The sequence below is a fragment of the Syngnathus typhle genome, linkage group LG9 (genome assembly GCF_033458585.1).
Source record: "Syngnathus typhle isolate RoL2023-S1 ecotype Sweden linkage group LG9, RoL_Styp_1.0, whole genome shotgun sequence".
Lineage (NCBI taxonomy): Eukaryota > Metazoa > Chordata > Actinopteri > Syngnathiformes > Syngnathidae > Syngnathus > Syngnathus typhle.
The window spans coordinates 7,682,343-7,923,691 of record NC_083746.1 but is presented as its reverse complement, the minus strand read 5'-3'; the positions used below and the strand labels follow the sequence as shown (position 1 = coordinate 7,923,691).

General features: G+C 41.6%; 14 protein-coding genes, 3 long non-coding RNA genes and 1 other non-coding gene across 33 annotated transcripts in view; 10 read left to right on the top strand and 8 right to left on the bottom strand.

Moving 5' to 3' along the window:
- Window positions 1-8,240: 8,240 nt before the first annotated feature.
- LOC133159515 (partitioning defective 3 homolog B-like) lies at window positions 8,241-83,418 on the bottom strand. 4 transcript variants are annotated; one of them, XM_061286571.1, is made up of 29 exons: window positions 83,161-83,418; window positions 81,743-81,939; window positions 77,465-77,566; window positions 71,778-71,931; window positions 70,045-70,139; window positions 67,631-67,683; window positions 64,131-64,214; window positions 63,913-64,038; window positions 63,159-63,411; window positions 62,946-63,054; window positions 61,312-61,451; window positions 61,118-61,246; window positions 55,543-55,734; window positions 55,240-55,398; window positions 53,918-54,044; window positions 51,865-51,967; window positions 51,689-51,789; window positions 50,521-50,565; window positions 44,591-44,806; window positions 43,720-43,770; window positions 43,540-43,644; window positions 43,140-43,365; window positions 37,649-37,759; window positions 36,985-37,356; window positions 32,784-32,898; window positions 21,609-21,685; window positions 12,126-12,341; window positions 11,311-11,433; window positions 8,241-10,786 (listed from the first exon to the last, which is right to left on the bottom strand). In XM_061286571.1, the coding sequence occupies exons 2-29, from the start codon at window positions 81,857-81,859 to the stop codon at window positions 10,672-10,674; spliced, it is 3,816 nt and encodes a 1,271-aa protein (XP_061142555.1). In that variant the 5' UTR covers window positions 81,860-81,939; window positions 83,161-83,418; the 3' UTR covers window positions 8,241-10,671. The 4 variants fall into 4 exon arrangements, with proteins under 4 accessions (XP_061142555.1, XP_061142556.1, XP_061142557.1 ...); XM_061286572.1 differs by having other exon boundaries at window positions 43,732-43,770; XM_061286574.1 differs by lacking the exons at window positions 8,241-10,786; window positions 11,311-11,433 and adding an exon at window positions 11,738-11,963.
- Window positions 52,157-57,558, top strand: LOC133159526 (uncharacterized). Its single transcript, XR_009715704.1, has 2 exons — window positions 52,157-52,351; window positions 55,246-57,558. It is a non-coding gene; the product is annotated as an uncharacterized LOC133159526 (long non-coding RNA).
- Window positions 83,419-104,902: 21,484 nt separating the features above from the next.
- On the bottom strand, window positions 104,903-108,768 carry il7r (interleukin 7 receptor). The gene is made up of 8 exons (XM_061286586.1): window positions 108,044-108,768; window positions 107,724-107,847; window positions 107,424-107,578; window positions 106,950-107,101; window positions 106,728-106,884; window positions 106,548-106,653; window positions 106,408-106,480; window positions 104,903-106,344 (listed from the first exon to the last, which is right to left on the bottom strand). The coding sequence occupies exons 1-8, from the start codon at window positions 108,165-108,167 to the stop codon at window positions 105,991-105,993; spliced, it is 1,245 nt and encodes a 414-aa protein (XP_061142570.1). The 5' UTR covers window positions 108,168-108,768; the 3' UTR covers window positions 104,903-105,990.
- LOC133159525 (uncharacterized) lies at window positions 106,185-108,171 on the top strand. Its single transcript, XR_009715703.1, has 4 exons — window positions 106,185-106,327; window positions 106,560-106,788; window positions 106,891-107,568; window positions 108,048-108,171. It is a non-coding gene; the product is annotated as an uncharacterized LOC133159525 (long non-coding RNA).
- A 5,142-nt stretch (window positions 108,769-113,910) lies between the features above and the next one.
- On the bottom strand, window positions 113,911-124,012 carry ankzf1 (ankyrin repeat and zinc finger peptidyl tRNA hydrolase 1). Its single transcript, XM_061286582.1, has 17 exons — window positions 123,896-124,012; window positions 123,222-123,357; window positions 123,047-123,141; window positions 122,780-122,882; window positions 122,500-122,711; window positions 122,251-122,360; window positions 121,887-122,040; window positions 121,577-121,799; window positions 121,378-121,476; window positions 121,049-121,222; window positions 120,867-120,974; window positions 120,449-120,722; window positions 120,200-120,311; window positions 119,957-120,124; window positions 119,818-119,888; window positions 119,599-119,741; window positions 113,911-114,379 (listed from the first exon to the last, which is right to left on the bottom strand). Exons 1-16 carry the CDS (start codon window positions 123,896-123,898, stop codon window positions 119,615-119,617), a joined length of 2,169 nt encoding a protein of 722 aa, XP_061142566.1. The 5' UTR covers window positions 123,899-124,012; the 3' UTR covers window positions 113,911-114,379; window positions 119,599-119,614.
- Window positions 115,234-119,951, top strand: glb1l (galactosidase, beta 1-like). Of its 2 annotated transcripts, XM_061286585.1 has the most exons (17): window positions 115,234-115,308; window positions 115,395-115,476; window positions 115,638-115,807; window positions 115,889-116,039; window positions 116,274-116,334; window positions 116,819-116,913; window positions 116,995-117,175; window positions 117,253-117,311; window positions 117,386-117,507; window positions 117,648-117,688; window positions 117,770-117,888; window positions 117,983-118,057; window positions 118,370-118,456; window positions 118,530-118,643; window positions 118,726-118,857; window positions 119,048-119,266; window positions 119,334-119,951. In XM_061286585.1, exons 2-17 carry the CDS (start codon window positions 115,417-115,419, stop codon window positions 119,535-119,537), a joined length of 1,890 nt encoding a protein of 629 aa, XP_061142569.1. In that variant the 5' UTR covers window positions 115,234-115,308; window positions 115,395-115,416; the 3' UTR covers window positions 119,538-119,951. The 2 variants fall into 2 exon arrangements, with proteins under 2 accessions (XP_061142569.1, XP_061142568.1); XM_061286584.1 differs by having other exon boundaries at window positions 115,242-115,476.
- A 374-nt stretch (window positions 124,013-124,386) lies between the features above and the next one.
- trnak-uuu (transfer RNA lysine (anticodon UUU)) lies at window positions 124,387-124,459 on the top strand. Its single transcript has one exon. It is a non-coding gene; the product is annotated as a tRNA-Lys (tRNA).
- Window positions 124,460-124,494: 35 nt separating this feature from the next.
- On the bottom strand, window positions 124,495-128,112 carry ehhadh (enoyl-CoA, hydratase/3-hydroxyacyl CoA dehydrogenase). The gene is made up of 7 exons (XM_061286583.1): window positions 127,920-128,112; window positions 127,589-127,692; window positions 127,174-127,343; window positions 126,858-126,969; window positions 126,597-126,701; window positions 126,090-126,431; window positions 124,495-125,947 (listed from the first exon to the last, which is right to left on the bottom strand). Exons 1-7 carry the CDS (start codon window positions 127,991-127,993, stop codon window positions 124,713-124,715), a joined length of 2,142 nt encoding a protein of 713 aa, XP_061142567.1. The 5' UTR covers window positions 127,994-128,112; the 3' UTR covers window positions 124,495-124,712.
- Window positions 128,113-128,686: 574 nt separating this feature from the next.
- On the top strand, window positions 128,687-131,094 carry tmem41aa (transmembrane protein 41aa). Its single transcript, XM_061286652.1, has 5 exons — window positions 128,687-128,935; window positions 129,155-129,305; window positions 129,374-129,535; window positions 129,699-129,837; window positions 129,987-131,094. The coding sequence occupies exons 1-5, from the start codon at window positions 128,760-128,762 to the stop codon at window positions 130,208-130,210; spliced, it is 852 nt and encodes a 283-aa protein (XP_061142636.1). The 5' UTR covers window positions 128,687-128,759; the 3' UTR covers window positions 130,211-131,094.
- On the bottom strand, window positions 130,741-160,878 carry igf2bp2a (insulin-like growth factor 2 mRNA binding protein 2a). Of its 3 annotated transcripts, XM_061286649.1 has the most exons (16): window positions 160,451-160,878; window positions 159,516-159,576; window positions 142,607-142,655; window positions 142,179-142,230; window positions 141,883-141,946; window positions 141,474-141,767; window positions 141,270-141,404; window positions 140,787-140,909; window positions 139,843-139,978; window positions 138,695-138,832; window positions 137,962-138,030; window positions 136,542-136,658; window positions 136,385-136,459; window positions 136,089-136,220; window positions 135,877-135,990; window positions 130,741-135,709 (listed from the first exon to the last, which is right to left on the bottom strand). In XM_061286649.1, exons 1-16 carry the CDS (start codon window positions 160,623-160,625, stop codon window positions 135,611-135,613), a joined length of 1,833 nt encoding a protein of 610 aa, XP_061142633.1. In that variant the 5' UTR covers window positions 160,626-160,878; the 3' UTR covers window positions 130,741-135,610. The 3 variants fall into 3 exon arrangements, with proteins under 3 accessions (XP_061142633.1, XP_061142634.1, XP_061142635.1); XM_061286650.1 differs by lacking the exon at window positions 137,962-138,030; XM_061286651.1 differs by lacking the exons at window positions 159,516-159,576; window positions 160,451-160,878 and adding an exon at window positions 151,226-151,497.
- On the top strand, window positions 135,599-137,025 carry LOC133159564 (uncharacterized). The gene is made up of 4 exons (XR_009715706.1): window positions 135,599-135,734; window positions 136,004-136,244; window positions 136,324-136,634; window positions 136,729-137,025. It is a non-coding gene; the product is annotated as an uncharacterized LOC133159564 (long non-coding RNA).
- A 5,592-nt stretch (window positions 160,879-166,470) lies between the features above and the next one.
- zgc:162707 (UPF0524 protein C3orf70 homolog B) lies at window positions 166,471-175,875 on the top strand. The gene is made up of 2 exons (XM_061287288.1): window positions 166,471-167,087; window positions 173,615-175,875. The coding sequence occupies exons 1-2, from the start codon at window positions 166,904-166,906 to the stop codon at window positions 174,247-174,249; spliced, it is 819 nt and encodes a 272-aa protein (XP_061143272.1). The 5' UTR covers window positions 166,471-166,903; the 3' UTR covers window positions 174,250-175,875.
- A 23,040-nt stretch (window positions 175,876-198,915) lies between these two features.
- Window positions 198,916-204,190, top strand: nme9 (NME/NM23 family member 9). The gene is made up of 16 exons (XM_061286800.1): window positions 198,916-199,047; window positions 199,166-199,223; window positions 199,382-199,485; window positions 199,617-199,688; window positions 199,795-199,911; window positions 200,080-200,164; window positions 200,279-200,361; window positions 200,434-200,526; window positions 201,170-201,324; window positions 201,706-201,902; window positions 202,192-202,336; window positions 202,401-202,508; window positions 202,600-202,751; window positions 202,823-202,967; window positions 203,596-203,798; window positions 204,056-204,190. Exons 1-16 carry the CDS (start codon window positions 199,015-199,017, stop codon window positions 204,124-204,126), a joined length of 1,821 nt encoding a protein of 606 aa, XP_061142784.1. The 5' UTR covers window positions 198,916-199,014; the 3' UTR covers window positions 204,127-204,190.
- On the bottom strand, window positions 202,079-217,987 carry smarcal1 (SWI/SNF related, matrix associated, actin dependent regulator of chromatin, subfamily a-like 1). Of its 6 annotated transcripts, none has more exons than XM_061286794.1 (20): window positions 217,861-217,987; window positions 213,709-213,971; window positions 210,076-210,348; window positions 209,433-209,760; window positions 209,247-209,297; window positions 208,905-209,165; window positions 208,773-208,823; window positions 208,522-208,705; window positions 208,147-208,297; window positions 207,054-207,215; window positions 206,899-206,964; window positions 206,653-206,793; window positions 206,294-206,512; window positions 206,136-206,206; window positions 205,760-205,862; window positions 205,016-205,198; window positions 204,764-204,864; window positions 204,604-204,700; window positions 204,324-204,403; window positions 203,653-203,793 (listed from the first exon to the last, which is right to left on the bottom strand). In XM_061286794.1, the coding sequence occupies exons 3-19, from the start codon at window positions 210,298-210,300 to the stop codon at window positions 204,329-204,331; spliced, it is 2,469 nt and encodes an 822-aa protein (XP_061142778.1). In that variant the 5' UTR covers window positions 210,301-210,348; window positions 213,709-213,971; window positions 217,861-217,987; the 3' UTR covers window positions 203,653-203,793; window positions 204,324-204,328. The 6 variants fall into 6 exon arrangements, 5 of the variants coding, with proteins under 5 accessions (XP_061142778.1, XP_061142777.1, XP_061142776.1 ...); XM_061286793.1 differs by having other exon boundaries at window positions 217,818-217,954; XR_009715721.1 differs by lacking the exons at window positions 213,709-213,971; window positions 217,861-217,987 and adding an exon at window positions 202,079-202,715 and having other exon boundaries at window positions 203,420-203,793; window positions 210,076-210,601.
- marchf4b (membrane associated ring-CH-type finger 4b) lies at window positions 211,197-220,203 on the top strand. The gene is made up of 4 exons (XM_061286799.1): window positions 211,197-212,301; window positions 217,131-217,286; window positions 217,841-218,033; window positions 219,381-220,203. Exons 1-4 carry the CDS (start codon window positions 211,912-211,914, stop codon window positions 219,794-219,796), a joined length of 1,155 nt encoding a protein of 384 aa, XP_061142783.1. The 5' UTR covers window positions 211,197-211,911; the 3' UTR covers window positions 219,797-220,203.
- Window positions 220,204-224,534: 4,331 nt separating this feature from the next.
- On the top strand, window positions 224,535-232,262 carry LOC133159623 (collagen alpha-2(VI) chain-like). Of its 3 annotated transcripts, none has more exons than XM_061286790.1 (28): window positions 224,535-224,777; window positions 225,615-225,779; window positions 225,865-226,475; window positions 226,556-226,576; window positions 226,674-226,739; window positions 227,138-227,191; window positions 227,268-227,312; window positions 227,402-227,428; window positions 227,512-227,538; window positions 227,605-227,649; window positions 227,723-227,776; window positions 227,864-227,926; window positions 228,302-228,364; window positions 228,440-228,493; window positions 228,577-228,612; window positions 228,685-228,747; window positions 229,090-229,152; window positions 229,247-229,309; window positions 229,396-229,458; window positions 229,583-229,633; window positions 229,866-229,964; window positions 230,162-230,224; window positions 230,294-230,329; window positions 230,399-230,444; window positions 230,534-230,686; window positions 230,868-231,323; window positions 231,395-231,433; window positions 231,504-232,262. In XM_061286790.1, the coding sequence occupies exons 2-28, from the start codon at window positions 225,644-225,646 to the stop codon at window positions 232,097-232,099; spliced, it is 3,093 nt and encodes a 1,030-aa protein (XP_061142774.1). In that variant the 5' UTR covers window positions 224,535-224,777; window positions 225,615-225,643; the 3' UTR covers window positions 232,100-232,262. The 3 variants fall into 3 exon arrangements, with proteins under 3 accessions (XP_061142774.1, XP_061142773.1, XP_061142775.1); XM_061286789.1 differs by having other exon boundaries at window positions 224,536-224,777; window positions 225,615-225,788; XM_061286791.1 differs by lacking the exon at window positions 224,535-224,777 and having other exon boundaries at window positions 225,650-225,788; window positions 225,869-226,475.
- On the bottom strand, window positions 232,182-238,536 carry xrcc5 (X-ray repair complementing defective repair in Chinese hamster cells 5). The gene is made up of 21 exons (XM_061286798.1): window positions 238,455-238,536; window positions 238,108-238,221; window positions 237,528-237,711; window positions 237,394-237,442; window positions 237,169-237,291; window positions 236,464-236,646; window positions 235,926-236,040; window positions 235,534-235,672; window positions 235,187-235,299; window positions 235,040-235,102; window positions 234,826-234,963; window positions 234,659-234,746; window positions 234,397-234,527; window positions 234,056-234,252; window positions 233,712-233,814; window positions 233,557-233,626; window positions 233,217-233,326; window positions 233,007-233,103; window positions 232,806-232,873; window positions 232,659-232,733; window positions 232,182-232,481 (listed from the first exon to the last, which is right to left on the bottom strand). Exons 1-21 carry the CDS (start codon window positions 238,467-238,469, stop codon window positions 232,467-232,469), a joined length of 2,190 nt encoding a protein of 729 aa, XP_061142782.1. The 5' UTR covers window positions 238,470-238,536; the 3' UTR covers window positions 232,182-232,466.
- A 306-nt stretch (window positions 238,537-238,842) lies between these two features.
- tmem169b (transmembrane protein 169b) overlaps window positions 238,843-241,349 on the bottom strand; it is a 2,588-nt gene continuing 81 nt past the window's right edge. Inside the window, exons 1-3 of one of the 3 annotated variants that reach the window (XM_061286396.1) lie at window positions 241,273-241,349; window positions 240,427-240,773; window positions 238,843-240,350 (exon numbers count right to left, since the gene is read on the bottom strand). The exon at window positions 241,273-241,349 is cut by the window's right edge and continues 65 nt beyond it. In XM_061286396.1, coding sequence (XP_061142380.1) covers window positions 239,716-240,350; window positions 240,427-240,703 — 912 coding nt within the window. In that variant the 5' untranslated portion in view covers window positions 240,704-240,773; window positions 241,273-241,349 and the 3' untranslated portion in view covers window positions 238,843-239,715. The remainder of the gene's footprint in view (window positions 240,351-240,426; window positions 240,774-241,272) is intronic. The other 2 variants (XM_061286397.1, XM_061286398.1) reach the window with 2 other exon arrangements.

The following is a 241,349-nucleotide window of genomic DNA, read 5'->3' as shown; positions in this document are numbered from 1 at the left end:
AGGAAAGAGGAAATGGGAGGATTCCGAGTGTGACAGCAAAGGCGGCGTTTAAGCGAGTAAACGCTTGCGTTTGTGTGTGATCGCGGGCCGTATTTCCTCGCCGGTCTGTAAGGTTGCACGGGTCAGCGAGTCGGACAGTGTACAATGCGCGCAGACAATCCAGCATCTGCCCCCGCCCCCTCCCCGATCCTTGTCTGTTTCCACCGCTTGAAGTCGCAGACAGAGAAGGTTCACTGTCAGTGGTAGTAACTCAGAGTGACGAATGAATTTGGTGAAGGAAGTCAGGGAGGTGAATTGATGTGTTGTGCTGAGTCAGCAGCGATCTGTACAAGTTGTGATCACTGAATACAGACCAAATTCTGTTGATCTCAGCAAGTCAAGGACACTGAGCTGAATGAAACCGCTAAGAGGATTCGGAATCTGTCTCTTCTGAATCCATCCGACACTATCTCGGACTATTCACACACTAAAATGGTTGAAGTGGACTGTGATCCAGTGAACAATACATATAGTACACCAAAGTGAATTGTCAATAATAGCAAATTTGCTCCGTGGAAGATTATGTAATGAAGCTATTTAAATATAAAAATCCATCTACAGCAACTAAAATGAGATGTTCTTGGTGGGTGGTTCTTTCAAATCTTCTAACTTTTGCACTTTTGACTTGATATGCAAAGCGTGTGTAGGCGGGATCAAACTGATGCAAAGTGAGTCAGTCATTCACAGCCAATTGTTTTTTTTTTGGGAGTGCAAAGAATAAAGGTGATATAACAAATTTAAAGGTCATACAGAAATTGCTGTGAGGGGGGCTAAAGCCAAAACAACAAGAAAGATGGAGAGACAAGAATGAAACCCAACGTGAATAAATCAGCCTTTGAATTGGGTTTAAACGAAAGAAGCAAGCTGGGGACCAGTCAAAATAAACTGGACCCAAGTATTTATTTACACTTCGCATCTCTATGAAGTCAAATAGGCTACTTTAATGGCCTTGACATTTCAGCAGTATAATTAGCGACGGAAAAGCGTCCAGCAGGATGTGTGCTAACTGTAGGTGAGTGCACACACACGTGTGTGCGAGACGTCACGAAATGTCAGTTTGTGTCAAGAGCCGCGCACGAGACGCACGTTTGCTCACTTTCCTTTCGGTTTGTCATCCCGTCTGTCTCTAGGCTGAACTTTGTCAAAACACAACAATCTGGAAGCCTTCATCCAGCTTGTGAACGCAAATAGGCAGTCGGCCTACACAAGCGTGTGGGTATGACCGCGAGGCAGAGGAGGAGTGCGAGTGGACCAGATGAAGAGCGCAGGCAAATAAAAAAAAGCAGTTTGTGTGGCAGGAGTGGAAAGTGATTAGTGTGAAGGGCACAACAGAAGTCAGCATGTGTGTGGAATGCAGCCAGCCCCATTTGGAGCACAAGAAGGGAAACTCCCTCTGTGGTTACATCTTAAAAAAAATGACGTGTGAGAGTTCCTTGCGGTGTGTGGTTTCTAGTTGTGCTTTTTTTTTTTGTATTGGAGGATAGACGTGCATATTTTGCAAATGACGATGTCAAATATTTCCAAACACTTTTGGGGTACCCTTTTTGCAACTCAAGTTAATATCTACACAATGAATTGTTTTTTATTCCTCTGTTTTAAAATTAATTGTAAACAAAAATAAAACCTGAATGTCAAATGTCAGTCCCACTGGTATGAACATTCTCGAAAGACTAAATAGCAAAAGCTAGCGGGAATAATCACTAGTCTCATCCACTAGCCTTTGATTTTTGTACTTTAGGACCAGTTGAATCAATGAATGGAGATAACGGCCATTTTTGTGGTCACATGAAATTTGTGATCTGAACCCTTAGAAACGTCATTTTCAATTGGTAGGAGCCAAAATGGCCGCCCTCTGAGATGGATAAAAACTGGTACATTTTGCTTCTTAATTTGTACTCCACAAACAAAGTTTTAAGACAGAGGTAGACTTCATTAATCAGTGTATCTACCTGTTGCCATTCAACTAAACCATATCTTTTGGGTTCGGCTCAAATTTGGACCAATCGTCAGTACCAAAGTCTCTCACGGCTAAAGGATGAAACTCAATCCGCACCAGGTGAAAATCATTTCTCACGCTTTATGTTTTGATATGCGAGTTCTGTAAAAATGCACTCGCACTGTTTGTGTGTCTTAGTGGGGGCGAAATGTCTGCGTCAGGGTGTCTGGATAACAACTCAACTCTCGGGGGAGGTATACGTGTATACTGTACGTGTACGGGTCGGCTTTATGGCGCAATGCAGAGCAGATCTCCTGTTGAAAAGATCCATTAAATACACATCACTGCACGACCCCCCCCTTCCCCTGAAATGTGAGCGTGTATGAAAAATAAGCTCGTATAATTGGACACATGGAACAGCTTCTCTCATCCTTATAAAGGCATCCAACAGATGCAGAGGGGAGACATTATTGGATGTTCAAAACGAGTGAGAAGCTTCACTGATCTGTTCAGGGGAGGAGGGGCTCACCCTCAATTTGAAGTAAGATTAAAAAGTTACTGATCTGTTAAATGAAATCTATGGACAGGTAATAAAGTTTTATATTTCCCTATCTGGAAGAAAAGAGACAAAATGTTCTTTGCTACTATTATTTCCGAGGTGAAATTTAAATAAAACTTATCAGTGCCTCACTTCTATCGAGTCTTTACAAATCTCCTGTACTGCTCCAGCAGTTGAGATACAAAATAAGGGTGACAACTGGATGACATATGAAGGGAAAATACATTTCGGTATAACTCAAGCAAGCTTGTGTTAGCGTACCTGCCAGGCTTGTTTATGTCCTCACTCTCTCGCCGTTTCTGGATTATGTCTGACTTTGTGTGTGCGTGCATGTCTACACAGAGCACCCTTTCAGTGAAATAGTGACGGAATCCTCACTAAGCTTTCAATGAAAATGAAATTACACAGAGATTGTCACACTTTGATTGTTTCTATGACATTTCCAGTAGAAAGCCTTTCCAAACATTCATTACATCCTTGTTGACTATTAAGTAAAAGGATCTCGGTGTCGAAAGGAAATAATAGTGTTCGTGAAAAATCTAAGTCTGAAATAAAATGGATGGCGGATCTATTTTGGGGTTCTGTGATATTGGAGGTTATGATCCTGAGTGACGGAGTTAAGGCACATATGGAAAAAAAAGGATAAAGTTTGTGAGAAAAAGTGGCAGCCTACACAGAGGTCTTCTTCAAACGTGCTGTGGCTCATGCAACGAGACTTACTCAAAGTTTCTGCCTAAAATCCATGAGAAATCTTTTAATTCAAAAGCAAGCACACAGCGATTATGTCGACATGTCTGTCAACAAAATAATGACCTCGCTTCAAACTTACAATCTTCATGAGAATGCCTGGCTTGGAATTCGAGTGCAATCCGTTCACTAGTCAAATTTTGTTTCGTCTCCAACTGATGTCAACGATAAAGCTACAGGTGATATTTCAAATAAAAATCATGTGATTCTCAAATTGTGCTAACATATACTCAGTTGTATTTAACTTTTTAGTTCAATGGCTTAAAAGCACCAACACATGATCTCTTTATGACAATGAAATTGAAATGATTAAAAAGTATCTTGTACGTAAAATATTTTCACTTCATCAGAAGAAATAAAAGTGTGATTTGTGGTCAAGGGAATACCTGGAAGTGTGCTCTTTTCTGTATTCCTGAAATAATAAAGAGGCCGTACTTGCAGTCATGTTCTTCTTAATTGACATTTCCGCGTACTTCCCTGGCATGACAAGCATCACAATGATTGACAAAATGTGATTAAAAGCAGCAATCGCTTATATATAAAAGCCACATCTGTCTACCAGAGGACTAATGACGTTCATTAGGATTCACCTCATTTCAACCGGGACAATCTGTTAACTCTAGGAAACAGAGTCGGGCATCATTAGACGAGTAGATGAAATCAAAAGAAGTCCTACGGGCGACACGCATCGATTGGACGGAATGGACATGTTTTCGTTCAAAAATGATATGATGAAAATGTTACAACACTCTGTTGTTGGGAATTAAAAACTAAAAACGTCCTGCCCTTTAAAAAACAAGGCAGTCGCATGCATGTCTTGGAAGCAACCCAGTTGGCCGTGTCCAAAACAGCAGCTAATCCTCCTCCAGTCGTACTGGTTATCCTTTTAAACTGCTTTATCCTCATTTCATGCTTCCTTTCATCCCGCGCTCGCTCGTGTCTTGGACAGCAATCCGAGCGTGGGTCACATGGCCGCAAAACATGCAGGATGTAACTCAGACGACGGCCATATTTGAATTACGGATGCAACTTTTCTTGATCGACATTGGTGGAAATGCGGATGGATGGGTATTATAGAGAAATCTAGATGAAGGAATAAATAGCTTCGGAAAGAAAGAAAAATCAACAAATAGAGAGCAACAGGGGGGGACATGTGGTAGGTTCTGACCTGATAAACAGCCGCAGCTCTCAGCTCTGCCTGTCCTGCTCCATTCAAGCCTTCCAGGGGATCAAATGGATTTTCGCAAAGAATCACTCTCCCACTTCGCTTTGCCGTCTTGCCATGAGAAGATCAGCTTATGAATCGTGAATCAACAGTGGGCAGCGCGGAAGTGGCCATCTGGAGGTTTGGAGGGGCTGTCCTGAGGTCTAGCAAACTTCTTTGGGTTCACTTCATTTAACGGAACATTTGAAAATATATTTTGTTTTATCGTGAAATATTTTTGCCTATTTAAAAACACTCGAGACACCGATGCCAAAATACTTCCTGTCACCCTAACATTCCAAGATGATCCAAGGACACTGTATGAGAGCATTTCTTTTTTTTTTTTTAAACGAGCAAGATGCCGGATGGTCACAGCTGACCTGGCCTGTGTGTGCACGAGTGTGTGTGTGTGTGTGTGTGTGTGTGTGTCGGGCAGGAAAGGGGGAAGCAGCTGCCACTGGAGTTTAAACAAGTCGATACAGTGCACAGGGGCAAGAGGAAATGTGATTTTTACACACACTTATAGTACATGATGTACCGGGTGCTCTTAATACACTATCCATGACCTAGTCAGGATGTGCGGATTGGGTATGGCACACACACACATGCTCGCACACACACAAATACGTGAAAGCTTGGGAATTTCCTGCAATCAACACTTTGCTTTGCCAGTGATTTTTTTTTATCACTTCCTGTTCTGCCACAAAAAAGCATAAAGTCAAACATCCCATTAAGGCCAAAGTTAATTGAACACCTTTTTTACAGAAAACAAATGGGAGAAAACTAAACTGATCTTTTGGCATCTGGCTAAGTTTCCTGGCAGCTATCGTGTGCCTCCCACCAAAAGTGGAAAAGCGGCAGTAAAACAAGCCAAAATTCAGAATGTGGTTTTGGACCATTTCTCTTGTCTTTTGACAATTCTGCATTTCTTTGGCTTGTTGTCTGGGCAGAATTTGAAAACACCACCTCAACAAAAAGATGAGCCCAAATTATGGCCAATGAGGTCGGTTCCATTCCGAGACTGATGACTTTGAATGGGAAAGACTGAGTTCATCCTTTTCCACTGTTCATACAACACTAATGGAATATGACACCATTGCCAGGCACGGCAACAATTTGGGGAAAAAACATTCTTGCTAAGTAATTTTTCCCTCCGAGCCAGCCAAATCATGGCCCATGGTCCCACGAATTCCTCGACTTTGTTTCTGGTCTGTCACTTTTAAAAGGGAAACCATCTTCTTTTCGTTTTTTTTTAAGCCTGCAAATTACATTCCTGTACCAAAAACCTCCCTGGAAGTTGAAACCTTTCTCAAAGCACGCTCTTCATCGACGTGGCCTCCCAAGAGCCTCGCTTCACCTCCTCTTTCTGGAAAGAATTTCATTGTTGAACGCTTCTGCTCATCTGTCTTCTGGGTTTCATCATCAATCCAAAAGTCAAAATTGAAAAAGCAGAGGTTACTGTGTGAGTGGAACTCCCCCCAAACAGACCCCCTCCTGGGCAAGCAGCTGTTACGGGTTGATTGCTACTATACTACTACATCGCTGGACAACTTCCCTTCCATTGCTGTCACACTTGGCACAGTGCCTACTGAACTTTTCTCGGGACATCCAGTGTGACATCCAATTGACATCACTCATCTATTACTACTTTGTTTTTTCTTTAGACCCTTAATTCAGAAAATACGTTCTTTTAAAAATGCAAAAAGCCGGCTCACACGTTCACCAACCAACTTCATATCTGTGTTGGGAGTTTTGTTGCAGTTTGTAGTCAGCTGAATATTTTCTGGAAATGTCGTTGAGCAAGAGACTTGAGAGGAGAAACCGAGAGAATATGATAATAGAGAAGAATATCACCATTGTATCATCATTTGTATTATTTTCAATTGAAGCAGAAAGGACAGTGTAAGAAAATAAAAATGATCAAAAGGTTGAGCGTCTTAGGAGACAGTTTTGTGAATAATCAACAACTCAAGTGACTATCCAAATGGACCTAATGGCAAAACAGGTTTTCTTCATTACACAGTGATGTGTATTTTCCACATACAACTGAGTGCATGTTGACAGAACTCTTTTGGTAAAAATAAATAAATACCGTAATTTTCGGACTATAAGTCGCACCGGAGTATAAGTCGCACCAGCCATAAAATGCCCAAAAAAGTGAAAAAAAACCAACATATATATGTATATAAGTCGCTCCTGAGTATAAGTCGCCCCGCCCCCCCCAAACTATGAAAAAAAAACGCGACTTATAGTCCGAAAATTACGGTAAATAAATAAATGAACAAGCGCTGTCAATTTTGGAAGTCACAGTAATTGAAGATTTTTGAGGCTGGTCTGGCAGCCTTCAAGTACTGTGTTTACAATCACAACATTCAAAAAGGACAAAAGGCAGGTTGTCAAGCTAATAATAGCGACTTTAAGGGAAAACCCCGCCAAGTAGACTCATTCATACACTGGCAGACATGTATGAAGGGAAATACAAATTTCCCTGTCTACTAAGCTTATTAAATGAAATGAATATTTAAAGCATGCCAATCCTGTCCTGCCTTAGGATAGAGCAATTATATAGTAAGTCAGTCAGTGGCTATTTCATGCAGTGCGTCAGTAGTCCAATGATGTATTTTTCAGGCGTGGCGAGGCCGCATAGTCAGCATATCCAAGCAGTTATGGTCACTACAGATAATGTTCGCTCACTTCTACTCGCATTACATGACTATCATTAACTAAATGGTGTATTTTAATCAGGATTAATTGAAAGAAGCTCTTAATGAAGCACAAACTCATATAACAAGGTATTTCGGTATTACTAACTTTGATTAGTTTTATTCTGGTAGCCCCGTCATCAGTGGTGCAGCAATATTTCTCCCAAGAATATTTCCAAGGCAAATTGACAAGCTGTTAACTCGGAACATTGCACCCACGCTACCGCAGTGCGTCCCCGCAGGCCAGGTTGTAATGTAACGTTTCATTTGGCAGAATGTGTTTTAAAATTGAATATAAAGTAAGACACAAGGCCAAGGGCCATTGAGTTTTTCCACAAACTCACCCAGCTATGAACCAACAGTCAGAGAAATATCAGTCATCAACAAGCATCGTGCCAATGAAGCTGTCATTCCAGCCATAACTCGGCTCAGCTACAGAATTAACGTTTGACATGTTTAAAACACTGACACATTTAATTATTGTCTATTATAATCACTGTTGGAAGTCGCACACAATTTACAGCGAGGCAAGTTTAATGTCTTTTACTTTCTGTCCCCATTGGTCAAAAGGTGTGGGATGTGCTAATTAAGTCTTGACTGATAAAAAAAAATTCCCTTGGCCTCTGTGTCTCATTACGACTAACTTCACTGATTGCTGTCCAAGTCCTGCTCCTTTAGCGCCTGATAACGGGGGAAGCTGCAGCAAAATGCTTATTAAAACGAGGCACATAACCCAAGTAGGGCGGTGGCAGCCTTAAAAAAAAAAAAATTGAAAACTTTAAATTTTAGGTTGCAATCAAATCACCGGATCTCCTTTTTCTAATTGATAATTAGTTGCACGTTAATTTGGGGCCAACATCTATCGCTCTTCATAAAGAGCCACCTTATCAGCTGCTTAACAGACTAAAATTGGACTCACCTTGTAGAATATGCAACGCTGTAGGAAAATCTGTTCTCTCCTGACTCACACTTAATTAACCTTAACAGATGAGCAGAGCGGAGGTTGAAGTGGATAGAAAGACAACTTTATAAAAAGACATGACTGCCCTAACGTGTTGTTTAAATGTTTTTAATGCAAAACAAATGTTATATACATGGATATAAAATGTGCTTGGACAATTCAGACGATGACAATTATGATACTTGCATTCATCATTTTACAAATGATATACTTTATAAAAATGTTATTATTAAATTTGTTCCTTCATACACTGGTCTTGGTGAGCACCAGAAGTTTTTAAAATGGACTCCTGGTATGTACCTTCAGATTATAACTATTAAAAAAATAAGTACAGAGCATGCATACAGAATGTTAAACCATGCAAAAGTGCACACTTTTAACAAAAGGTCGGCTTGTTCACTCGTGTGAAACGTGCTTAAAACATTTCTGAAACAATATGAGACTTCATACTAACACAAACATTCATGAAATGTGTTAAAAAAATACAAATGACGCATTACATATAGTACAAGATGCGAACGAAAAGTTCCAGGACTGGTGTTACAAACAATTGAGTGAGCGCCTGTGGATATCGATGACTCGACTTTTGAGATACAAGCCATTGTTCTGACTGATTGCATTAACTTGCAAACAAATCTGAAGAGTAGTATCATACTCCGTACTGTCCCCGTGTGGCCAAGATGATGATACTAAAAACGAGCAGCACGATGTACATTGAAATGAAACGTGGCAAATTTGTTAGAGGCTGATATTAATTATTAAAAACAAACATAATTTGTGTGTCTTTTGGGGAGGCGGCTAGAACGAATTGATGGCATTTCCGTTCATTTCAAAGGGGAAAGATGATTTGACATACAGTATGAGTAGTATCTCAAGGCATCACTAACTTTTGTGACACCAGTCCTGGAAATTTTCTGACAGACTTGGTCGGTGACCATTTGGACTACATGCAGACTTGTAATGATAGTAAAGTGACTGCAAGTCACATTGGCATCTCAGTGAAGTGGAGATCCTCTTCTGTAATGCACTATCGGATCATTTTCTCTAACACTCGTACATTCACCACGCTCACAGTCATACCGCAATAGCTTTTTCAGTAATACCTGTCGAGAAGAGAACTATGATTAACCTTGGCACTAAAAATGTATTCCTCCCACTGCAGAGTTCCATTTCCATGTTTTATTCCAAAGTCTCACGCAAACCCTTCTGGGTACATCTTCTAGCCACATTCTTTCTCATCCTATGTATGTTTAGGCTGCTCGAACACAATTTCATTTTTTAGCCCTTTAATTTATTCGTACCCAAAATTGACAAGCGACATTGCTGCCGAAATGAAATGCTTCAGTGGAGTTTCATCAAAAACAATGTAGCTGATTTTGAAATGTTTTTTTCTTTGCACATGTATTACCCACGGACATTAATACTGATCATCTAGAAAAGATATTAACACAGGTTTGAACGCTTGGATCTGTGAAAAGATTTTTTTTTAGCAAGTGGTTAAATGGTGTGCCAACACTAAGTGGACACTCCAGCTCAGTTCCTGTGCGCACTTGAACACATCACCAGGCTAAAGAGGACGTGGACGTGGAAAAAGTTCCAGTTCCCTCCCGTCCCTGATTTTCTTTTTTTCTCTACTGTGTTGTTTAGGCACTACAATCACCACACTCGGGTAAATGCTTCTGAAAATCTCACTTTGGTTTGCGCGTTCATTACATTGGCCGAAGAAACGGCCACATTTATTTAATCTCACGTCATCGTATGCTTTGAACACAACAGTGGTTTTGGCCTGTTTGTAACAGTGGTACATCCTTATTTTGTCATTATTTTGTCTTCAAAAAGAAATATTGGCGCTCAATCAGTTTGTGTGTTACGCGTAACTTTAAGTGACTCAAGGTTTTCGTACATTCACAAGTACAAAAAAAACAACAATAAAAGATAAACTAAATTAAACTGAACTAATAATTATCGCATCTTCACATAAAACAAAGTGGTTAAAACTTTGATTCAAATGTAAAATGTCATGTCAGTGACATCCTTCGTAGTTGCGGAAAGTTTCAGACTTTGCATTGCGGGTAAATGTATTCATGCGCAAAACTACAGATGAGAATGTTGGTAAGTGTGCCACTATTTAGCCGGAAAGTAGACCCAATTAAATTCTGATCCTGATGTTGCATAAAAAAAACAAAACCAATGGTGGTCCAACCAGCAGACTGACTGATATTTCCCTCCTGTGAGAGCATACATGGTTGTATAGTGACAGTTGAGTTAGTGGATGCGGTTTGTTAAGGGAGGCAATTAACACGACTTCAAACAACGCGATATTGTGTTTTGTGGCTGACAATTAACCTCCTTTGTCTCGCTTGGCGGCGTGCTTCAAACAGGAGATTGCGTTTGATTGTGACAGAAATGTGAATTCCGCCACGATGGGCTTTGATTTCTGCTTCTCGTTGAAGCGCCCAATCCAGCATTGTATTAAAAGACTATTTGTATTTTCTGATTTTCCTCTGTGGAATTGAATCTAATCTAGACAGCTGCAGTCATGGCATTCTTTTGTCTCGGGTTAGTTTGGTGTTGATGTTGTTGTCGTCCACTTTCCCCAGTGTAGCCATACTCTTCTGGACTGGGATCCGCAAGGTGTCTGTAGAAAGAGTTTTGCCTTACGTAAGACTAGAAATGCTGAGATGAAATTCTGTGGCTTCATTGATGTGTTGGGGAGTAATATCATTTGCATAGAATTTACATAAATGTAACCCAAGGCAGTAGGGCTAAAAATCAGTAGTATTCAAAATACGAGGTACTTTAAATGAATAGAAGCGCTTATAGCTTCGCCGAAAATATGAATTTCTAAGTTGTGCTCGCATTGCGGTAATTTAATACAGCTCCAGTTCAACTAAGACAAAGAACAAAAAAAAAACTAAATGCTGCTACACTTGCACATTGGGAAATTATGGAGATGTCAGACAGACTGCCTGCCTGCCTGAACAAATTCAATCATTTGAAAACTGTACTATGCTCAGGCAAGATACACAACCCTGGCATTGAAGAGTGAATTTTAGAATTTCTTTCGAAATACATTATACCGGTTTGAAAATACACTGAAAACCATGTATCAAATGTTAGATTCATATCTTAAGGGCATGTTCAACCTCAATATGAACTTACCTGTAACCTCCTCCTGCAACAGTTCCACGGTTCATTGTGTCGTACCGCAGTCCCCGAAGCGGCGGGGTGGGCGATGGGGGCACATCCTGTCGCAAGGGTCCTCTCTGCTGGGAACTGAGGGCGCTAAACAAGCAGTGAACAAACGCTGTTAAGAGAAGGCCGTGGACGGCGCCAGTCGTAAACATATACAATTTGCATGTAAGAAGGTATGTCAGAAATGTTTCAGGACTGCTGTCACAAATGATATCTTTCAGCCATTCGTTTTTTCCTTTCCCGTAATCGTTCCGGACTACATATATGAGATCTCTCCAGTGAACTTTTTTCCGACATGCCATTCGTATCCTCTGTAACAGGTTGTCAAGCAATCATTAGAGTGACTGACGAGACCCGTGAGAGCAGACTTGGGTCGGGGGGAATCATCATCATCGGTGACGAGTCATGGATCTTCAGGTACGACTCAGGGAGCAAAAGTCAGAGCTTTCAGTGGAAGACTTCACCAAGGCCAGGAAAGCAGGCAAGACAGACAACTGTTGATGACATTCTTCCATGGTGAGGGGCATCGTTCACTGTGAGTTGTTGCCACAGGGCTACATGATCATCCGTCACGTCTTTCAAGAGATCCTTTGCTTCAACATGAAGACGGTCACGACATCCTGAACGTCCATTAAGAATAAAAGGCATATTAGAGAAGTCTGGGAAAGTTTGTAGTTTGAATGGAAAACATATCTTTTGTGACAGCAGTCCTGGAACTTTTCTGACACACCTCGTGTGAGTTAAGGAACATGAACTAAGACTAAACTGTTGCATTCAATTACCTTGGGTGGGGGTAAAAACCAGAGTCAACTCCCCGAGGGTCCCCCGACCGTGAGTAAGGCTGGCTTGGGGGGTAGTTGGAGAATGATGGAGGAGACTGCATGTTGGGGTTAGGGTAGGACGGGGCCTTGTGGTAACCTTGCGGAGCCTGGGGAACGCCCATGTAATGACCTGACCAAGGATGCGCGGTGTACTCAGCTGGATCCAATGGACCTCGTCTGGAAAAGGGAACGTGACAAATGAGCGATGAGGACAACACCAACTTATCATTTAAGACGTGGGTAAGTTCTTTTTTTGGGGAAACTATCTTGTTGCATTCCAACCCATGCAGGGTCAAATATCAAATTGGAATACTGCACGTGTTTTTGCTTATTAGATCATATCTCATTATGGGATGTTAAGAGGAGATGAACCTGGGCCTATTAATCGATATTGATGCCCAGAAGAAATCAAGGCCTCTGCGCAGACATGTCGACCATACTTTTGACAAGTTGCTTGGATGTTTCTTCAATAATTTATAGAATTTCCCAAAGAGACTCAATAATCCTAAAGCCCAAGTAGTTGTTTCAGTCTTATGAGGGGCCATACTGGTAATGGGGTGGAAATCCAGTTAGAATCTGTGGGGAATCAATTGTAAATCCAGTGGCAAGTTTGGAATTCTCCCCCCAGGAACCCAGTCAGGACTGCACAGCAGCTGGGGATTATGGGGTAATAATGAGAGTGGAAGCCATTACCGGCTGCTATTTACACACACATGCCCACATTCAAGCACATACACACAATGACTGCAGTATGAGACGTAAATAAAACAGCAGCGTTCATGCATATAAAGAAACCACTAATTGAACTTTGCAAGTTACATCCTCCAACCTAGAATAATCTGTGAACGCCGTGCGTGTGGGAAGTTAGACAGAATTACGAGATTTTTTACAATCTAGAAAGACAGTGCTTCATTCTTCATGAGTTTCGCACATCATTCGCCGCAAGAAAATTGAAGAGAAGCGTAGCAATGGGATAAGATAACATTTAGTCTAGCCAATTACTTATTCTCTGTATTAGACGGCGGTTTTTATGACTGGTGGCACAATTGTGCCTCTCACAGGTTAGCCTTTGTACTACAAATGTGAATTTTGAAACGTTTGGAAGAAATCTATTGTCATTTTAGCAAAGCGTACCAAAACTACCTATGAAGGTAGGGAAAACATTGGTTGAAAGGAAAATTGGTAAGATAGATCGCTAAGCCGTGGACTCAGACAGTGTTTTGCGGTAACGTGAGACTTTCTACTTTTCGGGGATTTCAGGTTTGCGATGGATTTGAGAGTAAACCCGGGAGTTGTTATATAACCTCACCACCCGTCCTTCTCTCACATTCACACACATACTTTCACTTAGTCTTATAAAAGTGCTATACGCAGCTGTTACCCCATGTAAACACGAGTGCTCCCACAAATGCACAAACATCAATCTTCCCAAACACACATATGTTTAAGAAAAGGAGACACAAAAGAAAATAGAAGGAGTTGATTAAAAAAACAACGGCAATAAAACAACGTTGCAAAATGAGTAAAGAGTAGGAGAAAGATGAGTCTGTAGGTTGGAGTGTAAGAAAAATGAGTGAGAATGAGCCAAAGAGTAAAACTACCCCCCCCCCCCCAAATGAAACAAAGCACACTTTTGCTGTTCTAATGTTATTTCTTGTAATAAATATGGCTCATGTGACATTTTGTCACAGCAGTTCACTTTCCTAATGCGGCACTCTAGTGTTTTAATCCCAGAGGCAGCACAGTCCAAATAACATGGCGATAAAAATCTACTTTCCGTTATCTACTGCTCATCACTGCTGCATTTAGTATAACATAAATCCCTTTACGGAGTGTTCTGTGATGGTAGTAGAGAAAAAGTATGCGCATAGAGAATGCAATTTAAAGTATAATTTAAAGTTTTTTTTTCTCCTGACGCACTGGGCAGGCAACATGGCGTGGAAGCGGCTTCCAGTATGATTGGCAGTTGCCTTTGTTGACTAAACTAAACCACGCTAAGCTGCCGTGTGAAAACCCTGGCCAGGTATGGAATTAGGAATCTTGGACCGTATGTGCCAGTTGTGACAAAACCTAATCTCTTCGAATGAAAAAACATTACAGGTGACACCTGAAGCAGCAGAGATAGGCAGAAGCCAAATAAGACATTAAGCTATTTTGCTACTTATGGCTAAGTGATTGCACACCGAATGTGTTTGTGTGACTGAGTGTCAGAGATGGTTTCTTGTTAGTTCAGCTGCCAGGGAGGTTTGGGTTGGTGCTTTGGTGCTGGAGGCCCTTAAACCTACCTTGATCCTTGACCCCGCCAAGTCATGCGATACTCCATTAGCTCCTAACTAACACTTATAAGGGTCAAAGGATATTATCAAAAAGGAATTAGGAACATTACCAATTGCAAAGAAATAAAGAACAAAATGTGAGCTAATGCTAACAAACATTTGGTTTAGGTGGGGTCACCGATTAATTTAATAAATTCCCATCTATTAAGATGGTGTTTCATTATTATATGCTGTTGGTATCCATACTGTAAATTTAATGTTTCTTCATTATGGCCAAAGCAACAGGTGATGCAAACCTCCCTATTGGAATAACTTTTGATTCATATTATTTACTTGACAATTTAATCTTCTCTTGGGAGATGCCCTGAACACCAATCCCAAAACTCACTGTAGCAATACTTGGAAAGTTTCCCCTCCAACTGCATTGAACAGGAAGACAGTCATTCTGGTGTCACAGGCCATTTTTAGAGAAATCCCGGACTCAAATTTAGCTGGCTTCTGGCAGGTGAAATTTCCCAAATGAGTCCCTAGAGGAAGTGGGTGTACCAGACAGATGGGCAATGTCAAATTGTTTATGTCTGTGTGTGTTTTTGCATTTATTTGTGGGCCTAGCGTGACACCAATTAGTTGATGCATGTAGTTTAAAAAAGAAAATCACTTCACTCCTTTCTGCGGGCCTCCTAGGTTCTTGGTGACTTGTAAAGCAATGGTATTTGTTGCCAAACATAAAATAATTTAGAAGGCAACAGAATTGGGGCTTATATGAACTTTAGTTATTCTTGACTTGCAAGAGCCACAAGTGTGCTATTGACGCTTAGGCCAATGCAAGGCCAATCTGAGTTGAGATTACAAAACAACAATGGATTTATCGACATATGGTCAAAGAGAAGGAATATGTAAATCGTGCCAGGCACATGAACTCCATGGAGTAGGTTAAACATGAGGGGAAACAAAAACCAGGAAATAAAAACATTTATATGGAACATTGTTTTCAACTCCAATGTGGAGCGGAAATACACAACCGGAAAATAAGATGAAAAAAAAACCACTGAAAATATTGAGCAAATGCAGCTGGGGGAAAGGATGAACAAAAGCAAAAAAAGAAAAAATCTCGGCCATATTGAAGGTCAACATGCTCAGACGGCCAATTGAAGTTTAAATGGAAAAAAAGAGAGAAAAAAACACTTGAAGGGCCTTCTACCTGTCTTTGTCAATAAAGGTCTTTCAAATATGATTAATTCACCAAGAAATAATGAATCACAAAGTGGCCTGTCCAGGAAACTAACATGATTACATTCTCCAGTGAATGGACGAGCGTGCACATAAACAGACACGCTGGTATCGGGTTCACTCGTGCGCGCGTGCGAGTGTCTGAGGTTGAACGCGAGGGGAAAACTGCAAAAAGAGTACAGTCCGCAGAGAATGAATACAAAATATATTCGATAAAGCAAAGAAAAAAAGAGAAGGACAGGGGACCAACCTATTATAGGAAAGAGCGAGAAAGCGGGAATGAGGACCTTCCAGATGGTAGGGGACCGTTGCCTCGGAAACACAGAAGAGGGCAGAACAATGGAGATTTGGAGTGCTGGTTCACAAAACATCATAATACAGCAATGCCAGTCGGAAACCGATTGGTGAAGCTATGACCTCCCCCCAAAAAATACGAAGGGTAACTAAGTCATTCAGATCAATTAAATGGACAGTTAAATAAGAATAACATTGCGAAATTACAGTCATCACATCTGGTTCTGTTACAGAGATTTGTATTTGAGCGACAGGAAGTCAGCATGTGGAGAGAAAAAAATGTCCTTAATTGCGCACATTATAAGGTTTCATTATTTGGAGAAAAAAGTCACAGCTGGAGCTAAACAAGTAGCCTCGAAACCAGTTATTTTCATGCGAATGTCATGCTCTGAATATTATGAAATGTCATACCCGTCATATATGTATATGGGGATGACAAAAGTACCATGACGACTTGCTTTCATAAATAAATTGTTTCAAGCCGTTTAGGGGTCACTCAACTAAAATAATAAACAAAATCTGGACAAGCGTGATGTGGCCTTTTTTCACTACAGGCAGTGCCACTCATTGAGATAATTGTCACAATTGGGCACTAAGACTCGTGTTAAATGGAAAATAAACTTATCAAATATTGTGTGTAACAGCCGTGAAATAATCATATGAGCTCCACTTGCTAAGTACTATCAATGTAGACCAGTCCAATGAGTTTAATCGAGTACATTTGGGCTTGAACGTATCATACCTAACCACTTAGTTTAGTTGGTGACTTCCTGAAACATCATGAGATCCATTACTTGTACCATGTTTAATGAAACTGCCTCAATTATTTCACATCTTGAGCCAATACAGTCTCCGCGACATGTAATGGTTTCAAGCTGGGATATTTCGCTCAGAGCGTGATGACTTGATAAAGATTGCTTGCGAAACTACAAAACCGCAAAATAGCGCTGCTACTAATTTGGTACATGTCCATGCAGAAGTTGAGCCCAACGAGGTGAGCTCCTTAGCTCATTGCCAGGCGAGACATTGACATATGCAAACAGAGAACAAAAGTGTTGACGTTAAGATTATTATTTCTGATTTAAACTGAAATGCCCAGTTTGAGCCAACCGAGCAAAAACACATATGAGGCATAAGATAGTGTCAAGGGAGGGTCCTTTTAGCATATCCTACATGGCTAACAAACAAAAAGGTCTCTTGATGAGTCCAGAGTCAGAACACACCAAAAAAAAATCAGTGGACAATGGGGTTGCTTATGTAGCGGTTGTAAAGTGGTCTGGGAAAATCTCAGGCCTGGTTGGAGGTCTTGTCAAGAGAGATTGAGAGAGGCAGCAAGAGTGAGGGACATTCCGTTTCCTTTCTCCGCTAAACAGAGACAAAGAATAGCCCCCTACTTTTTTTTTTATATCCAGAACTTGAAGAGCATGAGAAAGGATTGAAGAGAATGCGATTTTGCAATGGAAAAAAAGAGGCAAAAATAGAGGTAAATAATGGGAAGACACACCGAAGAGAAACAAGCGGGGGAAAGAGATGCACAAAACAGCATGCGCTTCTCATGAGTAACAATCAAATTATCATTCTAATGAGGAAATGACAGCCTTCCCGGAGACCTGAACGACATGTCTGACTGCTGAGTTAAATCCAATAAGAGTGATAACAAGGAAAAATGGGACAGGGTGTTTGGCTAATCTAATTGGGTCAAACCTGCATTTCAAACAACAGATTGCCATCAACCGGAGTTGTTGATAGCAATCGTAATCTAATAATAAAAAAGTTGCTGTGCTTTGAAAGTCATACACAACTCAAGGCAACACAAACAAAAATGACTAAATCAATCACTACAGTTATAAACGTTAAAACGTCATCATGGGCTTGCCTAGAATAAAAACTATTATATTATATCTCGAATTTCAAAGTCACTTTGTTTCCGTGTTCCGAAGCAATTGGCACATCAGAGGCACCGATGTTTGAGGCGAGGTTTAGAAACAATCCAAGTGGGACAGAAGTGCACATTCACAACCGTTGCAGCTTGCCCCATTGAGATGATTACATATGCGGCGACATCATGCAACGGTGATAGAGTTTTCACCACAAAGGGGCAGGAAGCTGGTCTGGAAGCTCGGTCATTTTGCATGGGGTGGCAAAGTTTTCATAAGAACTGCGCACAACCTTGAAATTTGAAAATATTATCAAAGCTAGCAAAGAAAAAGAAAAAAAACACCACACACAATGTAATACTTGTCTGAGCTAGCCCACCAATATTACGAAGCATTACAGTAGGGGAAACAAGGTTGCCATGGCAATGACCAAGATCTTGTTCACCTTAATATAAGCCAGCATAGGAGCGACATGACTTTAAAGCTCTAATTTTCAGGTAGACTCACCACATGTTGATTTCACTTTGATGGCTAAAAACTGGTTCTCAACAGGGGACTATTGTTCCAGTATAATGTAGCACTGTGAGATAAAAGTGGATACGTGTGAGAAACTGGTAGAAAAAACAGCTAGAAGGTGTGATGTGGAGGAGTGGAAATGGTGGAGTGGTAGTACTAAAAAAATGGCAGTGATAAGGACAACATTGGGATCTGTTTCCTCACTTCTCCTTTTGTATCTATTGAAACAGGCAGAGTCGGTATAATTTTGCTTTAAAAAAAATGTTTTTCTTTGTTTGATAGCTAACTTGAGCTAACTAACTAATTGTGAACACTTAAAACGGCTGTTTGCCCGAAAAATAATTTAATTTGTTAGACAAAACTGCACAGTGACTCTCCTCTAAATTATGGTGCTTAATGGACTAAAATGTAGACCGAATATATTTTCTCCTGTTGCTGTTTCTTCTCAATGGATCTGTCAACTCTCCCAGTCCATATTACAAATGGAAATGTCTCATTCACAGCCCACCACACTATCAGCACACGATACTAGCCGTGACTTCACATAACTTTGCGGAGTCGCTCCAAGCAAGGAAGAATTTATTATCATTACAAAGGCGCTAAATGGAGCACACTGAAAAAGTTCTTTGCTGGAAATTCTTTGCGCTCAAAATCTTTCCACCTTGGTGGAGGTCAACGTGCCACCAAGTGCCTTTCTAGTCGCTAAAGCACGAGAGTGAGACAGTGCCCTATACGTGTGAGCGTGTGCGTGTCCAATTTCTCGAGGCTTTTCAAAGCGACAGCTAGACCCCCTAACTATCATCACTGCTCTCGGCCCCATCTGCTAAAGTCATCACCAGCACAGACACACTGCCTCCCTCTCTTGCTCACCGCGCATGCACAGACATGCACAAACACACGCATGGAAGAGGTGTGAAAAAGCCATCTCTCAGCATTTTTAACTGAGATGGGAACCAGACCAAAATGTTTTTATACTCATTACTTCTTCCATGTCCTGTTTTCTTTTTCCTTTTATATTTTACTGATATCTTTTTCTGTTTTTAAACTCGAAATAAAATTGATCAATCAATCATGAATGGACTTTCTTTCTCCCATGCTTATAAGCAAACACCAAACTGGTATACACTACCTGATTTTAACAGAAAATAAGTACCTAAAGTTCCTGACAAAAAATATACTCAGATATCAAGTGTATTTTTTTGCATTACACGTAAATAATATGAAAGTTAATTTACTTCATAAAGTGAGTAGTTGGAGATTTGATTCTGCATTTATTTAATCTAATTATGTGTTTTTGTATTGACTTTAGATTACTGCTATAGTTAAAAATATGCATATTGGCTATTGCTCATGAGCAAAATTAGCTAGCACATTAACCAGCTCATGTTCTGCCTAAACAAGATCAAGAAAATTAAAAGAACAGTGACATTTTAATCCACTAGATTAATATAATTTAATTTAATCTAACTGTCTGAATGAGGAATTTTCTATGTCACTTGACACACTTCATCCTATGGGAAAGATCTTTCATAATGCAATTGCATGAAAACAATTCTTTTAAATACGCCAACTGGTGTGAATTAAGTGTTCAATTCTACCACGATGACATCGTAAAATTAAAAAAAGATTCAATGTTTAAAAATCACCTAAGAAGGCATGGCTACCTCATTTAATGTCTCAGTGAATTGAAGCTTTATTTAATATAAAATAACAATCAGCTTAGCTCAGACATTTTTAAGTAGCTGGCCCTACACTGGCTGTATTAACTCATCTAAGAATAGCAACGGTCCATACCGTACATGTGCCACGTAATATATTAGCAATAAAAATATTACATAAACAGAGCAGTACACCTCTATGTTCAACACTTAAGAATTTGTTCCGTAACTGCTTGCAGCTTGTCTTACTGCAGAGAAATGGAGTAAGGCGGGTGAGGGGGGCATGTGTCAAAGAGGTTATCTGCCTGGTTTCTTCATTGGCAGCAGTAAAAGTCAACACAAGTTAACAGAAGAAGTTAAGGGAAATGTATTGCAATAAAAGTATAAGCAGGAAATGTCATAGAGTAAATGTGAAAGTTTCCAGATATAAATAACACAGTAACAAAGTATTCTTACTCCATCATGTTACAAGACTTGACTTGTTGAGTCTTTGCAGGTATGAAAGTTGTAACCGCTATCCCGTTATACAGTTACGTTTATCTTTGGACAAGAGTAACAATTACACAAAATGTTTACTTGGCAGGCCTAGGGGGGGTAAAATGATGGGAGAGTGACATGACAAGGGCGAATTAATTCAGGGAACAAATGCAGAAACTAAAGGTAATGCACATGTTGAAAGTGAGGCTTTGAAGTAGCAAGAGACCTGCCTTGAAAATTGAGACTCAAGGAAGAATGACTGATGATGCACAGAGAATATAGAATGTCTACAACTGTGTTTCCCATTAGTAGGAACACGTGTAAACGGTGGAAAAGCAGCTGTGGGCCATCACTTGTACCCAACAAGTGTTAGACCAATCTTTCACTGCAACTTTGACCTTTAGACATTTCGCAAAACAACAAAATGGAAGCTACCACCCGACTGATGGGGACTTTTTCTAGGGTGCTGCTGACTCGGCAGAACACAATTACGATAAATCGGATGATTAATTTAATACACATAACGGACAGATGTCGAATACACGGCCAATGTCAGATCTGGCTCACCACATAATTTTCTGCTATTCATTTGTGAGGGCCTGACTTTCCAATTTCATCACACAGTGTTTGATGGGTTGAAGTCAGGCCTTCTTAGCCAACAATATCCATCTATGGCTACATATATTTGAATTTTTACACTGGGTCAAAGTCACGCTTGAACACAAAAAGCCCTTCCCAAACCATTGCCAAAAAGTGGAAAGCTTAACACAGTCCAAATTGTCTTGGCATGTATTAAAAGTTGGGGGTAGCCAAGGGTCTTGTTGAGCACATGATTAATTGAATAGAAAAGTCATGTGAAATGCCAAAAAAAACATAAGGGTAAACAACTACCCTAAACTAAGAACTAACGAACATTTAAGACAAAAAAAATATTGTAGCAAGACAAAGACTGCATTGATTGTGCATAGGGCAAATTGGGGGGAGAGACTGAGGAGTTAGATGGTACTTTTTTTCTTTAACCTTTTCCAACCTCTGAATGGGTGGAGAATACACTGGAGATGTGGGTATTTGGATGGAAAATAAAAAAACAAAAAGTAAAGAAAACAAGATGAGTACCTTGGTAGTGAGGCATACTGACGCTCCACCTCTTCATACTGTGGTGCAATTCGATGATCTTTCCCTCTGCCTGGGACCTGAAACGGACAAAGAAGTAAAACATTATTGTTCAATTTTTTAACATTAAAAAAAATCGCTTCTTTTTGGAGAACCCTGCTCTCTACGTCGTTTCCCTGCCTACCCTACTAACTTGCGGATTGTCTTTGGAATGGGCTTACAATGATTTGGTGACTCAGTATGTCTGATCCCGTTGTTTCCCGACTTTCACTCTTGCGTCTGTGGCTTTTTTCTGTTTAAATAAAAGTATTCCACAGTCTGATTGCCTCATGCTGCTCCTTGCATGCTCTTATCCTTCCTTCAGCAGTTCCACACTGACAGTCGTTCAACCCTTACCCCCCCTTCGAAAAAAATGTAAATTACTAACCTAAGTATTTAAATGGCAGAAAATGTGTGTCGAAGTGTGTAAATGACACTCATTAGTTTTTATATTTCAGTTTGTGAGTGTGACTGAGTGATAAGGATGTAATTTAGGATTGACAAAGGCTAGTTATTAGGGATTTAGAGTTTGAGCCTACCGAGAAGGTGGATAGGGTTTCCTTCCTCGATAGGGTTTACTTGTGAATGTTCCACTCTGGCTCACACATGGTTTTTAAGTCATGTTTATCTCCAACTAAACGGGGGGGAAAATGTATCCACAACGTATTCTGTTTTGCTCGCTCAATACTCGGAAGGTGTGTACGATTATCCCGGTCTATTCAGTTGGGATTTTGCAGTATTCCCGAAAGACTCCCAACTAAACCAAAGACATGACAGAATCGAAAAGGTACTCTCAGTAGAGATCATATGGAAAAGTGCAAATACAACTGCTTCTGACATACTCTCAGGTGTGAGATGTGACACATCACATAAGGTGGTTGGACCGCAATCTAACAATACCTCCCTCAAAAGTACATATTCTCCTTCCCGGTAGATCTCGTGCCACGCAAAACCAAAATGTGAGTGCGGCGCTTCTTTGAATAAAGAATAATATTAGCATCAAATCCCCAAAACAACAACAAAGGGATAGGTGAAGTGCTCACACGTGTCATAAGCGAGGAAGAAGACAAAGGGCTGACGGTTTGATAGAAAGCTAGTTTCCTTTCCCTTCGACTGGCGGTAATATTGTCAACATAAAAAGGTCTGAGCGTGAGATATCACACACATCCTCTCCGCTCTGTATTCAAGGAAACGATGCCAGGAGGGATATAAAGCACATTTGCGGGCCCCGCTTTCTTTTGAACACCTGTCTTTATAGCTCTAATATCTCAGGTAGACAGACGTGGGATATTAGCGGGGAACAGATATGTGGAGTGAATGAATGAAAGGGTATTAGTTGGAGAAGAAAGAAGAAAAGAGAGATTGCGTGAATGAGAAGTAAATGAGCCCGAGCGGTTGAAATACATCGAAGGGGTATAATGAAGCCACTGAGCGAGGAGGCGGTGGGAGGAAAGACATGAGAGCGGGATTATAAAAAGAAGGGAGAGAATTGGCTCAAGACAGCACGGCGAGGTGATGGGAACATTAACAATATGATTTAAACAAGATTGCTCAAGGGGCGAGAACACGGGAAAGGTTGGCTGATGACAACATTCGAGAAAAAAGGTGAGGCTGATGATTAAAGGGTGAGAATGATGAAGGCGCGGGATCGGGAGAGAAAAAGTGAAAACAACTTAGATGGCAAAAGAGAAAAGGTGTGGTCGAAAGGATAAAGTAGCTAATATGCTGCGTATCCCATAGAAACACTAACACCGGTTTCTCGGTGACATTACATTTGTATCAAACTGTTCATTGATTTTAGATTACAATAGAATCTGGATTTAACCAAGTCAGACTGGACTAGATAACTACTGCGGTGATTAACTTTGAATACGTCCGTGAATTTGTCTCAGTTTACTCCAAATGATTTAACATTGAGGTATTGCGTCTCATTCGTAAATAATGCCAGAGGCCAAACAGGAAGGCTTAAAATATTGGTCTGTAAAAGCAAGTAATTAAGAATACTGCTGAAAGTACTTCAATTGGGTTATATGCATTACCAAAAGCCGGAGGGATAACGGGAAAGTACTATTCTCAAGCGGGACATGGCTAAGCCTGAAAAGGAATCTCAAGGATTGAGGACTAAACATTCGTGTGGCTTTAAAGTCAGCCTATCATGAAAATAATGGCTTCTAAATTTGACGCAGCAAATTTGAATGATAACCCCAAAAAAACTAAATGAGGCTTCAAAATCATTAAAAAAAATCTTTCTCATGGTCCAAGACCTGCCAATTTTGTGTTCATGCTGAAAAACTAAAATCCTCTGCCTCTATAAAAATGTGAAACAAAACTATAACACGAGTGCCTGCAATCAACAGCAGGACGTGTATGTGTGTGGGGGGGATTTCTCCCATCGTCACATTCTTATGTGCTGCTTTACAGTCAAAGAGAAAAACTGTATGGGGGGGGGGGGGAGAAAAAAAGAAGCCCAGATGGTTGTTTAATGCCAAAGGAAAGGCAGAGTAAACAAGAACACACAGGCGCATGTAATGAACGTTCACGTGTGAGTTGATGAAGTAGGTAGCGAAGCAACAGATGTGGATTTTATAAGCTCATTAAATATTACCAACACTAACAAGGCCACCGAGGGAGTGTCACAGAGGCCCAACTCTACCTGGCATCTATCACGGTAGCCATGAATGCTATGGAAAAATATATTTTGGAAACTGCTTTTCAAATCACCGATATCAAACATCGGCTTATTTTTAGCCCCTGATATCGGCCACAAATTTCCCATACTGGTCAATCTCCACAGGTGTCCCAATACTTTTGTTCGCATGCAATTGTGTTCTTCGGCGCTCTTCCTTTTTGTCACAGATGACTGCAGCTGAAACGTAGCACGGGTAAGCTAAATGGTCCGGTGACATTTCACAGCAGAGTGAGCACGGAAGGAGTCATCAAGAAAGCGGCATTTCTTCTTCTTTCAACAGACTCTTCAAGATTGACATGGATGGAGCATCTCAATTAGAACACTTGTGGCCCTCTTCTCTCTCCCTCCAATCTTGCACTACTTAAGTGAAATACCGTGGTCCTGCGAGTGCTACAAAACAGCCATCCTCAACGCAGACGCTTAATTAGAATCTATATGTTCCTCATGTGCCCAATCATATACAGTGGTCCTCAGGCACAAATATACTCTTATCGCCCAATGTACAGCCTCGCTATTTATCCACATAGCGGCTGGCTAGCCTCCATTTTATTTGCGGCTCGTCTTCTGACTTTGAATCAGTCCCCCAGTGGGTAGTTTTGATTTTCCTTTGCAAGCAGCTCATGTGTCAACTATGGATGGACAAGAAACACCATAACGCAAACGATTGCCGATGACAGAGTGGACACATTGTGGGTTAATGTTAGCATTCAATGAGCGTGTGGTGGATCTTCAATCTTTTGAAGATTTAAAGGTATTTGATTTTTTTCCTTTTAGAATGGAAAGACTGTTGCCACATTGCTTGTAGCTTTGTGATCTAAAGTATCTGAGAGCACTCAAAAGAAGTGTTGGCCTGCGAGGTGTTTTTGTGTATGTTTGCACGGCAAAGTGAAGGCCGTGGGCTGTAGAGCGAAGTTTTGAAAGCAGAAGTCTCAGCACCTGGCAAAGTGATTGCTGAGTCACTGCTATTGATCAACAAGCCCATGAAATCTCGGCAGACATAGACCATTAAGGTCACTTTGCACTATTGGACTGTAAAATCTCACTTAGAGAGACAGCAGGGTGTGGCAGTCCAAATGGAAGGAGGATGGTGCACAAGAAAAAATCTGCATCTCAGACAAATGTAGCAGAGGTCGAGCGAAAAGATGAACATCTAATACGAGTGGAATTGTGTGATCTTTTTTTCGGAATCGTTAACAATGCACAGCAGGCACGTTCGCTCACAAATGTCTCCCGATGGAAATGTCAGCGACGCTCTCCAATAGATGGCCAGGAGTTAAGACTGGAGCGCACTTAAATGTCACAGCAGTTTAACTTGTGGTACAATTAAGACTACCGAAGGTCAATTCCTCTGAAAGCGTGCAGCCGGATGAATCTCCGGTGAATACAATTATTATTACTTGATGCAAAGTGTCTCACCGGTAACTCGTTATTAAGGAAATGCCAAAAGGCTGCAGTTAAAGTAAATCTTTTCATTCTAAATTAATTGTGGTGGTGGTAAGTTTAGAGGTAGAAAGGAGAATCGTGTCCATGTCCCAATATTTATGGACCTAAGTTATAAAAAGTCCCATTGTAGTAGTTTTGACCTGTTTTCTTGTCTTCACTCCCAAAAAAATAGGCATACTGATTCTGAGACAACAGCATTGAATTGAATTTGTGTTTTTGTTTTTTTTACTCTACTGTATAAAATAAAAATATTTCAGAAAAATTGGTTCAAGTAAAGAATGACAGAAAATGCGGAGAAGGCATGTGCAGTGGGGGAGAAAATAAATAGTCGTAAGAAGGAAGGTAAGGTGATAGCACGGGAGATAGGATTAGTCTCTGCTGCAAATCCTGTTGAAAAATGAACACAACACACCAGCGCTAACACACACACACACACAGATATGAACTGTATATCTCGATGCTAACACATAAGTTTAAGATTTTTTCCACATTCCCAACAGCTGAGCGTGTCCTTGAAAACGCAAGGTGGGTAGTGGATAAGCGGAGAAAGAGAAAGCGAGTCAGAGGTGATGCGGGAATATATGGCGCTACAGAGAGAAGGATCAGCGGAAAGGGGGGGGCGCTTAAAAGTGAAGAAAGATAATTTACTTTTCTCTAAGCTTCCTTGCTGCCACCCAGATAGTACATCCCAGTTACTCTACCACCCACTAAGCAATGGGCACCCCTGAATTTGTCTGTCCCTCTGTCTCACCCCAAACTCCCCCCACTTGAAAAAGTTCCCCTTTGAGGATTAGGGGGGGTACAAAGAGAGGTGAATTCCAAGCAAGACTGGGGGGAGCAGAAGTGGGAAGTGTGGGTGAGGTAGAAGTTTAAGGGCGGACAATTAAGAGATATAGGAATGACGGAAGGGAGGGCTGAGGCAGCAGAAATGGAAGCCTCAGGTTGAAAAGTACTGTCAGCACCGTTGCGTTTTTATTTGGGGGATTGTAGGAATCATTTTCGTTATCTCTTGGGCAGGAAGTATTATAGCATATATGAGAAGGTGCAACCACCACCTCTCACTTTCAAAGTAATTGACACAAAAGAATTCATGGCCATGGAGAGAGCCTGGATATAACACTGAACATTTTTTTTTCTGTTATGCATGCGGACAAGGGTAGCAGGTGTCGACTTTGACAGGAGAGATGGAGATATAATATGATGGAAGCAATACTCCCTCCTCTCTTACCTCTTCAGATGATTGACTACCGCCCGGTGGTGTCATGGTGTCCAATTCTGTTTCTCTCTGCCTTTTTTTTTTTTACACTACGTTTTCTTCATATTCCTGACCTATTGCGTCATATTGGTTTGTTTGGGGTGCTCTTGTTGACTTCAGTTGAGCTTCTACTGGACAAAAGGTTATATATTGGATATCTGGGGCAGGTCACTAATCAACCCGGAACAAAGTCAGTAAATATTCATGTGTGAGGTTCAACAACGATGCTATAAAAGATTTGAAAACAAAGCGAGCATTTATGCAAAGTTTGAACGGATCCATGAGTGCACATCAATGGACAAGAAGTGTGGAAAATGGGGGCAACATTTTCTTTTGTGCTCATTGACATGCCTTTTAAGAGGGCACAAGGTCAACTACAGGGAGCTTTTTGTTTGCTATGTGAAAGAAGTTCACAGCCGGACTCATCTGGATATCCAAGAACAAATGCCAGAAGGCCAAAAGAGGTGTTATTTATGGAATTAGTTAAACAGAGTGCAAAAAAAAAAAAAACTGAAACATTTGTTCTCACAATGGGTTATAGCTTTTTTTCTGAACAATTCTCAATTTGTCTGTGGACTGACTTGGCTGAAAGGTATGAGGAATTTCTATATATCATCCAGTCCAGGCTCCATGAAGAAGAACAGACAAAAAAAAGGAGTGTTGTGGGAATTGACCAGAAATGTAAGAGGAGAGCATGGTGGGGATTAGAAAGTCTCTGAAAGTCAGTCACTTAATTTCCTGGCTAACCTGGCTATGATTATCTCCAGAGTGGGAAAGGAGTGCTTGAAGTCTGGGACCAGACTAATCCATGGTGACCAACCTCCACCTCTCATTTCCTCTAGATTAACTCACTCTGCTACTTAATGAAATGGTAGAGGTAGAGCGATATTACACAGAGTGAGAAAGAAAAAAAAAAGTGAGAAGGAAAGATTGACCGTGGAGACTCAACACCACCAAAGAAAGAAAACAAAAACATTGCAAAAGTAGAACAGCAAACGGTCGATTGAGGACCTTCGCCAAGATGAGCATTTGAAACGTTCTAAATGGATCGGTGGTCTCGTGATTCTCAAGCTTCACCTTTATCCTGGATATGATGACAGTTCCTACTTAGCAGTTATAATGGTACGGTCACCACAAAACCAAATAATTAGGGACAATCGCTTCAGAGTTTTCACTATCCATTTTTGGCACACACGCCATGTGCCATGCATGGAATGAAGTGGTGGTGGGACGGGGAGGGGGGGGGGGGGGGTGGGGTCAGCTGGGAAAGCTCCAAGCACCATGCATAATAAGAATAAGTGGTATGGATAATGGCTCGCTGGATGGATGGTCCAACGTCAAGGCTCCACTATAGTTGAGAAAATGTGCCAATGTAAGGATTGCCAAGTCTTAAAGGAGATAGAAATCGAGGGAAAAGCCAAAACATAAAATACTTCTAGGCAGATCAAATTACAGATGCTTACACATGAAGTACTTCGACTTGGCCAAGATTATCTGTCACTGTTGTTGAGCAAAATATATCTAATGATGACACTGAATATCAAGACACAGTTCTGGATTACAATTGAACCTCTCCAAAAAGCTAGGGCCAAATGTTTGGCGGAAGTGCCAGCCTGACCAGTGTCATGCCACTTGACCAGTCTGTCGGCCAGTGCCCTGCTATGCCACCGGCTGGGCCCCAGCTGGCCAATTAGCTCCCCTCTTAGTGTGGAGCTCAGCCAATGAAAAACCCTGTGAGATTTCAGTTCGGCTGAACCCACAGATGGGCGGACGTGGAACACAAGTGAGGGAGAGGGGAAGGGGAGGGCTGGGCATGAGTGTGAAAGAGAAGGTGAGAGGGACTTGGCTTTAATTCTCGGTCGAGATTGTGACATCTTCGTTGAGTTCGCGGTGGGAAACAAATGTTCTCAATCAAAGTTGACATGAGACTCCTGATGTCTGGAATCAGGGATGAGTTTTCTCTGTCCAATATATTTATGATGACTTTCATGGAATATTTGCTTTAATAGTAGGAGATGGATTCATTATAGACTCGACTGAACAATCACAGCAAAATGTTTGGACGCTTTTTAATACACTCAAGGCAGCTGAATCAACAATCTACATATAAATGTATACATACATTAATATTTATAGGATACAACGCTTATATTTGAATATTTAAATGTGTCAAATGTGTATTTATTTTCATTTTACAGGGACTCAAACAATTTAAGTAGGACGAAGCTTATTTAATAATTTATTATTATGATTATTTTACAATTCTAGTATAATGATAGAACATTTCTTGCTATGTGCACCATATTTGATTCCTAATTATCAAAGACAGTAGACCACATTACAAATATTCCAATCCTAGAAAGAATGTTTCTTCAGTTTATTATGTCAAGAAATGATGAATCGCGTCTGCTGAATATGGGATCAAGGCCCGACAATCAGTCAAATAGTCATGGGTCACCCAACCGCAGAGCAGTTTTGACCCAAACTTTATAAAACCTAATTAGGGGGAGTCATACATGTTTAAAAGTGATAAATCATGACATGTTGACTCATTCTGCCCGCCTGGCAGACGTGCGTTTGTGTCTGCTGACATAGTTTTCAGCGTGCAGCGTAAAACCATTGCTTGTTCAAATATGTCGGCTGCATGTTTTCAAACTTTCACCCTGCTTTGTGAAGGCTCAGCAGTCAGACCAGCGAGGCACCAGGGCCAGACAGCGAGGTCGGAGTCATCCGCTAATCATATTAACATTCCTCTGTAATAACACAATCCAACTCCTCTTCTCAGATTGGCCCTCCAACTTGAACCCCTGACTTTCCACATGCTAACCATTTGGCTCTATAGATTTCTACCCAGATGATTTTCTCCAAATACATTTTTTTAAGGTGGTATCATAAAAAAACTCGGATGAAAATGTCATGACACTTGACATTATGCCAAACAGTTTTAGTTCAGTTTGAGACTGATTAACTTCATTAAAATAACCCTAATAGCTTAGTGGCTAAATAGCTAAATAACCAAGAACCAAGTTAAGCAGTTCCCACAAAACTCTGCATAGTGGTGGCTCAAGGAACAACCCCTTATAATTGAGTAAAACTGTGACTGATGTCAATAATGCAAAGCATTCCTGGGGTCAAGCCAAAGATTTTTAATTGATTTTGTGTCTGACCCATGGCCAGGTCATTCGGAACCTTTCAACCTCATAAGTGAAGCAGCTTGGAGTTAATTTGGTTGGATTGCTTTGGATTGTCATCTCGCTGAAGTGTGGCATTTGTAATCATCTTCACATTTCCATCTCATCTGCCAAAAATGACTGACTTTTGAAACTCTTCATTTGTTTCCCCTTAAAGCCTCAATAGCATCAGAAGAGTGCCGCAGTCCTGCGGTCGCCATCATTTCAAGACATTTGGTAGTTTTGGCATCTTTTGCTGACACGATGTTTCATGACATTACAAAAATGCAGTATTTTAAAAAAGGGATGTAAACTTTCATTAGCCAATTTAATTAACAGAGAAGGGTGATGTCGCATCGTATTAAAGCCAAACTTGAGCCTAGTTAAACTGCTTTTGCAGATGCCTATGCAATGAGCCACCTGTTTTGGCAACTCTAGCCCGTCGAGGGCAGATGTGTGCATTCAATAAGTCAGATTGATGTCATTCTTGCACATTTTTTTCTTCTTGGTTAATGCGTGTGGGTCTAAGGGGATTTCCATCAACCGGTCAATTTTGCAACTTCTACTGTTCTCCAGCCAAATTATATAGAAGCTGTAATTTGGCTTTGACTGATTTTTATTTTTTTATCCCCTTGTGGAAACCACTACTGCAGCTTCAATCGCACACACAGACACGCATTAACACTCTGTATTACGAGACAGTTGGTGTGAATGATTTAAGTGTTAATGGCTTTAGATATCCAACAATGAGTCATCCGCTAATTGCTTCAGTCAGTCATAACTTTGGAACCTTGCTGTAGATTACCTCATGACGCAGTTTGTGTGTGCGAGAGAGATGGCGCTCGGTCTACGGGGACGCATGAAGAAATGCACAGGGGTGGGGGGGGGGGAGGACACAGATGAACAATTAATGTCCAGACACAAGTGCATCTCTATTATTGACTAGGACAGGGGAAGGATATATATCTCAACGGTAGGCGTCGGCGTATGAGTGTCTATGTTAGTCCCACAGACATGTGAATGTGTCTGGGTCCGCTGGGTCGGCACTGATCCCATCTTGTCTGACTCGGGGATTATAACCTCATGACCTACAGCTAGGCTAATCTTAAATACACACACTGGTACACACACTTTTATGGAGAGCAGTAAGGGCTGGATCATAGTTTGGCGTAACTCTGTCAAACAATTAGGGAGGTAAGAAAGAAAAGCTAAAGTGGGGGAATAAGATATATTTCCGATGTGGAGTATTGGTTTGATCACTTTTCCTAATATGCATTTTCTCAATTTGTGAATCACACAGCAGTGAAGTGACGAGGGAGATACCGTTAAGAAAACTGAAACCTTGAACGGGAAGAGAAACAATCTAAGAAACGCAGACAGTCATTCCAAACGGAAATCCGTGACTGTCTACGATTCATACTAAGAATTCCATCTTAATAAACAGAATATAATACAAGGTCGTCTTATAATAGCACAAGGGTGACATTGTGCCATGTCCTAAAAGTTGGACAGATGGTAAGTCAATGAAAAAGCCAATTGTCATTGTTAATGATTGTCAGATGATTTGCTTTTTATAAGCGATAAAAAGTTCTTTTTTTGTATTTGGGGGAAAAAGTAGGAAAAGTTGTATGTTACAAAAAGCAATAGTCTAAAAGTAAGCTTGATTAGTTTCTTTCTCTCTAAAGGCCTCAACAGCAATCTAACAAAGATGATCAAACTAAATAAGGAAAAAAAAAAGGGAGACAAATTAGATCTGCCATTAGGCCTTGCAATGAATGGGTTATCTTAAAGGTGAAAATGAGACATTTTAATTGGTCTCCCTACCTGATTTATAAACAATAACAAGATTTTCTAATCTGGGGTCGAGCGTGGCTATTGATTCCAAGAGGAAGGAGGTCGCCCTCGCTGCAACCAAACTAAATTACTTTGAGAACTAAATTAAAGTAAGGCAGGCACAGCAGTGTGACCGCATTGTCACATGCGACATTTAAATGATCGTAAAATAAAACTCATCGTCTCATTGAGAAGTTTGAATCTACCGTTTTCCCCAAATGAAGTATGCATTTTTAACACGGCAAGTGGTTTTTCATCATTTTAGTCTCGAAAAGGGAGTCTAGTCTCTCTTTGATAATAGATAAATATGAGTTTTTGAAATGCAAGAGAGTGCAAATGAAATTAGAATGTAAACGAGCAAGCGATATGGTGAAATAACAATCCTATCCAAAGAAACTGTGAGTGTCCTTATGACAGAAGTATTTACATTTGCCAAGCAAAATAAGCCATTGCTAAATGACACCTGACAGCATTGTGGGAGGTGATTTCTCATTAGCACTTTGATAATGTACTGTTATTCCAGAGACTCGTTTGAGTCAAACACAGAGGTGGAACTGTGAAGATGCAACAGTGATCTTGTGATTGGAGCGGGAACAGCTGGATGACCAAGCTAGCAAAACCGGATCTGTGATGTTATTCCATGGCACGATCCTGTATAATCTGATTTATTTAGCCACAGATTTTGATTTTCGATAAAGGCTAACATGCAATGCTAATTTTTGTCGAAATAATAAAGAACTGGTGCCTACCCTGTCCATTTCATGGCCTAGACGTCGAGGGTCAAGTTCTTCATACGAGGGCACCATCCCTTCTCTCTTTGCCTGTTGGTATTCTTTTCTTAGCTGCTGGATTCGGTCCATATTGCTGCAAACACAAAGGAAACTCTTGTAAGAATAACAAGAACGAAATGTTATGGGGGGGGGGGGGGTCTAGGAGTGCAAGAGTAGTATGAATGCCGTTGAAGGTAAGGCGCAGAAACTTTCAAGGGTACGGCTGATGAACAGGAGTCAAAGCTCGGAAATGATATAAATCACGGATGGGTTACATCTGCAGTATAATCTTTGAAAAGTGTCATCAAGAACTATAAATATTTACAGGGTTGATGATAAATAAGAAGGCACCCTCTCATGATACATTTCAAAATCTTTTGAAGAGAGCGATAGTTTAGATCAATTGTAAATGATGAATATTGATGCACTGTATAATATTGGGTCAAGAGATCAGCTAAATCCCAAATCACTCGTGGATCTAAACACATCAGACATCATTATTTATTTAAAATCTAATGTCTGGTGGACCAAATAAAAAAAAATATAGAGTAGTACAAAAAAATATTATAATAACATTAATATTCTGAAAGATATCAGATGCTGCGCTAGTTTGGAAAATTGCGTATATTATGATACTAATTCGTGGTGGGTCTCCATCGGAAAAAAAAACAATCCTCGTGTATAAGGTATATACTGTTTTGGATGTCTTTCTTTTTTTGCCACACCAAGCAAGTCAATTTCTGAGAGAAGACACTTTACAAGAGGGAGTTGTAGTCTGTGTGCTGTCCCTGATGTCTAGTAGTAGAAGATCATTAAGCTCCGTGTCGTAAAAGGATGAACTAGACGACAACAACCAAGACCGATCAATGTGTTATCGCACTCTCGCTGTATCTGTGTCACTCAGCCGCTCTTTCATTCTGATTTCTGGTAGGTGGTGAACGCACACAATATATAAGGCAAAAAAAGAAAAGAAAGTAAATGAGTCCATCGGGTATCATCCATAATTTTTAGACAATCCATCTCTTCATTCCTTCCCACCCTTGTTAATCTTTTCATCTGCTTATCTCCATCGCCTCTGCCCCCGACTCCTTCTCATCTGCCTCCCTCATCTCGGCCTTCATCATTTTTGCCCGCCTAATCTCCCTATCTTGTGTTTTGCACTAATTAGCTGACATCTCCACTAATGAAGTTTGACAACAATAGATGACCAACGACAGCAGGTGGAAAGTCATGGAAGGAAAGGAAATGTGTGGAAGAGACAAAGACACTCCCAGACACCGTGATTGTGTTATGAGGTTGCGACTTGTACTCTCCCAGATTGTGCCGAGGATCACTTTGCTCTTCAGGTTAACAAGAAGCGACACGTGTTTTTAAAAATGCAGCTGAGAGGATATGACACCGCTCCTTTTCCAGCACGGCATAAGCACGGAGAGTAATTACGCTTCTGTCGACCGCCATGACATCAATCGGACTGGCTGTCGTAATGCTCCGCTCGGTGGTGGGAAAGGCCGACGTCCCGTTTTCATGGTGGGGGGGTGATTTCTTCAACAGATTGAAAATAATATGCCATAAAATTATGTTGACATGCAGGTGGTAGAGTGGCTGACATATTGTGTACTTTACCTTTTGACTCGGCAGAAGGCTAATTTGCTCAATACCAATATCAATGTTTGAATATGATTTTGCACCATTTGCACAGACGGAGATTCTTTTTTTAAGATCAAATCCAAATATATTAAAATGAATAAACATGAGACTACTTTGAAAATATATAAATGTCTTCCTTTGCATTTGCCCATGAGTGCATCTGTGCCTCTTTAAAACGAGCGACGTGTCCTTCTACAAGCCCAAGTACAATGTAAAACCCTACATTCAATTGCGGGTGGATGTCCTTTGCATGAAATGTATTTTTCATCGTGGACTACTTGTGCAAATAGGAGAGTGCATGCAACAGGGTGAAGAGAGACCCAGAAAGGCTTCATTGAAGGAAGGAGAGCAAGGGGGGAGGTAAGGATGGCAGCCGAGTGCCTCTTGAGAGCTTTCCTTATTAGCCGGGCTGAATCATTCACTTTGAGTCCAGGAAAACACACATGCCGGCCCGTTTTACAACCACTGCCCATCGCCCTCCCACCTCTTCTCATTCCTCGCTTTTATTCCTCTATACGTTTTTCGCACCCAGCATCTCAATTTAGTCCAACCCCTTCTTTTTTTCTCTACTTCCAAATGGCTCTTTGCAGTCTACTTTTCCCGTTTGGACCCCAAACACTTAATGACCCCAAAATCCCCAAATTGCTACTGTTGCTCCAAGATTTTTTTTTGATCTATTTCAAAATTCTAAACAGGCACCGCCCCTTCCATCTCTTCAAAATCTTTCTCACTCACTGTTCAATCTTTTCCGTCTTATTCTCTCATCCACTGTCGCTTTTTTGTGCTTTTAGAACTAAATCCCCCTTTTTCTCCAGCACTTCCTCCGGTTAATTTGTTCCTTGAGCGGAAAACACTCCATCTATCTCCTTCTTCTCCATCACTATTTTTTCTGTTTCACCCTCTCTCTATTTTCTTTTCTTTTAACTTCCCTTCTCTTTATTCCTAATCCTACTTGACCTTCCATTTGGCCTCCCTCTACTTTCAAGACACTTCAAATCCCTCTTCTTGCTCATACTCACCATGGTCCTTGAACCTCCTTACTGCTGACATTTTTCAATGAAAAAAGTATCTCGAGTTTCTCATGCATCTTAATATGCAATAAAGCCATCGAATCACAAGAAGTTATGATTATCAAAAGTTTCTCATTTCTAACTATTTTTCCTCAATTGGAAGCAAATCACATTATTGAATAGAATTTGTAGGAGCGTTTCCTTGACAATTCAGTTCCCTTTTTTTTTAACCTATATTACGACTCGTCCATTCAGTTTTGATTGGTTGAAACTAGCAGTGCAAATTATAAGACTAACAAAAGAGGGACCATTTTTATTCCAGGACAATTTTATCGACCTTGTCTTAAGTCAAAAAGTTTGTTATTAAAGTGCTGGCATTGAATGTTTATGTTAATGGGAAGTCCAGCTATAAGTTGGCAACTGACACGTCGCTATCTCTATACATGTTTTTTATTTCATGTTTTATTGTGCCTTATAGCCCTTGACAATAAAGATAGTTTTTATTTCATTTTTATCATGCCTCGTAGTTCTTGACAATAATTTGCTATTGATCCGTCTTGCTCACGCGCTATGATAACGCCGTCTCTCAAGATCACTCCGCTGCAGAGTGATTGCATTCTAATTGGTCAAGGGCCAGAGGTGGTTGTTGTTGTTATGGTAACCTGAGTGCACTTGGGATGCTTTGGTGGTGGTGGTGGTGGTGGTTAGGTGGAGGTGGGAGGGGCAGCCACTCAGACTGTAGGGAGCTCTAAACCAAGGCTTTGCAGTCACTTCAGAAAATTGACGCTGTCTGTCAGTTCCACCTGACCGTGTGTGTGAACAAGACAGAAATGTGTGTAATGGTTACAAAAAAAAAAAACCCTCAGCCTCCAATTTAAAGCGTTCTCTAAAGTAACATACTTTGCTTGTTGAATTCCCGTTGACATTCTAGCCGCCCGCTTGCTTCCATTTTACCTCCTGGAGTCTCAAATCAAGTGCAATTGCGGATGTTTATTTTTCTACAATATATTTGTAATTCCATGTTTACCAAATGAGTCTGCATTAAACTTTGTGGCCTTTGCAATATTAAATTCGGAGGCAGTTGGGAGCAAACAATACAACATATTACTGCGGGTAGTTTTCAATAACTGCTCTTGTTTGTTTTTTTTGTACAGAGAATCACAAAGACCTGAAATTTGAACAGGGGAGTGTCGACTTTTTATATCCACGATATTAGCAGAATCTACTGTTGCTAGCGAATCTTATTTGGAGTTTTTAGTACCCCCCCGCAAGGGCTGATAAGCAGGTGCCTGACTGGAGTACGCCGGTGTGGGATGACATTTCCGTGACTTGAAAAACGAGCCTTGTCATCATTCAAAGCAATTTCTATGCACAAAGAGAGAACGATATTGAGATGAGATTGTACATCCAGTGGCATTCCCATATCGCCGTCGTCTGGGACCAAACGCCATCCTTCAAGATGACAACGCTCACCCCCCACAGAGCGCCGTTCATCTGAGACTCGCAGTCGTTTGAGTCCTTACCTGTCATTGGAAGAAGATGCAAACACGGGAGTTGAGTTAGTCCCAGGTCCTTTAGGTTTGTTGACCTTTGCATAAAGCCTATCAAACGGGTCTTCGGGTATGGCTCCTGGGTCATAACTCTGATTGGCTTGACCAGAAACGGTTGATGGACCTTGGGGAGAAGGAGGAGGGGTCCTGATATGACCTTGTTGGACTGTATTCTGTGGAGAGGACTGAAACAGTGGCAGTGGCGGTGAAATCACAGCACGGTCCTTAAAGGATTGTATTCGGGCATAATTGGGATCGGTGTCATCATCCTCCACGTTTTCATATATGGATCTGCCACCTGCAACTTGTTGATCTTTGGAGTGGTGCTCATGTCCAGCCTCAATTCTGACAAAGGCAAAGAACAAATTTAGTTGAAACATTTGGACTATTGGGAACAGACGAGTATAAAGAGAAACTGAAGAAAACATAAGTACAAGAGTCCGTTAGCATGATTGAGAAAATATATTAAAAACAATGCTCATTTCTATTGGCCCAAGGCTCAGATGTGAATAGCATGAAACAGTAAAAAAACAAAAATCAATGCAAGATTAGTAATGGCTAATTACAGTGTTTACAACAAAAGCCTTTTTTTGGCATTCAAGAGAAAACAACAATGGGAAAAATAAATTATTCCAACCTCTCACGCTCATCTTTCATCCTTTCAAAGTCCAGGTCATTCAGAGTGTCTGTCTTCTGACGGTGCAAAGCAGCCTTGGCCTCTTTCTTGTCCTCTTTTTTCTTTCCAAATCTGAGCATTTCACAGAAATGGGAATAATAATAGGGGGGGGGGGGGGAAATAAACAGTGTATTACTAAGGGGATCTGGACTTAAAGTCATGTGACAGTTTCAATGTAAAAAATAAAAAAAGTTGTGAGTCAAGCATATCATCTGTACATTTTGCCGCATCCAAGTTTGATCAACTTAAAAAAAAAAAAAAATACAATCTTGGTTAAAAATCTTGAAAGGCACATGACACTAACAGAAATGGAGACAAAACAATATTGATTTTTTATTTACAATAATACTTAACTATATGTGCCTGTGGCTGTAAAGTAAAGCGTGGAGAGTCCCTGTCACCGAAATGCACGGACTATTGATCAGTGCCAAAATGGAACTCTAACCTTGTGCATTCCTACAGTGTGACTACAGTGACCTGCACGGTAGGCATTATCGTCACTAAGACTGGCGATTAAACAGAACAGCATCAGCAAAGACTGACTGGCAGCCAGTTGGATGGACGGCAAAAGCTCCTGCTCTGTCATTAGTGGGAACAGAAGGATGACTTGTGAATATTCATGACCTCGCACTACATTCTTTACCACCACTCATTTGCATGTGAGGATGATTTAATCACAATTATGTACACGTTATTAAGGCTGCCATCTGTGTAAGAGAAGGTTGCTTGAGAGCGGCAAAAGTCATTTTCTGGCTGTGACTTTGTTGTGACGAGAAGAAAAAAAAAAAAAAGCATTTGCTAGACTCATTTTAGTGGTTGAATTGTTCATAAGCAATAAAGTGCCGGTATGTGCATGTTTTCAATTTCGCATTGATAGAAGCACCAAACGCACTAGAAAGGATCAGTTCATCACTGTGTTCCATAACAGGTCCCTCCAAGGTGTTTCTATAATTGAACCGCATTATAGTATGTGAGAACTGTAATAATTCCAAATGTCTCGAGGAATTTACTGTATATGGCATCAGAGCGTATAGCCAGAAAGACCGCCCGTCCGTAATTTCGACGTTATTTTAAATTCACTTACATCGCCATAGGCGGGAACATTTTCTTAATTTACATGATCGTGCATTAGGGTAATATTTACGTCTGACGGTGCTGGGAATGCAGTAAAAACCCATTTATAAATCCCCCACAGTCTCTTGGAGCACAGATGGGGATTACCAACTAGTAAAACGGGGAATTTGCCAAACCTTGATAGATTTTTGTTGACCTAGCAGAAGCGGAATCTCAGCTTACTGAAGGCAAGAAACGTGAGCGCACAGTATTGAGAAACAGCATAAAATCCATTCCTAATCAGAAACAGGGTTGTAATCTTTGTAAACTGACACCGAGCAGTGGTAATGCTTCAATTTACATTACACTCTTAAACGAAGAACTTTATATACGCTATGTTTGCATCGTTCATGTTTTTGAGTTCTTAATAGCGAATGCGAGTAGAAAATTTGCACACATTTTGTCTCCCCCTCCCTCTGCCATCACAGCATGCCGACCCTTGAGGAAAACGCTGACTGACATTGTGCAACCGTGACAGACAAACAAACACACATGTGCACAATCGCACGCACATATACACACACACACTGATTGGCAGGCATGACACTAGTCAGTGACACGCCAATGACTTCCTGTCACATTGTTTGATTGGCAGCTAGGGTGTCTACCCACCCATTTTGAGTATGTTCTCTCTAATTAGAAAACAAAAGACAAGTCTGGTCAGAAGACAGACTAGTTTGTGCATAATAAATTAAGAGGCTTGCATGTTTTAGAAATGTAATCATGCTTGTGGGTATAAGGCAGTGGTCCCCAAACTACGGCCCGCGGGCCGTATACGGCCCCCCTCCGCATTAGACCCGGCCCCCTGAACAATACCAGAGACGGGAAAAAATGCTAAACAATACCAGAGACGGGAAAAAAAATGCTAAACAATACCAGAGACGAAGAAAAAAATGCTACTACAACCTCACTTTGCCCCTTGTGATTTAGGGCTATACAAATAAACTTGACACCGCGGAGCTTCTTATTTTTATTCGTGGAGTTACCGCAAACTTTGAGATGTGCGATGAGCTAGCATCCCTACAAAGCTTGAAAGGCACTACGACTGGGGAGGATATTTTCGACAAAGTATGTAAAACCATGCAACAGTTGGATCTGGACTGGGCAAAGGTTGCCAGCGTCATGACTGACGGGGCCTCAAGTATGGTGGGCGCGTCTCAGGGTTTAATAGGACGCATGAGCCGGGAGATGGAAGAATGGGGTCTCAAGCGAAGTTGAACTTTTACCTAGGATTGTGCACGGCACAGCATAACTTTCTTTCTGTTAAGAACCCACTGAGGGTCATTTGATTCTTTATCGAGTTCATAAATAGTGTTATTGGCCTATATATTTCCCGCGTTATTTTATTCTGTGAAGAACCCAGAGAGGGCTATTTGATCTCAGAAAGGGTTATTAATATTTGGATATGTGTGGTGCGCTGGAGTGTCAGCATGTTTTCTGGAAAACACTAAATGATTACATTTAGGGACACCTGTGATTGTCACACTTTCTCTGTTAGAAACTGACCCCGGCCCCCCATCAGAGAAGGGAAAAGTTACGCGGCCCTCATTGGAAAAAGTTTGGGGACCCCTGGTATAAGGTCTCTTTTAAGCCATGACAAACAAATGAATGTCCTTTTCTAGTCGAACCATGTCTTAACTCAGCAACAAAGATTCATAACTAGCCTTTCACTCATTTTGTATTAAGAAATAATTGAAATCAGTCAGGTTGGATTTGGATTTCGCTGTTTGCTCCCAATTAATCGAATGGAAGACTTCTTTTTTTCCTACGGTAAGTCTAACTTGCAAGAAAGTAAATGTGTAAACCCATACGATCACTGAGCCGCAATGTACGTCACGCTCTCCTCAATCCCACAATGGAGCATCCTGAATGGGTCCCACTGTTGAGCGAGGATAATAGCCTCACCGATGGAACATTTTATTTCTACCAGAGGTGTCACATTTGGACCAGCTGGCAAGAGAAGAGCGCGAGGAAGGAGCGAAAGAAGGAAGTGCACGGACAGCTGCGGAGCATTAGCGGGGTACGCGCACCGTATACGCACGCCGATGATTCACGACGACCGCCAGCCAACAGTGTGACGACCATCTGACTTGGTGACCAATCGCAAATGGAATATTCATGATCTTTGGTCGGCATCTTCTGGCAAATATATTTTTAGCATTTTAGGTTTGCGTGTCTCTTTTTGTGAAATATTGAACTCATAGACAATCTTGCATACACACACACACACACACACACACACACACACACACACACACACACACACACACACACACAAGTGACTGGCATATCTGATTGGCAGATGGCAGCAGTCTCATTGACAGAGCCAGCTGTCCACTTTCATTTTAATGAGGTAATATGAATTAAAATGGGATTGCATTAAAGGCTTTCTGTTGATGTGGGTTTTATTTTATCGACACTTTGCAAAGTTTGTCCAAAAAGGAAAAAACTCTGTATTTGGTTTTTTTTTTTTCTCAGATGGTGCACGGACAAATGAGAATGTAATTGCAGGTAAAAGCAAAAAGTGTGACCACGGAATACGATAAATATAATCACTGCAAAAACCAGAGCCATTAGGAATACGTCTGGCTACATGGCTACCTTTGGACCATTATGGTATACATTTATCCCAATGCGGCAAATCTCGGCCTAGATGGAACTTTGAGCAGGGCCAATTTGCCCTCTTAGTCTCTAATCATTACATGCAATCAAATGCAGATGGGGGAGCCGAGGCTTGAGGGAAAAGAAAGCCAGCAACGTTCTGAATGATACAACGATGATCTCGCTACCGCGGTGTACAGCAGGAGTAAAAAAAAAAATGGTCACAAGAAAAGATGAAAGTTGGTATTCAAATTAAAAAGTGGAATAACGGTCTGAAAATGCAAAATACCTGCGCGATATTTCAAGATGACATAATTACAGCAGATATTTCTAAGTGCCTTTCGTAACTTAGAAACATCGGCACCGTAAACAAAGAACCCTGTCTACATATAAATATGCTTAAATGGATGTATTGGGAACCAAGATTTAAAAGAAAACATAATGCAACTGTAGCAAAACAAAATAATTGGTAAAGTTTGGGCTTGTTATCCTTTAGATGCACCAACATTACTTTCAGGTTGTGTCACACAGCCAAACAGGCACAAAATCAGCAAATGAGCAGTTTCAAAGACAACTGCTACAGCTTATCATTGGCAGAAGAAAAAAAAAAAAAAAGAATTTCATTCATTATTGAGAAATGTACAAATCTGTCTTGTATCTTATATGAAGATGGAGCTGTGAGTCACTCCCTTAGGATGTACTGTATTTACATGAAATGGATAGAAAAAGTCTACACACCCCTGTTTCAAACGCCCTATTTTTGTCATAAAAATAAGACCGAGATAAATTATTTAAGATCTTTTTTCCACCATTAATGTAACCTACAAACTGTACAAGACCGCTTTGTAAGCAAAAGTGTTTTCGAGCTGTTTTTCTACAGATGTGTATCAGTGTAAAGGCCGTGTGGAATCTCAGTTCGATAACAATCATGCTAAAAAACAAAGATCTGCTATCAGCTTAGAATGAAAGCAGAAAGTCCACATTGTTCATCGAAACACTAAGTCCCTTCACACTCTGTATGTACCTACTGTACTCGCCCCTCTCACACTTTGAGTTGGAGTTAATCAGAGCAAATAGCTCCAACAGATCATTTTAAGCACCTCTTAAAAGAAATTGGGGCACGGCTCTTAGAGTGCTCTTTGTGTGCTACCGAACACGTGATAGCGCTTCACTGGGGGTGAGTGCTCGCTGCGTGGACGTGTGAATACGGGCGGATGGGGGTGATTACATACGCTGCTTGTTTATTCGCACTGACTGAAAAAGACATTATACATCCTGAATTCCATGTTGCCTTATCTGACTGACGCTGCCCTTGGTCGACATTGTACGAATCCAAAACGGCTTTTTCCAAGTGGTCGTTTTCGAAATCCGCATTCCAAAGGCGGTCTGGGAAATAAATTGCTCAGACTTGCTTGGATTGATTTAGAAAAATCAGCTCTTGTTGCTGTGACCGACCTTGATGTCGTTCAAGTGTTTTGTGGCCCCGACTAAATGACTTTAGAGACTCGTAGAAGGCAAAACAAAATGTCGATGGGGCTTTGTTAGAAGTAGAGCAAGTGGATTCATCTATTTACTGTGATACTGCTTGTTTGTGACTGACATTTGTTTTTACTCCGTCATAGCAGTGACAATCAGTTTCATTATGCTTCAGGTTGTTACTTTAAATCCACTGAGATATGTAAGAATATATCACTCTCACCTCATTGGCAAATAGGACAAAAAAAAAAGTTTGACTCACCTCAACAGGCCAAAGCCTATTTTCTTGGACTTCTTTTCAGTTTCCTCAGACTCCTCTGCTTTTTTCTTCTCTTTTTCTTTCCCTTTGCCTCTGTTCTTATCCTTCATCTTGGTTTTTACTTTCTTTTTCGTGTCCCCTTTTGTTTTCTCCTCCACTGGATCCCCTACGCCTTGGCGCGAAGAGCTACTCGCCGGCGTTTCCCGTCCTGAACTATGTTCTGATGCATCTAGAACAGAGGATAAGAAACACAATGAGAATTGGACGGCGTGGAAGAAAGCAACGCAACTCAAAGGCGCTGGTGATCTAATTTCAAATTGACTGCATTTAAACCTTCTTTCAAATCAATCCCAAACTATTGTGTCTGTTAAGGAATGCTTAAGTGGCAGTGCATGTGCCTCACAGTTCTTAGGGTTGGGGTCTGAGCTCCGGCTTTCCTGTGTGGCGTTTGCGTGTTCTTTCCGCGCTTGTGAGGGATTTCTCCGCGGACTCCCGCTTCCTTCAAATTCTGAAAACATGCATGTATAAAGGTCAATCGAAGATTGCCTAACGTCCACACGTGTGAATCTGAGTGTAAATGTACCCTGCCTCTCACCCAAAATCAGCTGGGAATACCTACTGCTCCCCCACGAACCTGATGAGGACAAATGAATGCATAAAGCTATAGGTTGAGTAAAACAATCTTCCTAAAAAAAAAAAAAATCCTGTTAATGCATTCCAGCATACTCCCGCATAATTGACAGCAAAAAAATAAAATAATTAGCATGCATGTCCAACCATCTGTCATGGCTACAGTATTTGCCATAGCTATGCAAACATTTTGACTTCATGGCGAGGGCACGCTCAAGGACTGTTCTCTGTCAATTAACAACGGGCTCCGAAAGTTTTGAACAATTAGAAGCATGATGACAGACACGGCCGGTGCGTGTGCGCGCTGTTGACGTGCCCTATTAGGCCCATCCTGTGTGTAGTGTCGTGATCTGAAACAGGCCATCTCATTACTCTGCTGGTGACTGATAAGAGTTTGCTGCTAATAACACGACTGGGAATTGAGCCACACCTCACAGTGAAACAAAGCGAGCAGATAGCGTTTACCCCCCTGAATAAATATTTAGAAGCTAAAGCCCGGCTAAATATTGAATCATGTACTGAAGGGCAATCTGCTGCATTGCTTCATACTGTTTGTGTTGACAGCAGTGTGGTAGTCTGGGATTCTTCCAAAATTCATGAAACATATCTTTTCGAAATCAATCCTGTTGGCAAAAATTAAAAAAAACAAATGATTGTTCATTGCTCTAGAATGTTGATTTAAAATTGCTTTGAGCCGTTTATATGGTTCCCACACCTCAGAACTGTGAGGGACACATGCTTATCACGAGAACGCTGTAAACCAAATGACAAGTCTTGTGAAGCGGTCAACAAGACAAATATTTGTGACTTGGAATGACACTCACCGTCATCGTCTTCCGGTGGCCCGTCGTAGGACTTATCGATAGCCGCCCTGAAGCTCTCGTTGCAACCTCTTCCTCGGGCCATATTTGGACGAGGGCGATGGAAAGGTAGGAGTTCATTCTTTCGGTTGACTTCGGACATAGCCGTCTGTAAACTCTCCAGCGAGCAGGATTTTTTTAAGCCGAGAGTCGGGCCGAGTCCTGCGGGGGTTTGCGGAGCTAAAAGGAAACAGTAGAACACAAAGGTGTGTGTTTGATTTGCTAAAATACATCATTATTAAAAATAGAAAAAAAATAGATGGAGAACAGAAGACGCTAACCGGGAGTCAAGAAGACTCTGGCACGCATGGCCTTTTGAGAGCAACTGTGCCATGAAACCAAAACTGTGATTGAGTTTACTGTGGCATTGTTGAGATGGTGATGGATGTGTTTGCTCGAGTCCAACGGGTTCGCTATCCATCATGACCGCATTGAGAGATATTACCAAGGGAGGAAGGGGAACCGCAGAAGGAATGATGAAACGCTACAGAACTGTAGTCGACTGCAAAGAAACGTAGCCAAAGAGATTGTAGGTGTAAGTTGGACCATCTGGAGAATGCAAAGGTGATGCCAAGCGTGTAACAGACTGGATTGCAAAGTTTTAACACGTTCATGTTCCCAAAAAACAGAACGACGAAAGAAAGAAAAATTGCATTTAATGCTGGGTGTTATTTTTTTTCCAGTGACCGGGCGGGAGTGTGAATATTCACCAAATAAAGAATTCCTTAATAAAATGGTTTATATTGTGATTTCTGGACAAAATGGAAGGGAGCAATAACATCAGGGAGGTAGAGCAGATTAAGTTTATTCTTGGGAACATGGTGATAGACAGCAAAAAGGGGAGGGGGGGGGGGTGAATGGAAAGTGGTGAGCTCGACTCGGCCTGTTGCCAGCTCCAAATACATTTGTACAGGTTAACATTACGCTCACACAAACACACAAGATGGCTGGAGATTGTCGATACGATGCCACTTTGATTCATGATGGCTAAACTCGAATCACTTAAGATAATGATTCCCTATACACATGACTGCTCCTGAGGTTTTTGTATGTGTGTATTTTCTTCTGAGATTAGAAGGCTGATGACGACGTGACTGCAGAATCAATTCTGGCCCACCCACTCGGGCGCAGACACACTCACACACACACACACATACACACAGAATGCATGCATGCATAATGTACATCGGCTGCTGGCAAGAGAGATGGACAGGGGCTGTGACTGGTGATGCTCCCATCCATAAACACACCACACATTATGTCCAGATGCCCATTATAATTATAATTTAACGCAGACAATGACCAGAAAATTAATCGGTAACAAAATACGACCATTTGCTGCTGCCTTGTCGAAAATACTCAATCAACGATTAACTTGTTGTTACTATATCATGACTTAACGACAATGTTATGAAGCAACGGTATTTTGCTGAACATAATCGCCGGACTGGAATTTCAGCTCAAATTTCTAAATGAAGTCTAGTTTGTGTCACGTTCTTATCAACAATTCTCGAGCTTTCAGTTGAAGATATCCTACACAAAAGCCCAAAGCGGTTTGTTATGTTGTCACTCAAACACACTTGCTCTCCAAACACAAAGTATTTGTTCCTAGCCGGATTTGTGTCATAAATGTAATTACTGCGGTCCAAATGTAAGATGATAGCATTAAGCCGCTTTTGGAGGGAGCGCGAGAAAGAAAGAAACAGTCAGAGAGAGAGAGAGAGAGATGACAGAACAAGTGATTAGTTGGAAAGGGTGAGAAAACGGTACTGGCAGAGGAACACAGACACTAAGACAAGAACAAAGAGCGAGAGGAATTTTAAGAGTAAAGAGGAGCATGACATCTTGAAAATAAAACACAATGAGATAGCTTGCCAAACTATCCCGAAGCTATTTTCTTGGCATCGAGGCAATAGGCTACTTCCAAAGTCAAAATTACGCTAAGGAGCAGCTCAACAATACAGAGCCAGCAGACCTGCCAACAATCCTCACTTGGAGAAAATCTAAATATGCCATAGAGTCTCTTAAAAAGAGATGTAGCTTGCTTCTAGACTTCTAAATCCACATTCAAATGCAAAATATACCTGGAACATGTTTTCCGGAGGTATCTAACAGTGAGCGAGTAAGAAATACAGTCGTGTCAACTTGCCACTTACCACTCGTCTGAGTAGGAGCTTTGGAACTTTAAACATACTCAACATATTTTGCTATTATTAGTTTTAAACCGGTCTCCACCCAACTGTTCCCTCTTCCTGTTCAGGCTGTTCCTGTATCGGTACAGCAGCAAAACAAACGAGTTGGGCCTGATTTGAAAGTCCTAACTGACAGTTGCGGCCACACCAAGGCGACCTGAGATGCAATGCAAGCTCCTTGAGACAAACGTCACATTGAACCATTTCAAAGAACCACTGAATCCCAAAACCCACGTTGGTTCTGATCCGGAGTTTACGGAGATAATCAAATTGACAATACTAAATGCAAGAGAACTTACCTAGCTAAGCTTGTACTTCTTTTAACTCCGGTCCGACTGTACCACTTAGTGATAAAACTTAAAAGTCATGGGCTCCTTTGAATCATCCATGCCTTAAGCGATAAAATATTATTAGAAGTGATATCAGGCTTGTTTAGATACTTATGATCCCTTTTATCAAGATGATCCTTGATCTGATAGCTCTAATTCCAAAACATGCATTATACATGACATCTTATCTCCTATAATTCACATCTTAAATCACAGCAAAAAATAAAAAGATTACAGTGCAATGAGCAGTTTGTTTCATTTGCCCTGGGTGAACAACTATTATTAGTCGCCGATGGCAAATCCTATTAAACACGGTTAAACGTATCCAAGAACCTCCTTAGGGTAAGTTAAGAAAAATATTCAAGAACATCCGTGTTGTGGCAAAAGTAGGGCTGAAATAGAGGATGATATTTCAATGATTGGCTGACCTCACTCCGTCCGAGAACCAAAGAAATGGAGAATCAAAAAATATATATACAGACGCAACACTTAGGGATGTTAAGGACTGCTGTCTTAAGTATACAAGCAATTCTCTTCCTTCGCCGACATAGCTGTTTATAAACCAAGTCATCTTCTGGCAAGTTCCTGACAAATGAGGACAGAAACAAATGGCCTCCCTCTCTTGTTGCCGTCCTCTTTCAAGCACCATGACATATACGATCCACCCGCATGTCATTGATAACCGAGTGGAAGCTGATAGAGACAAATGGGTTGGCCAGCAAAAAAAGGACAGTGCTGACCATCTACTGATTACTGCTCACTTTTATTGGCTTACTGGAGAAAACGGAGATGGGGGGTCAAGGAGCATTGGGTGTATATATAAAGCAGCAGCCAAGAAAGCTCTTGAACCCCGTGCGCCATATTGCTACGAGGGCGGAGCAAACGTTTACCGATGCAAACAGACAGTAGAAGAGACTGAGCTATTTGTACTGCGTGTCTAAGGACTGTTGAGAAGAGCTAATGTGCGGTGATATACACGTGTACACACCCACAGAGACTCTCTCTCACTCGCTCGCTCACTGACAAATCAATACATCAATCCATATAAGCCTAAGTAGGTGGCTTTGAGCTTGAATCCCAAGTAAAGTCAGCAACGACCAGCAAGACAAGGAAACAATGGACAAAAAGACAAATCTGTAAAAAAGGAGAAGAAGAAGAAGGCAACAGATAGCAATAAACAATCGCAGAGGCAGAAACGTCTCTGAAGACACTTCTTTTTTTTTTTTTGGCAGAGTCTTGGCAGTATGTGACTGTCATCAAAGTCAAAGTTGCACGAGGGAGAGATTCAGACAATGGTCTCCCTCAGCATCACGTACAAACACATTTTCAGGGAGCCGTTGTTCCTCCTAAGCCCCTCTGCCTGATTGTCAGCCTCTAAGCCGGAATGCTGTCGGCGAGAAAAAGACTGCGAGAGGGCAAGCGAGAGCACAAGAGTGAGGACATTAGCGGTGGATGGAGGAAGAAATAATTGGGGGAGAAGACGACATTAAACAGGAAAACCGAAAAGCTGACAAGTATTTTACTCCAAATAGAAATTCTCCAAAAAAGGTCATTAGAAAATGGATCGACTTGTACCGAGTGTTTTATTCTACCGTCTGGTAATACGTTCTGACACACATTTAAAATCTACTTTTGTGCATAAATGAATACATTTTTACACATATTCATGTGCTCATTACGCACACACGCAAAGCTGTGGGCTGTTTTTATTAACCGGGTAAAAGAAGAAACATAAGTAGAACCGCTTGCTTTTTTTTTTTTTTTTTTTTTGTCCGATCAGCAATATGCTTAGCAGACCGTTCCGTCCTATTTAAAGTGGCTACGGGAAAGAGACCAAGTGCAGTTGAAAAAGTTTTGCTCTAGAAAATATTAGTGCTGATTTTATGCTTTATCTCTCCGAAACGATTAGCGCAATCATTAGGATCATTGTAACGCAATAGCTCTCGTCGAGCGAGGGAATATGACGTGCATCAGTTGAGGCATTTCCCCGACCGTTGCCGTATTAAATTTCTATACTGTCTAATATTATGTGAGAGAGTTCACATGTAATATGAACTACCACTTATGTTACACCTTCATCTCTGAGTCTGCTTAATTACAATATAATGTGGAGTGGATTATGTGCCAATGTATGATGAAGAATTTCCATCATCATCAGGACGCCATATGGAAAGGATGATCATCAAATTTTGTGTTGCTTTTTGGGGTGTGGAGGTGGAAAATCGTGGCGGGAAGTTAAAGGAAAAAAAAACAGCATTCCCATAAATGACGGTTTCACGGCCGCTGATGTTTTTCCCAAGAGCTCACCCAATACTGCCCACTGTTTTATCAAATCTGTACTCCTCAAAAGTCCTGAAATGAGTTGGGACATAAATGCGACTGAACCGAGTTTGGTGTGGACAATAATTGCGATAATCTACTTATATATACTATACTGCATCCGGAACGCATTGTCCTTCCCAAACTCGAGCATATAAAATATGCATCAGGATGAAAGAAGCAGGTCCAAACCAATTCTGGGAAAGGGTTCGAAAAGAAACATGTTTTGCCCTCAATTATTCCAGCGGTTAGAAGTAATTTCTCTTTTATTAGCGTTTCATTTCTAGAAAGCACATGTTGCATTCTGGCCATGATTTTGCCGTAATGCACATTATGCCTGTGTGCTAGCTCCCATTTTTTAAATGGTTATGGACATTTTAAATGAAACGTAATGACAACTTAAAAGCTGAGAAAAAAATTTGAATGTGGAAAACGTTTAAAAGGTATTTTCCAGAAAAGCTGACGTACTTGAAGTCACAGTAAATGACTGACTTTGTAGTGAGATCAATTAAATTCCTTGTCTTCACTAGTAAACGCTGACTCACTATTTTATTTACAGTGATGCCTAATATGATATGGGAGTTGGGAGTTTTAAGATAAGAGCCATCTTTCGATTCTTTTGTTTTGACTTGTGAGCCAAAATTTGAGATATGAGCACTGTATGATGGCAGTGATGGGATTATACTGCCCCAGGGTGGCCCGGGTGTGCACGCCAGAAGCAGCGGCGCATGTCCATAGAGTTGAACCAAAAATGTCAAAAGGTTTCTTTTATACATTTCTTTATATTATATATTTTTATATAAAATTTCTTTATAATATTCACTTATTATTATTTTATCAACAATTATTCTTCTTAAAAATTGTTTTGAAGGCTGGAACAGATGAAAGGCATTTCCATTCAATTCAATGCAGAGACAATGATTTGAGAAAAGGATTGTTTTTAGTTTTCAAGTTTCAAGTTTGTGCCTGGAATCTGTTCACAGTGCAGGAAGGTCATTTAAACTATGAGCGGGAAAAAAATCATTTAGTCGTCATTTGGAGAAGGTTTCCTCACCTGCAGTGTTTTCAACCTGGGATCCTTCATGGCTCACATCTGTACCTGAAACAAACAAAAAATTATCAATAATCCTGAAACACATACAATCCACACCAACCCACATTTCACATTGGGCTCTACTTGATCTTCAAAATTTCCACTCATCATGACGAAATTTCCAAATGTGCCAAAGTCCCTCTTCTCAACCCCACCGCCAAACTTGTCATCGGGACCATCTGATCTTCATCCCGGAATGTTTAGTCAGCATCAGAGCTCGCAACCAAGTCATCTCATTCATCACTAGCACTCACTTTTCTCTTTGAACATATCAGTCGGGGCTTTCATCTCTAAGACGTCACTTCACTTTCGCCTCTTTCCATCATCCCCCTCGCTATTCAGTCATGTTGTTTCTTCACCACTCAAACTGAACCAGCTGTGTTGGCCTTTTTTTCCTCTGTTGGACACCACAGCTTTCATAATTGTCCCTAGTCAAGCTTTGGGTTACTTTTCCCCTATTTTAAAAAAGGCACTTTTGAGCTATTCTTTGCCCTCTGTGGTGAAGAAATGAAAAGGAAAAAAGAAAAGATGAAAAGCCAACACCAACCGGCGGGTAGCTCTCTGCCAAATACACACAAGACCACAAAAACCAAACAGTAAATGGCTGTGCGCTGCAAATATTTTCCTAATCAAAAGCAAGCGTAAAACGTAATTCTAGCACTGTGCATTGGTGAATACGTCTGACCACATCAGTTTGTGGCTAATTTTTACGACGGCTTCTGCAGCCCTAGACTTTTGGCAAGTCACCGTGCGTCTACTTTGGTTTCGCGCAGATAAAGTGTAAATATGCATACGGGTGCAGTTGAGATGTCTCATTTCATTTCCAAAGATTGCTTGAAGCTAATATAATGAGCTTATTATTTTCATTGAAATGCACTGAATGGTGGCATAGTTATATCCATGTCTGCAAAACACAAACGAATTTGCAGAGATATGAATTTTCATCCATGTTATGACGCAGTTGTGTGATGCATTTGCATTTCAGTTGTTTCATGCATTGTATGAATATATTAGAAATGGATCTAAACAGTTAAAAAAAAGTCGTATAATCGTATTAAATTGAAATTGCTAATTCAACCCCAGGAGTGACTGAAAATGCATGAAAAGTTAAATATAAAAAGATGCCCACCAGTGTGTGTCTGGTTTGGAGCGGTGCCCAAGTCAACGCTCTTGGAGGCCTTCACATGCTGGAACTGCTGCTGGGCGTCATACTGGGACGGAGACATTTTCCTGGTACCAGAATCACCAACATGTTCATTTAAACTCTTAGAATATTTTTTAAAACTACAAAATGTCTCAACTCACCTTTCGTGTAGGTAGGAGAACGGTTGAGCAGAGCTTCGTGCATCAGTACCATGTCTATTCTGATCTGCCTCGTCATCAATGTGAGAATAACTTGCATATGACCCTGAAAAATATACAGTGCTAATGTCCAGAGCCCTTTTTTTGTCCATACATTACATTGCAGACTAATTGGCTTATTGTATTGGCCGTAATTATAATAACACAATCACTTTTATTTTATTGCATGTTTTGAGTTGCGAGGGCTTACACAACCACAACAAACCTTTCATTAAATCTAAATCATACCAAAAGAATGTTTTTTTTGTCTGCACACAGGATCCCTGGAGAACCTCCTGAGTGAATTAGCAGTTCTTTGCTCAATTCTCAGCGAGGTTGTTTCTCTGAGATCCTAATTGTCCCAAATGTTCCTTTTAGAAATAACAAAGGCTCTCCTCTTTGGAACACGGAGTGCCATAGATTTACAACACGATGCTGGATTCTAGATAAGGTAAGCCATTTTAAACTAAAAAGTAAAAATGTTTCCATAAAGAATAATTACATGTATGCCAACGTTTGATAAAATACTTTCCATGTAACTTTGGCTGTCATGTTACAATGTAATATTTTTTTTGTTACTGCGCCTTTCAGATCTCCCATTAATCATCACATCTTCCACTCCATTTTCCATTTTTCCCCGTCAAAGTTAGTCGTTTCTCGTCACTGCCAGCACCTTAATCGGCTCCACTGTCAAAAACACATTCTTCTTTCACCTCGTGCGCACACACACAAATCTGTTCTCACTGCCTCCCACTCTTTGATGTGAAAAAGGCATTTTTTCTGTTAAAAGATAAATCATCCCGTAGCAGGAGCAGATGCCCATTTTTTTTTTTTTCTGTGCGTCCGACCTTCTGTATTTGGAACCTTCTCTCCTTTTCGCTTTCGTAGCTCCCGCGTCATTCACACGGTGACACTTAGCTCGAAATATACACACTTGAAAAATGTCCTCACTATTATGTACATGTGAATGACACTGTAGATGAGGTGAATTTGAAGAGCAAGGTCAGACATGTTTACCACATCCAGCGTAAACACACAAAACACACACAGATAACACAGTTTGATTCCGGCTAACAATCGGAGCACGAGCGTGCTTACTCGAACGCTCGCACATCTGCAAACTCCAGAGACACAGATTAAAAAAATAAATAAAAATAGCCTCGCACACAGTATGTTTGTGCAAACTCATGCGCGCTCATATACTAAACAGATTAGGTGAAGAAGGTCAACATTGCCTCAACTAAAACACAGGAGAAGCTTGACAAACACGAGAGGAAGGATAAACAGCAAGGTAAAAAGAGTGAGGGAGAAATAAAAAGGAAAAAGGGTGTCATCGTTAATTAAAATTGTCTAGTGGATGACAGTAGCTGTCCCAGTTGTTTTTAGTTCATGCGTAAAACATTAATTAGTTTGATTTTGATTATTAACTCAGTGCCTCTGTTTGACTGAAGTTATTGGAAAACGAAATGCCAGCTGTTTCAACAACACAAAATGATTTTCTCAAACTAAATAACTTTGCTCAGGCAGAACTTTTGCCTGAATTGCTCTACCTTAAAGGGCCAAAATCTAAAATTGAGTTGAGGAGAAATTTGTTGCGATCAAGTTTTTATTTAATTTAGAAATAAAAAGTCATTTAAGGTGTATCTGGTCTGATTACGCTATCATCAAAATGTAATTGAATATTTTGACCCTGACACAAGAAGTAATTTATGAGACAGCATATTTGAAGAAAAAGTACAAGGTGGTTGGAAAATGTTTTTTCTGTTATATCCATAAAAAGCCAATCAGGTTAATAAATCAACTTTGTAGCCATTTTAGCTAGCTTGACAAACAGCCCGCGTGTCACGCCAAAGCCATTAGAAGAATGGAAAAATCTATTGCATCCATAAAAGCCTCCTCTTGTCATTACTTCTTCTTTTCTTATTGAAATGTCGGCCATAAAGCAATGCTACAATAATTCAGAACGGTTTGAAAGGACTGGTAATTTGTTTTTTTAATTTACTGTACGATTACTCACCATCAGATGTGTGGAGTGCGCTGTTGACGTGATAGTTAATCGGGTAAACCGATCCTGTTTGATTCATCAATTGAGACGGGATCGGGGAGTTGTCAAGTGAGCGACTGGATGACAGACCATGTTGATCCTGAAAAATGACACATTCAGAATTGTGACCTCAACAACAATTTTACAGTCTATTGTTCATTATTCTGAGAAAAAAAAATATCAGAACGAGCCTGCGTAATAAAAGTTGGGAAAGTCATATCAATGACAGCTGTTATAACTGCACTTGCGTAGACAGTTCGGTCTCTTTAAGATACTGAGAAAAACAAATCAGGCATTTCAATGTTGTAATATATTTCTGTCTTTTTCATGAGAGTTCTTTGGGAATTAAATTAGCATATATTCATAGTTTGTCTGGTAAGCAGAAACGGTGTATTAATTAACATATATGCATATGCATGGGGTTTTCTGTCTCTCAAGAAAGACCTCAAACAAACTCCCAAAAATTTCTTTTCTTCCCTGAACACATCAATATTGTCTGGCAGCACGATGAATATTTTGCAAAAGAAAGCCACACGCTCTGCGACAAATCCATCGCACGAGTGGACACCGCTGTGTTCTTTCATATTTTAGTGGTTTATACGTTTTATTGTTTCGACAGGCGGATCGCCGCAGTTTCTTATCTACACTCACAAATCAGATCGGAACATTGTCATGCTAATGTCTTATAGCTTTTAGTACGCGCAGCCAATATTTCTTATAATATCTGTGACTAAAGGGCTGAGGAACGCTTATTTTCAACCAACAGTACAAACAGTGAAATGTCTGAAGCGGTGATTTTTTTTACTGAACATCCATGATCTGTACTTCCGCTCCACTACCAGCAGCCAATGCAAAATGAGAAAAAAAAAAAGCCATTTACATTCGAGTCAAGCTCAGTGTGGCACAAGGCCCTTGATAGATTCTACGGAGCGATGCAAAGTGGATCTGCTGAATAGCAGCCAGGATGAAAAGAACCTTTTTTACTGATAGAGAAAAGAGATACAGCTGAGAGATGAACACCAAGTCACAAAAGCGCAAGGACAAAACCGGTGCAAATGCTCTTTTGCAGTTAGCTGGTAAGAGCAGAAAAAAAGAGCGGGGAGACTTGTGTCAAGTATAAATGGAGCTAAAAGTGCTGAAAAGTCACTGTAGAAAGAGGCAAAGTCAATAGTCTGTGAAAAAGAAGTCTCCTTTATTCCACGGGGAGCCAAAGAAAGGCTACAGGAAACAGTCTTCTGGAAAAAAATATTAAAATTAAAGATTGCCAAAGTTGACTTGCATCTCTGTTTGTGTACCTTCAGTGCTCTCATCACCACAAGCTGAATGGTCCCTCTGACATTTCCCTCATGCGACATAGAGCGGCGAAGTGTCTCCATGGCCAGATGATTGGAGCGTCCGAGCAGAGATTCTCCGTTCACGGCGACCAGCTGATCATTGATGTGCAGACGTCCATCCTGTACCACAAACTCATGTTCAATCGATTGCCCTTCAAAAATGGGCCAAGTAGCACATTTTACCATGGGAAAATAAAGGTAATGCTGCTTTCATTTAGGGTCACTGGAAATTTGAGGGACCTTTTAGCACTGTAGGTCGCTCACCTTGTAAGCAGCTCCTCCATGTATGACAGATTTGATGAAAATTCCCAAGTCCTCTCCTGTCTCCCTTGATTTATTTCCTTTGAGGCTGATACCCAAACCTGCGGAGCCAGAGTCATTGAGGGGCACCTCGAACATGAGCTGCTCCTTTCCATTCTCCAAAATTAAGCCATGGTCGCGAGGCCCCTCATCTTTCTGAAGCAGAAGAGAAAACAAGGAATGGCGAATTGAATCGTTTTTCAATTTACCATTAAGATAACGAATAATGATTTAATTTGTAAAAGTCACCGCGCCCGAGGAAAAACAACCAATCGGGAACAGAAGGTGGAGAGTTATGAATGTAAAATGTAGTTTCAGTTGTTCCTTCTTATTTTTCTTTTTAACAAAAATATTTTTTTTCAATTTAAGTGATAAGTTATTTCCTTATGTTAGTGTGGGGTGTGGCTTTGATCGGGGACTGAGGATTTTAAGCCACGCAAACTTCCCCCTTAAACAAATGTGAACCTGTCACTTACAGGAAAAACATTTTCCTCCCGGTCGCCTGTTTGCTTTTCATCAACAAGGTTCCCCTAAAGCTACAACTGAGCGCGTATGCTAATCATTTTGTAAAGCCCGGCAAAGCAGAGCAGAACATTCATCATCAAAGCATTGTACAGTAAGCACATGTTCCCAAGCAACGGAACCATTCCCATTTGCAAGTCGCCTGCGGCTACAACCAGTACAGGGATAATCTGTCAGTCCTCTGCCTCAGGTGAACCCAGACATAATAGGCATCCATCATGATCCATGTAGCAATTGCAAATGGAATGCATGATGACAGCTAAAAGGTTCAACAAGATGCTAGATGGACCGGTTTCCAGGGCTACAAGGCTCACGGGTTGTACGCGGCCTTAGAAATAGAGCTGGGGCATGAGCATCTTCTATGAAGCAGCCGAGAATAAGACCAACAAATTTAACATGCTTCTTATCAGCAAAGTAGGAGCTCTCACTAAATAAAGAGACGAGAGCTTACTTCTACCACAACAGCATGCAGTTAACCGGGTATATTGTCACAGCTCAAATATGTGGCGCTATCAAGGCCTCAGAAAGTAGACAAAGTATTGTGCTGGTGCTCAAGAAAGTAGTATTTAATTTTCAGCAGGGCTGGTTTTCAGGCATTCAACAAACATGCCCAAAAAGATAACTCATAATTTTTATGCCTTATTTTATAAGCTGGCCGATATCTTTTAATCAATCAAATTTGGGAGGTTTGTCAGCACCTTTTTCTCTGTAGTGTGTCAAATTTACAAGACATTTCAGGTTGAATGAACTCTAATAAATTGTAATATTCCTTTTGTATGGATATACAGTGCAGGGATTACTAGAATGTTCCTTCCTGCACAGTGTCCTGATCAGACTGACAGTCAGTGTCTAGACAGGATAGGAGGCAACACAAGCCCAGACAGAAAAGATAAACACCAGGAAGAACTACTGACAGATAATGGAACATTTTTAGACCTCTCGAGCATTTCTGCTACTCCTACTACAGTATTTTATTCCCACATCCTTAATTACGATACAATCCCAATTCTTTATCATGTTGCAGAAATAACAAACAATTCTGGAAGAATGACCGATTTGGTTACGGAACTTAAACCAAAAGATCTCAGCAGCAGTTGAGACTTCCCATGGGCCGTGAGATGTTCATAGAATCTGACGAAAGTATTCAAATCATATCATATTGTTTATTGAGCTGATTAATTCCACCTTCTTGTTGAACAATGCATAAACTCCAGTGACTTCTCCAGTGGGTTTTAAGAGAAAAACAGACAGAGGCAAAACTACTAATCAGCGGGTTTGTGTGTGAAATTAATATAATAGATCATAACATTTTTATTGCATGATACAACTATTGCAATAAGTCCATATCGATATAATCCATGATGGTGTTATATACGGTATGTCTCATGGCAATTGTTCTTTAATCATGACTGTGTATGATGGCACAAATGGAAAACACAAATAAGAAAAAGTACTTTATGCCGATGCGATTTTCTGTGGGCTGTAATAGGTACTCTATCAAATGCATCTCATTATAGAAAAAGATGTTTGCAAATGAACCTCCCCATGCCGGTCGTTTAACATTTAAATGGTTTACCGTGATGACGGATCAACTGGATTATGTACCATTAACAGGTCTCTTGTCTATTGGTGTGCTTGTGATTTATTAAACTAAGCATGACCGACTCGCACGCACAAATCATTTAGATGAGGCAAAGGCGGAAATACGGAGAGAAAATGTGGAAAAAGACGGGTAGTACAAGAGGAAATTTGCATTTTATCGTTTATTTAGTTTAGTTTAGCCACAGCACTTTATGGCCACTGGTCTTATTGCATATCTTCTTGAGACATTATGAATCCTGGATGATAATAGTTGCTCTCACAATCAGTAACACTGTCTTTCAAGGCGTCGGGCTCATGACTTTGGTAAATAACTTTCCCATTTGTGCCTACTCAACTTAAAGCCCTCGCTGTCAAATCACTCATCGCACTTCTCCAACGATTACCTGAATGCCAAAGGGTAAAGGCTCCAACGAGAAGTTTAATGGTGGGAAGTCAAAAAGTTTTTCTGCCTTGAGGGGAAACCAGCAGATAGTCCAAGAAAGGAAGATGAAATAATTTATTATTTTAGTTGTCCTTTGAGATGCATCACGTTCTCATGTCTTCTTAGCTTTTCTTGTTCATGATTTTTGTGTGGAGCTCCATGTGTTAGTCCATGTGCTTCGTGTTAGCTGTACATGTTTTTAAATCTAATCCCCACCCACTGGAGCATTTGGATGGATGTTCAGATCTGCTCAGCACAAGAGCGCATCATCCCACTCAAGTCCGTGATAAGATGTCAGAAGAAGCTGCGCTGCTTCTCTTCAACTCGGACACCAAAGACAAAGACTTCAGAAGATTCGGGACAAAGTTGAATAAACTATCAACAGGGACATTTTCATTCCGGCACCAGCTCTATTTTCGCACGTGTTGCCACCTATTTCCTGTAGAAACAAGCGACAAAGAAGGGATACTATGTGGCAGAGACTCCCCACGCTTCGCTTTCTTACAAGCGTTAACTATTTTTGATATTTCACATGTATTATTATAAAACAGGATGCATATGTAATGTATATTTGGTATTGTTTTGGCTTGGCGCTTCATGCTTAGAATATCTTTTTATTTCTATTTAGTGGAAGCTAATGTGCATTTAATTCAAAATCTCTACAATGCCGTCTACAATCAATACGCTAATCGAAAAAGAAAACAGGTAAACATGAAAAAACAAAGAGAAGAGACATTCTTAGATGACCTCCCTTGAGAGGATGGCAAATCCTACAGAGACACAAAGCTGCCTTGGAGTCAGTGTGTTGGTGTGTACGTGTGCACGCCCAGGTCTCTGTGGGCATAACAGATGGGGAAATGTATAAGGACAGTGGCATGAGGTCACAACGGCGACATTACCAGTGAAAAGTGACACACAAACACGGTGTCCGGTATGAGAAAGCAGAATGGAGCTTCTCAATATTGTTTTAATACATAGAGGATATTCTTTAGGGTCCATCTGGTGTAATCAATATAGTTGGAGCTGATCACTCTTAGTGATTTTTTTTTTTCTCAAAGTTGGTAGCCATCTTGAATGGTGAATTCTTTTTTTATTTTTAATGTATTAATTGTAATGCAGAACCGGTAGCTAGGTATACAATGTGTGTGTTTCTACTGTACCTACTGTGCATTTTGTTCATTAACATGATTATATGCTTAGGTAGAGGTGACTTGGTGCCAGAGTGTGTTTTACTGTCGAACTATAATAATGTGTTTGTACTACACTGAGCACAGATGTTAACAAACAACACCAGATGGTGGTCTGAAGTGAAACATCGGCAGTGGGGGGTAGATCGACAAGATGGATCCATTATTTCATCTTGGTTCTTCTGGCTCAATATCCCATACACAACCAACCTGCCATGAAATAGCAATCCCGATTAACTCGTTCACTGCTGGATGTTTACAAAGCGGAGTTTCTCGTATTTTTTAGTCTCCCGCCGTTTTTGAGCACTTTAACAGATCTTTCTTTCAAAGCCCATATAACATTGTGTTATGTGATTATATGCAATGAATCTAGCAATCTTTTATCTGGGAAAAAAAAAGCACTGCTGTTTCTATCGCTTTTCGGTTTTTGGTGGAAAAGTAAAACTTTCTTTGTGTGTGTGTGTGAAAAAATCAGAACAGTGAATGTGATTCTAAATATATTTGAATTTGTGACAACTTAAACTTAAAAAAAAAAAAAGCAAGACTAATTTGGAGGCATATTTAATGCTATACAACTAAAGTTCTTTCCCTCATCATCAACGCAACAACAACTCTCAACTTTGAGAATGTGCCTCCAAACTTTAAACTAGAACATTGCTACAAAACATACAGACGTGGTCTATTTTTGTGTGCCGGTAGTCTCATTGCTTGGCCAGAGCCCCAACCAATCTAGTCAAGCATAATGGTTACATTCTCTATTCCTTGCCCTGTTTGTCTGCAGTATAGATTGTACACAGTCACTAAATAATCATGTCCAAATCACGCACACACACGCATTGCTACTTTATTGACATATTCAAGCTGAGCTAAGCTATTCTATGAGAAATTGCAGTTCAACCGTATAATTAATCAGTTCTCACGATTAACTGTAATGGAGAGTCAATCCATCCATTTTTCACATTCTTCAATTCCGAGCCGTGGAGCCGGAACCTCATCGATTTGTCTTTTTTCTGTCCAATTCAAGTAATCACCGCATTCCATTTTTCCGAGATAACATTTGCATTCTCATTTGTAGAAACTAAACTCGAGATTAGTTGAGTGCACCAGGTGCCAAATAAATACCTTCTCAGAAGAAACAAGAGCTGCTGAAATAATTGAACACCCAATGCCCCAGGAGCAAAAGGCTGTAACGGTACTTAAATGTGCAAAAAAAAAAAGAAAAGTCATCTCCCAACTGTCACATAAAGCGTAAATGGAATATTAATTAATTACTTTCTTACAAGTGAAAATTAACTTTGAAGTCGACTCATTAACTGAATGGCATTGCCCTCTCAGGACAACACAGAGCCAACTAAGCCAAGCTGAAAAATTCTATGCTAGGATCCATTATTGTTTTAATTTGTATGTATTGTCTGTTAACGCACAAATATTTTAATGAACCCCCGAGCGAAATATAAATTAAAAGTACTTTATTTGATGTCGGGTGTCACGGTAAAATATTTTCCAAGAAAAAGAATATGAAGAGACTGAAAATCAGAAAGAGAATAAATAAATGTGCATTTTATTAATTGGTAAATCACCAGTGATGAAGGAACAAATTTAACGTGAGGCTTTACAGTGTGCTCATTATGTGCCACACAATCACATGGCAACTTTTATGCCATCAAAAATTAGTCCTATACCGATGCCGCCATTGAGAAAAGGCTCAAAGTATCGAGCAATGGAAAGGGGATAATTGATATGACGATATTAAATTGATTGATTGGAAGTCATCCGGTCTCCAAATAAAGCATTAAGTGGACCTTACCATCTCGCGGGGCAGAAACATGTCCTCTTGTCGTAGAACCACAAGACACACACTCTCTCCGTGCCGCGTGCTACGCAGCATGCACACCAGTTCCTCCTGACCGACACCTGTTATGTCCACGCCGTTCACCTACAGCCAAAGGAGCCATGAAACATTATTATATAACCTGGCAGCACAACAGTGAATATTCCTACCTCTAATATGCGGTCCCCTGATTGCAAGCGTCCATCTTTGACAGCCGCCCCACGTGGCAGAATGTTTTTGACAAGAATAGGACCGGGCCCGTGAACTGACGAATCTCTGGTTACCACTGTAAATCCAAGACCCTCCGAACCTAAAAAACATTGTTGAACCCATGAACACATTTGTTATTGTCAGAAAATGCTATACAAAAAAAATCAATACAACATTGTAACTCTAATAACACATTAAGTTGCAGAAATGTCTTCTCTTCCATGACTGGGTCCCTTTTTTTTTTTTTTTTTTTTTACCTTAGTCTGTCATACTGCACACGTCGGTTTGATACGTGCACTTGTGAACTCAATTTGGGCTGACGAAGGTATGCTTGAAGAATTTTGAATCTTAACGAAATTTTCACTTAGCATATCTATCTATATCTATATCTATATCTATATATACAGATATAGATATATATATATATATATATAAAAATGCTACAAAACATCACAAAGAGCACCTGTTTGTATTGGACATTTTGAGAGTGGTAAACTTATTACTTTATGTGTAAGGCAATGAAATGAGTTGACGGGTTCACTGACTTTTTATAGCTTTGTTTTCACACATTTGCTAAAAAAAAGAAAAAAAAAATCTGTACCATTACGCACACGCATTGTTTCGCTGTAAACTTGACATGACAATAGCAACTAGCCAGTCTGGGGCACGTAACTAAGCAAGCTTGCTCCAACTTTTCCAAGTGTTAGGGAGTACGAAAATCACTTGCCATCGGCTGGAAGCAAACTAACGCCACACTGTGCTTTGTGCCCCTTTGCGCCGCACAAACGATAGAACTCGGTGTGTGTATTACTTTAAAACAGTGCCTGGTATCTGCAAAGAGTTCAGGTGTGGGGCACGATGGGGAGGGAGTTGAAGTATAGAACAGTAAAGCGGAAATGGGGTGTAAGTCAGTGGAAGAGTGAATGTTCTGGAAAGAGAAGTGAGGAAGATTAAAATACTAATCAGTGAAAAGCAGGCTCGCATGCGTGCACGCACGCACACCCACAATGTGTAGGGAAAGCACTCAAACATGAATGCCAGGACCCAATACACAGACTGCTTGTGTAGTTTATAGACCTCATTTAGTCCGGTCTCTTTAGCAGTGCCAAGTCAGCAGTTTGGTCCGCTATGAATTCATATCAGCAGAAATGAACAGATCAATAAAGACTTAATAGACCTTGAAGAGAACAAGTCAAGATGGAGAGAGAAAGGAGAGCTAGGAATGGGGAAAAAAGGGTGAGAGAGAAAGCAGCTACCCATTCTAAGATACTACGCGAGATGCTGTCAATAGTGTCATTATAGTCATATATTATAGATACTCAAAAATGTACTTTCTGGAAGTCTTGATTTGGGAAAAGACCATGGGTAGGGTTGGTCAAAAATAGATCATTAAAAAAAAAAATCTCAAGTAGGGGTCCTCAACAGACATTCCAAGGTTATAATATGCAGTGGCGGGGCAGAAGAAGCCACTCTCAGTTATTTATATTTCCCTTTTCATTGGCTTGTATTATATTTGGGGCTTGGAAGTGCATGAGACTTGATGGATGAAAACGATCTCAGATATGAAAGTAAATCTATGTGTGGCATGACTTACCTTTCTTAAGGTCAATTCTTAATCTCCGCCCTGCTTTCTTACTGGCCATCAGACTGGACAGGGCAGGGCTTTTATCAGAAAGAGAGCTCTCGCTTCCACCTTGGGATCTCTACGCAGACAGGAGAGAGGACAGTATTAAATAGTTGAATAAAAAGTCAAATCCTGCAGAGGACATGATAAGTTTAGCTTGGAGCGGAGGCGCTTGAGACTCACAGCGGCTTCCAGAGAGCCAGCATCTTCTGCCACTCTCACGATGGCGCTCTCAGGAGGCCTGAACACGGGTTTGGCTTTGACAGGCGGAGGCGGCTCTTTGGTTTTGGGAACTCGGGGACTGCTGTCAGGACCGGCATTGCTGCTAAACAGTTGACCTATCAGACTCTTCTCAAAGCGCTCTCTGTTGGATGAGGAAAGTACTTCCAAAGAGACCACCGGGGAGTGCATGGCTTGACGGAAAATTTCTTGGGCTCTAGGAAAGGGCAAACATAGAGAATCTTAAAAACACACACAATCATTAGATATTAATAAGGGCAAAAATACATTATGCAGGTGCATCTCAAAGAAATAAAATGAATTTCTTTTTACAGCAATGGAATGTAATCATTATAGCATATAATTTCTTGCAAATTCATGCAATTAGGTTACATCCCCATACAGCGCCATGTTAGCCCGCTTGCCTGCTACTTTGCCGGTGTAATAAACACTGACAAACATCAAGTCTCAAATGAGTCCTGAACAAATCTTCTGAACGGAATGAGCAGGAAAAAAACCCAATGTGTTCTCCATGGATTACTCCTCAGACATCTGCCAGCAGCGTCTTTTGTTTTGTTCTGTGATGTCGCTACATGTTAGATGAGCCCTCTGATAAGAAGGAGGTGACATTAGGAACATGAAAGTCTATCGAGCGAATAAGTTATGGCTAATTTTTTTTTTAACTTGGCCTGAAAAACAAAAGTACGTGTAAACTCACTGGCTAAAAGTCTTGTCCATGAGGTCGGTGTTGTTTATCTTGACGATGCACTCATCTTCCTGGAACAAACCTTCCTTACTGGAGCGACTTTCTTCCTCCACTCCACGGATATACAAACCGAGAGACCTGGGAGCAGAGTAACAAGTGTATTGTCGAACTATTTATGTACTTCAAAAAAGCTCTTCCGAGGTATTTAGGTTTGTGTGAACCGAACTCACCGTCCACTGAGAGATGAGCAGTAAGGAACCACGTGGATTCCCAAAGGACTGTCCCCTCCCAGGATCTCCACTGTGCGAGTTAGGCTACACAAATGAAAAAAATCTTCTCAATTTCTTGCAAAAATAATTCAACATACATCTAAGCATTTGAAATGCGATATGCAGGAAGAAAAGTATTTTATACAAACGTGAAAGAATGAATAATTCTATGCTGGACTGATACACCATTTTGACAAATAGAGGCATTGTTTTAGAGGATGTTGTGTGAAATTAATCCCGGAACACAACCCTTTGTGTTGAAAAAATGGGATTATTTTATTGAAAGTCATCCGCTTGTTGCGCGTGGATGCTAGCCAACAATTTTGGTTCTCCTTTATCGCTTCCTTGTTCGTCTTCTGTGAGTATGTTTTGAAGTTGGATTGTTCACATATGAAGCTAGTTTGTACTGCGTCTGTTTAAATTTGAGTGCTCGTTGAAGTCTTTTGTTTGATTCGTTTATCTATGAGAGCGCAGCCGATAATCCTTCCCCCAACACCCTCTGTGTATGTTTTAAGAAGTTTGTATCAAGTTAGTTTTGTGCTGTGTAGCTACAACCTCAATTATGACTCCAATGCCATCTGTTCTTTTTTGTCTCGCTCTCTCTTAACACCGTCCACTCGTGCAAAAGCCCCCAACGAACTATGCAGAAGGTACGGTGATAGACTTCAGAGAGGCGATTGTTGATCATGGCGGGTGGCAAAGGGCAAGCCATGAAAGGTACGCACGCGTTCTCATTATATCTCGTCTCTCCTCCACATTCAGTATCAACAAATCAGGCCGGTGCTGCCTGATCGTCATTAAAGAACGTGAAGGTGAAAGTAGAAGGTGGAGAAGTAAACGGATGTGGCCAGGGAGGGGAAATAAAATTAATCTTTAAGTCAGCATATACGGAAACCTTCGTAGCGACGACATAATAAAACGTGACCAATTTTAAACGAGAAATAAAATCCCAAAGCAAAACTTAATGTGTGTTTTTTCTCTTACAAGTTGATGAAGACTTCGAAATGACAAGGTCGAAAATATAAATAAAGATTAAATATAGTTTACCACATAGATAGATTTAGCAACAAAAGAGTTAATAACTTAATAAACTTGCCAACCATCCATTCTGAGAACTATATTGCCACTAAAATGAATAATAACGATGAGGGCAAAAATGACAGAAAAAAAACAGAAAGCAGAGGAAGGAAAATTGAAGCGAGTGCGCACTGTAAGTTGGATAAAGCGAAATGAAGGAAGCACGGAATTAATTAAAGCTAATGAATATTATTAATATGAACGAGGGGAAGAAGAAGAAAAACAACCTTCCTGCAACTCTGCTCTGATTTCTTAGGCACTCACCAAAACACAGAATCAAGTACTTGGCATTCAATTAAATTTCCTTTTTGATTTTTGACACACAAAAAAACTCAAGTGGCGTGAACTGTGAAAAAGATGGAAAAATTGGATGAGAAGAGAGAGGAAGAAGGACAATAGAGCCCCCCCACACACACACATGCACACATATAAACACACAGATGAAAAGAGCAGGTGTTCCCCTCCTGCCACTTCATTGATGCTTGATATGAAAGACTGACACACTGAGGAGAAATTACGCCAAAAGGAAGCGTATTACAAAACGAAGCATTTTCATCCTGTCATCTGTTTTCGAATGGACTGAATGAATCATTCACTCCTCTTGCACTCCCACATTTTCACAAGCGGACCTTCAAAGTGCATCGCACAAAACAGGAGTGGAGTGAATGCAAATTAGGAAAAAAATGTTAATGTTATGCAAGATGTTAATGTATGCAAATACAAAAATAAAGACAAAAAGAATGGAATAATTTAGATTTTGAATGAATACGCTGTATTTTTGTACCTTTTGTGATGGGTGTATCACTGGATTCCCAGGTGTTCGAAGCCATTTCAATGCATCTTTTGTCAAGTTTGCATGTTTGACAGCCTAATTGTTGGGTTATTTAGGATGACACCAAGGACACCACCCTTGAAAGGTCAACACGGGTGACAAAACTTTTTTATACGCCTCAATAAATAGCCAGCTAGCTGATTAGCTTAGCTCAACCCCATCAAACAGCTCTGGGTTGCACTTGAATGGATCTTGTGAGCCATCAACCATCACTCTGACCTCACAAATATTCTCCTGGATGAATCCACAAAAAGTCCAGATAGTTTACAAAAGGCCGGCCCGTTTCTTTCAAATGATGAATGGACGTGATAACATATCCAATCTGAGCAATCACTTCAAATTCAGTTTTTATAGGGCACTCCAGACCTTCACCTCCTGTTTTTCGAGAAACAGCTCGCAGGCAGAAATATATGTGGCACTACCAGAGCCATTCCCAAAAACAATTTGCAGTAAATCTCATCCACCAGGTGAAAATGACGTTTTTATTCAAATGTGATGTCATTCTCTTCTTGGTTCTGTGATTTAAATTATGATAAGCTATTAGTGTACTACTAGTAGATGATGCGCAAATATGCAAGCAAGCATTTTGGCAGCATATCAGTGATTTAAACACATAAACATTGATTTAAAGAACACTTTACTCTTCTAATATTTACAACCATACTCCTGGTCCATAGTTTCTGATATTTTGCAATTTCAAGGCTCGTTTCACCGACACGCGCAAAAACCACTAAATCACTTCTACATTACTTCATGCTGAGATTTGTCTTGTTTGAATGCAAGTAAGAGTGAAAATAAGCACAGCAATTTCTGAATAAAGCAAATGACCGCGTAGACATTTATAAATATATATTTAGTATAGCCAAATAATTAACAGCATCCTCGGTAGGATGGAGGGACGGATGGATGAACGGACAGGATCTTTTTATTAATACTTGCAAAGCAACCTTGCACGCTGGATTACTAATGAGAGCCACCCAATTTAATGTTTGTAGTAGAGAATACTGGATACTTCCCAAGGGTAATATCTGGCCGTGTGTGTGTGTGTGTGTGCGTGTGTGTGTGTGTGTGTGTGTGTGTGTGTGTGTGTGTGTGTGTGTGTGTGTGACCTTGTTTTGCTCTTTTGTAGTGGGCTAATGATGGAAAGGCTTTCTACTAACTGTTGTTTTTAAGGCCTTGATCTATATTAGATGATAAATGAAGATGGCTAAGTAGGACATAAAAACATAAACATGGCACACTGACAAATAGGCACACTTTTTACAACACATTAAAAGGCCATGTTGATGTCTTTGAGCTTTCGTCTAAAGTCAAACTTGGTTTTGATTTTCTGGGAGATTATTAAAGGTGGACTTTTTTTTACTGAGTATCATATCGGTGCAAGTGGTCATAAAGTTACCGTAATTTTCGGACTATAAATCGCACCGGAGTATAAATCGCCCCTCCACCCAAACTATGAAAAAAAAACACGACTTATAGTCCGAAAATTACGGTATTTTACTTGAAGGTGGAAGTCGCACTCATGCAAGACTGGCACAGTGCACATACTGACCTGTCACTGAAGGCATATTTGACTTGGGGTCTCGCAACAGCTGGACTTGCTGCCTGTCAAGAGACCACACAAACAAGCTGTAGTGACAAAGTGTCCACTGAACAGAAACAAGAGAAAAATCATATCTTTATAAAAATGGAGGGGAAACAGATCATAAAAAGCACATACATTAACAAATAGTTTTGAAGAAAGTTTGCTCAAGTACTGTTCATTTTTTCTCTTCATCATCTATTTTTATACCCCTTATTCTATTTCAAGTCAGGTAATCGGTTCCAATGTTGTGCTTAGTGTATGCTCTTTTGCCACTAGGGAGCAGTATAAAAGAAACATACAGACACAGGAAAAGAAGTTTTACGACCGACTCAGTAAGCTACAAAAATGTTTTTTGCTGGGATAACGAATGATCCTTAGTATCGTTATATTACACATCTATATGTTTTTCCGATATCAGGGTGAGGCTAAAGATGAGCAATGAAAAGAGGTGAGAACATGCTAGCTCCGACAGTGATTGACAGATTACACATCTACTACATATGCTCAGGCTTTGGTGAGTTGAAAAACAATTAACCCGGCCGAGATGCAAATGCCGTCAATTTAGCTTAATGACTGTAGAAGTGGCAGGTAACATTCATTATCCTAACACCTTCATCATATTAGCGCCCATTAAAACACTGTATTAATTGGAAAGTCTATCAGTGCATAATTGTATGTCTCATTTAATCGAGAAATGGCTCTCTGAGGTAATTACAGAGGGCCAATAACTTAGTATGTAACCAAACAGTAGTTTGTAAAATGTCAACGAATAGAAGTTCCGCATGATTCATTGGAGGTATACCACGCACAGAATTTGTATCCATTTAAGATGGGGGGGACGGGAAAAAAAGGATGTTGCTATTCACACATTTGAACCAACGGTGGATGAATAATGCAATCCAACCAAATGGTGCATGAGAAATGGGTTGCAAGCACTTTGTCTTCTAAATCTAACACAAAACAAGTCCATTAAAAAGACAGATGATACTAACATGACTATTTTTTTTTCAAAATATTGCAGTGTGTGGCCTTTTCTAGCTTTTTATGTCGTTCTCATTGCCATACTGACTGTTTAGATTAAGGAGGAAAAAACAAAGAGAAATTTAAAAAGAAACACACTTTAAACAAGGTGACGGACGTTTAATGAGCAGTGCACAGCCTTCGAACCCCAGTAGTATTCCAGGCAAGAGCAAATAGTCCCAGTCTGATTAACACATTGTAAATAGCCTGCCACTGTGCCACACACTAAGCGGAAAAAAAGAAAGAGTTTAAAAAAAAAAGAGAAAGAACATAGAGAGACTCACTGCAAGACATTATTTTCTTTCTCTCGCTGCTCTTGCCAAAAGGCCAAGTGAAATTTTGAACAATTACACAGGGCCATTACCTCCATCTAAACCTGTTAGATCAGACGGACAATAGCCAGGATAAAAAAATAAAATAAAAAAAATAGCATGAGCAAGGATACGACATGTAAACAACGTGCCTTGCAAATCAAGAGAACAGAAAGGAGACATGTTCTTATCTCTCCTCAGGGAGACTTTGGCAGCAGAGCAAGAATTGATGCAGGCCGTCCACCGACATCCCCGAGCTGGTGCTGTTTTATAAGAAGGGATAAGCTAAAATCCATTCAAGTCGACGTGCAAGCCGAGCGCCCTCCCCTCGTTTAGCTCTCTCTTTCACAGTCATCAAGGTTATTGTGCTTTGCGGCACACTGAATGACCCTCTATGATGGCAAAAAATCTATTTCCTCTCTCTAACCACACACATAAAATTCTGGAGAAAGAACGACACTGATCGCTTTCTGTTTGTGCCCTAGAATTACATGCAGGCGTGATATGACGACGTGATGGTTAAAGTCCTTTGATTACATGTTCATCAACTTGGGTTGGAACCGAAAAAGCATCGGCTGGATTTACACGGTTCAAGTGACACAATTGCGATTTTAAAAAGATATAGATAACTGTTTTTGTTGTCGGAAATATGTCACATCAGTGACAAGACTTGAACCACCTCTAAGAACGACTTGAACCGCACTTTGCTCTACAGGGATTAAATGATAAAAAAAAAAGAATATTTGTCCAGTGAGAAATCTCAAGAGGCTCACCACTCAGGAGCCCAATCAGGCATGGAGAGCCTTTCAAAAGACATCTCGTGGGATTTGCTATGTCCAACCGTGCTGTGACATGAACATAACAAGTACTCACAAGTGAAACGATCACAAATAATAATTGTGCAAAATCTAATAGTCTGAGATAATGCGGTTCCTCCAAAATACGCGTGCGGATCTGAGAGCAACCCTTAGTCATCAAACTGATTTACTCTGTCTATAGACTCACAAATGATGGGTCTAGATTTGAGGAGAAGCTTGGTCTACTCCTTACCATCACGGAAGCCTCTTCGTGGCGGGAGGGTTCGAGCTCTGTTGACTGAGCGCCGAGAGCTGAATCACTGCTGCTTCTAACCAGCAGGGGGGTGTCTGTGAAAATGCAAGGGCGGAAAGGATTTGTTTAGACCCAACAGCGATAAGGTGAAAATCTGCTATATAAAGTGACCAGAAAAAAAAAAAAAAACATTCAACTGTAGCTCTTTTTTTTTTCCCCCCGACATGTAAGGGCAGTGCACGTAATGTAAAAACCAGTGGGGGGTGCTCATTGCTCCAAATGGTTGATGTGATGTGCAAAATCTGTGCATGCATTTAGGTGACATATGACTGCGTCTCTCGTAGCACATTTCATCAGCCTACTGCATAATAAAAAAAATCATTGAATAGGAGCTACAGTGTAGCAAAATAAGGGTAAAAAAAAAAAAAAAAAAAGCAACATGAGCTATCGTGAAAGATCTGTACTCTTTCATCATAATCAATTCATATAGCGTACAAACTGTACATGAAGACCTTGGCGAGTCTCACGGTTCCGTTGGGAACTGGATGACAAAGATTTGGATGACGTTATATGAGTGAACGGCCGTGAACAAATGACAAATGATATTTGTAGGGTCGATTATTGATTGTGACAAAATGGACCCTCGGTGCTCTTAAGACCGTCTGGGGGTAAGGATTACATCAATGCCATAATCAATGTAACCCAACTCCCCATTGAATGGCACGATAAAGGAAGAGGACAAAAGAGGTATAAATACTTGGCTCAAATTGGCTGCAGTATGCACGAATGGGGAATGAAAGCGGGATTAATTTGAAAAGACATTGAGTGCGATAACAGCACAAATGAGTCGCTAACAAGGCACACAAAAGTCATGGATTTTTCCTCAGGGGGTTTTCAAGATCTATTATTATTATTATTCTAGGTTGGTCATATAATGTTGGTCTCAGAAAATACATATCAGAAGAAACATGATGGCTAAAAAGGTGAAAGACAACAAAGATTTGAAGAGACAAAAAAAAAAAAAAGAGTGTTTGGAAGACAAAAGTTCTTCTGTAGTATGAATAGTCGAGTCGGGCCTAACGCTGACCTCACACTGACAGTAATAGTCTCCAGTGCGCTGTTACCTCTAATCTTCCATGACAACCACACATTACCTCTAATCTCTCCTGCCAGGGAAGCGTACTGAAACAGACTAAACTTCCCGTGTCTGGATCGAACAGCCGCGGCATCCTCGCAACCCAGGAAAGTTTAACATCCTCAAATGCCGCTGTATCTGGGATGCTGGTTTCTATTTTTATTGACTCATTTCATAGATTTTTTTTGTCTACTTCATCTTCATATATGTATATAAGTCGCTCCTGAGTATAAATCGACGCCCCCCCCCCACCCAAACTATGAGAAAAAACGCGACTTATAGTCCGAAAATTACGGTATATTGAATCTGGATAGATTCACAGTCATCAAGGTCTTGGTAATCCACCCAGGTTGAATCAAGGCAACTTACTTGTGGAATTTGTTCAGTTTTTTTGTCTTGTTTGCCCAAACATGTTCCAAATTGTCCTCAGGATGTTATTTTGAAGAAAATAGACATTTGTTTGCTTGAAATATTTGATTGAAATAAAACATTTGAATCATGACTATAAGACGTCATGGGACAGACAATCAAGTATTTGACTCAATATAGGCTACTAGTCAAATTCAAATCCTTCCTCGTCATTTTCTCCAATACTCACTTGACTTGAGAGCCGATGAATTAACTTCTATCTCTCCTCCCGTGATTGGCTGGAAGACAGACAACTCAGCCTGGTAGCGATCATGGCTGGGGGCGGGGCTTGGGTTGGCGGCATCCCTCTCCTGGGCTTCCTGTTCCTCATACACAGCCATCAGCTGACATAAATAGAGAAAAACATCATCATTTTCCAACATTCTTCAAATACACAGAAAGCCATAAGCTAACTTTACGCTTTTCCAAGCACACCACAACAACCGACGTATTTCATCAAACTAATGAAAGTACTTTTTTAAACAAAACCTGTTGCTTAGATTTTCTTTACGTTACCTTGTGAATGAGGACACTATAAAGGACGTCCAAGGAGCCCAGCATTCCAATGAGAGTGTGTGTCAATTCTACTTAACAACTGCCTCCATTTGTGCGCGTCCTCTCCATGTGTGCGACACGGGGCTCCTGCTGGCCTTGTTATATAGTGGAATCCCTCTCTATTGAATAGACCACTGAGTCTGCGTTTAGCTGAACATGGGACAGAGCCGGTCAACACTGGGTTCTAGGGGCCTCCACACAAACGCTGAATAGACCTGTGTTTGTGTACATGTGCGGGCTCTGGGTGTTTGTGCCATAGGTATAGTGGAGGAGAATAAAGAAACCAGAGGTTGCCAGTAAAGCCAGTGCCTTCCTGTGATGCACGGTAGATACGGATGAGGGTCACTGCACTGGCGGGAATTTGGCACCTTATGTATGAAATGCTGACATTCCCCCACAAGTTACAGATGGATTGTTTTGCTCTGATGAACATGTTTACTATTTACGGTGAATTAGTGTAGCAGGTGTGTGCTGAGTAACATTTAACATAAATTTGAAGGGAGGTAGTTTTAAACACAGCCACGGCTCTATTTTAAAGGGGGGGTGTACACTTGTGCAACCACAGTTGTTTATTTTTACTTGTACTTGGGAATTTCTATTAGTTGGGTTGTACAGTTTACAGTTCAATTTAATTAAAGAAAGGTCGTTACTTATCAATACTTATTTTGGTCTAATTTTTAATCGCAAAATCCTGGCATTTGAAAAGGGGTGTGTAGACTTTTTATATCCGAGTATGTTCTTGAATTTATTTTCACTACTAAAAGGACGGTAATCCTTTCAAGATGTTCCGAGAAAGTGCACTCACTCCGTGTCGTGACGCAATTTGTTTTTTTTAACCTTGTCAAAAGAAACAGAACCAGGAGTGAAAACCACCGACTGTTTCAGAACTGAGATCGTGAACTATCACCGTGAAAGCATCGAGCGGTACCTTTGTTAACTAAAAGCTTGAGCTAAGGTCATATCGGTAGTGGTGTGCAGTCGATTAACTTGAAATGAAAACGTTTCGATACTTATGTGAGGTCTCTACAAGTTTTGAACTATGGCGTCATTTCTTTTCAAAAATAAAGACCACCTTTTGTCATCCACTGCAAATTTCAATCGATTATAAATCTTTTAAGAGGACTTTGGTGTCATCTTTTTTTTTATGCAACCAATAGTGAATATGATTGCTTTTTCTCTGCAACATTGTTAATTATCCAACAACCTTTCTTTATCACCTGTAAAGCATCTCTAAATTAAAAAGAAATGTTACATTTATTGATCCCAACACAACAATAATAGGGAAGATAACGTGTCCTCCAGGGCTGACATTAGACATTAGAATTTTATCACTCGGTGGCACAGGCAAACAAACACAAACACACACACACTCAAAACACAAAAGCCCCCTAGCACCACCTAGCTCTACGCCAGCATTACTGCAGTTAAAATTACTCGATATATTTTAAAATGGAACATTTTGATGTGATTCACTCGAATCTTTTGAATCAAATACGATTTTCTGATTCGAATCAATTATTGTTACAGCCCTAATGCATCCATTTTATGTAACACTTAATATAGATAAATACATCAAAATAATCCAGCAGACGTTACCTTGGTTAGGCAGGTGAAAATGTGTTGCTTACACATGCTCAATACATTCGGTGTCAGAAAAGACGATTGGTAATCTGCTATTGTAAAACCTCACAAAGACTTCCTCCTAGTGTGTGTAGATCACAGACGGCCATATGGAACAGCATTATGGAGACTCATGTAGCCCAGATGGACACATTCTGTGCAGCTGATCCAAATATTCAACAGAAGGCATCCGAGGGCCCTTTCACACAAGCGAACTCTAGTCCATTTCCCCACATTTGGTCTGGTCCACTTGGAACCACAGCAAATAAACTCTTGGGCACACCAAATCAATCAATTTTGTATGTAGCCTAAAAAAAAAATGGTTTATCTTAATTACACAAAGGTTTAGTCGACATCTCCCAATCCTATTCACAGTCATCTTAGCCAGCATTCCTTTTCTATAGCCTCTCTTTTTCCGAAGCTCTTATCTCATTCAATTACCTCGCTGCACAACAATGTATGTCTGAGTAGCTTTTGAAGTTGGAATTGCTTTCTGTCATGTGTCACTGATTAGAAAAGGCTCCGACCCAAACGTCGATGACACGTAGTGGGGGCATTTTTGTGCTGCTTTCATGGATTGGAGGGTTTGCCTATACGATACTAGAGGTCTTTCTAGATTAGTACTAGAAGTCTTTCAAGATGAAAAAACATTCTACTTTTTAATGTCCACCATTTACCAAAAGCTAACATCTGCAGGTAAAGACCGATTGCTACTATGTCAGTCGCGAGGAACAAGTGAAACGTCGTGGCCGGCTTATTATAATGTATTATCCGATTATTATGCTAAAGGCCGATTGCTACTAAATCAGTGGTGAGGAACAAGTGGCCGGATTATTATAACGTATTATGCGATTATTATGCTAACGGCAAATTTATAGACGGCTTAAATGAGACAAACATTTGTATTTTTATGCCGCTGGGCCAGTGACAGTTTGGGCATCACGTATGTTCTAAATATCATAAAGCCTGCACTCCTGTACACTCACAAAATTGTCATACCTGTGAAAAAACAAGCTAAAACTTCCCTTACTCAATAAATCACAGATTTTTTCACTCCCTTCTCTAGCTCAACTTCCGTTTTTTTTGTTCGCTTCATTCTGCATGATTTGATAGAAGAAGTAATTTCTCACTCCACATCCTGAATCACCTACTCGCATTTGGTCATGCTTTGCCCCCCCCCCCCCTACTTCATTCACCGTCTCTTTTACCTTATCTTCTAATGAATTCAATCATGTTTGAGTCACATCTCGGCGTGACCAGTCCTGATACATATGTTGACCTCTAGCTAGAAAACATGGGGGGGTTAATTGAGTCAAAGCGTTTACTCTACAGGAGAATGAGCCGAAAAGCCAGAGAGATTAAGAGACAGCGGCAATCGGTGCATTAAGAGAGTCCGAATGAGACAAATAGGTGCAATTTGTAAGAGCATATGAGAAGACGACGCAGGAGAGGGAGCACGCGGAAAAAGGGGTTAATTGCTGGCGTGAATGGAATGTAACACACTGGGAGGCAGGTCATTAAAGAAGCGAGGAGGAGACGGTGAAATAAAGTCAAATGTGGGCTTGATGGGCACAGTGTGCTTGCGATGGGTACAAGGTGACAGCGACAAAGAGCCAATCAGCAAGCTACGGGAGATTGATTTTAAGTGATGAGGAGAAGGGGTTAACAGGGTGATTGGAATGAAACGGCGTGAGAAGCTGATAGGGTGAAAAGGAAACGGTTAATTATGAAGATAATAAACGATGAAGCCTCTACTCTTCATGGACCTTAACTCTTAATTAAAGAAACAAAGCTGCACCTGAGGTCCACCCATAATTGATGGATGCATGAAATAGGAGTGTGTTTTTGTGCAAATTGTTTTGATGAAGGAAGCCCACCTCCTCATGGGTTTGTCACGGTGATTAATTATCGTAATAAAGTATCTCTAAGTGGGGTTTGTTAAAGATGACAAAGAACTGGTCTTTTATATCGCTAACCCATCTGTCAGTCATGAGACAGGCCTGGAGGTAGTGAACACGTCATCGAAACACAAAATGACTGTCGTCGATGATGTATTTGATAAGGTGAACAAAATACGTGATTGAAGTTTGAAATAGCTGACGACTTGTTTGGAAGAACAATGCGCGATGGTTATGTGCTCAGTCTTAGAGCAGATCTCTCTTCCTTGATATATATATTTTTTATAAACGACGATTGTTTTATTATATCACTGGGTTTTAATTAAATTGACTGGTCGATCAAATGTCTTAAATGTGTGTTTTATATACTCACGATTGATGGACAAGATAATTAAAAATGACTAATTGAATATTATATAATATTCAATTTTTATGCTATTAAAATAAAAAATATTTTAAAAAATAATTGATCATATTAATGTTTTTAGCCCATACATAAAGACACAAGGATCCTCTTTAAATTAAACTATTCCAACGTGTGAAAGCAATAAGGCACACCGCTGTCTTGCTCCAAGGTCAATATTATTTTTACAGTCTGGCCACTTGACGTAGAGGGCCGAGATGGCAAAGGTGAGCAAGAAACTGTTTGCGCAGCCACATATTGGGCGTGTGACAGAAACCTTAGAGTGTTTGTCTTTCACGTTCATTCACTTAACTTGAGCAAGCTGACATTACACGAAAGGAAAACAAACAACGCCGAATCGACTGGCTGCAAGAGATGGCATCTCACTTTGTCTAATAGTCATAGCTTGAGGTGGTCGACATGGACGGCATGTCGTATAGTAATTGAAAATAGCACAGTGTGCGCCCTTAATTCTAAATATGCGGTAGCGCTCACAGATAATGAGACTGCTTTGACAGTATTGAGTAACATTAAGGGTCTGATTTACTCATATCCCAAATGGCGGGCGATAAATTGTTTGTTTGCTGTAACAGGCTGAGCGCTGTTGGTGGGCGTGTTGTGTGATTTATTGAGATTGCAATCTTTCACTGAGATCTAAGGTGCTAAATAGGGTGTTTACTCAAAAACGCCATACTTAAAAAAAATAAAAAGAAGAGAGGTTTTCCGCTTTGGGTAGATCTGATGGTTTTCCTCGTTGAACATCTTGAAGAAGACCGGAAGTGCAAAGCAAAGTTTGATGTGGGAACTGGAAGTGTAAAGCAAAAGACGACAGAGGCAGAGTTTCAGGAGCAACTAAGAAGTTGTGTGGATTGTGGAAGGGGAGCTGGAATGTAAAACAGTGTCCCTTTTGGAATGTCACCGCTTGATAAAAAAGGAGCTGATAGCGAATACCCTGAGCAAACTAAAGGGGGAGAGTTTCGGTCTGAGGTGCAGCAGGAAGCGAGGCGGTCAAGTAGGAAGAAAAGAAAAAAAAAATCATCTAAGCCAAAGGCAGTAGGAGTGAAATTATAGTGTGAGGAGAGCCATTACGTGAATTATAGCCTGAGCTAGCACCTAGTGGTGGGCATCCTGAGCTACCCAGCTCACTTGTGGAGTGACAGTACTTCACTTAAGACTAGAAAATACAAAAACAACCTGCAAGAAATAATTTTATATTCATAAATTTTGAAGACATAAAGTTGAGATACAAAAATATATAATGAACCTAAATCGTGTGATATGAATGTTACAATAGTATATGCAAATGTATTCATCACTGAAAAGCGTGTTCACTGAATAAAGGGATTGTGAAAATTAAAAAAAAAAAAAAAACTTAATTGCTAAGGTCATGCAAGTTCTTACCTTGTCCTTGTCCTCTACAAGATCACTAAGAATATCATCAGGGTCGAGAATCCCTCCATCGCAGTATTCGACATGATGTGTCCGAACAACAAATTCCCCTTCCTATGCAACAAAAGGTTAAACACAAGCAAGTCAACAATACGCAAATTGCATGGAACTGTTTCATTCACAAACATTACAGCTTCCAAGTTGCTGTATGAATCAAAATGTTACATGATGTTGGATCATGAAATCCGTCTTACGGGGCCAGATGTCTGTGGTTTTCATAAAACTCCCAAGACAAACAGGGCGGGTCTCAACTATCCACATCACTACTGTTTTACAGTCCTTCTCAGCTGCCATAGTAAATACGGAAGACGTCTGAAGTAAATGTTAAATTGGAGTGTAACCGTCACATGAACTCTCTGAATAGCGTGTCCACTGAAGTAAAAAAAAAAAAAAAGTTGGAAAATGACACAGCAACCGTTACTCATCCGAGCTCAGGAGACATCTCATCATTCCACACACAACCCGGCCGGCACCACGTGGTGATTCGTAGTTCATTTAGCTCAAACTACCATTAGATAAAGGAAGATAAAATAAAAAATAGACGTATAGATTGTTTCTAAACTTAACACATTAAGTTGGATCTAATGTTTCCGAATACCTGAAGATAATTCTTATACTGTACGTAAATTAGACATGTAGATATAATTCCAGGCCACTAAAACTGGGCAACGCCTTAGAAAAAAAGCTAAGCCGGATAGATAAAAGCCTCTAATAGCACACAACAAGCACACAACTTCCTGGTAACTCCCCAGAAAAAAAAAAAAAAAAAATCTTCTAACCACACGCTCTATATTCATTATTTCTCGGCTTTCAAAAGTGGAATTAATTGATCTACACTTCTATAAATTCCCAAGATTTGGTACAGTTCTTCCACGACCTGTCCAATGTCCATTCCTTATTGAATTTCTTCTCACTTTTTACATTTATATAAAAAAAACAATGTCAGCATTTCAAAAGAGGCCACAGTTGCTTTTCATTCATCGTGTAAATTGTAAGAAATCCAAACCAACAGAACCAAGATAACATTGAAGTAACGATTCCATTGCATTTAAATGTGCAAAAGCAAAGTTGTTTTTATAGTCCCAATAGGAGAGTTGGGTGTTTTTTAAATATGGCACAAAAAAAAAATACTCCAAAGTATGATGAATCACAGAAGCAGATGTTGTGGAAATTGACAAACAACCAGCGAGCTGTCTCAGCGACTCTTTAAAAAAAATTATAATTTGCATAGCCCCGAGAAGGATTAAAAGATGGACATCTACACACAACAACATCTGATTTACTCCATCGAGGAGGGATAAAATTGAGAAGAGAAAATACAAATACACAAGATGAAAATGGCAAAATGGCAAAAAGGTTTACGCTACGTTTTAGATGAGACTAAATTATTAAAAATTACGCTGAAATAAGAACAGAGGGGAAAACACAGCAAATTGCTGCCAACACATGTGCTCAAAGAAGCGTTACATTCACCGAGACAGGGAGAAAACTAGACCCCGAGATTTAATCAACACGAGAGACTGCAACGTCAGAAACAGAAGCAGAAAAACACACCTGGAGAACGTCCGTCTCTGGGAACATTTACACGAAAGCTCATAGAATAGATCAAGGATGTGATTTCATTTTATTAAAAAAGCCCAAAAAGTAATTAGAGTCTACACTGATCAGGCATAATATCATAAATTATACCGTAAGGTTTTAAAATTGTATGAGAATATAATATTACCGCCGTGTCATAAATTATTAAAAAAACACCTCCAAGTAAAACGCCAAGTAGTGTTGAGAAGCTTCGCAAATTGAAACCTGCAGGAAATATTATTCAAATATTACACGAGAGTGTCGTGCTGCTTTTACTTTTTCGTCAGATGTCATTAACGGCAACTCAGGATCTAATTCATTACAGGCCACGTCTTGTGTTGTTTTAGTGCTAATTTGGTGTTTAACACAAATGATATTTAGACGACTGCTAACGGGTTTTGTTCATGCTAAAATGAAGTGGAAGAGAAAGGGTGATAAATAGCACGATGGGGCAAAACACATGGGAGCACTGGGCATGGCGAGATGAAGAGGCTAAAATAGAAATGGGGAAAAGAATGAACACGACGCGGACGTCTCGCTGTCAAGCCAGACTGAGGTCGTGCAGCCAGACGGCTGGTGTGTTGTGGAAATAACAGCCGGTACATATAAAAGAGGTCACGGAGAAGATTTGGTTGTTTGATGGGAGGAGCAGAATTGCTGCCCTGAGAGCACCACTGGGAATCAACAAGAGTCATAAAGGAATCATTTGCATTTTACACCGACTCACAACTTAAGCGCAAACGAGACACGCGCTCTCCTGTCTGGCACATCGCAATTCAAATCAGATACGCCTTCAATTTTTCATGCGGCAATTATAAAGAGCTGGACCTCTGCGGCTTTGGCAAAAGGTTTCCGATGTGGAAATCACAGTCCTTTTACGATGTTGAATATGACAAAGATTTGAATAATTTTAAGGCTTCGGGGGGAGTGGGAGGAGGTTGTGGACTGGAAATATTCTTAGAGCCATGTTGCTTCATAAAAAGCTATTTTCTGTAGTTCATAAAATTCTTTATTAGTATAAAACTGACAATAAATGTTATGACTGATGTAATTTCAGACGATTGGCCATCTCGTTGGAATGTATAAAATCAATAAACGCTATAAAAGTTTAAAATAATTTCAAATAAAAGGAACGAGAATAAGTAAATATGGCTTTGTAATCCTATGATTAAATTGGATTTCTTATTTGTTGCATCATTCAGTGACATCACACCAATAGCAGAAGGTGATTTGGGGCAAAGCGCTTGTTAATACCAAAATAACTAAATAAAGTGAATGTCAGCAAGTCCAAGTAAATGCTCAGATTTCATTTTTGAATTACAACCACTGTAAATGAGGAATTTTAAGCTGGAAAATATTCTAACAAAATGGAGGCCGCCATTCTGTGCATGACTTAGCCTTATTTAACATCATTAGCTACCCTAACTAAACTAACTAAGATGCTCCATTTACTTGTGATGGATGACAACGAGTCAAGGAGAAGCATGAGGTGAGTGATCGAACAGACTCCATCCCGTCCGTCTCCTACGGTCGAAACTCCTGCAAGACGCTAAAGTGACTCATTCATCTCTGCTGTCATAAAAAATCTTTTTAGAGATATTTCCTCGCCATAGCGCCACCACTGTGCGCTCGGTCAGTCAAGCCAAACGTGTGTATCGCATTTTTTTTTTGAATTTATTCAATCATTCAAATTCAAACATTTTACTTTGATGTTTGCACACAAGCATTCTTCCGCTTCACTTTACGTATGCAAATTAAGGGACGAATACATTTTACACTGCGGATTTAACGCAATTATATCCCGCACCGGTCTAACAAAGTCAGTCTTTCTCTTCGTCTTTTCAATCTAATTACAGCCTGCAAGATTTCATTGCTTTGACAAGAAAAAACAAGAAGGTGAAGTAACACGTGCAACCAGACGCTGCATGCGGAAGTTATTGTGGACAAGGCAGAGGAACTACTGCCAATTACTTCAACAAATGAGGTTAGTGATTTACCGTCCAGTACTAAAAGTATTACTTTATTCTCATTATAGGCATCAGGTTTGAAATTTGAGCAATATTTTATCGAGAACTTACAGGAATGCATTTATATTTGCATGTAGTGTGGAGTTCTGCACTTCCATGTAATGTGAATTTGGGCATACATTGGAATATTGAGCATGACTTCATATACTTTATACATACATATATATATATACATATATATATATACATATACATATATATATATATATACATATACATATATATATATACATATATACACATATATATACACTATATACTACATATATACACAAACACATACTACATATATACGCAGATACACACATTTATACAAACACATATGTACATGGGTTTTTTTTATGATTACTGTTTATAGCTAACAAGAAACTGAAATATATCTTGAGAAATTCACTTTTCCACAGTATTCCTATTTACTGACATGGGTAGTTAAGAGTTGCAGTCACAAGAAGAACCTGTGTTGTCCTCATGCAAAGAAATAAATAAGAGTTGCAGTCACAAGAAGAACCTGTGTTGTCCTCATGCAAAGAAATAAATGTATTTTGAGTTTGTTAAAAGAACAGTGGTCAAATGTCATATGCTTAAATTGATACAGTGAGCAAGTTCCGAGTTGACACAAAAGTACCTGTTCCAGCAGTTTTCTGTATCGTTGGGTGGCTTGTTGGATGAGGTCCCTCACGGTCCATCCATCTTTACAAGGAACCACCACACCCGTCTGCCCAAATGTCACTGTCACTTTCATTGTGGGATTCTTCCCCGAGGTTTTGGGTGATGGCAGGAGAGCTGTGTTGCAGCGGATGAAACTGCAGAGTAATAGAACACCTAAAGGAAGCAAAAGCAGAGCAAGGGGAAGGGAAAGTCAGCGAGTTGTGGTGTACATGGAACTTCCAGTACTGAGCAGAATGATCTGAGCTTGTGTGAAAGTTATTGCAAAACTACTTCTGACAAACACCGGTGGGTTGCTGTTGGAAATGGGAACCGTGACTCTTTTTTAAGATCTTTTTTTTAATGAAATGTTTTAACACGGTTACTATTAGCCATGTTTTGATTTGATAGAGTGCTACATTTTTTATGTACTTATCACAAACCTTTGTGTTGGTGAATTTGTGTTCTTTGATTGATGGAATATTTATTTATGTCAATGGGAAAAGGATGATTGGAGTGGTTTGAGTAACAACAACGGTCACGGAACAAATTAAACTCATCTCAAGGAACCGATGTAATGTGGTTGCATAACTGTGCACACCCTTCCATAAATGGGATGGGGCTGTGTTCAGAATTAGCCAATCAAATTCAAACCCATGTTAAACAGCAAATACCATCTGTTGCATTGAACTAACTGTTCGGAATTTCTTCCTTGTCTAAGGCCAAGTTTCAACTAATGCAAAACAGCCCCATAGATGCTGCATACAATCTTGTTGCACTGTTAAGCCATTTTATTTGCGACAATTATGCCTTTGTAAATATGGGCCGAAAACATCAAAGTTGCATCCATCCATCAATAAGGCATTGCTTTTTTTTTTTTTTTTTTTTTTTTTTTACAACAAAATGGGTGCTTTGGCTCACAAAAGTTCACAGCTGCACTCAGACTGTACTTGCACACTTCAATCTCCAAAAATCACATTTTAAACCTTCACATATTGTTTGATGGTAGACATTGCATCTCAGTTCCTTCTTTGCATGTTTGGGGTGCACCATTTGCACCATTGCGCTGCACAATACTGTCCCGTGTTGTGTTTAGTTGCCCTGGCAGAGGTTTGTATCATCTGCGGTGGGTTATTAGCTTCGTAACGTAACTGTAAACTAGCAGCGCTAACCTAACGCGCCCAGCAAATGCGGCATTCCGTTACAAGCACCAAAGGTATATGTCAAACTGTCGCTCTCCCATCTGCCAGTCGAGGGATCGCATTCGGTATATGTCAAACTGTCGCTCTCCCCGTCTGCCAGTCGAGGGATCGCATTCAAAAGTTGGAATTTCGCGTCATTTCAGAACTTTCCCATCCGATCGAGGAGCCCGATTCCTGAGCTAGCTCTTTTAGCTACCTTAGCAGAACTTTGCAGGGAGTCGTGCAGTCGCTCAGGCATCATTCGAAAAGTTTTGCCCCCCCTGTCATGTTTCCTTTCTTCAGGCGCTCGGTGTGACATCTACTTCATCGCCGAGCGTCACTTTGATGACACGTAGTTTTGACATCGGGCGAACTGGAAGCGATGTGTGATAAAGAGGTAAACACTTTGGGAAAAGTTTTGGGAATTCCTTGCAAAGCGTCGCTCCTGCTGGCCAGTTCCTGACCAGCTTCCACAGAAGACTGCCTACTACTTTATTAAAGGCACAGTACACAATGCATCTGCGATGAGCTTTGATGCACGGTTATGATAAACGTCACTGACTTGATTGGTGAACTCGTAATTGTGTATTTGTCCCACCAAAGTAATGAGGCCTCCAACTGTGTCATGTCAACCTTGCAAGCCCCTCTGAAATAACCCCCTGTTAATCATCTCATACTGTCACCTCACCCACATTAAACCATTAAAGCCAACCAAAATATTCTATTTAACATAACATCATAGCCAATTTGACGGAGCTTCAAAGATGAAACCCCTCCTTGCCGAGGCGGAGCCCGCCTTTATAATTAGCACTGCAAATGTATGCATGTGTATGTCTACTACTAATTGATTTGGACTAGGTTTAGTTTCTGGGTCATTGAATTCCATTGCTTCTAATGAAACACAGGGGAGACAACCCGCAATACACACATGCATAATTTACCTCATTCTTTGGTTAAAATGAGAAAATTACACTTGAATAATGATTTAAGATATGAATATTTGGAAATGTTTTGATGAACAAAGTTTCTCTGTGTGCTTGTTTATTTTTCAAATTTCTTTCATATTTAATGGTATTTGTTATAATTCCATATGCATTCAAACCCAGTGTAACAAAATGGTCAGCCATACACTCTTCCTTGCCATTGCCTCTCCACATGAAAAAGTCCCCATTGTCAGCGGTATCGAGCAAATGCGCATGTTCCCTGCTGGTGGGCCTGATCCATCAAGACCTCGACAAATAAATCAGTGCGTCGGGAAGAACATGCTATGCACAGTGGGAGAGCGGAAAATTGACCAATGCAGGCAGGACACATGGATGGTAAAATCACAGACTTTGACTACAGATGGTTGGTTAAATCAGCCATCCATTTTATATAGCGCCTGTCTTCAGTCGGGTCTCGGGTGAGATGGAGCTTTTCCCAGATGAATTTTGGCCTGCCGTCACGCCAGCCAATCACAGGGCACATACAGTCAGACAACCACAAGCAAGGGGAGAATAAAATACACAATTAGACCAGAGCTAAGATTCAAATCTCAAATCTCCGGACAGTGAGGCAGACATGCTAACCACTACCGTGTTGCACGTTCACCCAGAAAACTGAAAATATATTGATTTCCTGCTGATGGTAAAGCAAAACAGGTACAAGCCAATTAATTTGAGCGGGGAGGGGCATGTTAAAACAATCCGCACTAGTGTGCCAACATATTCCAGGTCCCTAAAAGATTTTTCCAAAAGCCTGCAGAGGGGTGTGGTGTTGAGCAGGGCCATGTGTCGGTCACAGAAATAGACACGTCGATACCATCTCAGCGGGGAGATTTGATCAGTCACACTCCAGAATCGCCATTTGCACCTCATGCTAATTGAAGGAACAAAACTACAATGGTGCTTATTATATTTTATAAAAACATTGTAGGAATTAAAGAGCTCATGCATCATGATTAATTCATTAGGGCTCCTTCTGGTGTATAGTCGTTCACAAATACCGATACCAAGTACTGATACCACTAATACTTTTGATACATAAAATTCTCCTAATAATCAATAACAGACTATTTCAAACCAAATGAAATAAATGTTTTTTTCCATTTGATTTTTCTCATTTCTACCATCTAATTAAAACCTTTAATTAGAAGCCTAATTAAAAAACTTAATTAACAAATTAAACCTTCTGGTAAAACAGCTATAAATGGGGGACCTATACTGTTATCGGATACCGATACCTTGAAATAAGGCGCCGATACCAGGTATCGGTACTCGCCCATCGCTAATTATTACCATTTCAGTGCACATCATATTTGACACATAATGTGCGCGATTCTCAGTTGTATCTATTATATCTAATCTATATTCATTGATCGCTACAGCGTGTTAATTGATTGGCACATAGCGTGGTGAATCTACAGCAACAAAATAACATTTCCAGATGAACTTTAACACACTTGATAACACCTTTTAACAAGTAATCTGAAAATGTAACTGTGAAAATGAGGCTAGCGGAACTTGAGTCTTTGTTAGAAACACCATGAATGTTATTTTTCAAACGGGAGAAAGGCACATGGAAATATCAGGCTGTTATTAATTAACAGGTGTCATCTGAATGAAATACAAAACACCTTTGAAGGAGCAGATGCACGCACTTGTGAACCTAAGCAAAGAGTTTTTTTTCTTGTCTCCGTCTCTCGTTCACACCTCCAGCTAATGGCTCAATTAACACACTGTCATATCAGAAAATGTGAATAAATCCACCTGACTACAAGGAGGAAAGTGAAGTGGAAGAAAATAATTGATACCATTCGCAGAGTAGTACTTTGAAAGCTAGTAATTATGTGTGTATAACAGACATGGAATTCATCTGACAGTTCCGGAAACTTAATAGATGCACAGCGCGAGTGTTTGCGTGTGTGTATTTTTTTCATTATCATTTCATGGATGTATCCGCATTCACCTGTGACACCTGCATTAGTGATGAAAAAAACAAAACTCTCTTTGTGCACCTGTGTAAACAAGAGCGTTTATTATCTTGTGCTCTTATTATTATTCTGTTACATTAAAACAAGACTCAGTGAGCACATTCAACTCAAAACTATCAAGTTTTATACACGTTCGCCAAAACACTGAAATAGTCTTTTCGCATTGAAATGCCAGATCCGATCTAACCTGTCCAAAATAAAATCTCAGCTCCTCGGTAAGCTGCAATCTATCGGTCGCTCTACACAGAAGATAAAGAATAGATGCCAGTAAGTATGTTACATTGTCGGTCTACCTGTGTTGTTCCACTATTTGTGTTCAAATATTCATTGCTGTAAAAGTTAAAACAAGGCAAAGTTATTTATTAGACCATCTAGGTCGGCGTCCGTCATGTGTTAGCATTTAAGTTAAAATGCGACAATCCAATATGATTATATTCTCCATAGTGATTTGTTGTTTTCAATGTATTCGTTTCGCTCGTAACATAATTATACAATACAGAATATATTTTACCATCACAGGCACAATGCCTATGCTGCTACATGTCGTGATCCACAGCCCTGCAATGAGTTTCCATTTATCAAAGTGGTCTGGATATGTTAGTTGCTCCTTTCTACCAATGCGATATCAGCACCGAAGGGCATCGGTGAAACTGATTTCAAATAAACAACGCCGCCCCGTGTTGCGTGTAATGGAGAAACACGACAGAGCACAACAATGTGATTGATTGATTGACATGTTTTGGGTTTGACAGCGCAGACGAGTAAGCCGTGGTGTGTTTTAGATACCCGGGCAATATATATATTCATCTATTGTGTAATTTGTTGATCCAGGCAAAACTCTTAAATGTCACCACAAATCAATATAGCATGTTATATTTTCCTTTTCAGCCGAGTGAAAATTGAATGTGAGCTGGGTGGTTTTGGAAGCAGTCTTACAAAGAAATGAATTGCAGACTGAAAGACCCGCCAAGTTCATGGCCTCTATCTCCTTCCTCTCTCTTTTACAGAAAAAGTGACATTTTCAATGCCTGAAGCAATTTAATCCCCGCTCTATTCTATGAAAATGCCTGTAAATGAGGGTCTGCGAAATTAAGAAGCTATACCAACCCTTAGACAATGCGTTGATCTCTCCCCCTTGGGTCCGTCCTTTCCCTCTCTGATACAAAATATTGGATATTATCAATGCATGAAACTATTTAATCTTTTCCCCATCGCTCCCTGTTCTCATATGAAAGCCTCTGTAAATTAATGTTTCCGAAATTTAGCAAGAGATCATTATTTTTTTTTTTCTTCTTCTTCTTCTGAGGTCAGTCACGCTGTCTTTTTCTCCCCGCCTCTCTGAACGGTCCATTTGTCAGAGGTCAGACTCGTTACCGATCACATTCCGAAAACGGGAATTACATTCTGTCTGGCAAGCGGCGCCTATTACCGCATGTAAATTCATTAATGGAAAAAACTAACACCCACTCAAGTCTTCTACTGTGAACCCCCCCAACCAACGCATGCACACTTTTAGGTCTCTTGCCATCATTTCTGAGAATAACTTTGCTGTTTTATTGATCTTTTTCACAGCAGTCGGTTTTGACACACCAAAACAAAAGGGCAGATGCTATCGTTCGAAGATCGTGCATTTTTACAAGAACGCTTTCAAAACACAAATGTCAAAAATATTTGGGTTGGACTCAATAGTATGTTATTTTGTCATGATGAAAACACAAAAATAAAAATAATTCCAATGGCTTTTGCGCAACACCGTATAACTTTGCGTAATAATCGTTCCTCCGAAAATATGCTACTCTTATAATCCAAACTCAATAACATACCTTTCAAATAGTCACCTTACAAATCCTAATACGAGTTAGCAATAAAAGAAAATATTTGAGAAGTTGCAAAACCCAATCCTGAGACGACCAGCAGACTTTGAGAGATAAGAAATAGAGAGCCAGGAGGAAAATCCAACAAGGAAATAGAGAGGATAGACGAGATGGAGAATATGCTGTGAGGGTTAAGAAATAGAGAGAAGCCCAGAGCAGCTTAAAGAACAAGGCAAATAATAAAAGACGAGCTTATAGCAGACTGACTACCACTGACTGCAGACTGAATGAAGTCAAGGTTTTCCAGAGCACGAGAGGCACTGGAAAGCAAAACCTCTTTGTTATGTTAAACGCACCATCATCTCGGCCCGCTTTATTCATCTTAACATTATCATTGTGCAAAATAGCAGAGATTGACACAGACGCTTTCTTTGGATTAATCCCCAAGCAGTTCAAAGAATGCAATGTGTTGCTTGGCATAAGCCGGTAATAATATAAGCACGATACGCTACAGAGTATGGATTCCTCCATATCGACCTACTGTACGTCTGCAAACTCACGAGCCGTGTCAGATAAGTCGGTAGTGACAAAAGACCATTCATTTTGTGCATCCTGTATGCAAATGATTCATTATGCTTGAAGAATACCACATTTGCACACCATCAATAGAAAAAAAAAATGCAAAGCAATCTGAGTAATTGTGAAGAGTGTGTTTTTATTAGTTTCTGATAGTTTCACTTTTCTAGTCTTTTTTTTTTTTTGCTGGTTTAAAAACAATGTCGATTAGAGCTGTCACCACTTTTTCATTAGGAATCCCCAAAGTTGACGTTATGCTCTGATCATCGTTCGTATGAACTCGAGAATTTGTCCAAAATGGCAGCATTGGACTTAAAATGGTTGACTTCAAGTTTAATTTTCTGCGTTGGTTCTTGAAACATTTCCAAGCATCGTGTCATGAAAGGACCTTCACAACACCTGCTGCTTGGCTTCTTGACATACTATTTATTATTCTATCCAATTTGTAGTTGCAGTGCTGCGCTACTCGAGTAACCGCACACCACTTTAAGCATTTCATTCTTCGCTGCACTAACATCGACAATGAATCCAAAGGTCGTGCTTGAGATGTAATTGTTAATACTGACTCAGCTGTCCCCTGGATCCACTTTTTGAATTTTATGCACAACCATTACCGCTCATAACTGCTGTGTTTGGGTTTAGTGACACCACTAAATCTTTTCCAGCTGCTTTGGGCTGCAACACTTGTATCAGATCTCATTAGATTGTGGCTGTGCTTAGTGGAAATCAGGAAACAGAGAGTGAGACCAGAAAGATCATTAATCCATCCATCCATCCATCCATCCATCCATCCATCCATCCATCCATCCATCCATCCATCCATCCATCCACTCTTGACACTATTTGAAGTTTCTCTGATTTCCACCAACTAAAGTTCACTTTTATACATAGTAAGTGCTTTTAAACTATACCGTTTTGTATTCCTGGCAAGGTATTTGAACATGACTCGTTGTTGAATGCTAATTCTCAAAATACCATCAGGGGCTGGCGAGGGTCCAGTTTGGAGGCCTGAGGTTAGCATCTCTGCTCTATGCAAATGAGGTTTGGTTTTGCTGGCCTCATCAGACTGTGACCTCCAACAGGCAGCGTGTGGGGCAGGAGGATAATGTGAAACGATGGGGATGACTGTCAACATTTGCAAGTCAGAGGTCGTGGGTCTTTGCCACATAAATGTGAGTTTACCTCCAGGTGATAATACGCTAAAGTCTCATCAGTTGGAGCCATCTTGGACTGTGTCTTCATGAATGGAAGCTGGAGCATGAAACAGGATGAGATTGGCATTGGTAGTCATCAGGGCATGAATAGCTCTGTAAAAATAAAAATGGAGCTGGTGGGTGAAGCTCTCAATTGATCAATATTATACTTGCACCTGCGCTCTGGAACTTTGGGGAATGAAAAATGTGACGGTCTTGGTCGTAGAAGTAGGGTGAGGAGTTCAAACAAGACAATTGCGCCACCTTTGGAATGAGAGTTGTCAGTTGAAGTGATTCATGCGTTTCAATGGCATTTTTATATGAGCTAAATGGTGGAGCCTGAGGAAAGTTACAGACTAGGGGAAGTGTCTAATGTGCTTTTTTTTAACTTCCAATTGCAATGGTATGAATCACAGGGAATATTCATTTTAAAATGTTCATCTTCAATCTTGAAGACTCAGCAACATAGATGAATAAAATTGCCTTTTTACATTGAGGAAATTACAACTCTATGCAAGGGTAATGGAACAAGTTGATTCATGCACACTAGTTTTCAATTTTCTATGGCAGACATGTGAGAGTACACCAAGGACTTGTCACCAAATAAAATAATAAAACAATATTTCATAATAATAACATTTTGGCGTCTCTGAAATAGATTAACTGCATTTACATTCATTCCTATTGCTTCAGTTTTTATTTAAATCTGCTTTAGTCATTCTTATTTTTCTGACATGAAAGCAAAGGTTCCATTGTAGATAAACAAAAGAAATAGAAAATTACCAAAATAACTAAAGAAGGGTGAAACACATCAGGAAATAGACATGTATACACATTGAATCCTGTTTGAGACTGAGAAGATGTTTCTTTCCTTACTTTGTAACTCTTCTACAAAACCTCAGTATGGCTCGAATCAAAAGCCTCAGATTTATTTATTAGGAACAATACTTTCATAGTCTCCCCTCATATAAAATTCCATTTCTTTGTTCACTTTGATGAAATAGAAGGCAGGTTGAGATATTACTGTATGCCTTGGAAAAATGAATTATAGATGATTGGCCTGAGACTGTGGTGCCCCTGAATCCACTCACAATCACATCCCTCTGCACACTGGCTTTTGTAAAGAAAATGCCTCTGTCATGTTTTCTTTGTGCTTGCTTTTCGCGTATGTGTGTGTGTGCGTGTATGTGTGCGCGGAATAGGGGTTCGGTGAACATTTTAGTCTGTAATGGGGGGTATGATATTGGAGGAATAGATCACAGCACTCAGATTGAATTTTCAGCAAGCCGAGGTTTGAACAGGTCACGGGGCACCACAGGGCTAAAAGAAAGAAGAGCGGGGAAAAAAAAAGAAACAAAATGGGAGGAGGAGAAATAGTGTGTCAAAAAAGGATTTGCCTGCTATTATAAAGTACAGAGAGAAAATAAATCTATTTTATTTGGCATTCAGGATTGCTGGGTGAAATCACACACACGTACACACACACAGTGACCTTTTCAAAGCATTGCGTATTTTCTCCATTGCCTTTCTCTTCATTAGCCTGGGGTCATTTTTTTTTTTAAATTATACCTACACACGCATCGTACGCAAACAAGTGTGGTCAAGGAATAAAATAAAAAAATATCCAAATAAAAACAAGCCATAGTGTAAATAGTGTAATAAGTACGCTGTTCCTTTAATCTATTGTTATTCTCAGCCAACAAAGCTCACTTTCAGTGGCCTATTGGCATCTATTTTACTGACACGCGCTGCATTTTAAAGAGGTCAGCATGAACAATCGATAAGTGTTTCGATGCCATTCCGTGAGGACGTAAACTTTCCAAAGTTTCATCATCACATCACTGCACTTGTGACGTGCTTATGTAAAATCCAAAACCCACATCCAGATGTATTTCCTCAAACTTATTCTTGCCGCATTGCACTCGCTTTGCATTGTGTTAGTATCAGTCCACTTTTGAATGAAATCATGTTCAGTTACGCGTGCGCCATTTTCTGCACATAAAAGTTTTATGGCTGCAAACAGATTCCAATCACCCATCAAATTGTAAATGGAGCAAAGACACAACTAATGGCCGTTTACTGAGGAGCGATAGCCCCGAGCTAAGCTTTTCACACTCCATAAGGAAATGATACATAATTCACAAGTAACAGCTGAACAATTGAGGACAAAAACGGGAAGACGAGGGCATCAATGAAAATGGAAAAGGAGGTTGAAAATGTCAGAGTTGTGTACATATTGCGTCCTGAGTGACGGATGCAAGTGTGCATTCACGTGTGGGCGTGTTAATAAGCACACGTGCGGGCAGACGGTGCTAACCTTTCCGGTTGTGTGCGACGTGGCACATCTTTGCCAAGTGTGTTCATTAAACGGAGCTTGGGATTGAGGTGACAGTGAGTAAAAGTAGTTAGCATCACAAACATACACACACACAAGAACAACATCTGTCGCTAATTAAAGATTCATGCTTGAATTCCTGTGAAAACTCAACGTGGCAATGAACGCTGGGGACAGCAAGTCGAGGGAGGGACAAAGACAGAATGACAGATGAAGGAGAGGAAAGCAATCAAGAAACGGAGACAAAATACTCTTACGAGAGTGAAATGAATACTGATTTGGTGTGGGAATTTTTTTTTTTTGACCTTCTTCCTTACTTGCCTGTAATTATGTGAATTGCTCTGTTCCAGAACGCCAAGAAATCCTGAAACAAAAATTAATTTCGCATTTGAATGGCAAATGTTTGCCAGATACGACGACGACATTTGGTTTGAGATGGGGGGGGGCGCTACCCATAATGTTAAATAGCCTTAGATTTACACTGAGAGGGTTTTCGTACTTCTACTATTTCGTACTGTCCGTCTGTTTTTAACAACTTAAAGCAAAAGGCAGAATTTAAGACTTTAAATGCAACGCAAAGTTAGTACCCCGCTTCAAGCGCAACGGTGTGACAGCAGATACAAACTACATCTCATAAAGAAAAACTCTACAGCTAGTCATAGCGTGATGACTCTAACCATGATAAACCGTGTTTGGATTCCAGCTAGGGACAAAATACGAGGCAGTGTTGCATTCATTTGCATAGTAATGGTCTTTCAGACAGTTCGCAACGCAGTACTTGACTGATTTATACGCCGATTAACGTCTCGGTGTTTGCTTGGTAAAATGATGATGATGCAGTTGTGTCGACTGAGTTGGAAAACTTTTTGTACCATTTATTTATACTCTACTAATATTTATAAGCGAGCACTAACTTCTGTTTCAAACACTACAAGTAATTTTTATACACATGCTCGTGACCTGAAATGACTCTAAACAATCAATTCTGAACTGGGAAAATAACAACAGCTTTGACTACACGGAAGCTGAAGACGTATCTGCAACGCACAGGCAGGAACCGTGGTAATGAAGTCCATTTATGTAAAAGGACAATTGCTTAATTATTGCTCACTTATGCAAAGCACAGTCTCCTGGATAATTAAGCGCTGCATACTGTTTTATAGAGAAGCTGAACAAAGGGATGATTTACAATTAATATCATTCTGTATTCGGTATTAGATTGTCAATTTTAACTAATGGATTACGGTATCAATTAGAGTTATGCCGTCACCGTAGAAACGGAAGTGAGTTTTTGTTTTTTGTGTATACCGCACTCAGCGGCTAATCGAGGTGCGTCATCTATTAGAGTGGAGGCCGCTATCTGAGCGATCTTCATCCCAAGATGGCTTCCCGGTAAAGTGGCGCATCAGAGGCGGAACAGTGGAACCGGGATTTATTCGCCTGTCCCTTTCAGACACAACTCACCGAAGCGGGATATTACCGTGTCGCGCGGCCCATGTGCCTTGGCGCGATGAAATAATCAATTGTAGCTGTCAGGGCGACGGCTACGATTGCTTTCAACAGAAAGCGGGCGTGTGACAGTGCGTCTTGGGTGTTAAACTTGACACTCGGGTCGCGGTTGGCGGTGTTCCGGTTCTTCTCGGAAAACTGTCTGAAGCCTGAGGTGACTTCAATCCGCATCGCTACCTTACACCCAGGTCAGCAAGACAGGTAAAAGACGGTTTCGATGGCTAGTCTGTAACGGGCTCAAGCCCCCTTGAACAATTCTGCCAGTTTGGGTGCCATTCCTGAAGTGTTTTTTTTTGTTCCATCATGAAGAAACCTAATGAGGACAAGCACTTCGGCGTGTACGATAGGGACGGTGAGCAGCCTCGGGGTATGGATTTGGACTCAACCAACTAATCGCGATAAGGCTTTTTGATCATGTCTCAGTGTAAAAATGGATTCGAGCAAGTCTGACCAGATAGCTTGAGGAGCCGCCTACCTCAAACAGTAATCCATCCACCCTGATTTCACGTAACTGGGGGAACGGTAGACATGGATGAGGATGAGTTTATTATGTATAATAGAAAAAGGGACAAAAAGGAAAAATATCCAATTAAGGTCAATTCCAGATTGGCAGCTTTATGAACTGCCTCCAAGCTAAAGTTACGCTCAAGACGAGAAGATGTATTTCATCCCGTTTGTGCACTCATGCTTACATTCACGGCCATGTGAATAAATTACTCGTTAGAGCCGTTTGTGTGTCTCTATTCCTAAATGCCATTTTGTTGTTCCCTCACTAATTTCAAGCAGACATTACTTACTAGACACTGAAAGGTTTTCTTGATGTCACGGGGTCCTTCATGCCCGAGCGCTGCACTTTTGTTTGATTTGCAATTTGGTTTATGAACCCGTAGCTTTAATGGAAAAGACACACACTCTGATCCTCATTATCAACCTGCTGCCATAAAGAGATTCCGATAAGAGGAGGAAGTGGATGACGGAAGACAGAGAAGAGGGTATAAAATACATCAAGTCACAGCCCTCATTATCAAATCCCATCTATGAAGGGGGGAGAATCTGATTGAGTGCGACACGGTGGAAGGTGAGGGAGGCTTTTTTTCCTTCTTCTTTCCAGTTCACCAGTGGACAGAATAGATTGGTGTCGATGATTAACTGATAGAACTCGAGAATGGAGCTAGCGTGATTTACCAACACCAAAGCCAGGGTCACCCACAGCGGCAAAGAACAAGCCGAGCCCCGACGAACATGCGTGAGGGCGACCGAGGAGTTCGCTCTGCCTTCATAAGCCGATCATTTACAGAATTCTGGCCACCTTCTAATATTTCATCTGCGCCATCAGCTGAGGCCACGATCCATTACTGATGGCCAGGAGCGCCGCGTGGGGGCCCACTCGGGGCAATGAGAGCCGGGTGGAAAAGCGAGGAACGGGGCAGGCGGGAAGGAGATGGAGGGGGAGGAGGAGGGAAAGAGCCCATGACAAAAGGGGGATAATGGAAGAGAAGAGGAGGACGGGGATGAGGATTCTGAATGTATCCATTATGGAGCATCAAAAGGAGAAAATCAAATGGCCAAAAACAGCGAGATGGAAGCGAGAAAGTGATGGAGATGAGGGCTGAGTGAGAGTACAGGTGGAGAAAGACACAGATGGATATGGAAGGGAGATTGCTTTTTCTCTAATTACGTCCCCTTTCACCGCCACCGAGACAGATAGAAAGCTAATTCCACCTGCCCTTCTTCTCATTCCCACTACAGTTCTAAAAGCACACGCTTGTTTTTCTCTTGGCCCCTTTCACATGCTGCGCCTTGTTTTCACGCTGCCAAATGAACACATCTGAACAAAAGACACCTTTCTGCTGGCTTAGCCTCGGCCGCCATAGTGCACTTTGCTACGATGGAAGGCAAACTTGCGTTTTCCATTTGCGTGTCCGGGTCCACCTTATTGGATTATTTATCACGATGGCATCACCCTGCTATGAATTCACGCACACTTTGTCAAAGGTATTGAACTCCGCATTGGTGCCTTGACATACAAGTTTTGTACCTCATGTTCTAACTCAAAACACTCTTATCTCAAATCATCTCTCTCCAGTTTAATTCTATGAAGCTATTCCACTCACCAAATGCCCTTTAAAGGGGAAGTGACATGACCAAAGCCCGAAAACGATTTAGCACAACTAAGTGGACAATGGTGGCCCCCGTGCTGCAGTTTGGACACCACTGAAATAAGGGAATTTCAATGTACTCACTGCAAATTAAGACTTGATCTAACGTCTGTTAAAATAAAAAAAGATTAAAAAAAACGTGTGTGTGATCTGGCCGCTATAAGAGGAGCGCTGCATCATAAACCGAGGATCAAGTGTACCTTGCAGGGCTTTCGAGCAAATCCATCATTGCTCAGTAACAACTAGTGTAATTTTATCATCAAGTTGGCAAGAAAAAGCAGATTTGTGTTGAAATGCAGCACCTCGATGTTCTCAACCAAGCCCAGGATCAGAATCTGTGGTCACTTCAACAGCAATCAAACAAGTGCAAGGCAAATAAAGTGTTGCTCTCTCTCGGGATGTTGAATTAAAAATGAAAATATAAACTCTCCTCCATCTTCAAACCATAACTTGGGCGTTTCCTATTATAACATTTAGCCTGAGATAAAAGTCTCAATTATTCCATAGTGATTACTTTTGATTAAATCTTCATTTTCACACACTCAGAAATCACAGATCTTATTCAAGGGGGTAATTTCCTTCTTCTGATGCTAATGATGACAATCTGAGCACAAAGGACTGGACCCAGCACGGATTACGCTTCAAATACAACAGAGACACTCCAACGTTGCCAACGTAATCCCACACGACTCACGCTATATTTGAGAGGCGATATAAAAGTAATGAACTAAATAGGATATATGTGACCTGTTGTGAATCTTGTCAATATACATTTTAGCCTCGTGGCTGAAAACCTGCAATGGCTACAAAAATGAATTGCAAAGGTGGGGGGTGGTACTTGCAGGACAAAATGAGTGGCAGGGCGCTCTGAACACAACTTGGTTTGCCATCGCCACGGGAGCAGTAGAACCTGAGCGAAAGGTTCTGATAGGCCCAGTGGGGAGGAGATTGGCCTGTCCCTGATTGGATGATTAGGGGCTACAGGGGCTCAAATCAGCCATTTTCAGAAAGAGAGTGGTTTGGTTAAGTGGACTGGCACAGTGTGGGCTCTGTGTGGGATCTTTGTGTGTGTGTGTGTGGGGGGGGGGATCTTTGTGTGTTGTGTGAGCGTTGTCAGAAAGCTCTAACCCAGTTTGAAAGCTGAGCTGCATTTACATGTGCTATATGAAGATTCAGATTCTAATGATGTAAAGTAACAAATTGAATTTGTGATGCTGTAGTATGCCAAATATTCAGAACATTTTCAAAATAAAAATCACTTTATTGGACGTGCAGTGAGAACGCAAGAGCACTTGTTTGCTTTGGGCTTTTAATGGCAACACTGTCTATTAGAGCGAACACCCCTGTTTGAGGAAATATGGATTTGTGTACAATTACAGCAGCCTCATAAATCAACTACAGCTATTGTTCATGATGCTTTCCATCAAGGTTAATACCAATGTGACGTATGGCTAACACAGAACTGATGAACTACAACAAATTGAGTTTGCCTATAGACAATTAGCTCATTATAACAATCACTTTGAATGAAACAAATAAAGCGCTTACATTTGGAGCATCACTTGTCAATTATAATTAAACGGCACTGTGTAATTGCATTGATATTAAAGTAGCTGTAGCAGTTAAACATAATGGTGCTATATGTAACGTTTAGACTAAATAATTCCGCATTATTTATTTACATGATGCCTCACACCTGCTTTTTAAATGTGGGAGTAGAGTGGAAGCAAGAGGAAGGCTAGTAACTGTACAGATGTTTGAACAAAGACCACCAAGTTATTTTAGTCGGCTGGGTACCCATGACAACAGGGATGTGTATGCGTGTGCGCATGTGTGTGCCTCGGTCTACAAGCACATCATCTGGCTCCATAAACTGTTCCTTCACATTTCCAATGCTGTCACCAGCACCTGATCGGATCTCCATATCTGCTATTATTGTCAACGATCCGGTCATGGGATATGTTAGTCGGTGGTTTTCACAATGTGGTTATTCATTCATGTACAGGTGTAGAGTGGATAGTAAAAAAATATATCTATATTTTAGTGTTTTAAATGTAGTAGCCGGTAGTTGCTGTTGTAAATGAATAAGGTACTTATTACATTGTGATTATATTTGATTAAGTCATTCTCCTTGAGCCCAGAAATCACATTGAAGGTGTAATTTGCTACTCCATCAGCTAATTAAGCCAATCAGAGTGTCACTTGGCATCACCCAGCGTGTGTGAATTTTAATGAAAGACTAACAAAAGTTTTTCTTTGTTTTGTCTTTTTTTTGAGGGAACCAGGTTGAGTTCAAATTAGGTAATGAGAATAGCACGATTACGATTACTTCTTACTGTAAAAAAAATGCAAATCATTTGCCAACTCTCTCTCGTTCTCTCTCTTCATCATTGCTCAAGTGTCTCATATATTAAATGAAGCCAGTGGACATGTTTAGTTTCTTCCGACAGAAAAGATGAAACCCTTTGAAAAATTGCAAAGGAAAATAAAGAACCTACACAAAAAACTCAAGTACATATAAGGCTGCTGTTTTGTCCTCGGCCTGGTACGCTATTAAGAGTGTTTGCTTTGTGTTTAAGGGACACAGGGAGCTTTTAAAGGGTTTATTTAAGTCTGTTAAATATATTTTTGGTTTTCACCCAAAACAACTAAAAAATTATTGGTATTGGCATTTCAAAATGCAAATAGCATACACATCCAAGAAAGGGGCTTCCTCTGGAAATTCCTTTCAGAAAATATCAATTATATTCTATTAATACCTTTCTCAGTGTCAAATCAAAATGAACGTGATCATCTTTGTAAGGGCAGAATTTTCTCTCTATGGACTCTGGTTATAATGTGCAAGGAGTAGCGGCCAGCTGGTGTGTATTCAGCAGTGAGCATTTAGATTTTGCGAGTGTGGTGATTAGCACCCTCGTGTGCGAGGGTGCAGTGCCCTGTCATGTCAGACGACTTCTTTCATAGTAAACATTTGTTCAGTCTTGTGTGGGGGCATATTGGACCCGCTCGGTACCCACTGCTGTAATAGCAGCCCGTCTGACAGACACACTTTTGTCATTTGGATGAGAGCACGCATATATATCCTTACAGGAGCACAAATGAAACCATGTGCATAAACAGCCCGTTTTACACACTGCTAACATCCAATCCCTAATGGAATCGTTAATTTTTTTTTGGGGGGGGGGGGGGTAAATCTGTGTGTTTATTACAGCACATGTTACATGCACCACTTGGGAGTGTCACAATCGCAATGCATTCGTCTAATTAATCAAGTCGTGCTCAAGGGAGGGGAGGTGTCACTTCATTTGAGACAAGTGCAAAGAAATAAATTACAGTTAACTGCCCCTGAAAACACTTTGTTAGCACTCACAGGGTTCAAAGTTAGAGTCGGAAAATGACAGCGTTCTGAGATTTGAAGGAGACCTCTCATGGAAAACGGACTATTTATAATTGCCTGTTTACAATAGTCAGGAGTGCTGCCGTGTGTCCAGTCAAGTGTGAAATTACCGTAAACAACCAAGAAAATCTTTTGTTATCCGGCTATTTCTAACAAACGTTTGGCACTTCCGCCCCCACTGTTATACAACAGTGGGGATAATTTCATAACCAGCGGCCTCACAGCAAGTGAACCACCGTTGAACGACTGTACACAGTCTGAAACACTATCCTGCAGAAATACCCAAATCTCCCATAAGTGGCAAAGCCAAACGGTAAGCAGAGCTGCATTGGGTTTCTTTGAAGGCACGGGGGAAAAAAAGTGAGGAATAAAATATCATAAAGTTGAAGCTGTTGCATGACATATGAGTGAAGGCGATGACGTACAACAGTGTTGTTTGGTGCGTTATAACTAAGACAGCAGGGAACAGTATGTTTGTGCCTAGCTAAGTGCTTCCTGAGTGGATGCTGCCCTCATTAGCTTTTTCATACAAAATGTCTATAATTATATGAATGTATAAGAAGGAGATTGAAAGGTTGGTTGGTCCAACTCGGGCAATAAATGAGCATAAGTAAGCAGACGGGCTTACATTCTTCTATAAGGCACGCCACTAAAAAAACATGTAACGCAATTTAAATGTTTATGAAGTATGAGCAAACCGTTATGGTAGCGAATTAGCATAAGAGCTTGTCTCGTGTTATAGAAAGAAATCCTCCAGGATTGGTCATAATAATAATAGTACACCACTCAAATTGAAATGAGGTTTATACCGGTATTTAGAAATCACTTAGACTAAGTAGGGGCGTGCCCATGTCCATGATTGACAGCGGCTGAAACCCAAACTGGCCTCAGCTGCATAGGATGGAGAAAAAAAAACTGAAGTCCATCATATACATTACACATGAATGTGCATGAATGATATGTTTCATTAGCCTGATAGTGACAACTGTAATTTTATTAACTAATGACACACTTAAAAGCTACTCTATTCTTATTCGAAGTCACAGTTTGTAAGTATGTAATAAGGAATAGTGCTTGCTTTTGTTTTATCATTGTTATGGATGATGAATGAGATAATTACGAAAAAAGGCCCATTCTAATCTTTCAAGTGAACTGTTGTAGAAACAATACATCAAGTCAACATCAGGGCAGAACAGTACCGAGCGGGACGTCTGCTTTACTCTATTATAGCGTAACTGCTTTATTTAATACGGACTTTGTGACCTTGGCAGAAACATAGTCTTGGGACTTCCGAGAAAGGCTGAGCATGATTGGTCAAAATATTATTACTTTCAAAGTTCAATGTCATCAAATTATATACAGTTGATAAACAATTGGTAAAAAAAAGAAGGCTATTTTATTTATTGTGTCTTTATGTTTTTTTTTAAGTGATCTTACTGATTTCTCAGTACTCGAGTATCTTTTTGACTGAGTACAGAGAGAAATAATTGGAGGACTACTTTTTCCTTTCACTTTAATCACATTGCCATAAAGTAACATACTCTTACTTGGCTACAAATGTTTTACAAATCTACCCACCTCGCTCTGACACTAAGTCCGCAATAACGTTAAACGAGGAAGACCACAACGGCCCTTCGTTATCTTTAAAAGAGGACACTTTACAGAAAATTGACTTTCCGAAAAGTACCTGTTGTCGTCACACGGCCATTTAATCACAAAGTAACCAAGTTCTTTCATTACAATCGCAGCTTCAACAAACAAAAGTACCTCCAAGAAAAAAGTAATTTAGAGGGGTCATAGTGTTAGTGTAACCACTACCGGGCAACGTTGGCCAGTAAAGTGTATCCCTTGCCACATTATTACTACCCTCGCCTTGAACTGCAATAGACCAGACAGTGAGAGGAAAGAGGAGGCACTCGGCCTCTGCTCTGTTTTAAATGAAAAATAAAATTGTGAAGCTGCGAAAGACGAAGCTTTTCTATATTATGCTACACCCTACAGCCTGCATCCCAATGGCGTATTGCCTTTGACATGCTAAAAGATGACTCTCTTAGAATGTGTGACACGCCGGAGAAAAGTTGTGAGGACAAGAGGCTGTTTGAGGCTGACTGTTCAAGAGTGCCACCTAGTGTTGACAAGATGAATTATTGGCTAAAGTATTTGGCTCAGGGCCCAGGTTCATTAATAAATGTGCTCCGAAGGAGCAGAAACTCACATCCAGCTCCATTTGGAGTCTCGGAATAATTGTAAAATGTTGAGACTGTGATGGAAATGTACTTAATAAAATATTTTGGATTTTCTTGCCTCTCCACTCATACTATTTATTCCATTAGTTGAAATGCGCCGTGAAAGAACCGCCACTCTCCACCATACATCACCGATCATTATGGCATCTTAGCGTAATTGCCCTCTCCCTGTTGCGCGTGCACACTTGGCGGGGCCCCTGAGTGCTATCGTTTCTATGCTGGGGCAAGAAAGTGAGTGAGAGAACGAGAGAGAAAGAGAGAGAGATATGCATAGCCAGCTTCTTTCCGCCACCAATCAAATTACTTGACCCAGCCGCAATACATCACTGCCAGACTGTTTATTAAACAAAAAGCCATGATTAAATTATTAATGACAAAGATTAATTAAGACCCTGTGCAACACATACACACACAGGTCAGGGAGTTGGGTATATGCACGCTCACACACATATGCGCAGGCAAGCAAACAACGCACACACGCGCGCGTGATTTGACGTCACGTTTAAGTTAATTTGACAATAAGAACCGCAGCCATCAAGCAGGGTTCAACGCAACACGCCGACGAGCTTGTCAGCTAACTCAAGGGTTTGTTTATTGAGGTGCTAATGCTTCTGTAATGGTTTACTTGGGGTAGCATCTGGTGCTGCAAAAGGCCAACTACTTGCATGCATCTGTGAGGTGACTTATTCCTTTAATACTCTTTATCACTTTATATAATCCAATATATCCGGGATTGTATTCTTGATTCATTTGCTAATTATGCATTGTCACCTCACACAATAACAAAGTTTTCCATTTGTATTTTTTCTATTGTGCTTAATAGGCCGAACATGACTGAAGTAGAGCTTGGCGAAAGTTAGAGATAGCGACTGTGTTTCTGTGTGTGCGTTGTGTATAGATGGAGGGATGGAGAGATGATAGATGTATAGCTTCTCTATATTCATGGAGGATATCTCAGTACACAATGGAGAGCCTCCACAGCCTTCTTGCACACCACACTTGATGATCATCCAGATCTACAGCTTGTGATTGCTCCCGAGGTGAATCACTAGACACCCGTCATAAAAAAACACACACGCCATAAAAGAGCAGTGATGCGTGTGTGCGTATGGAAAAGCGAGAGAGCATCATTTGCATTTTGTGCGTGAAGGTAGGTGTTTATGAGGAAAGGCAAGCTCAATGGGCCAAACAAAACCACTCAGCACATTATAGCCCAAAGCACTAAATTAGGGTGACAACAAAAGCCGTAAAGGCTCGTATGGCGTTGTAAACCACCGAAATCATTAGCACAGCTGCTTAATTGCCTGACCGAGCCTATCCGGACACTCACATACATTCTTTGACGCCACAAACAAACAGAGCGAGGCTACGAGACATCTATGCCCTCCCCAAAGAGGCCATAAAGACGCGTGATGAATGGAAGGCCGAGCTTGTTCGGCGCAATCAGTCAAGGAGACGGGGCGGCGTTGCGTTGACGACGTTTGTTCCGAAACAAATTTATTACGCCGCAATTTGTGTGCAACACAATATCGTCGCAGTCTCTTTATGAATTTAGCTTTCAGTTTCTGCTGCTAACAAGATTTTGGACCATGAAGTCAACATTGGTTCGGCCAAACAAAAAAACAAAATAAGACGAAAGGTCGACTACATCGCAAAGCAATCATTTAAATGCTGCTTAGCCAAAGCTAACACAGTTACCTTATGCTAGCTAATTTTTGGTTTAGATTGTAATGTCTCATGCTTCTGCGTCAAGCCTTTAAATGATCCTAGCTGGTACAAGGTGAAGAAACTTATTTAATGGCTAACATTAACAAACTTGGATAATGGTTTCGGGTAGGAGAGGGGATTTGATCATTTTTACAACAAATGTTTCACGGGAACATCCTTGCAAGGAGACCAATTCAGCATCACTATAAAAATCGTATAAATTTGTGAACAAAAACACAAGCCGCGGTGAAAGCGTCTTTATCCTTGGGAGAGATGGCAAAGAGGTTACTCAGATTATAAAATTTGTGTATGTTGAGGTACACTTTGCTTGTTAGTCCGATGAGTGCCATTTACACGCGTCAGCTTATCTTGCAAAATTGTGTGGGTGTTTTTAATAACACCCATAACACTCCGCTCTTAAGTAAACACTATTTGAGAAAAATTACATCAAAAGCACTGTAACACTATGAACGTGTTAAATCATCGTATGAAAAAACCCGCCTCGATTACAGGGGCACTCACTTGGCATATTATTTACAGAATTTATAGCATTTTTTTTAATAAAACATTAAAAACACATTTGAAATATTGAGTGATACCAAGAGCAGTTTACCATCTAACATCTCATTAGCCTGCTATGGACATGTGTCGTTCATTTGCTGCAGTGAAGCAAGCCAATGCATCGTTTTTACAAAATCTATTTGTTAAATTGCTGTTAAATATAAAAATATTAATAAACCATCAAATCAAATGACCGGATCAAGCCGTATTATGACTCGGCACACAGGAGTCAGGATTCAATAAATCCTTAGTGTGATTTGCATTTGAATATGTGACACGTGCGTGTTGTTAAAAAGTTGTTCCTGTATGTCGTGTCAGCCGTTTTTTGGCCAGTCAGCACTAACGCCAGCACTCCAACATAATGAGTAATGAAAAGGCATCAATAACAGACATGGGTGACATAGCTTTTAATAATAGCGGCCATCAGCAAAGAAGCAATGGGAAAGGCAAAAGGGGCTCAAGGATGGATGGTAAAGGAAGGAATCGTTAGAAACAAGATGGTGACATTGCTAAACAGTAGCTGACCACTGTTGCAAAGGAACAGGATGTTGTGACAAGTGCTTATTACTTTTTCCCCGTAAACCAAATTGTCGGACCTTTGTTTGTTCAAATAAATCTTATTTACTCGTAAGCAACATTTTATTGCTGTTTGTGATCCAGATGATTTGTGAGTACAATATAAAAATATCGCCTTTCAGGGTTAGGGGAGCCCCTCTGTTTATCCTCCCTGTTTAAAGGGAGAAATACATAATTCCGCTGGTCACGGACCACACAATAAAGATTTATTTTTTTTATGTTTGTCTGCAAGCCACAGTTTGAGACTTTGATCCTTCTGCCTCAGTATGACTCTTTGTGACTCAAGAAAATATCTAAAGACTCTTACATTTCGGTTTTATTTTAGTTCCTTCTGTACTTGAAGTGATCTTGTAATTTTAAAATGAGTTTTTTTTTCTTGTGCTCATAATACGCGTCACAGTCACCGTTGTGTGACACCTGATGCAAACATTTATTTGCACTATTTAAAATCTATAAAACTGAATGCTTCTTGCTACATTATTTAAAACTAACATTGCTCACCTCTCACAGATGACAGCACTATATACAACCCTAATGTAAAAAAATATATATATATTCGAACAGGCTGTTATTTTGCAAATATATAGTTACCTTTGTTAAAGGAAATCAGGTTAACAATTGACTGCATGCGCAATGGCCTCTAAAATGATGACATGACACATAAGCAGTTTTGGTTTGCATTTTTGGTTTGTTGCAGGTGGATGGATGATTTAGCATTTGAACAATCAAAAAGAGCCGGGCAATACCAGCATTCTCACCAAAGCAGGTAAAAGTTGGACTCACCATTTTAAAATGGGAGGGGGGACTAATAGGTCTCCTGTTAGAATTTGAGGAGCTCATCACTTGAAGTGGGGAATGTGCTCAGATTTGCTACGCTTGCTGAACACCCCCCAAGAAGACACAGAAAAAGTCAGCTGATGGCTAGGCCTCACCATTTTAATCAACTGGGCTGTTAGCTGCAAAGCTAATAAACAATTCAGAAAAGGTCACATTATATTACATACTGAAGGAAATAACTTCGAAAATAGACTTACTTGGACAGTGTCAGACAGTTTGTATCGCTCCCATGGAAAATTAAAGATGTTTTGCTAATCCAGAATTGTATTGTCCCAGATTGCTCAATCATCCTTCAAATGTTTTTTACAAATTAACATTTTGGGAGTGGTACAGGCATACATTCCATGCATTGATAAAGTCCAGCCACAAGCCTTTTTATGTTGCTCGGCTGAAGGGAGAAAACCAGTGGATGTTCTCCAGCCATACGTGCATAATTGTTTGTAAAGAAACTTCAGGGACGAATTGAAAATTGTGGAGGCGAGGTTAGTGATGTCACAAAGCAAAAAGGTGTGTCAGTGACATCATAAATCCACAGTCTGTTAAATGATAGAAATGGAAATTGGTGGAGTGTGTACAGACACCATGAATTTGATTCCCGTATGTGACGGTGTGCATGTGTGTGTGACAAAGAATAAAATAATTTTCTAAAAAAAAAGAGGAAATGAAAATTATTACCGTAACATTTATCACAATAAACATCATTAGCAGCAGCAGATATATATATAATTGAACATGTTTCTAGCCGCAAGAACATGGTCGTTGCAGCTTTGAGCAAATACGATTTCTGCAGCAACACATCCTGTTTCATATGTCCACATCCTGTACAACAAATAACCCTAATAACAAAACCGTCAGATATAATGAAGCATGGCGAAACATGCTGAAATAACTTCAGAAAATAGCAGCTTTGCTCCCCTTACGAAGGCTCCCATTGGTCATCTCCAAAGTCACAATTAAAGTTAGAAAAAACACACATGTAGAGTATAAAACCATCAGAAACGCATTGAAGATTGACATTTCTCAGGCTGCCATGACGCTAAATGGTCACATGGTCCAGTTTAGAAATGTGCCGTGTCATGATTGTGCAAGTTGATGTATAAACACACGGCGGTCAGTGGTTTCATTTTTGACTCCGCACGAACTGATACACCTTCTTCTTCTCCCTCCTACTTGACCTGGTAGAAACTGGACATTGTAACATAACCCTCCTCCTTTTGATGGGCTCCTAACATACCGGACGTCGAGTCTCCTGGACTGAGTGGTGCGTTCGCCACAAGCGGCAAACTGGCGCTCTGGAGACTGTCGTCTCCGTCGGAGCAGCTGCTGTTGTGCGAGATGGAAAGCTCCAGTTCTTCCGTGCTGGTGCTGCAATCAAAGTTTTGCCTGGAGCCGGGATAAGTGGCCAGTGTAAGATCACTAGTTGCACAATGGATTGCGTCCAGGATTCTTTTGGTTTCCACCACTGGGTAGATTTTAAGTGTACTGAACTCTTCTGGTTTTATGGTGAGTACAAGGGAAACCTGAAAACAAACAAAACAATGACGAGAAATGTTCACAAAGACTGTGACTGAGGTAAAACTCACTTTATTGGGCCTGCAGTTGGGCACCAGTGTGGGTTTCGGATGCGGAATGCTGGGCCACATGTAAGGAAACAGTCTGAGGGGAAGAAAAAAAATTTAAGTTGTGAAATTATTTGTAAGCAGGTCCATTCAGAGAGTCCTACTTTTTTTTCCAGAAGAACCCCAAGATGGACATCAGCGCCAACAAAGAGAGAAGACACACAACCAGCTTACTCGTCACTTTCTCTCTCTCGTGATTTTGTGTCCGCACTGAGGATCAACGGAAAGCCGTTACTGTTTTGCAGCTTATTGAAATGGTCAAAAGTAGGAGGAGCTTCTGTCACCTTCAGGAATGGAGAAGGTCAACGGGTTGCTCCATTCGCTCCAACTCCCCTTGAAAGAAACGTAGGGTATTGCTCGTACTTTGACCTGATATTTCAAGTTTTTACCCAGGTGCTCCATGTCGATGGTCATTGTATCTGATCCGGAAATATTTCGAACCTGCAGGAAAGGAGTACGACGTTGATCAACGCACAGCAAGCTTGGGGACGTTAATCCATGATTACCATTTTCTTGCCGGGACTCCAAATGACCAGCTGGAAAAGCTGATTTTGAACTTTCAGGTACTCCTTCTGGTAAGGAGTCTGAATGTGAAACACAGCCTGATTTGAGTCGCGCTTCAACGTTACGTTCCAAACCTCGGGACTGCGAGGTTTAACTGCAAGGACACAATAGACAACCGGGTCAGGTTCTGAAAAGTCAACTTTGATTAAAAGTACAGATGAAGAGGCACAAGTGAAAATCTTAAAAGCGTCAAAAATGAATTTAAGGACACGTGATCTCTTTTCAATTGTCAAATTGAAGAATATTTAGGTCTGGGTTCTGGCTGCATCAATACTTTATTTTTGTAATAATGTTTGGTTTTCTCCCCAGTACGGAATTTCAGGTTGTTTGCCCACTGAAATGTGCAAGTACATTTTTAGATTAAAATTGAACATGATATTTTACACGTCATCCAGCTTAATTTTATGAATTGTTACCAATTTTCTTCAGTTGGACTGTCTTCCGGATGATGGCGCCCCCCTTCAGGCGGATGGTCAAGTTGAGACCGGCCAGGGGATTCAGTTCGGTTGAGGTGATCGAACCTCCCGACTCTGTCAGACATCTTAGTTTGTTCACTTGCAGGTCGGTGAAACTGAAAGTCGAAAAAAAATGCTTATGAATTAAAAAAAAAAAACATGTTGGTCAAAAATCATCAGGTTGATTGGCAGTTGCCAAAATGTCAACATAAATTGTCTTGTCAGTGAAAGCCAGGCTTGCATTTTCTCCAAAACATTTACCACACGGTCATCGATTCCACGCCGTCATCCTCATCTTCATCATCCTCGCTCCCGTTGCCGGTTGGCTTGCAGGTTAAACTGCTTTCTACTGTTGTGATGTGGGAGGTGCAGCTGATTCTGGAGTCTGGAAATTTAAATCAAGCCAAATATTTGCTAAAGTAGCCAGGAACACCCGGGAGACATTTTTCACATGATCGTAACGGAATTAAGCTTAACCCTTAATATATAGAGAAAGAGATTTTTCCAACACCAAGGGGTGACGTCAAACAACGTGAAAAAGCACAAGTGTCTTGTATCATTCAAACCATTGCTGGTCTCACCCAGGTCAGAGTCTCCGTATCCACTCTGAGCCAGACAAGCCGCCGGGAGCAGCAACAACATCGGCAGCATTAGAAACAGCGACGGCGGCGGCGGCGGCTCGGCTATCCGGCAGCCAAACAGCATCTTGTCTGCCTCTTCTTTTTGTTTTCAGATGACTTGACTGAAACTGACAGCTCTTTTCGTCAGAAAGGAAGAGGAGGGGTTGAGCGGCTCCGAGGCAGGACGGCTTCAGACTGTACACAGGATGCTCAGAAGATCAGATGTTGACATCGTTTTGAGGAGTTGTAAATCGAGACTTGTGAACTTGATTTCTTCCGCGTTGTTAGATTGGGCCTGTTCATAATTCGAGCTAGGCCGTTCTGTCGCTGTGACGACTGGCAACTTCTTACCTATGACACCCTTGGCACACCTATTAGTTGATATCAGTTAAGGTCACATGATTCTTCAGTAGCACCTGAATGTTTTCAGACAGGCTGATCCGTTGTTGTCATCTTCTACTTGTAAACAACCAACTCACTATGAAGTGCAGAAAAGTTGGTTCTGGTTACCTCGGTTACCACGGTTTCCTGGACCCGAATGTAGTTTCACTCAAAATCGACTGCTGTCACTCGATAAAAGATTGGGAACTGACTTTCATTTTGTGCTGTGATCCACATTTGAGGAAAAAGTCCAAATAGAGTACACACAATTTGCTTGTTCTGTGAAAAAAGACATCTGAAGCAATCCAGTCTAGTGCAAAGTAAACCCACTCCAGAAACTCGCCCACGCCAAACCACACGCCTGAGGTTTGTATCTCGGCACAGCATCGCAAAACATCTTCAGCTGTGGTTTTAGCGTTTAGTCGCCTCCCACCCATGCATTGATAGGAATCGGATGAGCCACCTGTTTATGCTACTTGCCGCCGCATTCCTGGTGGTCTCAACGTGCTGAGACAGTCAAACAGTTGCAGTCGAGGAATTGGACACCAAGGAGAGGAATTTTGAAATTCCAGCTTCTTGAATTGATATGCTCTTTACGTGCTTAGACCAACATGGAGTTGCATCCTGTTGAGGATGGCGTGTATCTATTTCAGTCATCTATCGTGGTGACGTGAGTACTGTAAAAACCGCAATGATAACTCGCTCAGTGATGCGTTTACGAGAAGCCGCATTGAGCGTGTCTTTGAAGTCCCGCTCAGACAGCCACGTGGACGACGCCTTGGTGCGTGGTACTGTGTGTGAAAACTACTTCCTGCACCCCCCCCACCCCCCCTTGTTTCTCAGTCAAACTCAGATCTTCTCAAACGTGTGAGCAGCTTCGGCGCTCTCGTTACCACATCCTCTTGCTTAATTTGTTTTTCATTTCATCTCGCCACTTGCTGAGCATTAGCATTTAAAACATTCCCCCACCCACCATGACACTGCAGCTCCGCTTACCTTTTGGTAGCTTGAAAATGGCGAATATTAAACTTGCAACTTAATTTTATGACCTCCAAGACACAACTATTTGTATACTATCACTTAAAAAATCTTTCCCATGCTATATCCCCGATATAACTAAACTATATTTTTAGATGAGGGTTTGCTTCAGTATTCTAAATAAGGACCATGCTAACCAACATTTCTTTTTTTAGCTGCTTGCACCAAGATTATTTGATCCGAACCGAAACTGCAGGTGCGAATAGATCCGTCACCAACGGCAGTTTTCCTCATTTAAAGTGTGACATGACCGCAAAAACTGTGAAATATTAATACTTCATAGTACAACCGATTAAAAGTCGTACCACTTATCGCATTCACGGCGGAGGAAGTGCAAACAATCACAGAATGATTTAAAAAGATTAATTGTTCAAACCATAATTGGAAGACGATACAATTCTACATGATACTAAAATGGAATTTAGAATAACTGGAGGTGAACAAACAAATGGGGAAGGTTCTCGCGTGCAACGCCGACCTGAGCGACAGGTAAACCACGGACGGCGAGTGAGAGGCAGGTGCTTACTCACAGACAGTTGGCAGGAGAGGCGCCGTCGTGGGAATCCTCCCTCGCACGCATTCTCACTCACTGGCAGCTCTGAAGCGTCCCGCCAACAGAATGCAAGAGCTCACAGACATCAATTGGGACGACGGGATGCCATCAAATCGGCCCTGTGATTAAATGGATCCAATGTAAGCTGACACTGAATGTATGAGGATGGGTATTCCTGAAACAAGTTGTTAGTTGTTAAATTGTCATTACTCTAATTTTCATGTGTAGTAGTTTCAACCAATATCAGCATCAGCTAGGGGTAGAAGTTAAAATCAACTGTGAAGGGACTCAAACCCTCAAACTTCTGATCCAAAGTCAAACGCCTTATCCATTAGGCCACACGGTCACTGACTCTTGCACCTTGGCATGTTGGTCCTTGATATTAACGAAATGGATTGATCATTGAAAATCTCTATCATCCTGCTTTTTAGCGATGGCTTCATTTTATAGCGTACATCTTTGGCCATGATGCATATTGTGAGATGAAGTTTGTGTGAAATACAACGTCACCTTTATTAGCTGGATATGGAAGCATTCCCTGACAGTGCTTTAGGATCCGTATACTTCTCCACATAGACACATAGCAGGTTCAGCTCTGCTCTGGATGAGCGCTCTGATAATAAAGATTGTCTATTGCCAGGAGGCCGTGATGAAAGGTGTGTGAATTATTGCCTTAGTCGATCTGATATCAGAATTCCCGTTGATAAAGAGCGAAACCTAATAACTCTCAGGGTGATGCTTTCATAATTTAAAAGATAAATTCATGACATTCTGATTTAGTTTTTCATCCTGACAGCGCCGCAGATCATTTTGGGGGAAATAATATGCAGCTAATACAATCTGATTAAGAATGCCTCCCTTCACTCAGCCTTGCTCGGTATTGCAATTCATAACGCTAAATGTACTGCTTCCCATAGCATTTTTTTTTTACCTTGAGTTTTTAATGACGCATGGAAGAAAAGTAACCATCTGTGTGCAACATACTTAGGATGCATGTGGTGGCATTGGGAATGGTTAGCCCTTCGCTGCTAATGAGTCCCATTGTGTTAGATTGACTGAACTTAATTTCTGCAAGGAGATTTGAACAACAGGCGGGGGAAATATTAATGAAGTAGAAAGACACTTTAGCGTCACCAGTCCGTCACTTTGCTTACTGACTTTGTTTGTCGTTATTCAGGGTGGGCATTGTGTGCTCAGTAATTGTGATTCAGTAGAGAGACATAAAAATGTTTTGTTTGTTTCTAGTGTAGCCTACGAATGGCTTGTCCACCTCTGCTAAGCTAAAGTCAAATTGTGAGCATGTGTTCAGCTTTTTTGGGGGGGACTTTTTGTTTCTCACATTGATCCCAAAAGAATGGAGAGGAATTATAGTGAGGCTACAAAAGAATACACCCGTCTCAATTGTTTTTAAATAACAAAATATGATTGGAGCCAATCACCCATCAGTGAGTTGAGTAAATCAAAATCAGATCAGAAGATCCAATCTATTTAAAAAGCTTGTTTATTTACTGTAGTCTTTTTCCCACTACTCCTGACATCTCAACTTAAGCGGAAAAGTTGCTCATGTGTTCTGCCGGTAAACATAAATGTGTTGGTATTTTACATTGCAATGAATTTGTTAGTGTCATCGCTTGGGGGACCAGAGTAATTCTGCATCAGTAGTCCTTTCACCATTTTATTGCCATGACCCCCCTCCCTTGCTCTCATCTGGCTTTCTGCACCATCCCTCCAGCCGCAGCCGCCATCATACATCAGCCGACAACAGCCACGCTTTCTCCCTCCCACCCCCTTGACGACGACATATTATTACTCACACACGTTATCCATCCACTCAGATCCCTCCCACTCGCGTACTTTTTCATTACTCTTTATCACCCCGCCATCTCTATTTCGCCACACCCTGTCCTGCATTTGAATTATACCTATTTATTCATTTTTTTCTTTGATGCAAACTTGCATGCAACACGTCAACCCACACATCCCAACGCGGTTTTAGTCCACAGTCTTTTGATTACAAAAATGCCTGCTCTTTGTTGTGAACGTGCACTAGTCATACGTAGGCTCTCTCTAATGACTGTCATGGCTGTCTTGGTTTGGTCATGCGACATTTGGAAGCTGGACCCTTACATACCGTGACGCTATTTTCAGTCGACAGTACAAGGCAAAATGGCCGCCCCCTGAAATAAATAAAAGCGGGTCGATTTTTCTGCTTAATTCATTTTACACAAATATTATTCGGTATACCATGTTTAGGACAGAGTAGATAGAAAATATAATTGTTAAGAACAATTTTTACTTTACTTTTACTTTAAAGGGGATGTAATATGGAAAACTGCTTTTTTTAATGGCTTGTCTAAACATATTTTGGTCTGTCCAGGCAGGCACCAAGTATGAAACAAAATGACCACGTAAACCTTGGTATCTTACAAGTAGCCCGATAAACAAGATTTAATTATTACGAGCTGTCCTTTAGTTGCTTTTTTTACTTGTTCTTATTGCGCCTCACCATAAGATCATGGTAACCAAAGTCCTAAAAGCCATTGGCCCAGCATTTTACTGGGCTGAATCCTGTCAACATGATAGCCAACTGAAAATGCATTTGTGTCCCTTGATATAGCCTAAGCTGAGGCATGATATTTTAGGGTTAGGTCATAAACAAATCCAGATGATATATTCATCTATCACATTTGCCATCCCCCTTCTTGCTCCCTCCACCCATCCATTAACCCCCCCCCCCTCCCCACACACACACACTTGTGTTGCATATGAGCCAGTGGCAATGCAATGATCAAGTTAAACAGGTCGTATGTATGCATGGAGGCCCACTAAACTATACTGCTGTGCATAGCTACCCTTTGCCTGCACTGACTGTTATTTTCACCACATTATCATGTGGCACGATGAGTGAGTGAGTGCCAGGGATTCATGGCCAAGTGTGTGTTTTTTATGTGTGTGTGGATGTTTTATTGCCGTTGCAGGAACCTTGAGGGCTTTGATCAAAATTTTATGTGTAACAGCGATGTGCACTCAAATCATATCTTGCACATTGAGTGCAGGTGCACGTCACTAAATTGGAATATTGTAGGAAACCTTTTTTGTTTTGGTAGTTCACTTCAAAAAGTAAAACTATTATATAGACTCACTACTCAGTCACACGGCCTTAACTTAATTATTGAATTTATATAATATTTGAAGTTTACGTTTTGACGACCAGAATGAACTTCTCCGTGATATTCTAATATCAGAACTGGGCAATTTATTAGACGGAATTGAAGAATAGGTTATCAAAGCTTTGAGACACGTTTTATGCAATGAACACTTCATGGCAGCCAAGCGTAAGAAATGGAACTTAAAGATTTACTGCTAATTTGAGTTTAAATTAGTGCCACCTATGGATTGAGCAAAAGTTGAGTGCTGATGGACCAGGTTAAAATTGAGTAACTAAAATATGTGCCAACTGCAACAGCCAGGTATTTTTTGTGGCTTCTTCTCAATGCACCTACATACTTTTTGAAACATCACACCGGCACACCAAATCCAAAATAATTGTGTGTTTAGAAATGATATTGGCAATTTCTTGTTATGATGACTTGTCAACAGGTGGACACAGATGGAGGGTTGCTTCTCTCTGATGGCTTGTGACGGATTCAATGATTGGAGTGAGGTTGGGTCTCGTGTACTTTTTATTTGGATGTCGACTCTGGCGTCCAGTAAGAAAGCCACTATCAGTGGAATAAAATGTTTGAGGGTGTAACATCTAAAATTCTTGTATAGATAAGAAGAGAGGACTCGTGCTGGATGCCTTAGTGCATCACGAGATGCCAAAAACATCAGAAAAACAAACATGGCAAAAAGGTTTGAATGTGAAAAAGTGTATAATTCAGTACTACACAGTCACGGTCTTTGCACATTTTCATCACTTATCTTCACACATATAGACTGTAATGTAGGCCTATTTAGAATTTTTAATTTTACATAACAGTCTTCCAGCATTTTTTTAAACATTTTAAAGAGTTAGAAGTTAGCAGGATAGCGTGTGTTCAAAATAAGTTACTCATTACCCATGTCAAGTGGCTCAGTTCCAGACAATTACATGGGAGACATGCTCTTGAGAAGCACCATGAGAAAAACATGAAGGCCACGGGCTTAACAAGTCATCCTGATTAAAAAAAAAAAAAGGAAAAAGATGAATGCACCTTGCTGCCAAGCTTGAGAGCTGGGAATCGTGGAAAAACATCCACACCCAGCCACAGATCTTCTAATGACAGCGCTGCATCCGTTTACCAAGTCCAATCATTGGTAGTAAAATGTATGATGACACGCAGCTGTAATAAAGGTGAAAGACAGGCACATAGAAATTGAATTATTAATCAATTCTGGGCGCTTTTCTCAGAAACAAATTGAGGGGATTCCAATAAAAGGTAGTAAACTAGAACGTTGGACGTTTTTTTAACATCTTGACAGATCGATACTTCACTACTTTCTATATTACTTGTGTGTGAATTCCCCTCCGTGTGTATTCTCATGACCCATCTCCCCCCCACACACACACACACAATACTGCATTCACGGTATCACAATGAACCATCAGAAAGACTATGCGTCATCACAAAGCCAGCTTACTTATTGATAACCAGCTGAAATGATCCAGTCATTCAAAAGATGTCACCACCCTCATTGATTGCCAATGACAGCTAAAAAGTATGGCATCGTTCTCATTGATCGCCAATGACAGCGCGTAAGAAATGATGTCGTCTATATTGATTAACTATACTTGGGAGTATGTGGCAAATGTATGTTGTGGATCCATCATCTGAACGTAGAACAGTGAACCCGTGTTTATTGCCAAATATGTCAAACTCTATTGAGCATAGAATCAGCTACTCTGGAGCGCCATCTTGTGCCCATGGAGGATATAATTTATATAATATTTTTTGGTCTTTTAAATTCCAACTAGATTAAAACAAACCCGTATATCCAACTGCTGGGATATGGGGAAACTGTTATCTCAAGAAATGCGTGTAATTTAAATCTGATTATTATAAATGTACATCTTTACACTATTCCAAGAAGCACAAGAATGAGACAGCTTCTCTAATGGTTCAAATGTGCCACATCCAATATGGCGACGACATTGACATACAAGTAAAAGCCGAATGAGTTAACTACTATGAGTCCAAAGACGCACACCGTCTACGTACACAGTAGGTCACATGATGGCGCATCGTCCAGCTCGGTAACAGCAAACTAGAAGGTTCACACTTGTTGAGTTTAAGTGCTCGAAACACACACAATAATGTTTAACACAATAGAAATAGACATGTTTTGGCTTCTTTAGAGGGAAACGCGAAAGGCAACCAAAATGTACGCAAGTGTCTTGTTTTTCATCACATTGAGCTGTATGTGTTCTCCTGCCAAAGGGGTAAGCGAAAATATGAAACGTGTAAACTGTTCTTTGAAATACTTCACATATCAATTAAGTCAATAATATTAAGAAATTTGTCCTACCTCCAATCAATTGATAAAAATCAATGAATCGTCCATTCCTAAGTCTAACTTTGAGAACATGTTTTTGTCTTGCAGTTGTCATCTAAGAGATCCTTCACAATAGACTATAAAAAAAATTGCTTCCTAAAAGATGGGCAGCCCTTTCAGTATGTTTCAGGCAGCATCCACTACTCCCGAATCCCACGTTTCTACTGGAAGGATCGGCTGCTCAAGATGTACATGGCGGGCCTCGATGCCATCCAAATGTAAGCCTGGAGAACTATTAACAACTTCTATGTCAATAATGTAGGACTATCTGATGGTATATTTTTTGGCCCTGCACGCAGATATGTTCCTTGGAACTTCCACGAAACAGTGGAAGGGATCCACAACTTCACAGGGGATCGGGATTTGGAGCACTTCTTGGATTTGGCCAATCAGACAGGCCTTTTGGTGATCTTGCGCCCAGGCCCATACATCTGTGCTGAATGGGAGATGGTGAGGAATGATAAAATCATGTAATAAAGACATATAATTAAGTTTTTAAGTCCAGAGGAGTCTCTTTCCTCTAACACAGTCCATCTGTGGGCAACCTCTGGTTCGATAGAAAATTTGAAACATCCCACCGGATAGATTGATAAGTCAATCGGTCACCGTTGCAAAGTTTTAAGCCAACGGCAAAATGTCCTCGCTGTACGACAGTGAAGTAACCAGACTTTTTCTCTCTTATAGGGTGGGTTACCAGCATGGTTACTCCAAAGAAACAACATAAGACTACGCTCAGCTGATACAGGTACAACATACGAAATTAGGAGGAATTAGAGGCCAAACGATTAATCGACTACTAATTATTAAATTTGTGATTTTTGACAATCAATTAATCGTTTTGATACCTTTTTTAAATGTAAAATTGTCAAGATTCTCAGAATTTCAACTTGTCAACAATAAATATTCTACTATCTGTTGTCCTCCATGAAAGCTGACTATTTTTTCAATGAATAAAAACAAAAACAAAATTTGTCATTTATTTTTTAACAGGTTACAGATCAAATGATTAATTGACTCATAATTCATGTATTCTGCACTATCAATCTCAAATAATGCCCCGTGTTTCAATAAAGGGACAGAAATTAACTTTTTTTTAAATCCGATTCATCGATTAATCAACAAAATAGTCAATAGATTAATCGATTATTAAAATAATAGTTAGTTGCAGCCCTACAGGAAATCCTTTTTTGGGCTTGATATCTTTAAATTACTGTACTTTTTTTCTCCAGATTATTTACAGGCGGTCACTAACTGGTTTGCTGTTCTCCTCCCCAAAATGACACCCTGGTTGTATGCTAATGGCGGGAACATCATTAGTGTCCAGGTAAAGGAATAACTGCATTGTTTCTCAAGTGAAACCTCCAAATCTCTTCTCCCGGTTGCTTCCGCTGTCTGTCACCGCTAGGTTGAGAACGAGTACGGAAGCTACTACGCTTGTGACTACAACTACATGCGTCACCTGCGGACCCTGCTGCGAGTTTTTCTGGGCCAAGACACCGTCCTGTTCACCACCGATGGCAACACGGATAAGGAAATGACATGCGGGACTCTGGAGGGATTATACGCCACTGTGGACTTTGGCACAGGTTTGGCATTTGCTGGGAATGGTCTTTAAGAACAGTGTATTTGATCGGAAGTCATAGTTGTGTTTGCTTTTGCGTAGGTGACAACATAACAGAAGCCTTCAACAGGCAAAGGCGGTTTGAACCGCAAGGTCCTTTGGTGAGTTGTAACACAAAGTTATCCTTGCGGTATTTATTGGCACAAATGAAATGTGTTCTTGTGAAATGTTGCAGGTCAACTCAGAGTATTATACTGGCTGGTTGGACCACTGGGGTGATGAACATGCCATGGTTGATACTCAGAAGGTCAGCAGAGGGTTAGCAGAGATGCTAAGCATGGGCGCTAACGTCAACATGTATGTATACATGTATACATACAAACGTTAAGTACTTTTTTTCTTTTTTCTCCAGAGTAGAAGCTGGCTGACCTCTATTTTGATTTTAAAATCGATTTAGTTTAGCTTTAGTTTACTCCACCACCTCCCTCCTCCCCCAGGTACATGTTTGAAGGAGGGACCAACTTTGGCTACTGGAATGGTGGGGTTTAAAGTCACTGCCTATATTTGCAGTATTTAATATCTTCTTTGTGACTCAACTCTTGTCACGATTTATGCTAAGGCGCTGACCATGACACCAGATTCCGTCCCGTGGTGACGAGTTACGATTATGACGCCCCGCTATCAGAGGCAGGGGACCCCACAGAGAAACTGATGGCCATCCGAGACGTCATTAAAACGGCATGATGGCTTGACACACCACCTACACAATGTTAATGGAACGCCTACACTTGCACACGTAGTGAAAAACAGCATCGTGTCATTTTCTCTGCAGTTTAAGAGCATTCCCCTCGGACCGATGCCACCCGCTACTCCCAAATTTGCCTACGGCTTTGTGATGCTCAGAAAGGTAAGTTTTTACTGCAAGTTGTATTACGTATCATTTCCAGGAAGCCATTTTTTATATCAAGGTGCATCTCAATGCATAAAATTGTAGAAAAGTTCATTGACAGTATTTTAGTGATTCAGTTGAAAGCTTGAAACTCAGACTTAAAAAAATATATATATATATTTATAGCTCACAGTTATCCTTTTTTAATGCAAATTTGTAATGCATAAGCTTACTAATAAGTTGTTTGCAGTTTTTTTAATTGATTTTTTTTTTTGCCGGCAATCCCATTTTCGGTACTTTGTCTTTTATGCAAACATGTTTCCCCCGCAGGTGGGCAACATCAGCAGTCTATTGGACACACTTTCTGTGGAGCCTGTTTTATCAAAGTACCCTTTGACTTTTGAGGAGCTCAAACAGGTAACGTCCCTTTCAAAACAGAAATCTCCTGGCTGCTGGTTTGCCTCAAATGTAACGCGTCATTTGTGTTCAGTACTACGGCTACATGCTGTATCGGACCAGTCTTCCCCGGGACCTTGCAGAGCCCACACCGCTCATCTCTCCCATGAATGGTGTTCGTGACCGCGCGTACGTGTCCGTCAATGGGGTAAGCTCTCGCAACCAACTTGTGTGTTACATCAATAACATAGAGTTTGAATGTTATTATTTGGGTGAAATTATGTGAACAGGTTTTCCAGGGTCTCTTGGAGAGAGACACCGTACTGGTGATAAACGTGACTGGACAGCAGGGGGACATCATGGACATTCTTGTGGAGAATATGGGAAGAGTTAATTTTGGCAGCCATATCAATGACAACAAGGCAAGGCAACAATCCATTGTTTGTCAGTGAACATGAGGGCCCGTCACTGCAATGTATTTTGCAGGTATTGCGTCTAGTTACAGGTCATGTGGAAACCCACAAACGGCAAGAAGCAGAGCACAGAAGGGGCCATGAAGAAAAGACTCATAAGAGTACCAATGATTTTAAGGCTAAATTACATCAATTCCAGGGTCTCATCAGCAACCTAATCTTGGGCCAAGATGTACTCACTGACTGGAAGATGTACCCTTTGGACATTGATGGCGCCATTGCTGCTGGATGGCCTCACACGGTTAGCCTTCACAATGGAACAAACGGACCTTCCACTGGACCGAGCGTCTACATGGGAACACTGCAGCCGAGTGGTCGAGCATGGGACACTTTTCTCAAGTTAAATGACTGGACAAAGGTAGGTTAGCGCAGTTAAATAACGCTTTACAATTTAATTAAGTGTGCCTATCTTGATCCACTGTTAGGGTCAGGTTTGGATCAACGGTGTCAATCTGGGGCGGTATTGGCCAACCAGAGGACCGCAGCAAACACTTTATGTTCCCGGACCCTTGCTCAGCGCTACCTTGCCCAACAACATCACCGTGCTGGAGCTGGAGGAGGCACCAGTACATACAAGGGTGCTCTTCATGGACCGACCTCTCCTCAAAGCCAAAGCTGCTAAGTCATGACCATCAAGTTTGAAACAATAACATGTTGTTTCCATCTTAAAATATTTTATTACTGCAGTACCTTCATTTTAGAGTCTTTAGCTCTTTCCTACTGGAGCGTTAGCTTTGCGATGCGCTTGCACACATCGAGGGGTGCAGAAGGAGAAATCCAGGTATTGGAACGGGATCTTGCCCAGCAGAGACTCACCACACTGAAAGCATCTCCTGGTGAAAAGGACAAAATTGACATTTGCTGGACATTTTGTGACACTTTTCGAATGTGGCCACACAAGAGTCTTACTTGATGTTGGAGAGGCTGACTCCAGTTGCCGCTACTTGTTCTGCTAACCTCCTTTCAGCTGCCAAAGCTCTCTGGTGTTCAAAACAACTGTTTAATACAGGCTGTATTAAATAAACATTTGCACAAGAACAGAAGTCACCTTTTCCCGATCTGATAAGGACGCAAATTTCTTCTTTTCCTCCTCTTCCATTTCCTGTTTCCTCTTCTCCTCCTTTAGTGTCTTTTCACGTTGTTTTTTCAGCGCCTTTTGAGCCTTTTTCTTCTCAGTCTTCATCGATTCGATCTCTGCCGTTAAAGGCCCAGGTACCTTTGGGGAGAGCAGATGCTAAAAGTCGATTTCATTTGCGTGCACGTGTCAAAGTCGACGTGCTAAGCTTCCTACCCGAGCCTTGTTGTAGTCGTACTTGTCGGGATGTTCGCCCATGTACTTCCGAAACACGTTCCTGGTGTCCTTGTCGGGGCTGACGTTATACGGGGTCTGCCCTTTCTTATCACTGGGAGAAAAGCTTATGTTACATCATTTCAAAATTGAGAAATACTCCCCTCAAACTTCTATAGTACATGGAGCACCAAGTTTTCACAGGTATTTAAAGAAAAAATAAATAAAAAATCAAAGAAATTCTATTCCTACCTGCATGCCGGGTCAGCTCCAGCATCCAGCAGCAGCCTGACGGCAGCCTTCTGTGCAGCCACTGATGCAACGTGCAGCAAAGTGAAGCCCGAAGAGTCAATGTGCTTATTAAGAAGAGTCACAGGAATGCTGGTATCTGCGGGCTCGTCAACCGACGTTTCCCGAGGCTCTTCGGAAAGACGGAGGAGACGGCCCAAGGCATCTACATCTCCGACCTTGCAGGCTGTGAAGAGCGCGTCCCTCAGACTGTAGTCCCATGAGTCCTCCGGTGCTTCTGTGGGAGGACAACACAGGCTCGTATAGTGGAACCACTCAACTAAATCATTCCTCCCATAGAAGGATCGCAAAAGAATCCTCCAAAAAAATCTATTGGCGCTTACTGAAATGAGATTTCCCTCAATGTCGAGTGTTAATTTACCTTCAGCTCGTTTCTTCCTCCTACTCTTGTTCTTCGGTTGTGTTTGCTGAGGGGTGTCAGCTTCCACATTTATGTCGTCTGCTTCGGTGTTACTAAGTTCTCCCGCATCTGATAAAGAATTATTATGATGATCATTACAATTAATTAATAGCAAACGCTTGACTTTCCATAAGGAGACGCACCCTCCTCATGTTTGTCTTCCTCCTCCTCCTCCTTCTTTCTCCTCCTTCTCCTCCTATTGTGTCTGGAGGGTTGGATGTCAAACTCCTTGAGATCCTGTGTTCCAATGGTCAACTCCACCATCTCAAGCTGGATGTCACCTCCTTCCTCTTCATCTGAGCTGCTCTGGATATCTTCTACGGTTGTACCAATAACAAATTGATAGTCGTAGTGGTATAACACATTTCATGACCCTTCTTATGGAGATGACATCGATCGATGTCTAATCAATAAACTTTATACTATGGCAGTGTAAAATTGCACAGAGTTGGTTTCTGATACTGAAACTGACCTTCCTCTTGTTCTGTTCTCGGTGGCGCTGCAGGTTGGACAGTTTTCTTCCATGCCTTCTTTGATACACTGCTGAATGTGGACAGGTCAGTGTCCTTCCCTGGAGCAAGAGGTTGCATCAACATTTGATCATACAACATCTGTGTGACAAACCACTTCGACACATACATATTATACAAGTTAGCAATCATTCAATTTACCGTAAATATCCACTGTGGAAAGCACACTGTGAACCCGATGTACTTCCCGAAAGGTTGCCCTGCGCGTGGGGAAGGGAATGCTGCAAATTCTGCCGTCCTTCTTTTCGAGCGGACTTGTCCGGCCGCCAAAGAAGATTGTCTTAATGTAGCTTGGAGCTCGTATAAAAATGGCTGATGCTTCCTTCAAGTGATCTCCCCAGTTCATCAAAAGATCCTGGATATCCTGTAAAAATGTACATTAAGCAAGTTAGGACCTCTAGGTATCGTGAAAAAAAAAAAACGTCACGTGCAAAGGTAGCGCGGTGGTTGCCTTGACTAGCGCCGCCTCGTTGTAGCGTCTTAGCGCGGCTCCTGCAGACTTTGGTGTGTGACTGCGGTTTTGAGAATCCTTGAGTCCTTGAGCGGTGCCCCTCTTAGCCCGCACGGTGTATCGATGGAAGGTCTTGTGCTGAAGGACTTCTTTCCTTAGTAAGTGAAACCATAATGGTAGGAAACATTGGACAGTGTGAGAAATATAGTCTGTTGGCCTAATTTTTTTTTTTTTTTTTAAAACATTTGACAAAACAACAGCTCCACTACAAGTTTGATGGGCTCAATTTTCCTCAATTCCTTGAAGTCAGAATTATTCACCAGCCAACTCCACACAAGTGAAAAAGTAAAAAGGACGAGCATACCCTTGGAATACTGCGCCAGCAAAATGGCCGCCACCTGTCATGAGGATTATCCACATTGTCCTCTTAGTGATGGATTTTAAGCAGGACTCCAAATCTTGCTCCTCATTTGACTGATAAATAAAAATATAATTAAAACCAGCTTCAAAAATAAAAAAGTCACTCAACAATCTTTCTCTGGTACTACTTATAAATTTAGTATAGCTCTCAGAGAAATGTAGGCTTAGAAAGGGTTCTAGTGTTAAACCTTACCTTTCCGTGAAGAATGCAGCGGTAGACTGACAAGTAATGTCCCGCTGAATCCTGAAAGAGCACTTTGCTGGAGAACCTTCTTGTCATTAAGCTCGAATCATCCGAGTTGTCGTTATCCCCACCAGCGGCGCTCCAGTCCGTTTCGCCCTCACCCTTATCGGATTCTTCGTCGTTCGAGTCAGACTCTGAACCTGAGATACTTGACATATCTCCTGTTCGGTGAAATGGACATGTGTATAAGTGACATAATGTCCAACTGTGTCAAACATTTTTTCCTTACCAATTCCTGTCTTCCTCTCAAACTCCTCTGTAGTAACTGGCGGCTTTCCTGACATTTTTAGTCTCAAGTTGAATCGATGCCAGTCGAGCTTGTAGTGTTCCATCTGAAAATTTGACACGTTTGCTATGTCAACTCATGTCAAAATTCTTGGTCCATAAACACAGCAAAACAAATTCAATATGTTCCTTGACTCAATTTATTGTCTTAAAAATATAGTTTGTAAAATTGGTCACTCATAAACTGTGGTTCTACGGTAAAAGTGATTACCTGTTCTTCACGGTTAATAAAGGAGCATCTGCAGGCAGAGCAGGCCAGCTTATCCGAGATCTCTCTGACATCCTCCGACGCTTTATCTTCTAACTCTGAAAGCAATGAAATCCAACAGTGACAACGGTTCATTATTAACATAACACATATATCATGAAAATACAACACTTTATACTTTCTAAGGCTGGCTCTCTGTTAGCACTTTGTTTTAGGATGGGGTTAACTTCTCTGAGTCCTGTTAAGGCCTCATCTTTGGAAGACAAGTCAAATATGGAGCAGTGGTTTGGATTAGCTGGGTTCATGTCAAACACCTGGAACGACATTCAAAGCAGATGTTAGGTAAGGTAAGTTAAATCACAAAAGAACATGGTGAAAAGATGAAACTATTTTTGATTAAAGAAGAAGCAGCCGTGAAAAATTACGTTTTCAGGACTGGGTTTAATGTTCCTGAGTCGCATAGTAACAAAATGCTGTTTCAATTGGTTCTGGAATAGACTAAATAAACCTGTAACTAGCGACCTGACAGATCTGAAAGTCTTGTATGGTAACTAGAAGGTCTTGAGTAAGTCCAAGAACAATTAGAGCTTAGATTAACACTAATATTTTAGAATCTTTGACTTAGGGAAAGAAAGTGTTGAGAAAGGATAAAAGAAAGATTGTGTAATGTGCGTCCGTGCTGTTTTGAGACGTTTTAGTTAGTGGCTAGTCATTGATTAGGATGGATTCACCCAATGCTAAATACATAAATATGTACCAGGCTAACGTTCGACATTAAAAACAATTACAACACACGGATGAATTTATAGTCAACAAAGATTACAAATCATATTTAAAAACCAATCGACTTACCATGTATTGGCACGAAAATTATGTTGACGTAAGTTAACACACCAAGAGCTACTTCCCCGTTTGCATTAAATGGTGTTGTGTAAAGCACGTACTACAACAGTGCCTCTACTGGTCACCATGTGTATGGTTCGGTCGTTTAATCAATCGTTTTTTTTAAATGTACTATTACAAAATAATGATGGATAAAATGTGGAATGAAGACAAAATATGTACTCGTAGCTTTTTGCTTAGTATTTATAGTAGGTGTGGTGTAGAATTCACATAAAGCTTTTGTCACAACCCTCGAAGGAATCACTGCCTTAACCCAAAAGTGCCAACAGATGTCACTGTCTGCTGAAAACGAATCCTTAGAGTTATAATAATGGTCTTTTTCGGTACAAAAGAGCTTCAGATCCTTCAAAGACCATTATTCTACCTTTGAAAAACTAGGATACGCTAAAAGCACTTCACTTATTGCAATTATAACAATACATTTACTAAGTTCGGAAAGAGCCCGGATAGCTCAGTCGGTAGAGCATCAGACTTTTAATCTGAGGGTCCAGGGTTCAAGTCCCTGTTCGGGCGGTCTTTTTTTTGTGTGTGTGAAATTAAGAATCCAGTCTGAATCACGACCACTTTACAAAAGTTTGTAATCAATCCACCAAGAATTCATCAAGCATTTGAGCAAATCATCCTGTTCTATGATACAATATGGTTACTCAAATACTTTGGAAAATTGCGCTCAATTTGTGATACATATTTGGAATGTGATTATCATCTATGAAATCAGCCATCATTAGATAAATGCCATTTTGAGGTGGATTCAAATTATGCAGATTTAAAGATGGCTGTGAGTTTTCTTGATAACATCTCTCCACTTGTGGACAGGCGGGCTGCCGGCGGCCACCAGCCGACGGAGCAGCCTGCAGGGCTGCAGCTGAGGCACATCGGGGTGGACCCCCTGGTAGTACTCCAGCCTCTCCACGACCTTGGTCAGGCCCACCATACTGGCGTAGAACATGGGACCGCCACGGTGCTTGGGCCAGCCGTAGCCAAGCACGTAGATAACGTCTACGTCTTCGGGTCCGGCTGCTATTCCTTCCTCTAGGATGCGAAAGCCCTCGTTGATGAGGGTGTACAGACAGCGTTCCAGCACCTCCTGGGGATCTATGCGGCGCGCAGCCATGCCATTCTGGGCTCGATATCCTTCCAGGAAGCTGTGCAGCCACGGGTCAGGCCTGGCTTCACGACTGTTGTCGTACCGGTACCATCCGCGACCTGTTTTCTGTCCAAACCGCCCTTGCTCATAAAGAAGATCTGCGAGGGGGCTGTACCTACGCCCTTGTCGGACTCGAACTGTAGTGCCAGGCTGCACCAGACCTTCTCCCTTCCTAACCTTCCAGCCGACATCAATCCCGGAGAGGTCAGACATTCTAAAGAGCCCCATGGCAAAACCAAACTCCTCCAGGGCTCCATCGACCAACTCGGGCGTGGCTCCCTCTTCCAACAAGAACAAGCCTTGTTCTAGGTAGGGCTTCAACATGCGGTTGCCCACAAATCCGCGACAGTTACCGACAGCCACGCTCACTTTTCCCATTTGTTTGCCCACGTTCATAATGGTGGCCACAGCTTCAGGAGAGGAGCGTGACCCATACACCACCTCCAGCAGCTTCATGACGTGCGCCGGGGCAAAGAAATGCATCCCGACCACCAGCTCTGGGTGGCGACTCCGCGAGGCTAGAAGGTCGATGTCCAATGAGGACGTGTTGCTGCACAAAAACGCTTCTGGTTTACAAATGGATGACAGCTGCTGGAAGATTTGCTCCTTCAGGGCTACGTCTTCAAACACAGCCTCGATGACCAGGTCCACATTGGCTACTGCCTGGAGGTTTTGACTGTAGGTGATCAGGTCAAGTACTGGGGCCACCCCTCGTCTTTTGGCCCCCCTCTCTAGCATCCCTGATATGGCCTGCTTTGCCTCCTTCAGTGTCTTCTCATGGGTTTCCACGGCAACGACAGACAACCCCGCCTGAGCAAGGGAGACTGCTATACCTCTCCCCATTGTGCCAAGCCCTAAAAAGACCAAAGATGTGAAATACAGGACGATTTTACTTTTATTGTACAGTTGGTTTTGTCAAAATTAATTGAATTTCTATTTCAAGATAGTCACATACGTACCTTAAAATGGCATTGTGTGCAATATTAATTGCCTTACCTATGACCCCTGTTTTCCGGATGGTTCTTGGCTTGTTGCTGTCCCAGCGTGTGCCACTGGGCATGCTCCATCTGGCCACAACTCTCTGAGCAAAAAAACTGTACTGCAGAGCTCGAGCCTGGCCAGAGGTGAAGAGCGTGGCCATCAGCTCCTTTTCCCGCTGCATGCCCAGGGCGTAGGGCAGGGTGGCGGCCGCTTGCAGCGCTTGGACACAAGCCACCGGCGCTATGGCTCCACGGGCACTCCGGCGGACCTTCTGCATCGCTGCCTCAAAGAGGGCACCGACGTCAGGAGGGCAAAGACATGGCTGCTTGCTGACACGGCGGGTGTCCAGAGGCTGGTCTGAAGGGGGGGGGGGGGGGGGGGTGGGGGCTGATTCAGACAATCACTTCCAAAAAGTCCACCATTACTTTTCTATTTTAGCCACACGATCATTACCGTGGGCCAAACGTGGCATTTTAAAACTATTCAAATTTGGCAGTATTGTAGTTTGCTTTTTTGTTTCACCTGCAACACTCTTGGCAAACTTGACAGCTGCATCCACAGCGCTGTGATCAGTAAGTTGATCGACTATTGAAAGTTTCAGTGCATCAGCAGCGGTGATGTGACGACCTGTGAGACAAATATGACAGTCAGTGAGTCTGCGTGTTGAAAATATTAGATTAGAAACCATGCTCAGGGCTGACCTCCGTTGGTCATTTAAGAACACTACACAGACTACAAATATTTTTATCCAAAAATGTGCAAAAGCATGTTTCCCATTATTACCAGTGGTAATGAGATCCAAAGCTGCCGGTAGTCCAGTGAGCCTCGGCAAACGTTGGGTTCCACCTGCAGCAGGTAGCAGACCAAGAGTCACCTCTGGAAGCCCCAATTTAGCCTGAAATTGAGACCAGAGATGAAGATGATTGGTGAGCATCAATAATGCGTCATAGTCTTTTGTTGCTATCAAAGTGGCTCAAACTACTGGAGTCAAATTCCTGGTATGTTTTTTACATACTTGGGGGTTGCAATATGATACCACAGTATCTCAGAGTTGCTTGGGACATTGTTTAATATACTAAGATCTGAATTTTGAACCAACCTTGGAATGAGCTATTCGATAGTGACAGCCAAGCGCCAACTCCAGGCCTCCACCTAGAGCGACCCCCTCTATGGCCGCCACCACTGGCTTGTTCGCTGCCTCTATGGCGTGGATCATTGGCACCAGTGGAGGCCCAGTCATGGCAGTCCCAAATTCTTTAATATCTGCTCCTGTTAATAAAGGCACAAAGTGTTGGGTATATGCAATATTGAATGCTGCTATGAACATTCTGCAATGTAAGCTTCTCAATTTGTATAAATAATAATAAATAAAATGTTTATAGTAAATAATAATGTTTTTTCCAAAAATCCCAAAAATGAAAATTGTATTTCCTTTAAAATTAGGGGAAGGCGGTGGCTAAATATCTGAGATTATACGTATGTATGTGTATATTTGTGTCTTACATTGTATTTACCACCACAAAACACTCCATTCTGTCCACATATGACAACAGATTTCACCTCAGGATCACTGAGCGCTCTCTTCACATTGTCCACGATCCCTTGACGTACTGCCGCGCTGTAAAATACAAACATTTATTTGTTACGGGACCGTCAAAAATGTGCAGTCCTAATTCATACATATATGTATATATATTATGTACACATAATATGTATATATATAATTATAATACATAATAAGTCGTGTGAGTGAACCCGATAAACGCACAGTGCCGTAAAAGCTTGTGCAAATCTAAAAACGTGGCAAAAAAGAATACATCTCCAAAGAAAATCTGCACAATTTACCTTAGTGCATTTACAGGAGGATTTTGAAGCGTAATCAAGCCAACAGTTCCCGAAACGCGAGAATAATGAGCCATTTAGCCACACTAGCGATTGCTCCTTTATTATTGCGTGCAGTGAACTTTGAAACTTGAATGTTTTTGCTGACAGAACTACTTCAACTTTAGCACACTTTCTTCGCCTTGTGGCCATGACAGCGTCCACAGCTGTTTCCATCGTTCGTAGCACAAGTCGGAGCGCCCCCATGTGGCTTGGAGGAAAATATACGAATAAGTGTATTTATTTGTGCATTTATTTATTAACTATTTAAAAATGTTGTACAAACGAGTAGTGTAAATTTTACACCGAAAACTCTGATCATAAATGCATACTTTTTGACTCAAATATGACGGGTTTTGACGACCATCCCACGTGTGTTTTTTGGGGGGAGAGTGACGTCATTATTTGGGCGCCCACGTTTGTTTTCGCACTTGTTTACACTCAAATATTAATACAAATTTGACATTTTTTTAACAACTTTGGGTGAACGCTGGTGATGAAAGTGACGTCAGGAAATGGGCGGTTCACACTTTTCTTATGGTTCCCTTTTTTTTTTTTTTTTAAACTATGCTATGCTTTCACTCGATCTTTATAGTTACCGTACAACGCCATTGACAGTCTGCAAAAATTATTCATCGCCATAATAAAACGCTGTTATTTCTTAGTCGAAATTGTATTATATTATTTTAAGGTCAAGTGACAACCGTCAACGAGTTGGGAAGTGACGTAACGACCGTTTGCGGGTTCTGCGACTGTCACGTGACCCAGCTGTTCTTGCTGTCAAATCAAACGTGAGTGGCGAATATGCGATCACTCATCGGACTTGTCTGCGTGGTCGTCGCTGCAACCTTGTACCTTTATTTACTATCTTTGAACTTGCCCCCCGGACCGCCGAGACCCGCTCAGACGGCTGGCGAGACCCAACATGCCGATTCGGGAGCAGAAGGGTCCGCTGAGAGAACCGAGGACACAAGAAGCAGGTGGGGGGCATTTCAAAAGCTGTAAATGAATGATGCTAAGCTTGACCATCATTTAATGTTACATTACATTACGTCTAGCTTTAGTTATCTTACAAGAAAAGAGACACTTAACTGCAGTTAGTTACATTATTACAACTGTTTTATGGTCTTACTGTCGCTCCTGTTTGTTTCCGTTTCCCTACTGTCCACTATTGAGGTCTATTTTTTTGTTTGTTTCAGATTGAGGTTTCCATCCGACTTGGAGGATCTCCGGGAGCTGTCTGAGCTTCTTCAATTCTACAAGACAGAGCACACGGCCTATGTGTTGCTGCTCTTCTGCAGCGCTTACCTCTACAAGCAGTCCTTCGCTATCCCTGGATCCTCCTTCCTGGTAAGATCAGAACACAAATGCATGTGATGTGTTTTCACAACCATCCAAAGCCTTTTTCCTTTGTGTAGAACATCTTAGCGGGAGCCATATTCGGCCTGCACTGGGGTCTGCTGCTGGCCTGTGTGCTCACCACGGTGGGCTCCACCGCCTGTTATCTCCTGTCTCAGGCCTTTGGGAAACACTACATCGTCAGCCTCTTCCCCGATAAGGTGGCCATGCTCCAGAGGAAGGTGAACATACACAAACACACGTGATCCATTTTGTTCTTTGAGTTGTGTTGCTTTTTGTTTTCTTTTTTATCAAGGCAGATGGAACGGAATAAGTGCATTTCCATTCATTTGTATAGGGAAAGATGATTTAATATCTGAATGTTCTTCCTTCCTTCCTATTCAGGTGGAAGACAACAAGGACTGCCTGTTCTTCTTCCTTCTCTTCTTGAGGTTCTTCCCCATGACACCCAACTGGTTCCTCAACATGTCCGCCCCCGTCGTAAACATTCCCGTCACCTTCTTCTTCTGCTCAGTCTTTATCGGTAAGCAAAGCAGCTGGTAGACGACTGTGGTTGTAGTTTGAACTCATCAACTTATATCGCTGCTACTTCTTCGAACTCACACTGCTCCACAGCGAGAATGACAGTTGAACATGCATACCTTTGTTTTAATGTGTCAATTTGTCTCTTAGGTCTGCTGCCCTACAACTTCATCTGCGTGCAGACTGGCGTCATGTTGGCGGAGGTCTCCTCCCTGGACCACTTGTTCTCCTGGCAGCGTCTCTGGCAACTTCTGGCCACGGCTTGCGCGGCGCTGCTGCCCGGCGCTCTCATCCGCCACTACGGCCAGCGGCACCTCAAAGGGACAACGACGCACGAGCACAACGGACTCTCCGACAACAAGAAGGTCCACTGACACATCACGTGGGTTGTTCGTTTGAACTACTAGAACTGACTGTCGGTAAACTTGATGACAGTTCGTCTATACAGGGCACATACGGAGAGGGAGAGGCACTTGTGCGTGTTGCACAACTTTTGACTGTTGTAAACATCTACCTCACCAGTAAGAAAATTCTAGCTTTGACAACTTAAAACGGAACAGAGTACAAAATAGCATTTGTAAAGTGAAAATACAACTTTGACTTTTAAATACTGGACAATCAAGTGTAACTTGCCAAAGTCAGGTATATGTGTAGAAAATAGATGGAAGTTCTTCATTTTTAGTCAATGTATACTTCACCCATGCAGCAGAAAGCCTTTCAATTATTCATACTTTGTATACAGCATAAATTTCTGCATTTACAAAAATAACAATGGTAGCTGTATTACCATTTATTAAATGTATTATTAATATAATTGTATTAAATTTATAAATCTACTTACTGTACTGGTAAGTGTGCGCCACCGTTGGAAACCTACTTTCAAAAAAGAGCAGATACAAGGGAGCATCTTTCAAATGGTGTTTATTGCTCAGATCCAGATTTGCTCAGCAATACAGTTCACTCACAAGTCAAAACAACAGTACGCTCGGGGACCAGAAAGGCACAGGTCCGCCATAAAAAGCGTCAAAACGCGGACCCCATGTCAGTCCGGCGCACATCATCAGTGACCTATTGACATGTTAGAGACTGCCTGGGGGACATTGGAGGGGTTTCACTTGTTGGACACACACACTCACACACGAGGAATCTCCCAAATGGCGAGATGTGTAAAACCACTAGTAAAAGTTTAGTGCTATATGAAGCGTCTGGCATCCAAACGTCATTGAACAAAAAACTGCTGCAGTTGAAGTCATCCAAATGCGCTCTGCCCTACCGTGTCCTATGTTCTATTCTTACACACGTGAATCCTCTTGTCAATCTACTTTTATTTCTACACGACCTCCGCCAAGGAAGTTCATGTGGGTTTTGTTTCGTTAAAAGCATTACACAGAGACAACGACGCCATTGAGGCCACGCAGAAGAAAAAGAATTACAACTAGCAAGACGGTAAAAAGAAACACCAACAAAGCCGTGCCTTGACTGAGTTGAATTGATTTCATGACCACAATTCAAAACACTCATATCTCAAATCATCTCTCTCCATACAAATGAAAGGGGATTTGGAATTATTTATTTATTTTTAATCATACAATTTTGGTTTTCTTACTTTATTCTCAGAATTTAATTTTACTTTATTCCTTCAAATCTAAAATTCTCATAGTGTTACGTTCCTCCTTTGAGATGGCCCTAACATTTCAAATGTAGCAAAACACAGTCCAATTCTTTACAGAAGCAAAAATGCATACTTGGACATGTCTTAATAAATCCCAACAAGTATTGTTTTGACCTTGGCGGAGGTCAGCGCTCAACGGACTGCCGATTTTGACTTTAACGTCGACTTGCCTATTTGAAGCCACGGTGGTACAGCCAAGAGGCAGCAGTCTAACCCAAATGAAACTTTAAGAATCATCATCAGAACAGTGTCGGTGACGAGAAAACCGGATCGACGAGAGACAAAATAAACCTAGAAGGAAAAGACTACTATCCAACCACCATTGTGATATGACTAAACATCGCTACTAATCCACCCTCAGTGATGTGTGTTAAGTGTGGTTTTGAATATTAAAAGTCTAGCAACAACCCCAAAAATTTTAGAAAACGGCATAATCCTGGCTAAAGGATGAGCGTCCAACCTTGGAGCGGGAACGCCGCACTTAAAAGAGCCCCAAAGACAGATGGCAGACAGACAGACGGTCCTCTGCAAAGTCGAAAAGACAAAAAGAGGTCAACTAGCGGAGCGCCCCCTGTTGGGAACGCTACATTCGCCAGCTACGATCGGGAGAAGGAAGCAGCGAGGCATTGTGTGAGGTCACAGCTATGTGTGTGTGTGTGTTCACCGGGACGCCGTGATGGCCGCCGACTGCCCCACGACCGCTGGAGGAACTTAAAAAAATAAACGTCAGCCTTTGATTCAGAGAGGTAATTTTCAAATGTACACAGCAAGAAAAAAAAAAAAGGATTAGGGCAAACGGCGGTGACGCTCAGGTCACAACAGGAAACAGGATATGCGTTTACGTGAGACGCTCTTGTACACGTTTGAACAATTCTATCGTCTCACATCCACTAGTGTCACCAGCTATAAGTTCTACAATCTACATGATTTTTTTTTGTACACTATATTTAAGAGTCAGTGTATTTTTGCAGCTCTGTGTATCTTTTTGTGTTTAAAAAAAAAAAAAGAGAAATAAAAATCACTATCAACCAACAGAGAATTAGACAGTTGGTGTGTTCTAACATTTCTTTTTCACAGATGATTTTGTTTCCCCCTGGAGGTACAGTTAGGGGGAAAAAAGATGAAACAAAACATTAAGGAAAATGAATTTGTCATGTTGTAACAATGCTTTGTTCACTTTTGGAAAGTCTGTTACATTCTTTTAAATTCAGTTCAGTAAAAGAATAAAATGTGATTTTCCAAACCAGAGGCAAATTGCAATGGCTGGTTAGAGATTAACAAGGTTTCCAAAGGTACAAGAAGCATAATCAACCCATCACCAATTCCCCACACTGTTTTGTTTCATGTTTAGGAGGTACACTTGGTTAGTTCCTATCGGCGGATTTGCTTTTGCTTTCTTTCGTCGTTTTAGCGACGCCGTTCGGACCTACAACCCCGTTCCATCCTACTTTTCGATTTACCGTTTTGAAACTCACGTCTCAGCAAAGAGGTCACGTGGCATAGACTACTCATCTTGTTTTTCGTTTTTTTCTTTGTTTTGTAAATTCATTAAAAAAAGAAAAGGGATCAAAAAGGATCAGTTAACAAGGCATACAAAATGTCCCAAAAAGGGGGGGAGGGGGTTTGGTGAGGGGAAATGAAAGATTGGACTGGGGTACCCTGAAGCCTGAGGTAGATCACAATACTGACATGCGCACTGTTTACATCCTGCGGTGGTTCACTTTTACTGTTCTCCCATATTTTTTTCTTCATTTTTTTTTCTCTTTATATTCATTTTCAAGAAAATAAACGCTTCCCTTCAAAACAAAATGGCAGTGTCCCAGTGAGGGCAAAAAGAAAAAGGACTTTTCATTTTCTTCTGATTCATAATCAATAGCTCTCATCACAAAATAGGAAAAAAAATAGATTCATAAATATTGCTCTCTCTTTTTATATATTTATATATTTACACACACACGCGCACACGCACACAGAGGAAAGTGTGGCAATAGCTTTTGCGATGAAGAGTGATAAAATAAGGCTTTAGACGGACCCGCGCGGCCAGCATAGGAAATTAAATTCAAGGTCACGGTGTCTGGCCAGCTGAACAAGGCAAGGGCAGCTTTGTTGTCTTTTGGAATTAAAGTTAAAAAAAAAAGGCTGCGTTTGATACATTCACAGTTGTCACGCTCCCCCTTTTTTTTTTTAACAAAGTTCCCCGGACCCTGAGAGAGGGTAACACCAGCCCGCTTACGTTGTGCCACTGAGGGGCAGCATCAAAGTGCCACCCCTGCCTTCACATTTGCCTCCATGCAAAAACACACAGCCATCCTCACGTAACGCCCCCTTAAGGCCGAGTGTGCGCACATTCAAAACCGTGGACGCTTTTCGCCGTGACGTCACATGGCTTCACTTTCCGCTACTTGTATTTGCAAATGGAATAGGACACCAAACGTCCACATTTCAAATAATGTAATGCAAGGAATGTAATGCTTGTTGTTTTAGAGTTGAGCAGAAGAGCAGAAGCTTTATTTTGAATACTTTGCAATTTGATTTTTAATTATTCAAATTTAGCAGGGTTAATAAGAACGCATTTCTCTGGTGTGTCAGATTTAGACATTTTTATTTTTACTTAACAGGGACTTTAAAGTTTTAAAGATTGTGGAATAAATGTATACCACTTTCCATTATTTTTAATGTGTATTTTGTTAATAATTTGCAACAGATTCACAACTTTTGAGGCTCTACATTCCAAAGATGCGCGTGACGTTGGTATGGGAATTTGAGTTCCATTTAAACACATTCCTCAGCAACATGTTCATTCAATTCCCCACTGGCATGGATTTTTTTTTAATACTTTTATTCAGAGATTATATTTATTTTGCCCATAGCCAATCAAGGGAAAATAAAGTATAATTCAGATAACTATTTTTGGTATCCATGTCTCGTTCCATTAGAGAACACGAGTAGCGGAAGTGACGTCACGCAAAAAGGTTCTACTGAGTACTAAGACTAACAGTAGTTAAGTCCATTTGTTTGTTCTGCTCTTTAAAAGTGGTAGCAGTATTTATCAATAGGACCATTTATCAATAGGACCATTATTTAAGCCAAGCGCATATAGGTGCATCTCAATGAATGAGAATATCGATGAAAGCATCAGTTTAGTAGTTCAATTCAAAGAGTGAAACTTGTCTGCAATATAGATACTTACACAGAGTAAAATATTTCATGATTTAATTTTTTATCATTTCCACAATAGCTTACAGTCAGCTCTATCTCAAGAAACTACATTATATAAGAAATAATTCAGAATTAGGTAAAAAAATTGGCCCTTTAAAATTTTCAAATTATGATATCCAAGCTTCACTTTTTGATTTCAACTAGTGTAACGACTGAAATTCCAGTTCATTGAAATGCATATATGTACTATATAACAGACGAGGGGGAATTTCACACGTTCACGTATTTTTTATCCTCCTACAATACCAAATTTGACTGATGAGAGAGTGATTAAAAAAAGAGAAAAAAGATTGATGAGAAGCATTGGCACACACACACATTCACACACAGAGGCTTGTTGCAAAAAAACATTCACCATATTTCCAAATGGGGCTAGTACTTTTTGATTTTTTTTTTTTCTTCCAAAGTAGGGGAACTGCTCAGTGTGGTTGCTCTTGTAAATGTCAATAAAGTCGTCTACCCTGTGTTAATACTGCTAAGGATAGTTCATCTCCATCTCATTTTAATTGTGTCGTTAATACAGTCGCTTTATCCGTGTTAGGCCTACATTATGTTAATCCAACTAAAGAGAACAAATACGCAGAGTGACGTGCTAGTTCCTGTTTTACCTCGTGACGACGACGCTTCTCCGCTTTTCGTGTTGTTGTTTAGCTGTTCTCGCAATATTAGTATCCTGCTGCGTCGCAGGGCTGGCAGTGCATGTGAACGTCGCTCACCGCCTTTGGCTCTCGCTCGCTTCCCCTCCTCGATGAAGTTCTTTGGTTATCTTTTTTTGATCCCGCCGCTGCTGGTCTGCCCTGCGCGTTCCCTCGCGGGCCGCGGCCGTTGTCTGACTAGAGGTCCATTTTGGGGAGGGCTACATTCATTGGTCGGCGCCCGCCGGTTACTTGGAGTGTTGCGGTGAACTGGCGGCGCCTCGCTGGTGTTTGTGTTCCTGCTGTTTGACCTGCTGAATGATCTCCCGGATCTTCCTCTGTGCAGTCTGTTAAAAAGAGCAGCGCAAAAAGGTTAGCTCAAGCCAATGCCGTCATCGCCGTGACTTGATTGGCCGCACTTGATATAAATCGAAACAAGTCAAAGTGATGACAACCTCAAATTTATTTGCTGACCGTTGAAAAAAATTAATGAGTTGTTAGCATGTTGGCGTACCTGACTGGCAAAGAAATGCCCACTGATCTTCACAAACACTTCATCGTTCTCATCTGGAGTTTGGTCCCGCGGTACGATGACCTCAGCGCTTGTAAGATTTTGAAGCTCATTCACCTGAAATCAACAGCTCAGTAAGAAATGGAGATGGATGGATGGATGGATGGATGGATGTATGGACGGACGGACGGATGGACAAGCGCCAATCAACTCACCGTCTTGCCACCTTTCCCGATGACCCTTCCGGCTGCAGTAGAAGGAACCTTGATGTGCGTCTCCAGTTTGACTTCCTCCTTCCCCGAGAAGAAGTTCTCCTCTTTCAGCTTGCCAAATATCCGACCTTGGGCCTGGACATCAGAGGAGAGCGTGAGGTACATTCAACAATACCAGCTTGAAAAACAGGCATGAACTCAAATGATTACTAATGATTGCTTACATTCATTCTTTCAGGAAAATGATTGACTCATTTCTCAAGTGATACTTCTTGCAGCCATATTTATAATCAGGTTACCTTAAATTGAGCCTCTGGCGTGCCGGTAATGATCACCATTCTCTCGGTGACATCGGGACTCTCAGCTGGGGCGATCTGAAGGCAAATCAGAGAGGAGAAATTGGAGCGTACATTTGATTCCAATTTTTTTGAAGGTGAAACTGTGAGGTCTCCGCACCTTGATGGAAGCTCCAGCAAAGTGGGCGAGCTGCTTAATATGCTGGCCCTTCTTGCCAATGAGAGCTCCTACTGCCTGAGTTGGAATAAAGAGGTAGACAACCTCCTGTTCTGGAGCCTGTGGGTGGAAACAAAGATGCTTTTAAGCACACACACAAGGAGTGAAAACGCTTTTTTTTTTATTTTAGCTCTCTGGGAAGCAGACAAGAAAAGATGACAGAGCGTGAACTCGATACCACATGAGCCAAGTCTGGAGGCAAGACAGCCAAAAGAAATCCTGTCAAAGTTTCCACTAGAAGACACAAATGATGTAAAAGTAGCCTTCAAGAAGTCTCTACAGACAAATTTGAGTTTCACAACTTTTTATCATTAAAATCGAAATGTTTTTTCATGGTGTAAATTTGATGTTTTCAATTCTGATAACTGAATCATTTTTTGTGATGAATTGCAGATGTGCTTTGAGATGCACGTTTGATTCCAACAATTATGCTTGTTTTTTTTTTTTTAAACTAAAAACATTTACTTTCCACAAAACCAGCAAATATGGAAAATGAAAACATGACACATGAGTCATGTAAACAACCCATCTGTTGGTTTTCAAAATCCAATCACAAAAGTTTGCCAGCACATCCATGTTTTAAGATAAGCGGAGGTGTCCGTCAACTGTAACGCTCTTGTATGTTTTGACCCGACGCCTGCAAACAAAATTCGGCTAAGAGTTGAGCTTTTTGCCGTCTGGCCTCGTGTATTTGTGTACTTGTGGTTTATTGAGTGGATTTAATGAGCCCTAGCTCAACTCTGGGCTGGAGCTCTCAATCCAGACATATTTGTGGTGTTCTGGTGGCGGTGGTAATACTGAGATGCTGATGAGGGATTCTCGATGCTATTTTTTTTCCCTTGAATCTAATTCAGGGATTTAAGAAAAATTTCTCCTTCCAATAGCACTCAAAAAGTGACATTTTGCCACACAGCAAAAGAAGACATGATTTCTTGTGTTCAATTATATTCTAAATAATTCTACTCATGGGCCACAACATTAGGTACACCTGCACGTCCCAGTAATATCCGAACAACTGCAAAAGTTGCAAAAGAGTTCTGTTCCCAATAGATTCCGCCTTTTATAGTTTATTTGCAACGTTCCTTAGAAATATTATATACAGAGTATTTTTATTTGTGAGGAAAATATATAAATATTTCATATTATGAAATTAATAAAGACATTGTCATTCCTCTTACTTATCCCTCATACGCTCAACAAATTGGAAAAATAAGCCCCAGGCCACTTGCTACATAAGGAAATTCAGTCTTGAGAAAACATCTCAGCCTGATGCAGTACACTTCATCACCGCAAACTAGCCAATGTTGTGGCCGGGTGTCACCATGGCAACGGTCAGTGTGGTGCAGCTTTTTGGAGGACATACTGAGTGCTGGTGGGGGATGGCACTTGCTGGAGGAACCCCGTACAGGCCACTGAGATGTGAAGAGTGACTCTGCAAGTGAAGTGACAAGCAAGCGGATCAGGGTGGTGCACGTACGCACACATTCCCAGACACACTCACACAGGCTCCCAACCCGGCGGGGGAAATTTTTCGAGGCATGAAGTCGTAGTGAATCACACGCTCTGTGAAGCCCGCCGATACATTCAGGCCCATTCCGTCTCACGCTGAATCAGGATGCCGGCAATGAGTGCAGACTTTGTTTCACACGCGCACTGACTCATCTCTGGAGAGTATTGCGGTGTGTGTGCGGGGGGATTCAAACTGTGTACCACAACACCGTCCTCTAATTACAGTGGAGCAAAGGCTGCCAGAGATGCCGACAAAATATTTCTTTCGGGGAACAAGCGGCGCCAATCAAAAGTTAGAATCGAAGTTATTCTAAGGCCTGCCGTACCACGAAAGATGGCCACAATTAGTCGCTTTTGGCTAAAAGTCGTGTATGAAGACTGCCGTCCAACCCTGTTAGCGCTTCGTAGGCACTTCTGACTGATTTTCCTAATGGTCTGTCCTTCCGGTACGCTTCCCAATTTTATTCGCAGCAGATATGGGGATGATAGGTATCTAAGTTATTTGTTAGGTCATGCTCTTGTTTGGTCTACCAGTTTCTCAGCAAAAGAGCGAGAGAAACAGACAGACAAGGCAGAGGGAGACTTACTAAGAATGGGTTGTATCCTGCCTGTGCCACAGAGTTGGCAGAGCCGCGAGGTCCAGGAGCTGGGGGCAGCACCGGCATACCAGAGGAGAAGATGCCCAGAGCGTTGAGGTTCAAGCCCGGGATAAGGTTGGCCTGTTGCTGGAACGAGAAAGATGACAAATCATGATGAGGGTATTCAATAAGCGGGAACTCTGGTACTTGGAACTTTTGGAGGACCACTGTAGGTTTGAACCAAGAATACTGCCTAAATTTATTTAGTCCAGTCCTGGGGTATTTTAGTTTTAGTACTTTGGAACCCCTTACCTCCAATTCTGAGAAAAATAAGCTAGCTATTGCTACAGGCATAATAATATATGAGCCCTTAAAACATTCAAAGCAGCATTACGGAATACAGCCACAAAGTCGATACCAACAACTCAGAATTTGATTCAGTTGAACATTTCAAGGAAAATTGGATGAAAGATTAATTGAGGAAGTGAAGAAAAAACAAATGAAAACATTTAGGTACAGAAGGTATTAATGGTAAAATGGTAATGAAAACAAATTAACTTGGGAATAATTTTGCGGGGTAAAAAGTGGCACGGCGGAACGTGCCTTATGTAATACCATCATAGTCCACTAGACGGTGCTCACATATTGGAGTAGACGCACAGGCAGTCCAACTAGCTCACATATTTAGACTATCGACAAGTTACTGTTTGCTGTGGGGTTGCCTCTTTTAATTGGTGGACCATATATATATTTTTTTCATATTTTGACATATGGCTTTTATTTGAAGCAAAATTTTAGAATGCCCGCACTGCGACAAATTGTCGATATTGTCTTCCTGAATGAAGTCAAGAGCAAAATGATCAATATGTGTCCAAGTAGTAAACAAACACTGTTGCTGCCTCCTCGGACTGAATGATGATGTCATAGGGGGGATCAGATGGATGCTGGGAATGAGCAGCGTTACGGGGACGATTCGCACGTGCACAGCGGGGAGAAGGAAGGCGCGAGTCAGAACCTCTAGGAAGAGTCAGACGACTGTGAAGCGATCGTGTGATGTTCTCTTTTTCCCAGCAGTGGCTCATGACTGAGCTTCTACTGCCTCTTATATAGCATACAACCTGCACACACACACAGATGATGAGCTGGCACACACTCACATTTATAGCAGCGATGTCGTTCTCATACGCCTCCCTCAGTTTCTTCATGATTTCCGCCTCGGCTTTACAAAGCGCTTCCAAGATACCCTTCACCGTGATGGTCCTTTCTGGGTTGTAAATGGTTAAGTCTTGTAACCTACACACAAACACAGATGTGTCAAAGCATTGTGCAAACAAAGAATATAAGGCTGATTTTGCTTATCACAAAGTGGGGTGGGCTGGATTTTAATTGGATCCTCATGTATCTCCCTCAGCAGTTAATGAAGTTTGGGCCTTTCAAAACGGGCATAAACATTTGTGCTGATAAACAACACTTTTTTTTTATTAGTCCATGTTCATTAAGTCTGAGACATCATGTGCAATTAGACCATACACTAAAATTATTCCTAATTTCATGCCCTTGTTAAATATTGACTTCAAGTGATTTCACTTTAATTCCAATGAATAAATAGTAAACCATTAAACCAGTTAACCAACATTACCCATTCTGGGCTTAAACGTAAATACTGGTGCCTAGAAAATATATCAGTGCATCTCAATATATTCAACTCAATGGCAGAAAACTTTTACTTCAGTAGTTCAATTCCAAAAGTGAAACGCAAACATTGAACAAGTTATCTAGTGGGGTTTAAAAAAAATATCTGAATTTATCTGTAATTTACTACTCAACTAAGATAAATTAATTAATAGAGATGCACCTGTTTGTAGTGAATAAGTCTCTTCTTTTTTTTCCTCATTATACTTTAAATATTTTTTCCAATGCACCTTCACATGCTATACTGGAATCCATGTTACTCAACTCTTCCTGTCTGGGAACTGCCTTCTACAAAGTTTGTCTTGGCAACACACGTTCAATTTATCATTTATGATACTCGTATGAGAGTTGTTCGCAACATCTTGTAGAAAGGCGTGATCAAACGAGGAGAAGAACAGACGTGACTTACGAGGAGATGGTTATCTTGGTCCCTGTCTCCTCCTCGATCTTCTTCAGGTTGCGGCCCTCCTTCCCAATGAGGCGGCCCACCAGGCTGTTGTGGGCCAGCAGTTTCAGAGGAATCTCCTCCGGCCTTCGCACAAAGTACGTTAAATTCATACTTAATCACAAGCAGCTATTAATGAAGCAATGTTTTTATGATCCTTACAAGGGGGTTTCCTCTAAAACTTCAAGCTAGCTAAGACTGGCGCTTCTACAATTATAGCATAGAGACGCTGTTAAAAGTCAAAGCCAATTAGATATGCTGTCCGTCTTTGTGCAACACTAAGCCGCCGTCACGTTTCAGCCTGTGTGAGGTGTGTTGTGTGTTTACTGTGTTAGTGGTCCACTGAGATTAAAAGGTGTCGCTGGCGGGTTAAAGGTCAAGATTATAGGCCACGGACGTTTATGGCTGGCTCATCCTTTCCTGGACGTAACGTGAACGTCAACTCACGTCTTGGTCTCGTTGGCCTCCTTCTGCATGATGTCCAGGATCATGCGGCAGGCCGAGGAGCAGCCCTCCGGCGATGAGTGGATGGTGATGGGTTTCTCGGCCGCGCCTGCGTTCTCCTTCCGATGGATGTCAACTCTGTTGTGGGAAAGCAATGACGTCATAACGACAATTACTCAGGAGGTGTTGCCTCGCCAAGTTGCTTACTTGGACTGCGTCTGCTTGGTGACGTTCTTGATGGTGAGTCCCTCCTTGCCGATGATGGCGCCTACAAACTGAGTAGGCACGAGCATGCGCAAAGGGAAATCCTGCTGTTGTCGGGTCCGCGGTGCGCCAAAGCCTCCCGAAGGTCCGGGCTGAGGGGTGTCCTGGTCTCGTGACAACCGGCCGCCGCGTCGACCTCGGGCGGCCTGCGCCGGCGGAGCGGCGTCCAAATCCATGATGTACGACACCCTCAAGGAGAAGTCGTCGCACTGCTGGTCTGTCAACTTCTCAATGGCTCTGGAGGGTTGACGACCAACAGTAAATATTTCGCGGCAGGAAAATACATTTCAATTGAGTCAGTCTAGATTTAAGCAATCACGCCCAAGTAGGCATCTCTGTTTGTTTTACTCACTCTTTAGCTTCCTCCTTGGTTGCGTACGTAACATTCACCACGGCTGTTTCTGTGTCAGTGTTGACTGTCAGAGAAGAAGCATACATCACATGTCAGAAGATGTCATCATCATTATGTAGCGATAACTATTTCCTGTAGCACTGCTCAACTTCCTAAGTGACGAATGTGTCAATTTAAGACTGCGTAGCGCTGGTACTCGCATAAACAAACAAGCAACACCAGGAGAAACTAAGCGGAAAACGGAAATAGCAGTGCACCAATGTGATGAAATCAGACACAGAAGAAGAGTGGCGTACCTTGTTCCACATTTTCTACAGTACCATATCGAGCCAGCAGACCGTCGAAATCCTAACGGAGACATGATAGCGTTAAATTAAATAGAGATGTGCGAGAATAAAAAAATTGAAAAAAAGTACTACATGGACATTCTGGAAACGGCACTAAATCAGTCTGCATGTGTTATTATACTATTTATGTCATTAACTAATTGGTGAATTTCTTTATTGTAGATTACATATAGAATTATCAATAAAACAAACAATTTGACACATATTTTTACTTGTTTTTTACATATATTAATACATTAAAATTGTTGAAAATTATTTTATTTTATTATTAATAAATTTGCTTTGTAGAAAAAAATGGGGTTGAGGGAAATGAACCAAGAGAGTCGGGTCAAGTTTGGAAACCAAAAGGGTGTAATGGACGTGCACACACAACTCACCTCCCACTGGAAATGAGGAGGAATATTCCGGATCTGAATCTTCCTACTCCTGCGGAGATGGGAGAGACAGTGAAAATTACAAACCGAGACAGGCACACAGGAATATTTTTATATTCATTGTTGCATTTCATATCAACTCCATGCATTTCCCACCCAATTCTATTAATAGAACTACTTGATAGTTTTGCACTCCAGTTTTCTTCCAAGCGATGATTATTTCCTTAAGATGAGAGACGTGGTTAGCGGGGGCTGCGTAACACCTCTCAGGTTGTTCTTTTGCAGGCAAGGTTAAATCTTTACACGCATCGTGTGTCTAAGTTGCCATGGTTACAGCTAGCTCACATCATCATTTAGCAGCCTCATTGCCGGGCTTAGCGATCATCTCGGTCAAGTGAGACAAGTCATGGAACTGCTCCCGTGTTTTGTTTTATTTCACTATTTTTTTTTCATTTACACATTTAAATTAAAATTCTACAAATCAGAAACTGACATTTGAACCTGCGACAAGATGCGCTAACCATTAGCCCACCATTCTGCCTCTAAGTGTGTTATGAAATAAGAAAACTCAAGATTGTTTCACAGTATCTGTACGTACTCTTTTAAACAGCTTTTGGTATTAAATTTCCACATCGTGCTGTTTTATCACCACAATTTTCTCTTAATAGCTCAAACACAAAACCGCCCCATGACCACAAAGTGTGAGAAACAACACAAACAGCGGCGCAGTCAACACAAGTGCTGTGATTTCCAAAAGAAGCAGACATTTATGTGGAGGAAAAAAAAAAGAAAAAACAGCACACACTCGCGCATAACCCCCAAAGTCCTTAAGAGCACTTTGGAGGACAATTAGCAGACATTCCATGAGCTGAAGTGATGGAGAGAGCTGGAGGAGAGGTGAGAGTGGGAGAAATTAGCGTCTGCGGTGGGTTGGCCAAGCTTTCTGGAAAGACGCACATGCGGGCAGCAGGACATGAATGAATGACTCGTTCTGACTGTGCTCCTCCAGGGAACAAGAAAAAAAGAGAAGAGAGAGCAGAGGAGGAGGAGGAGAGAGGCTGGGATTCACACAGGACATTCCACTCTTCACCTCATTCATCCAACACGACAAACAAATGAGTTGACTGTTTGGCATGTGCGTGACTATTAAACGAGGCTTGAAATTGATTTTGCTTTGGAGTGAGTGGATGACTTACACACTGCGAGGCAAAATAGGTTGTATCAGTGTGTCGTAAGCAACTTCTAGCTAAGCAAAATGTCACACTATGGAAAGAACAGCTCAGAAATGTCTGCTTGGGTGCGGCGAGGACTTGAAGTGAGGTCTTCCCTATTGATTGTGCTAATGGACACCACTGATCCGCGCTCGTTTGCGTGCTGCACTTGATGCCGCTAGTCCGTGTTCTCGGGATCAAATGTCAGTCGAGCTGAAGTCCAGAAGGAGGCTGCCAAAGAGGGGGCTGTTGCCAAGTCCAAATGAGGACCATTATACTAGCTGGGAGTACATCAAAAACAGAAATCAACAAATATTATATCACCAGGATCTGCCCTTTTGATTTCACTTTACAAAAAAGTCCAATAACTTAGCCAGGATTAATGAAAACTACGGAATCCACAAATCTCACACTGTTAAGCAAAAAAAAAAAAAAGGAACTTCACTGAACTCACGTACGTACATGGTAGATCCATTAAGGACTCTAAATTAAGTGTGCTTATGGTTGTTTGTCTATTTTTGCCCCGCGATGGGCTGGCGATTCGTCCAGAGTGTAAAGTCAGCTGGGCTCGGCTCCAGCTCACTCACACGGATGAGCGCTGTCGAAAACGAACAGCTGGATAGTTTACCTGCTCACCAGCCGGCTGGATAGAATTGTGGTGGGATCTTTTAATTGAATATGATTGCTATAAAAAGGGTCTTGTTGGAGTTTTGTTTATATACCGCAGAGCCTGGAAATTCAAATGCGGTGTGTGGTGCGTGTGAAAAGGCATGTCTCTTTTTTTCTACATATTGTTACTGTAATGATTCCGCTTACTGTAATGATTCCGCACACCAGAGTCATCCTTCGCTGCCTTTCTTCTTTGGTGCACCTCACCACACAATGCCCCGTCGCTCGCAAATATGCAGCTTCCAGGATCTTTTTTGGAAAAAGTGACACTTGCCCATTTTAAGCATGCCTGTGGCTACACGCTACGCAGAACATCCCCTGCCCGTCTGTCTGTCTGTCTGTCTGTCTGTCTGTCTGCAGAGTTGGGTGAGACCCCCATGCCAATGTGGACTGTTTTGTTTACACACGTGCACACAAGGTGAACCCAGAGCCCTTCCTCGGCTCCTCCTTTCCAAATGAGAGGAGGATTCACACAGAATGGTCACTTAATGTTTGTCAGCTGCCTGCCAATAAGGAGGGGGGGTTAGAAATCCTCTCAATTTGGCCTTTGGATAGCCAAGAGTGGCCACGCTCATTTGAAAAGCTAATATTTACCGCTCCCACCTGTAACAGCTAAATGGCAGCGTCTGCGTACACAGCACACAGGGCGGTCCCGCGGATTTGGACGGGCAGGAAAGAGGCTGCTCACTCGTCAACGCATTCTGAAGACGATTGAGATCATTGACAGAAAAACTCAAGTTAAATCACTTAAGCACTTCCAGGAGTTCTTAATCTGTATGACTCACTCTTACTGTATGGCCATAAAAATGATAAATAAACTAAATGAAGTCACTTCACGTTGATATTTTTGTAAAGTGAATGAATTATAAATATTATAACAATATTTGAGTTATTCCTTGCAACTCAAATTCTTTGAGGATTTGAGTTGTTTTGTCTCACAACTAAAAGTGCTAAGCTTTATTTCTAATTTACAACACATTGAAGTTGACACATTAAGGGTTATTACTATTGTTTCGCTCACAAAACAACTGATGTACATTTACAACAACAGATGGATTTTTGCTATTATTTTATTAACCACTTAAACTAGATGACTTTGTATTTTATGAGCTGTTGAAGTTTTACAGTGTTTTATTGCTACTATGCCTGTTCAATACAAATTTGCATTTGTAGTATTTTACACGTAATACTTTCTGCATTTTTGAAAAATATTTTGTGAAAAGCACATTACTAATAGCCTTGGTAAAATTATGAAGTGATTCTTCTGGTACACAAATTTTTGTAATGCATTTGATGAATTGAGGTAAAACCACCAGTGGAGAGAATGCGAGAGACAGAGAGAACGCAACGCAAATGTCACATTGTAATTTGACATTTAGATATAATAATGAACCAAATTTTCTCAGTTGTATCTTCCTACATGTTGCTAAATTTATAAAAATGATTATTTCACATACAAAAAAAATATTGTGATTGAAGGCCAAAATTGTCACATCTAAAGCAAAGAATTTGGGGCTTGAGGACAAAATGGTCCCTTTTTTCCACAGCGAAGGATAAAAACATTAGTGAAATAATTGTGTGTAATGAGGCCCTCTGAAAGCGTTGTTTACCTCCTAGTTGTGAGCACAAGCTCGTGCTGTCGGTGACGGCTCGCAGGCCCAGCAGGCACCATGTCTCGCTCTCACCAGGAAAGAAATATATAAACCCCCACACAGCCTTTAACTCACTCCCAAGTGTTTTTGATGCAAAGAAAATCCGCTATTTATTTATTTGTTTGTTTGCTTGCTTTCTTTTAGGCCAGTGCAACAGTTCAAATGTAAATTAGCCATTTTGAGAAAAATGCAAAAACCTCAGATTGCAGAAATGCTTTGGTGACTGATTGGCATTTCAGCCTAATTGCCAGTTGTGTTGTATTTGTGCATATTTGACCCCAAAAAATCTTTCTCTAAACTAAGTGGAAGAATAATCGGTTAATAAAAAAGAGAATATGCATGTTTTATTTGTGTTCACTTCGAATTGCTTTTTAATATGATTCTTCTATCTACATAATGACAGGCCTTTTGGATGCCCTCACCATGCCTTGACCGCTGACTAATTATTGTAACCTAGTGAGGTGTCCCACCCCTCAGAACTTTCTATGTTTCTAGTCATTATATCCTACTTATATATATATATATATATATATATATATATATATATATATATATATATATATATATATATATATATATATATCGTAAATGCACAGTATATGCGTTCATTCTCATTGAAACAAACGGCTCGATTTGGAACATGAACACCTCCCTATTCCAAAAATTTAAACATCTGGTTGTCACACACATAAATCAGAACTCTGTCCCTTTGTATTCATACACACAATTAAACCATTATTATCATGGTGTCTACTCACAAACAACGTCATCTTCAATCTGACATTTCAAATGACCACCTAATGTAAACAAACGAGAAAAATATAATACTGTATGACAATTCCCTTTCTAGATGCATCCTTGAATTCCTCAGCACACATAAAAGGCTGGCACCTTCTCTCCACGCAAAGACCACAGCAGTAACGAAGCGCTCGCTCCACCGTGCTGCCGAGCATCTCACATCAGCAGGAAGCGCCCGAGCGCCTGCGTTTCCCTTATCAACTCTTTGCGGACGAGAGCTCATCGGGGTGCAACTGTGAGCTTGCCGCCTTCTTTTCTCGGCTAAAGGGAGGAAGAAGCAGTGCGAGTCGGCGGATGCACGTCACTCCAATGGATGCGCATTCATGTAACATTTGATCCAAAATCTAAATTCAAGCTGAATGTCCTTACAAGATCACTGATTAGTATTTGCTTGCTTGCTCTTGTTTTGAAATCTATTGAGAGCACTTTCGGTGCACAACTGATGCTTCTTATGATGGCAAAGATAATTGGAGGAGCTTTATTGCCATTACAAGTAAAACTTGTGACTGTAATGTCTCCTCATTGTGTGTGGTTTTATGATAGAGGGTGTAATACAGTTACAGCGTTGTTGTTGTCTCTGAAGATCATTGTGCAATCACTTCTTAAAATATCATGTGACCATCTGTCTGTCCTTTCAGAGAGAGAGACAACATAAAGATCTATTTGTTTAGTGCACACAAATTGTAAAAGTACACACACACCATAACTATCAGTCTGCCGAGTCTCTCACACACAAACACGCACACACACACACACACACACACAGTATGAAAGTCCGTCCCACCGATGATGCTCCTCACTGTACAAGCTCGCACAAAAAAATGTCAACAAGTGAAAGCCGCTGCAATCACTCATGTCAAGTTGACACTGTCACTATCAGTGTTTTGATTTCAGAAACCCAAATAAAACAAAATCAGATACGTACAAAGCTACTTGGCCATACTGCCGTGGATAAGACTTTCACTTCTCTGATGTCATTACTATAAATGTGGTCTCGGAGCGCACAGCAAACATTAGAAAAGCTCCGCTTGCTTTTGAAATAAAAACAGCACATTCCACCACAGCCGCTATACGCCATCGTGATTCAGCCCCTGTCGACTTCTTGCAGCATGCCTCAAACACGTGTGACTGTATTGTGTATTGGGGACATTCTTCACGGAACTCTACGGTAGCTTGGTAGCATTCAAAATGAGCCTCGTTTGTCAACTAGAGGGCTTAATAATTTAGACTGTTGCTCAGGTTCTGGATTGAAAATTTTGCGTGGCTCCTTTTGACAGCACTTGTTTGACATCATATATATGTCATGTCGATACAACATCTGTCTCCTCCCCCGTCTTCCTGCAGTCACTAAGGCGAGAAGCTTGTGGCAGAGCCACAGCACGCCTACTTCTTCAGTTTGTTCTATAAATTTGGCCATCGTTATGACTCCGGGGGTGGTTTTGTTTTGTCGGTGAGAGTGACCTGCCACGTGGAAAAAAAAAACGTGGGATATGTGCCTTTTTGAAGCCAAATTATGGCACGCAAGCAGGTACTACTCACATGCAAACGAAGAGAAAATCAACATGGGAACAATAACAAACGCCTAAAAAAAAGTGCTTTGCTTTTTTTTCCTCAGCATGCGTGTTTGATCAATTGAGAATGCCTGCGGTCTCTCGCAGGGCAACACAAAACATTTGCATTTTCTTTTCAGCCAAAATGAGTGACAGTCAGCAGGTTTGCACACGGTACGATCGAGGCAACGCGGTGCGCTTACCCCCACATGCATGCAAAGTGTTCCCCCGCTCGACAGGTAGACGCGGGCCGGCGCCACCCGCTTGCCCCTCACGGCCGCTCGCTGCTTTATGTGCGTGCAGCTTGTTCATCAGGTCTCATCCTTTAATCTGCCCATCGTAAGCTATTGCAAGTGGAGGTGGAGGGCCGAGGGCTGAGCCTGTCCAAGTGCCTGCCTGACTATCGGCGCAGGTCGACCAGGCGGGGTTAACCTGGATCAATACTGCACACGCGCATACTCGACATGACGTAAAACCTCAAACGTCCTCTTCTCTTTGGCAGTGTAACATGCGTGTGTGTGTGTAGCGATACGTGCAAAAGCCTAGCAGCATTCACACTCACATTGACATTATGTGCAATTTAGAGTCTTTTTTTAGTCTTTTTCCTCTTTATACTTTAATATGCGCGACTACACTAAACATTAATAATTGAAATATTGCCTGTACAATGAGATTTATAATGGCGACAGTGCGGCCTGTCTCATTCTGACGACAAACAGTCAACTAGTAATTAAAGAACATTATCAAATCGTGATTATTTACTTAAAAAATATGTCTTAGGGGTTTTAATCGCATGATTGCTGCAACATAACATTGTTTTGCAAATGATAGATGACGATAAAGGCCGGCACGCTACTTAATTCAGGACCACCTTGACGTTGATTGATGGTTGTGAATGGGCAAAAAGGTACCAGCTCGTAGCATTTAGGGATCAATACACAGCGCGTTGTTTGTTCGGCGTGGAGTGTACCAACATCAGCTGGCGTCACGTGTAGGGGGGAGTATTAGCATGGGTTACATGTGAAATTACTCGCGGGAATATGAACTGGATTGACGAGTGTCTGGCCAAAAAGTACAATGAGGAAACCTGAAACACCCAACATCGAGAATGCGGCTACAACCCAAAAAAAATTGCCTTGACTGGCAGGTTGTTTCCAGACTTTCCCAAAGTCAGCTAGAAGAGGATCCAACCCCTGGCTGTGACCAAGTAGCACCTAAAAATAAACTTAGCTATTTACAAGTACCACCATATTGTCCAGTATTACAACAAGGGCTGAGGGCTATAGATATAAGCTTGAACGGATATTAAAAATAGCAGCATAGCGGACCTAAGAGTTCTTAAAGAAATGAGATAAATGTACCACTAGAGGGAGCATCCTTTTGGAGTCACTGGCATAACCAATACAGAAAATACAATACAACTGCGGTTATGGTGTATAAAAAGTCCGGCAGCCTGTGAGGATTAAAAATCGAAACAATATCAGAGATTCCTTCATGACATGGTCAAATATATTATGTGTAACCTACGTTGTCTTAAAAAACATAATACAACTCAAAAACAAAAAAACCTTGGGCCGTGTTGTGTCACGTGACTCAAAGGTGGCTCAAGTGGCATTATCTCTGGCAGACTTTAATCCGTTGGCTAAAATGGCTCCAAATCCGTCGCTTATAAGTGAGGCGGGGCTTTAAGTAAGAAGCAAACTAGAAATTGCTTAGGAGTGCGACAGGTGTGAATCACGATAAACTGTTTTTTTTTAACTGAGCAGGTGAGTGTCATGTTTTTGCCATATGTTGCAGGTACTGTGCAGTCAAAGTGCTGCTTGCTAAACAAACAAACAAACAAAAAGCGTTTTGGCACATTTACATGCACCTGCGCACTTGCGTCAGAAATAAATACATTTGCATCACAGTAACACAACTAATTAATTTCTAGCCTTGCCTAGGATTTAAAAACTCCCAACTCACAACAACAAATAAATCTGCAAACATTTACAGACTGTTTTGCTTTCATAATCATTCTCAGGCGAATTTAACTTAAATGATTTTCATAGTCTAATAACTAATGACTGAAAATTGTACACAAAAGTAAGAGAATTTTTAAATGTAGATCTTTTTTTTTTTGATGAACTTTCTAGCAGTGAAAAGGCATTCTCTGTGCAGGAATATGCTCAAAACTGTTTTAAAAAAAAACAACAACAACACATCAACGGTAAATCCGATTTGCATTAAAACCATAAAAAAGGACAGAAACATTTTGCTTGTAACATTCTGTGTATCAGGTATTCCCCATGACGTAATTAGTGACTTTCTCGGTTGAGACTCGAGAGGTGGAGGGCAAAAAGATAGGTTAGGAAATCCCTCACTTGACTCACACATCGGCAGCTATTAAACAACACGCAAACGTGTGAGTTTCCCTTCTATCTTTCATCCGATATGCTGCAGCACCAAAACAACCGCCTGCAGTCACTTCTAACACACTTCTTGCCCAAAACAGAAAACAAACCACCAGCAATTATCCGACTGAGATGAACTACTGACTCCCGCTCAGGGAATGGCGTCAGAGACACGAGTACGTTCTATACAGGACACACACATACACACGCTGTGTAATGCTGTTGAGGAATGCCAAAAAGGAGTAAGCTGCTAAGAATAAAACGCCTGTCTCCGTTACACGATGCGATAGGGGAGGCTCACATTCAGCTTACAGTACATAGCATACAGTCGTATACTATTTACACCCACCCACTCATGCACAGCTGGCCTCATTCAGCGATGCCACACTGTGCCAGGAAGCGGCGACATTGTTGGAAGGCAGCTGGAGGGGGGGGTTCAGCGGTGTGCACGGCATCATCTACCTTATTCCTGAGAGCTTTGATGGAGAAACAATTATGAGCACAACTTCTTGTAAGACATCCAAAGTGGCAGGTAGACATTTTTAATGCTTTCTCCTACAAACTACGACGACTGACGGCGGGCCCTATGTTGTTTAGATCTGTAGAAAGTCAACTCACGCGATCAGTTACAATGTCAACAAAACACTGGTTCCGGTTCATACTGGAAGTCAGGCCCATATTTCACGTAAGGGCTCAATTGAGCGTAGCAATAACGTGGATCCGCTGACACAGAACGTGCACATGTGAGGAAGAAGAGAGGGAGGGAGGGAGGGGGAGGAGGCAAATGCTGCAGTGGAAAGTAGGGTGTGACGTTCCCTTGAGAAGGCAGGGAGGTGAACGGTAGCACCGCCATCAATGAAAATACCAGTTCAAATTGTGCGAACGCATGGACGTATGCATGACTGCTTCACCATCAAATATTTACTGACCCGCTGGACGTGCATGTTTTTTTTGGTGCAAGCGCTTCACCTACATTTCAGGGCAGTGTCTTGGGAAATATAGGCAACGCACGCCATACGCATGAATCAAGTGACCCGTTACCTAGCAACGTCCACTGCGCTGTGACACCATTGTAGGGTTTATAAAAAAAAAAACAGGAGCGTGATAGTGATCCATCTCATGGGAATCTCTCAGCACAGGTGATTTAGAGAAATAAAAAAATAATGTATTCTACACCCTCAGGGATATCTCAGTAGAGTGCCACAACATGACAGGTTTCTACAAATGTTTGCGTTCACTCTATGCTCACGACCTTGAGCGTCAAAGTCACCTGTACTTTGGTATTTGGTGTCGTTCTAAACGCAGAAAAGCTCATTTGCTCGCTTCTGAGGTTCTCGGTTAGAAGCCTGGACCAAAGACAAATAAATACACTTACAAACGCTAAAAAAAATAAAGAAAGCATTGTTTGTTGTATAAAAACAATGTGAAGTAATTTTTTAAATAATAAAATAAAAGCACAAAAAATTAGAAAAAAACAAAACAAAATTAGGACTATGTCTACTTTCTGGCATCTGTCTGCATAATCCGACAATCAATCATATAGAGCAGATTCAAAGAACATACCGTTTTTTTCCGTGTATAGTGCGCCCCCATGTATAGTACGCACCCCTAACAATGGCATGCTGATGCTGGAAAAAAGCTTGTACCCATGTATAATACGCACCCAATTTTTATGAATTTTTTTTAAAAAAATTTTTTTTTTTTTTTTTTATTTTTTATTTTTTAAGTCCCAAAGATCGTCACACACGCAGGGAGGCAATGGGTCCCATTTTTAAAGTCTTTGGTATGGTCTTAACTAGGCTGGATGTCATTTTTTTTGTTGGCGTTGATTTCTCCGACTGCCCCTAAACGCACCACCGCGCTCCGTGCGCACACGGCGGCTCTGTATGGGAGAGACGTTGAAGAGGAATAAAAACACCCTTGGAAACCAAAACTTGCCCCTCGTCGTGACTCGGAGCCGCAACAAATGTTTCGGATTTGTGTAGAGTACATTGTGACAGACGGCAAACTAGCAGGTGATCGAGCGAGCGTCTGATACAAGAGCATTGCGGTCGTATGGAGCGTGTTTGAAATGAACAGCAGAGACGAAAGGAACAAGGCAAAGTGTTGTGAAATAAAATATTACCTGTAATACGCATTTTGTTATTTGCTGATTGAAACTGCTAATTAAACTGTGAATTGAAACTAATAGGTGGAGAACTGAACTCTCGCTCTTTATATAGCTGACGTGTCTTGCGCAACCGTTCTGCGCATCTGTAATGGCGGCCTCCGTATGACGTCCGGTCCGCGATGGAGATTAAAAAACAAACAATATTTGACAATAACACACCATCGAGGATTGCACCATCGCATCAAACGATGTGTTGTCAATTATGAATTTTACTAAGTGTGTTGGGCAGGATGGCTGAATGCGATGCGCGATTGACAACAAACAAGAAGAAAGGTGAGTTTTATTTCGGGCGAGATTTGTCATGTCTCGTCCCCAGTTTTGCTATGTGTCTAGGTTGCCATAGTTTCTGTTCGTGTCACCCCGCTCTTCCTGTGTCACCTCAATCGATGTAACGTGTTTTGTATTTAAGTCCTGTCTGCCCCTCGCTCACCGTTGGATCATTGCATGTGTTACTGTCATTCTGTTCCTGTCTTTGGTAATGTCACCCTTTCTTTTTGTTTCACGACTTTGTCGGTCAGTCCTGTTGTTGGTTTTGTTGTACCATGACTTTATTTAAAAAAAAAAAAAAAAAAAAAAAATTAAAAAAAAAAAAATTAATTTTTTTTTTCTTTGTACCCATGTATAATACGCACCCCAGATTTTAGGACAATAAATTAGTAAAATATTGCGCACTATACACGGAAAAAAACGGTACGTATATGAGGTCATTCTTGCCAAATATCAAATGGCACTCGAGCAGGAAGTAAAGGAAGCAACAGCGGCCAAGGCCGAGTCTTGAATAACCTGTTCACGTGGTGTTGGGATACATGGATGGATATTTGATATGTTTTAATGGCTAAACACGCAAAGGCAATTAAGAGCCGATTTCATTATGTCAGAAACAAACTCCGGAGGAAAATTACACCTCTTGCAACTTCTGGAAGAATTTTATTGATGCACAACCGGCCTATACTTAAGCCGTTTTTCTACAGTCATGTTTCAATTCCCGCGATTATTTATATATTTATTTTCTTCAATACAAAGCCATTATACCAAAGGTCTTGCTTGGTAGCTATATTTTGATCTGTCAGGTCAGGGGAAAGAAGAGATTCCATCCGTTAACGTTTGATATGATTTATTCTAGTTAAGCAATCAATCAATCTGCATCTAATTATTCATCCAACTCTCCGCAGGCATCCAAACTAGGGGGGAGCGATGCTGCCCTCTATCAGTAGTTCTCCTCGTGAATGAGCAGACGGGGAAACGGACACACACCCACACAAGTATTCCCGTGTCTGGCTCTGACACTGCCTCTTTCGGAAGTTCCTCTGTGTGTCCTCCTCTACTCGCTGGGATAGCGGAGAAGGCACAATGGCGGTCTTGTGGGGGGTTCGTTTCAGCTTCCAGCCAGGCAAAACCGCCGGTCACGTTCCCGCAACGGGAGCGCATACATATGGAAAAGAATAAAACGATGGCTCCGAGCGGAGGTTATGGATAAAAAAGGTCACAAAAGGGCTCGGGCGGTGACACCCAATCGGACTCAGCACTTTTTTCTCTTTGCTGCCCTTGGAGAACTGAAACGAGCACTGGTATTTTTACTTGTTGGCATATGTAGTATTCGCTGTCAAATAAAATCAGCACTCTGACCGCTCTACAGCCAGCGCTCCCAACACAAGCTGGACCTGCATCTCAAACCAGTCAGCACTCTCTGCTCCGCTGAGAATTGACAAAGGTCTTAAGATGACATCCATCCATGCTTTTACTGCTTATTATGTTCTCGGTCATAGTGGAAGCTGGAATTTAGCTCCCGCTGACTAAGCGACGGCATACACTGATTTCATTTGAAAATGAGAAACGGTGCCATTTGGATGATGACACTAGAAAATAAACTAAATAAGAGGAAGTCACCTTCTAAACTTTATGCACAATACATTTTGATTCACACGTTTTTATCTGGCTCAAGGAGGCGGCCATTTTGCCACTTTCTGTTGAGTGAAATGGCATCACAGTTGCTCAAGGTTACGATCACGTCTAAACTGTTGTCCGAGTTTGACATTCGTGAGCCAAGCTGTGAACGGTAGTCATCTCAGCCCTGAGCAACTGTGATGTCATTTTCAGTCAAAAACAAGGAGGCAAAATGGCTGCCCACGGAGATGATTAAAATTTGGTGAACTTTGCTGCTTAATTCATATTCCACAGATTTTTTTTTTTGTCCAGTTCAGTTGCGTTCGACTGCCTCACTGGGTTGTGTGGCCGGGCAAATCCAGCCTGGACACATGCTACTTTCAGCCATCTCATTTCACCTGTTCGGAAGCCATCAGTGCACGGTTACACTATGAGGTGTTGATACAGGACGATGGCAGGAGTATCACCACTCGCCGTAAGCCTCAGCTGCCCACCCACCCCGTGGAGACCACACCCTTGGGTGCCCTGAGCGAGCGCTGAAAATTTACAACCCACTGCATGACTTCAAATGGGATTCACCTGTTGTCCATACGCAGAGTGTGAACAGATCAGATGCACACATGTGACGTACAAGCAAAGTTTTCTCTTCTTTAAAAAAAAAAAGAAACAGGTGCATTTCTCTTTTCTCTCTCTTTTCCACATAAAATTTCCCATTACAACTCTGTGAGATCATTCTCTTCTCTTTTCGGTCAATGGCAGGCTCAAGAATGTAAATAGGAAGGAGTTGGGGGACGGGTGAAAAAGTGAATCCAAGAAACATGAAGCAAAATTACCTGCTTGAAAAAGGTTAATAATTGTCTGAGTAGCTTTACCAGCTTACGGCACACCAGCAAAAACGCAAGAGCACTTTAAGGCAACATCTTGAGCAAATAAGACTCTTTTGCAAAACCACGTTGATATACAAACTACAAATATGCAACACTAAAGGTGTGCTCAATAAGCAATCGGGTTCATCTGTTTACATCTTAAACCCGAGCTGTTCATCTGTCATTGAATGGGCTCAATTTCTGCTCATTTTCTCGCCGCAGTCGAAAGATGCCAAGTTCTGTAATGTCCCCAACCAAGAATCTAATCTGAATCTACTGTGGGTGAACGAACTCCTCTCGCAAAAATGTCCAGTTTGCCAATCAGTTTCCCTGTGGCTGAAAGGCAACAGGTTGGAGTCAAATGAAAACATGCTGAGGGAGCCACGGTGTGTGGAAGCACCGGGCTGGTAAAAGAAGATTCCAGGAGTTCTAACAGTGATTCCTACCGGTCTCAGAGCTGCACAATTTGCAATTTTCTCACATCTCCCCCGAGTTATATGCTCAAACGCGCTACATCGAGTCCGCTAAATGCCAAAAGAAACACTACAGCGCTTTTGTGAATAAATGATCACTGAACAAATGATGATGATAGCGTGAGCTCACACATTGCGTTTAATTAATAAAGGCCAAATAGAAAAAGAAAAAAAAATCTAGCTCAGGTGATAAGAGACACTGAGTCAGCGGGAGATCAGCGTGGCCGATAACTTTGTGATCAAGCGGGGACTTTAAATGGATTCGGAACAAATTGACTAATAGCTATCACCTTTCGCTATTTTGACTCACAGGCTGACCTGATGTGGTGCAATGCAGCTGTTTACATCTTCTTTTAGAATTATCTGCAAAACAGCTAATTGGTCTTGTAATGGATTCAACTTCACTCAAATGTGCAAAGGGGCAAATAAACATGTTGAATATTCACAAATGCGTTAAAAGAAACCGGATAATGTCACACTTGCACAAATGCTTTCAGTCACTACATTTAATAGTCAAGCGACGCTGCATATCATTTAATTAAATAAATAAGATATGGACAACCCTCATGGAAACTCAGTTGATTGTACACAGAGGATAAGCTACAATTAACTAACACAGTTATAAAAAAGAAAAGTTTTTTCAACTTAATTTCCTGCTCAAATTTAATCGCTGTCGTCTAATTGAATTTTGACCATACGGCTTGGGAAGAAAAAATAAATTGAAAATAGTGCCTGCTAAATTGAATTACTCTCCCTCATGTTAAATGACAGGGTTAGAATAAAAAACATTTCAATGTGAAATGAAACAAACTTTGCAAACAATATACGGCATGTAAAAAAAAAAAGTAACAAGAAATTGAGTCCTGCAAATAAAAACAAATATATAATTTATGTTCCTTGTGGTGGATATCAATGATAATATCGGCGTAATTATAATACCAAGAGTTAACAAAATTCCGTGTTCCTATTAATGAACATTATACTAATTGTATAATGACAAAAATCCAACAGGTATTACAGCCTAAAGGTTTACTTGCCAAAACGTTGTAGTCTTTGTCCTAATTTTTTTCAGCATTTTATATGCAACTAAAACAACAACCAAACACATATGACGCAAATATATGAACCACAACTTAGTCACAACCACAACTAGTCCTTAATAGAAAAACAACTATTAAACTGCTATTAAAGAGAAAAACATGTATTATATTGAACATATAAAGAAAGATCAAAATGTTAATCCAATTTTTCAAATCAATAGAAATGGGCAAAATACACTAAATCATCAAATCCACACAAAACAAGAAACAATGCCTGAGAACAATGCACACACTTGTCATTACTCTTGTATAAACAAACGTTTCAACTGAAAAAAAAACTACAAAACAACATAACAGGAAATGTGTACAGAATTATTTATTAAATTATACTAATGAATACAGTTTAAAATTTGTAATTATATTCTGAGTTTAGTAAGAAGATTGCACAATGGGGATGAATACAATAAAAGAATTAAATTAACATAAACATGGATTGTAATCTAATTATTACGGCCATTGTGACGTCTTATTTGGACGTTCCGTAACTATTTCTCCGCTAGGGCACAGAAATCTTGAATAGATGCATTCAACGCAAGTAAAATTAAATAAGTCACGACGTAGAAAAGTCGTAACCTGCCGCTCATGTGATTTCGCCTATGCATGTTGCACCGCCGCTGAATTGGCAAGAGCTGCCTAACACGCGGAATGGGGGGAGTGTATGTACATTCCCACATGTGTGGGCGAGGCGATCCACCCACACTCTCACACGCACGCACGCTGTCTTTTTTTCCCCTTCCAGCTAAGCACACATGTATGCACTTTTTTTTTGCCCCGCGTGATCCCGCCCCACGCAGGAAAAAAAGGCCATCGTGGCAGCCATTATGAGGCTCGGCCATCATGGCCTACGTGCACGTTGACTGCGAAGGGGAGTGGCGCACCCATTGCGCGCCATGTTGGTGAGCTCTACGAATGCGCCGTTGCACACCAAATGGTGTTTAAAAAAATAATAATCCAACTTTAAAACGTTAACGACGTTGGTTTAATTGCTCGGGGTACACGTAACCCTTCCCCCCAAAAACGCGTGGGTTGTGAACACAGGAGAGCGTGCACGGAAGAAGAGTGGGGGGTTGGGTTGGAGGGGCGCTGGAAGCGTATAGTGGTGGAGTCACGTGTTCCTCCACAAGGGGCTTGAATATTTACCTTTTTGTCACGCAATGTGGCTTCTCCATTTAGACGAGGGGGCGGTTGCGCAATCTATGGGACCCGCGGAAGCGTATAGATTGCGCAAAAAGGGGAAAAGTGCGCTGTTGCGGCGAGGGAGAAATGAAACGGCGTGGCGGTGCAAAAATAAATAAATAAAAAATAGAATGACACATAGCGTCATTGACGCAGGGAGTTGCCTTTCGTTTTCCACGTATACGCGTACGTTTATGTGAAGAAGCTGATTGGTATGCTGCTCGTTGTGCATTGCGGTGATACAGCAACACGATGGGGGTTGGTATGGCGGCTGGAGGGGGGTCCTCAATGTAGCCATGATCCAAATCAGGTGCACTTACTTTTAGGCCAGACTTATGTAATAAATGTATACTTGCTCATTTTGCCACAACAACAACAAACTACACGTATTTCCACCAACGCTGAAATGTGTGTGCGTGGAGCAAAACGTGCTCAACAACATTGAACAGCACAAACCTGTAGGTTGAAGAGAAGTAGCACGTTTTATGATATATTTAATCAAGGGAATTCAGACCTCGACCTATAGTTTTCTGTTGGGATCTACAGTAAAGAAAATGCAAATGCTTTTGCCCAAATCTATTGTTTTTAGTATTTCTTCTATTCGTCATTTTTAGAACAAAGCAAATCGTAACATTTCAGTGAATATTGATTGAATGGAGCTAATTTTTGGGGGAGGCAGTAAAAATTAATTGAGACTGTGTAGATGATCTCGATGATCATTTGTCAGACATTTTCCAGAGGACCTTTTTAATTTCTCATTGAAAACCACTGAACAGTTTGTCGGAGTGTGTGTGGGGGTGTGTGCGCGTGTGTGACACGAAAAAGGCTTTTCTAAGCTCATTCCTTGGGAACAGTAGCGCAGAAGTGGACCACTTTAACTTTTCATTGGGAAGCTGTGTGTGTGTGTGTGTGTGTGTGTGTGTGTGTGTGTGTGTGTGTGTGTGTTTGTTACACACTGAAAAGGGCCTACCTAAGCTTCTTGGGAACAGAGTAGTCCACCTCTATCACCTTGCCGTACAATTCCACTTTCCCTATGGGAGCAGAAGGCAATGCAGCGTTAGAAAGACAATACAAAGAGGAGTAAAAGTTTGTGCAAAGCAACCGTGGGAATCTTTTCAAAGCACAAGTAAAGCACGTAACATTATGGGAACCGTGTGTGCGTGGGGAATAGGCAGCCATGCTTTGCACTCCCACATCGCGCCCCGCGAACCGACCCAGACTCAAGAGTGGGTTCGATTCTGAAGGTAAAGGTGCAAGAGGGTGTGGGAGGGTAAAGAAGAATCCATCTTTCGTGGAGGCGGTTCCGAGTGGTCTGGCGCAGCAGCCCCGGAATTATCGTTTCACCTCGCCTCCCCTCCATCGCCCACCCACCGCCTCCCCTTCTCCAGCTACCTGTTTATGGGCTCTTTCCTCCGGACCCCCGCGACCCACCGCCAAGACACCTCGTAAAAACACGGCCAGACGTCCGAGGAACACGGACGTAACAAGTTTTCCGCGCGGGCGTCGCTCGGCTCTCTTCAAAAAAATCACGAGAAAAAATAAGTGAAAAATAATTACCCGAAGCATCAAGAGCACCCCGTGCGCACGCATTCCAGCGGGGGTGATCACAAAAAAATCGGCGCACTCTATAACGGAATCTTTACGCATATTATGCGTCTTGTGGCACTTGTGTTGTCTTTAAGGGACGACATTAAAGCGCCTGTTTCCCCCCCAAAAAAGTGTCAGGCAATCGATCATCGATTCAATCAGTCTGGACGCGCGCACCAAACACTCACCAAACGTGGGACATAACCACATACACACAAAACACACGCACACTAATAATTTGTGCATGAGCTCCTCTGACTGACTCGGTGGGTTGTTTTTAAAACGTGTCATCTCATCAAAGCATCACTTCTCACTCACCCGAGAGAATCTCGATAGCCTTTACGGCCGCGTTCTGGTCGGGGAAGTCCACAAAGGCATAGCCGGATTTAACGAGGACCTGCTCGGCCGCGGGCAGCTTCCTTTCCCCGAAGAGCTGCTGCAAGTCCTCCACAGTGACCGAAGGACTTAGATTCCCAACATATAGTTTGTTCATGATCTGACAGGAGCAAGGGTGGAGGGGGGTGGACAGAGAAATAAATCCCAAAGATCCTTAAGCGAGGCTGCAAAAAGAAAAAGAAAATAGAAAAAGGGAAAATTAAAAAAGGTGGTGAGGGAGGGGGGAAAAGGCAATAGATAGACCCCCCTTGGAAAAGACTAAGCTATAAGCAAAGCAAGCCCCCCCTTGCAGCAACTCTGGCCCTGGCCAAACTCTTTTTCACGGGGACTCTGGGAGTTACGACACTACTCTGGAGCCAACAAGCACCGCCTCTAAAATAAAAGCGCCCCTCTTTAAAAAAAAAAAAAAAAAAAAAAAAAAACGATGCATGCTGCATAACGAGGGGTTCCCTGCTGGTTCAGACCCTCGAAAGTGTCATGTACGGTTTCCCGAATTCAGACTTGACTCATAAAATGCTTTACCTTTTATTATTGTCCCAGTAAAAAATATCACAAAATATTTTAATGCTAAAATTCCTTGCCCTGTGTTTCGTATCTCAACACGTTTTAGAATTTGTTACTGCAAATGACATTGTAATATATTTTTAGTAAAAAATAGGCGTACATTACAAAATTAAAAGTAATTTTTCAACTTAATTCAGAACATTATATTGTATATCAGGGCGGCTCGGTGGCGCACTTGGGTAGCACGTCCGCCTCACAGTTAGGAGGGTGCGGGTTCGATTCCTCCTCCGGCCCTCCCTGTGTGGAGTTTGCATGTTCTCCCCGGGCCCGCGTGGGTTTTCTCCGGGCACTCCGGTTTCCTCCCACATCCCAAAAACATGCTTGGTAGGCTGATTGGACACTCCAAATTGTCCCTAGGTGTGAGTGCGAGTGCAAATGGTTGTTTGTCTCTGTGTGCCCTGCGATTGGCTGGCAACCGGTTCAGGGTGTCCCCCGCCTACTGCCCGATGACGGCTGGGATAGGCTCCAGCACGCCCGCGACCCCAGTGGGGACTAAGCGGTACAGAAAATGGATGGATGGATATTGTATATCAAAGTGTACATGCATTATCATCCCCAATTCAGATAAAAAGCATTAAAACAAACTGGATCCACAAATCTTTAATAAATATATTGAAATATTTTAAATAATTGGTTGTGAGTCACCATGTTAGTAGCATTATGCAATAAGAACTAAGACATAATTGTTCATTAAAGACTTCATTTTAATTATGAGCCCCACGTTTTAAAAAATGCTAGTCACAATACGTTTCTGGAAAACAATGAATCCACAACTGAATGCAAAAAAAGTGATCTATTAAATAATGAATACAAAAAATAAGTCCATGCTCATTTTTAGGTGTGTATTTTGAAAAACCACTCAAGTACCGAGCACCGTTCTAGACACTGTAGGCATTAAATATTCATCCTGAACTTCAACAAACACGTAGTAGTGTGTCACTGAATTATTATGTGGACTTCTTTTGCTCTGACCTGTGGCTGTGATTGAAAGCCTGGCATTGCATGAGTAGCTTCTCGGTGGGTGGGTGCATGTTCACAAGGTGGAGACTCTCTGTAAAGGGGGAGGGGAAGGGCGGAGGACACACAAGAGGGAAGGGCTGGGACTGAGAAAGTCGTGAGCACTTTCCGTACCACACGCCGAAAGGGGGTGGGCCTGCACGCCACACCCACTCCGGGGTCCTCTTCACGTGACTTTTCAGCTCGTCTCTTCCCCACCCCCCCTGTGGAACACTCCTGCCATCCTACTGCTGCAGATTGACTGTGGGGGGAAGGAAAAAAAAAAAAGCCCCCCCCCCCCACACACACACATACATACACACGCTCAGGCCTAACTGAATGAAATGCACTTGCGTGGATTCCAAATGGTTGCAGTCAGATATTATGCGGTGATAAAATCAAATCAATGGCACAATCGTCTAGTATGGGTTATTTACGTCCTTCCCCGGTTCACGTTATGGCCAAGTAGGTCAGCGTGTCTTCCAAGGTGTAGTCAGTAATATGGACGCCATCTTCTCAGTTGGTGTCAGAAGAGTGATGGAGGGAATACTGTAATCATAAAAATAAATATATTAGTTTTTTGTTTTTATGAAAGGAAAATCAGATAACATTTGGAAATATCTTTTCAAGACATAGTAACATGGCACACCAGACACAAAAAGGCATTTATAATTTTTTGCGTCAGATGGTTGCATGCATGGAATTTTCAGTTTTAAAAATCAAACATTTCTACCTTAATTTCATTGATTCAAAGTTTATAAACGGATCAAAAATTTCACAATGAATTAGAGTCGATATTCCAAGAGCCCTACTTTTCAGGTGGCAACAGCGATAAAAAGTAACTCCATTTCCTTGGAAATGTTCATGACTTAAGCACCTGTCGCTGTTCAGCTCACATTAGAGAAAGGAGGTTTTGCAAAAAGTTCTGAAAAACAAAAAAACAGCATTCAAAATAAAAGTTTAGAGAAAGACGACTCAAATTCACCTGGAAAGGTTATAGTACATTTTATGGTCAGCCTGAATTCCACCCAGAAGTCGAATGTTGCAAACTTTCTGTCGTGGTCTTACGGCTTGGCTTGCTCTCGCTTGGTACCTACAAACATAATTTTTGTTGTGAATGATTTAAGCTGGCATTTGAATAGGCCATATGTGCTAATGCAACGCCATTCATATGCAAATTGACATTTACAATTGCAGCCAAACTGCAGACGACACTCAGTAGAAGAAAAATAATAATGACGTCAAGTCCAACAAACTAATTTCCAACCAATAAATTCCAAAAGGAAAAGGCTGACTAATAAACTAAACTTTAGTCCAAAGCATCAAAAGGTGGAGGGCTACAAAGTACAACAACTGAACAACGTTCTTGTACTAAAATTGAGCTTTTCAAAACAATCAGCATGTAAAGTAGGGGTGTAACGATACATCGATACACATCGATTAATCGATATAATGCTCTACGATTTATTGGCATCGATGCTAAAGGTAAACATCGATTTATATCGCCGTGTTTGACCTCGGACATTAGACGCGACTTTATTTTGAAATCCAGTTCATTGTTGCTTGCTTCCTCTTTCTGGGAGCAGTGCGCCCGGCGTTGTTGTGTTGTGAGCAGAGCACGCACGTAAAAGGGGAGGCGACAACTGGTACGCGGCTCCTGGGCTGGTGCTATGGCTAGTGTCCAAAAATATTCAGGGAGCACAAATCTCGCCGCACATTTAAAGAAAAAACACGACATCAAAGTTCAGTGTTAAAGTAAGCAATTTGTATACTACAATACTCTTGTCATTTCCTAAATAAAGAGTTTGCAGTACCTTGTTGATTTTGCGTAAGAATTGTTATAAATCAGGATATTGTTCTATATTTTTTATTAAAAAAAAAAAATCGATCGTAGAGCACTATATCGCGATATATCGTGAATGAATCGCAGCAGGCTTTAAGATATCGGCAAATATCGTATCGTAGTTCTTTATATCGATATTATATCGTATCGTGACATAACCCTCGATTTACACCCCTAATGTAAAGTAATCACAAGCTCACTACCATACTAACTGCGATCGTCTTTGTTCACTTTCTTTTTAAAGTGTTTGACTTTGAGAGGTTTTGTTCGGTAATATTGTTTTAAAAGAAGCAGCTACAACGTAAGTGGGTAAAACACGGCGATGACGTCATATTTTCCTCATACGTGCTTTATTGAACAACAAAAAAGTCATGCTGCTAAAAAAAATATTTGGTGCGCTAACACAAATATGTGATGAAACCCAATATGATATACAGATGCATCTCACAAAATTACAATAACGTTGTCATAAAGTGAAACTTATTGCACAGCACAGATTTGTTGCCGTATTTTTATCTGTCAATTTGCTATTCCTCAGTTTATTTACCTTTGTTGCCACCTGGGGGGAAAGACCAAACGCAACATTTAACAAAAACACGTGCCCCCTTTCATTACCGTAACGACTTGACAGGCTATAAATAATGTCTGGATAATGTTGCATGTTTGTTTGCACTCACATTAATAAAGCCTGCTGGTTTCAGCTTGTCAATGTGTTGATGCCTAGATAAGATAAATAGAGAAGCTGCTTCTCCAGCAGCTCAAGCGAGAATGAAGCAGAGGGCTGAGAGTGAGAGCTCCCTCTTCTGTCTTTAGCAGACATAACTAGTCGATCACCAATCACATTTCTCACAGAGGCTAAACTAGCAGATCACAAATGACATCTGAAATGTTCTCGAGATAATGTTTAACATTTCAAACCCGTTCTTGTTTTTAAGGACACACGTTTTAACTCATAGAGCTTTCTAATAGGGCTTGTTTATTAAAATGTTCCTTTCACCAAATTATGTTTTTATTCTTGCTTCTTTAATCATATGACCATCTACCTACCACACTTGGCCCAGGTTGCTGATAGCTGGCTCCCCATCCCGAGAGTATGCATAACTGAAAATATTAAATTTCACAATTTGACTTGGTGTATTTTTTAGACTGTTTGCCCGAATGGATAGTAGAAGAATGGGAGCGCAGTTAAGAAGCAGGTAGTGCACTATTTTCCCACTAGATGGTGGTAGTTTCATTGTGCATCATTTTTTTTGTATCCACAGGAGCGTTCCATCTAACTTGGGGCAAGAAGCAGCGTATTTTATTTCAAGTGAGCCACTTATTCAAGACACTCGGCATCCATTCGTCCAAATACCATTATTTGTAGAAATCCATTAAAAATAAAAAAATATATATTATATAAATATATATCATAATAATATCAAATACATTACAAATAAAATCTAAATGTTCCACAAAAAAAAAAAAGCACTAAACATGGCTACAGTTCAAGATTACATGCCTCAAGACCACTTTTGTTTCTCCATCCCATTTATTATTTTTTGCACATTTGTCTTGGAGAAATGAATCTCGCACCCCTATCCTCGTAATCGTGAGGATTTAGGGTCTTTGCATTCATTATATCATTGTAAATGGTGTTTCTTTGACTTTCATATCATTGAGGATGGAGGCAAGCATCTAAATCCGACGATTACCCTGCAAAGATTACAATGTGACTTGTGCAGTTGGCGCACCATAAGCCCCATCTGACCGACGCATGGTTAGACGCCGATTGTAGGCCGTGCAAGGGATGTAAGAGAGCCGCAAAAAGAAGCGGACATCCCGGCCAAGTTCGGCTCATGCGAGTCTGCGTTGATTAAAAATGTCAAATGCACTGAAGGGGGGAAATGTGGCCTGTAATAACCCCTCATGGTACAAGGTGCAGTTTAATCTTGAATTGCACGAGCCGCTCAACATCTGGAACGATTTTTCAGATTCCGGGCACTTAGATATCTTAATGTTAAATACTAGCTTTGTACCGAATGTACATCTGAGGCCATATGCGTTTGTAATTTGCACTTGAAATTTTAATGTATGTGTACAAAATTAAGCATTTTAGCCTGTGCATTTGTGAGGGCCCAGATTTTGTTGCGACGCCCTTGTACTGTAACCATTATCCACCGTCTGCCATGTTGGATTTAAAAACTCATCTGTATGACTCCAGGTCAGAGTAGTAATTGCAGTCTATGGCCCCATCTGCCTATGCTGGAAATAGAAATTCAACTGGCCAGGAAGTCCTTTCATATAAATCAGTGATTCCAACCCCACGCCCACTTGGAGGAACATCTGTGGGTGCTGCCACCGTGCGGCCACAGCCTCCACAACCGGAACGGAACAGCAGTGCCTTACTATTTCATATTTCTCGGTTAAAAACGCTACTATTCAATCTTTCTCAACGACTATGTTTGTTGTGTAATCTCTATCGAACGTGTAGGGAGGCGCATCTCTCCGTTTTCTCCCCCCCCCCCCCCCCCCTAGCCGTGGTGTTTTTTTTTTTTCCACGAGTGGGCAGCTGGCTTCGTGTTTTCCGACTCCTCCCGTGTGATGAAGTTGAGATGGTGCGAGTGAGAGAGGAGCGCGCGCGCGCACACACGCGAGCGCAGTGGAGCCTCCGACAGCTGGATGCCAAGATGGGGAGAGCGGTGGAACGCCAACGTCGGAGCGTTTGAGCTGGAGAACATCCTTTTCTCGCCATGCTTGACTGGCTTTTTTATTTTATTTACAAAACGCTTTTTAAGTAAAGGCAACAGGGATTCTTGCTCAACGTCTCGCAATCGAAGCCTCCCCCCTGTGCAGGCTTCCTACGTAGACCTCGCCCGCCCACCGCGGCTCTCGATTGCTGTCATGTTGTAGTTTTTTTTCTTCTCCTTAAAAGTGTCCCGTTCTTGATCTTTTTGGGGGTGGCGTGGGGGTGAAGTTCGGGCGATGCTGTTATGGCCGCCTCGGGTGCTGCAAAATGTGCGAAGAGTGAGAAGTTGGACGAGGCGCAGAATTTGGCCAAAAGCTGCGCGGGGAGACCAGACTTCCTGCCGTGTGACGGACTCTCCATCTGCGCCACGCACAGCCACGGAAAGTGCTTCAAGCTGCACTGGTGCTGCCACCTGGGATGGTGTCACTGTGAGTTGTTTATGACTTCATGTTGTCTGGGTTCAAAGAACAGCAACCGTTGCCATTCGCGAGCCTTTCACAACCTGTATTAAATCTTTCATTTGATGCTGCCTGGGAGCGATTTGTGTACCATGTACATACAATGGTACCTTGACATAAGAGTTTCGTTTAGTCCGTGACCATCTCAAATCAAGTTTCCCCTTTGAAATCAATAGTAATCTCATTAATCCATCCCAGCCCGCAATAACACCAGTGAAAAATGTTTTGTAAAATAAGAAAAACATCACTTAAAGTATTGTACTTTCTAAAAGCATACAGCAAAAAAAACAAATAAGCATGCAGACAACCTACATTTTATTTTCCATTTGGAAATTTCTGGTGTGCGCCCCTTGGCCACTAGGAGGAAACACGGAGATTTGATGGGACTGCCAGGAAAACCTCTATTCCTGTAACCCAGTGCTTCTCAAATAGTGGGGCGCGCCCCCCTTGGGGGGCGCGGTGCTATTCCTGGGGGGGCGCGTGTGACCCTGGGGAACAGGCTTTTTTTTTGGCAGTACTAGAATAAAGTGTAATTGCGCGTTTACTACAGCAGGGGGCAGTGGCGCTCTCATTGTTACTTCTGTCACGTTTGCGACAGTGCAACATTTTACGATTTACAAGACAAGTTAGGATAGTCACGGTGGGGAGGGGGGGCGCGAATAGTTTTCTTCTTGCTAGGGGGGGGCGTAACAGAAAATAATTGAGAAGCACTGCTGTAACCGAATGCTGACTGCTTAGCTCTTATCCTGTAAGGCTTTTAGCTTAGCGGCCAGTAATGGTGGCAGTGCGAGTTTGAGCTCCAAGTGGGATGAATGGGAGGAAGTCACCAGTTACATAACCAAAGATCGTTGCAACTAAATTTCCGTATTATTCCCAATTTTTCCACAGAGGATAAAGAATATATCCTTTTGCGAATCGGTATATCCGTTTACATGCGTTTTTGGTGTTCTGCAAAGTGTGTTAGCATCAAGAACTTTCGTAAGGCTAATGTGATTTGGTTCAATCTAGAATATGTCATTTGCTTTTGTTTTATGATTGGTTTTATAGGTAAATCACAAATGGGAGTCGCAATAAACAACTGTAGAATAAACAAGAATCGTTTCCTATCTTTCCTAAACTTCTGCTTGTGAAGTTTGCTGACACCATTGTTGTTTGCGCCTCAAAAATCATACAAACAATGTATCATATTACCCCCCAAAAAACAAAAACTTATTAGTCAAGTCATGTGGATGCATGAGGCTGTACAAGCATGGATTACTGTAAACAGTGTGCCGTTACGTTAATTGTAGTCCTTTCATGTCTCACAATAACATGAGCAAAATATTAGGAAAGTCAGTAGTATGATGTGAGACAGAAGGACACCCCGGTAAGAAACACTGTAGATTGTTAAATTATGGGAACCCGTATAGAAAATAAATAGATGGATCTTGTTAAATGAATGCCATTTTTGTCCAAGGTAGCTCCAATCATAGAGTAGCTTTGATCCATAATAGAATATCTTTGAATGTGGTCATGCAATTATAATTCTTTTTGTGCATATATGTATGGGCAGAAGTGAAAAGATGCCACCCCAAGCTTTCCCGCACTTGCTCCCATTTCATTATTAATTCCATTTCAGTGTGAATCTTCCTCAAAGGCTTCAGGTTTTACATTACGGTTGAGGCACGATTGGCTCCTGTCAGCTTTCTAGTCATTCGCCCACTGCCAAAATGATTTGTGCACAGTTTTATTTCAAATGTGTTCACTTTTGATTTTTTGACAGATTGAGGACAATTTTTTCATTGAAGGGTTTCAAAACAACCTTTTCCCACAAGGTGGTAGAACAACATGGGATGTGTTTGCATGCGTGAGAGAATCCAGATGCAAAACCATGCGTTGTGGTTGTTTAGAACCAACAGAAACTACTCCGACTATCCTCAGAACTGACTGGTTTCTATCTCACGAGTTCTCTCTAAAAGTATGTCAAACCCAACTGCACCCATTCAAAAAGAATCCCTTGTGAATATTTTCTTCTAGTTTATTGAACAAAATTAAGTCCTAAAGCCATTTTATTTTATTTTTTTATTGCGAAAATATTTTGGAACATGTTGTGACTGTGCCATTTTTGGAGCCTTCCATTTACAAGTGCTTCTCTCATTTCACTGCAGATTGAGTCAGTTCCACCTACGCCATCGCGCCCCTGCAGACACACGGTTGAATAACGTGTATCAATACGCAGCCCAAAGTAGTCCTTGACAAGGGCGGCTAGTTGTTCTGTTTGAGTCGAGTTTACAGGAGCTATTTTAAGCTTTGCGGCATACTTAAACTCCATTTGACTTGTTTTTAAAGTGCTTAGTGTGAATGAGTCTCACTGTGTGTGCACAGACTCTGGCATCCCTCATTTCACACACATTTTTTTTCCTGGCCTAAAGTGGCTAGTACAATGCAAAATTATTCAAAGTCATCGATAGTTTTAAAAATATTATTTGAGGAAATATGGCATTAGAAGTTTACGCCTCAGTTTTTCCCACACCTGGAAGATGTGTCTTTGCGCAAGCAACGGGGGTCACGCCATATCTTTAAATGACAGGCTTCAGCGTTCTGTTTAAAGGTCAGCGCTCTTCCTTTGCTCATATAGAAATGTCACGGATATTTTCACTCCTCTCGTTCCTCAGACACTTTCTCCAGTCGCGGACTGACATTTTGACACCGCCGCGCAAATCACCGCGACTGAGTTTCAACTTGACAGGTTGTCCTTCTCCTCGGGCACGTCGTGCTTTATCCCATCTCCGGCTGCTCCGGAAATCCACAGATCAGCCTGGAGCACAATCACTATCCACTCGGTAGCCACGAGTCAGGAGAGCTTAAAGTGCGCACAATGTAATCTTTGGGATTGCGAGCTTTAGGATGTGGCTGCTTTGTGCTTTCCAATCATTTGATCAGGGCGGAAGATTTAAGAATCCTTTTCCTGTGTTTATCCTAAGCCACGCCCATAATGAATTATTTCCTCTCAAATCTGTTTTTTTTTAGGAGGGGGCAGATGTTATCTTGCTCCTCCTTTTTCGCGTTAAAATATTCATAGACTACTAACATGGTGGAGTTCTATTACCACAAACTGCCTCACAGCCATCATTTAATTTTGTCTCATTTCCTTGTAAACAAATTAAAAAGAACCAACCGTAACATAATGTACCTAATGGATTTCTAAGTGCAATAACGTACTACAGTCGGACTAAACCAGCTTAGACGATTGTATCAGGCAAAACGAGGACACCCGGGGAGAAAAGCAGAGCGGCATACAATACCTTCATGGAGACGTGTAATAATAATACATCACAGGGTGGAAAAGAGACAAGCGTCACATCTCGACTGAGTTTTTAGCTCAATCCGCCTCAACCGTTTGAATGTGAAAGTTACTGTGTAAAAAAAAGCTTCAAGCAAAAAAAAAAAAGGTCAACTTGCATATACTTGACTCAGTACTTGATCAAACACTAAATCCTAAAATGGTCACTGTTTTTAATAACCTGGCACTCCAAGACTTATTCTTCTGTGAAGACACTTTTTATGTAAACACCAGGGGGCCGCGTCACTTGCTTTGCACACAGCTGTCTCTTTGCTGTAGCATTCCAGCCACAAAATAAGGGAGCACCAAATCAGATGGAGGTGAACACGACCATTCAGCAGTTGCTGACAACATCGGTCCGAGCGTCTCATTAGTCATAATTAGCTGTGCTTAGTGTCCCCGCCAATATGTCGAGTCTGATGAGAGATGTCGTTCGCAGCAGCAATAAAACCCAACGGATGTGAAGCCCTTTTTTCCCCTCCACTGGCTGATTACAATCACCAGGCAAGGTAATCACTCATTAAGCTGAAAATCAAAGTCCTAATGAGTAACGATCTTCTCGGTAAGCTCCCTTCATCTCCAATTTTCCTACTTTTGTGAAAGTGAGCAGATCATTTGAAATGCCCAGATGTGTGCTCGATTAGCGTGAACTTGTGTCAATGCGTCATTAATCAAGTCGAGGCTGAGCTGCTTGCATGTAATAAACGTTTGGATTAAGCTTCATCTAACTCACTATGTGGATATCAGCGTCTTCCGATTATTTGTCCTTATTTTGTATTAGTGATTACAAAAAAGTTAAATATAAGATTTATTTGATAATCGATTAATCGAACACTTTTTTCGCAGACAGCTCGGCTATATGATGTGAGCGGCATTCTGGTGCGTGTAAAGTCCACATGCAGTCGTAAATAAATCCAAAAGGAGGCTTATTGCATTGATTTTTGCCGTTTCACCACTATGCTGCTCCATCATATAAAGCCTCACTATAAATGGATCAATACTGCACAGTACAGTCTGTCTGACTAAAGTTGGATTTCAGTGGAATAATATAAAAATATCTATCATTGGCTTAATTTGAAAGTGCATAGTACATTCCATTATCGGAGTAATCCAGACACTGGAACAAAGCAAAGCAAAGCTCATGTTGTTACTTGAAGTCCTGCCTTTGTTTTTCATGCTATTTCAAGTCAAAACCAAAAAAGATTTGCAAATCAGCAGAGCATCAACACCCAAGCAAAAATCGTTCTTTCCTCCCCTTTGTTCAAAGTGACAAAGGCCCCTTGTTGTTCTGATTCAGCGTAGGGGGAGTCATGAGACAGGAAACGTTTCACATGAGGTTGGCTGAGACCTTCCCCTTTGCTGAAATTTGAGCCTCCGTGTTCGCTCAGAATGAGAATGAGAAGAGGCCAGCGCTTGACTGTGAATCACGACATCGTCCGGTTAAATATTTGGTTCTTCTCACAGAGGCTTTGTCAATACGGGCCCGCTTTGCTAAAGACTTGCTCTTGACTTCAAAGCCAGCCGGTATTGACACGACAGTCTGAGCTCAACACGTTTTATGTCCGACTGCAATTTCTTTTGTTAGGGTGAGCACAAATGATGACGGTGTGATGCTGGGCTAGTCACAGAAAGCTAATTGGTCAACGCTCATGATGGACTGAGGGTTCTTATTTGGCTGTAGGGAAAATAGCAATCAGTGAAGCAATTGTGTTTTTGTTTTTTGAAAAAAAAAAAAAACATTTAAAATTAAACTTTTATTTGAGATATTTTTGACAATAATTTGGTCAATTGACGGGTGGAAAACTAATCACGTCTGGAAATAAAAAAGGAGTGCACGGTGGAAAGGGGTTCAGAATAGTCAGAGCTTTTTCCTAAAAAAAAAATTAATCCATTCATTAATTGCTCATTTTCCACAAACTTTTTCGAAATCGCCACCCCGCACAAAATACTGAATACATTTTTGTCGCCTCATAAATATGTCAATTATCTTGTGTCCCTTTGTTGCGATATCTTTGTGTTCCCCCTCACTGACAAGGTTCATTACTTCAGGAACAAGTCACCTCCTTAGCTTGTATGCATCCTGCCTCGTGATTAAATTTTTGTAATGAGAATTTGTAATCTCCCCTTTTCTCATGTGCCCAACAGCCTCATTTACATCTCCTACATCTCCCACAATGCCTTTCATCATCCCCTAATTGTGTCGCTTTCGGGCGCTGGCGTTTTAAAATATGATGAAAGGCTCTTGAGGTCGGGCAGTAAGGGTCACCACCTCCCTCCTGCGGTTAATGTGGCCGAGTTTCAGCACAAAACACACAGGAAGCGTCGAAGGGTGTAAACTGCACTCTCGCATTTGCGCTATTGTGCGATGTCCCTCGTTGTCTTCGAGATGCACGATAAGCGTGATCCGCAGAGGGCTGGCTCAAAGTGCACCTCTTTACACTTTAGATGAATAGGCTTCAGCGGCAAGATGGAAGCCGTTCTTAGAAAGAACACACTTCAAAAACCATGTATGGTAAACATGCTGATTCTGTTTTTTAATCCTATTCACGGTGGACAAACGGTTATTATCTTGGTCTGATTTTCGATATCATAAAAGGCTAGCATTTCAACGAGGGGGTGTAGACTTTTTATATCCAGCTTTCATAGAGCAGGAGAGGAAGAGATGTACATAAGAGCTTGTCAGCTCGTTCAGTGCGGTCGGTCCTCTCCCGGGAGCCACTTAAACAAAATGCCCGCGCTCCTCCTCCCCCCCGGCTGACGAGCGTCACAGTAAGCTCTTCCGTACGTCCCTTCATTTTCTATACCGCTTCCATCCGCAGAGACGCACGCTCGCACCTCGGGCCAATTTCGAGTCTTCAGAGGAGCGAGCGTTGCGCGGCTATACAGTACATCCATACCATTCTGACTGCCTGCACGATATAATGAGATCCAGTTCAAAAGCTGTAGCAAGTATTCCGTCTTTACACACAGCGAGCATTGTGCACTTTGAATTGAACAATCGCGTTTGTAGATTGGGCTGGCTGTAGCGCCGGGGATTTCGCAATAATAGCGTCAACTACATCATCGAGTTGCTCAGAGCCTTTCGCCTCTCGTGTTTGTTTATAATAAATAACTTGGCAGTTAACCGTCTGGCTAAAGATGACTAATGTCTAACGTCCCGCTCGTCTTTCTCCAGGCAAGTACGTGTACCAGCCCATGACCAACGTGTGCCTGCTGCCCACCACGGCGGTGCCCCCCACCTCCACCGAGTACAGCAGCACCATGGACCTGTCCGTTTTCCTGGCCGAGCGTTTCCTCAAGCTGGCTCCCTGCTTCCGCTCGCCTCCTCATCTGGAGTCGCCTAAATACTGCGTGATCGCCGACCTCTTTGTGGACGATTACGTGGTCAAGCGCATCAACGGCAAGATGTGCTACGTGCAGCGCCCGCTGCCTCCCGCGCCGCCCGAAGCGCCTCGACCCCCCGCTCCCCCGACACCCCCGCAGCGACCCGCCGTCAAGCCCGCGCCGGCACCGACCCCGGCCCAGCGTACGAAAGGCGAGCACAAAAAACACGCCTCCCCCTTAGACAAAGTCAAGGGTCCCAAAATGGACCAGTGCTCGTCCCCGTCCAGCTCCGAAGACTCCGGCATCAACGCGCTGGGCCTGCACTGCGTGGAATCCTGCGAGGACGAAAGCGAGCGGGAGGACGACGAGCTGAGCACGGACGGAAACTCAAGTCCCGGAAGCCTGTGGGATCAGGACGACGGCTCCCTGCTCTCTCCCTCCAAGTCGACGATTGAGATCATCGAAAAGATCGAAACAACTGTCTGACACGGTCCGAGGATTTACCTCGGATGAGCCTCGACGCTCAAACGGGGGCTTTGTCTTGTTTGTTTTCCTCTTCACACCTTCTCGTCACATTCCCCGCATGGAGTGAATTTCCAACACTTTCTACCAAACCGGACACGAAGATGAAGCACAAGCGTGTCAAGCACAAGCACCGGGGATCCGTGATGGAAAACGAGAAGGACAAAAGCAAAGGGAAAGAAAGTACAAAGAAGTTGTGGGACCACACTGAAAAGAAAAAACGATTAGAATGGTAGATGGATAAAGTCGGATTTTTGAAGCTCTATAAATATATTTATATGTTAAAAAAAAATAAAAAAAACATCTGGTTGAGGAGATTTGAGTGTGTAGTTCTTCCTCAGGGACACACGCAAATCTAGGTGCAGGTCAGACTTTTATGCTCCGAGTGATCAGGCTTCGTTTTTCTATTGACTCACGATTAACATCTTTTTAGTTTGGCAGAACAGAAAACATAGAAAAACTAATTGTGCTCTTAGTTATATATTTTTTTGTTATACATTTTACTCTTTGTTGCTTTAGAAAAGCTTCTAACATTGACTTTGCGTCATAATTTCAAAACTTTATTCTCACATGATTGTATTTTCTTTCCAGTCTGGTCCCCATGCTCATGAGACATTGTAAGTTTTCCTTGATGAAAATGAGAACGTCGTCAGGTGTCCTTCCTCGTTTTCTAACCAAAGCTTTGGCTTGATTCCACCCTCACAAAAGGTGAAAAATATTCTAAAGGACAAGGCTGAACCTTTTAAGCTGCGTTTGTGTGCACTTTACCGACGCCGACCCACTAACAACCATTTAGCCAGAGAGGTCCGTGTTCGACAATCATGGATTTTACACACAAGCACATTCCTACGCCGTGCCTGCCAGTGAGGACCAAGGATGTTCTCCTCAAAGACTCCCACCACCACCTTCAGTCCAGTTCAACTTGCTCACTTCGCAAATTTAGGCTTTAATCTAAACAGGACTTTTTATGACCTCCACTAGCTACAAAGAAATGCAGCGGCGCTGACTTGTCTCAGCGGGACTGGAGAGGAGCACTTCTTCATACATTTAGAAAGTTTTATTAGAATTGAACATTGTCATTTGCTTTATGAGCTTTGGAGCGAAACTGTATTGTGAGGATTGTGGTCACGTCATCCGGGGCGAAGCTAGGCTAGTGCTGACGTTACTTTGTGCTGTGGCGCCGTGCAAATGTCAATGGGTGCACATTTTAAAAGAGATGAATATGATTCTAAATATGTTTATGTGATGCATAGAATGTTAGAGTTCAATATATAACAAACAGCCCTTATTCGTAAAATAAATACAATTGGTAAAAAGTGAAAAGATACCAAAAAAAAGAGGTAAAATCGACCAGTCATTTGAAAGATTTTTTAGAAAAATGGTGGTGTTCAAAAATATCAACTTGCATGTCTACATTTACCTGACCAAAAAAAAAAAAAAAATCACTTAACATACACTTTGTTTTAGTCACAATGCTAAAGGGGCAAGCAAAGGTAACATTCACATAAATTGGGTTTCTACCAGTGTCACAGTTGAATGTAGTTTTATGTTCTTATATTATTTTCTTATCAATAAATACTGACAAAACTACATTTTTTCCCTTCCCTTTTGTCATCGATAGATTTGCATTAAGAAAGACAAATTCATTGCATGTGAAAGTGACAAGCTGCCGCGTCTGCCATGTCATGAGACCGTTCTCCCCTTGACAGGGCCGCATTGATTTTCTCTTTTTAGCCTCGCCCTCCTGCAAAGCGTATCGATTTTCCGTTTTCGGCAAGTGAAACGTTGCGGAATAAGATGGAATGGAATGATCATTTGTTTCTGGAAAAAGGTAGAGGCATTTTCATGAAGATAAAGATTGGTGGGGAATCAACTGCTGATGCAGATGACATAAAGGAAAACAACAGTACAAGCCTTTCAATACTATTTGTTCGCTGACACTGATGCAACTTGTATTTAATATTTTTTTTTAAAACACAAAAGTCCACATTGAGATCTGTAATATTTGGAATAAATTTGTTCATGAGCCCCGAACGACCACAGCGAGGAAGAGATGAGATGAAGGCCAGTTAGGTAGAGCATAATGATGCAAACTCATGTAAGGGCGAAAACGAACGAGGCAATTTTGCCAGTGCTGCACTTTCTGGGAGTGTCAACTCTTTAATTTCTATCTTCAAACGTGACAGAGCGATCAAAGGATGCTTTTACTGTCACAGAGTGATTCCACTAGCAGACACCTTGAGCGAGGAAATGGTTTTGAAAATGGTTCTTCAATTTCAAGGACTGTGCCACATTGGCCCAACCTGACTCGCAAGGGGACTGTTTTGAAGTATACTTGTGGTACATAAAAGAACCACCACAGTTGTACTTCATTTTAAAGTTTACAAGAAACAGATACAAATTCTTTTTCATTTGAACAATATCACAAAATCATATAATCTCTATTCTTATTATTTTCACAAATGTCATGGATTGGCTGTGGAATTGGCCTGAAATACACCAGATGGTCTCATAATAATAAACATTTTAATTATAATTATTAATACATTCTTGTGACTCATGTGATGCGGGCAGGTGTGCAGGATGCAGCCCACCGCGAGCACTTGACAAGCATCCAGCGAGTGGGCGAGATGAGAGCGTGACGATAGCATGATAAGCTAGCTAAACAGCAAGTGTCATTGGGAGTGCAGCGCCTCGTTCCCTGCATGTCAATTATTCATTAGCTCTGCAATGTCTGACCCAAAATAGAGAGGAGATTCTGGGTACAGATCCACACTCCCTTTAACTTCCCTTCCATGTGCGTGCGTGGTCATTTCAAAAGTCGGTTTAGGCTACCCTACAAATCTAGGAAATGCATCATCATCATCATCCACATATCTGACATTTTGTAGGCGAGCAAAGTATTGTTTTTTCCAACACATGACGTGCGGTAATGGTGTTCCCTCTGATAAATTGTCATTTTCCGGTTTGACTGATGACAGGGGTAAGCGTCGCCGGGGAGGTCACAAAGAGATATCAGTTGTCGCTTATTTGCATTTAAACTTGCGTGATCCGCTCTTGCTAAAGGGGCCCACATATCGCAAAGGTTACTTTTGAATAATTTACAATGTTATTTGAGATTTCCCTAAAGACACCCTCCTTTAGTCTTTTCATTTCCCTGCAGCTCAAAAGTTAAAATTGTAGTCCAAGCATTTGAAATAAAGTGATTTTTAGACTCCGAGCTTCATTTGCTAGTTTGCTTTTCAGCCGACTTCGCAAGTGCATCAATTGCCTTTACCATTAGTTCACAAATCCACTAAAGCAAGTTACAATCATAAGGGAATTGAACTCTTCTCTGTTTACATGCAAGCGCCTCCCAGAAGAGACCGACGGTACTAGATGAAGGAGAAATGAAACCTTTGCAATAAGACTTTGTTTACATTCGTGCTAGCCTTCAACCTGTCCGCCACAAGGCAAAATGCAAAGCGGTTTCCAAGCCCTAGCCTGCTCTCAGACCTCAAAATATGGATGACGTCGGTAGATTGCTATATTTATGCAGTCTGTTCAAGGTTTACCAGAAAATAAACAGACACTTATCGGAACCAAGTCCCTTCAAATTGACTTCAACGTTACAAAAGAGTACAAGTGGGAAACAAATCCCTGAGACGACACTGACAATAAATCTGCTCTTTCATACTGCAATCCAGCAAATCAGTTTATTGCGTTCTTCGTTTTGTGTTATCTTCTAAAGCACTGCCCAGAAATAGAGGAGCTGGACACAGGTGGCTTCAAGCAGACGGAAAATAGAAGAAAACCATCAGAATGTAAGCAAGTCTAAATCAAAAAACTGCTTCTGTCAGTCATAAAAAAAATAAAAACATTCCAAGGGAATTGGTGCATTATGAGCTGTTTGCTAGGATGGCACCCCAGGGTGAGCTTTGTGTTGCCATTCACGTTTCAAGAGCTTGAGGAGAAATACCCTGAAAAGCACATCACTCCAACTGCGGAGCAGTAAAGTGGAAATCTGAACATCCCCGTAAAGCCTTTTATAGTCAAACACCATCATTCATTCATTGACACAGGTCAAATTCTTACAGTTTCAAAAGCATTTTAGGAGAAATAATTGGAATTTAAATAATCATAAATACTATTAACTTCCTCAGCATTTGAAAGCCATGTTTCATCTATTTGCTCGGCATCTATATTTCCGCAGCGAGTCTGCTGGGAGGAGGCATGTTTAATTAAGCCGGTAAATTGGACACCTGACCGTACTGAAGTGCATCTGCATGGGTGAGCTCACCGTGAACCATAAAACCGGTCTGTGGCTCGATCAGAGAGATCAAGCCATGCATTTAAGAGAAAAAACAACATGGGGCTTTTATCGAGAAGTAGATGGTAGGGAAACAGTTTGCAGTCACTCAGATATTGTCTCCAAAATAACTAAAATCATATTTTCCCACACATGGAATTATTCTTTGAGACTTTTCCCATTTTACACTGTGCAATATCTCTGCAACTTACGATACGGTTGTGTCGTGATATTAAACACGGGAACCCAACCAGGTGGAATTTAGGAATGCGTCAATTAAAATGCACAAATCCATACAGAAAGAAATGAGTGATGAACACAGCTCATCTGCAGTGTGTGTGTGTGTGTGTGTGCCACAGAGGACCCATTTGATTAAACTTGTATAACACGGACCTGCTGGCTGCACCAGATGAGGGGCAGCAGATGTGATTTTCCTGCCTAGCTGTACTGTAGTCATGTACTCAGTCCCCACACGAAAATACCCAATCCCCCCCCTTCCATCCCATCCACTGCGCCAGGGCCTCCTCTATAACAACATTAGCATGTAAATGACAGCTAAGCCCTTTGGCCAGCGGGAGCTGATTGGCTGCACCAGACCTCCAGTTTCTTGGTGCATTAGGATTATTTTTCTTCTCTGTTGAGCGATTATGCACGGGGGGAGGTCACACCGGCGAGGAAATAATAATAAAACCTGATGAATATTTTTTTCTTACGGTTTCTCGATTTGAATCGAGAAGGGATTCAAAGTTGGTATTGTTTGGTATGGAGGTAGCTAAATAGGTCGGTCGGCTGTACTGAAGCGACGCAGCAAGTGTATCAGCAGGAATGAGAGCCTCGACTCGTGCTAGGGTAAGTTCCCGGCAGTGCTGGCTGCTTCTCGGAGGATTCGTTGAATAATTGAAGGGAGAGCTGTGTTCTCCTCTCAGGTCCCCAAAGCTCAGGCATGGGGTTCCACTGATGGAAACAACACAGCGCAAAAGACGTGCTGGTCACGGCCCAGGCACGCCGCCACCGTCTGCTGCTGCCTGCCTCAGAGACTTCACATGAACGGCAAAATGTGCCAAAGCCGAGGAGCAACAAAGGTGGCCTGTCTCACAAAGAACAGACGATGTTGAAAGGAATTTCTAATTTCACGGCAGGCATAGAACGGCCTTGGGGCCACTGACATTTCCTGCACTGCTCTTGCCCCACTTTAGTCTGGAAGGGCCCTGTAAAATATTACTGTACACGTTTTTGGACCCATTCTTCATAATATACTTCTGTAGACTAGGCCACTACAATCATTTTAGTTATTTATAGATCTAAATGTAAACTGTTGCCAAATCATCCATTATGCAGTAACGCAGCAGGAACGATCGACTTATTTCAGAGGTGAAATGAATTCAGCAATAATTGTAACGCACACGCCGTCCTCAATGAGCGTGTCAATGATGCCAGCTGTCGCTTCTTTCTCACTCTCCATTAGTCATCAGCAGTCTCTCCTGATAACACTCTGGATGGGGTGAGTCGAGAAGTTGAGTCACCAAAGTGAACTTGAGATGTACTTTTATGTCAGGAGGCTCCGAGGGATGAGTCATTGCATGAAAAGTGAGGATGAAAGAAATCAGCACCTTCAAAGACTCTACTATGAAATAAAGAAGATGAAAATGTGTCATGATGAAAACGATAAAAAAAAAAGCAATTCCTACGCCCAAGGACAGCTCGTTCCCATGGCTGGAGCGACAAATTCCTGATATAGACACCTGAGCTGGAATGGCACGCTTGTTGGAAAACTCTCCCAACTAGGCTTGCCACTGTGACTCATTTTCATGATGTAAGCATCTGAAAGCATCATGATGAAGTAGGCGGTCGGTCACATGATTGGGGAAAAGTCCAAATATGAAAATGAATATTCTAAATAACATTAAAGTTGTAATATGTGAAAATGAAGAAGGAATTATAAGAATAGTTTATCAACAATAAAGTTTAAATGCTAATAAAATAAGTCACAGTGTACCATATGAAACAAAAAAGTTTTATGAGAATCAAGTTGTAAAATTGAGTGGGAAATATAACATTTTATGAGTGATAGATAGCCTTATTATTAAGAGGATGAAGTTATGACAAAAATTATATTTAGCGGATAGTGAAGTTATTGGAGTTTGTATTTAAAAGTCACACTTGATGGTGGACAGCCACTCTATTTGTTTACAAGGCATTTTAAAGTGAATTAGCCATAACATGACCCCATCTCTAGCGTATATCCGACAGTCTGCCTTGTTGCTGCACACTTTAAAGATTTGATGGTAAAAATGTGTTTCGTAACGCACACAACATCAAGCATCTGTTGTTGGTTTACAAGCAAACTAGCCGAAGTTCCGTCACGGCACGTGCAATGGAGCATGATGGAGCCGAAAGGAGCTTCTATCAAAGCCACATAGGCGCTACAGATGACGGGAGTGATTAAAGTGGCTAATGGAGTGTGAGAATAAACCCTCGCTTGCAATTTCACCATTCAGACGCGATTGCCACAGACAGCCACATCACGGGCCCTGCTCGAAGATATAAATGGCATGCTTTGACTGAATTTTTAACTTTTTTTTGTGTTGTGCTTTTAAAAGGAAGGGATAGTCAGTTTAAGCGTTTAATGAGACTGGGTGTGGGTGTGGGTGTGCACGTGTACTGTAGCTAACAAGATGAGCCTCCATTGAAGATGCTGTGTAATGTGATTTGCGTGAGAAAGATGAGGGGAAAAAGAGGACAGTACAAATGGCATCCATTTTCCATTTGTATTGCCAAACAAGCACCAAAGAAATTCTCTCCTTTTATAATTTAAGCAGCTACAACACAGAGGAAGTTAGGGCAACATTGGATGATAATGTTTTTTACGAGGACACACAACAGAAAATAAAGTCCTAATTTAGATGGTAAAAAGGAATCTTAAGAGAAAAGAAAATTATGCCAACTGTGATTGGCTAATGAGTGGAACGAGGCGGGACTTGGGTGTTATTGCGCCAAGAGTGCCCAAGGAGCGAAACAGCCTCGTAATAATGAGTCTGACTCAGTTTGGGAGGAAATTGTAATAAATATAATCCAAAAGTACTAAAATAAACTAAAGCGCAGTGTGCCCATTGCAAAGTAAACTTCATTAGTTAATTTAATATAGCCTGCCAGTGCTAGTTAGGATGAATTGTAATCCCTCACTAGAATAAAGATAAATGCAGCCACGCTAACGGTATTTTCAGCAAATCACTGAGGACACAAGACTAAACACCACTGGTCCAAGTACGGATCTCTGCGGGACACCATAAGTCTAATACAGTCTACTAATTACCTAAAAAACTTCCATGTATGATTCGTGATGATTTTAGGTGGCTACTTTTCCAATTCGAATCATTTCACCCTTCAGACGGGCAAAAAAACATGGCGGCACATTTGTGGAAAGAGAAGCTGAGGTTGGCAGCTACAACCACACCTGGACAGCAGAGGAACAACGGGAAAGACAGACAACTCGGCTAGCTTTGTTCCCCACAGCTTCGCACGTAAATGAGAGCCATGGGGAAGAAGAGGAGGCCGACGTGCAGCAAAAGTCCTGCCAGACAGCGGCTGAGCGGGGCGAGCGTACGCAAGGTGCTCCGGCACATGAATTGGCCACGAGGGAGCACATGTTCCCGCACGGTGTAGACTCTTCTCTCTAATAGTCGCTGCTGGCATTGTGCTCCGGTGTACTGTGACAATCTCTTGTCTGTGCACGCATCTTTATTCATGTGGCTGCTCTTATGTGCAGCACAGCGGATTTGGTTGAATAAGCTTTCTCTGCTCATCATATGTGATTGCTACTCTCAGGGTCATGCTGTCATGCAATGACAATGGTGGCAATTATCTTCAACGTGCTCACCCGCTTGTGTATTATTTATTCACGTACAACCGTCGCTATAAAAAACATGCAAAGCTTTCTGGCCTTGTGTAAAGAAGCAGTTGCCTTCCTTGTTAAATACGACTGAACATGTTGCCCTCACCCAAACCTGAGGTTCCTCCAGACATGTTCAAACAAGAATCTGTCAGAAGTTGGCCAAAAGATCTGCCAAAGCGTCAACAAAATGCTGTGATCCAAAGAAATTCAATGAAGACTGCAGTTAAATGTCACACAGAGTTGCAGGATGTCTATGTGATATCTGAAATATAATATTTCCCATAGCCACAACTACTAAACGCATGCAAATCTTTGGGCCAAACACACATTGCGCAACATCCGTGTGTGAATATTTGTGGTGGCACGCCTGAGCATGTCACTGCTTAAAGTGTATCCTTCACACTTATTAGTCACACGCTGAATTTGATTCAACAGAAGGGAATTGAATTAAACATACTTCCGACTGCGGCGGTAATATGAAAGGTGGAGGATACAACAGTTTAAATGAATCATCGACACTCATTAACAGCTTTTTTTTTTTAAATGAACAAGGACATACTACATGTTGCTTATTCCTTCCGATTTATTTTAAAGCTCCAGTCCGTTTGCATCTTGGTTTGGGTGCCCAACCAATTCAGCCAACCTAACATGCATCTTTTTTAACGGGAACGGGTAAGCCACACAAGTATGGGAATTCCAAAACAAATATTTCTCCATATTGCACAGGCATTGTTGAGGCAGCTTCACATTCTGTGTTGGCAGCCAATTACGCTGGCTTAAAGTGACAGCCAGACCATCTCTTTCCTTCCACGTCCATTGTTCCCAGGCAGCCAATTATAGAGATTTTTTAACTGAAGCTTTTGGTCATCGGGGGCGAACAGATCCCTCTATGGGATAAAAGGCCTCGGTGGCAGTCGGTCGGTCACACGCCGACATGTAGGTGACGGCCCGGGAACCCGGCTTCACTACGGTGATCGTGCGGGCTTAGTCAAATGAGGTCTTTACTATAGCCAACCTATTTGTCAGCGAGTTAGCATCCTAGAAACTCGGCACACTAGCGCCCAGGCAGCCTCCTGAGAATTGACATGCATGATATTCGCAGGCTCAAAAAAAAGAAAAAGAGAAAGCAAGAGAGAGAGAGCTTGCTACGGGCGGTATATTTAGACTGAGGCTTGCGTAATGTGCTTTTAACACAACACAGAGTGGATGAATTTTTAATGCCGGGGCGGGGGGGGGGGGACATGAATAATGTTAAGTATTTAATCTGTTGCTCAGGAAACAGGCTGAGATGTGACATCAACCTGTGACGTGCAGCGCCGCTGCAGAGACAGGAAGTAAGGAGGCTGAGGGACAAAAGATACGTCTAGGGTTGGAGAGTTTCTGCTTAAGTGTTTTTTTAAAGTGGACAGATGGAAGGAAGGAAGGAAACGAGGAAGCATCTTGGATGTACCTAATATTTTGCCCAATATATTGTTGTTTGTGCGTGTTTCTGATTTTTGTTTTGTGTGTATTTCCGGCCCGCATGCATTTGTCACACCCCCGAGATAGCTTGGACTGTGCATGAATGAATAGACAGGAATAACAAGAACACAAGGAAACCTTGCTGGCACTGTGCCTGCGGATCCTCATAATGCAGAGACAAGAACAAACAGCGCATGTCTGACACATTGTTTGGCTGGGGCCAACAAGGAAACATTGTTAGTCGTGCTGTCTCAAAACTGCTTTCTCTCGTCGTCTTTTTGTTCTTCGGCATTGAAAAATAACAAAAGGATTGGTCCCTGTAGAAGACGGCGAATAATATGAAAGACGCTATTTGCATACTTGACATGAACGCATTGGAGGCCACAGCGGGAGAAAAAAAAAAGTGAAGTGACATTTGAGTGTGGTGTGCTTTAATTAAAAAAAACACACCTCTGCTTTTGAAGACAAATGCAAAAAAACACCTCTTTTCAGTCATCTGAGGATGCCTTGTCTTTAAAAACCACCTTGGTGAATCCCAGCGGGGGCTGCATGACTCATGACATGGTTTTCCTCTCAGCTACGCTCGCTTCCTTTTAGACACATGAGTGAGAAGAGGACATCTTAAAACACCAAGCCTGGGTACGCGTCACCAAAAGTGGCTGCGAAGTAGAGACTATTTTTGGGCCGACGGCAGACGTAAGCGACAGATGGATGTTGGAGAGCCCTCTTTTGGGTCTTCTCACAAGGATTTACGCCGGCGGACACGTTAGGGGGTCGAGGATTGAATCGAACACTCAGGGTGGACGCTGCTGCTGCTGCTTAATCCCACATATATGCCATTAAAAAAAAAAAAAAGGACCACTCTCATCTAAATTTATCACCACCCACAGCTTTAGGTATTGTTATCATGAGGTGCAAGCTACTTATTAGAGATAACTTATCTTTTGTTTACTTTATTATTGCTTTGCCTTTACTAAACATAATGAGTCATACCCTTGTGACTCGACCTCATGTGTGTGTGTCTCCCATCTACATTTGAAGTGACGGCACCCCGAAGTGTTCATGTGTGTTCGAGGCAGCCCTCGGCCCCCTCCTGGCTATTACTTGGCTAAGGCGCACCTCTTTCTCCAGGCTTCCCTATCTGCCAGGTGGAGGCAAGCTAATGAGGACGTTATGGGATCAGTGTCTTCCGACTCACATGCGCCTCGCTGCCAACCCTGTTGAGATGACCTTTCTCCAGCTGCGGAGATAAACGAGCCACAAATAGTGCGGGCGCTGTAGAACGGAGGTCACAGAGATCCGATGCGGTTCCCCGATAAATGAATGAGCGACCGTACAGATTACATTGTGCTCTATGAGACTGTAAGGTCATGTCGTGTCCAATACAATGAGACAGATGGCAGTGGGATGCATGTGGCCTGGTAAAGTCGCATCTGTTTACATTGTTCAGTTTTTTATGTACACACACAGTCAATCCATTCACACGTCATGTATACATATACCCACTACAAAGTAAATATGTGCCAGTTGATGCACAAACACTACATACTGTTTTGTCAAATCTCCAAAACAATGCCTCAGTCATTATCGAGTACGGTGTTAGCACTAATGTTTCCAGGTTACGGAAAAGCATCATACTGAAGGCTATAATTATTTATAATCATGATGCTGTCCTTTCAAAACGAATCAATGCTCCTGTCAATGCCTTCTTTGTGATGATGATGATGGGTTTGGATTTCTGTGGCTTCATTAGACTGGACACTTGCACTTAACTGAGATGACAAACTAGCCAAAATAGAAACCCTCTGAGGTGTACCTCTAAAAATATTCAGTGAAAACTAGGGGAATTTCTATTTTTATTAGTACGGAACTAGAATTTCAAAAATGTGCTCGACAAGTCGACTAAAACTCTTGCCGCAAAAAGCCTAATTTCAGTAACCTTGGGCAAATGGGCCGTTTTGCTGATATGAACACATAAACACAATAATTAGAAAATAAGAAGTTTCTATAAACCGCGACTGTTGTTGTCTCCAAAACACAAGCAATCTGTCAGTGTCACAGGCTTATGCATCCCATTAGTATGCACAATGAGGTGCACTTCATTGTCACACAATAGGAGCTCATTAACTTCAAGCACTGTCATTACGCTGATGCTAATGGCGCTATTTGTCTGTTAGTGATGGCCACTAGGGCTGTAAAACATAACACGCTGTCCCCTTCCACCATGTTGTCGTTTGTTTGGGCAGTGAGGCGCGATGTTATCCGTCGGACATCAATTTACAAAATGGCTCCTAGCTCGCCTGTTCGGAAGACAGCGGCAACAGGCTTTGATGGGAGACGTCGCCTCCAGAAGATGACAGCCTCATGTCCAGACATGCTAATTGGGATTCGTGGGCGTAAACGATTGTACTTGGAACAAAGTCAACATTTCCGATCTGAGGTGGGAGGGAAGTCATTTTCGTCTTTTTTTTTTTTTTTTCTTGACAGCTATAGACTTTTTTTCCCCCACACTAAGGTCACGCTGTATGGAAGCACACAACTATTTAATTTTGGTTGGAACAGCTCCCTTTTGAACAGTGCTTCTCAAATAGTGGGGCGCGCCCCCCTTGGGGGGCGCGGTGCTATTCCTGGGGGGGCGCGTGTGACCCTGGGGAACAGGCTTTTTTTTTGGCAGTACTAGAATAAAGTGTAATTGCGCGTTTACTACAGCAGGGGGCAGTGGCGCTCTCATTGTTACTTCTGTCACGTTTATGACAGTGCAACATTTTACGACTTACAAGACAAGTTAGGATAGTCACGGTGGGGAGGGGGGGCGCGATTAGTTTTCTTCTTGCTAGGGGGGGGCGTAACAGAAAATAATTGAGACGCACTGCTTTTGAATAACCTCATCTTAATTTACAGACAAATACAAAGCTTTGAAAATACAACGTCCTTGGCCAAGGTAAAAAAAAAAAAAAAACAGTTTTTCCACCCACTTTAGATAATGACAATTGATTATCTTTCCAGGCAGAAAAAAAGCAAGACATCTGCAGCACTGTGGTTTGAGCCTTGGACTGAAGAGGACCTCAATTCACTAAGCAGCCTCTGAACAGATTACTGCTTTTATATTTCAGCTCCCCTCGATGTCCAATGCACACAAAGTCGCCGACACGTGCCATTAATGTCAGAGCCATCACACACACACATGGTGTACTTCCTGCATCCCTGCAGGACGGACCGGGCATCCACAAGTGCTTAGTTTCCAGCTGTCGACTCCAACGGTAATTGAAAGCCCAGATGGCAAGCGGCCTCATTACTCGCCTCCGCAGTGCGGACTAACATTTATGCTATCTTTCATATTTGTGTGACTCATTAACAGGAGGCGGGGTCCAGCAGGGGCAACTTGGAATTTTCCATAAACGCACGACCAATGCTGCACGCCGATCAGGTGGTAACCCCAAAGCATTCATTAGCGCTGCTTGGGTATGGAATTGCTCAAGCAACAAAATGAACATGTAGTGCTGACTGGTTCTCTGACTTCTACATATTTCCAAATCACAGCTGTTCTTGTTTTGAAACAGGTACTGCTTGAGCTCGACGTGAGCATAAATTTGAAATTTGACAAGCACTGCACAGCAACTAAACTATTCACAATCAATAGCAGTTTGTCAGATAGAGAACTGTTCATAAAAAATGAGGCTTCAACTGTTTGTTGCCACACTTCTTGTTCAACTTCACTATCAAACTTAACATAAAGCAAAGGGATTTTTTAAAACAAGTACAACTTTGTATGAATAAAGTCACTTTAGCTTAATGCTAACAAATAATGTGAAACGCCATAGACGGGCTAATGAAGAGCATCGTGTCATAGTAAGCAACAGTTGACAATACTCGCAGATATTCTTTATCCTTTGCAAACAAAAAAAGTATCTTATTGTTTTAATGGGCAACTATTAAAGTGTTTTTAATAAAGGCTGGAATGGAATTACAGCATTATTATTCATTTCAATGGGAAAATATTGGAAATTTGAGTATTTTGAATCATTTGTAGTTATGGACTAAAAAAAAAAAAGTGTATATCAAGGTACCACAATATCATATTTCTTTTGGACCGTCTAGTTCTGTGTAAAAGAATGACATAAAAACAACATTACAGTATATAAAGTATATGTTCTCGCCTAGCTCGGTCACCTCATGTGTTGAATACATTGTTGTTCTTGCGCAGCACTAAAAATGGCCCGAGGGTGAGCTTAGACTAGGAGTCACAGTAAGGAGTGGAAGGCAGGGGTAAAGCTATTGCTTCTTCATGCTTCACTTACTTTCCATCTTGAAGTGCTTTTAGGAGAGATGAAGACTGGCCCCTAGTTAGATTTCAGTGTTACACACTACACTGTCAAGCGTAACGATGAAACATTAGCCTCCGCCCACCAGGGCAGCCCAAGTTACAAATACAATTAAATGCTGAATAAATCACATTTGGGACAAGGTTTTGGTTTTACCCCCTCTAGTCTTTCTATACACTAGAACTAGTCGAATCATTTTGATTTATGTGGCATGAAATTTCGAGAGCGTACTTTTAGTGAACAGTCACAGAATACATCATACAATCAATTCAAATAAAATATAAAGAGCAGATAAACGTACCTGTCCAGCGGGAATGTTCCTGAGTCCGCTATGCTTGTGAATCCTCAAAGCTGACTTGGGGTCCCTTTGAGGTTATTTTCATCTGTCCAGTTGTAATTATGCAAGGAATAGGCTTTATTTTCCTGGAGTTGGATATTCCGCCACAGTCTGAGCAAAGCTCCTGAAAGCCAAGGTGACAGATCAGTATGAGGAGTGTGCCTGAAATGGGTCTAAGAATGATTGACACCTGATAGTTTGTTATTGCGTACAATAAATCAATGACTCATCATTCAATTTACCCCAAATGAAAACAAATTTCAGTCTAAAAAAATAATTTGCAAGCGATGCTTGTTGAGCATGAAGCGGGCCGTGAGTGGCCTACTGTTACTGTTAGCTAATGGCAGGCTCAGGTCTTTGTTTAGTCTTATCTACACCTCGCCTTAAGAGCTTTCCAACCTTGGAGCAACCCACCGATTACGGTAGCGTACTTACTGTGCTGTATGCATGCACTCAAGAAAGACAGCTTGCCTAGCCTACATAGAATGAGACTTGAAAAGGATTTCAGAGCTAATTAATACAATTGCTTTATGAGTATGCCCATTTGAACTATCTAAGCGTGTATGGCTTCCGACTCCATAGCAAACACTGTGACAAGTGTGCCGCCATGAAGCACACCTATAAACATGAACTGTACTTTATTAAATGAACAGGATACAAAATAAATTTGTCACCACAATGAGATGCATGTGTATGTCTTAAAAATATGTTGCCTAGCATTATTGTTCACTGAAGCAGAAAAAAAGATCATTCTCTCACTAGCTCGAATACCATGACATCATATTCATGTAATAGTAATATTATTGTTATGTAATGCTCATTGCAAATTCCCAGTTAAGGAACAGACAGAAGGGTGAAAAGGAATGGTGTGAATTTAAATTTAGAATAGAGAAAATGTGCCCACTTTATTTATTTAAACTATCAATGATTTACTGTCTTGTTCTCTGTTTAACGTCAGGACCATAATCTTGCACCTACAAGCCTTGGACCAATTTTAACAGAGATCACAGCACGTTGCCGCTCCGGCTGGGTGATGAATATTTATTCAAGCGTCTACAGCCAAATAATTTGTTCACGGAATGGTTTATCCAGGAGTCTGATTTATTTGAGACTCAGATGCTTTCACTTTCAAACGTGCTGCTTGTATTGAGTATCATGATTACTTTTAATCAGTGCCCGTTCATGACTGTGGCTGTTACTTTCAATCTGTCGTCTTTTTGTGCTTTTCCAACTGAAATAACCTTTTAATATGAATGACTTGTTTGTAGAGACATTTTACGCTAAATTGATTTGGATATAGCATATCACAAATCTTAAAGTAGAACTGATGCAGAAAAATCTTCAAACCTAACATGCATATCATACAACTATAGTGGAGTTTAACAGCATGTTAACATTTATTGAAGTGTTGCAAAAAAAAAAAAAAGCACATGCATAATTAATCAACTTCATCATGCATGACTTTGAAAAGTCCCTCCTTCAGTTCCCAAAAGCTTATGTGTCGTTAAAAGAAAAGATGATGTAGCAAAGCGGAAACAAGGCCCCAGTCCCAATGCAGTGATTGTATAAAATTTGCTATACAATGATTACAAATGCATAATTAATGCACACCCAAAATATCACAGAGCAGGTGGGAAAATTCAAACAGTAAGCAGAGTTTATTAAGAATCTTTCAAACTTCCCTGGGCGACAAAATGAGCTCTATTTATACGAGTGCGGTCTGTTTGTGTGCGCAGATGCTCGCCGTGGCCTCTTAATAGTGACAACATATCACGTTTGCCTTTGCAACTTGTTCCGCAGATTGATCAAATACATGCACCACTGCTCTGGCTTCACGTCAATATTTGCAGTCCTGTTCTATATTATTCAGCCGTGTGTTGTTTCGTTTGAGGAGACAAGCTGGCGGATGACGGTGACAAATTAGCAACAGTGAAGCGGGCAACAACTATGACAATTAGTGGGCGGCTGAAATGGCGTATTTTTTTCTCCTCTTGATTAGCAAAGGCCTGATTCTCAGATGCTTCTAAAAGATTATCCTGAGTGATTATCCTGTGAAGTGCTAACACTGATTTTTTTTCCCCCATTGTTGATGTGCTCACAAAAGCATGTGTGGATTTTTTATTTTTTATCTACATGACCTGTCTGCAAACCGAGTTACAATGAGAGCAACATGTCCGACATGGCATCGCTAGCTGAGCAGAATCCTGAATTTGTTCATGAATTCAGAGAGTGACAGGTTAGCAAATTATTTTGTGATGAGCAATCTCGCTCCCAACAGGTTGCATTTGATGAGACAATTAATAAATCCTGTTTGTAGCTCGGTAAAGGAAAGCAGACAGCCGCCAGCTATGAGGTTTCATTGGTAATTAAAGTCCCCATAAAATGAAAATAAAGGTCTTCTAACTTTAACCCCTACAGACAGAAAAGTTGCGTGAACATTCCTGCCAACTTTCAATGATTCGAAAAAAGAAAAAAATGGTCACTTTTATGAAATGACATCCAATATTCGGCTTTTACAAAGACACCAGATACTAAAAGACAGTGATGCAGTGCAAACCGCAACAACAATAATAAACAAACCAATACATTATCTTTGTGTTACAATAAGCAGTTGTCTCCTAATGTGTGTCCATTGATTGTACCGAGACTAATTACATTTCCCTTATATGTGCTCCATTGAGTGCACTCACTCCATTTGCAAGCCATTCTATTCATATCTTTTGTATACCAGCTGAGCCCATGCTGTGACCTTGGTGGTGTTGACAAAAGCTAGCTCATCTCAAAGCTTTGCTTGATGACACTGAATTGGAGCTTTTTACGCTCTGAAAGTAGCCAGCAAACAAGTGGCCTGCTGTCCTTGCCATCAGTGGGCGTTTAATGCTCGTCAGTATGTGGTCAGTCAATGTCCCCATCAGTGATGTCTTGGGAATATAGTGCAAGGGAGTATTATTAAGGAGTGAGGCCTACCCACCTAAGAAACACTTCTTGAAAAATGAAAGGTGAATCTTATTTCCAAGATGCATCTTTGGGAATAAGAAGAGCGCGATTGTATGGCTGCATTGCTTCTCTTTAGGAAACGACCCGAGGTGGAGCTGTGAGTTGATATAATAATATTATACTCCAACCAGCAGCCATATTTAATTATAATTTATCATTGCAGAAATATTTTATTAATCCCTGGGGGTGAGGGGTGTAGTTGATAGTATGATTATTATTGTGGGACTGCCTCATTATATTGGTTACCCCATTTAGCTTCCTGAGCACCAAATATATTAGAAAGGGCTCCAGTATGACACATCAGTGTAAACTACTGGCAGAAGTAGCCATAATGTTGTACAATATTACATAAAACTCACTTCATATAACTATTTTGATATTTTGTCTTTTGGGGTGGGATGGTGTGATCGTTAGATATTTACACTGTTTATACAAAATCTTTGTGTGATCCATTGCTCCTGCTCTCAATAAGTGTGTATGATTTAAATTTAAGTGTGTTTAATTCCCATAAAGGCTACGGAGCGATGGCGGGGGGGGGGGGGGGGGGGGGGGGGGGGTTGGGGACTGTATCTTCCATATGAAAATGTGAAGTATCCCTTTCTGGTGATGACCGACGGGCAGCCTTGTTGAAGGGACGGTTTGACAGTGAGGGTCTACGGTGGCAGCCCATCCTTTGACTGCATTCAGGTGTTGAATAATGCATGCAGGCTAGCTGCATGCATCAGCAGCAGATGCCCAAGCCTCAGTGGAGTCTGCTCCATGCACACTGCTGCCAGCCCATTTGCAACAACCACAACACTGGCAACCCACCAAGACCAGAATAGCGGCGACTTGAATAGTACGCCCATGCTAACCGTACTTCACTTTGTGCTCGGGCAAGATGGAGGTGCGGGGATTCTCACCTCATCTTGATTGTAAAGGAAGAGCAATGAGTTCACTTTCACGGTTCATTTCATTCACAGTTCCAAGTGACAACACGTTGCTTCTTCTGCGACGGCCACCAGCCAGCCAAGATGATTAGATCTCACGTTTGAACAGGATCACTTTTGGGCAGCCTAATAATCACGGAGCAAACCCCCGAGGCAACACACTCGAATTCTGCCACATCAAAACTTCACAAAATGAGAACAACACTCATCGGAAGCCTTTGAACAATTACGCCCAGCAAGCTAATAGTCCCCTGATGTGCTAATAAGACCACCTACCATAGACTTATGGGCTTAGCATCGCAATGGTTAGCTTATAAGCTTAAGCGTGGTCTGGGGCTAGTATAACCTCTTTCAACTTCTTTATTGAAGGCGGTATGAGGGAAAAAAAAAAGACTAAAAATCTGCACAAATGCAAAGAAATAGTGTCTATATGATCTACATTATTATGCTTCCATCTCATTTAGTGTCACTAAGCTAGGTTCCAATATTTAGATGAACATAGCTCCTGCTCTCAATAAGCCTTATACCGGCTCAGTGGCATAGTGGTAGAGTGTCCGCCCTGAGACCGGAAGGTTGTGGGTTCAAACCCTGGCCGGGTCATACCAAAGACTATAAAAATGGGACCCATTGCCTCCCTGCTTGGCACTCAGCATTAAGGGTTGGAATTGGGGGGTTAGATCACCAACTGATTCCCGAGCGCGGCACCGCTGCTGCTCACTGCTCCCCTCTCCCCCAGGGGATGGATTAAAATCACACGGGGATGGGTTAAATGCAGAGGACAAATTTCACCACACCCAGGTGTGTGTGTGACGATCATTGGGACTTTAATCTTAATCTTTAATAAATCAGGCGCCATTGAAATATACGATTGGATGTGTTTTGGCAAAACAAGCTTTGCTGATTCCAAGCAAGGACACTTCAATCGTCTGACATCTTCCTAAGGGTTGACACAAGAAGAAACCATAACACAAAACATGAATCGACAAACTTAACGCAACAAAACTAATACGGAAATATAAACAAGACCTGTGAACCTCTGCGCTTTGTGGAACAACCGCAAATAATTAGTTGGCTTCACAAACCGAGACCTTGGATGTTCTTTCAGGATCAGAAAAGTGTATGAAAAAACATGGCTTTATTCAAATTGCATTCATGTGCACTGGTCATGGCCACATATGCCTGGCAGTCATAAATCAGCTCCCGCTATTCAAAAGGAAGACTTACAAGAGTCCTTGCAGAGAGTTGAAAAGAATGAGAATAAATGGTTGGAATTGGGGGGTTAGATCACCAACTGATTCCCGAGCGCGGCACCGCTGCTGCTCACTGCTCCCCTCTCCCCCAGGGGATGGATTAAAATCACACGGGGATGGGTTAAATGCAGAGGACAAATTTCACCACACCCAGGTGTGTGTGTGACGATCATTGGGACTTTAAACTTAAATGACACCCGAGCCGCCTCCACAAAAAGTCATCTTTTCCAAATAAAAAAGGTTAAAATGATTGCAGTTGTGTTTTAGGGCGCAATACCGACACAAAGAGGTGTGTATACAGGCTGGAATGAGCAGAAAAAGAAAAATGGCAATGGAAGTGGCTTGTAATCTGAAATAATTAGTGCTGGCTGTCCAAAGGATATTTACACCTGAATGCCCTGAAGACCACTTTTCAATCAGGCCCATTTTTCCTCACAACTCTGACACAAAACCAATTAGACGTGGCGCTGAGGAGCATTTATCAGGTCTCACTTTGCCCTCAGCTGCTGCCACTGTTTTTTTTCCGGGGTTCTCATATGCTAATGAATGAATCACTGAACGGTCACCGTGCATCTTTGGCAAACCCGGAGTTTTGTTGACGATGTTACTGGTGCTATGCAATTGCAATTATTTGTTAGCAACAAAAACTGATCAAACAGGGCCATTTTGATGACAATTGATCAATATTGGATTTTTTTTTTTTACATTACTTGGGCTTAGACCATTCCTGTTTTTATGAATATGTTACTAAAAATGTTCACGCAAAGAAATTCATTAAAATGTAAAGCCTTCTGGTTGCAGCTTAAGAAGAAGAGGGAGTTTCACAGCTGTGAAATGAGGTTTTGTGCAGGTAGCTGAGCTGAAGAGCCAGCATGGGTGAATGTAGCAATTAACCCGGCGCTTCGTCAACGCTGACAGAAGCCTGCCTCTAATGATGCCTTGCAGTTACGGTCCAACTCCTTAAATGAGGGAAGAGCTGGAACACTGGACCGGAGCAAAATCTTTCAAACACATATGAGGAAATGTTATGGTCCAACAAAACAAAAAAGGTTGTCTACGTGGTCCTGATGATGTTAAATAAGAGGCATTTACTGCATATATACTGTAATGCAAAGCCCAATAAAAAAAATAAAAATTACATTTAGAGGAAATCCTGCTCCAGTAACCAAATTGCTCATTTGAAGAGACACAGAGAAAGAAACAAAGGAAAAAAAAATATGCTTCAGGCTCATTTGTATGTACGAGTGGGAGATATTTTTCATACTCGGCACTTTGCTTAATGGGCTCTGACAAAGCCATTGGCGGCCTTTATTTAGATGCAGATGACTTCCTCTACTCCGGCTTCCTCTGTCATTGCCACAGTTGCTTGTCAGGGAGAAGGAGAGGGGTGGAGAGGAGGCTTGGAGCTCCCCCCACACTGATAGTCAACATGGCTGCCTGTCAGTGTCTCTCCTAGCTCCATCTCAAGCGCCTTTGGCTAACACCCGTCACGCTTTAAGTTATATCCATCAATGCAGCAATAAGGGACCAAACCAGCCCCCTCTCAATCTTTTCAGGAATTCAGGGGCACTCACACACTCTTGTCTGCCTGTCTTGATATTTATAGGCTGCTGGCAGGTAAAGGCTAAAGGGGATTGTGACTAGAACTTTCTCAACAAGCAACACGGCAACGCTATAGCTGCCTGCCACTGTTGGGATACATGCGAGGAAAAAGTCAGATGGCAAAGCCATTGTTTTCGGTGTGACAACAATACACTGTGTGACTGCCGGAAAAAAAAATCAACTAGTATTCTGAATTCCATTGCTGTATCGCATACAGACATTGTTTCTCAGCCTGGAAGTGCTGATAAGAATGCAACCGGCGTACTGCAAGTGCAGGGTTTCCCCTATTTTTGGCCCGTGTGTGTGTTTGTAAGGGGTTTCAACATTAAGGCAACAGTGGCCTCTTGGAAAAATAATAAGCTCCACAGTAAACTAGACAAACCTCCATCGGCATCGCCCGCATTCCTCTAAACATGTTTCAATCCAATCTTTCTGTCCGCACAAGTCATTCATCTTAAATAATTCACCTCCCACGGGTCCGCTGTCACCAAAGGTGTGCCCCAGGGCTCTGTTCCGAGTCCACTTTATTACATACTGACTCATTCCCATCTGCAACCTCTTCCAAAAATACAAGATCAGTTTTCACAGCTACCACTTCTACCTCTCCAGCTAATACAACTCTCCCCCAACGTCCCATTTTACAGAGCAGCTCACTGAATTCAATCCTTTTAGTGTGAACTTTCTAGCTCTCAACAGCAAGACAAATTCCTCCTAGATGGATCTAAATCCACACTTGCCAAAATTAAGTTTCCCTACTGACAAATCTATCTATTTCCCCCTCTGGAACTTGTTATTATTTGAACTATGCAACACAGACTTCCTTTCGCTGTTAAAAAAAAAAGGATTTGTGCAACAAACATGACCAACGGGACATGCCTGTGTTTAACCGGATGCCCTTCGAGTTTAATTAGTGCCGATTGTGAAGTCTTTTAATGGGCAGTTTGACATTTCCTTTGATGGTGAACAAATGGGTAGAAAAGAAATTAGCTAATCACTGAATGTCATATGGGATTTCTGCCCAACGTTTACCATTGGACAATAACATGAGGTCCCCTGTGAGACAAAACGTAATCACAATGAGTTGCACAGTGAGCTTTCCATTTCATAGCTCAGATGTGCAAATGGAAGCTAATCTTCAGCACCGAGCGTCAAATTCTCTTCCTCCGCTCCTTAGATTAACGCAATCCACTCGGGGTGATGCTAAGTGATTTTTGCAAGTCCACATGACGACCAGAGGCCCTTTGAGAGATTGTGATGACTTGTGATGGAGCCCAGAAAGCTTTAGAGTTAGTAGGGAACGCGACTTCAAGCAAAGAACTTCAAAGTGGGCTACACGGCCTTGGGCAAAGACTCGCTGCGCTTTCAGCTAAGGTCAGGAGTGAAGCCCTGTTGGACTCACACCTCTTTCATTTGAAACGCGTCGACTACTTTGAGGCATGGTTACACTTGATGGATTCTCAAAGGCTTGTCACTATGTGAATGGCTTAAAAATATTACACTGGAATCAGAAAAAAAAAGACACGTCTGGAGTGCCAGCCAACCATTCAGTGTAAAATGACTAAACACACAAGCTAAGCTAATTGAGCTAATTCAAAGACTTCAGCTCTCTGCTTGACTAATTAGATTATGGATCTGAAGCACAATGTCTTGACTGACGATAGTTAAAAGAACCCATTTACTACTTTGTTTTCGCGATTGATTGCAATTCGTGCAGCTCAGCCGTCTGAATTATTGGTCTGAGCACAGAAGATACAGGATCACTAAAAAGTAATGCCCTTTTCAGTGCTATGCATAAAAAAAAACGTTTTTAATTGTCACTTTACATAAGGATGTAGCACTTAGGGAACACTTGAAATTGTGCGAGTTCAAAAGATACTTCAGTGTGACATCGCCCCCGAGGTTGAGGCAGTAGAGTTGAACATTTTAAGTGCAGCAGGTCATTGAAATTCATGTGAATTAGACATTCAAGAGAGTTGATCTCCTGGCTCTTTGGCCAGTTCCGCTCACATGAGAATTTAGTTGGATGTCAGATTTCATGTAGGGTACTAATTAGGAGAGGAAAAAAAAATGACATTTTAGAGATACTCTCTTGGCTGTATTTTAAAACAATAGCTGCTTTGAAATGGCAAGTAACTCAAGCACAACCTCAAAAGTCAAAAACATTGCAATCGGGGAAATTGCTCAACTGTACCCTCGAACTGCTCGGTGCTTTTTGGCAATTTAATTTATGAACTCTCAATATGTTGCCATCATAAAAGCTTAATCATACAAACAAGAGTTTTAACATATCATACATGTGCAAAAGTAAACAACCCAATGTAGTAGATTGAAAAAAAATATCACAAAAATTCAAGAAATTGCGAATGTACCCTTAACTTTGAGTAAAGCAGATTGATATTGAAGGTTGTGATAGAGTTATTTGGGTTGGTAGTATTTCACACTAGATCTCATTTAACAAAATGAGCTAATTCTGCCTGAGGCATCTTGACAAGACTTTATTCAAGAAAATATAAGTGTCAACACGAAGGAGACAACACAAGCGCTAATTGGGCCTTGTAGGTTTTGCTTGTACAACAAGTGACCTACATTTAAGGGGACGAGTGTTGTGAAGTTTCACACTTGTGCACACACAGATGATTTTCCCGCACACAAAGTCACAGTTTTACTACATCCCAAACGCTCTGGCAGCTGACTGACTTCATTCCTAAAATGGCAACCGGGCCTTTCCTGTCCATCACTGCCATGCATTTCAGCGAGTTGTTATCTCCATCAGCTGTCAGTCAAGTGGCACCCCGGCATGACCCACCTCCAATCCATTTCTCAAATAGACATCAGAGCAGTACGCTACATCACCACCTTCAGTGTCTAAGCTCCAGGCAAGTCTCCACATCACAAGCACCTAATTCATAAGCAGTTTCCCGAGGTGACCCACTTCCTATCAGGGCCTATTTGTGATAAATTATTAATTGCACTTGAAACCGCTTGCTTTCCCCGTGTCGTCGATCCTGATTGAAATGATGACTACGACCTTGAGAGACTAACTGTTGTTACTCAGGTCTGTAAGCAAACAGCAGTTACTTTATTTACCTCTCTGAGAGGGCCAATACATTTGAAAACGCTCAGTATGATGCAGTGCACTACAAAGCTCAAGCATATCAATAAACAGTGATAAATTAAAGGGCAAGCCTCCATGATAGTCTTAATCAAATCTGAGCATTATTTATCATTGTCTTATTTGTGTACCTTAAATGGTTTGGCTGTTGAACGTTTGACTTGAGTCATTTTTTGAACAAGTGAGCCCTCTGGTGGCTATTAAGTATATTGAATGTGTAATTCCACACGGTATTCTTTTTACAGTATTTATGCATTCGGTCCTTTCTCTGCTAAAAGTTGAGGGGTGGGGGGGGGGGGATGGGGGTGAGGGTCAGAATAATAACTCGACTTTTATTAATGCAACTTTTTTATTTTTAAAGCTTTTTGTCATGGCGCCGGAAATGGGGGACTCGTTGCCAAGCAACCGAATGCCCAGCGACAGCAACACGTTGTATTGGCTTTCACGCATGCATTTTACGCTTTTTCAGTGTATTTTTTTTCTCTTTTAGACACACGCACATATTCAGTTCAGTATACTGTACATATTCTCTGACTGCAATGGCTGGTAAGAAGAAAGAAACTAATTTGCAGGTATGACGATCAGGGTATTTTATTTATTTCAATAGAGACAAACTAAACAAAGTTTGCACTTACTGCCATGGTGAGTAGTTCCATTCTTCAGATAATATTTCGCCCTTTTCCACTTCAGGCTTCCGCCACAAACCGAGAGCAATGGGAGGAGGTTCTTGCAACAAAGGGTTTAACGGGTAAGCGCTGCATACACACCAAACTTTATTAAAATCTATGTATTGTGAGCAATGCAAATTTGAAGCAGGTCGTTGTCGGCTGATTGAACTGTAATTAATTGTACTCTTACGACCTCTCGTGGTAATTGCGAAAACTGCATCCCTCCTCGTCTCCTCAGTGGTGGACGTGTATCAGCAGTGGTGTGGTCCCTGTCGAGCAGTGATCAGCCTCCTACGAAAAATCAACAATGAACTCAGTGACGACCTTTTACATTTCGCCACAGTAAGCAGTGCAATAAATATTTCTGGATATAAAATAAAACAAAAAAAATCTGTGGTCCTTGGATGATACTTTGCGAAACGCTTTCAACAATTCACATTAGAACGTCTAAGATCGAGTGTGCGTGTTTACAGGCTGAGGCAGACAGCATTGATGCTCTGGAGAAATATCGAGGGAAATGTGAGCCCACCTTCCTGTTCTATGGGGTGAGTCAGACTCGGTGTTCCATTTTTTTTGCCCCCATTTCAAAAGCATACTTTTTCGAAGGCTCGAAATCAACGAACGGTGGGCTCCTTATATTGACTGTTCCAGGGTGGCGAGCTAGTGGCTGTGCTGCGAGGGGCCAACGCACCCCTCCTTCAGAGGATGATCGTAGACCAACTGGCCAAGGAGAAGTTAATGCTGGAGCACGGCGGTCAACGTAAAGTGGTAAAAAGTCAGCCGCAACACTCAGTGAGACTCTAGTCAACCCAGATTTTAATTGGATTCAAAATTCATTTTCTCATACTCACTGGGGATGTGTATGAGATTGAGGAATGGATTGAGTACACCACCTCTAGGGTTTGACTCCTGCTAATTACGTAGTGTAACTTTCAGGTTGTCGATAATGACCTCCCAGATGATGAGAAGATAGAAGAGCAGGAGGCTCATCACTATTCAGAGGATGGAGAAAGAATAATAGGTGCTGTGGAAATAATACACTTGTTTTTATCTCCTTGCACAAACAACAATGCGAATTAATGTCTTAACCGCAACAATTCTTATCATTGGCTGTTGGTGATCTCTCCAATCGCAGTTCCTGCCACTAAGTCCTACACCGTTGCCATCATCAAACCAGATGCTGTTGCTCATGGCAAGGCTAATGAAATCATTATGAAGGTACACAGGCATCATGATTCATCCCACTTTGCGTGTTATTTGTAAGAAATTAATTTTCACGTTGCCAACTAGATACAAGACGCAGGATTTGAGATCCTGGCCCAAGACGAACGGACGTTGAGCGAAACCCAAGCGCGAGAATTCTACCAGCACAAAGACTCAGAGGTACGGGAGAGTAGAATTCCCAAACATGTACAGTATGATGCAGAAACTGTAGAGGCAAATGGAGTGCTTATTGATTACCATCTAATCCAATATCCACTGTGTACACACTCATGTTAGTGTCCACTTCAGCAAATTCTACACGGGAAAAACTAAGGATCCTATTGGTTGATATGAATTCTTAAAGAAATATTCACATGGGAGTGAAATCTTAAATCCTTCAATCCGTCTGCATCGACAGGAGGTACTTATTTACAGGAAAGGGATTAAATCCATCTGCTGGATCAGCAGAATCATTTTGCTTTGTGGGCAATTTGTAAATCGATGAAATCTTGAGAGATTTAAGAATTACTAAATATGGCAAAAAGAGGATAAACAGGCATCTTTTTCTTGAAGGGGTGAGTTACACAATATACTGATTCAGTTCAGTGATTTAGACTAAGTTTTATAGCAATTCAGTTCAAAATGTTACATTCTAGGACAACAGATTAATCCCATCAAAATAATACTCATCAGAAGATTTACCTGTGACCTACTTTCTATATTATTTATTCAATTGTTTAAGTAATCCAATTCCTTGAGACGGTAGATTTGGGTTTATGAGACATAAATATATTATATAGATATTGTGTGTGTTGACCTGTAGGATTGTTTCGAAGACCTGGTTCAGTTTATGTCCAGCGGGCCCTCGCACATTCTGGTGCTCTCTCGTCTCGAGGAGTCATCTGACGTGGTGCAAGATTGGCTCAGCTTCATTGGCCCTGCGAACATCGAAGAAGCCAAGCAAGAAAAGCCAGAGAGGTAAAATGGAGACAATTGTGTTGAACTGCACCACAGAAAATTTCAATAAACTGGTCCCAAAATTATTTACGACAAATAAAGTACTATACATAAATAGTGAAGGAAAACAAGACCACATAATATTTGTGATATTTTTGGTTTGCTGCTGTGCCATGAGGTTTTTCGAGGAATAATATTTGGCTCCATTAAAGGTTGGGAAACAATATCACAATCTACTTCTAGACAGTACATGCACCAGTATAGAAGAATGTCAGCCTTGCACACTTGAAAAGGATCCGTCTGCTCTATAAGACACACCCATACGTGTGGCGGTCCCACCACCAGCCGAGCCACCATCTGCTCTTCTCTTATTCCCCTTCCCCCCATCCCGGGTGCCGGCAGCTTGCGGGCGCAATACGGCACGCGCACGCTGTTCAACGCTGTGCATGGCAGCGAGGACAGGGATGGGGCCGGGAGGGAGCTTGCCTTCTTCTTCCCTGACTTCAGCACAGTCTCGGGAAAGGCGCAGGATGCAAGGGAAGAGCCTGCGGAGAGGACGTTGGCTCTCATCCGGCCTGACGTTGCCAGGGAAAACAGAGGTGGGGTCCGGGCCAAATATTCATGTGCTTGCAACTACTAAGGTGGTTGTTATATAAAATGCAATTGCACCTGTACATCACACTAAACCACAAACTGTCATTCACTGACACCCACGTCACTCACCAGATCAGGCCCCGCATTAAAAAGCCAACGACAAAGTTCAATGTACACAATATTGAAAATGGCCGATGGTTTTAAGTGAAACTTTTTTTGCTGTTCAAAACATGAACATCTTTTGTCTTTACAGCACTGATACAAGAACATAATTGATATGTGTGGTCTCTTTAGAGGAAATTCTGACCCATATGAACAAGTCAGGCTTCAAAGTGTCACTCCAAAGAGAAGTGATGTTGACAGAAGAGCAAGTTAAAGAGTTTTACGTCCACTGCAACGAGGACGACTACTTCCCTGCACTGCTACAAAGCATGACGAGGTAACTGGAGCACAAAGGTGGCCAATATTGATAAAGTGTTGACTCACTGCGTGCATGTCCATAGAGGGCGGGTGCTTGCTTTGGTGCTTACCAGAGAAGATGCTGTACAACACTGGAAGAACATGCTTGGCCCTTCTGATCTCAAAAAAGCCGCTGAGGAGGAGCCTGAATGGTGAGATCCCAATGTCTGCAATGTCTTCCTTGTGCTGTAACAAACAATGACTTGATTGTAAACGTGATGCTGCCTCCTGTGTGACTTGTAGTCTCAGGGCCCGTTATTATGTAGAAGGAGATCCGGTCAACCAGCTGCATGGAAGTGGGTCTACTGAGGAGGCCTCAAGGGAAATCAGCTTCTTCTTCCCCATGCAGCAAACACTGGCTGTCATCAAACCAGACGGCGTGGAAAAACACAAAAGTTGAGCATTAATAAAAAGAAAGTCACATTGCTTGTGGGTTTATAGAAGCTGACTATTTCCTCCCCTACAGACACAATTTTGGAGGAGATCCGCAACAGAGGGTTCTCCATCACGCGAATGGAGGAGAAGCTTCTCTCTAAGGAGAAGGCAGAAGAATTTTGCAAGGAGCAAAGGGAGCGGCCTTTTTTCAACCAGCTGGTGGAGTTCATGTGTAGGTTAGTTGAACCCCTCCACCCACAATCAACACCACCAAAGGGGGCCCTGTCCCAACACATTTTTAAGCTCTTTTATGATCAGCAGCTAGCCTCAGGCAAACAGCCACAAAGTCTATCTATCATGTTTTTTTTACACAACACATTTTAAGTTGTGGAATCATCTTCTGCTTCAATGACCATCTCGTGCTGCATTCACTTAGCTATTACACAACGGCTCAAATAGAACGGACTGAAGGCTGCGAGCACAAAGCACTTCAGACTTTGGTGTCACATCCCCTCAATATCACTTTGAAGTTCATGTGGTGGCCAATACATAGACTTGTTTGACAGATTTTTTTCACCCACAATTTTAAACACTACGCAGTTCCTTTAATGCGACAACAATGATTGTACAGCACTGTCTTAAAATTAGTTTAAAAAAAAAAAAAAGTCATTAATTCAGCTCTGCTTACCTTCTAGCTTTGACATAAGACTAGGGACGTCGGCATTTTTGGAGAAGTGCCTCTGTCTGATCGTGTTTCAGACTGTCGTCCACATTTTCTAGATTTCCAAGTCATAGGAAGACTCGATCAGTCGTGTTATTTGGTCTAAATATTACATAATTGAACACCGTGTCTTCTCGTGTCAGTGGTCCCTGTGTGATGATGGTCCTGGAAAAGGAAAATGGAGTGGAGGAGTGGAGGGCCGCCATGGGTCCCACAGATCCCGACTGGGCAAAGAGGGAGTTCCCTGACTCTCTGAGGGCCCGCTTGGGTTCCGACGTCCTCCGTAACTCCGTGCACGGCTCCTCGAATCCGAAGCATGCCCAGGAAGAGATCCAGCTCATCTTTGGTGAACAAACGGAGCTCACTTACACCATGAAGTGGTTGTTGCATAACTGCTTTAACAACATAGAAAGTCGCCTACAACTAAAATATGCAATTTGTTAATTTTAAAAAGAGCCTTAAAATAGAATGAGATGAACATAGAATTCTGTATGAAAACACTATTCAATTTTGACAAGATATATATATTTTTAGTAGTTTGTATTGAAGTCAGCATGTGCATTGATGATAAAATGACCTTATTGTTTTCTCCTTCATACGTAGGTGACACACAAAAATCAAATCCTCTTGATCCAAACACAGAAGTGAAAGAAGGACCAGAATTATGTCCCTGATCATCATTGGAAACAACTGCTTTCAACATGCTTTCCCATTTAGGAAACAAATGTGAACAAAGACTTGTCAACTTGCAGTATTTCGTCTCTGATCTAGTCTTTATTTACAAGACATTGTTTTCCTTTCTCCGCTGGGTAAAAGGATTTATCCGTAAGTCTTTATCATGATGGTTTGTGATCAAGTTGAATCATCTTACTGGCCTCATGCATCCACGTCATCGTCATCCTCATTGAAAGACCTCTCGAACATCTCCATGATGCTCCTTTGATTGAGATCCTGCACAATTTCAAATAAGGACGTTACCCACTGGATGCAACATGAGCTCCCTAAACTCTCTGTCTAGTGCACCCTGAAGAGTAAGAAAAAAATTATCCCCCCCCCCCCCAAAAAAGATATGAACCATAGAAAATATATAAATAAAATGCAGCAAAAAATATAATCATTGGGCATAGAGGAAATTGAGTGCACGTTGCTACCTTAGAGTGGAATTGACCTGTCACTGCATTGGCTGAGAGGTCTGACTCGGACAGCCCCACCTGCTCCAACACCTTCATTTTTCCTTGGATCATTGGCCTGTGAGGGGGGTGAGATATGATTCGCACATTCTCCGTAGTAGTGATGATGGTTGATACATACCACAGGTGGTCATCAGCTGTTCCTTGGGCGACCAAGTAGTGAATGTTCACGTTGTTTGTTTGACCAATGCGATGGACCCGGTCTTCAGCCTGGATAAGAACCTGCCATGCACAAATACATTGGCACTATGACTTTCGAGTAGTCCGACTTTCAGTCACAAGCATGCTTCAGACAAAAACAAAACGACAGTGCTGGAATGTCCTCGCACAATATAAAAACATTTGATGCATCATTCTTATCGTCAGTCCTTACTCCGGGGTTCCAGAACAATTCGGCGAAGATGACCAGATCGGCGGCGTGCAACGTCAGGCCCGTGTTGGCGGCGGTGATGGACAAGACGGCCACGCACGTTTTGCCCGAAAACTGAAACCTGTCGCAAAGATGCTGGCGCTCAACCGACGGCGTAGAGCCGTCGATACGAATAAACGAGACATCCTGTTGAGAATATGGTACAGGAAAACACAGTCATTTCTATTGGTCAATGCTATCAGTATGTCACTAAAGGTTGTTTTATTTTTTCTATATTAATCTTCTTTTCTTCACAAACATCTTTTCAGAAATATCTGTTTAGAAAAACGTTTTTGTGAAATCAATCAAAATATTCCTGGCTTCCCGTAATGAAAAAGGAAAACCTATATTCTCTAAAAATGGACATTTCTTATAAGAGTATATGACCAAGCGCATAGTTCCTATCAACATGGCCTGAATTCTCAGTTTGGGGTTTTTTTTTTTACCGTCCAGTGCTTAAATATTTAATGTGATGATGGCTCAGACAGCTTTGGAAAATTCCACTTGAAGTGTAAGTTAATGGGATAGCCTTAAGTGCTCTTTCCTGGAGCCTAGACAACGATGTATAGTTTTCTCTGATCTTATAGGAAGACGGCAATAGGGCAGCTTTAAGGAGAGTAGGGGGTTAAACGATGTCTGAACTCTGTGTCATTTGATAGCTTGTCTGCTTTGCCTGACCTCCTCCTGTTTCCTTTCATGATCACTCACCTTTTTAGCAAGTTCACTCGTGATGTGATCCAGGACCAACTTGTGATGGGCAAACACCAGGAACTTCTCTCGCCCACATTCCAGCATGTCTGTGATGTACTCCCTGTCAGTGGTGGACAAACCATTAAAGTGCTGCTTTTCTTTACAATGCATGACATAAAAAAACAAGTCACCATTTTATGAAAATGCTATTTTTTGTTTCATAATATTGTCATGTTATTTTCTGACAACTGATTTTATTGTCTTCAAATTATGACATTGCAATAGCTTTACAACGGCGTCTACATTTTTTTTCTCATAAAATTACTTGAATTGATTTTATCACATTCAATCAGGTTTAACATTTTGTTTGCAAAGGAAGAGTATGTATACGCACGTAATGGCTTGCAGCTTGGCTTCAGCTGTGTGGTTGTAAAAAATGAGAAGAGCTTCTTTTTCACTCTTTTTCTGAAATGGAGCCAAAAAAGAAAAACAACTGATTGCATTTCAGATCACCGAGGAGAAGGAAAACTGAAGCATGCTGCCCTAACTCACATTTTGATGCACCCTGGTTAACACCGCGGCAGCGGCCGACAGGGCCGCTTTAGTTCGGTTGCTGACCCCGTTGATGGTCACCGTAACAACCTTGCGCTGTTTGGAAGGAAGCTGAGAGAGGACGTCGGATTTGAGGCGCCGCAGCATGAGACTCTCGGCCAGTAGCAGCTTTAACTCGCCCAGATTGGAAGAGCCCGAGTAATCCCAACCCCAGGTTTGCTGGATAAAATTGGGGAAAGCGAAGTACACATATACTACTAATATGAACAAATCTGAGCAAAACATGAATCCATGTGACCAAACAAAGTGTTTGAAATAACCAACAATTCTGTACCAGCAGGTGTTTGTGAGTAGTTTACCTGTTTGGCATCGCAATAGCGCAAGCCAAACTCATGGAAGCGAGGGAATAGCGTGGGTCGGACAGCCAGGATCTGTGTGTAGAGCTCACAGGGTCTGGACATGGCAGGGGTCCCTGACAGGAGGATGACCCTCTTGGCTGTCTGAGTTTCAGTAAGAAATATTTTAAATCCAAATAAATAGTGCAGGGTGGACATAGGAAGTGTATAAACCTAAGTGTAATTGAAAAAAAGATAAAAGACAAACACCTTCAATAATGGCAATGCTGCTTTACAACGAGCCGTCTTTATATTCTTTAGAAAGTGAGACTCATCCTGCAAAGAGGGAAGATTTTTTTTTTTTTTTTAAATCCAAGTCTATATACTCAAATGGACGTTTTAAAAATCTGACTGGTCACGCTCACCATGATGAGGACGTCAAAGTGATTCCCAAGCAGTTGTTTGTCCATCCTGCTCAGGAGGTCGTAGCTGATGATGTTGACAAGCCCTGCCCGCAGGTTGTCTTTTGCCTTCACCACCACATTGACACTGTCGGGACTCAGAGACGGAAGCCAGTGACGGAAAGCCTGTTGGAGGAAAGTTTGAAATCTGTTGCTAATGAAAACAGCAGCACCTACAAGTAGATATATATGGTCCCTCGAATTAATTAAAGTCTGAAACATGCAGCATAGTTTTTCATCAGTGCCTGGGGACATTTATTCGAATAATCATGACCATAGCTATCTATGGTATATATTGTTAGTATCAAAGATTATGGCAAAATCTTTCTGACCCTTGGTTGACTTGCGCTACTTTTTCCTGTGCCCTTCCTCCTCAACTCACGATGTTGTTGTATCAGTACTTGGTGGCTGATTTGGCCTCAGAGCACAGCTAACAGCTAAGATAAGACCCAAGTCGATCTTTACCACATCATCTGACTTTGCTCCCTGCAGCAATTCCGAGTTCTGATTGGAAATGCAGTTGATAGCCATTTAAAGGGCAGGCTAGAGGGGTGGGGTGGGGGGGGGGTTTGTCTTGTCAACTGCCTGAAGACTGTCTCATCGAAAAATGCTCTGCCAGTGGCTTGTTATTGCTGCTTGGAGATAAGCCCAGAAGAGTTTGGTGGAAAGGAAGTTTTTCTTTTTTTGACCAATGATTAAACAACACAAGCTTCAGATGGCTTCTAATTAGCTTGATTTATTGTAAATATTGACATTGATTGTTGGCCAGAAAAAGAAAATACCCCTTAAATTCACTGCCAGCCCTCTCACTTGAAATGGATCTCTGACTTTTATAGCCATCAATGGCAGGGACTGACTTGACCACAGACTTATCACTCGAGCTAATATTTTATATTTGTATATTTTATCTTTATATATTTTATACTTTTATATTTAGAACCAAATTGTCAGTGGTTCTTGCAAACTTTAATCGGAAGGGGCGATTAAATCATCAAATTTATCATTATAGTGTGTCCCAAAACTTATGATACATAATGATTTCTTTTTTTGTTTTTACCACAGCCCAGGTGAAGCGCACAGAAGACGGCGCCACCACCAGTACAGGCCACTCCTTCCGGTAGTAGGCAGCGATGCAGATGGCCTGCACGGTCTTTCCCAGGCCCATGTCGTCGGCCAGGAGCAGGCGACCTTGCTTGGACACCGCATAGCTGCGAGGAGATGGTTGAGATGAGAAGGCATTCTGGGATAAACTGAAGGCTTGAGAGAAAACTATGTGACGGTTTCACAAATGAGAGCAAAATGGAACAAAAGAGTAGCATTCTAAATCACATATTTGAACTACTACATTGTGTCAATATATTTAATATTACTACACAATGAGTTACTCTGAAAATACTTTTTGCTATGACAACTACAAAAAGAGCCCTCCTACTTGACTCCTTCCATCTGGAAGGGCATGAGGCTGCTTGAGATCATGGGGTCAACGCAGGACAGGTCAGCCTGAGGGACGTCTAAGTTCCTGGCTCGTGGCCCCTCAAACCTTGCAGAAAAAGCCTGGATCACCGCCCGGGGAAGAGGCTCCACCTCCACGGCTGCTATGCCCCCGAGGAGCTCCACTGAGAATGGAAAGTAGTGCGATGACACAAGATGGCAAACGACAGGAGTGTGATATATCCAACTCACTCAGTCGCTTGTAGTCCTCCAGTGAAAAGCTCCACTTCCTTGTTTTCATATCTGCAAATATTTATCAACGACAGAAAGGCTTTAGACGACAGGTCCAAAAAAACAATTCTTGAAGGGCTATCAAAGTAGTACCGTAAGACTTTGTCGGCATCTGCTTGGATGCTGCGATTACATCGACATGGTAAGCGATATCGAGCTCAAATCTGGAGGGCGACACCAGGACACACTGGCCCTGAATGTCGGCCCCCGGTTTCTGCCAGCCGTTGCAGAGCTTCAGCAGAGCGGTCAGCGCAAAGCCGTCTTGAGCTCGGCTGGTCACCGCCGCCATGTCCAATGCCTCGGCGCCCTCCAGGGGCCTCAAAGACACAGACGCGATGGAGGCCACTTGGGTCACTGCGGTGGAGTAGATAAACCACAAGTTAGAAAGGGGAAGGTGCACATGCATGCGCCATGCTGCATACTGCTGAAACACACTTAGCTGTTGGTAGTCCTCCATGCTGAAGTTCCACATTTTGTTGGCAGGGTCTACAAGCAAAATAAACAGGGGACACTCGGTTTTGATGGAGTTCCATTGCCACGTTGGCGACATAACCCAAATTTGTATGCAAGTGAAATTTATTTATATGGTAGAGGGGTTTACGTGCTTTTCTGCATACTTACCGTATATCTTGGATGGGATGGATTTAAAAGCAGCAATGAGTTCTGCGTGGTAGGCCACCTCCACCCTGAAGCGTCCGTCAGTGTGTGGCACACATTTGCCCCAGGTGGATATTGCAGGCTTCTTAGCTGGCACAGCCTTTAAAGTTGGAGAGTCTGAGGTGGGTTTGTTTGGTTGTCTGTAAAAGGAGGCCGGTGCTGCACTGCTCGTAGAGGGCTGCTTAAAACTGAGCTGAACAGGAGTCACACTAGTAATGCCGCTGTCAGTGCTCATCGGAGGTCGGTTGACGTGTTGGCGCTTGGTGGGAGGAGGTGCATCTCTGGAAGATGTCTATGAAAGAAGACAGCATTTGCATTGAATTACAATCTTCACGAGGCAATCCAGCACTGAAGTTGACAGCAGGACTATAATCCGCTGCAAAAATATTTGCTTTCATCCTTGTCACACTTCAGTACCTGCAGGTTGAGACATTTTTGATCATCATTTCCAAATACTTTTAAATCATAATTGTAAAGGTTCTTTTCAACCTCATATACAAAATTACAGCTGTTTTCACCTTTTAAATGGAACTTTTTTTCCTTTGGAATAAATTATAATCTAAAAGCACATGATTTATTTGGAAAATTAACGACTAAATTTCCTCACCAGTGTGGACGATGAGATTCCATTGTCAACAGTCGTGTCCTTGTGCTTAGCGACGAAGTGTGCTTCTCGCTTCAAGGGCGGAGCAAACGGATTCGGTGCGGTTGTAGTGCTTCGGTCCGGTGGGCCAGTAGCATTCTGTCCGAGCCTCTGGGCTCTCCTCTCCAAAGCTTTCCGTCTGTTCTCCTCAATCCGTCGCTGCTGCTCGGCTGTCAGCGACGTAGACATAACTTCCACCCGACTTCCCTCAGCAGCGAGCGAGTGGCCACATCTGGACTGTCACACAAGCTAACGTTAGCTGCTAATGACGATGGCCAATGCGTAAAAAGATGTCTCAATATATCAGTTTGCGTTACCTTCAATTATGTGAAGGTTTGCTTGGGGGTACGGTAATCAAAATATAACGTAAGAACATCCTCTAAGAGGTTTATAAAGTTAATAAGAAACTTTCTGAAATCGTGGTGGGAAATTACAACTCGCAAGAGGATATTTCGTATACGACGTATCTGGCGCGCAGGAAGTGACGTACCATAACAAGTCGGCACGTGGAGAGGGCGTGTCCCAAATGCACCGTTTCCGTATACATACAGTGGTGCGCAAAGGTGATTACACAGATGATAAAAATTTCAAATAAATATGATTGCACAGAGGGTATGAATAAAGAAATAAACTGACAAATAAATAAGGCACTTCCTTGGAGGAAGAATTAGTTTAAATTCAATACAGATGTTTTTTTCTTGTATTTTTACCTACTGCAAGAAATAAACTAATGGTTTAATCATTTTATCGAAGAATAAAGACAAATGATAGATAGAAGGACTCACAGAGAATGTACCTACCTACAATGAGGCATTTTGAGCTCGACAAATAGGACAAAATATATTGTAATTGAGATTATTTTTTTAATTATGTAAAAAATGGCCAATCAACAAAGCAAGTGCAAGCTTTATGAGAAGGGGGGAGCGAGGTTGTTTTAATTACCTCAGAAAACTGAGGTGACTTTTGAGTTTTACCGGTGAAAAACAGTAGACCTATTTTTTATATTTTTCTTCCGTTTTGCATATTATAATTAACAGAATTCCCCCCTCTGCTTGTGCATACGCATGACGTATGTGGGGCGTCTGGTCTGGGCTCTGTCCCAGGCTGCATGATGCTCGGCAGCATCCACAAGGCAGCAAACATATAGTCAGTGCTCACACCGCACCACAGCTCATCGCTTTTTTTCCGCCCACGACAGGACACTCCGACAGTCGCGTTGGATTAACCCCCCATCTTTGTCGGTCACGTCCACGTAGCTTCCCACGGCGGCGACACTGACTGCATGTGTGGAGGGGCTGGGTAGTGGGGTGGGGGTGGGAGGGTGCGCAGAACTCGGCGTCGCCTGGCCAGGTAAGACACGTCGGACTCGATTTGGTTCCCACAAAGGGCGATGATAACATTGACGTGACTTTAATTAATATTCGTTTCAAGGCAGGTGTAGTTCGTAGCGGGCCAATGAGACTGTGAGGGGGAACACAACAGTGGTCACCGATGGGCCACATCCTTATTAGTCAAATGCACGAGCCCATCAATCTAACGTTAGACTTTCCTCCTTCAGCATCTCCATTCACTCCGCCCAATGGCTTCGGACACTTGTTTACATCCGTGGGATTTGTCTGCCTTTTGGATTTACTTGGTCTCTGCCGGACGGTAAAAGACGTTCAATCGGAATACTAGGTCGTAAATATCCCGTCAGGTCAGCCCATCCAAGCGCCACATGAGGGGACGCGCAGTGCGCCCCTGCGCCGCGGTGCTGCTGTGACTCGGTCGCCGGGTTCAAACATAGGGACCGCAGGGCCGATGCTGCGCGGCCAGGGCATGCTGAAGAGCCGCTGCTGCGTCCTGCTTGGTGACCTGAGGCTGCTCCTGCTCGGGCCGCCGGCACCTCCGCCGCCTCCGCTCAGCCCCATGAGCGGACAAGCCGCGCAGAGCCGCGAGCCGGGCGTCACCGAGCGAGGCACCCCACCCGCGGCAGCAGCCACCGCTGCCGCCGGGGTTGGAGCCGAGCGAGGACCGGCAGTGGCGGGCTGGGTGGATGCCACGGAGCTGTCGGCAGCACTGCGCGGATGCGGCAGCTCCTCAGATGACTGCTCGAAGGGCAAACTGGAGGAGAGGTTCTCCCTCACCAGCTACACGGAAAGCGGCTTCAGGACGCCCGTATGCAGAATCTGCTTCCAGGGACCGGAGCATGTGAGTGCAATGCTTTTTCCTTCGTTGCACATTTTACTGACAATACGGAGCCGCATAGACTCTTTGCATATGTGCTATACCGCAGTGTTCCCAACCTTTACTGAGCCAGGGCATTAGAAACATTTCGCAGCCCCCCACCCCATAAAAAGAAACAGAAAGGAGTTCAGTGGTTCCTTGATTTACGAGTTTAATTAGTTGTGGAACAGAGTTGGTAACTCAAATTACCCATACTTTGCCATTTAGCTGATTTTGTTATACTATCCTGTTCGTCACTAAATGTCAATAGCGTTACTGAATGAATATATTGCTTTGGCGCCATCTGGTGGCATTTCTTTGCAAAGATTCAAATTGGAGTGAGTTGAGGTGCTTCATTTATACTGAAGTAGTCTTTGCCGCCATCTTGTGGCATTTATAGTACTACTAGAAGTGACGGGGCGATGTTTTTTCAGGGGTGATACCGATTGTATTAATTGGAGTCGATATTTGTTTCCAGTAATTGTGAAAATAATTGACAGAAACATTTGAGTACTACTAAAAAATTCAAACATTTGACTTCATATAAATGTCGCTTTAAATGACAATTCTTTCATATTTCCATAATATCTCACCACATCGGGCCTGTCCATGCATAAAATTAGACCCCTTTGCTCTCCTTAAAGGAGCAGCGCCATAATTAAAGTAATAAAATGAGAAGTGGAAAATGTAAGATCACCTCACTAAGCGGCAATTAGCAGTTGAACGATTAGTTGACCATTCAACTTTACTATTCTGCATCGATTTTTTTTAATGCTTGAAGTTGCTTAAACGCCAATCATGTTTCGGTTGTCGGTCATTTTATAAAGTACTTTCAACTGCGACTCTTGTCTCGCTTTACGACGCTGACGAGGTTTACTCATGGACGCGTGTGGAAATATTTGATAGAAAATAAGAGCCCAAGCCAGAAAATAAAAGCGGAAGTTATATAGAACCATCACCATCAATTAGTGTACAAAATATTTTGACTTTAATCCCGAGTGGTAATGAGTTTGTAGAATATGAAGGAAGGCAATGAACGTTTCCCTTTGCCTTTTATGTAAAGCATACAATTTACAGTATCATTTCATGGCCATTGCCTTGTTAATGGCCACCAATCGCTCAGCTAATTGCTCTTTCTGTATCCCTGTGCATCCTTTCACCTCTGAGCTCCCACTTTTTAATTATTACTAAGACAAGGCCCACAGGCTGCTTTGTACATACCCCCCCCTTTCTTTCCCACACCCATCTTTCCGCACAGTCAGCACTTTTTGCGACGCATACAAAGCAGAGGCGAACCCAACGCCTTTCCCATGGCCTCCTCCCGCCACATTATCGACGTCTCCTTCATAGGCTCGTCAATAAAGCTTGATTGAACGCCATCTTATCTCTTACCTCAAGTCCTTGTCGCTCGCCAGGCCGCTTCGTGTTCGGGGTGTTGTCTCTCTGCCAAAAGCAGATATGGATCTGCTGAGGTGTGAACCGTGCACGTTTCTGAAAGGGGAGATAAGTGGAAGGCCTGCATGCCTCTGAGGGATAGAGCCGGCAGGGATGTTAGTCGTCCCTCTCTTCTGCCTTCGCTTTTAAGGTTGTCACATAGAGCGAGGCGGCTCGTATCTGATGTGACAATCCTCCAAACAACACTTCCATCCCCAAGGCTGCGAGACAAAAAAAAAAGTAACAATAACGTGAGAGATATATCAGTGCTGAATCTTTAGAGTTGTGGTTAGAGCAATGCTATAATGACTGTGAACAGAATAAAATCACAGCAGTGCAAGTTTGGCCAATGAGATCTTAGGTGACACTGGTAAATGAAAACATGGAATGTGATGTCATCAAACTCATCAAAATACAGATAGTGAACAATTATTCTATTAAAAGGCTTCAAGCTGTTTAATGGCCCTTCTATTTGAAGTTTTTGTTTTTTTGAAAAAAAATAAATAAATCATTATCACTAGCTTAATGCTAACACATAATGGCAAACACCATAAAGAGACTAACAAATAGCATCTGTGGCAGTGTTAAAACGCTTTAAGCAAGCAACAAAACCTTGTGATGGCTTTTTGGCACATGACTTTCCGAGGTTGCTGCTGCAGTAAAAGAAAGGGGCTAGAATATGATGAAGGCCCCATTGTAAAAATTCTGATGTTTTGTGGACACTGTAAGCCCTACTCAACGTCTTCATTCAGTATCTCTGTGCTCACACAGGAGCCGTTAAAGTCGTCCTCCGTCTCTCTCTCGCTCGCTCGCTCTCAAACCTCCGGGCAGCGTCCCGCTAAAACAAACGAGGGAGCAAATCCAAGCGTCCTTGCCACCGCCTAAAAATACATAAGCGAAAAACCTGCCGCCTGCGGTTGCTTCCAACCAGATCAAATGTTTTACAACCTAATTCTCTCTTTGTGTTACAATCTCTCGACATACAAAGAGACCAATTCTGAATATAACCCTCTTGTTTGAACAGAATGAGATAATGAGGATGATCGCTCTTATGTAAGAATCCAACAACAATGGCACCGCCTCGCTGGCAGGTTGGATCGGCGGAATGATCACAGCTTCAACACTTGTTTTGTTCACCAAACAATTTCCTCATTCTTTCCGAGTCAAGCTAGACGTTACACGTGGGAGTTAAATGAACCAACGAACAATTTAAGCCTTTCGTTACCTAAATATATTTTGACTAGTGCCGCAGACAGTGTGAAATGACAGCCGCTTTGTAACACAGAGTATGTTAAGCAGAGCGGCAGCTGCTCTCGTCCCATTAGGACACCATCAGTAATTTATCTCGGGGTTATTCCAAATTACCTGCACTGGCTTCCACACCTCATTGCCCTCAAAGTCACATTCAGTTCTATCCTTTCTCTAATTGCTATGAAATAGCACGGTCTTTGTGAAATGATGTACAATTTTATAGAAAATGAATGCAGTAGTCCCGCAGGGGGATGTAAAAGCACAATTTTGAAGCAACCACTTCTAGTCTTCACCTTAGAATCCTAAAGTGTTCTTGCTAAATGGCAAGACAGCTAATGCACTTGGACTTGTTTGCAGAACAAAAAGAAGCCTGGAAGGGAACGAGTTAGTGTCATTCTTTCTATATGGCTCGGCGTGACGCTTCCTGCATCTTACGGAGGACAGACGCTCTGCCATTTTGTTGGAAATGGCCCAGAGGAAAAGCAAATAATTATATTTAAAAACAAAACAAAAAACTAACGCACTCATCTTGATGGAAGCCTCCCTCCCCCATTTTATCACAGACATAACGGCGCTCGTTTAAACACCAATAGATTTACTCCAACCACACACACACGCACGCACACCGTCGTACCTCTTAAATTAATCTCCTGGGAAGTGGACTTCCTCATGTCTCGGCTCACTTAAAATGCTCCAATTTATTCCTCAAGCAATCATCACTTGACACACCGGTGAAATGCAAAGCAGACTCATGCATAATATTGCATATTTGTCATATCGAAGCATTTCATAACGCTGCAAAAGTCCCCACTCATTTTTGCTGTTTGTCTAATAAGCTTTGACATGGATCTTTAGGGTTTGTTATTAATATTAAAACAAAAGGACCAGAATTGACCACTATAAAGCGAGTAACGATACCACGTATCCCCTCTTGAACTTGAATAAGACCACATGAAAACAATTGGCTCTATTTGCCTGTTTTTCCAGATATCCGCCGTATTGCTCTTGCTCATAAAAAGAAATGCTTGAGGTCTGAGTGCTGTTGGCAATTAAAAAAAATGCACTTTCGGTAGCAGAGTTTATTACCCTGCAATTTCCCTTCTCCTAAAGTTAATGGAGTGAACTTGGATGGAAGCCAGGTCTTTGACTAATGCCAGAAGCTATTGCTAATTTAGCATCATGTCATTATTTACATCCACAATGAGAGCATCGAGTTGAAAATGCAACGCACTAAAATGTTTTGGTGATAATGCAGCAGCACAAAACAATACAAAAGCCGCATCATCCAAATACAGATGGTGACATTGTTCTATTTTCTTTTGTTTGATCAACAAAAGGACATTTAGTTGTCACTTCCTGCACTTGTGGGCTTGAACGCCACATTTGTTATCGGATGCGCCCATTCGCTCATCAGCCAGGCTTTTCAGCTCTTGGCGGCCATCGGGACAGTCACAGCGAGAGTGTCGAGTCCTGCCGGACACGTCACAAGTGTTCTGATGGCCCTGCCAATACACGCCCACTCGGACCATCTGTGGACGGGCCTTTTTCTCCTCCACCTACCCCCCCCTACTCCTTCCCTCTTGATTTCAGCACACATATTTTTTTTAATTATTTTAATTTGTCATTTTACAATCTAGTCAGCAAGGTGTACTCGCTTTGTTTTATTCACAGATTTCTGCTATTCATGTGCTGGACACAACTACAAGAGCAATTGGTTGTGTTGACTCTCTAACACAGTGAAAGAATCACTGGCCAAGTACAGTTCAGTTGTATTGAACATTTTTGTCCAATTTTCAGGAACAATGTTACTGCTCAAACTGCATAATGTTAGTGATTTGCAATAGTATGATTTTCATGATCACTTAGACCCGCTACACTACTGTCCTTAAGTGTTAGTATGGTGATATTTGGAGCGTTCAAATTTTTCTGGGGTGGTACTTGGTGTAAAAAGCTTGAGAACGACTAGTGTAACATTTATCACTACTATAAAAATGACTAGTAGAATTTCCCATGGCAACACAGAAGAGATAACAGTTAGCCAAACTTGCTTCCTTCTTTATATTTTCTGTCTGGATAGCCTGTGGCACCATGCTGCCCCCTTATAGGTTAAAATTATTTTTGTTGTGCAGGGGGAGCTCCTGAGCCCGTGTCGCTGCTGCGGCTCAGTCCGCTGCACCCACCAACCCTGCCTAATCAAGTGGATCAGCGAGCGAGGTTCCTGGGCCTGTGAGCTCTGTTATTACAAGTATCAGGTCATCGCCATAAGCACAAAGAACCCACTGCAGGTGAGGACTAGGACCGGTCCCCACCTCTTAATGTCACAAGTCGGCGTTTTGATGTTTCCGTGGAGATCTGCCGAGTTGCCCTAACTGCTGACAGTATTGGACGGATTCAATTTGCACTTGAAAAGGATGACAGATTTTTCCTCGCCAGATCGCCTGACGAAGGAAGCATTTGTGAGCACTATTTAGAACTCAATGTACCTTATACTGCAACTCTGCCACATGTGTGGGAGGTAAAACGGGTGACTAACTCACAATATAAAGTGCTTTGGTGGCATTGCAGTCTATTTACATCATGTATTCAATTTTTAGGCACTTGCTTCAAGTGCCGTGCGTACGAGGATTCCCTTCAGATTGTGTCTGGATTGATGTGAGACGGAGAGAACTGAAACGAGGACTAGCTAACATCATGGTCATGACACAACGATTTATCGATTTTCAAAAGAATCGATTATTGTCATAATTTATTGATAAGAGCTACTGAAAAAATAACGTTTTGTGAAAAACTGTGCGGTGGTACCCTCACCCAATCACCTTATTTGTACGTGGTCCCGCAGTGGCAGGCCATCTCACTCACAGTGATTGAGAAAGTGCAGATCGCAGCGGCCATTCTGGGCTCTCTCTTCTTGATGGCCAGCATCTCCTGGCTGGTGTGGTCCTCCTTCAGCCCCTCAGCACGTTGGCAGCGCCAAGACCTGCTCTTCCAGATCTGCTACGGCATGTACGGCTTCATGGACGTCGTCTGCATAGGTGAGCTGCTCCATTCCGTGCAAGGCATTGATGGCTTTAAGGGAAACAAGCAAATCAAATGTCAGAGGGTCATTTGTACAACTGTCTGTTGGAATATATTGTGTTGGATGATGTCCGGAAATGATTCGAATGCGTTAATATTGCAACTGCAATGCAGGGTCCCACTTTTATTTGATCCACCCTGCAAGATCGTGCTCATCTTTGAAGTAGCTTTCACTGCATACATTTGAATAGATTTTTAACTAAGCGACACTTTGAGAGCCCCTCGCGGAAGGACTGATGAGAGAAAGGGGGTGGGGGTATTTTCTGCATGTGATGATGAAAGTGACATTTGTAGCATCATCCGGTTTAAAATCGACATCCTCCCGTGAGAAAGACGATGGGATGGCATCCGGCACTAGGAAAACCCTTTGAGTGTCACTGCAGGAAGACGCAGGATGTGAAGGAGGGGAGGGTTGATTATCTCCAGTGTGGTCAGGATTGACAGCAGAGTCATGAGAGATGAACTTAATTTGAAGTGAGCGTGGGTGTGTTAAAAAAAATAAACAGACATGAGTTCTTGTCTCTCACTAAACAATGAGAAAATAGAGGTGATCCCTGAAAGTTTTGTTTCACAGGATAGTGAAAAAAATCCCTATTTCTATGATTACAAAGAGGACTACAAAGATCATTACATCTACAACCATAATTGACATTTTAGGTGGTAAAAGGGTTGAGATGAAAAGTTCGATTTAAATGTAGTTAGAGAAATGTATTTTCTGTGACTACAAACAGGTGCAAATGTTGCGAATCCCCCCCTCCCAAAGTTACACCAGAAAGACACTATGGCAGAATTGAAAGATTATCCTGAGTAATTATCTTGCAGTGTAAGGTGCCTTTATAGTGATTTTCCCTCCCTGCTCTACTCGGGAAAACAGACAGCGTGGAGAATCATGTTTAGCAGAATAAAAACAATAATAAAAATTAATAATTGGGCCTAATTTTAAAACTCACACCCCTAAATGCCGGTGTGAAAGGGCTCCACTAAATAACATGTAATTAAAATTATTATTGCCAGAACTGGATTTTTTTGTTGGCCGTAGCATCCAGGGTTAAGCTGATTATTTACGCAGAACTGCAAATTCCAAGCTTCTGTTACAAATAGATTCTTCTCTCCGACGTGAGAGCAAAGAGCACAAAATCAATAAGTAATTTCAAACTGCTCTAAGAGATTATTGAACGACACCAGAAAACAAATACGTCACTTTTGCTAACCGGAATTTAAAACAAACAAAATGCTATGTTGACAGTTTTTGCTAGTTTGCGCTTAACTAAGGAAGAACCTAACGAACATTGCTCTTTTGACAGCGCTGATCGTCCACGAGGGGCCTGCTGTGTTTCGCATCTTCCACCGCTGGCAGGCTGTCAACCAGCAGTGGAAGGTCCTCAACTATGACAAGTCTATGGACAACGTTGACCTGAAGGATGTCGGGGTGGACAGGACTCAACAGCCCAGCCAGGCTTATCAGACTGGTCTCGGGGTGTCCACCTCCACCTCCTCGCTGATGGTGGTGGCCTCCACTGACACCGGCACGGCATCCACCACCGTAGCGGCGGCCGCAGGAGGTCCGGGGACGCACGGGAACCCCGATGGCGGCGCGGTGGCCGACCCCCATTGCCCCTACAACCTCCTGCACCTCCTCAGCCACTTGAGGCCATCGGAGCCTCGCGGCCAAGCCGGTGGTAACGCAAGAGAGCTTGTCATGCGAGTCACGACAGTCTGAGGAGTCCGATGAGGCCTTATCTCTAACGCGGACGGGCGAGGGGATACTTGCAAAGCAGCTGAACTGCACCAGACTGATAACGTCTTCTTGTTTGCATCATCACTGTCCTTCCATGGATTGAATAAAATACAAATTGGTTATTTTGCAGAGCTGCCTGGAAAATTCCTTCTCACGGGGATTCATGATACAGTTCACAAGGGTCCTGATATGACCTTTTAAGATTAATTAGTATTGTAACGACTGTTTTTCATTTTGTTGCGTCGCGCAGTTCATCAATAAAGTTCTTTTTTTAATGATACTTTTATCCATGTATACATTTGATATTTTATTAGACTTTGTATTTTGTACTTTTCACATTTCATAGCTGCCTCTTTTTTGTTTTATGTTAAAAAATGCCTTTTCCACAGTTGTGTTGACATTTTTATATCCACTAGTGATCAATGTTCTCGCTTAGACTTTAAGGATATAAATCTTGATGTCCAAGTGAGAAGTGAGAATCTACTCATAGAATATACTTTTAAAAAACTTATATCATGATGGCCTATTATCAGACACTGAATAGTCAAGCAAAAAAGTACATTTAAAAAAAAGAATTAGATATTCTCATAAAATGATATATCACAACTTTATACTTTCAAAAATATCAGTGTTTTGCAATGATTGAATCAAAACTTAAACTTACAAGTTCCATGTATTTCCCACGATCGAAATTTTGTCTACTTTAAGAAGTGCTCAATTCTAATGTACGTACTTAAAGGAGAGAACACAAATCCACATTTCAAACTTCAAAAGGTGTGCAAATGGAAGGAAAATTGTGACTTACTGTCTGGACATCTGAGCATCATTAATAAAAACTGGACACAGCGTCATATCAACACAGTGTGTGGCAGAAGAGTGGATTACTGAGGGAGAAAAAGTGGAACATTTGTCATTGAATTATTGCTGCAAACATTTGCACTTCACCGGACGCAAAGTTGTCAAGGCAATCAAATTTGAATGATTACAAAAAAAACAATGACTCTTCAAAATGAAAAGAAATTAAGTTGTGAATGTGTGCTAAAAGCATGTGCATAGTTTTATTGAAGTCGGACGTAACATAATAGTGACAAAAAAAAAAATCCCCTAATATCGGTCCAAAAGTTATTGTGCATCCTTACAAGTTACCAAATTTGGGGCGCTGTCATTAAGGGTGAGTGGAAGTTGGTGTCAAAGTTTGATGACACACCATTAAAAGTGAGTCATGTTAGTGTCATGCATCACACTGAGCTCATCTGTATTGGTCACCACAGCACGCAACTAGCTCATTAACAAACATTTAATAATTCCTTTTTCACGAGTTTGACGCTGTTTCTAAATACAGGAACATGTGAAGGATGGAGGGGGGGGGGGATTGGAGCAATAAGAGGGACAATGACTGCACCAAAGTATTGATGTCACTTGGAGTCTATTGCCCCCATACAGTATTCATGGCTCACATTCAGCACACACTGCCAGTGATCTCGCAGTCTTTCAAGCGTTCGCATTCAAATATTCTCTTTCATTGCTCTTGTTTCATGTCCACAGCAGTCAGTTTGAAGAGGCTGGCCGCTGTCGGTCAATGTACTAAAACTAAGGGGGAAAAAAAGTTACTATTTTTTTCTGCAAAGGGATAGTACACAGGACGACCTCAATACACCGCTAGCAGTTCAAATATGGTGTATTGGTTTATAACACATTCCCACGTGTTTGGGAGATTATTTATCTTCAGATGGAAACCGGGGCCTTATCATGAATCATGAGCAGCTGAAAGTAACAGTGTTAGCAAAATAAAGAAATAAAAAAAACAACTTTAAAAAAAAGCATACTAGAAGAGCTGAACTTTATTCTGGGTTAATCAGAGGCACTTGTGAATATTGGAAGGTGTATGTAGACTTTCAAATGAGTTTCAGTGATTTGATAGTTCTGAACACAGCGACATTTGAGTTATAAGAGCATGAAGTCACATCAATGTTGGTGAAATTTTTCAAATAATTTCTCGATTTAGTTGTTTTATATCAATTAAATGACGTTTCAGCAGGGGTGTGTAAACATTTAATACTCGTGACATCCCTGTATGATATCATCTCTGTTCAGATCCTCACCATAAATGACTGAGTTTGAATGAAAATCCATTTTAAACAGTCCTTGCAACTGCGTATTTTACCACAACAAAATAACTTTGAAAAAAAAGCTATTGATGACTTCAAAAGCTTAAAAAACGTATCCACTGACAAATCAACTGCTACAACCCGAAACATTGCTACGGTACATCGAGGTCATTTTTCATTCGAATTTCAATAATCCAATGACGCCTACACACATAGTGGAAGCATGCTAAGTGGGATTTTAGGTGTTCCAAGGTCAAAGGCCAGAAGAAAGATGAGCTTTAGATTAATTTTTTTTTTTTTACTGCATCTTCTAACCCTGAATGATTGTGTTCAAATTAAAATAGGATAATTTAATATCTGTCATTTCTTGGTCCCAGTCTTAAATTTATACATACGCTCTCCAATAGATGCCTTTTTCTATTATTGTTTTTTTCCATCACTGCTATCTGACAAGTTGAAGCAAGTCCAGCATATAGATAGAATCAGTAACACGATTTGACTGCTGAATTATTGAAGCGCCATCCAACCGGCCGCTCGGAGGTTATCGAGAGTTCATTGCCAATTTGCTCGCCTGGCTTCTCGTCACACGTTTGAAATGAAAGGAGAGCCTCAAAAGGAAAACCAACTGCTTCGTGTTCTATTGAGTGATATTCTACTTCTATATGCTCGCTAGAGCGTAGGTACAACAAATCCCGGATAATGTATTTCATTTGAAAGCTTTTCCAGTAATTCTGCTAATGCAATCAGTGAGGTGACACTCAACTTGGAAGCGTGACACAGCGAGTGTTCAGTTATGTCGCAAGTTGTTCTCCTCATTCATGCATCGTGTGATTAAAAGCAATCTTAAAGGCACAGAAAACGGGCCAAAAGGGTTCTGATGAAATTGTGTGAACTGCTATTAGTCAGTGTCGTTTGAATTCTAAAACACTCTGGGATAAAAAAGCGACATAGTAACATTAACTATTATAACTCCCCATGCTACTTCTCTTGCTTGTACAAAGGGAAATTAACATTTAGACAAGCTGGGCAAGTCGCTGTTGAAATGAATTGGTACATTATGTCCAAACAATCATAAATTGTGAGGACATGGAGACAAGAGCAAATACTACAAATTGTCGAGATGACCAGGAGTTATGGACCCAGAACACTGACAAGTTTTGTAGAAGTCGTGTACTGACAGTGAAACAAATACTGGCATTGAAAAAGATTGTACTGAAAACAAAATGGCACCTTAAACACAATACATACCTGTTGTGTTTTTCCACTGAAATTATTGTCTGCAGGGTTCATTTTTTCAGTCCACTTCTTTATTTATTTAGTTTTAAAGAAAAAATCAAAAAAAGAAAATAAAAAATAGTGCAATTTTATTTTCAGCAACTAATCTTAATGACATTGTTCTGGCTCAAGTCTTCTATTATGGGAAATGCTTTTCAATTATTTGCAGCATTCAACCCCCCCCCCCCCCTAGTGGCTGGTGGTTATATTGCCCACAATGAGAAGCGGGTTACTGAAGGGTCACTGCGTACATGTTGACAGTGGCGTTGATGAAATGCCAGGGAGATTTAAAGGTGTGAGAGCCGGCAGTTCTGTGACAGCACTTTAAATCATTGTTTACGCTCTTTTTTTTTTCCTTCTTCTTTAACACGCCTGCTCTTGTAATTCATGACCACATGAGGTTTATTGTGTCTCTCAAGGGCATTTCCATGTGATACATGACAGTTGCAAACTAGCAAGAGTCTATAAATTAGACTACACAGAGGCCATAGTGGAGGGTATTATTATAGACGGCCTGTCTGCGTGAAACCGGAATGAACGACGTTAATGCACTGCTAGCGAGAGGCCGCATTTCAGCAGTAGCTATTAAACCATTAAGTCGGAGCAGTATTACTATCGATCAATTGTTTTGATAGGCAGAAGTGAATTACTGCTGCGTGTCAGAAGAGGATAGAAGAGATTCTGATATGATGTTCTAATTTCGGCTTGCAATATCGGAGGCACTCCATCCATCTTTAAAAAAAGATTTTCTAAACACCTTTAATGAAATATGACCTTTATGTTTTAAGTCAGTAAAAATAGATTTTATCATATGGGATTAAATTCAAAGAAACTTAACAGAACCTGACATTTGTATGCCTATAAAGATAAAAAAGAAAACGGGGGGGGCGAACTCCATAAAATTTGCACATATCTAAATTTATGCAGAATACTAGCAAATGACAAAACATTAGCTTAACTAAAATGTGCTTGGCCATTTGGCAAATTTAAGTATAGTGATTAACTCCCTTTTACACTATGCACAGTTAATAAAAATCCATTACTTTCTACGAGATCTTTTTTTCCCCTAAATTGAACCAACTTTAAGTTCAACCAGCATCTACTGCATTATTCTATTAATATTTTGAGTAGGTGATGTAATGCAGTACTCATGTCCTCAGCCCTGACAAATGTGTTGTATCAAGGCCTCATGTCGGTGCCTTTATAAACACACAAGGAGTGTCGCCATGTAAGGAGAAGAAAGAAACCAGCTGCTGTGTTTGTCTCTGAAACACTTCTTGTGTCCACGCAGAAATATAAATACACAATCTCAGACAGACTATTTACTTTATAGACGCCAATTACTTTTGCTGTGCTCTGGTTGAGGCTCAGCTTTCTAGCTCCGTCTCTATTTGTCAGGCGTGTGCACGCAAGTAGTCGTAGTGGGGGCGCGCTCTTCTATGGAATAAATTGAGCGGCTCCCCTTGACCGAGAAAGCATCCGCCAAATAGAGAGCGAGGAATAAGATGCTTATCCTAATACTTTGAGGAAATTTTCCAGAGGTGAGTGGATCGAGTCCAGGAGCGCCAGGCACACTTTTGGTGAGTCGCTATTTCTTAATATTCCATCCATTGAGCTCTTCTTAAATTTGTGCAGTTCTTACCACTTAAATAGTTTACTCCTGACTTTATAGTAGTTTGCTGTGAGGTTTATAAATACAAAACTATCTGTAACAAATATAATGCCTTGAAACAATGTTATGAAATGTTTATATTGAACTGATTAATGTATTATAAATAAAATAGAGGGGAAAGCAAACCCGCTTGCCGTTTGTATAATTATTGAAAGAATTGAATGATGGAAAATGAAGGATGTTTTCCTGTGAACATTTGGCGTGTGGCAAGTGTGTGCAGATTACAGAGGAATTGGCTCCAAAGTTAATGTTTAAAGATTCCAGCTTCCAGCAGACATCGCTCTTGTTTTGTCTAATCATAACATTTTAAGCGTCACATATTCATCTTTTGAATTTTCATGATCAAATTGTTTGTTTTCTCTAAATTGCATGACACAAGTGGGAGTTGGAAGATGGGTTAAGGGTATAAATCCAGAACCTTTTTTTATCTTGAGTGTTTTTGGATGATTGGAGTGATAAAATCCACCAAGTCACACAGAACATTGGGTAAATTTTACTCATATTGTTTTTGTTTTGAACCATTAGGATGATTTAACTGAGCGGTGATAAGCTCCTCTTTAGTCATAGCTTTAAAATTCTGCTCTTTCTCCAACGCAACAGGATTGTTCACAGACTGTTTAAAACAACGATAAACATTCTTGGTTGCTACGGTGGCTTCTTTTGTGAGGCGCCGCTTGTTTGACATCTGGTTCCTGTATTTAAAGACACATCCTTCACACCATCCTTTCTGTCTTACATTTCACAGGGGACGGACAGGGGGGTACAACAAAAAAAATGGCAAAAATCCATCTTTCAGCGTTCATCTTCTTGTGCATGATCCATGCCGCCATCCCTCAACTGACTCCTCGTGGACCAAGGCCAGTACCCGTGCCCAAAGACAAACCAGACGAGACTCTTCCAAAACCAGAAGGTTGTGAGAGTAAGTTGGCATCATTTTGCAGGAGTGGTTGGGGATTGTACTTCCTGTCAAGTGGTCTGATATTTGCTTCTTCCAGCCAGGATGGTCAACTGCCCTATCAAGGTGTTCTTCACGATTGACACCTCTGAGACCATTGCCCTCCAGGAGTCCCCGCCTGGAATATTGGTGGAAAACATCAAGGAGTTCACCCGGGTTTTTGCCCACAAGCTGGTGGATGAAGAGTACCGAGATCTGGTCCATATCACCTGGTCCATCGGAGGCCTGCACTTCTCGCAGAACCAGGTGGTCTTCAGCCACTTTGCAAACAGGGAGAACTTCATCAGGAGTCTCAGCGGGATTCGATACCTGGGCAAAGGCACCTACATCGACTGTGCCCTCAAAAACATGACGCACCAAATGACTCAACACTACTCGGGAACGAAGGCAGTCCACTTCTCCGTGGTTATCACCGACGGCCATGTGACAGGAAGTCCGTGCGGCGGGATAAAGGCAACGGCGGAGAGGGCCCGTGAGCAGGGGATTCGTATTTTCTCAGTGGCGGCGTCCAGGTCCATCGATGAAATGGGAATGAGGGAGATCGCCAGCTCGCCTGCTGAAGTTTACCGCAACGACTATCTGGCCGTGGAAATTGTTAATGGCAGACCAAAAATAAAAGGAGAGTCCATTGATCGTATCATACAAGCCATGGTGACCTCCGAGCTCTAATCTCATGATTCTACTTTCTCACTAGCAGGTATCTTCTACTCACTTTAGTCTTTTCCTTGCAGAAATATCAAGCCTTTATGGAGGTAAGCGTGACGGCAATGTGGGAAATTGTGATCTTTCTTTTCCGGCTCATTGCAATGAACTTGATTTCCAAGCACTTATTTTATTTTGCTATTGCAGTGCTACCAACAGCAATGCTTTGAGACTCCAGGAATTCCTGGACCGAGAGGGCCTCGAGGGCCAAAGGTAGGTTTAGAACGCGGAACGGATGATGACGAGCTGGAACGGAACGGCTGTTTTGGAGTGGCTGTGCTTACGATGGCTGAGGGTTGAAATGGTGGCGTTGGCATCGACGTAATCTATGATATGATTTTGAAGATGAGGATTGTTCGGGACTGATGGAATGTTTGGGGTGAGATTGATGGGGTGGCTTTGGTTGCAATGGTTGAATTGGGTTAGATGGGGAACTACTCGGGATGGACGGAACGATTGGAACATATGGTATGACTGGTTCCATGTATCCTGTGTTTGGGCTTTATGGAATAGCTCGGGTTTGGATGGCTGGAATATTCAGGTTGAAATGGAATGCTTCAGTTTGGCCACCAAACGTCAATTATAATGTTGATCATGTTGATGTATTACAGGGTACAAAAGGAGACAGTGGTTATCGTGGACCAAAAGGTGAAAAGGGAGGACAGGTAGGAAAGCAATGCTGACATCTAATCCTCTCTTTTAAGATACTGAAAAGATTCTCCCCCAACCCCACTGTGACAGGGTGATCCTGGCATTGAGGGTCCAATTGGACGTCCTGGACCAAAGGTTTTCTGAGGGTTATTGCTCAACAAATCATGTGGTCACATTGATTTCATTTCAGTAATGCACAAGTCTTCCTTTATGCTTTGACACAGGGAGAAGTCGGGTTGAAGGGCGGCAAGGTGAAACTGATTTTATTTCGCAGTCCTCTGATGATCTGTTTGAGGGAATGGTTTGAATTGATGAGTGTCCTAATCCCCAACAGGGTGACAGAGGAGCAAGTGGAGCAAAGGTAGGTTTACTTTTGGCGGCATGATAAGGTGGGTAAGGAAATCTTTACTAATCTCCAAATTTTCAGGGTTTGATTGGAGTACCTGGCCAGAATGGAACCGATGGACAGAAGGTGATTTTTAATTTTACAAGTGTATCTTATCTTGGGACCAATTATTGACTACTATTGTATGTGGTATCTTCAGGGTAAAATTGGCCGTATTGGAGCTCCTGGCTGCAAAGGGGAACCAGGGGACAAAGTGAGTTCATTTGATGTTTTTAATTATAATCAATCTTGGTGAACTTCACACATGAGCAATGATTTTTGTTTTGTTTGTTTCTCCAAGGGACATGACGGCTACCCAGGAGACGTCGGTGAGGTTGGTCCATCAGGCAAAAAAGGAGAAAAGGTATTTTTGTTTGATTACAAAATTCTTGCATCTCTCAGCCTGACCGACATTCTGAGTGTTTTTTCTTCACATGGCCGCTCGCAAGTGTTTTGTTATGAGACGACAGGCCAAAGTGAGACAGTCACATTCAATGTTAGCTGTTAAACATTTCACAAGATGAGTCTGGTGCTTCTAAAATGGAACAAATCTGTGTAATTTTGAAAAACATTATTACAAAAGCTTAGAAAAAGGTGTTATTAAATTTTAGGCTGCTCTCTCATGACATGCTAGAAGTTAGCATCATCCATCCTATCCTTTGTTTAAAAGGCTCCATTACAGACCGAGTTTTTTTAAGATGAGGTCATGTACTCACTGGTTGTTTTTCGTGTCATTCAGGGAGACCTTGGCCTTCACGGCAAGTCAGGTGCTGTTGGCCCTGAGGGCGAACGAGGAGCTAAGGTGGAAATCTAATTAAAACTCGTGAACTAATCGCGTTTACACCACAGTCATAACACCTGGACTTCACGCCTGCAGGGTGAAAGAGGAAATCCAGGAAATCCAGGACCCCCGGGAGATAAGGGACCAGCGGTACCGCAAATTGATTTTCATTTTATTATCTTGACTAACCCAGAAAGTTAATGACAGTGAAAGATTACAATGAACCCTTTCAGGGACTGCGTGGCTTACCTGGACCAAGAGGCGAACTGGTATATTTCTTTTATATAATGATTTTCTTCAGGTGCCTTTGCTGCAGTTTGTTAACTAATGAATGTCCACAGGGAAGAAGAGGACATGGAGGGCCAAAGGGAGGTCAAGGATCTATTGGAAAAAAGGGAGAAAAGGTAAGAACATTTAAATATTGTATTCGGCATGGTGGGGAAATGTCTCTTTTCTTTGTGGCGTTTGCTTTTGGAGCAAGTTTATTACAAAACTCTAAGCAGAGGTTACATATTGTTATTTCTATTTTGTTTCTGTCCTTCTAGGATTGTTTCAGATATTGCATTTTCTATATTACTGAAAATAGATCATGGTTCCGCTTATCTTTTTAAAATAGGTGAAAAGTTACTTTTTTCAGACAAAAACAAGTTTGTTGACCTTATGTAACCTTTCTTTCTTAAAAACATACAAACACGTGTCATGTATCAAAAAGTGGTTTCTGATTAATGGACCGCTGTCACTCAAAGGGAGAACGAGGGCCACAGGGAAGCCGGGGACGACCAGGGGAGGACGGATTTAAGGGAGGAAAGGTGAGATTGGGGGATTTTGGACCAACATTCGGATTTTGTCAAATTATTTATGATGTCAAAATCAGAAAAGATGACGATATTGTTTCTGTTCTAGGGTGATCCTGGCCTCCCAGGTCCGAGGGGCCAGGCAGGAGAACCAGGAGTTCCTGGAGCAAATGTGGGTTGTTGAAAACATCAAACTATACAATTGGAGAGTATTCCTATTACAAAAAAAAAAAATGAAATACATGGGATACATTGCAGGGAACCTTAGGAAATCCAGGAGATCCTGGACCGAGAGGAGACTCGGGCCCCCAAGGACCACAAGTGAGCAAAACAAATATTTTCTGTCAACAAATGTGCATCGGCTCTCATTATCTCTGAATTAGCTTTATGGGCAATCCCCCCAAAAGTACACTACTGCTGTTACAGTCATTTTTTTTCTTCTTAGGGTGATAAAGGAAGACAAGGATTCAGCTACCCTGGACCAAGAGGACCAACTGTAATATTTTCTTTGCTGTTTAATTTTACCAAAGTTGCCACACATGCATTCTCCCCTTTTACCAGCAATGCAAGTTTGGAGTAGTCCACGCCACAGGATCCTTGACCATACTAGAAAAGCTTTTGTTGGAAACCATTTTTTATTTAACTTCTATTCAGCACAATTTTGATATATATGTGATTAATGCGCATTGGTTAATCATCCCTTTTAAAGTATGCCGAGTATTTCTCAGGGTGACCGAGGTGATCCTGGAAGAAAAGGACTTAGGGGTGCTCGAGGTGAATGTGGAGCCAAGGGAGAGCCGGGAGACAAAGGTCCACGCGGGGAGTCTGTAAGATTCATCCATTTGTGCTTTCATTTGATTTGCATACCTACAAACAAAGCGATCCAAACTGGTCTCAGAACGCTCTGCACAAGTGTTAGCTCTCACACATGACGGCTTTGATTAAAACGGAATAAAGGCTAAAATTGCATGTTAGGATTTTTTTTTTTTTTTAGATGATGATTTTGGCTTGTTATTCTGTTCAGGGGGAGCCAGGTCATGGGGGCGAGCCTGGAGCCAGGGGAATAAGAGGGGACCCCGGGCCTGATGTGAGCAACAGCACAGATATTGAATATAAGTCAAGTATGTTGCTAAGTGTGTATAATGCTTGTATGCAGGGTCATCTTGGACCAATGGGCGATCCTGCACTTACAGTGAGTACGTCCGAGGCAGGGCGCTTTTGTCATCATCATCACTCCACATTGTCTTATTTGTCTTTGCAGGATTGTGATGTCATGACTTACATCAGGGAAACTTGCGGTTGTTGTGGTGAGCAAACCATAAATATAAACCATGTGGAAGTTAGCTACTATTACACATTTCAATGATGATAAAGCAGTTCTTACCTTTTCTCGTAGACTGTGAGAAGCGTTGCGGTGCCCTGGACATCGTATTTGTCATTGACAGCTCCGAGAGTGTCGGGCTGGTTAACTTCACCTTGGAAAAGAACTTTGTAATCAACACCATTAATCGTCTGGGATCTATGGCCAACAACCCTGCATCTCCGACCGGTAAAGTCTGGCACCTTATAAATGACATCGTAAAACACATCAAGAGACAAAAGTTTGCCTTAAAAGAGAATGAATCAGTTTTACGTTAAATTGAATATCGGGCAGTTTGTTCAAATGAGACCAAACCTTACTCTTGGATAACTCGAGGCAAATACTTTTTACAACCTACAATCTATTTCAGGAACAAGAGTTGGAGTTGTTCAGTACAGCCACAATGGGACCTTTGAAGCCATCCGTCTCGACGACCCCGACATTAACTCCATGTCTGCTTTTAAAACGGCAGTGAAGAACCTTCAGTGGATCGCTGGGGGCACCTTCACCCCTTCGGCCCTCAAGTTTGCTTATGACCACCTCATCAGGGACAGCAAGAGAATCCGGGCCAAAGTGTCCGTGGTGGTGATCACAGATGGGCGCTTCGACCCGCGCGACGATGAGGATCTTCTCAAGTACCTCTGTCACGACAGCAGCGTAGAGGTGAACGCCATTGGGGTCGGAGACATGTTTCAAAAAGCACAGGACGATGAGATCCTGGGATCTATAGCGTGTGACCAAAAGGATCGGGTCACTGGTATGAAGAGTTTTGTTGACTTGGTGACAGAGGACTTCATAGACAAAATGGAGACTGTGCTGTGTCCTGGTAAGTTGAGTGGGATCTTAAATGTTATCAAACTTGCGTTGTAACCCACATCTATTTGTTCTCCCTTGAAGATCCAGTTGTTGTGTGCCCTGATCTCCCTTGCAAGAGCGGTAGGTTAATAACGTAGCAACTTTGACTTTGATCCACTTGCTTACGAAACAATTTGTTGGCTTTCCATAGAGCCTGATGTGGCCCCGTGTGCCCAGCGTCCAGTGGATGTGGTATTCCTGCTGGATGGCTCAGAGCGCCTCGGGGTGGACAACTTCCGCCACGTACGTGAATTATTACAAACGGTGGCAAACAAACTAGTACTGGCTCGGAGTAAAACAGATCGCCGGCGAGCTCGCTTGGCTCTAATGCAATATGGCAAGGACGGGGAGAACTACGTGGCTTTTCCTCTCACGCATGATCCCGTCCTCGTCTCTGACGGCGTGGCTCGTCTGCGCTATCTGGACTCTTCGTCGAGCGTGGGGCCAGCCATCACCCACGCTATCGACAGAGTACTTGGCAAGGGAACGACTCGCCAGACGAGACGCCTCGCCGAGATCGCGTTCGTTTTCATCACAGACGGCGTCACAGACAGGAAAAAACTGGATGAAGCGGTGTACGCTATGCGTAAGGAACAGGTCGTCCCCACAGTAATAGCCGTGGGAAGCGACGTGGATCAAGAAGTGTTAACGAAGCTGGCCATGGGAGACGAGAACGCCATATTCAAGGCGAAACACTGGTCGCAGTGGCCAGGCTTGCTTGACCAATTGATTCAGTGGATATGTTAAAGAGAAACTACACCAAAGACAAGAGCCTGGTTTTGGTGCTACTACTGTTAATTAACCTGGCCTTCACAAATACCACATCTCCTGATGCTCTGTACAGTCTATATTTGTAGCAACCTCAAGTACTATGACATTGCACACAATAAATCACGTTTAAAATAATAAACATACAGTGTCCTGCCTTTTGTCAAGTCCCAGCTGTGTTTTTTAAGCCCCCCACAAAAGATTACAGTTAGGTTAAGGTCATGTTCTGTGCAGTATTCCTCCCAAGTACCCATCCATCTCCATGTGGGAGGCGGAACAATGGACAGATGGACCCATGGATGAATACTTTGCATTTTTCCCGCAGACGCTCCCATCGCCTTCTTCCTTACATGTTGTCCAGCTGCACAGGAAGGGGGAGGGGGGAACAAGATGTGTGATTGGAAAGTTCATATTGAAATTGCAATGGGCCTGAATCACCAGGGACACTTTGGCAAAATACACAGGAAATAGTTTTAAAATGAGTTTGACTCAGCAGTGACCTCGTGTTTTCTCGTAATAAGGGAGGGGGGGCACTTACCAAGTCATCAACATCGCCAGTGTCATCTTCCATTGTTGCGACTGGCTCTTCGTTTTTTCCTTCAGCCAGGAGAAACTGACAAAAGAGCAAAGCTTTGTCAGAAATGAGGACAATGTCGGAGTGACTGAAATTTTTATCTTAAGTCACCTGAGCAGCTTCATTTTTGGACACAGAGCTTCCTTCCACCTCGTCCTGGCTAATAAGAGATATGGAGGCTGCAACGGTAACAAAAAGACCCTCTATCATGGTGTAAAATTGATACAGATTTTAATTGACTTCTGAAAACACAGTGTGTACATTTTTTGAGAGACTTCCCCGGGACGGCCTGAACGGATAGACCTTGCGTACCTTGAACAATCAGGTCCCAAAAGACCTCCAGCCCTCTGTTTGTGATGCTTCCTTTCAGCGACTGGAGGTAGCTATTGTACAGATTGGCCTTCCCCAGCTGCGCAGCCAAAGATATGAAATCATTCTAAAATCCTTCAAACACTTGCCAAGAGTGCACATTGACTAGAGCTGGCATTGGTTCAAGGAATGGGAAATAGTCCGTTTATTTACCTTTACAGACTGTTCTCTGAAGGCCTGGATACAGGTGATGCTTTTCATGTAGTACTGTGTGTTCTTGTTGCCTAGCAACTGGTCTATCCTGTGAGTCAGCTGCTCGCAGGCTGGATGGGTGAATCGTAGTGGTCATCCCACCCAAACAAAGAAACAGAATTTACAATAGATGCCCGTTAGTCATGATCATGGCCAGTGTTGTATCACCAATTAAGTGAACTAGTTTAATGTAAAATTTGTGAACTAAACTTTGAAATAGTTTGCTTAAAAAAAAATACCTTTCCCAACATCGATCATTGCTTATTGCACAATGTGAACAACAAAATAGATTAAACCTCACCCCCTTGGAATGGAAGGGTGTTTTGCTTGATCAGGATGCGGAAGTCACGGGCGGGATTAACGCTTCCGACCTGGATGAAAGGAGAAATGAGGTCGAGAATGGTGAGTCGTTCAAACATAACCCCCCGCCCCCGTCTCTTCCACCCAGCTTCTTACCGAAGTAACAGAGCCTTCAGAAATGTCAGCCAGATTATACTCCTCCTCTAGCTCCTCCTCTGCCGTATCTCCCTTTGCCTTCTTGGCATCCGGCTGCTCAGAGCTGACAGTTGAAGGGGTCAAACAGAAGACAGTGAAAAGTACATTGAAGAACCTTGGCCACACAGAAAAGGGAGGGGTGGGCACTAGCACACTAAACTGAAGTGCGCGTTACATGTTGATGTCATTCTGGTTCGACCACAAAATATGACTTTTGATGTATCGTTTGGTTGACAAAGAGGTGTTCAATATTAGAGCTTCCCTGTAGCATACACAATTTGACCTTCCAAAGATGCTAGACTTACTCCTTTCCAAATATCTGTTCACTAGTCTTCAGTTGCTTCTTCTTCTCCACTACTTTGAGAGGAAACGCCTTCTTCACCTCCTGCAGTGGCGCTCGACAACGCTCCTCAATGACATCCGGGCGGTCCAGTACAGCCGCCAGCCATGGCTCCATTGGGGGGAGGGCTGTGCCGGGGCTGACGGCTCGATGATGCAGGCACTGGAAGAGATTGGATTAGAAGGCACGTTTCAATTAGATTACAGGGAATGATTGTGTTAGTCTAGTGATATTATCCTTGTATTTCCTTCATTTAGAAAACATATATACTACTCTGATCCTGCTGTCATGAACAGAATTGATTACCTGGAAAAGCCTCTGGAACTCTGGGTTGGGAATGCGGTGGACTTTGACCAAGTCCTTTAGGTCTCCATCTTCATCTTTCTCCATCAACATCATGGAGTCGATGAGAGAATCGACAGCCTGCAGCTGAGTGTCTGTGTATGCACAGCAATCTCCCGTTTGATTGGCAAGGGCAGCGTGGTTTTCATTTAAGATGATTTACTTGGGAAGGAAGTGTAATATCAAATTAAATGGATCATTTTTATGTTTGTAAAAAGAACAATACCTGAGGGGCTGAATTTCTTGCTGTTCAGGGAAGCATAAGTGAAGTGTCTGAGGTCTTCCATGAAGGGCAACTGGACGTAGATGAGACACTGTGGAGAGAAACACGCATATGTTAGTTTAGTTGTACGGCAATAATGGGCAAAACAGATTGCCCAATTTTCTTTATACCTCATAGTCCAACTTGATGCAAGGGAAAGCTGCTCCAACTTGAGGGTTGGTCCGTCGGTCATAGGCATACCGAACAATGGCCACCATTTTGAGCTCATCCAGCGCCCGGACGAGAGCAGACAGTGCTACACCAGCATGCTGAGCCCGGGGGAAATGCCATCGGTAATCACAAAGAGATGGGACTCATTTTACAAAATTTGCTACCGGATCAAACCTGATCGCCGCTTGGAGCAAAAATCTTGATGGCCTGCGTTCCCATGAAGGAGTGACGAGGAACCTGCAGGCCAGCGGAAAATAAATGAACAATGTTGAACACAACAAATCTAAAAAATATAAATTAATCTATGAAATGGAATGGTACCAGGTTTTGGTTGGTAAAACCTAAAACGGCAAAGCACTTCCCATCGTGTGTGTATTTCATCTGCTCTTGATCCACTTTGGAGAAAGGGACTATATCACTCCCATAGCAAAAACCTGGTAACACAAAACAGACACACCGTCTATTTAGGGACGGTAAAATCTTAAATAATTCCACGCAATATAGCAGTGGTTAGGAAACCCTGCGATTGAGGATTTAAAGATATGTTGAGTAGTGGTAGCCTTCTATGGTAGCCCTATAGAGCCATACTTCTGAAAGCATAATTGGAAATATAGATAGCATTGCATTCTGTAAAACATAATATGGATACCACAACAGGAAATAGCGACCTTGGACTATGTCATCCTTCTGCACTTCCGTCTCATCATCGTCATCCAGACAGAAGACTGTCTCTCTCTTGACATGGTCTCTCTCGTTGCTCTGTGCGTCCACCGTGAGCCACGTTTTCTTCAGCTTCTCCTCTGTCACCTTGTGGACACAAGCGGGACTCATAAAAAGGGTCTCGATGTCCTTTTTAAAAACCTACAACAGGGTTCACCAACATGAAGGCCCAACAGGTAGCGCGCAAGAACCATATAAGCAGCCCTTGGGCATGTTCTGAAAAGAAGAAGTTAACTGTGTCTAAAAAAATAGACACAATGCAATTTCTTGCCAGAATCCAGTAGAAGCATACTATAATGATGATGATTATTAGTATTATAGTGCTTGGCAAATTACGTACAGCTTTGTAGCCAACGATGCGAATGGGCAGAGCGCTGCCGATGGTCAGCTGACAGGGCCACGCCATGGGTCTTCTCTCAATATGCTTGAACATACACAGCCCTTCGATACCATTTCTGCGAGTTGGGGACAATGGACGCTTAAATCAAAGCGAACCAACGAGATACTTTGCATGTAAAGTGGACATACAAAAAGTCGCTTGGAAAAAATTCCATGAAGTCTTATCAAGAGTGCAATTAAACAACCGAATACATTTTTCATGAACTACCTATTTCTGTATGAATGTCTGTTACTGACTGGCACTACACTTCCTCTTCATTCCAATGTAACTTACGTAATTTATGCAATCAGCACCCTGATGCGTGGTTTCTCTGAATGTCAAAGCAAAGCTGGGAGAAGATCCTAAGCCAACACTATCATGCAAAATACCCACATTGTCCACTGCTATCAAATCAAAGTCTAAAGGTAAGCAAAGTTGCATTGGGTTCGGTTAGATGCATCGTCACTATATCTTCAGAAAACTCAATAGGCGTTTTCACCTGAGAGTGTAAATCTGATCAAGACCATCCTGCTCATCCAGGCACAGCATGATGTGTTTGACCATCTCTAATCCAGTTTTCTGTTCCTTGGACAAGCCTTTGCCCGAGCCTCTTGCACCGGGACCTCCTCTTCTCTCATTGTCAGCTTCATCCATTGATTCATCTTCAGCAGAGAAGGGTAAACTACCAAATACAAAGAATGGAACCATTGTTTTGAAGTATAGATTCCAGCAACTTAAGTGACACACAAATTGTATCCCTTTAAATACACTCTTAGAATAATCATAATTATTTTCTCCATTGCGGTGCATCTGTAGTTATGTGACAAAGCGTCATCAACAGTACTTTTTTTCTAAAGCGTCACCAACAGTATTTTATTTTTTCCTGGAATCGACCACTGGTGCATCTAATAACATGGCGCACGATGCAGGAGGCCATAAAATCTCCAAATACAAATTGCATCAGGCATCAACTAGCACTCAGATATTGGGTCGGTATTTACTAGGAGGATTTTTGGGGTAAAAATAATGCATATTTATAAGAGGGGGCTGGTTGTATTAATGTCTTCAAGTGGCACCAACTGTCACTTCTTTCCTGAGGAGAAAACGGGACAGGGGGTCTATTTGAGGCGCTGTGTTAAATTATTCAAGTGGCATCTGTTGGAGAGGATACCCCTTTGTGAGGAAACGCAATGTTGGAACTTACAAGAATTGCAGCGTAATATCAGCTTGTTTCAGGTTTTCAACAATGACGTCCAGTTGTTCCGAGTCTGCTTCAACACTGAGGTCACTCAGGAAGTAAATATTGAGTCCATCATAGCGTTTTCCCCTAAAAAAAAATCATAATATTGATGTGGCACAGGATAACAAAAAATGGCATTTCAAATACCTTTATAGTACAAGCGTTATCAAATGAAAAGAAAACTCTTACTTTATTCCTGTTTGAAGAAGATCCATGCAGACCACAAGAGCATCTAACCCTTTTTAGAACAGTTAAAGGAGACTGTTTCTTTTGATGTTATATATTTTTTTTTCCACAAGTGTAAAGTTCTATTCAAAGGATACAGTCCGCCTGTTGATTCTCTGGGTGGACCTGATTCTCAATCTCCTCCAAAAGCCCAAAGTCAGGTAACATCAGGTTGCGGTGAACAGTGATATTTTGGTACTGGCCATCTTCAGCCAGTGGGTTATTGGTCGAGTCTGTGCCGAACAGAACCAAAGCCAATTCATCCTTGAGTTCAGCAAACACCTGCGAAAACAAAGTACGATGACGTGTCGTGATGTTAAATTACTAATTATTAATTGATGAGATGATATTGATAATATGACGTGAGAAAGTTGAATATTTTAAAGGTGTAATATTACAGGAATAGAAGATAATTGTTATATATTTAAAATTAAAAAGAAGATAGGTATATTTTTAAGAAAAACGTAATGGAAACCAAGATTAAAGTAATATTTTTTAGAATATTGTTTCATTTCTACAAATATTACTTTTTCCCCTTGTTTTATTCCTGGTAAGGTTACGACTTTAACAATGTAATTTTATTATTATTTTCTTTTCAGTATGGCCTACATAGTAACTTTGATAGTTCCTGATGCTGAATAAATAAATCATTTTGTAGTTAAATGTATCCTAGCTTACCTGACGTTGGACAAACTTCTGAATGACTTGTTTGGCTAGTTCAAATGGAGATTCTTCACCCGGTGCCGAGTTGGACATGGAAAGTCCAACATCCATGCAAAGCACATGAAATGACTGCAATACACACAAAAAAAAACATTTTATTATGTTGGTCATTTTATTAGAAAACACTGATTTATCACGAAGGCTTGACAGCTTGCCCCTTCAGACATGTCCCTCATCCAACATGCTTATTTCACTTCTAAACAACACGGTATATTACGGATGTAAATATAAAATTATTAAAAACAAATCAGAAAAAAACGGTTTGCAAAGAAATGTTTTAAAGTCACAACAAATGTACTCACTTTCGACTTGGACATTGTAATATTTTGTTTCCCTCCTTTCGACCACGCGTGTAACAAAATAAAAAGTCCGTGTGAAAATGGCGCTTACTTCCTAGTTACGAAGGTGGCACGTTCCAACAATTTTGAAAGCAGCTTGTTTTGTCATTTTCTCAAATTGAATACCATTAAACATTGCTTTTATTATATTGTTCATCTATATTTATTCATATATTATATTGTATTATATACAATACATTGTATTTATGTTTCAGAAATACTACGTAAATACTACTGCGTATTTTACGTAGTGACGACAATTTGGCCTGCAATTGGCTGGCAGCTGAAAAAATGATGGACAAAAACGAACGAAGCATGAATAAAACAAGACACAAATTCGTCGTACTCATCGTATTGTCATGCAACAAGTTTATCTTTTTATTTGTGTGTTTACATCCTTAAGTTATACTTCATACAACATGTAATGTTCCAACCCGACCATCACAAAAAACAATACGTTACTTTTAATCATTTTGATATTTATCACAGATGTAATATTCAAATCTTCAAAAACCTCAGTATAAAAAAAAACTATTTGTGACATTTTCATATGAACTGTTAAATATATGAATTACAATAAATTAAACAAACATTCAACAAAAAGACAGTATTGAAAATGTAATGTATACATACTGTATGAGACCGTTCAAGATAACAGACAGCCTGCATAATGAATGTTTAAAATTAACACTGAGATGAAATGTCATGCAACAAGAAAAACTAACAGACTGATTGAGTTGAATCTAAATACAAGACACTTCCAAATGGGTAAGAGTGATTCTAAATACAAAATCTTTCCATTTAGTCGGGAGAGGGAAAAACTCATGTAACAGTGCTAGAGAATGGAAAAAGGAAATAGAGTAATGGTAATCTTGAGAAGAGTGTCAGATTTTTCACACACACATTAAAAATGTGAGTCAGAGACCCCCAGCTTTGTTTAAATCCTTTTCTTCTCAGCAGGCATTATGACATTGTAAACACTCAGAAGTAGTAGGGCGCAAAATTTTGCAGTGGGATGACGCTTGGGCAAAGGAATTAACTATTGGATTTTGGTGATGATGTAAACATCTTCATAGATCCAAAATAACCACAATAATGAGGACAAGTGTTCTAGACAAGTGCAACAAATCTAGTTTTTGCTGTTCATCAAGTTATCAAAGGTAGTGAGCTGTCTTCTGCATTGCACTTATTTACGTGTATCAGCAATCCAGTACGTGAATGGGTTTCACACCGATGATGTCTGGGCGAGTTCTCTCGGTGCTTTGCTCTGCAAGGTGCTGGATACGGTATCGGAGTCCAGCAGCTCTATGATGCTGTAAGGGGAGCAGTCCTCCAGACCCATTTTGCCACAGGCCCAGCCGCAGAAACCCTTCTCCAGGTCTCTCACGGCATGCCACCACCTGCTGAAGGCCCAGGACACCTGAACCACGGCGGAGTATAGCGCCAGGGAGAGCGCCACGGGCATGATGAGCACGGGATAGAAGATGATGAGGAAGGGGCAGACGGTGATCTTGTGCCAGAACGTTCGCTCCTCGTTGTACACCAGGAAGACGTTGTACCAGGTCAGGGTGCCGTAGTAGAAGGACGTGATGAAGGAAAGAAGGAAGACCACAGGGGCGCAGGAGATGCTCCACAGGACAACGTGAGGCCCCCGACACACACCCAGACGGCAGGCTCGCTTGGAGTCCTCCCCGGCCTCGCACTCTGCGTCAAGCCGTTCCCTAGACTTGGCCAACTCGCGGAGTTCTTTCTCCGTCATGGTTACGTGGATGTCTACCACCTGGCCTTTCTTTTTGCCTCGCATGATGGTGCCCGTTAGAGTTACATAGCGGCTGTCTGGTGGAAGGCTCCAGCCTCCGTCTGTAGACGGAAGAATTCAATAACATCAGGAGTTGTCAAACATTTTATACTAAGTGGCAACAGGATACTAAGTCACCTTCATTTGTGGGTGTACAGAGGAACTTGGCTCCCTCCTCCACGCTCCTCTCCGCTCCCTCTTCTTCCCCTCCTTGGTCACCGGTGGACCCTTGCTCCACATCGGAGCGATAGACGATGATGGACTCAGGACGCTGCTCGCGCTTTCTCCTCCTCTTCCTCCTCAAGGAAGGCCCTGCGTCGCTGTCGTCGACATGGTTTGCAGACGATTCGGACCTGAGGGAGTGGATTTGGGGACTGCCCTCTCCTTCGGTCTGGGACTCCTCCACATGGGCCATCCTATCAACTGGCCTATCGTCAACCCTGTGAAGACTATTCTGAATGAAAACTATTGTCCACTCATTGTGTCTAGGGGAGGAAGATGACAATCAGGGAGTGGGATTTAAAAAAACAAACAAAAACAAAAAACGTTATTCTAGTTCAAGTCCCAAAATGAATCACGTGCCTAAAATGCTGACCTACATTCTGTGTGCTTTCATGTTTGTGCTGCTGTTAGCTTAAAAAACACGCGAAATGCAAATACTGTGCACAGTATGTAATGTATAGCATGAACATACATTATCAAACATATGAGCGTATACAGAATCAAACAACGTCTGATTGATTTGATGGAAATGTTTGTGTATATGCAAGTTTATGTATCAAAACGCAAGATGAGTAGTTCCGCTAGAGACACATTTTTGTTGAGCTACACTGTTCCTGGGAATATTTTAAACTGAAATGAGGGAAGTAAAGAGACAATGTTAACCATTCTCCTCCCATTTAAATCCCACCCATGTCCGCTCTTTTGTCTTCCGACAGCCGGCAAACGACGCGTCCCTTTCATACGAAGTACAACCGACCTTACCTTAACGGAGAGGCATCAGCATTGAGTAAAATTTTAATATTTTAAAAGATAAAACAAGATATTTGTGTTGCACTTTG

What these genes read in the sequence shown, in the direction of transcription:
- LOC133159515 (XM_061286571.1), bottom strand. Translation starts at nt 81,859, where the DNA reads ATGAAAGTGACAGTGACATTTGGGCAGACGGGTGTGGTGGTTCCTTGT. An exon ending in TTCATCGGCTCTCAAGTCAA is followed by an intron (nt 70,140 to 71,777) that starts GTGAGTATTGGA and finishes GCATTTTCACAG; the next exon opens with ACACCCCCCTGCTGGTTAGA. An exon ending in TGTTTCTGCCCCGCGAGATG is followed by an intron (nt 55,735 to 61,117) that starts GTAAGGTCCACT and finishes CTTCTGCTTCAG; the next exon opens with AAAGATGAGGGGCCTCGCGA.
- il7r (XM_061286586.1), bottom strand. Translation starts at nt 108,167, where the DNA reads ATGCTGTTTGGCTGCCGGATAGCCGAGCCGCCGCCGCCGCCGTCGCTG. An exon ending in ATACGGAGACTCTGACCTGG is followed by an intron (nt 107,848 to 108,043) that starts GTGAGACCAGCA and finishes TTAAATTTCCAG; the next exon opens with ACTCCAGAATCAGCTGCACC. An exon ending in CCAACTGCAGGCCCAATAAA is followed by an intron (nt 106,345 to 106,407) that starts GTGAGTTTTACC and finishes GTTTGTTTTCAG; the next exon opens with GTTTCCCTTGTACTCACCAT.
- glb1l (XM_061286585.1), top strand. Translation starts at nt 115,417, where the DNA reads ATGTACGCAAGTGTCTTGTTTTTCATCACATTGAGCTGTATGTGTTCT. An exon ending in GGCCTCGATGCCATCCAAAT is followed by an intron (nt 115,808 to 115,888) that starts GTAAGCCTGGAG and finishes CCCTGCACGCAG; the next exon opens with ATATGTTCCTTGGAACTTCC. An exon ending in CAACTTTGGCTACTGGAATG is followed by an intron (nt 117,689 to 117,769) that starts GTGGGGTTTAAA and finishes ATTTATGCTAAG; the next exon opens with GCGCTGACCATGACACCAGA.
- ankzf1 (XM_061286582.1), bottom strand. An exon ending in GCTGGCGCAGTATTCCAAGG is followed by an intron (nt 122,041 to 122,250) that starts GTATGCTCGTCC and finishes TCACTTACTAAG; the next exon opens with GAAAGAAGTCCTTCAGCACA. An exon ending in ACGAGGCGGCGCTAGTCAAG is followed by an intron (nt 121,800 to 121,886) that starts GCAACCACCGCG and finishes ACATTTTTACAG; the next exon opens with GATATCCAGGATCTTTTGAT.
- ehhadh (XM_061286583.1), bottom strand. Translation starts at nt 127,993, where the DNA reads ATGGCTCATTATTCTCGCGTTTCGGGAACTGTTGGCTTGATTACGCTT. An exon ending in GTTTGCCAAGAGTGTTGCAG is followed by an intron (nt 126,432 to 126,596) that starts GTGAAACAAAAA and finishes CCCCCCCTTCAG; the next exon opens with ACCAGCCTCTGGACACCCGC. An exon ending in CCGGAAAACAGGGGTCATAG is followed by an intron (nt 125,948 to 126,089) that starts GTAAGGCAATTA and finishes TGGTCTTTTTAG; the next exon opens with GGCTTGGCACAATGGGGAGA.
- tmem41aa (XM_061286652.1), top strand. Translation starts at nt 128,760, where the DNA reads ATGCGATCACTCATCGGACTTGTCTGCGTGGTCGTCGCTGCAACCTTG. An exon ending in TCCCTGGATCCTCCTTCCTG is followed by an intron (nt 129,306 to 129,373) that starts GTAAGATCAGAA and finishes TCCTTTGTGTAG; the next exon opens with AACATCTTAGCGGGAGCCAT. An exon ending in CTTCTGCTCAGTCTTTATCG is followed by an intron (nt 129,838 to 129,986) that starts GTAAGCAAAGCA and finishes TTTGTCTCTTAG; the next exon opens with GTCTGCTGCCCTACAACTTC.
- igf2bp2a (XM_061286649.1), bottom strand. Translation starts at nt 160,625, where the DNA reads ATGAACAAACTATATGTTGGGAATCTAAGTCCTTCGGTCACTGTGGAG. An exon ending in TCTGTTCCCAAGAAGCTTAG is followed by an intron (nt 142,656 to 159,515) that starts GTAGGCCCTTTT and finishes CCATCTCCGCAG; the next exon opens with GAGTAGGAAGATTCAGATCC. An exon ending in TGTAGAAAATGTGGAACAAG is followed by an intron (nt 141,947 to 142,178) that starts GTACGCCACTCT and finishes CTTCTCTGACAG; the next exon opens with TCAACACTGACACAGAAACA.
- zgc:162707 (XM_061287288.1), top strand. Translation starts at nt 166,904, where the DNA reads ATGGCCGCCTCGGGTGCTGCAAAATGTGCGAAGAGTGAGAAGTTGGAC. An exon ending in CCACCTGGGATGGTGTCACT is followed by an intron (nt 167,088 to 173,614) that starts GTGAGTTGTTTA and finishes GTCTTTCTCCAG; the next exon opens with GCAAGTACGTGTACCAGCCC.
- nme9 (XM_061286800.1), top strand. Translation starts at nt 199,015, where the DNA reads ATGGCTGGTAAGAAGAAAGAAACTAATTTGCAG. An exon ending in AGAAAGAAACTAATTTGCAG is followed by an intron (nt 199,048 to 199,165) that starts GTATGACGATCA and finishes TTTCCACTTCAG; the next exon opens with GCTTCCGCCACAAACCGAGA. An exon ending in ACCAGCACAAAGACTCAGAG is followed by an intron (nt 200,527 to 201,169) that starts GTACGGGAGAGT and finishes GTTGACCTGTAG; the next exon opens with GATTGTTTCGAAGACCTGGT.
- smarcal1 (XM_061286794.1), bottom strand. Translation starts at nt 210,300, where the DNA reads ATGTCTACGTCGCTGACAGCCGAGCAGCAGCGACGGATTGAGGAGAAC. An exon ending in GATGCCGACAAAGTCTTACG is followed by an intron (nt 208,824 to 208,904) that starts GTACTACTTTGA and finishes AAATATTTGCAG; the next exon opens with ATATGAAAACAAGGAAGTGG. An exon ending in TTCCAGATGGAAGGAGTCAA is followed by an intron (nt 208,298 to 208,521) that starts GTAGGAGGGCTC and finishes ATCTCCTCGCAG; the next exon opens with CTATGCGGTGTCCAAGCAAG.
- marchf4b (XM_061286799.1), top strand. Translation starts at nt 211,912, where the DNA reads ATGCTGCGCGGCCAGGGCATGCTGAAGAGCCGCTGCTGCGTCCTGCTT. An exon ending in GCTTCCAGGGACCGGAGCAT is followed by an intron (nt 212,302 to 217,130) that starts GTGAGTGCAATG and finishes TTTGTTGTGCAG; the next exon opens with GGGGAGCTCCTGAGCCCGTG. An exon ending in GCACAAAGAACCCACTGCAG is followed by an intron (nt 217,287 to 217,840) that starts GTGAGGACTAGG and finishes GTGGTCCCGCAG; the next exon opens with TGGCAGGCCATCTCACTCAC.
- LOC133159623 (XM_061286789.1), top strand. Translation starts at nt 225,644, where the DNA reads ATGGCAAAAATCCATCTTTCAGCGTTCATCTTCTTGTGCATGATCCAT. An exon ending in AAGGTGAAAAGGGAGGACAG is followed by an intron (nt 227,192 to 227,267) that starts GTAGGAAAGCAA and finishes CCACTGTGACAG; the next exon opens with GGTGATCCTGGCATTGAGGG. An exon ending in TGATCTCCCTTGCAAGAGCG is followed by an intron (nt 231,434 to 231,503) that starts GTAGGTTAATAA and finishes GGCTTTCCATAG; the next exon opens with AGCCTGATGTGGCCCCGTGT.
- xrcc5 (XM_061286798.1), bottom strand. An exon ending in GCATCGTTGGCTACAAAGCT is followed by an intron (nt 235,673 to 235,925) that starts GTACGTAATTTG and finishes TGTGTCCACAAG; the next exon opens with GTGACAGAGGAGAAGCTGAA. An exon ending in CTGAAGGCTCTGTTACTTCG is followed by an intron (nt 233,627 to 233,711) that starts GTAAGAAGCTGG and finishes CCTTTCATCCAG; the next exon opens with GTCGGAAGCGTTAATCCCGC.